The following is a 247,148-nucleotide window of genomic DNA, read 5'->3' as shown; positions in this document are numbered from 1 at the left end:
GCCCACTGAGTGCCCCACAACCACTGTCTGCCCGCACTAGGAAAAAAGAGGGGGGGGGTGCTTTTGGGTTTGCCCAGGGCTCCACTGACCCTTAACGCGGCCCTGCTGCTATTATTTGATCAATATTAACCCTTTGTGGCTGTTTTAATTTTGTATGTACAACACTTATTATGGTTGTAATTTAAACTTAGCCAGATTTCATCGTATTCCATTAATGGTGCCTTTCGATTACGGTTCTGTGAGTTCCTAACATTTCCCACTAGTTGACTCACCAAGATCGTGTGACCGAAATATCCTGTGGTTTGTCTACCTGCATACCTAGTGTAAATTTTATATGTTTCACAATGGAAGTTTCTATAAGCCAAAAGAACAGTTTTTGGCACCATTTTAATGACTTGTGAGTGAATCCATAACTAGATATATACTGGTAGGTAGTTGTCCACATTTTCCACACCTCCCATGAACTTGCTGTGCATGTATCATACTAGGCTTCATAACTTACTTCAGCTCCGCCACTTTTCATAAATCTTTCAACAGATTCAGTTCTAACAATATGTGGATAGCTTGGTTACAATGCGTTTATCATAGCTAAATGTATTTTCTTTCCTCAGAGCAATAACACTATTTCCCAATGTCTTGTATTGCACTCTTTTTATAATTAGGTATTCCCACTTTTTTGTTGGTCTGAATGGTTCCAGTCAGTGAATATTAAACTTCACAAAAGTATGTAATTGGTATAGAACCTATCTGTGAAGACATGCAAATCGGCTGGCTCTATGCTGTTAAGAAGATTGTTTACAGGGTGTAAAACAATTCTAACTGTAAGGGGCTATTCTGATAATATTTTGTGTCGTCATGGAACCAAAATAAGGCTCTAGTGCATGTAGGCCTATCCATTAATGGAGTCGGCCAGAACATAATTCTCAACCTTTATTTTATTCTTAAAATGGTTTACAATACCTGCATATAGTAATCCTTTGTTGCTGAATTTAGGCAACTAGTTTCGGTTCTTGTATTGAACCATCTTCAGGCCTTAAGGTGTCAAGTGATCACTTCATTCGAAGGTCGTTAACAGAGTTCAATAAATAAAACATATACAAAACACGATACACGGAACGGACACACATTACAAAAAACACGAAAAACACGAAGGGACATTGACAAACGATCGTGACCGGGCTGAGGTAAAGTCTAGACTGGTGGTCAAAGTGGTCTATGGCGTTGTCTCTGTCTTCTTATCACCGGTGCGTGTTCATTCATTCATTGTTTCCCTCCAGTATCCTAATAGCTGTGTTGTAAATATAGTTGGATTGGAAAGAGAGTTTATCGTTCAAAACATTTTGATGGTCGGTTTTAACTGCTCTGTATATTTCAAACTCTTCCAATGTGTTTCTGGTTAGACGGTCCTGCGAGAAATGTAAAACTTCCATATTACAATTGATATCTGAATAATTGTGGTTGTGTGATACTAGATGTTCTGCAAAATTTGATGTTTGGGGAGCTGTTGTCTTTCTGGGCATATGTTCCTTAAATCTCTTCTTAAACGAGCGTGAAGTCTGGCCAATGTAGTAGTTCGTGCAGTCATTACAATTTATTTTGTAGACTCCAGACTTATCGTAGATGGATGAATTAATTTCTGTTTTATCTTTCAATAGAGATCCAAGTTTGTTGTTAGTCTTGAACGATACGGAGAATTTATTTTTGTCCATGATATTTTTAAATGTGTTACTGATGTGTGAACCAAAAATTGCTGAAATATATGTTTTCTTTTCTGTGGATTTAATTTGAGATTTATTTAAATGTTTAAAAATCAGTTTGTCCACTAGACTGGAGTGAAAGCCATTTGCGACTGCTATGTATTTTATCGTGTTTATTTCTTCATTATAATCAGTCTGATTCATCGGTATTGATAACAATCTATGGATAAAACTGTTGTAGGCGGCGATTTTTTGAGAGTGTGGGTGGTGTGAATCGGCATTTATGGTCTGGTCGGTGCAAGTAGGCTTCCTGTAAATTTTAAATTCGAAATTATCATTTTGTTTTTTGATTGTAAGGTCCAGAAAATTTAACGTTTTGTTTTTTTCCTCCTCTAATGTGAAATCAATGTTCTTGTGCATTTTGCACAAATAACTGTTTAATAGAGAAAGTTGTCTGCTATTCCCGTTGAAGAGCATAATGGTGTCATCAACATATCTATAATAGAATAAAATTTTATCTCTGTAACGGTTAGCATCTGTAAAGAGATTGTTGTTCTCTATATGGTTCAAGAATATTTATTTTATTGGTTTCTGTTCAACTCGCTGTTGCACTTCAAAACTAGCCTATTTTCCCTTTGAAACCTACAGTGCTTTCATCTACTGCGATATTTGAGGTTGGGCAATAATTCTCCCTGTACTTGCTGTCCAAGTAGATAGCCTACTGATTTGTATGATTTTTTCACCTCTAGTTCTGGGTACTCTTGCGGGTCTGTTAGGATCGTGAGAAAGTTACACAAGTTAAACGCCCATGCAACTTGAAAAAAACCGTTTTCTACTAAGAATATCCTTGAAGGTTTGTTTAAAAACCCAGGTTTCAGGGAAAAAAACCATTTATTTAAGATTTTACATTATTGCCCATGCTGATTATAATCATTATAAATAATGCCTAAAAATGCTTTCATCTCTAGCTAGACCCAGGTATTCCAGATTGACCGCTTTTGCAATGGCATGGTTTGGATTTCCTCGTTTGCATATGTATTTATTTCTTAAGTTATTTCCTCAATCAATTCATCTACAAAAAATAATTGAAAAGAATAAATTTCTTTTGTAAAAAATGGCCCAAGTTGGATAATTTTAAATACAGTAGGCCTATGTCAAATAGTGGGACTCCCATCATCTTCGCTACACTGTTCCCAACCTATATTACAATTTGGTTTTTCCCTTACACCCTTGGTCTCCCTCAAGCCTTACCTTTGCCTCTTTAACACACGTACAGTTCCTCTTTAGTCTCGATTACCTCCTCAAACCCTAAAACCTCGGGCCACACTTCTAGTCTTACCTTGAGGCCTAGGCCTACTACGAGATATAGGTCTACCACTTCCCCTACCTGGCCTATCTAGGTTCATCCCCATCACCTAATTCTAAATTTCACTAAAATTAATTTGTTCATTAGTCACTATTACGTGTTCAGGTATAGGCCTGCCCAAATCTCTGCGACACTAACCTCATTGTTTGGTCCAACCAAGAAGCCTGGGTTAAGTTGTCTTTTTGAATAGGCCTATCACAGGAGCTGGTGATAGGACTACTATCAGATGGAGCAAGAGAGTTTGGTGTTGTAGGTATCCCTTCAACATTAGTGATGTCAACCAAAACACTTACTACGCCAGCAGAAGAAAACAGTTCATGCCTCTTAAATGCAGGCTTCTCAGGAACATGACTGTTCAAAGGCCAATTACCTGCTGCTTTAAATCCGGTGTTGACGTTTGGAGCTTTAAAGCCCTGGATCAAACACTGGTTTAGTTGAGGAGGGAATATCAGTTTGCCGACTTTAAAATCAATTCTTCTGCTGCCACTCGCCTAGGATTTTCTTCTAAGCTTTCTTCAATTGTCCTTGCATGCAAACATCTAAAGGTTGTAGTACATCCAACGAATGGGCAGGAAGCCTCAGCAAACCAGTGTTATTTTTTTATGACAGTTCCAAGAAGCTCAATTGAGATGTGAGAGTTATGCCCGTCATAAATTGAAACTTTGAACCCTGGATTTGTACTTTTTGTACAAAGTCTGTTAGAAACCCAGAACTAAAAGGGTTTGTTTTTATCCATCCACTATCAGTTCAGGAATACGTGGCTCCAGGATTACCATGATAACCTCCTTCGGTCCAAAGAACAATCATCTTTTGGCCATGTACACTAAAAATGGTGGCCAGACCACAGAGCAGCATCTTAAAATAGAAATTTTGCCTCGACTGAAGCACTATATACTTTTGACCCTTTTTTGGCAAGTACGTAACTGGCTGAAAACTCAGTATCTATTCCAGTTTCACCACAATTGAATTGTCTACCTGCTCTGGTTGAGTAATATACTTCTTGAACGTTTCTTCTAGGTCCACTTTTCCCCTACTTCCTCTGTTAAGCTCGTTATTCTAGGGATAAGTATTCTGACTCCTCACTGCAATGTTTTCATGCTTGGACAACAAATCAGACAATCAGTCATACCCTAAGTTTCCCATGTCCCCGACCTTTCCTTTCTAGATAATCTTCAACCATAGTTATGAATTTTGTCTTTTCAAGACCCACATTAATTCCACACAAAACCGAATCCCTTCTTCTAGCTCCTTTTCCAGTTAGGTTGTTCTTCCAACAACAGAGGTCATTGATTCTTCTTAAAAAGAGAATCGTAGCCTACTTCATGAGTTTGAGCTGCTTGTCTAACTGGTGGTTTATTTAGTTTGCAATGTCATATGCTGGCATAATTTCTTGTTTTTTTTTGTTTTTTTTTCTGAAGAAATATAAAATTTAAAATAATTTCTCACTGACTCTTGGTGTTTACTAGGCCTACTTGGGAATTTCTTTGTTTTTTGACTGCGTGTCACCTAACCTGAGTGGCTCACAGTCTGAATTGATGTCTGTGACATAAACGTGGCTAATAAAACTGAGATCATCGTTGTCATCATCCAACTCCTCAATACCAAACACGTCCAAATGTTTTTCTGGTATGCATTGTTAATGATAAGTACACTTTACACTTATTAAACTCTACCCAGCAACAACTTGTACCCCTGCTCTGCTCTGAAGAAACCCATCTCACATTTCCTCACACTTTCAGTCATTATCCTCATCAAAAACGATTTACTTTTGATAGGCCTAGACCAATTTTTAGAACTATCTATGGGATTATTCTCCCTTGACCTTTACTTTGGTCTTTCTCCAGTTAAATCCCTTCTTCTCATCACCGTTCTTTCCTTCCATATCTCGCCCCTTCTTACTGGTAATGGCAGCTGTTAAATTTTTATCTTTTGTTGTTCCTTTTCTTCTTGGTCTTCATAGTAGCTACCAGCCAAAATAGGTGCCTTTTTACAAGAGATGGCACACCCTGTAAATTGGTTCCTGGAGAGGAAAATATTTGCTAAACTGGTTTTTTTCACCAGCTGTCGCCTGTTATCTGGAAACTACATAACAAACTACATTCGACTCAACTTCGAAATCTGAACTCACAGTGGGTTTTGCCACTGCAGCTCTGCCTGTAATTTCCACAGGCAATGAATACAAAAACTATAAGTAGCGCAATCCCCATGTTAAAAATTCAGCCCAGTTTAATTTGAATTTGGTGATGTTTGCACGGCGCTCACTAGGTAGCGAAAGCGCCACTGTCGCTGCCGTGCCTGTGCGAGAGAGACAGAGGAGAGAATGTCTCACTGTCTCTCTCGCTCACCCGCCTCGGCGATAGTCGGGATGGAGAGCGAAGCGGCTGGCGCGGCGGCGGCCCAGCTGTTTCTAGGAAAATACACCATTTCTCTCTTCCTTGTCCAAGGCAGCGAGTTTCCATTTGCTTGGAGTTATAATAAATATTTTAATTATATAAAGAGTGTTATTGAATTCTCTTTCAAACATTTGTAGATTTGTTCCTTGGTTCAACACAAAAAAACACACAATATAAACATATTACAGTATGTCTAAAATGCTTAGATTTCTGTCTGTCGGTCTGTATATGTTGTTGACAAATTATTTTATAACTCAATATCTATTTAAGATAGAAACTTCAAATTAGGTGTAAATATTTACCTTAGTAGGTCAAAGAAGGGTTTAAAATTTCTTTTATGTAACTAAATCCGTTTCAAGGAGGCGGCCATTTAAAGATTTTAATGTAAAATTTTACGAAAACTGTCACAAATACTACAAATGTTTTCGAGAAGTAAAAAATATGTAATTTAAAGACAAATCAAACGATACCTAGTTTAATGAAATCGGATACTAAATAGCTGAGTAATTAGCGTTTCACTCAATACATAACACCATTTGACATTGCTCTCACGCTGAATAAATCTACAAATTTTTTAAAGAGAGTTAACTAACACCTTGTATAATATAAGTTAAGTTTTTGCCGGTTACAACTTTAATAAATTGTCTTTTGAAATTAATAAAATATAATTATAAAAACAAGTTATAAATTAAATCTTTAAAAAAGGTTTTTATTCTGTTGAAGAATATTTACATTATTGATGAGTTGTCTGAATATTAAAATAAAATTTGCTTTTACCACATACTTTGTAACAATATTATTTATGGTACACAATTGGGCAGAGTGAATAAAAACAAGTAAAAGAGTTTACTTGTCTTGAATTTTCATAATTTGAGTATTTACTTGGGCAGAAGTGAATAACCACGAGTATTTACTTGTACTTGTAAGTAAAGCCTTGCCAAGGAAGTATACCCTCAGAAACCTATCAATTTGGTGTGAATAACCACGAGTAAATACTTGTCTAAAGAGTAAATACTTGTTTTTTAACAAGTTATAAGTAATCCATGCTTGTTTGAGTTTACTTGTTGAAAATGCATAATACATTCGATACATTTATTTATAATGATGTATGACTCAAGTGTTTTTGCAAAATAAATACTTGGGGAAAAGTTGGAACCCTTAATGCAAGAGTCTAAAAATATTAATTAAATAAAAAAAGTTTTTTTTGGATTTTAAAGTAAATGTACTGTATTGTATTTTTTGCTGTTGTATTCATTCGTTGTTCAAGCAACGTGTTAATGAAAAACCACAAGTCTCAATAATAAAAAAAACATTACATGTTACACGTTTAAACCAAATTCTTCGACCTTCAATAATAATATGGGACTCTTGTACATCAAGCTAGGATAATTAATTTTTGTATGCCTCAAAATAGCTTAAATTCTCTCATTTAAGCACATATTGTTAAAATTCTACCGTGGGAGGACCTCCGGACCCCTCAGCAACCTCCCCCCCCCCAAAAATATAGGTCTAGAACCGCCCTTGCAATGAATGTATGTAAAATTAGCTGTTATAGTTTTATACATACTACAGCAGTGCTGTTCACTAGTAACATGTAGTAAATATATACAAGTAAGAGCACATAGGGATACCAGAATAGTAGAAAAAGGTGAATTTGTTTATGAGAAATAAGCTACAAGTATTTACTTGTACCTCGTATAAAGTTTACTTTGAAAGTAGTAAATACTTGCAAGTATACCCTCAGATCAGTGAGTATACCCTCTCATTTAAGAAGTATTTACTTGCAAGTAAAGAGTCGCTTTTATTCACAAGAGTTTACTTGGAGGGATGAATACTTGCAAGTATTTACTCGCAAGTAATTACTTGCTGTACTTGTTTTTATTCACTCGGCCCTATGTAGTAAGAAATCAAACAACAACATATGAGTAAATCCTATACTCTAATACGAGCAATGTTTGCTTGTATGCTTGCTTGCTTGCTTGCTTGCTTGCAGAAAGATCTCGAAAACGGCTCCGACGATTTTCTTCAAATCTTGTAAATAGTTTATTTTTGGCCTAAAAACGAGTTTCATGCAGTTAGAACTGCCAACAAAAATCTAATTACGTAGAAAAATGAGACTGAAAATCACATTTTTTTAACATTAGTCTTATGGGTTGCTAGGTAACCATGTTGGATGAATTAAATAACAAGGATAAAGTAAACAAAAGACTTGAAGTTGTAGCATGTGTTCATAGTAAGCCAACTACCCACAGTATACTAGCAAATTACAAATACAGTACAAAAGGAAAACATCACTTAATAATTAGCATAATATTTAGCAAAGATTATACTGAAGATTACTCGATACATTGTAGGGAGTATGTTTTATAGTCTATGGTTTTATCTATGATTGTAGTCAAGGGCAGCAGTGCGAAGTCTGGGATCTGTTTATGACGATTAGATTAAGGTATCTGCAATCCTAAAATGCTATGTGAAGGGAAGGAAACAGGTCCGCGACATAGGAAGTGGTGAAGGAAGTAATAAAGGCAATCATAAAATGCTATGGGAATAGAGGGAAACAGGTCCGTGACGTAGGGAGTGATGAAGGAAGTAGTGAAGGCGAGCAGTCCGGAGTGTGGGGAATGTTTATGACGATAAGATTAGGGTATCTGCAATCCTAAAATGCTATGGGAAGGAAGGAAAACAGGTCCGCGACGTAGGAAGTGGTGAAGGAAGTAGTCAAGGCGAGTAGTCCGGATTGTGGGAACTGTTTATGACGATTAGATTAAGGTGTCCGCAATCTTAAAATGCTATGGAAAGGAAGGAAAACAGGTCCGCGACATAGGAAGTGGTGAAGGAAGTAGTCAAGGCGAGCTGTCCGGAGTGTGGGAACTGTTTATGACGATTAGATAAGGGTATGGGCAATCCTAAAATGCTACGGGAAGGGAGGGAAACAGGTCCGCGACGTAGGAAGTGGTGAAGGAAGTAGTCAAGGCGAGCTGTCCGGAATGTGGGAACTGTTTATGACGATTAGATAAGGATATGGGCAATCCTAAAATGCTATGGGAAGGGAGGGAAACAGGTCCGCGACGTAGGAAGTGGTGAAGGAAGTAGTCAAGGCGAGCTGTCCGGAATGTGGGAACTGTTTATGACGATTAGATAAGGGTATGGGCAATCCTAAAATGCTATGGGAAGGGAGGGAAACAGATCCGCGACGTAGGAAGTGGTGAAGGAAGTAACAAAGGCAATCATAAAATGCTATGGGAATAGAGGGAAACAGGTCCGTGACGTAGGAAGTGATGAAGGAAGTAGTGAAGGCGATCAGTCCGGAGTGTGGGGAATGTTTATGACGATAAGATTAGGGTATCTGCAATCCTAAAATGCTATGGGAAGGAAGGAAAACAGGTCCGCGACGTAGGAAGTGGTGAAGGAAGTAGTCAAGGCGAGTAGTCCGTAGTGTGGGAACTTTTTATGACGATTAGATTAAGGTGTCCGCAATCTTAAAATGCTATGGAAAGGAAGGAAAACAGGTCCGCGACATAGGAAGTGGTGAAGGAAGTAGTCAAGGCGAGCTGTCCTGGGTGTGGGAACTGTTTATGACGATTAGATAAGGGTATGGGCAATCCTAAAATGTTATGGGAAGGGAGGGAAACAGGTCCGCGACGTAGGAAGTGGTGAAGGAAGTAGTCAAGGCGAGCTGTCCGGAGTGTGAGAACTGTTTATGGCGATTAGATTAAGGTATTTGCAATCCTAAAATGCAATGGGAAGGGAGGGAAACAGGTCCGCGACGTAGGAAGTGGTGAAGGAAGAAGTCAAGGCGAGTAGTCCGGAGTGTGGGAATTGTTTATGATGATTAGATTAAAGTATTTGCAATCCTAAAATGCTATGGAAAGGGAGGGAAACAGGTCCGCGACGTAGGAAGTGGTGAAGGAAGTAGTCAAGGCGAGTAGTCCGGAGTGTGGAAACTGTTTATGACGATTAGATTAAGGTATTTGCAATCTTTAAATGCAATGGGAATGGAGGGAAACAGGTCCATGACGTAGGAAATGGTGGTGAAGGCGAGCCGTGTGGAGTTTGGGAATGGATTTATGCATCTCCAATACTAAGGTGCTTTCAGAGTGAACTAATGATTTTCCCCGAGCAAAGCTCGGTCCCCAGGTACTTTCTTTAATAACTAGAATGTAAATGGCTCATCTGATTTCATACAAAATTTAATTTCAATAAGGATTATAAATTCAATTTTCCGTAAAGTAGCATCCACCATTACATTCCAACTCTGTTTTCATCAAAGAATAACTTTTTTTATGTTATAAGGTTTTTAGATAAATTAATGATATAGATAATACCACGAACTTTACAAATAAAAGGTACAAGCTGCTCTCTTCTGGGAAATTTCTGTGTCTGTTTCTTCAAATTCTTACTAATTAGTTTCAGCTGGGTCTGACTTAGGGGAGGTACGAATGAGGCATTTAGTTCAAAATTCCTCCGTGAACAGCGCTGTAGTAGAGAGCACTTTGGCAATGAAGATTTACTAATCGCAAAAATAGTTCTGTCCATAAAATAAAATTATAAATGTCTCAAATTCAATTTTATTATTTTTTAATTATAAAATTAAACTGTCATAACCTAACCGAACTAACCAAACTTGCTCATAAAGAAATAATATAACAAAAGTTTAGTAATCGGAAAAATAATTCTGTTTATTAAATAAAACTAGAATTTGCTCAATTAAAATTTTATAATGGCTTAATAATAAAATTAAACTGTAATAACCTAACCAAACCAACCAAACTTGCTGATAATAAAAAAATCTTGGACAAAAAGTTAATGTTACCCGCAGGATTCGAACCCGGGACCTACAGTATATCAGCCCGGCACGCTAACCATTAGACCACCGAGGCCGATGGCTACCGACCGTTTTGTTACGGTCATGGCGTTCCCTCAGCTAATAAGAAGCCCACAGCTGTCATCGTAGCCTCTTCTATACCTCCCCTGAGTAAATACCGTTTCAGCTTCTCTTCTTCTTATTTTAACAGCTGTTTTAACGCCTGAAAAAACCAGCATATTAGAATAGACCTAATACAATAGAACTTAGTTAATTCTAATTCTATTAACTTAGTTATTCTATAAATCGAAATCCTCTTTAATTTGAATATTTCCTCCCGTCCCTAACATCTGAATTTTCACCCCGTTGCGAAGCACGGGAATTGCAGCTAGTTAGAATTAAAACTTGGATAATGTATTTTACCGAAGACTAAGAAACTTTAATAGTCTATGATAATTATGTACCCCAAATTTGCAATAGTGGCTACAGAAATTTTAATATATCTGTTATTTGTGTTATGAAAAATTACATTAATGCAAACAAATTAAATTTCACATATTTTTGTCTCTTGTCCTTTATAATATAAAAATTACAGTTATGACGGTGTTATCAAAATTTATTGTCAATTTTTCAATCTGGAGGTCTAAATGATCAATAGGTACACTGAAAACTGAAAAGCCTATTTTCAATTTTGATTATCTGAGAAATAATAAAAAAAATTTGACAATTTGTTGATGATAGCTTTCGCCGTCTTTGTAACAAGTGTAACTATTAAAGTAAACATTAAATATTATTATGGGCTCCTTTTTATTAGGTATACATTTATGAGAGAAACATAGGCCAAGTGGGTAGGATAAATTAATATACTGGTAGGCTACTGTTATCTCAAAAATATAAAAATAAAAATCGAGAGTCAATCTTACAACTAATATAATGAACGATAAAAAACTCTTACCTTTCTTTGTCCAAAGTTGGAAATCTGAAGAACGACAAATTCTTGTGTGTACGGTAGTGGAGTGATTGTTACAATTAATATAGCAGTCCGAGATACGGGCAACATAACCTAGAAGTAAACAATCCATTTGCGTTTTTCTTATTTGAAGGAGACTGAGTACCTAATACAAAAGTGTACAATAAAAACATAAGGTCCTCAAAGATTTGGACAATCTTACTACTTGAACTTTTCATAGTCAAGGCATTATTATAGTTTCTACTAAATGTTTTGAAATTTCTCGTCAGTGTCAAAAGTGAACATTTCTTGCATGCATTCATTTGATCTGTGATTAGGCAAGTTTACTTTACCACTGTGAAAACACTATGTGCTTCGTATATTTTTTCACTTTCAAAGTAAGTTGCATAGCATAACTGTCAAATATTATTCATCTCACCAAGTGAATTTGTATCTGGATGGGTATCTGTTAGACCAGGCCTCTCTTTTCCTACTCTCCTCATAGGCCTACGCATAAGATATCTTATTATTAATCGTCTCCTCCTCCCGTTTTCAATATTTCTTCTTTGGACTTCAGGCATTTTCTGTTCTTCCAACAAAACTGATTTTGGTCTTAACCTATTGAATATTACAAACATTAATATTTACTCCCAAAAAGCTAATGAGTTTCTTTTCATAAACAGCTGTTTTTGTTTTTAAATTTGTTCTATATATTTCTTATGGAGAAAACCCGACCTTTGAGAGGGTCTCACGCCCTTAAGAGTAGGAATTTTAAAATTTTAAAACCTTATTGCAAAACTACATATTGAGACGAATCTTTTGACACCTTAAACGTTGAAATTGGTCCACAAATAAGGGAGGAGTTTCGTTAACAAAATACGGCTTCACGTATTATATATATAGATTTACTACCACTCCTCTTTGAAGCTATGTTAAAAATCCACAACCAAGCGGTAAAAAAACTACATGTATTAACAACAACTACATTATGCACAATATATTACAAATATTTGCAAACACAACTATCTACAATGTACCTACATTTTTACACTGCACTCTACATAGTTATCACGACGCACTACATTTATTTACACTACACCTTACTATCAATAATTACATAACCCACCACAGTTTCAACCTACATTTGACGTTTGTTGTATGTGCAACTGTTCTACAACTTGTTATACGCACGTCTTCCAATCGCAAATATTTACACCCACTGGAAAGGTTAGTGACACCTGTCTCTTGGTAGGTGGGAGGGGAGTGTGCGATACTGGCGCCGACAGCGCGGGCCTCGTTGCGGCCGCCGTGGCAAGCTTGTTTTGGCGCGAATAAAATCGGCTGACTATTCTCCATATGGATTGCGCTTCTTATAGTTTTTGTATTCATTGCCACAGGTTAACTGAAACATTTGTTGAGTCTACTGAGCTTTTTGAAGCCACATGTCTATTTGTAGTCTTGTTGGGGTTTTCAACTCATGCTCTGATTCTGCATCAACCTTACCTATGAAGTTTTCGTTTTCCATAAACATCTTATAGTCTTGTCTTGTATATGGTAAGGACGACTGAACAGGATTTTGATTTTCAGCAATAGCTTTTTTAGATGCGGTGTTGTAAATATAAATTTTACTGTAATCAACAGCACTAGCATCAAAAGGACTTAAACCACAGTGTTTAAAGTTGTCTGGTTTCATTGTCCAACACTTCTTTTAGGAGGGGAGACAAATTTAACTTAGTTGCTCATCATGATGTGTCATCCACCACTTGTAAATATTGTTTGCCCACTCTTGTTTTACAGGGTTGAAAACTGCCACATCCAGAGGTTGCATGTGTGCAGTTGGATGGTACAGCAATCAAAAACATATATGTGGTACAAAATTCACTAAGATGGTACAGTTGCGCTTAAACTAATTGGAACACCAGGGAAATGACTACAATTTTTACACGACACAAACACACAGTTAATTAGCCAAAAAAGCCACAAACAGTATCCTAATAAATAATATGCCCTCCTTGGTTCTTGATAACCTCTGCACATCGTTTGGCATTGATTCAACAAGTTTTTTGCTTAAATCTTTTATTTCGCTGTCATGAAACCATATTTTGATTACCGCTTTGATGTTTTTTTACTGGAAGTTTTATGTGGAAAAGTTTCCACATTCTCTTCACTGACAAGTTGGGGTCCAAGCATTGTTTTTAGCTGTCGTTACGGTAATAATGATTCTCATGCAATGGAAAGATTGTTAATGTTTTGCTTAACTAGTTCTTTTGTACCGTCTTGTACTTTGTGTGGACGGTTATTGTGAGTACCTCGGTTGTCAGTCAGAGGTTGATCAAACTTGATCTTTCCTACAAGCCACTGGCGTAGAAACACACAAAATAAAAATAAAGCCATTGCATTCAACGTGGTGTGGTCGTAACCTCATTGCTGAGAGTTTTCCTGCATACTCACAGGAATATATATCTTTGCGCTGAATGTAATATTCAGCTATGCAATGCCTCATTTGTTTTACATCTCCCACCTTAATGCATGTCGTTGGAGTCTCTGTCATCATCTTAATTTTCTTCTTGGGGACACTGTTTTTGTTTTGTTGTTTTCTCTTATCTTTTCCTTCTTTAATTAAGCTTTGCTATGGTTTCTCTCAGTTGATTTTTCTTTCCTTTTCAATCTCGGCAGGTTTCTTTTCTTGTCTTTATTTAAATAGTCTCCTTCCATCATTCAACGTTATTGCACTCGGCAGTTGAATTTTACTTGGTGGTTTTTTGGGGGTTTTGTTTTCTCCAAGCCAGAATAAAACATTAATATGTTGTACTTTAGATTTTAATCCAGTAGGTGTCAAACTGTAATATTCAGACATTCTATTGTTTTGAGTTGAAGTATTGACATCATGTCTTGAAGTTGATGAGAAGCCTGGGGCATTTGATATCTAGATTCTGTTGACATTGGTGGAGACGCAAGCGTTTGTTATGGGGATTCATTATTTAGTGATTTATTACATTTTGAAGGGGTTGTGTCAGGAGTCTGATTTCTGTAACAGGCCCGTTTACTCAAACCCGAAATATTAATAAGCCAGAGTGTGCAGTTTCTGGAAAATCGTCAGAAATGGCTTCTACTTAAATCTCTACTGGCTTGATTTCTGATGTTTGTGAAGTTGATGCCGGCCTCGTCGTTACATTTTCATTCTGCCTTCTTTGTTTGACATCCATATGATCTAGAGCTTCTCAATTCTTTATTACTTCAGTTTTCGTATCAAGCCAGAGCTCATTTAAACTTTCGTCACGCCTTTGGACTTCATTTTGTTGGAACATCGCCACTGTCCTTTCACACATTTCACCTTTTTTAAGTCTAAATGATTTTGCAGAGTAAGTCATGGAATGTGGTAGAACGGTCTTCTTTCCTCACGTGACCTGTATTTAATGACTTGTGATGTCATAATTGTCAGGATTGAGAGAGCCAAGCACTGTTGTTGAAAATCCTTTTTCCAAAGTATTTTATCTCGCCCTGAGGATTTCCTTTTTTATTTTTTTTTATTTTTTATTTGCCTTGAGGTAAAAATCTTCCTTTTTTAGCGAATTTCCCTATAGGGAAGTAGCTATTACCGTAGGTGGCACGGTAAGACCTAGACCCGGGACCGATTTACTTTTTCATTTTGATGTCCCCAGAGGCCAAAAACACTATTCGTTCAAATTTTTATACATGTATATATATATATATATATATATATATATAGACCCTCAAAACACAAAATTTCCCGATTTCTCTTTAGACCTTTTTAAAGAGCTTAAAAAAACAAATAATTTAGTATATAAAAGTATTTTTGTTCAATTATTAGTAACGGAGAACATTAAAAAAATTGTAAATTTAAAATTCCCATGTTATTCTTATGGAGAATATTGTCAAATGTTGTAGTTTGCTTGTTTATGAATATATTTTGATCAAACTTGGCAAATTTATTTATTTTGTACTAAGCTATCAATATTTTACTCAAAAACACACTTTATTAGTTTCCTTGTAGCAGCAAACCTAGGTACTCACTAAACCTAATGTTATTAAAATATATTTAACTGAAAATCAATTCAGACAAATGGAAATTCGCTTAGTCGGCAGGTTTGCTGCAGCGGGGGTATTATTATTGTTGTGCAGTTTTCATACCTTCACTTTTCAACACTTTTCCTCCAATATGCTTTTAGTTTATTTATTTATTTACTGCAAGTTCGACTTGGTTTAGAGTAGCTAATAACAATACTGTATAATACTTGAAACATTTACAAATTGACTGCTGTTGGGATTTTGAAATGAAATGAAATGAAAATGTGCTTTATTGTACAATTTAGAACATAAATACATTTTTTCACAGACACATAAAAACAATGGTTAATAACCGTCTGTTTTGTTGGCACTGGATTTTGAATTCTCTGTAGAACTTGCATTGGGTTAGGATACAGAGCGATTAGCTCTAGGTTATCTGTTTGGATGTGCAAAACTCACTCAAATACATCGACAACAGGACACAGGGTCGCTGTACTTTCTTCTTTTAAGCCAGGAATCGAAGACGTTGGAGATGCACTAAAAAAAAATTCTGAAATCATCCATCCATTTTCAGTTTTGCCGATCCCCCACCCTTCAGAGAATTTTATGCGTTATACGGTATCCTCTCATAAGAGAAAACCACCTTGGGGGGAGCAACTGCCCCATTGGCATTGACAATAATAGCCATCAAGCACTCTTTCTCATAATTATCTGTTATTGAGTATTTGTAAGGTTTGCCTTGTTTGAAGAGAACCTTTTTGTTCTATGGGCACAAGAAAAATGCTGTATTGTCACAATTAAAAATACTTGACAGATTTTTAAACACATCTTTCACATCTTTCTTACTTTACTACATTGACAATGTCATTTATTCTGTTCTAGCTTTGCTAGTTGTTGAAGAATGTACTTTCATGAATGTAAAGATATTCTTATTCTTATTCTTATTCTTCAGATTCTGACTCTCCACATACTCATTGACTTGTGTGAACCAATTTTTAATATTTGTCTTGGTGACGTTTGCACTTGATGTTGCGAGTGCCTGGCTCTTTCGACCAGCAATTTCAGGATGCCGATTTGGGAAAAGGTTTTACCATTTTCCCCCTGGTACAGAATCATCAATCAATCATGGTGTCATGTTGAAAACCTGTAAATGTCACGTGATTTTGACGCTTTTGCAGATTTTTTAATAAAAAATTTAAATATTGATACTGTATTTGCATATGAACCTAGATATAACTGACTATAAAACAATGCCATATTTGGTCTCTTAACCTTAAGTTGAGAGAATCCGGCTTGGGTTCATATTCAGAAAGACATTTTTTTGTTCAGGAAAAATTTATTTCCTTATAACTTATCTCCACTCATATAACACAATTGGTTTTAATCACAAGTAAGATACATTTTGTTCAAAATTTAATAAGAATAAAGAATACATATACATAGGTGATCTTTATTTACAAAATTTACTGTGAAAGAATAAAAACTGAAATATATACATGGCCAGAAAACCATTGTTTACTGGGGATGTATGCTCTTCTTTTTTCCTCTAAGCAGTAATCATTTTGTCAGACATTTTCCCATCCTTTTTTCATTGCCCATAAGTTGGTTGCTGCAAGGACGGTGATTCAGCCACGGCCTCCGTGTTGGCAGTGGGAGGTTCTTTGACTTGACCCGGTTGCTCCAAGGATGATGGTTCAGCCACGGCCTCCGTGTTGGCAGTGGGAGGTTCTTTGACTTGACCCGGTTGCTCCAAGGATGATGGTTCAGCCACGGCCTCCGTGTTGGCAGTGGGAGGTTCTTTGACTTGACCCGGTTGCTCCAAGGATGATGGTTCAGCCACGGCCTCCGTGTTGGCAGTGGGAGGTTCTTTGACTTGACCCGGTTGCTCCAAGGATGATGGTTCAGCCACGGCCTCCGTGTTGGCAGTGGGAGGTTCTTTGACTTGACCCGGTTGCTCCAAGGATGATGGTTCAGCCACGGCCTCCGTGTTGACAGTGGAAGGTTCTTTGACTTGACCCGGTTGCTCCAAGGACGATGATTCAGCCACGGCCTCCGTGTTGGCAGTGGGAGGTTCGTTGACTTGACCCGGTTGCTCCAAGGACGATGATTCAGCCACGGCCTCCGTGTTGGCAGTGGGAGGTTCTTTGACTTGACCCGGTTGCTCCAAGGATGATGGTTCAGCCACGGCCTCCGTGTTGGCAGTGGAAGGTTCTTCGACTTGACCCGGTTGCCCCAAGGACGATGGTTCAGCCACGGCCTCCGTGTTGACAGTGGAAGGTTCTTCGACTTGACCAGGTTGCTATTTCGTTCCCGAGGACAAAGGTCCAGTCACGGGTTTGGTGTTGACTGCCAACAGTTTGGAGCACGGGTTTGGAGGATCAACGGAGCTCTTCTCCACACCAGAGTTTGGGGGGGGGGGGGGGGGTTTACTACAACCTGTAGTTTTTTTAACTCTCTCTTCAGTCTTTCCTCGTTTCTGAGAAGACTGCCGACTGTCTACTGCAGTTCCGTCTTCTCTTCAGAGAGTTTGCTATTCTCCTCTTTGAGTTGGAATCTCCTTCCTCAGGCATACCAGGTCTTCGTTGAGCCCCGTCATCTCATGCTGCAGTAAGTCCGCCCTTTGCTTCTGCTGAGCCAACTCGCCCTTCAGCTGCTGTTTTTTGGACCGCTTATGATCTGTTATCAGGACTGCCCTCTCCTTCTCTGCTCGTATCTCGATCAGTTCCTGAGATTTGGCCTTCAGCTCAGCCTCCTCGGTGTTTGCAAGTGCCAGACACGTCTGCATTAACGTTGTCAGCTGCTCCAACCGATCTTGCTTCCCATCCTGTCCCAAGCACTCTCTCTCATCATTATCTGTTATTGAGTATACGTAAGTTTTGCCTTGTTTTAAGAGAACCTTTTTGATCTTTGGGCACAAGAAAAATGCTGTTTTGTCACAATTAAAAATACTTGACAAATTTTTAAACACATCTTTCAGATTCTGACTCTCCACATACTCATTGACTTGTGTGAACCAATTGTTAATATTTGTCTTGGTGGAGTTTGCACTGTGCCTGGCTCATTCGACCAGCGATTTCATAATGGCGATTTGGGAAAAGGTTTTACCATTTTCCCCCTGGTACAGAATCATCAACCCTCTAGGTGTCATGTTGAAAACCTGTAAATGTCAAGTGATTTTGACACTTTTGCAGATTTTTTAATAAAAAAATTTAATATTGATACTGTATTTGCATATTTATTTATTTATTTATTTATTGCTCTTTACAATTTTTACATTGTGTAGCATTTTTACATTGTGTGATTCTATTATTTATAATTACATAGGGGTTATTTTATAAAATTACACTTTATATTAAATTTAACTTTAAACAAATTAATCAATACATTAAGAAATGGAGGAAAACTAAAAAAACATTATACATTTATCAAGAAAACCTTAAAATATTTAACTCATAACCCCTGGGGAATATAATACTGTGGCCCTTAACTCCAACGGTGTGCAGTGAACTCATCCACCGAATAGAATGCCTGATTTATTAAGTCACGCTTCAGTTTCGTTTTGAATAGAAGGGAACTTTCCAGACTTTTAAGCCTTTCAGGAAGACAGTTGAGGAGTCTGACACCTACTTGAGAAGGAAGTTTCTCAAATGCAGCTGTTCGGTGTTGGACAGTGCGAAAACTTTCCCTTGCTCTAGTCCCGTGGCTGTGCACAGCAGTGCCTTGGATAGGCTTATGTTGAAACCGGCAGTATACAGCCGTTTCCAACATATACAGGGAAGGTAGGGTCAAAATTCCAAGCTCCCTGAATGCTTGTCTACACGACTCTCTCCGCCTCAGATTTGCAATTAATCTGATGGCTCTTTTTTGAAGCCTAAATGCCCTGTTAAAATTTTGTCTGGCACAACCCCCCCACAATCTTAATCCGTAGGAAAGATGGGGATGAATGAGGCCATAATAGGCCATGACCAAAACTTGTGTTGAACATAAAGGCTTGAGATTACGCAAGGCAAAAACCCCTTTTGCAATTTTTGGACAGATGCTATCTACATGATTTTGCCAGTTCAGCACTCTATCCAAGTGCATCCCTAAGAACTTTGTGGAATCAACCTCTTTCAGACAGGTTTCATCCATCATTACAGTTGGCGTTGTCTCGTCGTTACGGTGACGAAGGGAAAAATTTATGTACGTCGTTTTTGACTGATTCGTGTTTAAATTTTCAGACTGAAACTTTTGGATGCATGCGTTCAAATTGATAAAACTTTCAATTTCAAGACTTTCTTGGGATTCTGATTGAAAATAGAGAGTCGTGTCATCTGCATACTGTATGACTTTTCCGCCGACCATAGAGGAGCGGAGGTCATTAACATAAATTAAGAACAAAACTGGACCAAGGATTGAACCCTGTGGGACCCCTTGACAGACCCTTAAGGTCTTTGATCTGCAAGTCGACACCTGTACGTACTGGGTCCTACCCTCGAGGTAAGATCTAAGCCACATAAGTGGGACTCCACGGATGCCGCAGAGCTCCAGTTTCCTTAACAGTATGTCGTGATCAACACAATCAAACGCCTTTGAAAGATCGATGAAGACACCAAGTGTCTTTTTTCGATTCTCTAGTCCTTCAATTACATCTTCAATAAATTTATTTACAGCGTCTATCGTGGATTTTCCTTGTCTAAATCCATATTGATTTTCTGAGATAATATTATGTTTTTCCAAAAAGTTTTGAAGCCTAGTGAGAAAGATCCTCTCAAATATTTTACTCATAACTGGTAAGATTGAGATTGGGCGGTAATTATTTAAAATTTGTGGATCATCTTTTTTATATATTGGAATGACTTTTGCAATTTTCAATGCAGATGGGAAAGTTCCTGACTGAAGTGACAGATTGATGAGTTTTGTCAATGGGATCAGTATTGGCAGATAAATTTGCTTAACTGTCCACATTGACATGCCATTAATATCGTCAGATTTTTTTTGATGGAAGATCATGAATGACCCGTGCAACCTCAATCTCACTGGCTGGAGCTAAAATCATTGATGATACCGGATTGGGCCAGAAATGACTGTTAAGAGGTGTTGGGTTTTGTTTTAAGTTACATTCGCCAACTGACTGGAAAAAAATATTGAAAGCATTGGCAACATCCTCTGGGTTATTCACAAGGTTTCCATTGACGTTTAGTGCAATTGGATTGACTTTTTTATCGTTTTTTATATTGTTGATAATACTCCATATTGTTTTTGAAACGTTCTCTGAATTTTTTATTTTCTTATTGATAGCATAAGCCTTTGCTGCTTTAATAACCTTCCTATAAATTTGTTTGTATCTTTTAAAAAATATAAACCTAGATATAACTGACTATAAAACAGTCACTCCAATATTTGGTCTTGGAACAATAATAGACACCAAAGCAGCCTGAACATTGAAGAGGCTAGGATTTAATGACCCTGGTTTGGAATTGATCCTATTACACAAATTATCCTACAAGATTTAAGCATTTTCTATACGGTACAGATAATGTTTTGATTCATTATTGCAACTTTTTTCCCAATTTCAGTTTGAAAAGTTTTATCCCAAAATGTAGGAGTGGCCGGTATGTACCTGGATAGATCTACTTATCAAGTTGAAGTTACAATTTTTAATGAATTCATCCACCACATCCAGGCCGAACTTGTAATATACTCACCTCTCTTTCCATTATTTTACAGAAAAAGGACTTAAGCCACCTTTACATATCCAGGCGTGTATGTACCTGGTTAGAACTACTTATAGAAATGAAGTTATAATTTTGATGAATTAATACTCCATATCCGGGCCGAACTTGTAAAATACTCCCCTCTTCTATATATTCGTACTTTACATTCCTTTAAAAAAAACCCTGAATTGTTGGTTGTACATCTTCCCTTACGCCAATTCCAAACAATTGATTAGTTGTAACGCCATTGTTGTAACATTTGGTCGAGTCTTGAGTATCTATTTATTTTAACAAATTACCCTGCAAGTTTTAAGCACCCACCACATCCAGACCGACTTTGCCGATGTCAAATTCCCGTGATTTTCATATTGAGGAGTTTGTAAGTGTATTATGGTAAAGAAAATTGTATTTTTTTTGACATGATCTGAATCGGGACAGGCTAATTGGGACAGGCAAAACGTCAATATACAAGGTAAGCAATAGCTTACCAGTATCTTTTTAATCCTTGCATTTTTTATGCAAGTTGTGTATATGTGGTGCTGGATCTGTTGGCCAATCGGCCACTCACCAAACCGGAGTTACTTCGTTAAACAAGGAAACTATTTACTTGTACATTGTTTTTAGTTAACCAACGTAAAAATCTAAGCAGTTTTCAATAACCGACTGACATATTGTACTCCTTTGTAATAAATCCCTGTGCTTGGAGGGTCAAAGTATTAAATCAATTGCTGTAATGTAAAATTCCTGGAAATTGAATATATAAGAAATATTCTCAGGGAATATTGCCGGCAACATTAATTGATTCCCGGGAATTTATTTTAAATTAGCAAGGTAGGTTTAAAAAATGTTACTTAATAGTTGAAAGCCGTAATTATAAGGTTAAATCAACCACAAAATCTGAAATCCATATATAAGGCCCAAAGTATACATGAACTTTTTAGTCTACCGCGGTCGCTTGAGAGAAGTTTCCTTGTTTAACTAAGTAACTCCAAGTATTAACCGGTTCACTAGTGGCCGATTGGCCAACAGATGCAGCACCACCGACAGGAGCTTGTTCTTGCTGAGCTACCTCGGCAGCAGGTGGCAGGATGGCCATCAGACCTAAAAAAAAGGTAGTACCAAGTTCAACCAAGCATCCCAACCTAAGGACATAAGATAAGGTAAAAATGACAAACGGATACACTGCCAGTACAAACGATCCAGCCCAGAGAAAGACACGACTAAATCCAAATGACGGCAGTCAGAAAACTATAAAACCAGCTAACGGAGAAAACTACAATCTGTTGGCTGGTCTACTTAGTGCTGCTCTCCAACCCAACATAGTGAAGGTGCTGAGTCCTTATAGTAATTTAAAGTATAGTTATTTGTAAGTTATGTGTAATAATGTAAATATACTTATATTCTAAAATATTAATTAACGACGATTTAACGACTAAATAAAACATAAAATGTATGCAACACATAGGAAAAGATGGCACAGGAGCTGTGCAAGTATTTAGTTAAAACACACAGTTGGAAACGGATGTGATCAGAACCTGATCCATATACACTACCTGCATAAAAAATGCGAGGAAAAAAATTATGCTATTGTTTACCTTGTATATTGATGTTTTGCCCGTCCCAATTAGGGTACGTCATTCGGATCATGTCACCAAAAAATACAAATCTTTTTTAATACCATAATACACTTACAAACTCCTCAATATTAAATTCACGGGAATTTTACATCGGCAAGTTCGGTCTGGATGTGGTTGATACTTAAAACTTGTAGGGTAATTTGTTAAAATAAATAGATACTCAAGACTCCCAAATTACCCTACAAGTTATACTCCAGTATTTACCGCTTCACAGGATCAAAATGATACTGGTAAGCTATTGCTTACATTGTATATTGACGTTTTGACTGTCCCAATTAAGGTACGTCATTCGGAATATCTTAATAATAATAATAATAATCTTATGAAAAATATATAAGTATTGCTTTGGCATGGGGATTTACCTTGTAAGGGTTACATAAATTAAAATTGATCAATCCTCATTGCCTAAGAGACTAATCCTTTTTCAAGATAAATTACAGGCGGAACCAACAAGATCTGTCATCATCACTGGGATAAAGCCACCGGCAATTGACAAGATCTAAATCTGAGGCATCTGACAGCCGTATCCCAATTTTTTTACAGGTTTACTTGAAACCATTTGATGATTGGCTTTATTGGATTACGTTCCTTACACAAGTCACGCGATCATTGGCTTTACATAACTAAGAACACTTTTTCTATGTAACTTACCTTGCAATTGGTCAGATAGGACCAACAAGCCTGACAGACTGGTCCCTCATTAATACTTCTGTTCCCTTTATCCATTATTCTTTTGCTGCAGTGTGTGCAGAAACAAGCCTGACAGACTGGTCTCTCATTAATACGTCTGATCCATTATTCTTTTGCTGCAGTGTGTGCAGAAACAAGCCTGACAGACTGGTCTCTCATTAATACGTCTGTTCCATTTATCCATTATTCTTTTGCTGCAGTGTGTGCAGAAATAAGCCTGACAGACTGGTCTCTCATTAATACGTCTGTTCCATTTATCCATTATTCCTTTGCTGCAGTGTATGCAGAAACAAGCCTGACAGACTGGTCTCTCATTAATACGTCTGTTCCATTTATCCAGTATTCTTTTGCTGCAGTGTGTGCAGAAACAAGCCTGACAGACTGGTCTCTCATTAATACGTCTGTTCCCTCATTAATATGTCTGTTCCATTTATCCATTATTCTTTTGCTGCAGTGTATGCAGAAACAAGCCTGACAGACTGGTCTCTCATTAATACGGCTGTTACATTAATCCATTATTCTTTTGCTGCAGTGTCTGCAGAAACGAGCCTGACAGACTGATCTCTTATTAATACGTCTGTTCCATTTATCCATTATTCTTTTGCTGCAGTGTGTGCAGAAACAAGACTGACAGACTGGTCTCTCATTAATACGTCTGTTCCATTTATCCATTATTCTTTTGCTGCAGTGTGTGCAGAAACAAGCCTGACAGACTGGTCCCTCATTAATACGTCTGTTCCATTTATCCATTATTCTTCTGCTGCAGTGTGTGCAGAAACAAGCGTGACAGACTGGTCCCTCATTAATACGTCTGTTCCATTTATCCATTATCCTGGCCCTTTTTGGGTATGTACTGTCTGAAAGCTAGTTTACCTGTATAAAAACAAAGTCTCGTCAATAGCACGATCGTGAAGTCAGCTATCGCCAGCTACATTTTTCCCCTCCCACAACGACTTCCCCTCTTCTCCCTCTCGAACAATCAGATCCCGCCTAGCTTTGAGCACATTCAGTCGATGTCCAAAAAAGGACTTCGCATTTGAATTTACATGCTAAGGATAATTTATTGTTTTCCAAACTAAAACTAATTCGCTATAATTTTTATTACGTAGTTAATGATATACTTATATAGCATATAAAAGTACTACAAAGTAAAAATTTATTTAAGTACTCAAATCCTCCTACATGGGAATCAGTCTGATGTTAAAAACATGCTAATAGACCTAAGTGACAAAACAGTTCAGTTTGCATTTTGCTGTATTAATAACCGTAACTCTAGTGGGGATGAGAAAAGTGGAACTCATTGGAGTCGTTTGATTGCTTATATTAAGTCTAATACTGCCTTCCACTTTGACTCCCCTCAGGTACCAACCACACAGTAGCACTTGCCCTAGCTCTGCGTTTGGGTGCACATGAGCAATCATTCACAGATTTTTCCTGCTTGCAGCAGACCAACACCAGAATAGCAGGTGATTCTGGAATGGGTATTGAATACAAATTAACAAGAATCAACAACCCTCAATTCCAAAATTGAGCAGTTATGGTATATCAAGAATCAGAATGGGTCAAGGGCAATATATAAATATATTTTAGGTTTTACTGCAGAATTACTAGTTAACCCAACGTTTTCAATGGTTGATAAAATTGATTTTTTAAGATTTTCTGTGTTTTCATAGTAAAGTATGTACCCTGTATACTGTACTATATAAACACATTGATAAATGCTTTGTATCTCAGGCAGCTCTGGTGATTTAAATATAACATGATTCACATTACCCTTGGCAGCGATGTGAATGATCATTTGTCTGGCAAGTCTCGGAACAATAGTAACAGCCTGAGCAGGCTACACGATTTTCGGTCGATCAATTCTCAGTTTAATCAAATCGGTCAATTGTTTCACGGACGTTTGTTCTGCGGTTTTAGCAATGCTCACCGGTATTTTTTAACCATTACAATCAAAATTTAGATGCACGTGCAAATTTTCCCGAATTGTGATTTTCCTAACTTTGATTTGAGTTTTTGACGGTTTACCGAACCTCGCCATTCCACGCATGTCCCCCAAGTGAACAACCTTTACTCCTCGTACACTTGTTTCACATTGCGTTTGTGCTTGTATCTCCCCGCGTTCACCTGATTGGCCGATGTTGTTCGTTGCTTGGCGCGTGTTTTGAATGTTTGAATTTAAAATCGGTACAGAATACCTCAAGAGCATGACACTTTCACCAAATCCCTTCCGAGTGGTAAACATTCCAAGGACATTTTTCCGTAGTAAGGAAGTGATAACCTAGGGACCTAGGAAATAAATCAGGAAACTCGTTTAAATTTGTTTTCTTATTTTTAACATTTAATTGAAAATTTGTACATTATTATTAAATAAATAATTTTTTTTTGTGATCTTGTTAATGCATTTAGTTATGTACTATGTCCATCTCATCCGAAATTATGAATGCCTTAATGTAGTATGTCCATACATCTGGTAATCACAACATTTATTTTGTAGATTTAAAGGATCCAAATTGTAAATATTAAACTTTTTAGCAATAATTGACTAAATAATGTTTGGTCCTATCAACAATTATTTCCTTAAATGCAAAATAAACCGAGTCATATTTTGAGTTGAAAATCTTATAAATTTTCTTTTGCCATTGCCCGAAAGTTGGCCAAGTGTGACTTGCAATACTTTTAATTAAACCATTGAATATGAATTTAAACAGGGGAAGTTATTGCCTAAGAAACTAATCCTTTTTCAAGATAAACTACTGGCGGAACCAACCAGATCTGTCATCATCACTGGGGTAAAAGCCACTGGCATTGACATGATCTATATCTGAGGCATCTGACAGCCGCATCCCAATTTGGTACAGGTTTACTTTGAACCATTTGATGATTGGGTTTATTTGATTACGTTCCTTACATAAGTCTCGTGATCATTGGCTTTACATAACTAAGAACACGTTTTCTAGGTTACTTACCTTGCGATTGGTCAGATAGGACCAACAAGCCTGACAGACTGGTCTCTCATTAATATGTCCGTTCCATTTATCCATTATTCTTCTTTATCTTTTTGTCCATTGGAAGTGGTTTCACTAGTGGAATAAATGATTTAAAAAAATTAAGATCATCGCAATCAGCTGCGGTTGAATTTTTCGTTGATTTTTTAAAATTGTCCATATAATTTTCTATCTTGCTTTCTAGCCTTTGTTTCTTCCGACGATAGATTGTAGACCTACTTGAAAAGGATTGTTCTTCTTCCAAATGTATGGGCTTTTCCACTTCATCTCTGCTTCGCCGCTGTCATATCCTACAGGTGATATTTGTGACACATTTGGAGATGCTTCTGTAGGTCCTAATGCTATGGAAGAGTCTAGAAAAGACATTTGCGCATCGTACACGTAAGCTTTGACATCTTTTCGTGCTTGGCCAGATTTAGTTTTTAGTGATATCTGGTATTTCCTGTAGCAGTCCTTTATGTTCTTCCACTTTGTTTCCAGATAGGACCAACAAGCCTGACAGACTGGTTCCTCATTAATACGTCTGTTCCATTTATCCATTATCTTTTGCTGCAGTGTGTGCAGAAACAAGCCTGACAGACTGGTCCCTCATTAATACGTCTGTTCCATTTGTGAGGTACCAAATTTTAAGGGGGGTAAAAACGTATTGCTAGTCAACAAACACCATAACTTACCCGATTTTTATCCACAACATCCTAATCCTAGGCCTATGTGTTGGCCCTAGCTTGGGCTATGGGCCAAAGAACGTAGGCCTACTTTTAATAACAGTGAAGTACACAAACACACCCACAACGATATATTTATTCATAATAGCACTCCGTTTCACATAATAAAGTTAAAACGACCGATTTTACGAATATTTAACGCCGATTACAACATCACTTAACCTCAAAATGGTGTTTGTTGACCAACGACAGACGACAACTAGACCGGCTCAACAGGCGAATCCCCGATCAGCTGTTGGCTAGTTTCCGAAATCGCCACCGCAGCGCTTAAGCTTCGACCGAGGAAATCATGATTTGAGCCGGACAAGATTATTCGCTGTTTGACCACCGACTAGCTCGCACGGGTTACGAATACAACGACACTACGATTATCACGAAGGTTAGCTACCATACTAGTTAGGCCCCTTTTTTACGTTTTACGTTATTTCTGTTTTATCTTACGCATACTTTACTTATTATACCTTTTCGTTTTCTTAAAATTCCATTACGAATTATCTTAATTAATTTTTCTCAACTCTAGTCTTGACCCGCCAGTTCCTGCCTGCCAGTGACTAGCGGTGGCGATCGTTTATTTCATTTTAATTAATTAGTTTCGAAATTACGATTTCCCCGTTCGCTTAACCAAGAATTATCACGTCTAAATTATATCTCGTTTTCACCGTTTTAATACCCCGAGACTTGTCGTCTAAGTTCTAAACCCCGTCTTTGGCGGGTGAAAGAATCAAGTCTTGGGAGCAGCTGATTTGAACAATCAAACAGCTACAATATTCATATTAAATTTATTTTAAATCATATCACGATAAATTATCCGTTCAGTTATATTAATTAGGCCCCGACGACTCTGTAGGAATTGTTTTTTTTACCTTTTATTCGACATTAGATCGATTAACAACGTCTTTAACTAATTAGTTGCATTTTAATACGAGTATTTACATCAAATTGGCTTATGATTGGATACTCGTCGGTCCTACAGAGTCATTCTAAAAGTTAGGCAAAATTCTCCAAAACACTTTTACGAAGGCTGGGATGATACAACTCCAACTGAGCGTCTGCAGGATTTCCTGAGCGCTTCTAGAGCTCTGAGCCTTCGATTAAATTTTAAATAAATTGATCAGTCAAAGCCGTGACAACTTCGTATCGACCCCTGGATTTTTCTCGGCTCCTTCTGAGCACTCCGGGGAAGAAATTTGAGTGTGGCCGGTCCTAGGGGTAGGCCTAGCCTGAATTAGGTGAATACTAGTTTATTCCCCCCCTAGAATTTTGCGTCACATCTCTGGCGCCCGAACATTTGGACTCGAAAACACGGTTTTGGACTTTGAAATTTAGACGAAATGACTGGAGAAACAAAATCAACGACTTCGAGTACCCCGACGACCATTGCCCGACCCGATACGCTACCGATCGGCCACGTGACGGTATCCACGGTGGGAATTCAAACGTCAACGACGACCACGACCACGACGACGATCTCCCAAATACCTTCGACGATGGAGAACATCCCGAAATCACCGTTGGACGACTCACGCGTCGGCTGGATTCATACTCTGAGCAAACAGCTCCTGATTGCTGAGATGACAAAATATCAGCTAGATACTGAGGGTAGCGTCGCAGAGCTCCGCAAACGTTTTTGCGATTATTGGAAGAACCCGTTGGGAAGCATCGGTCAGCCGATGAACCCGACGGCGATGACAGCCTCGACGGTCTACGATACGCAAATCCAACAGTGGCTGGCACCTCCTTCCGCGTACCAGGAGATGGCCAGCGTGCGAGAAATGCTCGGAGTCTCTCCGAACGCTGATTCTGAATCCGTTCGACGAGCCCTCGCGGCGTTGGTAAAGCGTCCGGCCTACATCCCTTCGACCGGGGAAGACATTCTGTCGTACCCCGTGCCCTTCGGTCTACCGACGGAACGCGAATCCCGCACGATGTTTGAGAGTCGCGGAGAACGGCCAACTACTTACCTGACGTCGCACGACCTGACACTTCCTCGACAGCCTATCATACCGGCACAAACCCAGGCGATGCGTCACGATTATGAAGACCGGACCTACGAGCCACGAACCCACATCCCGCGTCACGAGTTCGAAGACCGGACCCACGAATGGCCGCGATCCAACCAGGGCCTGGTGACGTCACAACCACGACCCGCCTTCTCAACCTCACGTCCAGACAACCCCAACCCGTGGGGTGGGACGAGAATGGGAGACGACACGCCGTCGTTGTGCAATCGGGTTCGCAAGTGGAATCTGCGGTTTGACGGCAAGAAGGACCCGGTTTCTTTTCTAGAACGTCTGGAGGAGTTGGCGGAAGCCTATTCGATCGACCTCAACGAAGTGACGAAGGCGTTGCCAGAACTTCTTCACGGCCCGGCATTGCTTTGGTACCGGAACTGTCGCGGTAGTTGGCGCTCGTACGGAGATTTTAAACGCCAGTTCGAGGACCAATATCTTCCTCCGTTGTACCATCAGGACCTAGACGACGAGGTAAGGCGACGGACACAAGGCGAGCGCGAATCCATTCGGGACTACGTCGTCGCGCTCTCAACGCTGATTCGGAGGAGCGGTACGTTCTCGGAACAAGGGAAGCTTGACCTCGTTTACCGCAACATGCGCCCGGAGTACAAATTAACCATACGTCGTGCCGATTTTTGTACTCTGGAGGAGTTGCTGGAGAGAGCTGAGGGTTACGAGGCATACGTTCGGAGCCGGCAGACCTTCCGTCCGCCACCACCACCTTCGCTGTCGTTGATCCCGGAAACCGCCTACGTTCGAGATCGGAAAGTCGACCGGGTCTACAGCAGCGCGGCAATTGATCGCTGGTCGGATGACCATGCCGAGGGATCCGAGGTGACGGCCAGGTCACGACCTGGTAAACCCTTGGAGGACGGCCGCAAGAGAACGACGTTTGCTCGGTCCAACTCCCGTGACCCTTCGCCACGAGACGACTACAGGCGAAGGCGGACACCGGACTCTACGAGAACCAGATCGCCCGGTACGACGAACGAACGAGCGGCAGGCTCTCGGCCATTCGTGTGCTGGAACTGCGACGAAACCGGACATCTGTTTCGCGAGTGTTCGAAGCCCAAGGTCCTGCGTTGCTACCACTGCAAAAGAGTAGGCATCTCGACGCGTCGTTGCAACTGCGGCTCGGGAAACGGATATCGGGTTCAGTCTGCGGGAGGTCGCCTGAGCCCCGTAGAACGAAACGTCGCACGACCTCCGAGGAGTGGAATCGCTGGCTCGGCTTCATAACGGAATTCACGGGAACCGTCAGCCGCGAACGCGCCCCCAGAGATGACCGACCCTTCGTCGACGTGGTCATCTCAGGTGAGACGTTCAGCGCCCTCGTTGATACCGGCTCGTCGGTCAGTCTGATTGGAGATCGCGCCGTACGTCACCTTCGGACGTGCGGCATCGTACCCGACCAGACTGACGTCAACCTACGTATGGCCAACGGAGCGAGTTGCCGTGTCTCGGATCGGTACAGAGTGGACGGTGAAATCGCGGGCCAGACGTATTCGTGGGATGCCCTACATGTCCCGAACCTGAGTGTGGAGGTGGTACTTGGCATTCGGTGTATTACTGACCTCGCTCTTGTCAGTGTACACACTGCCGTACAGAACCTCCGCAACGACGACGTTCCCCCGTCCTGTCCGATCAACGCTATTCAGACATTGACCTCCGACGAAGACACGCGACTCGCGGAATTCCTGGAACGCGAACTACCACTGTTTGACGACGTTTCGGGGAAGACGGCGTTGGCTGAGCACACGATACGGCTCAAAGAAAACGCCGCTCCCGTCAAGCAACGGTATTATCCCAGGAATCCCGCGATGCAAGCAATCATCGACGAAGAGGTGGCGACGATGCTCCGCGATGGTGTTATCGAACCATCGGATAGTCCTTGGAGTTCGCCAGTCGTGCTGACGAGGAAGAGCAACGGCAAATTTCGTTTCTGCATCGATATGCGCAAAGTTAACGAGTGCTCTGTCCCCGACGCGTATCCGCTGCCCAGAATCAACGCGATTCTGGAGAAACTACGGCCGGCGAGATACATCAGTACACTGGACTTAAAACAAGGCTATTGGCAGGTGCCGTTAGCGAAGGAAAGCCGACCGATCACCGCGTTCACCGTACCCGGGTTAGGCCTATTCCAGTTCACGGTTATGCCCTTTGGACTCCATTCCGCCGGAGCGACCTTTCAACGCCTCCTGGACAAAGTCATCGGTCCGGAGCTTGAGCCGAAGGTGTTTGCCTACCTCGACGACCTCGTTGTGGTGTCCGCAACGTTTACTGAGCACTTGCAGATCCTCCGGGTGGTCTTTGAACGCCTTAGAAAGGCTGGCCTACGTTTAAACCCAGAGAAGTGTAACTTCTGCAAAAAGGAGCTCAGATATCTCGGACACGTCGTCAACAACGAGGGGATATCGACCGACCCAGAGAAGGTCCGTGCTATCGCCGAGTTCCCACGACCTACGAACGGTAAAACCCTTCGAAGCTTTCTCGGTCTCGCGTCCTGGTACCGTCGTTTCGTGGACAGGTTTGCCCAAGTAACCGCCCCGATGCGACAACTACTGAAGAAGAACGCTCGGTGGCTGTGGGGCCCTGAACAGGAAGAATCGTTTGAGGAACTAAAACGACGCCTCACCTCCGCTCCTGTCCTGGCCTGTCCCGACTTCTCGGTCCCGTTTGTCCTCCAGACCGACGCGTCGACCATCGGTCTTGGAGCCGCTCTCACGCAGAACCAAGAATCCGGCGAGGTCGTCATCGCGTACGCCAGCCGACTGCTTACGGACCAAGAGAAGAACTATACAACGACGGAGTTAGAGTGTCTTGCTCTGGTTTGGGCGACCCGAAAATTCAAACCGTACCTCGAGGGTTACGAGTTCGTCGCCATAACCGACCACGTCGCGCTGAAATGGCTGATGAGACTACACGAGCCTAGCGGACGTCTGGCACGGTGGGTGATGGAACTTCAGCAGTACACCTTCGAGATCAAGTACCGGAAGGGCACCCTGAACCGCGTCGCCGACGCTTTGTCGAGGCAGCCCGTGACCAACGAGGGCCAATCGGGCCTGGTCGCGGTGAGTCATCTCACATCGGAGGTGACAGACGCGCCTCGCGAGCGACACACGTCCAGACGCAGGGGATCGACGAGACCGGGAGACCAACGGAATGACACGACGCAATCCGACGCACGCCCCGACGAAGCCAACGACGTCCCTCCGACTGATTGGTACGACCGGTTGTACGCAGCTGTGACCGCAAACCCTCGACGCTATCCGCGATATCAAATCGTGGAGAACCGCCTTTACCGAACCTCCCAACGCCATGGGAGTGGTGGTAAGCTGTCCTGGAGAATGTGCGTTCCTCCAGGGCAAGTAGAGGCGGTACTACGACAGAACCACGATGACGCTACGGCAGGACACCTTGGTGTCAAGAAAACACTTTGCCGTGTAGGGCCCGAATATTTTTGGCCTGGATGGCGTCGGGAGACGAAAGCCTACGTAAGATCCTGTGATGCCTGCCAAAAGTACAAGGTGGCGCAGACGAAACCAGCAGGGAAGATGTACTTCCGGGCTCCAAAAGGTCCGTGGTACACGGTGTCCGCCGATCTAGTGGGTCCGCTACCCAGGTCGGGAAAGGGCCACCGCTTTCTGCTGGTGATCCAGGACACGTACAGCAAGTGGGTTGAGTTATGTCCTATCGGGTCAGCAACGGCCAAGAACGTTGTCAGCAAAACTAAAGAGATGCTCCTTCGATACGGAGCGCCTGAGTCCATAATCACCGACAACGGGACTCAGTTCGTTTCGAACCTCTTTAGGGACCTGGCGACGGATTGGGACATAACTTTCACGAACACAGCTCCCTACAGTCCGCAATCGAACCCGGTAGAACGAGTCAACCGTGTCGTGAAAACCATGATCTCTCAGTTCGTGAAGGAGAATCATAGGTCATGGGACGCCCATATCGCCGAGCTCCAGTTCGCCATAAACACCGCCGTCCACGATTCGACGGGTTACACGCCGGCGATGCTAACGTTAGGCTGCGAACTCAGAGTCCCGAAAGCTGTCCGAGGGAAAACGTTGGAGGCGACACCCGACGTTGACGGACAGCCAACGCTCGCCGAAGTCCACGACAGACGAACGCAAGAATTCGGACGCATCTATGAGAAGGTCCACGCCAACCTCAAGACCGCCTACGAGCAGCAGGCAAGGTACTACAACCTCCGCCGGCGGGAGGTGAGGTACCGAAACGGCGATCGCGTGATGCGGCGAATTCACACGCTGTCTTCCGCAGCCGACGCCGTGGTCGGGAAGCTCGCGCCGAAGTTCGACGGACCCTGCGAGGTTAAGGAGCGGCGTGGGGCCAACCTCTACACGGTGAGAGACGTGCGCACGGGGGCGTCGCACGTAGTTCACGTGACCCCCCCCCTCATCGGAACCGCCTTTACCGAACCTCCCAACGCCATGGGAGTGGTGGTAAGCTGTCCTGGAGAATGTGCGTTCCTCCAGGGCAAGTATTCTGAATCATTTCCCTACGTTCAATGATTCAGAAGTATTTTTTGTTTGTTTTACCGTTCATCTTTTTTCCGATTTTACGAGAGGTGTTTTTATACCAGTTGGTTTTTATTTTCGTTTAAGAAGTTCTTTTTATTTTGTTATCAAGAAGATTTTATTGTTTTCGTTTCCTTTTCCCTCTCGTACACGACCTCTTCTTCACGTCGCCGTTTCTTCAGCTACCCCTTCTACGAGGCCTTTGGACCATCCCCCCTACGTTTGGAATCTTTTTTTTCTCTTTTTTTTTGTGAAGTTGGTAAGGGGTGTGAGGTACCAAATTTTAAGGGGGGTAAAAACGTATTGCTAGTCAACAAACACCATAACTTACCTGATTTTTATCCACAACATCCTAATCCTAGGCCTATGTGTTGGCCCTAGCTTGGGCTATGGGCCAAAGAACGTAGGCCTACTTTTAATAACAGTGAAGTACACAAACACACCCACAACGATATATTTATTCATAATAGCACTCCGTTTCACATAATAAAGTTAAAACGACCGATTTTACGAATATTTAACGCCGATTACAACATCACTTAACCTCAAAATGGTGTTTGTTGACCAACGACAGACGACAACTAGACCGGCTCAACAGGCGAATCCCCGATCAGCTGTTGGCTAGTTTCCGAAATCGCCACCGCAGCGCTTAAGCTTCGACCGAGGAAATCATGATTTGAGCCGGACAAGATTATTCGCTGTTTGACCACCGACTAGCTCGCACGGGTTACGAATACAACGACACTACGATTATCACGAAGGTTAGCTACCATACTAGTTAGGCCCCTTTTTTACGTTTTACGTTATTTCTGTTTTATCTTACGCATACTTTACTTATTATACCTTTTCGTTTTCTTAAAATTCCATTACGAATTATCTTAATTAATTTTTCTCAACTCTAGTCTTGACCCGCCAGTTCCTGCCTGCCAGTGACTAGCGGTGGCGATCGTTTATTTCATTTTAATTAATTAGTTTCGAAATTACGATTTCCCCGTTCGCTTAACCAAGAATTATCACGTCTAAATTATATCTCGTTTTCACCGTTTTAATACCCCGAGACTTGTCGTCTAAGTTCTAAACCCCGTCTTTGGCGGGTGAAAGAATCAAGTCTTGGGAGCAGCTGATTTGAACAATCAAACAGCTACAATATTCATATTAAATTTATTTTAAATCATATCACGATAAATTATCCGTTCAGTTATATTAATTAGGCCCCGACGACTCTGTAGGAATTGTTTTTTTTACCTTTTATTCGACATTAGATCGATTAACAACGTCTTTAACTAATTAGTTGCATTTTAATACGAGTATTTACATCAAATTGGCTTATGATTGGATACTCGTCGGTCCTACAGAGTCATTCTAAAAGTTAGGCAAAATTCTCCAAAACACTTTTACGAAGGCTGGGATGATACAACTCCAACTGAGCGTCTGCAGGATTTCCTGAGCGCTTCTAGAGCTCTGAGCCTTCGATTAAATTTTAAATAAATTGATCAGTCAAAGCCGTGACAACTTCGTATCGACCCCTGGATTTTTCTCGGCTCCTTCTGAGCACTCCGGGGAAGAAATTTGAGTGTGGCCGGTCCTAGGGGTAGGCCTAGCCTGAATTAGGTGAATACTAGTTTATTCCCCCCCTAGAATTTTGCGTCACACATTTATCCATTATCTTTTGCTGCAGTGTGTGCAGAAACAAGCCTGACAAACTGGTCTCTCATTAATACGTCTGTTCCATTTATCCATTATTCTTTTGCTGCAGTGTGTGCAGAAACAAGCCTGACAGACTGGTCCCTCATTAATACGTCTGTTCCATTTATCCATTATTCTTTTGCTGCAGTGTGTGCAGAAACAAGCCTGACAGACTGGTCTCTCATTAATACGTCTGATCCATTATTCTTTTGCTGCAGTGTGGGCAGAAACAAGCCTGACAGACTGGTCTCTCATTAATACGTCTGTTCCATTTATCCATTTTTCTTTTGCTGCAGTGTGTGCAGAAACAAGACTGATAGACTGGTCCCTCATTAATACGTCTGTTCCATTTATCAATTATCTTTTGCTGCAGTGTGTGCAGAAACAAGCGTGACAGACTGGTCCCTCATTAATACGTCTGTTCCATTTATCCATTATCCTGGCCCTTTTTGGGTATGTACTGTCTGAAAGCTAGTTTACCTGTATAAAAACAAAGTCTCGTCAATAGCACGATCGTGAAGTCAGCTATCGCCAGCTACATTTTTCCCCTCCCACAACGACTTCCCCTCTTCTCCCTCTCGAACAATCAGATACCGCCTAGCTTTGAGCAGTGCAGTCGATGTCCAAAAAAGGACTTCGCATTTGAATTTACATGCTAAGGATAATTTATTGTTTTCCAAACTAAAACTAATTCGCTATAATTTTTATTACGTAGTTAATGATATACTTATATAGCATATAAAAGTACTACAAAGTAAAAATTTATTTAAGTACTCAAATCCTCCTACATGGGAATCAGTCTGATGTTAAAAACATGCTAATAGACCTAAGTGACAAAACAGTTCAGTTTGCATTTTGCTGTATTAATAACCGTAACTCTAGTGGGGATGAGAAAAGTGGAACTCATTGGAGTCGTTTGATTGCTTATATTAAGTCTAATACTGCCTTCCACTTTGACTCCCCTCAGGTACCAACCACACAGTAGCACTTGCCCTAGCTCTGCGTTTGGGTGCACATGAGCAATCATTCACAGATTTTTCCTGCTTGCAGCAGACCAACACCAGAATAGCAGGTGATTCTGGAATGGGTATTGAATACAAATTAACAAGAATCAACAACCCTCAATTCCAAAATTGAGTAGTTATGGTATATCAAGAATCAGAATGGGTCAAGGGCAATATATAAATATATTTTAGGTTTTACTGCAGAATTACTAGTTAACCCAACGTTTTCAATGGTTGATAAAATTGATTTTTTAAGATTTTCTGTGTTTTCATAGTAAAGTATGTTCCCTGTATACTGTACTATATAAACACATTGATAAATGCTTTGTATCTCAGGCAGCTCTGGTGATTTAAATATAACATGATTCACATTACCCTTGGCAGCGATGTGAATGATCATTTGTCTGGCAAGTCTCGGAACAATAGTAACAGCCTGAGCAGGCTACACGATTTTCGGTCGATCAATTCTCAGTTTAATCAAATTGGTCAATTGTTTCACGGACGTTTGTTCTGCGGTTTTAGCAATGCTCACCAGTATTTTTTAACCATTACAATCAAAATTTAGATGCACGTGCAAATTTTCCCGAATTGTGATTTTCCTAACTTTGATTTGAGTTTTTGATGGTTTACCGAACCTCGCCATTCCACGCATGTCCCCCAAGTGAACAACCTTTACTCCTCGTACACTTGTTTCACATTGCGTTTGTGCTTGTATCTCCCCGCGTTCACCTGATTGGCCGATGTTGTTCGTTGCTTGGCGCGTGTTTTGAATGTTTGAATTTAAAATCGGTACAGAATACCTCAAGAGCATGACACTTTCACCAAATCCCTTCCGAGTGATAAACATTCCAAGGACATTTTTCCGTTGTAAGGAAGTGATAACCTAGGGACCTAGGAAATAAATCAGGAAACTCATTTAAATTTGTTTTCTTATTTTTAACATTTAATTGAAAATTTGTACATTAATTATTAAATCAATATTTTTTTTTTGTGATCTTGTTAATGCATTTAGTTATGTACTATGTCCATCTCATCCGAAATTATGAATGCCTTAATGTAGTATGTCCATACATCTGGTAATCACAACATTTATTTTGTAGATTTAAAGGATCCAAATTGTAAATATTAAACTTTTTAGCAATAATTGACTAAATAATGTTTGGTCCTATCAACAATTATTTCCTTTAATGCAAAATAAACCGAGTCATATTTTGAGTTGAAAATCTTCTTTTGCCATTTCCCGAAAGTTGGCCAAGTGTGACTTGCAATACTTTTAATTAAACCATTGAATATGACTTTAAACAGGGGAAGTTATTGCCTAAGAAACTAATCCTTTTTCAAGATAAACTACTGGCGGAACCAACCAGATCTGTCATCATCACTGGGGTAAAAGCCACTGGCATTGACATGATCTATATCTGAGGCATCTGACAGCCGCATCCCAATTTGGTACAGGTTTACTTTGAACCATTTGATGATTGGGTTTATTTGATTACGTTCCTTACATAAGTCTCGTGATCATTGGCTTTACATAACTAAGAACACTTTTTCTAGGTTACTTACCTTGCGATTGGTCAGATAGGACCAACAAGCCTGACAGACTGGTCTCTCATTAATATGTCCGTTCCATTTATCCATTATTCTTCTTTATCTTTTTGTCCATTGGAAGTGGTTTCACTAGTGGAATAAATGATTTAAAAAAATTAAGATCATCGCAATCAGCTGCGGTTGAATTTTTCGTTGATTTTTTAAAATTGTCCATATAATTTTCTATCTTGCTTTCTAGCCTTTGTTTCTTCCGACGATAGATTGTAGACCTACTTGAAAAGGATTGTTCTTCTTCCAAATGTATGGGCTTTTCCACTTCATCTCTGCTTCGCCGCTGTCATATCCTACAGGTGATATTTGTGACACATTTGGAGATGCTTCTGTAGGTCCTAATGCTATGGAAGAGTCTAGAAAAGACATTTGCGCATCGTACACGTAAGCTTTTTCGTGCTTGGCCAGATTTAGTTTATAGTGATATCTGGTATTTCCTGTAGCAGTCCTTTATGTTCTTCCACTTTGTTTCCAGATAGGACCAACAAGCCTGACAGACTGGTTCCTCATTAATACGTCTGTTCCATTTATCCATTATTCTTTTGCTGCAGTGTGTGCAGAAACAAGCCTGACAGACTGGTCCCTCATTAATACGTCTGTTCCATTTATCCATTATTCTTTTGCTGCAGTGTGTGCAGAAACAAGCCTGACAGACTGGTCTCTCATTAATACGTCTGTTCCATTTATCCATTATTCTTTTGCTGCAGTGTGTGCAGAAACAAGCCTGACAGACTGGTCTCTCATTAATACGTCTGATCCATTATTCTTTTGCTGCAGTGTGGGCAGAAACAAGCCTGACAGACTGGTCTCTAATTAATACGTCTGTTCCATTTATCCATTATTCTTTTGCTGCAGTGTGTGCAGAAACAAGCCTGACAGACTGGTCTCTCATTAATACGTCTGATCCATTATTCTTTTGCTGCAGTGTGTGCAGAAACAAGCCTGACAGACTGGTCTCTCATTATACGTCTGTTCCATTTTCCATTATTCTTTTGCTGCAGTGTGTGCAGAACCGGTTTACCTAAAATACATACGTTTTGTTTTATCTTTTGGATAATGTATTATTTAGTAATTTCATTACCAACAACAGCACAATTTTATTCTTTTGCAGTATTTAAATCCAAGAAGTTCCAACTGCTAAGTATTTTTACTTGTGTGAAATAAGTCTAAGTGTTACTGTAAAAGATTTTGTCACCAGGTATGAAAACAGCTATATGTTATGGAATATCAACTAAAAATTAATTTTAATTTGATTTTATTTAAATTTTTGGCAATCTTTTATCAATATAATCTAATTTCCTAGCTTTATGAACAGTTATGTTCTCCATTCATAAGAAGGAAAAAATCATGTTAACATAAACATAAGCTATGTAAAAACTAACTATGTAAAAAGGGTTAGAACTACTTGTCCCGTGATACCTATGCCCTCTAATCCGGAGAAACCTAGAATTGTCTCTGAACCAACATATGGCAAAATATGAAGCACTAAGCTCGTGTCACAGTCCGATAGGATAAATAGTTTGATGTCAAACCTTGCCCTTTTTGGGTATGTACTGTCTGAAAGCTAGTTTACCTGTATAAAAACAAAGTCTCGTCAATAGCACGATCGTGAAATCAGCTATCGCCAGCTACATTTTTCCCCTCCCACAACGACTTCCCCTCTTCTCCCTCACGACCAATCAGATACCGCCTAGCTTTGAGCAGTGTGATCAGTGATGTCCAAAAAAAGACTTCGCATTTGAATTTACATGCTAAGGATAATTTATTGTTTTCCGAACTAAAACTAATTCGCTATATTTTTTTTACGTAGTTAATGATATACTTATATAGCATACAGTATAAAAGTATTACAAAAGTAACTTTATATAAATATAATAATATAAAATATAATATATTTCTGTTCAAATTTATTACGAACAGCTATATAAAATAAAATTAATAAAATTAAAATATATTATGGTTAAGGTTTTTTTGTTTAGTAAATTGAACTCGTAACAACTAATAAGCTACTTTTGCACAGGTCTTCAATAAAATTATGTACCCTTGTTTGTTATATTTCTTACCAGGTACAATTTAATAGTAGGTAACATTTTTAATATAATATTGTTAATATAATATAATATAAAATATATAAATATAAGTAAGTAAAAGTATTTTATTTGGTTCAAGGGGACGCAATACCGGGATTTGCACTCATGATGCTTCAAATGTGCTTTAGCTTGTTTCGGATGTAATGTAATAAGAGTTAGTGACTTTTATCTGTTGGTTGTATGATTGTATCTTTTGAGGTAAGTTAACCGTGGACTAATAGTGGTAGATGTGGTGTGTTGTTGTGAGTACGGCAAGTCAGTGGCTCGGTGTATTGTGAGACTTGATTGAGTAAAGTATAAATATATTATGAAAAAATAAAAGGTTATAGGATAAAAAACATATTATTTTACATTACTACGCTTAAATCTTTAAGTTTATGAGATGAGCATTTTTCAGAAATAATCGATATGATATATTTTACCAGAACCATTCCTTTTTATGGTCGCACCGGCAACCTTCGAACGTGAAGGTGAGTTTTACTATTCATCGCAATTGCCTACTCAACTGTTGAATTGTAATTTAAAAAGATTAAAATACTATCCTTTAATATATTTTAAATATTTAAAGTTATTTAATTGAAAATATTAATCTTTGACAATAGTTGAAATCGCTTATATTACGTTTATGCAACGTCTTGGTCAGAACAGTTCGTTTAGTATTTACAGCAAAGTCTTTGGACGACATTACTACATTAAATTGTGCTAGGCTTTTGATGAGAAAACTGATAAGACCCTGAATGTACCATTTTTAAGCTAATATAATTGTATAATTATAAGAAGCAATATATTAAAAATTGGTCGAGTTGAAATTATTTTTCTATTTGAATAAATGTTTTGAAAAGTCACAGCAAGAAGAAATAATAATCAGATCATTTGGAAAAATAAAAAGTAAAACTCGAGAATAAATTATAACAAAATATGAATCAACTGTAAAAAATATAATACAATGTGCAGCGTGTGCTTATTTTAGCTATTGCATTGTTTAGTTAATCATATTAACGACTCAATAGGTTTTATAAAAAATTTAAATAGCTTGACCGAGAGAAATAGCCAGACTGAGGTTTTAGTTGACCGAGAGGAACTCACTTGGCCCCAGATTGTCTCAGGGGATACTTCGCCTGTCACTGGTTTTTTTTCACTCCTTATAGTTAGTTATCCCCCAGAATCCTGCATTTTCCTTATTAAGGTCTTGATGCAACCAATTTAGTAAAATAGTGATGAGCCCGTGAGCATCCTGCTGTTCATTGGTGGCGAAATCTGCATACAGTGCTCCAAGTTTTAACTTTTGCAGCATTAAATCTTTTGCAGCAGGTGGTGCAGGCACCCTGTCACAAAGTCCTCGTTAGATAACATACTTCATTTGCTATATGACTATCAGTGGTGTTTAACTAAGCCAGTCAAAGTTAGTCTACTCATTTTTTAGCTATTTCTTTTAACAAAATATAAAATACTAAATCCTAAACTTAATCATCACTTTTGATATTAACAGCTTGGTCTTTGGTAAATACCCAAGAATTATTCATAAGAGAAAAAGATACATTTTAGGGCGTACTTTACCGGATATCCAGTACTTTAACCAAGGAATATCCAGAAACACATTTAAAGTACAACCATTATTCACAGAACGTTTAAAATCGTAAAACAAGAGGGTGATTAATAGTCAAGTCTGCATTGGCTGAAGAGCCATTGATTCACTCTCAACTCTGCTGCTTTGTTCTTTTTGGTCCCATTTACAGTGAGGTAAAATTAATGGCTTAAGGCATGAAAAAAATCCCCCCTTAACAACTAAAACTAATTTACATGAAAACCAGTATTTTACATGAATTTATTAGGAGGAAATAGTTATTGTGTCATGGTGCTTGTTGAGGAATTAGAATATTAGTGAAAAGTTGCAACATTATTTTTATCCTCTGCTACTAAAAATCTTTCTACTTATTAGAATATTCATTATGTAAACTAGTTAGTATTTTACTAGAATATTTGCTTTGGAAAAGTGATCTTCAATTATGGATTAACTAATTTGTAGGATAGTAATAACCATAACGTAACTATTAGTTAATTATAAAATTACAAAAAAGGTAAAATCACTTACATAAAGGTTTTATGGCTAAAGTAAAGCACCCACTCTATTGGGGAATTCACCAAAATGATCGTACCGTTTAAAAATAGATATAATTCTTTTTCTGACATGAGGTCATTTTTAGTGGCTGTAACTTCCCAACAGTTTCAGACGTTATAATTTTACACTATTTACACGTATACTTAATTTGCTATATGACTATCAGTGGTGTTTAACTAAGCCAGTCAAAGTTAGTCTACTAATTATTTAGCTATTTCTTTAAAGAAAATATAAAATACTAAATCTTAAACTTGATCAACACTTTTGGTTAAGCTAAACCTATATGCTTGACCATGATTTTGATTAGGTCTTTGGTAAATACCTAAGAATTATTCATAAGAGAAAAAGATACATTTTAGGGCGTATTTTAACGGATTCTTATCCTGGAATATCCAGAAACACATTTAGTGTGCATCCATTATTCGAGAACGTTTAAAAGCGTAAAACAAGAGGTGGTTAATAGTCAAGTCTGCGTTGGCTGAAGAGCCATAGATTCACTCTCAACTCTGCTGCTTTGTTCTTTTTGGTCCCATTTAAAGTGAGAAATGTTTTAAGGCATAAAAATCAAGCCCTGCCTTAACAACTCATTAATTAAAAAAACTTACCACATAAAAACCACAGGAGGACATAGTTATTGTGTCATGGTTCTTGTTGAGGAATTATTGTAATTTGAGGTAACATTGACTGGTTGTGGAACATATAAATTTTCATGCTAATAATAGTTAGAATATTAGTGAACATTTGCAACATTATTTTTATCCTCTGCTACTGCAAATTTTTCTACTTACTATGATATTCATTATACCAAACTACGAGTAGTTGGTATATTACTAGAATATTTGCTTGGTAGTATAGTTCCTGCAAAGTAGTTATAAATGCATAATACAGTATACATAATTATGGATTATTTAATTTGTGGTATAGAAATATTTATAACCTATCTAATAGTAATCAAACTACAAAGAGATAAAATCACCTACATAAAGGTTTTAAGGCTAAAGTAAAGCACCTACTGTGTTGGGGAATTCACTAAAATGATCGCACAGTTTAAAAATAGACGTAATTCTTGTCCTGACAGGAGGTCTCGGAGTCAGAACAATAAGTTTTCATTGAGGAAAAGACCAATAATGCTGACCACACCAGTATCTGGCGGATCCAAGTCTTGGCAACCTTTCAACATTGTTACAGTGGAAAATATCCTTCCGACTATCGTTGGTTTCCAGGAATTAATCTTTATCTAATAATTAGTATTTATACATTATCTCTCACAGTTTTGTCATTTGTAGGTTCAATTAGTGGTCATGAAACAAAAAAAACAATTCCAGATTATAAGTTTTTGCTGTCTAAGGTATTTTTGTTTAGTAAATTTAACTCGTAACAACTAATAAGCTACTTTTGTACAGGTCTTCAATAAAATTGCGAACTCTTGTTTGTTATATTTCTTACCAGGGACAATTTATCTTTAATTTAATTTTCATTTTTAGTAGGTAAAAACAAATAGATCTTCATCTTACTTCGACATTAATATATTAAACAACTTTAATCCACTTCAACATAATTCCAACTAAATTTCTTAATCACCAATCTGTTCAATTATTTTTATTAAACTTTTTGATGAGTCATTATCAAAAAACCACTGAAAATAAAACAATCTTTAAGTATTTTGTCTAAGAGATAGCAAGGCATTTATTTAATTTGGAGACTTCTACAATTACTTAACTAAATTTAGAAAAAAGAAAAAACTTGCCCAAAATGGGGTTAAGCACTGAACTTTCTGTATGAACAATTGACTGTAAAGAGACAGCAGCACGTGGCAGACGGCCTTATATAACCTTGGTATGAACAGATTTGTACGAGAAACTGAGCCTTGCTTTGTCTTTTACAACATTGACTGAGCCAAACAGGAAAACTAGAAATCTTATCGTACAAATGATACAGTTAGACTTATTTTATTTACAGATTATTACCACGTAGAATGAACTTTACTATATTAAGAAAAATAAGCAAAACTAATATTGATGTGTGTTTTGTATATGACGTAAGAGCATATTAACTTTTTGTTAATGTGGCCAAATAAAAAGCCATCAGACTGCTACTAAGTATTTTCTAAAGTTTAAACTGTGCCCAGAATATAGTAAAACCAGTTAATGTTGCCTCAAATAACAATAATTCCTTGGCAAGCACCACAAGAACATTTATTCCCACCTGTTCTTTTTTATGATATAAATGAGTTGTTTAAATGGTAGACTTGTTTTTCATGTCTTAAGCCATTAATTTTACCTCACTGTAAATGGGACCAAAAAGAACAAAGCAGCAGAGTCGAGAGAGAATCGATGGCTCTTCAGCCAACGCAGACTTGACTATTAACCACCTCGTTATATGCTTTTAATCGCTCTGTGAAAAATGGTTGTACTTTAAATGTGTTTCTGGGTATTCCATGGTTAGAATCCGTTAAAATACGCCCTAAAATTTATCTTTTTCTCTTGTTGATCCATTCTTAAAAGCAACAACATATATGAAATTTGCATCGTTTAAATAAGAAACGCTTACCTGTACAGTTTCAGTTTTTTCTTGGGTTTGGTAACTGTTATTGGAAGTGCATTGAAGTCAATTAAATTCAACCTCAATAGAGAATTCCACAACAGCAGTCACCAGCGAGTTTGATTCTCAACCCAGATCAAATCGTTTTTCATTTTCATTTTTATTTTCCACAGCAATGCCATTTACAATTAGAGTTATGATTAATAATATGCAGGGTGTCCGCTAAGTAAACAGCCAAACTCCGGGAAATGGTTGTATGGGTCAAAATAAGGAGAAAATCAAAAATAACATTTTTTCCAAAATCGCTTTCGTCAACCAGATATTCGCCATTTTTTTTTTCAATAATAGCTGAAATATAAGGACTTTTATTTGTAAAATGGGAGAAACCCTAATAGATTGGCCTTTTTCTACCCCATTTTACAACTAAAAATCGTAATATTTCAGCTATTACTTATTCGATCTTTTGAACTTGGCATCGTTTAATAGGGAAATAAAAATGCCAAATAAGAGTGTTCTTGTAATTTTTCATAAAATCAGCCAATTTTGTTTTGTAATTTAAGTAAAAAAAGTGATATGGCCACCATTTTTTATATTTTATGATGAATCAAGATGAATCTTTTTTCTATCATCCGTCTCTATTATACCTTAACATTCATACCAAGTTTCATAAAGATAGGTTGAAACACTTTTCAGATAAAAACGTAAATGTGAAAAAACAAAATGGCGAATATCTGGTTAACGAAGTGATTTTAGGGAAAAAAACTCTCTTTATTTTGACCCATAGAACCATTTTCCGGATTTTGGCTGTTTACTTACGGGACACCCTGAATGATAATAAGATTCAAGACTGACTTGGAAACTATTCAACAAATCAACATGTCATCAACAATTACATCAATACAATTAATCATCAATAATAGGTATAATACTATGACATATCAATAACAAAAACAATGCAGAGTGATTTGATAACAATAACAATGATAATAACATGAATTTATAAAATCCCTTAATGTAGAATATACAACTGTATGAGATGTATAAAATGTATTTGAGTGTGAATTGATCGTGTAGGATTTTGTGTTTAAGTTAAGCTTGAGTGTCGCTATAGAGGTCAACATGGGTTGAGAAGTCATTTCCTAGCTGTTGGAATCGGATCATCGGACTATTACCCAGGTAGTTAGTCCTGAAGAAAACATCCACAGACCTGGTACTGTCTGGAACACGAAGTCTTTTCCAAGAGCTGAGAAGAGTCTATCTTACCCTTGATCAATTTAAACAAGACAGCCAGATCTGCAACATCTCTTCTCTTGGCCAGAGTATAAAGATTCAGTAGGGACTCGAGTTCTTCAACTGGGATGTCTCTATAATTGTAGCCATATCTAACTCCCATCGTTCTTAAAAGTCTTTGAATTCTTTGTATTCTAGAATCTAGATTTTTTGGGGTTAATGATGATGCTGTCGAAGAAAAGATCGATTTTAGATAGTATATGAGCTCGATTTAAACCGTTTCCTTTGTTGATAAAGACAGAAGAGTGGAAAAGAAGTTTGGTCGATAACCCAAATATTATTCCAAAATACCATGCTTTAAAAGCACGTACAGGTGTCAGATAACAGTCTTTATAGCTGGTTAATTGTTCTACCCAGACATGATAACAGCTGTTTAAGGATACTAAAATAAATAAATAACAAACACTTCATTGATGATGATGATGTGTTTCGTAGTCCTTGCTACCACAAAGAAGTTATTATTATAACTCTAGTCAAGCAAATAATCTCATAACATTCATGTATAAGACCCCACATGTCCATTTCAGCATGGCTAGAAAACGTGTTTTTATCGTTTAGCCGTCTTCTTCTTAGATTGTTTAACACCCCAAGTATTTTTTAATATAACCATAAAATAAAATCAGTGCTCACAACCCCTGTTATGAACATAGGGAAAACTGCTTGTACAGATGTCGGTAAAATTGCTTCAATGAAGGTAACAAAAGGAAAACATATTTACAAAATTGTTTTACAGGACTTTTACCATCCTGATATTGTGTCCAAAGCATTGTTTTCACAAAAATGTTTATTGAATGGTATTTTTAGGAAAATAAAACATTCCTGGAAAGATAAAATGTTTTATGGACATAAAAAAGTTTAACAAATACATACAAAGAAAAATGCCAACTAACATTTAATTATACATTTAATAATGCCATATTAGTAATAAAATATCATAATATAAATATGTTATTTATAAAATCACACCAGTCTATATATCTTTACATAATTTAAAGCTTTCCGTGGTCTTAAAGTACAATGACTACATAAATATTTTGAAAAACAATAGGTAGAGTTGTAAGTATTTAAAAATGTACAAGAACTAGCATTACATGTTTTTTAACTGTCTTTTTATTTTATTTGATTCGTGTCTTTAATTTTTGTTTTGATGAGGAACTAGGTAATGGATAAAATATTTAGCTTATATTGCATTTTTCTTACTTCAAATTTTTACATTTTTGAATGAGCTGAGTACCTTAAACAAAAATATGGGATTAAGTCTCCTGCTTAGATCAAGATTTGGCAAAGAAATTCATTCAAAATATAACATCTGAATGCCTACATTATGATCACTAGCGAGAATGAAAGTACACTCTATAAAGTGACGAAACAAATTGATTTTTCCAGTTTATGAAATATGGAAATTATGTGAACTATAAAATCTGAGCTGCCTCAGGAGCTATGTTACAATACAAAATAAATTAATGTTTACTCTTAAATAAATACAAGAGTGGTTTATATCATAACACCTCTTAAAGTATATTCCCGTGATATAAAAACGCACTATGAAATGCGATCTTTGGTCGCCCAACTTTGTCAGCCCAAATTTAACGTGGAACATTTTGCTTAGAAAATTTAAATTTTGGTTAGGAATCAAGTTTTAGTTTGAACATTTTAGCCTTAAAATAAATGCAGTCATCTATTTTTGTTAACATAAATACAATTTTTTATAGTGATCTTTAACAAAGCTACCTCTTTCTTACTAGTCCTATAAGTTATCAACTATTTATTTAATAAAATCAGAAATTATATTACATATCGTACCGAGATAAGGGTCTTGAGGTTCGCCTAAAGTTCAAAATTAAGTCGAAAATGTCTCTTATGAGAAAATTACAGAAACCTAATTATTTTCCCACTTTTTGTAAATTATAATGCAGCAATGTATTAATATATAATCTTTGGAAAGTAAAAATATCCTGGCCATATAAATACGGGTTTACAATAAACAAAAAATTAACTTAACAATGTTTTAAATTCTGATTTTTTTATATAAAAATTAACCATTAAAAGTTGTGTTGGTATAATTACGCTATTTTTATTCAATTGCAAACATTTTAAATAGGTTATTTGTTATGTTATCTTACTACTTTAATTTAATAAAACTGTATGGAGATAACAAAAACGAAAAATTCTGTTAGTTATAACTTAAACCTTTTCTTCCTAATCTTAAATTAATTCACAATTGATTTCTTAATTTAGTCATGAATCTGGTTTAATCCCTTACAACCACCTCACATGCCTAATAGGTCTGATATGTCTCAATGATAAATTTTTTCGTAGGCCTATACAATTTTGTTTCTAGTAACATAAAAATCCTTATAGGACCTCATCGTCACGTTTTTTAAAAATATTTTCAAAAACCATGTTGTCCTAACTTTGTTCGATGAAAATAAAGTTTATTAATTTTAATATCAAGCTGCATTTTGAACAGGTAACTTCGGTGGTTTCACTTTAATAGTAATGTGAGTGTCAGGGCCTATATAAGAATAATCTTTTACATATTTCATTCAACTTTTCAGTACAATTTGTAATATGTCACAAGGCACAAATCAAGGAAACATTTATAATATGGTATATTAAAAAATTATTTCCTCTGTCAAGGGGTTGCGTATTAAAATAACAATGTCTTATGCAAATATTGGAAGGTTTTCAAGATTTTTGTTTAATAAAATATTTTTATTTTGTGTATTGCTTTCTGAATTATTTAACTAATTATCGATAAGATGTCAGTTACCTTTTTCTGTCCAAAGTTATCCACAAATTGTAAACAAACTCAACCTCTTTTAGGTAATTAGAAATATTGTTTACAAAAGTACTTTTTATATAGAATGCCACAATTTTTAAAACTACACCTTGTAATTTCATACAAATTTACACTAAAACCAATTTACATTAAAAACAATTTAAATAAGCATTACGGCTTTTTGAAGGCAATAAATGTTGAAAATACATAAATGAAACAAATACATAATATACCCTAAACAGTGTTAAACACAGTATTTTCTTGAATCTTTATGAAAATCTTTGCATTCGGTTGGTCGTAAATTAATCGCCTTTCTTGACAGATTGAGTAGTACTAAATATTACTTCAGTCATTATTTTTCTTTTATCTTGGTACAGTATTTTATTTATTATTCAAGGCTTTCATTGTTACGATACTAATGTAAAAATTAAAATACACTGTTCAACACATTTTACTCGCTATACGAGTAAAATATTTTGACCAGTGTATTTAAATTTTTACTACTGAACTAATTCAGTGTAAACGAGCAGAATAAAATGATTTTTCATCAAGTTTTGGTGTTTTAGCTGTTTTACATACGCTAATTGTGGTGGATTAATGTTACGTTTTGCTGGTTATACTAGCTATCATCGTCATTTTGGGGATCGACCAGGTTTTACAACCCTAGGGCCGCAAAATCAACTGTTAGCTTATTTACTTAAAACAATAATGTATATTAAATTCACAAGCTGTAGCCATAGCCTTGCAATATACTTGTTTTTCGTCACCGCTGCCTAGCAACTGTTTATTAGTATACATTATTAATGTGGTGAATAGTGGTAATAGGGTATTAGTGTGGTGAAAAATAATAGCGTTCGTACCATGGACCGAAATGGTAGACTTCGTCTCGAAAGTAAAAACCAACTATCTCGAGCCAGCAAAACCTCATTTTCGGCCCTAGGTACGAAATCTACTATTATATAATTTCCTTCCTACAGTTAAAAATCCACACAATGGAGAAATTCTAATAATATTACATCCAATATTACAAGTATGTCTAGTGTTGTTCGATCAAGTTTATTGGTGTCCTACTTTGAAATATATATTCAACATTCAGTTTGAATCGTAACAGTGTTTACTCAAAACATATCACTCACACAACTTGGATTACTCAAGATGTTAAACATACATTTCGTTTCTAATCCTAGCTATGTTATTTGCATTGAACAAACTTCAAGCTGTGCGCGGAGTGCGGAGCAGCTCTGCTCTTGTCTGAGGTAATTTAATGGTAGTGTTTTCCTAGGATTGAAACGGATTGCCAATAAAATGTCTTTTAAGAACTCTGTGTTCAGGTTCCTATACTTTTTTTATACTTTTTCTTTTGACATGGCGACTATACAAAGTAGGTATTTTAAGCCAAATATGAATGGAGATGAGTTTATGATGAGTGGCGCGATCTTGTAGTCTTGTTAGTGACTAAGCCCGACATATTCCTTAGACACAGCTGTTAATTAATAGCCCATAACACAGCTAATGATGACTAAGAGACCTGCAGTTTATAGTGGAATCCGAACCACATTTTTCCTTGGTATATACGAATTGGTCTAATTATCAGGATAGTACTGTGGATAGTCGTAGTACTCACCTGTGCGGACGTTAATCCACACCAGGGAGTATCACTTCCACACTGCATGCCTATAATTATCCACAATTCGTGACCTAGTAGCAAGATTACAGAACGACGCCACCCGTCCCAGTCTAAAAACCTAGGAAACCCAGCTTAAAGTTACAAGCAAAGAACATCGCTAGGATTTATATGGCACTTAATATGCTGTGTTCACTTTGAAGACACCGCTTCAAACAACAACTTTGAGTCAAGTTCCTACTCAGAAGAGTTTTTTTCAAACATTCTTCAATATTTTCAAAAATCAGCATTGTATTCAAACAAGTGCTCTGTAAAATGTCGCTTCATCAATATTAAACGATCTCTAATGAAGTTCTTCCCACGAGAACCAATTGCTGATAGCCAAAGCGGGCTTCGTTGTTTTCACGGCCGCTCTAAAGCGAGTCTTGATAAACCCGCCGATCTCACCTGTTCACCATGACGTCGCAATGATAACGGGTCAAGGCCTTTAACTTGTTCCTTATCAGTTGCCACAGGCATCGTCGGAACGTTATGCCGCACATGGAGTACAGGAGGAAGTTGATGCTGAAGTTGGTGTAGTAGAGGAGCATGAAGAACTGCTGCATGCACCACAGTGTGTCTGGTGTCGTCTGCCGCCACAGAGAGAAGCAGATGAACACGTACAGCCGGATCACGTAGCTGCAACACAAATGTCACGTACATAGTGTGGCAGGTCACATATGTGTAACACATCGCATGATGATATACAGAGTATGAGAAGATCACTAGCTGCAACACAACAGTCACGTAAATAGTGTGGCAGGTCACATGAGGATATATGTGTAACACATTACATAATGATATACAGAGTAGGAGAAGATTACTAGCTGCAATACAACAGTCACGTAAATAGTGTGGCAGGTCACATGAGAATATATGTGTAACACATCGCATGATGATAATTGGAGTAGGAGAAGATTACTAGCTGCAACACAATAGTCACGTAAATAGTGTGGCAGGTCACATGAGAATATGTGTGTAACACATCACATAATGATATACGGAGTGGGAGAAGATTACTAGCTGCAACACAATAGTCACGTAAATAGTGTGGCAGGTCACATGAGAATATATGTGTAACACATCACATAATGATATACAGAGTGGGAGAAGATTACTAGCTGCAACACAATATTCACGTAAATAGTGTGGCAGGTCACATGAGAATATGTGTGTAACACATCACATAATGATATACGGAGTGGGAAAAGATTACTAGCTGCAACACAATAGTCACGTAATTAGTTTGGCAGGTCACATGAGAATATATGTGTAACACATCACATAATGATATACGGAGTAGAAAAGATCACTAGCTGCAACACAATAGTCACGTAAATAGTGTGGCAGGTCACATGAGAATATATGTGTAACACATCGCATAATGATATACGGAGTAGGAGAAGATTACTAGCTGCAACACAACAGTCACGTAAATAGTGTGGCAGGTCACATGAGAATATATGTGTAACACATCACATAATGATATACGGAGTGGGAGAAGATCACTAGCTGAAACACAACAGTCACGTAAATAGTGTTGCAGGTCACATGAGAATATATGTGTGACAAATTACATAATGATATACGGAGTAGGAGAAGATCACTAGCTGAAACACAACAGTCACGTAAATAGTGTTGCAGGTCACATGAGAATATATGTGTAGCACATCACATAATGATATACGGAGTATGAGAAGATTACTAGCTGCAAAACAACAGTCAGTCACGTAAATAGTGTGGCAGGTCACAAGTGACGAATATATGTGTGACACATCACATGATGATATACGGAGTAGGAGAAGATTACTAGCTGCAACACAACAGTCACGTAAATAGTGTGGCAGGTCACATGAGAATATGTGTAACACATCACATAATGATATACGGAGTAGGAGAAGATCACTAGCTGCAACACAACAGTCACGTAAAAAGTGTGGCAGGTCTCATGAGACGAATATATGTGTTACATACAAACAACAAATATTTAGTTTTTTTCCAATAGAGTAAAAGCTTCGAAATTTTGCATACATGGGCTAGGCTATTTTGTTATTTAAACTAGGGGGTAATGAAAATAGTAATTTATAATTTTTAACATCTTTAATACACATAAGAAGTGGTAAAAAACGTAAAATTTGTGTGAAAAGGGTTAGAGTCTCGTAGGTTAAACCAGTCCATGCTCTCAGTGAGACAGATTGTCTAGGAAACTTCTTCCCTCAAGCCTACAAAATTGCTTCAAGTGTATAAAATACTTATATTTCGCATCTGGGACTAGAATGTATTTTAAAATATGTACATGAAACATTTATAAGATGTTTTTACCTGTCATAAATCTTGTGTTCGAAATTTCTTTAAAAATAATTGTATTTTGTATGGTAAATTGAAAAGAGTCCGTTTAAATGTTATTACTGTATTTATATAACTTACTGCTTTCTTCAAACAGTATGAGTGGAGGTTTATGTACTTAAGTACCACTTTTTGAGAGCTTGAAAACTAAACTTTTATCATAAAGTGCAAGATCTTTTTCATAAAATTAACCAATTACACAAAACCTTACAAATTTTCCGTCAATTAAACTGTTTGCTTTTACACAAACACTCTTTGAGAAACATAACTTTGTGTAAACCTACTTCAGTTTACTCTACCTTATTTAGTTAGAATTGGTAAGGATTCCTTCGTTGATTTAAAACAAACAAAATCCTTTGGGTTTGGTATTTTATTAGTTGTTTTAATGACTGTGTTATTAGTTCACAGACGTGTTTACTGTTTGTCATCACTACTAGCCACAAGTTTCCTTTTTGAAACCATCCTACAAACCTTAATGGGCGGGTTTTTTTTAGAGAATTTCCAATATATGTAATAAGCTGTGCTGTAGATTTCATAGTGAGGTCTAGACCCGGTAGGAGTTCTTGGCCATTCTTAGAGCTAAGAATATGTAGGCCGTTCTCCAAAATGTGGACATATTCGATGGTATAGTTTACAAAACGAAACATTTAACAACAAAGAATTTTTATTAGCATTTTTTTAGTGAACATTGTAGTATAATGGCACTACCAAAAGGAATAAAATGTACATTTAGTATTTTTTAATAACAATTATTGTCTTTAAAGTATGAATTGTCACCAGCGCAATAGTAATCAGCTATTATTCTAAACACACACGCCTTATTTTTATTAACACGTTATAAAGGTTTTTTTACAGTTGGTGTTAAATTCCAATTTGTATGTAAAAGTGCATTAAAAAATAGACCGGTGCAATAACTGTGTGTCAGAGGAATGATGAAATACTACTACTGAAGAAATGAAATACTACTACTCTAATGCATCTCTTATGAATGAAACCCGTATGATTAAACTATCATTACTTAGAATACACTTTCTACAAAAATATAAGAAGTTGTAAAGAACAGGTTGTGTAAGACGAAGTCTTGATAACAGAGATAAATTGATTAGTTGGTGATTTACTTCGTTAAATGCTCACTGAACTAACTGATGGTGTTTTGCAGTAAAAAAATAGATAGCCGGACTCTACAGATGAGATTTCTACCATTTCTATTTTCAAAATCAATCTTATAATTATTATAAATTAATGGTTCATTTAATTGTAATTTTATATTTGTAACCTCCTGCAAGTTATAAAGTTGAAACCTTTGATGAAGGGTTTAATTAGATTGCATAACTTTGACGTTATCCAAAGTAGTTAAAATGTGGTGATAATTCGCTTTAGGTAATTGCATTTTATCTTTGATGCAAAAGCTTTTATACACAGATCAAAGAAATTATTTAGCTTATATTCGGCTTACAACCGATCAAAAGGTGTTGTATAGCCGGATTTTGTAAATATTTAAAACTGAATGCAGTATTTCATGACAATTTTCTTTTAAATCTCAACTCAAATTACAATAACCAAGAGACATTGTTTAAGGTCGAAACTAGCTTATTATTTCGTATCCCTGTTTTTTTTTTTTACTTCGTTACTGATCAGCTTATATGCATTGTTGCATAGTAGCTATATTAAGCTGGGTTTTCCTAGGCGCGGAATCGGCGAGCGGAGAGAGGAACGCGGAGAGCGGAATTGAAATTAACATGGCCTTCCGCTCCGCTTCTAGGAAAACAGTAACATTAAATTGCCTAAGACAAGTGGAGTCCGCTCTCCGCGTTCCTCTCTCCGCTCGCCGATTCCGCGCCTAGGAAAACCCAGCTTTAGTTATAAGGTTTAGTTTTATCTGGAATTTATTGCAAATAAGTCTCAACATGGTGTTTTCGCATGCTCAAAGAGTATGTATTGTAGAAGAACACATTAAAATGTAAATAATTGTTTGCTAAGAAAGCGTTGTAACTAAGTTTCCAGGCTTGATCAGAAGGGATTACGAAAAACATTCGTTCTCCCATATGTTGGGCTGGGACGGAAAAGAGTTCCTTTTGCTTCAATGTCCATATCAATTGTCAGTTTCAATATGGATCTTATGACTTCTATTTCGTGAGTTTGATGAATGCCGGGGTCGTTCACTAGGTCTAGTAGGCTTGAACCTATTGATTACGCTTTTGATCTGATCTATGACATCATTCCTTGAAGCAAAGTCCTGGTGTCAGCATTACAACGGCTGAGGCAACTGACCGTTGGGTTTTGGCACGCTCATTGCCGGGTGTTTATATCTCTTGCACCCAGAGAATGCTGTACAACACGTGTAGGCAATAATGCATATCAGCTGATTGGCAATAAAGTTAGAAAAACAGGGATACCAAATTATGAGCTAGTTTTGTCCCTAAAGTAACATTCAGTACCTGGAAAAAGGGTTGCGTAAAACATAGCAATATTATAAGTGATCAAAACTCGTCTAGTAAAAGAAGGGCCTGAAATAGGTACTAGAAATCATCCTGATAAAATTTAGGAGGTTTACGATTGTTCGTAGCTGGACACAGCTGTTCCTGATCATTGGGCTTTTAGTAAATGATCCCAGTTAAAGAAACAGGTGGTCCCAGTCAAACCCCAGTCCCAGTCAACGGTAAAGCGATACCCGTCGCTTCACTCCATTCTACTATCACTCGATGCGCACACAACAGTGCGTTTCTGGCTCATGGAATCGATTTATTAAATTCTCTATTTACTAAACAGCTTTTTCAGGTCTATTTACAACCATATTTTCAAAACTTACGACGTGCTTTGCTAAATTACTTTTCTTGTCACACGTTCTTTCAAGATCGACTATAATGGCTGATCACGTGGTATCACTAAACAGTTTTGTTCTTTCGGTACGCTTGAATCTATACATTCCCGACTATTCAGTTTGCTTAGCACGTTACCTTTTTATACATTGTTCAAAGTGATCTAGCAAAGAGGCCTTCCTTTGTCTGGAGTACCCTTTTTTGTTTAATTGTTGAATTATCATTTCTTATTGTCCATCTTTCTCTTTTCTTTCGTAACGCATTAGAAGATCTTTTTGACTCTTAACTACTACATATGAGATTCCGAGTCTTAATCATCAAAAACTTACTTTTTACAGGATCGAACCGACGACCTTCTGAATCATCGATTAGCACTATTACAATTTCAAACAGTGAAACTTCTTGTGGTAAGTTTAAAACCGTGCGACAGATTTACCTGGGAAGGTTGAGCAACACGAACACTGAAGATATCAGAAGTAGCATTTTGGTGATACTTTGCTGGGTCCTCGTCGACGCCAAGTTTCTACTCGATGACCTGATGTCTGAAAAAGAATTAATATTGTTTCAGTATATCTTGGTCAAAGGTGGGAAACAATACACACACATAAACACACACAACGACAACAACAATAACAGTAAAAGTTCCAGTAATTCTAACCTTATAATTTCGTATCTCGCAGATAAAATGCAATCTTACTAAATATCCTATTCCACGTTTCGTAGCTGGTTTTAAAATGGAAACTGTAACATTGTGTTTCCCAATATACAGGGTGTCCATAAAAAACGTTTCAGGACTTTGGGAAATGAATCCCCATTCTAAAAGGAAGAAAAAAGTTTACGGGAAGGTATGTCCGAAAATCCATATTTACCCAGATACCCGCCATTTTGTTTTTTATACAATAATATTTTTATCTGTGAAGTTTTTTATTCGATGATTATGAAACTTGGTAAACATGTTACCATACACAAGACCTATAATAGAAAAAATAATAAAGTTGTTCCGATTGTAAATTTCAAAATGGCGGCCGTTTGAATTTTTCTAACTTAAATAACTCGAAAACGGCTAATTCTATGAAAAAATGTCAAGAATACTTTTTTTTAGCATTTTTAATTTCCTATCAAACGATACCAAGATCAAAAAGATCGGACAAAAGATAACTGAAATATACCGGTTTTTGTGTAAAAATAAGGCAAAGTTAGTCGGGGAACCCTTAATTTTTGCCTTATTTTTACACAAAAACCGGTATATTTCAGTTATCTTTTGTCCGATCTTTTTGATCTTGGTATCGTTTGATAGGAAATTTAAAATGCTAAAAAAAGTATTCTTGACATTTTTTCATACATTTCATTCATTCATACATTTTTTCACACCCTGTATACCTTTAATCGATCTATGTTCTAATTTAAGATTTCCTCCTTTTATACCATCCTCATTATGAAAAAGAATATAATTCCTTAAAATAATTCGTTCTCGTACTTTTTGGACCAATACAGTCTTTTTTAAATCAATAACTAAATATAATGCAACCATTATCAGTTCATTAGCAGAATTTCAAGAATCCATTATCATACTTGACTTATTTAAGCGTATTAACATACACAAATAGACATTGCAACTGAATATATTTTAAGTTAAGTACACAAAGCTAATGCAGATAAATTGGTTCTATTGAATAACAATGATGTGTTTATATCAGGTAAAACATATTTGCGAGATGAAGGAATAATTTACCCCTTTGTGCATGTAACCATTAACTAACCAATTCAGACAATTGAATTAGTACTTTGAAATGGAATTGGCTAGTCAAATGTTTGACATTTACAGAGCTCGGGCCTGAGGAACAAATTTAGGAAATTGGCGGAATACGGGTATGGTGGTGGTATCCTAATGTCCATACTAAAGTACAAAGAATTAAAATATATGTTATAAGTAACAGACAAAATACAAGGCATTATTGTATATAACTGTTTAACAGTTATACAAATCTGCTTCCCAATCTGGTATCCAAATTATTTTGCTAATATAGGCTATAGTTAGATTATTTTATTTCTACGTCGTACAAATCTCATAGAAGATGACTGTTATTTTTTTTAATAACTCCTGTATAATACTGGTACATGACAATTGCTCGATTTCGAGCAACAGGCACACTAGTTACTTTTAATTGTTTTTTTTTCCTGAAGGGCCTGAATATAACGCCACTGCAAAGCCGATTAAAATAAAGCATAGGTTTAGTTATGTAAGGCATTATAGTATTATACTGTAGTATTTGTAATTGTTTTTGTACAATATACTATATCAAACTATCTTATTATTCTCCGTTTCATCGTCCTATTGCAAAGCTTAGAAAAAGCCATAAAGATAGGTTTTTGACTGTAGTGAAATAATTTGATAAAGCGTAATCAACGATTTTTTATAAGTTTGATAGAAGAATGAAAAAAAAACTGTTTTCATTATGATTATAGTAATTACATTAAGTATCTAATAGATGTATTTTAAGTTAAAGTAATTTATAAATTAAATATTCAAAAATGTAAAATATTGGTATTTTTTATGGTTTTCGCTAGTTTTGCCTAAGTAATTTTTTTGCAATTATTGTAATACTTTGTACTCTCCTTAGCTTACTTTAAATTTTATTCATTACATGTTTTTTGTAACCTTACTCCTTGACCTCTAGAATTTAAGTTTAATTTCAACATTTGAAAGGCTTTATCACTTTTACGAGGCTATAATAGTTTCCCATGTTATTCTTATGGGGATTAAGCTTAAAGTGGCTGATTTCGTGTTCGTTTCTTAACCATTTAGAAACGTGATAGAGATTTGGCAAGGATGTAGATAGTGACCTTTACTTACCAACTACTGCTAATTAGCCACCACCGTACAATGGGGTAGTTTAGAGTATACGGGGTGTCCATAAAAAACGTTTCAGGACTTTGGGAAATGAATCCCGATACTAAAAGGAAGAAAAAAGTTTATGGGAAGGTATGTCCGAAAATGCATATTAACCCAGATATCCGCCATTTTGTTTTTTATACAAAACTATTTTTATCTGTGAAGTTTTTTATCCGATGATTATGAAATTTGGTAAACATGTTAACAAGACATATAACAACATACAACACATATGTACCAGACATATAATAGAAAAAATTATAAAGTTGTTCCGATTGTAAATTTCAAAATGGCGGCCGTTTGAATTTTTATAACTTAAACTCAAAAACGGCTAATTCTATGAAAAAATGTCAAGGATACTTTTTTTAGCATTTTTAATTTCCTATCAAACGATATCAAGATCAAAAAGATCGGACAAAAGATAACTGAAATATAAAGTTTTTTGTGTAAAAATAAGGCAAAGTTAGTCGGGGAACCCTTATTTTTTTCCTTATTTTTACACAAAAAAAGTTATATTTCAGTTATCTTTTGTCCGATCTGTTTGATCTTGGTATCGTTTGATAGGAAATTAAAAATGCTAAAAAAAGTATTCTTGAATTTTTTTCATAGAATTAGCCGTTTTTGAGTTAATTAAGTTATAAAAATTCAAACGGCCGCCATTTTGAAATTTACAATCGAAACAACTTTATTATTTTTTCTATTATAGGTCTTGTGTATGTTAACATGTTTACCAAACTTCATAATTATCGGATAAAAAACTTCACAGATAAAAATATTTTTTTATAAAAAACAAAATGGCGGATATCTGGGTTAATATGCTTTTTCGGACATACCTTTCCATAAACTTTTTTCTTCCTTTTAGTATCGGGATTCATTTCCCAAAGTCCGCAAACGTTTTTTATGGACACCCTGTATAATAGGCTATTGTTTGAATGTATGACTAGTTTGATTTTAGTTGTACTCACAGATACATTTGTTGGCTGCTGAGTGTACGAAGGTGGTTGTAGGTGTGGGCGGCGGCCCGGTCCCCAGGTCCAGGTGGGTGGCACGTCCAGGGCGGCTGACTGGCCTGACTAGCCTACATGTTACTGACACTAGGATGGGCTACTCACGGATACATTTGTTGGCTGCTGAGTGTACGAAGGTGGTTGTAGGTGTGGGAGGCGGCCCGGTCCCCAGGTCCAGGTGGGTGGCACGTCCAGGGCGGCTGACTGGCCTGACTAGCCTACATGCTACTGACACTAGGATGGGCTACTCACGGATACATTTGTTGGCTGCTGAGTGTACGAAGGTGGTTGTAGGTGTGGGAGGTGGCCCGGTCCCCAGGTCCAGGTGGGTGGCACGTCCAGGGCGGCTGGACGGCTGACTGGCCTGACTAGACTACATGCTACTGACACTAGGATGGGCTACTCACGGATACATTTGTTGGCTGCTGAGTGTACGAAGGTGGTTGTAGGTGTGGGCGGCGGCCCGGTCCCCAGGTCCAGGTGGGTGGCACGTCCAGGGCGGCTGACTGGCCTGACTAGCCTACATGCTACTGACACTAGGATGGGCTACTCACGGATACATTTGTTGGCTGCTGAGTGTACGAAGGTGGTTGTAGGTGTGGGAGGCGGCCCGGTCCCCAGGTCCAGGTGGGTGGCACGTCCAGGGCGGCTGACTGGCCTGACTAGCCTACATGCTACTGACACTAGGATGGGCTACTCACGGATACATTTGTTGGCTGCTGAGTGTACGAAGGTGGTTGTAGGTGTGGGAGGCGGCCCGGTCCCCAGGTCCAGGTGGGTGGCACGTCCAGGGCGGCTGACTGGCCTGACTAGACTACATGCTACTGACACTAGGATGGGCTACTCACGGATACATTTGTTGGCTGCTGAGTGTACGAAGGTGGTTGTAGGTGTGGGAGGCGGCCCGGTCCCCAGGTCCAGGTGGGTGGCACGTCCAGGGCGGCTGGGCGGCTGACTGCCCTGACTAGCCGTAGATCCTTGCCCTCTAGATGAGTGGTAAGACTCTTGAGACGCTGCCTTCCTGTTGTTCGAACTGCTCGACTGTCAACAAAAAACTTATCTGGACTTCCTAAAGTTAGTAGACAACTGGAAACCCAGCTTCATATGAAACTTGGTTAGCCCATTTCTCTTTAATTAACCTAAATTATGAATAGTCACCTGTTTGTAAATCCTACTAATATTATAAATGAGAAAGTTTGGATGTATGGATGTATGGATGTATGTTTGTGACAAGTGAACGCGAAAAATACTGGTCGGATTGGGCTGAAATTTGGCATGATGATAGCTCACATTCCCGATTAACATATAGGCATATTATTATTTCAAAAATCCTTTCGGGCTCCGCCCCAGTGGCTCTGGAGTTTCCCATGTTAACCTTATGATTTTTCATATTTAAAAGGAATTAATGAATCTTAACAGCTGTTTCAATTAAACAAGTTGGTTCTGTTCTATGACGTTCAATAGCATCAAAATTACAAGGATTACCAACAGGGTGCAGCACTATTATTTCTTTTACATTTATGACAACAGCTAATTTGCAACCAAAAGGTGAGTGAGCGTAGCGAACGAACTTCAACCTGGAGGCGAGTTAGCGTAGCGAACGAGCTAACCTGAAGGCAAGTGAGCGCAGCGAACGAGCTCCAACCTAAAGGTGAGTGAGCGTAGCGAACGAGCTCCAACCTAAAGGTGAGTGAGCGTAGCGAACAAACTTCAACCAGGACATGATTGAGTCATGCGAACGAGATAATCTTGAAAATTAAGAAGTTAAACGGGGCAAAGCCCGCGGGTTACAGCTAGTTTTATATAAATTAGTCTCATAAAAAGATTCCTCGAATTCAAACATTTCAATTGAATACTGAAGAAGACATCTGTATGGACCAGCTGTCGTAAATTTTGTATTAAAAGCGAACATAGTTGTGAAAGTGGCTAAAATCATATTTTCTACTTATTTGTTTGTGTCTGACTTGATGGGTCGTAATAGTTGCTATGGATTACAATAAGCTTGATTTCGTTAAACATATTGTTTATCCTAAATAAAATTTGTAATTTACATCAGCACCTATCGTGTGTGTGGATCTGTCGGTGGCTTACATCAACTACGACGATTTGATAAAAAACAGGTGGCAACTTTGACATGGGAAAGGAATGTCTAGTTGTCAAAGATGATACATTTGGTACAATCAAATAAAATGTCGACTTTAGATGGTTACAATACCAATATTTATATCGTTCCCTTGATAAAAACCTGCTATTCAATCAGCGTAGAAAGACCAAAAACCACAGTCAAACTATTTAAAATACATTGTTAGGTTTAAAACCAAAAATAGTTATGTAACAAAAGGTTTTTTCGGTTCAGTGACTGTTTGCTGAAAGATAATATGAGGAAAACAGGAAACGTGTTGAATGAAACCACGTTTCAAAAGGTTCATATAGGATGTTGTTTAATAGGTGATGTGATCTAGTTTTCGAGCTGATGGCATTGCGGAAATTCAATGTATGTTTATCTAGGTCAATAAGTGTTTACCTGTTAACCTAAAAATTGTTATTTACGTATCCATGAAACTAACCATTTATCAAAATGTAGATAAAAAAGTTAAGATTTGCACGAGGGTAGCATGATGATAAAAATTTATTGGTCTTCATAGGGATAATATGGCAAAAAACTGATACCCGTTGTAAAAATATGAAATTAAAAGTTTTAGATAGCAATTAGATTGGCTTGAAGATACACCTTACACCTTAGATCTAAATGTGGGTAATAAAAAAGACAGCATTAATAACAAATTGATTGACAATATAGTAGTTATATGCGAGAAGAGTGTTAAGGCTATGTTGTGTATTGTAAATTAAAAATTCCTATTGCACTCTTGCTATGTAAGTATTTAGTTAATACATTATTCTTATTTTAGTGAAAATAATAAAATAAGCTCTTTAATGGATAAACCGATACAAAGCACTTACTCAGTCCCATTTAAAAGCTATATTAAATATATTTAAAGAGTATTTGAGCTTACCCAAATTATATTAATCATAATCATAGATACAAATGTTTACTTATTGCTAATTATCAACAAAAGCATAACAAAATACGATCAAACTAAAAAATTAGCGAATTGTTTGAGCTGTAGTACCATTACAGCAATTTTTTTATTATTACATTCAATTCAACTATGTTACAAAGTATGCATATGTTATAAAGACATTATGCCTTTAAAGGATGGTAATAACTTGTATTTACTGTGGTAGAGATATGTACCTAATAATGAGGCTAAGCTCATATCTAACTATAACTCAACTTAGCGAAAGCTACCTGAACAAACAAATTTCGGTCTAGCATCACTTCAAAATATATTAACACTTCAGAAACCATATTATCATTTCAAAACTCAATAACATTGCAGAATGTGTTATTAGTTCGTAAAAGATCAACAATTCATATTATGTTTACTTTTAGATAAGTTCAACGATAAAACGTTCCTGCAAATCATAGATTTTGAAATATTATGTTTGTATAATATCCATCTAGCAAGCGATTTAAAACTATGCATTAGTAAGAATTGTTTTAGTTGTTAGGACTTGAAAGAAATGAGTTGAAGTAATAGGTACTAATAAACAAAAACTATGCTGGGTTAAAAATACGCATGGAAACCAACCAAACATTCTAAAAAATATTATAAAAAACCTTTGTCGTTACTGTTTTCGATGCATACACGCCTCGAAAACAGTACTTTTAAGCTGTAGGGAGAAAAAGGATTATCAGGAGTTCTTTTTGCTGTTACCAATATTGTTTCTGTAATTTTTTTATCGTCCTATCAAAATACATGTATAATAAACTTCAATGGAATCGCCATTCACCTAAAGCTTAACTTATTGTTTAAATTTGTTAAACCATCGATGATAATAATAGGTTAAATACCATTTCACGTCATCAATCCTTGTCGCTTTCCAGGATGACTATAGTTTTGAGGCATGCTGCCCCATCGTCAAATCTTTTGTCTCCATTGATTTACTTTTATGACACTAATTGTTGCAGTTTCACGTATAGTTAACACACACACATACACGCAGTTCCAAACCGATACATTTACACGATTTGATCATTTGATTTGATTTGATAATTGATAATTTTGATAATTCTGTTGACTTTTTAGAACTACTTTTTCAATAAATAAGTGAAATAATAAAAACCAGAGTACCCTGAAATACATTTTTATTAAACTTATACGTATTTCGGCACTAAGGCTATGATCACAGTATTAGTAATAAAAATATGTGAACAAAATAAATAGTCATAAACAAAATAAATAGTTAATAACTTACGTTCTTAATTCATAGGAAATTTTGATTAAATGGTTACGTGTATTTATTTAACATGTGAATGTATTAGATTCTTCTCTGTTTTCACTGATTTTTTCATGAATTGGATTTTGTTTTTGCTTTTGTATTACATTGAGAATTAGGTAACCGTAGTCTTTTGAGTGTAGGTAAATTTGCAGTTCTTATCCATTTTTTCACACAATTAAGAATTTCTACACATTCTTCTAATTTGTCATAATTATGATTGTTTTCTAATATATGTACATTGAACGTTGGGTTTGAATGTTTAATTTTCCGGCTTGGATATGTTCTTTAAATCTGCATTAAAACGCTCTTCCATTCTGACCAATGTAGAATTTGGGACAATTTAGACATTACATTTTGTATATTCCAGATTTGTTATATTTATTTGTCAATTGCATGTGGGTTCTTTTTAGATAGTTTATTAATTAAATTGTATGCGTCGTTTCTAGATCTATAGCCAATTTTGAATTTAGATGCTTGAAATGTTTTTCTGATTTTTTTTATTTAATACCAAACTGTACGGAAGACAAATTTACTCCTTCTTCTATTCTTTGTTTGAATTTTGGGTTTTCTTATTTTTTTTTCTCGATTAATTTGTCTTTTAAACTAGCTTTGTATTTACTTCATTTCATTTCTATGTCTTTTAGAATGTATTTTTCCAAATTTTAATCATCTTCATTTAGAGGTACTCGTATCATTCTGTGTACCATAGAGTTGAGGCCTGCCATTTTATGTTGCTACGGTTAATTTGAGTCAGCAGGAATAACAAGATCTGTTTGTTTGGCTTTTCTATAAATTTTAAAATAATGTTCGTCATTGTATTTTCCAATTGTTGAGTCGAGAAAATTGATTTCATATTTTTATATTTCCGTTGTGAATTTCTTTCTTAGATATTATGTTTAAATATAATAAAAAGTCATTGCACGATTTTTCATTTCATTTGAATAGACATAATATGTCATCCACTTATCTGTGCCAATATACTGTATTATGTTTTTGTTATGAGGGTTATTTTTGTTCATTATCTTATTTTCTTCTAAGTCATTTAAATAAATATGTCAACTAATAGGCCAGAAAGTGGTGAGCCCATCGCTAGACCATCACATTGTTTGTACATTTTGGATTCATACTTAAAATAATTTGAATTAGTTACGTTTTGTTACTAGTTAAGTGATGTTAGTGTACATTTTGTTTATTCCAAATAATAGTATCTGTTGGTATTTTTATATCTTTGATTTTTGTTATAAGGTCTTCAGAATTTTTCACATTATAATTGGTTGTAGGCCTACTTGTTAAACATTCACGCATCTGTTTGTTAAGATACTTAAAAATTTTATATCCTGGAGCGTTTTGGTTATTTACGATTGGCCTTATTGGGTTGTTTGGTTTGTGCATTTTGGGCTGACCTCTTAAATTTGGTGCTGTAGGGGTAATCGTTTTCAATCTTTGTTTTTCAGCTTTTGTAAGTGCTTTGTATGTTGTAATTGTACTACCGTATTGAGGGCTTTGTTGTATTCTTGTGTTGGATCTTAAAGCAATTCTTTAAATTGATAATTCTCAATACATTCTGTCATTTTCTTTTGGTAGTCTTCTTTTGTCATTACAACGACTGTATTCATTTTATTTGCCTTTGTTACGATTGAATGGTTTTCATGAAGTTTCTCTGATATCGAATGGATGTTTTTCAATTCTTTAATTGATATTTCTTTAACTTTCTTTTGTTTAAATTTATAGTCTGTTTTGTTTAATTCATTAATAATGTTACATTTAATTGGATCTTGTATTTCTTTGTCTTAAAGTCTTAGTGCTGCATCTATTTCAATAAGTTCATCTTCAATTTCTTGTGTTTTGTAGGCTAGGTTCACATTAAAATTAATATCTGTCAAATTTTCTAATTTTCATGGTGGAATGGCCTCTGGATCGTCTGAATTAACTATATAGGGGTTTAAATTACCTTGTTACTGTCAAAACGATCCTTTGTAGTTGGTAGACTACAGCTGTTTCGTGCTACGAATGGAGCACATCATCAGGTCAGAAGAATGTCAAGTAGTCTTCATAATCCTCGCAGTGGAGTTCGTCAAAAGTTTAATAATAAATAGAGAACAAAACACATAACACACGGAAACACGAAACATTTAATATTGGTCGACCAGACGACGGTAACAACACACGTGATATGGCGCCGGTTGAGGACGATAAAGGACGATACATGGATTCAGTTGAGGAGTTTGAAATCTACAAGGCGTCAAAAGAACATCCACAGAATATATTAAATGAACAATTATCATTCGAATCAAACATCATCTACAACACCGCTATTCATATACACAATAAACAGAAAACAAAGGAACGAGATAAGGATAACAGTGGAGTAGGAGTAGGGGTCAACGCCGACGGCACGTGACAGTCGCGACTCACCCTCAACCGGCGCCGTATCACGTGTGTTGTTACCTTGTTACCGTACTACTTGACATTCTTCTGACCTGATGATGTGCTCCATTCGTAGCACGAAACAGCTGTAGTCTACCAACTACAAAGGATCGTTTTGACAGTAACAAGGTAATTTAAACCACTATATAGTTTCTAATTTTGTGTAAAAATAATAATCATCAGTTATTTCGGAGTTAATTTTTGGTTTTTGAATTTTGCTAAGTTTATTCATTTTCCTTTGGTGGGTTCTTTTTTTTCTTCTGTATGATAAATTTAATCAATTGATTCAAACTTAATCAATGTTTACTATGAATTTAAAACATATGTTATTATTTATTTAATTTGTTAACATACTTTTATAATTAATACTGTGATCATGGTCTTAGTACCGAAATACGTTAAAGTTTAATACAAATGAATTCCAGGGTACTCTGGTTTTTATTATTTCACTTATTTATAGAAAAATACACTGCGAGAACAAAAAAGTATTTATTCGACACTCACTAGTTTTGGTTTGACCTAGTTCTCATAACTAGTGCTCGTGTCAAAGAGTCAATTTAGGCCCCAGTGTTGAAAATACCAATATTCAATCTAAAAGTACCCAAAATACATAATATCTATATATTCGACTCACTCCTTTCAGGAAAAAAATTATAAACTTCGTTCAAACAACTAATTGCGTTTTTTTTTACTCATTTAATGCAATGTTTACAGATTTAACATTACTTGATTTAATAATACAAATATTTTAAACCCTTCAAATGAATGTCAATTGAAATGAATGTCAATTGGAGATTTCAATGAGTAATGGATATACCCTAGTCTGGCAAATATGTCATTTTCCCCCCAAATATTATCGCTGGATTAATATTATGCAGTGATACATTCTCTCTGGGCTCTTTAGCTCAATGTATAAATAACTCAAATGGCCAATATTTGGTGATTGTTATAAGCCGATGGATGGATATATTTTTTATGGTTGAGTGCAGATATTTAGCAATACTGAGTTTAAAAATAACATTTTAAATATTGAATCAATCACTGAGTTTTAAAGCTTAGACACGTTTTGGCGTGCTTGTGATTTTCAACAACTAAATCTACAAATTAGAAGCGTCCAAATTAGTATTTAACATACAGTATACCTATAGTTCCTTTTTGTATACTGATAGCTCTGTGCTGTATAAAACCGGTTATTTCTGCGCATATCAGAGTACTGTACCTACTAAAAATCTTTTTCAAGATAGAACATTTTAAATTATTAGATTGTACAGAAAATCTTTACACTACATGTAAAACGCGTGGTATGTTGTTTTCTATAAATTGTCAATAAAGCTAAAAGTCGTTAGAACTATAGTGATTTAATAGGATCACTCAATTGTTTAAATATTTATGTCAAACAGAATGTAAAGTAATGAAACGTGTCAGACGACAAAGTCGTTTTTAGCTCCAACAGTTTCTCTCATGTTGCTTGGAATATATTGTTATACATCTAACAGAAAAACTTAAGTAATCTGATTTTTTACTATACCTAGACGATTTCAAAATTAACCTGTCGTAAGTATAAAGATATTCTATTATAATTTTGAATTTATTTTTGAGGTTACTTAGCCTACAATGTGTCATAAATATCAAAATGGTTTTCCGATAAACGTTATATTAACTGCGAAAGTAAATTAATGAACTTGCAGTACCTGTAAACTACATTAAATGGTAAATATTTTGAAAAAATGCTCAAAAATCTATTCAAACTTTATGGAATTTCGGATAGTAAAATATATAGATCATAAAAGAGATAGTACAATTGGTAAAGTGAATATGAGAAGATTAAGCATTATGTGAATTTTTCTATAAATGGTTTTACTAACTCCCCAAAGAAATTAATTGAACAATAAATTGTCCACTTAGTTCCCGCTTTGGAAAACAAATTCATACCGATGAAGTTATTAAACTATATTTAAAGTATTTGTTAAAATTGCAACAACAAAAAAGATTCCCAAAGTGATTGGTTGTAAATCAACTTTTGTTTATTTATTTATTGTTATCCATAAAACAATTATATGTACAAGGTTGGGAAATGCAAATTCACAAAATTATTGTAATCAATTTTACCATAAAGTCAACCAACTACATCCTCACAGTTGCAAACCTAATTTTAAGACTCAAAATTACAACGTTTTACGTAGCGAAATAAAAGTATTCTTTCGATTATTTCCCATTAGATTACCGTCGCACTTTATTGTAAGTGCGAATTTAAGCTTATTGTAATCCATAGCAACTATTACGACCCATCAACTATGTCAGAAACTAAAAAAATAAGTAGAAAATATAATTTTAGCCACTTTCACAACTATGTTCGCTTTCATACAGATGTTTTGTTGGAGAGTTTGATTCAGATGATTTGACAGTTGTGGTTTATCACTGTGATGAAGAACAATGGAGTCGTCATCAGCAAATTGGATAAACTGGGTTGTGTCAGAGACATAAGATAAATCATTTGCCAAGAATAACAGAAGTCCTAATACCAAGCCCTGAGGCACTTCAGATACATTAAAGACATTGCTCTGCGCGTTGGCATCAATTACATTTTTTTCTTTTGTAATGTATGAAGATACCCACGTCAATGCTAGACCTTTTGGCATACTATTCCAGCTTTGCAATCAAGATGGGATCGTTGACGTTATCAAAAGACTGATAGGTCGCATAATGCGCCAGTGGTGAAGTGCGACTCATCCACACCCTTTGACACTAGTTCTAAAGATTTGAATATGGTTCACATGTGCCTTTTCCCCTCTCAAATCCAAACCGCGACCCACTTAATGTGTTGCTCAACTGAAAAAGTCTTTCAATATCTTTAAAACAACCCATTCTACTACTTTTGAAAAGGTGCTGAGAAGAGATATGGGCCCGAAGTTTTCCATTAGAAAATAACTTTCCTTCTTTTGAATTGGTTTGATAAGTGAGGACTTCAAGATATCAGAGAATTGGCCCTCAGTAAACGATTGGTGTGTAAGATAACTGATTGATTTTACAAAAACATGAGCACATCTTTTGGATTAAAAAAAACATGAGACCATGTCCCATACTCATGATCTTTTATCGTTCCAAGGAATTTAAGACCTGTCTGACTTCTTTTTTTATAAGTCAGAGAAAACGCAAAAGGATGTGAAAAATTTCTCCAATTGTATCAGGATCTATGTTTAACGCCATTCTTTTATTGGGACAGTATAAAAAAGAGTACATTTTAATGGCACGTTATTTTCGGTCTGAAATGTTATATTTGCCAATATAATACTTTGGTAATGACTGGTTTTTCTTTAGACAATCCAGTTTCCTTTCTCAAAACCTCTCGCGTGGCTTTAACTTACAGTAGTTTTAGATTTTAAGATTTATTGGCTATTGTTCTTGCACCTAGCTACTCTTACACGATCTTTATTTATTAGACTAGTTTTTACATATTTCAAAGTCTAAACTTAGGATTTGTGGAGATCCTGTGGTTAATCTATTAAAATAGCTTAAATTAAGTATTTACAAAAAAAAAAAAACTATAGGAAAACTGTAAGGGGTAAAACAACTTAAAGGTGACGAGTGCTACAAGTTTACCTCCAGAATAAGATTAATATTTAAGAAAATGCCGTCCCTGTTCAGAAATTCTATATAACTTGAGATGTTTCAGTATAAAATTACCTTTACTCTAGTAATTAAAGCAGAATACTTCGCATTTAATAATAATGAGGAATTTCATAGTTTGTCAAATGAGATGGTTTAAGAAGCACCGTCTTGTAAAGAGCCCTTTCAAATATTTATATTTTACTTGATATATAAACCAGCTTATTTTTTATTAATTAAATGAAATTATTTACTGTCTTAAAAACTAACAGTTTATACCAATCGTTAAAAGAAAACAATCTTGATGGCTCGGTCTTAGAATAAAATTATAATTCACATTCTAAACGAAAATATTCTTCTTGTTTGTACATTCAGGCTTAGGTTAGACTGGTTTTAAAACATGTTTGAATTTAACAACATGCATTTTTTGATTCTGGCTGGCAAGACATTATACATTCTTATCCCGTCTTTCCCGCAAACGTCCTACTCGACTCTGATATGTGTTCACGACGCGCAATCCTCTCGACTCTGATAGTGAACGTCAAGGAGATCAACGACCACATCTTGAACTCCCTTGACGGTCATCTGTACGAGCTGAGGAGCTCCGACACAGTGGACAGAGAGAACGACGATGGCCTGGATGTCGACGTTCAACTCCTGAACACGGCTACTGGCAAGGGCGTACCAGACCATGTTCTGCGGCTGAAGATCGGCTCTGTTTGCCTCATTATGAGGAACCTCAACATCGCTGAAGGACTCGTCAACGGCACTAAAGTAATCGTAATCGGCATCACCAACCGCCTGATTACAGTGAGACTTCCCGGACAGACGCAACCTATCGGAATTCCCCGGATTACCTTTACTTTTGCGTTTGTCGAGGGTTCGCCGTTACGTGTTCGTCGACGTCAGTTCCCACTGATGTTGGCCTATTGCATGACCGGACACAAGAGCCAAGGTCAGACAATAGATTCAGTCGGTGTTGATTTACGGACCGATTGCTTCACGCACGGGCAACTATACGTCTTGCTCAGTAGGGTCAGGCATCCAGACCATATTGTTGTTCTCGTACACCCCGAACGTGTCCGAGATGGAATCGCATACGCAAAGAACATCGTGTATGGCAATCTCCTTCTCTAAACCTGATTTGACATTAGCAGTAGGCTAGGGGATCTGCTTAATCAAAACTCCCCGTTGTGACTTGACAACATCGGCAGTACGATAGGGGGCCTGCCTTATCAAAAGTCCCCGTTGTTGTATAAAGTAGTTAGTAAAGTTTACTAACTTGTAAATTTGTAAATAATTGTAAATATGGTTCCGACGTTTCCTGGCCTCCTCGTGGCGGAACTGGATATGCCATAAATTGTATGGCTAACCGACAGGGAAACAAACATTACTTTATCTATTTTCATAAATATATACATGAATATCTACTATAATCTATTTAATTCATATGATACTTTACTATTAGTAAATTATTCACTTATCAATCGACATACTAATCAATCTACTCATCATACGCGAAAAACATCGTGTATGACGATCTCCTCCTTTAACCCTGATTTGACTTTAGTTGTAGGTTGTTGTATATATTTACTTTTAGTTTTTTCTTTAGAAATAAGTCGTTTTTTGTGTTTTTTTAGTATTCTAGTTTGGCAGTACGATAGGGGGCCTGCCTTATCAAAAGTCCCCGTTGTTGTATATATTTTGTTTTCTTCTTTTTATTAGTTAGTTAAGTTGTTGTTTATATTTCTTTAGGTAGTTAGTACAGTTACCTAACTTGTACATTTGTAAATAATTGTAAATATGGTTCCGACGTTTCCTGGCCTCCTCGTGGCGGAACTGGATATGCCATAAAGTTTATGGCCATCCGACAGGGAAACAAACATTACTTGATCTATTTTCATAAATATATACATGGATATCTACTATAATCTATTTACTTCATATAATACTTTACTATTATCAACTCATTCACTTATCAATCTACTTATCTTATACAAAACTTAGCTTGTACATTTGTTAACAATTGTAAATATGGTTCCGACGTTTCCTGGCCTCCTCGTTGCGGAACTGGATATGCCATAAAGTTTATGGCTAACCGACAGGGAAACAAACATTACTTGATCTTTGATCTATTTTCATAAATATATAAATGAATATTTACTACAATCTATTTACTTCATATAATACTTTACAACTAGTGTACATGTTGCTCGAATTCGAGCAATTGCAAAGTATTACAGGAGTTGTTTAAAAACGAATAACAGTCATATTTACAATGAGTTTAAAAGGGTCAACTCAAAGATCGCCGGTGTGTAACTCAGACCATGTTTATCTTCGTTATTGATAAACCTAAAGCATTCCGGCCCGTTTTCTCCTTCTCAAAATGCGCAACACATGCCATTGATAGAGGGCCAATAGAGAAGGAAAAGTCGTTTTGGGGTAACGTTAGGGCGCATTTGTAACCTAATAGTTGAGATTGTCCAGGGTCAGGTGCTGACTGATGTGATGAGTTAAGCCTATTACGCGCCACTGTTCTGTAGCTGCGGTCGTTATCACGATTACGCCTCCTGTCTATGTTTCGTTGTCGTCGCGTCGGAGTAATTTAAAAGAAAAAACAACAAATAAACAAATCATAGCTACACAAAACAACGATGAATTCACAAATTTAAGTTACAATCATGCTAACACGATCCGTCATAGCAACACAAAACAACGATTAATACACAAATTTAAGATACAACTATACTATCACGATCCGTCTTTGGGGTTATGTTTACAAAAACTCAAATAGTAAATAAATGTACTCAAAATGCGTTTCATTGGATTGAAAAATAAACAACAGCAATTAAATTATACAGCTGATCAAAATGTAAACAATTAATTTCTCCATAAGGATAACATGGGAACTTTCAAAGCCACTGGGGCAGAGCCCAAGGGACTTAAACAAAATGTAAGGCCAGTTTGCAAATCTACGCGGCACGCTCTTTCCAATGAGACGTCAATGGATAAAATCGGTTAAGAAATGGCGGAGGAGTTCAACCGACAAAGTTTCATGTAGCGTATTAATTATATAGATTATCAACTTATTGACTTTTCAATCTACTCTAATATATATTGTGAAATTATTATTACTTCAATATCGATTTTCGCTATTGCAATGCCAATTAACATATTCTCCTACCGTAACATTATAATTGATTTTTTTATAAGGGGTTCTTTAAGTTTGAGATTGATATTAGCTTGCCAGCCTCCTCAAATATATTCGTAAATTGTTTTGTTATAAAGCAATATTGACTGTTTCACTGACTGCTTTGTTACCCTCTTTGTTACAACTTAACTACTATCTACTAATGACGACTAACAGCTAGGGGGCCTGGGGGCGGAGCCCCCAGCGAGCCAAAGGCGAGTCCCTTGATATACAAAGGTAGAAAGATCATCTATCTCCATTCTACACTCATCCTTTACCTGTATTTGGATTAAATTTACGTACCTCAAAGTTGTCCCTATACTTTTCAATAGATAATGATGATTCCTCTCATTTCAGTATTTAATAAGCTCAGTTTTATTATGAATTTATATGTGTTCTAATTTGGCTTAAAATAGGTTAAACTGAATCAAAATTGTTGGCTATTATTTCAATTTCACGAGTGATGTCCTAATATTTTCCGTTAGTTAAAGTTTGCCACCGTATCCCAGCAGTTTGAGCCCGGAAGGAATTAAGCACCGTGCAATTTATAACACTTGCGTAATCTGTGAAAACAAACGACCCTTTTATCAGGCAACTGTTTATTTATTACTGTGGAAGTTTCTTTATTTTTAGGCAAATATATTTAAAACGGTAAATTTTCCAAGTCCTCTACACCTTAGGGTTGCTTAATTTTTGCCTTCCGACATTTTTTAATCTTCACTTTTAGGAATGTCTTTTTAAAGGAGCCTTGTTTCAAGCACCGGTTTTGTAAGTTTTCTCCGTGATCTTTGCAAAGTCCCTCTGAAAAAGTGTTTTTTGCCTCCCAACATTTATTTTCTCTTCACTTTTAGGTGTGTCTTTACAAAGAGAGACTTGTTTCAAGTGCCGGTTTTGTAAGTTTTTCTGTGACTCTTTGCAAAGTCCCTCTGATAAAATTTTTGTATCCTCGTCTGAAAATTGTGGACGTAGGTAACATAGCTATTTATAAGTGTAAAAATAAATCAAAGTAATTTCGTTGCTTAGGATCTTACTTTCGCCACACATCTCCAGGTAAAAGCCATGAGTTTATAATTTTTTATATTGCATGGTTATTTCACCATTTTCTTTTGTGAACACACATCAAGCAACATTTTCATTTTTTTATTATTTTAAAATAAATGTTTCATAGAATGAAAAATAACTTGAGAGGAATCAGCTTCTTTCCTCTATAACATGTATTTACCACAAAAATAAATAGAATGTTTGAATCTCTTGGAAATAATTTGACACGGAATTTCCAAAAGACCTAAAGAGGTTACTTATACAAAACTTTGAAGCTGGATGTAAGCTTACTTAAATTTACTTACATAAACAATTTTAGTTTTGAAACGAGCTCTTTTATTTATCTATTTATTCTTCCTTGCGTTGGTGTTGGTTGGATATCCTTATCCTTCTTTTTCCATTTATTTCTCACAAAGGACCAAGAGGTAGAAATTGATTGGACATTCAATTATCCACGACCCTTTCTCTACGGTAAAGCAAGTAAGTAAAACGAAATACGACCCCTGATCCCCATTGATTGGGTCATTAATTCTATGAAGGATTACTAGTGGACTGAAGTGGGTCGTGAACCACTTTCAGGAGTTACACGGTCCTTTAATTAACATTTATTGCTGGCTACTTTTATGTAACACTTTTTATTTGTATGTAAAACTTTCTATTTTTAAAACGTTTTTATTAGCTCTTTTCTTGTCCGGTACAAATTTTGCAATAAATTTTACACTAACTTCCCGATGAGCTAGAGACTTGAAACTTGAAACATAGCTCACAAATTGAAGACAATGCAATATTATATCATTTAATTTTCATATTTCCCTTGGGCTACGCCCCACGGGCTTGTTTTTATTAACTCGCTTTCTTGCAAATTTTGATACTTCCCGATGAGCTAGAGACTTGAAATTTGAAACATAGCTCACAAATGGATGACAATGCAATATTATATAACTTAATTTTCATATTTCCCTTGGGCTACGCCCCATTTGCTTGTTTTTATTAGTTCGCTTTTCTACAAATTTTGATATCAATTTCAAACGAAGTTCCCGATGAGCTAGAGACTTGAAATTTGAAACATAGCGCACAAATGGATGACAATGCAATATTATATCATATATCTTCATATTTCCCTTGGACTACGCCCCATGGGCTTCCAGATTTTCCATGTTTACATTTTGAAAGAATGTAAACATATAAATTAATTTTAGTCAGCTGTAAATACTTAAATTTGACAGTTCAAAGGGCAGAAGTTAAGAGGTACAGGTTATGCTCCCAAGAGATTCTTTTCTCAAACAAACATTTCAAAATAAAGATAAGCAATCTGATTGCAGATATAAAGGTGTTTGTTAATAATGTCAATGGTATTTATTTCGTATTCTATAAAGTAAACAATAAATAAAATATATTGATATATTTATAGTTTGTAGGTAGGCCATACATTCAATCTAATACATAATTACATGAAAATAAACCTTAGATTTCCCACATGCCTCTGTCTTAATCTGATATAGATGCTTAAAATAGATATAACATCCACACACATTAAAAACTAAAAAGTAGAAAATAATTTATAAATATGTGGAGAGTATGAATACTTGTAAGATTTAAAACGAAAAGCGTTGGGTGCATGAAGTTGATAATAATACATTAGTTCAATAGATGAAGGTAATTGTAAATTATCCATTGCATGCACCCCACGTTTTTCGTTTTAAATCTTACAAGTATTTTATACTCTCCACATATTTATAAAATATTTTCTACTTTTTAGTGCGTTTAAAAACGTTTTATAAATTATTAACCGAACATCTTGAAAAACACATTGCAGGCTAACGTTTTTCTAATTTATTTTTTACTATAGTTAAATGTTCTTTTTCATTAAATAAAATTTGGTTACTCACTACCTAGTTCTGGATTTTAATTGAATTAAATTAATCTGTTGGGAATTAAATTTAAATTTGGAAACCTAGGACTTCTTGTATGACTTAAAATGCGGATTATATTAATTTATTCCATGCATTCTCTTTTTTTCTTGATACAGTAAAGTTAAGTTTCTTACTGTACAAATATTTAATGTTTTAACAGCACAGATGCGAGATATAAAAAGAAATATTGGTGACAGATCTCAATGTTACTTCAGTGTTTGTATTTCTATATTTGTTCAAATGTACAAAAAAAATCCAATAAGTTATTTTATTTACTGATGAAAAGTTAAGTTGTCTGGTATTAATAATTCTCAGTTTGGCTATTAAACAGTCTTAAATTTATTTGACTGTAACCTCCTACAGGTGTTAAATAGAAACAGTTCTTACTTTACACAAAATATATATTTCGAACATAGTTGTCATAGTACGAGCTTTGCAATGGGAAGGGCTTTATATGAAACAGTTCCTTTGTTACGTAAAATATTTTCCAACATTAATAATCCTATAAAAGGCATTGCGTCCACGTAGATGAAATTCAGTGAAAATGAACGATCGGAAACAATAAAAAACTTTTAAAACAAACCCTTAAATATTTATAATGTAACGTCAATTATTTACCGTTTGATAAGGCATTTTGAATAATGCACAAATAAATCTATCTTCAAAGTTATAAAAATTACAACAACATTCTTTGTCTTGCTATTATTTGATTCAACTAGTTAGTTATTCTAGTAAGATATTTTAGGTAAAAATTAAAATTAAAGATTTTTCTTATTGTGTGAATTTAGAACGTTTGTAATTAGTTTGATAAGAAGAATTTAAGCTCAAATCTGTTATGCCATGTCACTGTTAAAATATTTTAGAAGCTATATCTTATGATAAGTCTAAACCTAATTTAGCTTAAATCTTGACTATAGTTAATTTGTTTCAGAAACAGGTTGTTTATAAAAAAATTACAGCTTTCCCATCATCATTCCATACTATAAAAGTTTTCTAAAACCCCACATGAAAAAGTGGCTAACCAAGTTTTAATCAGTAGCAGTTTTTAACCAATCACAATCCATTATTAGCACAATTATAATGAACTGATTGGTTTATATTGTTGTTTGGTTAACCACAACAAATAATTGATGAATCTCGTTTGCAACCGCAATGAAAGCTCGTATTAAACCTCAAATTTATTTGCCTCCTAGGTCAACAGATCCCCGTGACACTTGTTTGTAGGGATTCATCAAGGATCGCGTTGATGCCAGTTAAGTGAACACCAAAGAATAACTAAGAGAAAGAATCAGAACTCAGGGAAGAAAATGGTATCCTTATAATATTTCTTATTTTCGTTCATATTTTTTTTCATCCAAACTTGAATTTAGACTTAATTATTTGCAATAATGTAAAACACATAAATCTTAGCCATACACCTTACTGTATTGAGTACCTTGACTTGAAATTATTTCCTAGACTTTGATCGTTAGTTCATAGCTTTTAGGGTAAAAATTAAGGTTTTATGATTGTTAAAATTTGTGAAGTTTTTTTTTACTGTACTTTTACACTTTTTTATTGTGCAATAATGATTAAGACTCTAGTTTGTGCTTATATATCGTTAAAAAATTCAAAAACGTTGTTATTAACAGATTTGATCACTAAATATGCTTAAAAATAATTTTTTATGGATACTTATTCCGTCGGTTTTCTAATTTTTGTCAGTATCTTTAAGCTTTACCATTAACTTAATTAATGACATAACATAGATTATTATACCTAAGACTATTCGTTTTACCATTATCTCTCATAGAACGACGACTTTTGCACACGCACAGGGTTATATTTTTGCAAATTTGTGTAAAAAAATAATAATAATTATAGTTTGAAAGGTTAAAATTAAGGTTTTGGAATATTTTTGGATATAAATTTGTAAATTGTCATGTAGTCCAATGTGTATAAACGGATTATATTGATGGAGGACTTAAGCCACAAAGATACGTTTCGGCTGAAAACTACCTTAATGAATCACAAAACTTTGTTTTCTAGTCCGATCAAGTTGTGATGGCGGTTTCACTGTTCTATATTCAGAACTATAATGAATCCTTATGTGAATCTTTAGCAAATAAGCTTTTCCAAATATTTCCAATTCACTAAAAGAACTATTCACAGGAGGTGACCTTTTTTATTTTTTGAACTCTCTCAGTAAAAGTGTTACTTAATTCTCGAGGAAAAAAGGGTTAGGTTTGCAAATCAGTTAAATAAATTTTTTTAGGAATATGTAATGTTATTAAATCTAAATACTCAAGAACCAATGTCCTTAGTGTTAAAAATCTGCTTTATTAAATTATTATTTGCTAGTGGTATTGTGGTAATTACCTCTATTTTATTTTAAAATCAACAAGCATATTTCTTTCTCTTGAAGTTTTAGTTTGACGAACATTAAATCGTCTTACGTAGAACGAAGATTTGCAACAAGAAAATGATATTCATTCTTTTTCAAAGAGCTTTCTTAAACCTTCAACGACAAAAGAACTTGGTTTCTTAAAATACATATTGTATTCATATTTATTTTTCAGCAGAGTCATTGGATGATTAAGACCAACCACGTTACAGTTTTAATTTTCTTTTTACTGCTGTTTCTAGAAAATTTTAGTATATTGGACGAATAAATATTTTTTATTTGTCCTTAAATAAACATTAAACTTGACACTTCAGACCTAGTTTGTACTGGAGATGGACACAGGTCATGCTGCTCTAGTGCTGGAAAGACAACATAAAGTTAAAAAAACACCCGTTTGTATTTGTTGTTGTTTAATTTAGCCAGCTCATTGTAGTTTGTAATGTATGACTCCATTTAATTTGTGAATAAATGTAAAAAATCCTGAACACCTTTTTGTTAGGATTTTACTAGTGCTAAATTTGTGAACCATGATCGAAATATAATATAATCGTTCCTGTAGAATGTGGTTGTTACTACGTTTTTCTCAATTTTACGGTAATTTCGTTGCCGTTGTCTACCCTTTTAATCTTTTTGATATTATTTGTCGAAGGTACTGTTTAGAAATACTCAAATTATTCATCTGCTTTTTAAGCCTAAGCTTTTTCAGGCTCTGCATTTTCTAGCCTCAGTTTCTTCAGGCTCTGCATTTTAAGGCTCTGTATTTTCAGTCCCTGCATTTTTAGCATCCGCCTTTTCAGCATCTGCGTTTTTAGCATCTGCTTTTTCAACCTAGGCATCTTCAGACTCTGAATGTTCAACCTCAGTATCTTCAGGCTCTACATTTTCAGCATCTGCATTTTCAGCCTTTGCAATCTGCTTTTCAGCATCAGCTTTTTCAACATTTGCTTTTTCGGCATTCGCTTTATCAGCCTAAGCTTCTTCAGGCTCTGCATTTTCAGCCTTTGAATTTTTAGCATCTGCGTTTTCAACTTCTGCCTTTTCAGCCTATGCATTTTAAGCATCTGCTTTTCAGCATCAGCCTTTTCAACATCTGCTTTTTCGGCATCGCCTTTTTCGGCATTCGCTTTATCAGCCTAAGCTTCTTCAGGCTCTGCATTTTCAGCCTTTGAATTTTTGGCATCTGCGTTTTCAACTTCTGCCTTTTCAGCCTATGCATTTTAAGCATCTGCTTTTCAGCATCAGCTTTTTCAACATCTGCTTTTTCAACATCTGCTTTTTCGGCATCGCCTTTTTCGGCATTCGCTTTATCAGCCTAAGCTTCTTCAGGCTCTGCATTTTCAGCCTTTGAATTTTTAGCATCTGCGTTTTCAACTTCTGCCTTTTCAGCCTCTGCATTTTTAGCATCTGCATTTCCAGCCAATGTCTTTTCATCAGTCTCTACATATTTAACAAATTTTTCCCATCGATTTAGACAGAATTTGCTTTGGAGTGTTTTAAAAAGAAAACAATTACTTACGTGCAGAGGATGCAGAATGAAGTCTGATCGCTCGTTGAAGTCCGCTGAAGCTCCTTGCTGCTTGAACCTCCTGCTGAACCTGATGAGATTGCGGGTGATCATGGTGTTCATGACGATGATCAGAGCCAGCGGGACGATCAAGGTAAGGAAGGAGTCGATGATGTTGATCACTCTCATAGTCTCGTGGTAACCTTCCCTCAGATCACACACTCCTTGGCCGTTGATCCCGGCGGTCACAAAACTGTACGAATGAGTCAGTAGTGCTACCTGTACAAGAAAATAATAATTGAAAAAAATGTTTTAGATTTCTTATGGCTATTACTGGACCATGTTTTTCCATACGGTGAAGATTCTTCTCGCTACAACGACATATTTTGTTTATAAATTAAAATATAGCTGGGTAGATAAAGCTGGGTTTTCCTAGGCGCGGAAGCGGAGAGCGGAATTTAAATTTTCATGGCATTCCGCTCTGCTTCTAGGAAAACAGTAACATTATAAACAGTAATATTTGGCTGGGTAGCTGAGTGGTTATAGTGCTCGCCTGGTAATCAAAAGGTCGCCGGTTCGATCCTGAGAAAAGTCAGTAGCTTTTTGATGGTTCGAAACTGGACCCAGCTGTTCCTGATCATTGGGCTTTAAATAAACGATCCTGACTAATGAAACCGCTGATCTTAGTCAGTAACAAAGCTACACAGGTCATCACACACCATTCTACACTCATCCTTCACTCATATTTGGGTTAAAATACGTACCTAGGTGGCGTCCCCATCTCAATGATTGATTGATTGATAATTGATAATTGATAATTAAATTGCCTAAGACAAGTGGAGTCCGCTCTCCGCGTTCCTCTCTCCGCTCGCCGATTCCGCGCCTAGGAAAACCCGGCTTAAGTGACTCTAGTTCATAGAAGGTTGCACAGAAGGCTTGACTGGATCGGTTCTAAAATTATAAGTTTCAAATGGTTTGGACTAAACTGTCCTTGATCATCACGCATTTAATAAATGGCCCACGCTAAAGAAATTACTGGTCTTGGCCAGTTATTAGTAGAAGTTAATCATCCAATCCATAGTTCCTAGGACAAAAGTCTGTCTCTAACCACTATACTCTGTATGATAGAACTTGTCTTCTGATCCTCCATCTACCTGGAATGACTCGGGCCCTTAACCATTTCTAGGTGAACCTAGGATTAGAAGACGAATTCTATCATTAAGAGTATATATCTCTCAACGTTGAAGGTAAAATAATCAGTCATTAATAATAGACTTAGTAAGCGTTTCTCAGCCATATAAATTCTGCTTTGCAGTTAAAGTAGTTTTGATATTTTCTAAACACAAGTGGGACTAAAACATTATGAAAATTACTTAATTTCTGAAATTACTAAACATGTCATAAGGGATAGTTGTGAAAATGTTAAGTTATGAAAAGATGGTATGCAGGGCATGACGTTGGATTTATTGTTTGACACCAGGTATTAATGTGCGTTTCACTCAGGAGGTATTCGTTCTATTTTTTTTTATTGAGTTTTAACCATCAATAATGTTCAAGTTAGTCTTACTTACCAGAGTCAGAGAGAATACAACAGTCTTGGCCCGCGCGACGGTACACATGTGAGGTCGATGTAGGGGATACTGCACTGCGATGAACCTGGCATCATAAATACGTGTTAAATTCTTGTAAAATCTAAAGTTTTTGTAATTATTCTTTGGAGTGCACCAGTCTTTTGATACATAGAGACATCCCAAATGGACAGGCTGTTTCCAGTTTCTTACTCAAGAGAAAAACAATTGAATAAGTTTCTTTTTTAGGAATAAATTCAGTAACGTATATTTTTAATAACCTAGACATTTGTTAGGTCAATAGGTCAAATTCTGAGTTTGTAAATGATATGGTCTGTTAAAATTAAATTAAATATTAACTTTGTTAAAATTGTCAAATTGACATAACTTTTCCAATCTCTAATAATGGTACACAACTTTTTGCTTATATATAATTATTTTGTATTTTTATCCGCCGTCGATTAACTTGCTCTCACCATAATTTGACAATGAAGGTTTAAAAACTAAGTTTACAGTTTGACTACCCATGTGATAACACTGTACTTCGTTGCTAGTCTTAGTTTTCAACTGATACTACTCTTGTTTCTGGTAATTTGATATTTCAACCGCTCCAACTGAGTTCTCAATAAATGTCACAAGACTCACAACTGACGATTTAGTTGGATGAGAAAATACCTTCCCCATTAAAATTATAGTTGCCAAAAGCATTGACTGAACAAAAGCCTGCTTTAAAACCTTGATACTAAAATGTTTTATATTGTTTATTTTAATTAAGACCATGTTAAATAGTTGTAAGTTTAGTTTTATCCTTTGTTATAATTATTACTGTTGAATTTTCCCTTTGGTATATTAAACTGTTGAATTTTATTAGTATTTTATAAAAATAGTCTTTTTTGTTAACGATTTTCAAACGTATTTAACATAAAGGAAAGAGACGACTTTTATAAGGACAATTTGATTTATTACGAAGCTCCTGTACATTCAACCTGTAATGTTCTGTACCTTTTGTGCCAACAAATATCCTTCATAATACCTTTCTCAAGTCAAACACGCGGAATTTCATGCCCTTAGTGAGCACGCTAGAGAGAAAAAATATTTAAGTATTCTCAACGGTTCAATGTTAATTATTTCAGATGATATATATTTACTTGTTAGTCCAGTTTTTTCAAAGTATTCAGAGTTATTTATTCTTCTTCGTTTCTATTTAAATTTTTCCTGCAACACTTTGACACATCTTCTTGAATAATTTATTTATTTCCTTCGAGGTTTAAACTTTTTTCTTTTTAGATACTTAATATAACTTAAGATAATTTTTACTGTACTATTACTTATATCCATAATATTTATTTTTAATACTTTTCCGTGTACTATGTGCTATTTTATTACTAACCTTTTTAATTCATAACATAATAATATTTCATAATCTACCCTTGACCCCTTTATGCAAATAAGGAATATTATTGTCCATTGAATACCTTTCTGTTACTTAATTATATTTAATTTAATTTTTACTTATAATGATATTTTATGATGTTTACAAAATTACTTTGTATATTAAATTAGCCCACATTGGTTGATGATTGTTAGTAAAGATCCATTTATTTCTTCGTCCTAATATTATTATGAGGCAAGGACTAGCTAAAATCTAGTCTATTATTTATATTATTTGAAATAAATTAGTTTTATATGTTTTGGGTCACGATATAATATTTATTACAGAAATTAAAAAGTATTAATTGACTTAACTACAATGTTATAAGATGTATGTGCTTCAGAAGTGGATTCTATGCCTAAGTGACATGAATTAATTTCTTTCAATACTTTATAATTGGGATGACAGATTATTTTAGACCCTTCTAGTCTTAGGAGGGGTGATCGTGCTGGTTCGAATAATTCTCGTATATTATAAATTAAAAAGACATTTTAAAGTTGATTGTTGTCAAGTGCAATGATGCAGTCCAACAATATGCAAGGGAAATGCTAAAAGGGTTCACTGAAGTGAAGAATTAGATTTATAATGAAAATTCAGTCTTTATATTTTTATATCAGTCTTATATTTTTTGGCGAATTTAAAAACAAACTCTGAAAGTGAATTTAAATGTGGGAAGAATATCATATAAAATTGTGTTAACACTGTCAGAAGCTGGAAGGAACGGGGAGAGGCAAAGGCTGGATAAATGGTTCACTTGTCCATTGTTTTGTAGTACAGCTGGTAAAGTTCACACGAAGTAACACTTTCCACAGTTATTTAGAATATCTTAAGACTAATATTGAAAAGGGATACTATATTATGTATAATGCTATTGAAACTTGCTTACAATAATATAATTATTTTAAATGCGTTATAATTTATTTTAATTATTGACAAATAATTGAAAAATATGGTGAGAATTGAATATTACGTTGTAAAACAAAAGGGATATTTTTGCGAGGAGATGTGATATTGTTTAACATTAAACAAATTGAAAGAACACATTTCAAAGGGAGATACGTTTTAAATGACTTGTAACATATTATTACAAGGTAATAACAAACATTGATGGAGAAAATATACAAAATCATAAGGAAATTTAATATTAATGGTGAATGAATTGTATGTAATGCTACATATGATCTTGGCCATTTGACCTTTTATCAGCACCTTTATACAACACCTTTGTTATTGTGTTATCTTTTACTTTTCTTAATTATGTGTTTCTAATATTTGTCCGTTTGTTGTATTATCCAATATTAATTACCTCTTCCATACCATAATTTTCTCTGTTCTTTTCTGTTTGCCTGTTCTTTACCTGACTTTTGGTAATCTAGTTAATGTCAGTACTTAACCTACTTCTTCACGTTATTAACCTTTCCAATATTATTCTTAAGATTTTATTTTTATTCTTAATTTATTTGTTCTATATTGTATACTCCACTATTTCTAACCACGTCTGAAATCTTCTAACATAAAGAAAAATTGAAATATAGTAAAAACCCAATTTTTAGCTTTATAAAATATTTTAAATCGGAAAATAAATTAAGGAGGACGTAGACAAACAAATATAAACCTAACCTTTTTTTATTTCAAATCTACTACACAACAGCTAACTTCTTCAGTCATTTTACTATCTTCTATAATATCTTTATACCACCATTTATACTACTACAGTTTACGAAAATAGATTTAAATAGGCTACCTTTTTATAAAATGCAAACTGAGTAGGTAAGTAAATGACTCAGTCTTTTTGGTATAGATCTTGATCTTTGAAAATTAACAGGGTGTTGCATTATAATTTTTTTCCTTTGGTATTAAGTTTTGATCGCTATTAATATTGCAGTTTGTCCATGGCTCTCTTCGTATAAATTTTCCCTTATACAGTTATACTGTACTCACGAGATTGTAAATGAAATATGTATAAACAAAATGGTAAGTGGTGATCGATTTCGAACATTGGCGAACATTTGCCTATTCGGTCTTATGATGATTGGATTGTCCAATCGATATTTATCACCACTTACCGTCCTTAAAATGTATAAAATATTATATGCATATTTAATTCAAGTGTTATTAGACGTATGCATATTTAATTTTTTATTGTTGACTCCAAAACGGAACTTATTTATGTTTATTGCCTACATAACGATTACTAACCTCTTTTATCTAGTACTGAACATATTTTCGTTTATTGCTTACTTTACTGTCATAACATTACCCTCTTCAATACTAAAACTTTACTAATCAGTCTAAAGTCTATGTAATATAAACTTTACCATAACTAAACCTTTTTACTGTATTTTCACTTTTAGTACACCGAGTAAATACGCAAGATAGGTTATAATTTAATACTATTTTAATATTGTATTTGTATATCAAATAGTGGCCCTAATCACTATAATATGCATGATTTATACTAATATAATATAGTATTAATACTAACCTTTCGACTGTGAACGCCACTATTAGCCAGACGCTGAGGAAACTGCAAACGCTGCTGAGATACACAAGGCCTTGGCACCAACCATCTTTGTTGAATACCTGCACCAAATAAACTCATATCTTTAATCAGAATAATGTTAAAGTTCTTTTGTTACTACGCAATTAGTTTTTAGCGAACTTCTTTGCGCTGAAACTGAATGCATTTTTTACTACGTAGACATAATAAATACAAACACAATATAAGTCAAAATGCGACGTTATATCAAGCGTTTTTATCTGATATACAAGAAACAAAAAGAAAAACAAACATTGAAACTGTTAGTGTGTATTGAAAAGAATTGATTACAAAAAATATACGTCTAACTATAATACTCGTAGTTAAGATAAATCGTTTAATGGAATTCAATTTGTAGCAGCTAAGCTATTTTAGTCAAAGGGAACATTGTGGTTATCCGATAACCATGAAAATACACAACAACTCCAAAAAGTTTATTACAAAGACAATATCATACCCCTTCCCCCCAAAGAACAAAGATAATACGTTTTTAGGAATCGAATTTATAACATACAAAGTTCCATCAAAGGGAAACTTTCAAAGGAATTGTATATTTTTATTCGGCACCTCTATGTTGTAGAAAACTGACTTTAGTGTTCACCTGTGATATCAAGTATGTTCTATGTGTAAAATAATGAATACACTTAATTACGAAATACAATTTTTAATATGTTAAGCCTCTGGATCACGTTTCGTGACTTATCTTTTTCCGGCTACACCACGCATTCTACCGTTACCGTATCAGTATTAAAATTGGCAAATTTTTTAAAATATGTAATGTTTTCGTTTTTCGTGTGTTTAACGACTCTTCCCAGTTATGAAGAGGATTTGACTGGATTATCTTTTAACTGGATTGACTGTCAAACCTGAGTCGCTGACCTAAACTAGGACCACAGACAGTGCTACAGGTATTTAACCTTTTATTATTACATTTTTTACTTTATTTAAAAATTATGTTTTAGTATAATTTAATCTATATCCCTACTACATAAAGACTTGATAGAGACTAAATCAGTCAAAGAGTAAATTATAGCGTTCTCAAACACGTGTGGAAAAAAGTAAAATTCCTTCTTTGATGAAAATTAATTTTCATGGAACGCGTGTCAGAAATGTCAAGTTAGTAGGCTGCTAACAAGCGCTTTCAAAGGGAAACTTTGCATATTTGTCCTCGAGACATCAGATGGATTTTTACTTAGGTAATTTGAGATTTAAATACCCCCGCCGCAGCAAACCTGCCGACTAAGCGAATTTCCATTTGTCTGAATTGATTTTCAGTTAAATATATTTTAATAACATTAGGTTTAACGAGTACCTAGGTTTGCTGCTACAAGGAAACTAATAAAGTGTGTTTTTGAGTAAAATATTGATAGCGTAGTACAAAATAAATAAATTTGCCAAGTTTGATCAAAATATATCCATTAACAAGCAAACTACAACATATGACAATATTCCCCATAAGAATAACATGGGAATTTTAAATTTACAATTTTTTAAATTTTCTCCGTTACTAATAATCGAACAAAAATTCTTTTATATACTAAATTATTTGTTTTTTAAGCTCTTTAAAAAGGTCTATAAAGAAATTGGGAAATTTTGTGTTTTGAGGGTCAAAAGTGAGAAAAACCAATTTTTACCCCATAAAACCCCCCGTAAAGCCCCGTTCCCATGGTCCGATCATGCTGGTTCGCGAACTCATTCAAGTTTATCCCGCTTTACACCTTTAAACCAAATTTCATCAAAATCGGACAAAAATTACTCAACTTATCGCGTTCACGGACGTTTATATATATATATATATATATATAAGTCTATATATATATATACATATATAAAAATTTGAACGAATAGTGTTTTTGGCCTCTGGGGACATCAAAATGAAAAAGTAAATCGGTCCCGGGTCTAGGTCTTACCGTGCCAGCTACGGTAATAGCTACTTCCCTATAGGGAAATTCGCTAAAAGCTACAATCTATTTAAATGACTAGCTTTGACATTAAATGAGCCCTTTCATGTACTGAAGTAACACGTCACTAAACCTTTACTTGTAGTAACATTGTTTTAAAATTGCTTTAATTTTTGTTCAAGGAATAATATATTATCTTCGTCCCACCTCCAAGAAAAATTTAATCCAGTTTTTGAGGATAGGTGTACAAGACAGAAATAAGTGGTTTAAGTAACTAGTTTTTTTCACAACTTCAGAAAAAAATTATATTTATAACCGAAATGAATTCACAATTCAATTATCTCAAACTGTGGAAAAGAAAATGTATCCTCAGGTTGTTGTATTAGGGAGCCTGAAAAAAATCTATTTCTTATCACAATCATCCTTTCTTAGAGTTATGTTTGGGGTCATTGCTCCAAGGTAAGTTGAAAAAGCTCGGTTTAATAAATTAAGGATAATATTTTTTGCATATTTGTAATTAAAAGGTTGAAAATATAATATTATTGGTTTAAATTGTCCTCTTAAACTTAAACTTAAATAAAACAGTAAGTAAGTTCTTTAACACTTTAAAATATCTACAAAGCTTTTCTAGGAAAATATTAACCGTTTAGGAAATATACTTCCTTTTGTGTGTTATGAAGCATTATCATTATTTTACCGAACATACGTTGGATCCGGGCTTTTAATTGAATTAAGAGTTCAAGAATCCCACCAATATCGCTAATATTGTCAGGACCCTGTGGCAGATAACTAACTTAATTAACTCTGACAAGTATAACGACGAAGAGCAAGTGATAGATTGTCACTTTTCTTGATAAAATAAGATCAATTATTTCGAGCAATATACTTCCTTGTGAGGTTGAAAACCTTTTTGGAAAATTCAATATTCTTTCCATAAATATTCTTTTCTAAAATCTTTGGTTTTAGCCAGGCTGTTATTTATCTAACTTAATTAAATAACTAAATTTTTGAGGATTCTACCGAACGTAATAAAATAACGAAATGTTTGAGAATTCTACTTAACGTAATAAAATAACTAAATGTTTGGGAATTCTACCTAACGTAATAAAATAACTATATGTTTCAGAATTCTGCCTAACGTAATAAAAAGCTATAGGTTTGAGAATTCTGCCTAACGTAATAAAATAACGAAATGTTTGAGAATTCTACCTAACGTTATAAATTAACTAAATGTTTGGGAATTCTACCTATATTATATATTGTTGTTAATTTTGTAACTAAGCTATTGTGGTAATGGTGACGGGCTTGACGTCCCAACCACAGGTTGCTCCAATTACCAAATATGTTTGTTTCCCGCACAGGTTCTGTAACCTCAGGGCTTTATTGTTCGATAACATTATAATTAGTTAGATTTATGTTGTGAGTATTTGTGTTTTTTGTTTATATTAGCATAAATACAATAACATGTAATACTTATGTGCAACCTTAGTTTATAAAGATGTATTGTATTGTACCTATTGTATTTGAAAAGAGCAATAAAGAATTTTTCAATTCAAATGTTTAAGAATTCGCGATCTTATAAATTAATAAATTAATCTTATAAATTACGATGTATTACTTTGTCAATCTGGCTAAGGATGAAAAAATAATGGGCTAAGACGTGTAATTTCCTTAACTAAGTCCTTGCCAAACAGACAGCAAAGAGAGAACGCCAAACGATTTACCAATCAACTATCCAGAGAACACATTGTATGGATATCAATCTTGAAGTTCGCCGGTTCAATGCCAAGTAAAGTCGGTTCTGGATCAAAAAATAATGTCTTAGAACTGTTAAATGAGCTATCTAACAGACCGAATAAGAATATTATAACAAAAACCTAAAGAAACCCAACGGCAAAGAAAATAAAACAAAAAGTGTCACAACAAGTGTCTCATGTGATGTCATTTGGCAGCAAAAAAGGATCTGTTAAAATAAATGATCGTCGTTAAATGACATTGAAAACAACTACAGAGTTATTATTTATGGCAGACAATGAATCAGTGTCAAAATTGACATCGACATCTCTTTCAGTGATTAGTGATTCATGTCTGTTTAGTAATCACAAATTGTTCATGCACTTCGTGTAAAGTAGAATTTTCTTGTTGAATGAACACTCATCCTTTTTGATCTTCTAAGTGAAATACTAATTAAGTTAATCTTACACCACTATTAATTAGTTTTACAAGCTGCATAAAGGTTAAGCGCTAAACTTCCCAAAGTTTTCCTGGTTGCCTTAAGCTTGAACATTGATAATGCACTTCAATCTCAAGGAATGTTTAAATGAGATTAACATTCATCACTATACTGGCTTTAATACAGTTTACTTCTCGTAAGCTATTTTGGGTTCTAGACTGCATAACCTTGCGAGTCAAGTTATGCTTCAATAATCTTATAAATTTGATTAAATCAAACTTAATGTAGATTTCTTTAAAAATGTTGCTGTAAAAGACTGAGAGGAAAAAAAACTTAAAGCGTTAAATTTTTTAAATTCAATTATCAATTATCAATTAGTTAAGATGGGGACGCCACTATGTGCGTATTTTAACCCAAATATGAGTGAAGGATGAGTGTAGGATGAGTAGCGCGATCTTGTAGTCTTGTTAGTGACTAAGGCCGACATGTTCCTTAGACACAGCTGTTAATTAATAGCCCATACAGCTAATGGCAACTAAGGGACCTACAGTTTATAGTGGAATCCGAACCACATATTTCCTTGTAATTTACGAATTGGTCTAATTATCAGGATAGTACTGCGGATAGTCGTAGTACTCACTAGTGCGGACGTTAATCCACACCAGGGAGCATCGCATCCACAGTGCATCCCTATAAATATCCACAATTCGTGACCTCCTAGTAGCTGGATTACAGGACGACGCCACCCGTCCCAGTCGTGATAATGTGAATCCAAAATCTTTTCCTATAGAATTTGTTAAATCGTTTTACAACTAATCCCAAACTTATATCAGACTAGATGTTTTAATAAATATCTTGGTAAAACAGGCTGGATGTAATAATGTAATATTTACAAGCTAAGTCATATTGTGATGCTGAAAACAATATATCTGTTTAGCTGAAGGGCCCTTACACTTGTTTTACAAGCTATTGTTCATGGTTTACACAACATGTTTGTAATACATTTTACTTCGAACTACACACTTTGAAAAGCTTGTTTCAGACTCCAATAAAACCACAAAGGATTAATTGTGTTAAAATAACAAATCGTCTAAAAAAAACACATCTGAGTGCTGTGAAAAAACGTACGTTTTATCGAATGTTCAAGAATAATGTGGTCTTTTAACTGTGTTTTTTTTTACAATTCATATTTCTGATGTCATGTACTATCAATGAATTTACTTATTCACAAAGTTAAATTTTTACCTCAAGCATTTGTTACAAGGTAAACTGTTATTCATTAATATAAGTACTCATTAATTTAAATGAAAAGACATGTCAAAAATGTGATGGTATAAGATTATAACAAGCTTTATCAGTCAAAGGAAGAAGTTTTTATAAATTGTTATGATTGGAATCTGAGAGTTCAAAAAAGGTTATTTTAGCTCTAATAGCTTTGTGTTCTTGGAATCCAAAATGTAACATAAGTAGGTTGTAAATTACCTTCTTATTTCTCCAGTGCTTAAGTTACGCATCAAATAGCCTTTAGCTGTTGAACAATCTTACTAATATTTATAAATGTGAATGTTTGTGTATTTGTTTGTTTGTTTGTGTGTTTGAAGTTCAATCACGCATAAACCACTGGACGGATTGCTCTGAAATTTGGCATGATGATAGCTTACATTCCCTATTAACATATATGCATATTCTTATCTCAAAAATCCTTTCGGGCTCCGCCCCAGTGGGTCTGTGATTCCCCATGTTAACCTTATGAGTATTCATATTTAAAGGGAATTAAAGAATTTAGTCAGCTGTTTCAACTAAAAAAGTTGGTTCAGTGATATGGAAAAGCATTAAAAAGTTATAAGATTTACCTACAGGGTGCAGCACTATATTTTTTTGCATTTATGAAAACAGCTAATTTGAACTAAGCAGCAACAAAAAACTGTGATTCGCAATGAGAACTGTCAAAGTAGGATTGTTTACAGTTATGTTTATGTTTTCATTTAATGAATAATTTGTGATATTTTGCGAATTGTTGATAATTAATTTTTCTCTATTGTTTAGGTGAAGTGGTAGAACATTATGGCTATGGTAGATGTGTAATACTATAGAATACTGTAAATTAAAAAAAAAACAAATACTATCAAACTGTGTCCTCCCTTATTGCAAACGCAAAGCTTGAGTATAACTGCAATAAGCATTTTATACTTATATTCCAACCCCGTACGAAGGACGGGTATTCTGCTAGTCATTTATGAATTACTGTTGCAATTTATCTCTAGATAAAAGCATTTTCCCCCCATTTCCTCTTAGATTATGAGAAATGAAAATTATGTATTTAAACAACTTTTGTATCCGTAACTACAGTTATAATATATCTATGGACAAAATTTATTTTTATTATTTGATTTTGTTTATTTTGTTGTGTCATGACCTATTTTTACAGATTTTTATTTTAAGCGATATTAAAAATATGTTTGCGCACGTTTGTAAATTGATACTCTACCAAGCTTCGTGCTTAACAAAGTTTGCTTTAGACTTAATACCAACGGATTTCTCGTCTCTAAATACAACACGTTTTCTAAACAACTTGCACAATGCTTTATTTAACAATTCTATAAGTAGGATTTGGTAGTTTTTCGTTCAAGTTTAACCTCCTATCTAGTCTTATTAAAATTACTAGAGAATATATTTTAATAACGAATTGACTAAACCAATATACGATTTTGGAATCACACTATTTAAAATAAAAACATTAATTCTTTTGGTAGATATACCTCTTCGTCTTTTACAGCAACAGTTCTTACGCAATCTACCTTAATTCAAATTTAATCAAATTTACATAAACGATTATCCAAGCACAGCTTGACTTGCAAATGTATCCAATCTTGAACCCAAAGTAACGAACGAGAAGTAGATTGTGTTATTTAGTCGGAATACCAATGGGTATTAATCTTATTATCACAGTCCTTGAGTTTGGAAAGCACTATCAAAGTTCACGATACAGCAACCAGAAACACATTAGGAAGTTCGATGCTTAACCGCAACTTGAAAAGTACTTTAAAGTGTTAGGTTATAATAAGTTTAATCCTTAAAAGATTTACAAGATTGGATGATCCTTAGTACGTAACGAGAATGCTCAACTTTCCGAAAATTGTATGAAACATTCTTGGTATATTTATTGTATTTTATTTAACATTAGAAGATATCAATATGGCAATTTCGACATTGATTCATATTCTGACATCAATCAATTTAGTTTGTCGGGATTTTCAATTACATTTAACAATGTTTATTCTTTTGTAAGTCTTTTGATAGATTTGTTTTGTTAAATGACATGTTGGGGGGGGGGGGTGTTTGCAGTTTTAATTATTGTCCACTCATTGTGACAATTTTGTTTTGTATTTAATTTGCCGTTGAAACTTTTATACATATATTTATTTGGTTATTTGTTTGATAGCTCATTGACATTCTAAGACTCATTGTTTTTTCATCCAGAATCGACTTTACTTGGCATTGAACCAGTGACCTTCAAGATTGACTCTGATACTTGGACAATATGTTCTCTGGGTAGTTGATTGGTAATTTGTGTGGGCTTCACTCGCCTTTGATGTCTTCTGTAGGTTTAATTACGGAAATTACCCATCTCATCCAGTGTGACAGTTAAAAATAATTCATCGTAGTTTATTAAGATAAACAATCTATCAATGTCATATCTGCCAGAGGTATAATGTTTTCCCTTAATTTTTGGGCTCCTGATGATATCGAAATGTTTTATAGATTTGCTGAATATTTAATTTCATAATTTTATAAAGTAGTGTTGATTAACAGCCTAACAAAATTTAATGATTCCAAAAAAAATCAATGTAAATAAAATTGCATTTTTTCAAATAGGAATAGGGATATTTTCGTAAGTTTTCCGTTTTTTTCTTAAGAGCCTTCATATAATATTTAAGGCTCTTAAGGAATTTTGTACTGTTTTATAACACAAATTTATTATCTTTCAGCATCATGAGTTGTGTGGTTAGTGCTTAGTATTGATCCAATAGATCTTCATTTTCACCTTTTTACTTGAAAACATGCGAAAAGATGTTAAATACCGGCCTTTTTTTATTATCACTTGAAGCAACACTTCCATACGTAGCCTTCAGAAAAGATTATTCCGATTCGTACTGTATTCTTTATAAATTCTATGTTTTGGAGCCAACACAATCCGAGGATATTTTCGTCAATAAAAATATATTCGGTGTAGGGAAAATTTTAAATTATTTATTTATTTTTTACAGCACGCTCATTGTCTAACACATCATAGTATTTTCTAATCCAAGGCCGTGGTGTTGTTGTGTGGCAACATCGCACTGCCGGCCTAATGCCATGGTGATATAAGTAATAAAACTGTAAACATTGCGCTATCGCTCCACCATGAGTAGAGCCGTTTCAGTAGGCCGGGGCTGCGGCGTTGCCACTTTTCTCCCCCCGCGGCCTTGTATTGGAGTAGGCTATAGCTAAATACCTGGACTCCCAAGTTGTTGTTTAGCCACACCATCGCCAGGGTCGCCAAGAAACCGAAGTCAGCTGTGGCTAAAGCTGCCAAGTAGTAGCTGGAACTCCGCATCTTCAGATGAGTGTTGAGAAACACCACACACGACAGCAGGTTGCCCACCTGCACATGTTGATATCAATCAATCAATCAATAAAACTAATCAATCAATGGATCAAACAAACCAAACTAATCAAATTAATCAATCAAATCAATCAAAAATAAAGTAGGTCATCGTCTTAGTTAGCAGTTAGTTTTGTATTTTCTTTATTTACCAACTTTTTATCTTTTGCTGACAATCCTTTTTGTAGCATGGACTGCAAAACGCCAGGACTACAATACTGTTTGTGCAATAATTATGTTTAGATTCAATCCAATTAGTTAATCGATCCCATGAAATGATCAGCGACGTACATTTAGTTACGTATTTTAAACTGAATTTTCATGCTGGGTAAGTGTATAATATAACGAGATGACCTGATTTGCTTCGGTAATGATTAAGATCAGCTGATCCATGGCCAGGGACATTTTTAAAACCTAATCAAGAAAAGCTGCAATATTGAGCTATCATTAAGCTACTGGCATTTCTTAGGATTAAACCGGTTAAAGAATACTTTGGGATTAAGCTGGTTATGTAAAAGTAATTTAGTTTTACCTTATTATACTCGTAATTAATTGTCTTTGTGCTAGTAAATGACCAATTATTAATTAATAACACAATAGGCAACATTGTCCTAAAATGTGCAATTATTCATCTGTTATTGTTTTCAACGATCTTTTATTATATCATTTTAGGCTTGTACATGTTGTTTATAAGAACCTAGAGTTCAAAATTACACTTTCCTTCAAATTCTGCTTACGGTTTCACCACGAATAATAGATCAGAAGCAGTTAAGATCGTATAAATAACAAAATTACACATCACCTAATATTACAAATTACCTTATAGATCACATGCAATGAAATACAGGATTTGGAATTTCCTCAAAACTTATATTATTTCACAATTTAATTGATTTGTTCATATATCTCTTGTGTGCTCACCAGGCCTATCAGGATGATTGAAGGTATGTAGTAGAGGTGGAAGAGATCTAGAAGGTCCAGTAGAGGGAAGCACTCGTCAGGCACCAAGTCGTGCTCGTAGTGGCGTCGCAACCACTGTAGGATCGCCGAGTGATTCCAGGAGCTGTTGAAGTGGGAGTAGTTCAACTCTAGGAAATGTTCGTAGTCCTCCATCTTACGGGACCAACATCTTAACGTTGTATGTCTGTAAAATACAAAATAATTATACTAACTGGACAATATTCTTTAATACTTTTACTTTTTTATTCTTTTCACTGAAATGGTGACCATACTAAGGTAGGTACTTTAAGCCAATTATGAATAAAGATGAGTGTAGGATGAGTGGCGCGATTTTTTAGTCTTGTTAGTGACTAAGGCCGCCATGTTAGACAGGACTGTTTATTAATAGCCCATACTAACAATGCCAACTAAGAGACCTACAGTTCTTGTGGAAACCGAAATTTTTGCGATGTAATTTATGAACTAGTTAGTCTAATTACTCGTATTACGATAGTACTGCGGAGAGTCGTAGTTCGGGCATCTAGTGCAGGCATTAATCCACACCAGGGAGTTATTAGAACAGCAACCGTATGGATTATAAACATAAAAAATGACATCATTGGCCCGGAAGTAAACGCGTTCTTATAATGATTTAGGTAAATGAAACTGTCAAAAATCATCTGAACAAAATGTTAAGGTTATTGGTTATTTGGTTATAATTTGTTATTTGACATTCAGGCCAGTGACGTAATTTGTTTACGTTTATGATCCATACATATTCTGTTACTAGCTGTTGTACCCGTACTTTGCAACGGGAAGAGAACACAAAATTGAAACATTTTGGTCTTTACATCTTTTGATAAAATAGTTACACATAAGCCTTTTAAAAAACCTTTATGGCCTTTATAGGATAGATGTCATAAATGTAAAAAAATAATAGTACTGCACCCTGTTGGTAAGCCTTGAAACTTTTTAATGCAATATCATAGAACCAACTTTTATACCTAGTTGAAACAGCTGACACAATTCTTTTATTTTTTTAAATATGATTATAGATAAGGTTAACATGGGAAACTTCAGAGCCACTGGGGTGGAGCCCGAAAGGACTTTTGAGATAAGAATGCGTCTATATGTTAATTGGGAATGTGAGCTATCATCATACCAAATTTCAGCCCAATTCCGACCAGTATTTTTCGCGTTTACTTGTCACAAACATACATCCATTCATCCATACATCCAAACTTTCTCATTTATAATATTAAGTAGGATAATTTCCGTAGGTGGATTTTATAATGCCTATAAATTTTCTTAAATGTGACCGCATTTTTCAGTTTGCTGTAGTGGTTACGATAATTAGTTTGGATTATTTTAGATTAGTTTATGTAATGGTAATGACAAACATGACACTCATATAATATAAACAAATTGTTTGGATTTAGTGTAGTGCATAAAAGAAACCATTTGGATATACAGGGTGATTTGTACTCAGTGTGACAAAATTTTTTTGGTGTAATTACAAAGTAAATGAAGTGTGATGATGCATATCAAATGTTCCAAGTCTCAAAATTAGCGTCCCAAAAAATTATTTTATGTTTTTCAAAAATAACCATGTTTTTAAAATTAATACAGCGATTTCTCAATTAACTGTATATGGATTTGAGTAGATAATGTCATTTTCGTGTTCTACATTAAATTTTGAACAAGAATAATACGAAATGACAGAAGATGAGTTGTAAAAACTCCATTGTAAATAGATTCAAAGATAAAAATTAAGATGTTAGATAAAAAGTTAAAAAAACAATGGTCTATTGCATTTTTCACACCCTGTATACAAGAAAGTGTCGGAATATGTTAAAAACTGCGCCATTTTATAAGCTTTCCAACGATATGCTATACTATTGAGGTTTATGTCTGCTTATGTACGCTTTAATGGTTTGAAGACTGCAAAGCATGGTGTATTTAACATTTAAAACATAGAAAGTCGGCATGTATTAAGCAATAGTTGTATTTTTGATTCAGCTTGAACAGTAAAAACAGTAAAAAGTTCCCTGTTTTCTGGTATTCAAACCACTCTTACAAACAAAAAAATATCTAAACCTCAATAGTGTAGCATATGGTTGGAAAGCTTATAAAATGGCGCAGTTTTTAACATATTCCGACACTTTCTTGTATACAGGATGTGAAAAATGCAATAAACCATTGTTTTTTAACTTTTTATCTAACATCTTAATTTTTATCTTTGAATCTATTTACAATGGAGTTTTTACAACTCATCTTCTGTCATTTTGTATTATTCTTGTTCAAAATTTAATGTAGAACACGAAAATGACATTATCTACTCAAATCCATATACAGGTAATTGAGAAATCGCTTTATTAAGTTAGAAAGCATGGTTATTTTTGAAAAACATAAAATAATTTTTCGGGATGCTAATTTTGAGACTTACAACATTTGATATGCATCATCACACTTCATTTACTTTGTACTTACATCAAAAAAATTTTGTCACACTGAGTACAAATCACCCTGTATATAATCTCTTTACGTGTTACAAACATGGCAAATATTGTAAATGTTCCTTTGTTTGTCATTATAATAGACTAAGGTTACCTAACCTTACCAAACCGCAGTAACGCGAAAAAAATAGATGCAAGCGTCTGAAAAATATGTAAACAGGTTTGGTAAAATAATGCTAACACATTGAAGTATACTTGGACTCATGCCTGCAACCAATGTTTGTGATAAAAGTTATGGTCACGTAACATATTTAGGTAGACTCGCACTCGTGCCTGTTCAATATGTGTTCTATGAAAACAAAGCTAATGTCAAACATTCAAATACATTCAAGTTCTTGCCTCTAACATGTAAAATATGTAAAATGTAATACTGATATAGCACATTTAATTGCACCTGAAATGTTCAATTGTTGCGTTATATTCCACATTTTATTACAATTTTTGTTCTATTGGTAATTGAGCTTTTTGTTCCCTCGTGTATTAGTTAGCTCACTTAATTGAGGGATGGTTCAAATACGTAAACAAATAAATATGTAATTACATCTAAGCTTGACATTTTTATGAACATAAAAGAAATATAAGAAATATATAATTTTCAAAATAAAAATAGGGGAACGCTGCTAAATTTCAGAACGCCTTTACTTTTAAATTATCACCTTAGATATTAGGTCATTACACTCTGGCATTCCGCTAAAAGACATTAAATTTAAGTTTTCGAGAATTTAATCAAGGTTTATGTATAAAAAAAGTTTTTCAAGTTTATTTTAAGCTATCGTTATTTCTATTCACAAAGTTGAGTTATCGAATTCATTTCAGTACATGTTGGTTAGATGTCTTGGTTAATACATTTGATCAAAATGTTACCGTAACCATCGATTTTTTACGAGAGGTTTCTTACATATACATATACACATAATAATTTTACTATAAGAATTGTAGGCTGTTAAAGACATATTAACGAAAAAAGGACCCTGTCAGATGTAACGCCTACCTATAACACAACGGAAATAGCTACTTCCCTTGAGGAATTAACCCTAGAATTAGACATGTAAAATGAGCCCTTTTCCACATTCAAATTGCGCTTAAACACTGAAATGCCGTCTTTATTCATTCAGTTTAAAAAATTGTTCAGTTTAAAAATATCATGCGATTCAGTTGTGGTTTTTTGCTTTCTCCTCCCATACAAAGTAAGCCTATAGAAAAAGAAGGAATAGTTTTGGTCAAAACTTTCGAGTGAAAATTTGTTTTGAGTCTACCTACCCCTAAAAAGGTGGTTTTCGAAGTGATATCTGTGTGTGGATATGTACAGAACTACCGATTTTTATAACATTTGGTATGTGGGTACTCATCAATGGTAAATTCAGGTGTATTTTTCATTATTAATTTTTTTATTTATTTTTCCATAAAACCCCATAAAATAACAGAAAAGTCTTTTTTTACGGATTTTACGATTGATTTAAATGTAGTATGTTATAGTCCGTTTATAGGTAAACAAAACTGTGCAAGCACCATTTCCGTATAAATCAGGTTATCAAAATATATTCATAATCACGATTTTCACATGATTAGAATGGAAATTTAAATTGATGATATTTGGATTTTTTCCCAATAATTATTATATGTACAAAAACACGTTAATGTACTAAATAGTTTGTGTTTTTTCGCCCTGCGTCATGGTTTGGAAAGAATGTAAATACAATTTTGTACGTTTTAGCCCTTTTAATTCTGAATGTTTGTCCTACTTCTGGATCTTGATTTAAATTGATAGATAATATTTCCATTACTTTAAAGTATTCTTGAATGTCTGGTCAAACTACATGTTTCATGGGTGACTGCAACATCTTCATGTTTATCTTCTTCAAAGATTCGTCATAATAAATACAATTTTAATCTTGAAATCATTTTTATATTTTCCCTAAATAAAATAGCACAAATATCTGGACAGAATTTAGTTATTTTTTTTGTTTTTTTTTTTTAGGGAGAGGAGGTAAAAATGCTTTTACGCACACAGGTAGCCAGCCTGTAGTGTGAGACTCCTGAGCTTGTCAGACTACTCACTAAAAAACCCCCTCTACTCTGTTGGACACAGACCTGGGATTGTTTGTCACATTACTTCAGGTCAGGTCAACGTGTGACCTAAGCTCTCAGGGCTCGCGCCGTTTCTGGCATTCAATTTCTTTCTGACCTAGACTGCATCTCGGTCAAGCTCTAGCTTCTTTGTGCGGAGAATATCCTGGACGAAATGTGACATATAGGTCCAATTGTCCTCACCATCCGTCATCATCGGAATGACCGTGTCCATCAACAACTGCCCTACATGTTGTTCAGCCTCCAGGCGGGAACCTTCCCAGAAACCCGTGACCTGTCAGAAACTGGGTAAGGTAATAGTCCACCTCACAGCAACCACCAAGATTCAGACACTGTTCGGTAGGCGGATGCGGACAGAATTTTGATTGATAAACATCGGTATAACTAATAAATTAAAAGCACTGGTGGTAAAAGATTAATCATAAAAAGAACTTCAGCAACAGATTTAAAGTGAATTTAAAAACTACTATCTTCGTTAGCAAAGAATTAAACATTTTAAATATTCTATAAAATATGACAATGAATACCTGAACGAAATCTTGTTTATTAATTCCCTTGAAGTATCCCTTTATTAAAGTTGTTACTGTTTATATAATTTTCGATGCAAAGTTAACACACTTTAAATGTTCTTTAAAATATTAAAATAACTGCTGAAATGAGTTTTGTTTCTTAATTTTCTATGAAAACAGTAACAACTTTGTTCATATATATTTTATGATCCCACACATCTTCAAATCAATCAAGGTTAGCTGTGAAAAAAAATTAATTTAAAATAAACTGTATCAGCAATATGATACATATTTTCTCAAATGTTCTCGTCAACAACCCGTATAACGGGTAAGCCTCCCATAGCTTACCCGTTATACTTATCTGATATTTTATGGAAAAATCACAAAAAATGCAATATAGAACTTACATCAATAGTGGTTTTACCATTTTATTTAGAGTTTTAACAACTGTAATTTAATAAATTAATCAAAATCGATTAAAATGTTGAAAATCCGTTTTTCCGTAATTTCATGGCTGTTTTTCGGGTAATATGACAATAGTCATAATACATTTTTAACCGTAATTTTACAGCAATATGGGTTGTAGTATATTGTTTAGAAATAATATTTTGAAAGTATTTCATTACTTTAGAATATTCTTGGACGTCAGGTAAAACTACATGTTTCGTAGTGAATGCAACATCTTCAGCTTAATCCTCTTCTAAGATTCGTCAAAACATTTGAAATTAAACACAAGTCACAGGTTGACAAACCACATTTAACAAAAAAACTAACTGCAAGAGGCTTTGTCAATCGAGAATAGGAACCAAGAAGTGTTTTAATGTTTTAAAATGTGGAGGCTTGACGATTACAAAGACATAATTTACCTATAGAGCGTTTGAAGTAGTTTGAAAGTGGTGGTTGACTTTTGCTCAGGGTCTAATCAAGGACAAATAAGTGATTGAATGTATTGTGACGTGATTAGGATGAATTTGTCTCATCGTAAAGGATCTGGCCGAAGAGGAGTGAAAATCGTCAACCTTCAACATCTAACCGTATTAAAGAAGATTCCAATGATAAGGGTCTTAACCAAGAGTCCTTTGGTAAAGTGCCCAAGTCCATTAAATGATCAACAGAGAGAAAAAGGGCAAATAGAAGGTTAAATTATTTTTATGAAATTTGAAGGATTTTTTAGTCTCAGTAGATAGTTTTACAAAGGAACTTTATCATAAGATCGTGGCTAGGATCATTACATCTTTGATCCGGTTGGAGGTAGAAAGTTCAACATTGTCATTCTTATTCGGTCAAATTTTCTTAAGAGACCAAAAGATTCTTCAAATTTCATCAAAATACGTTCTACCACTTATTTGCTCCTAAAATGTTTAGTCCCTGTAGATAACCTAATGGACTTCGGCACTTTACCAAAGGACTCTTGGTTAGGACTCTTATCATTGGAATCTTCTTGAATACGGTTAGATGTTGAAGGTTAACGTGTGATTGAATCACATCACAATACATTCAATCACTTATTTGTCCTTGATTAGACCCTAAACAAAAGTCAACCACCACTTTCAAACAACTTCAAACGCTCTATAGGTAAATTATGTCTTTGTAATCGTCAAGCCTCCACATTTTTTAACATTAAAACACTTCTTGGTTACTATTCTCGATTGACAAAACCTCTTCCAGTTAGTTTTTTTGTTAAATGTGGTTTGTCAACCTGTGACTTGTGTTTAATTTTAAATGTTTTGACGAATCTCAGAAGAGGATCAAGCTGATGTGCCAAGATGTGCCTGTCACCCACGAAACATGTAGTTTGACCATAAATCCTAGAATATTCCAAAGTAATGAAATACTTTCAAAATATTATTTCTAAACAATTTGGTACAATCCATATTTCTGTGAAAATACGATCAAAATGTATTGCAACTTTTGTTATTTTACCAATAAACATCCTTTAAATAAAAAAATCTGATTTCAATGAAATTATTAAGTTACAGTCGTTTCAACTCTAAACAAAACGGTTCACCTACTATTCCACAATTGCAGTAAAATTGCAGTTCTAAAGTGGATGCAACTTGTGTGATTTTCCCATAAAATATCAGTTACTCCTACATCTTACCCCTTATAAGGGTTGTTGACAACCAAATTGGAGAAAGTAGCCTATGTATCGTATTAATGATAATGTTTATTTAAAATGAAATAATTATGACGTACATTAATCGATACATAAGCTGTGTGGGATGATAAATAATACATCTGCAACGTGTTTACTGCTTTCAAGGGAAATTACTAAACGAAATTCATTCCAGCAATTATTTAAGTATTTGACAGAACATTTAATGCTTTTAATAATTTTCCTCGCAAATTGTAAGAATATATTCACTTAAAAGAAGTGATTCAAGGAAATTAATGAAGCAAATTTTCGTTTAGATACTCATCATGACGTATTAACGTTTAATACTTTGCGTACGAAAATTGTAATTAAAAATATAATTTTAATGTGTAAAGTATTCTAATTTACGGTATTTTTTTCAAAATTGCCTTTGCTTTATTAATTAGACTAATCAAATTTCCGTCCAGATATTTATTGCATTTTCCCTAGGAGATATTACAAACAACGAATAAAAGATTTAAAATTGTACTTATTATTCATTAAATTTGATTTACACTTAATAATACAGTTTAACTTACATTATGTTCATTTCTCAGTGCTTTTGCTCTTTAATTTATAATTAGCTTGGCGCAATTGTATCTCAAAATGAATTTAATTAGTTTGTTCATGCATTTTCACCGTAACTGTAAACAAGCCTTTGGCGTGCAGTAATTTTTGTACTCATAATTAACAAAATAGTAATTATAATTGTTATTCCACTTAAGTCTGACATTACATTTCTACGAAATTTCAAATGCTAATGAGAAAATGAAAATGGTATGAACAATTGAAAAAATAAAAATTAATGTCCTAACTAACATTATGGATGTGAATGTGAAGTTGGGTTGATAATGCATCATAATACAAAGAAATCCATTACGCTGTAATGTATTCAACAAGAATCTGTGTTATCGTTAGTGTCTACTGTGGTGACCCCAGTGTTTGTTTATTGCGTGGTTTTCGATGATTTAGACGAAGGTAGGAATGTTTGGCGCCAAATGCACTTGGCCTGGGGCCAACCACGCTGTCTATAGACAGACCATTAGGCCTAAGGCCTGACAAGACATTCACCACCTGGCAAACACTGTGGGTGTCTTCCGTTGTCTTTTGATTAATTGAGAACGAGTTAAAATAGTCAAATTTACAAAATGTTCCACTCGTTTCCGTCCAGCAAGATTTGTTTCCCCCGATTTTAACGCGGTTTTAGTAATTTTTTCAAACTATCTTATTTATTTTAGGTTCTATCGTATTTAATTTGTTGCCATTGTAAACATATTTATATTTTAATTAAATTCTTAAATTTCATCTTTAACCATCATATCTTTAAAATTCGTATTAGGCCCATTTAAAACAATTATATTAATCCGAAGTAAATCAAATATTACAATTTTCTAATACAAAGAGACATGTTGAATGGCACCGACGAGTCTACAAGTATCATATTCAAGGTCCCGGGCAATGGACGCACAACCTGACGTCTACAGTGAACTGCTGATCGAAGTGGCAGCCAATCACAGCATTGAGCACCAAAGGGATCATCTATGATTGGACACTGTAGGCGTGGTTAATTAGAATGATGGGAAATCTGGAAAAAGGAAGGGACAGGAGGAGCAAGATGGCAGTCAGTCTGGAAGAAGATTTGCGAGGCTTAGGACGGGGTCGGATCGAGTAGACCCCACTTAATATATCAGGATTGGTAAAATCTGCCACCTGAATACGTCCTAGGCCAAACTACTTCACCAACTCAGCCCACGCCGAGAGAAGAGGTTCAAGGGGGTCGTCATCCGCCATCGAGGACCGGGATCAACCACCTAATCATCCGCCAACGGAGACAAGGGGAGGCCTGGACGACCACGACACGGGGAATCTTCTACCCTCAAGATCATCTCATCGGTATGTTCCAAAATTCAATTATAACTTCCAGGACCAAAATTTAGAAGAAAGAAGATAAAATAAAATTGTATAAAAAAAGGGCCTAAGTTAAATAACTACAATTCATTCAAATTAAACCTAACTTAAAATCAAATTAAAAACCTAAATAAATCGATTATATAAATCATAAATACTTATGAATAAATAATTTCCTGCTAAATAAAAACAACAACAATATAGTCTTAAAGGTTAAACCTGTAAAATAATGCATTTTATATAAGTTAGTTCTCATTTTATATATTATTTTCAAACGTGTATTTTTGGTAGGTTGCTAATGTAAATATTCTTTGTTTGTAAAGTGTGTTAATTTTCAGAATTTCATATTAGCATTGTGTTTTAAGTTTTGTGAACTGGACTTTGGCCAAATGGCAAAGATGTAGATTAATAACATTTTATGAATATCTATATTTTTTTGTAAAAGGGTTTAATTAATTAAGATCGAGTCGTTTTACATATGTATTATATCTATCACTTTTAAACTTATATACGTGTTCAATTCTCTTATTTTGATACTGGGGCCCCAAAATATTTAATTCCTTTGGTAAATACGTCATTTGATTTATTGATTATTATATAAATGTATTGTGTTTTAAAGGGTTGTAGATTAGAGTGAGTGGTCAAATAAAATTTAGTAACTCATACAATGGTGTCAGTTCAATCAGTTCCTGAGTATTCTCACATATGCCAAGCGAGTATACTGAGCTTAGTTGTAGTCATTTGTATTTTTCACATTTAAAGTAAGAGCAAAACCCCATAAGTTTACATGGTGGTGTCTATGATTGGACACTGTAGGCGTGGTTAATTAGAATGATGGGAAATCTGGAAAAAGGAAGGGACAGGAGGAGCAAGATGGTAGTCAGTCTGGAAGAAGATTTGCGAGGCTTAGGCCGGGAGTCCCGGATCGAGTAGGGACAGTGACTTAGCGGGTTAGTCTGAAGCGCCTGTTAAGATCCCGACCAGACTCGAGACCACGAGGACACCACAATCCCACGGCTGTTCTTCAAGACCCAAGGCCACCAGGACACTACCACGCTACCAAGGACCAAAGCGACCCGAAGAGGACGGCCCAGGACGAGCGACCGACGACGAGAGGAAGGACTGCGCTTCGATCAACCCTTGTGTCCCGAGCGAGCAACCCCGGAGTGTACGCCCGCACCAAAGGAACGCCCCGGGGAACCTTTCAATCGTCACCCAACTGCCTCGTCTTGTGGTATGTCAAAATATCTTCACTCATTTGGTCCTAGTGTGCACAACGTAAATGTGAGGGAAAAACTCCATAAAATATAACAAAATATATATATATATAAAATGAAATAAATAAACTATTAGAAAGAAAAGTTAATTAAAGTAAATATATATAAACAGAGTAAATGAAGTAGAATTACGTTAAAGTTCATATAAATATTAACCCTTAATTAAACTAAAAGGGGTCAGCCTAAACTAGAGCCATTTGAAGTTTGAATAAACAGGATTCAAATCGAATCCAAATTAAATAAACCTATTAGTTGGACTACATATAGACGTGTATATAATAAAAGAGACAATTTCAAATATGTATAAATAATAAAAAATCAGGGTGTTAAACACGTATTTTAAATGTCTGTTTAGTTTGTATATATTATTAGAAGGATGCACTAACTTGTATGTAAATATCGGTTTTGATTTAGGATAGGACATTGCAAGTGTTTACAACTTATATTTTAAATACATTTAAGTGTCAAGGGAAATATTTCATTTCATATCATTATACAGATAATAAACTCAAAACATAGGGTGTAAATATTCAATCATATAATTTCAATTGTATTTGTGTTTTTGCTATTCTCAATTATTATTATATCGCTGTGTAACAATTATTTACTCTTTATTAACTCTTTATTTTATGTACTTATTTTATGTGTGCACTTTTAGTTAGACTTATTAAATCATAGTATTATACTGCACTGGTGTTCACTTATTCCACGATCCTAGAGGTCCTCCATTTAGTGAGTACTCTACCCTAGCTACATTTTTCCCCCTTTGAAGTAAGTTTTTGTTTAGTGAATGTTTTCGTAAGTTTCTTTTACCTTTACAGAGGAGTAGAGGCTAGAGAGCTTTACATGGTGGAGGCTGCCGATTTGATTTAATTATCAACAATGATTGGACTGGCACAGATGAGTTATGCATGTTAAAATAAGTATTGTATGATTAATATGTTTTAAGAAAGTGACAATCGCATAGCAGGGATTTTGATTTAGCAAAGCGACAAAACAGTGTATATGCTTAGATTAAGTTAAGACTTTGTCAGGTTGTAGATGTTCAACACATAAAATACCTTAGGGAACTTATAAACGATCTAATAGGTAATTAACACAAACCGTTAATAGCAAAATATAAATACAGTAGTAAAAAAATACACATTTAGTTTTAATTAAATTGCAGTCAAGTAACTAATCATAAATAACATACTCTGTTTAGGAAATTTTAAACATAAAAAATGAAATGCCATTAACAGAAGTTGATCTACCCCCAGACATATATAGGGTTAAAAAGGAGCAATTACAGCTTATTTTGTCGAAATTTAACATAAAATATAGGGATGAGGACCTTGTAGCCGAATTGAGACCCATTGTAGCTGACCTTAAAGCTTTTGTAAAAAATAATTGGTCTGAAGAGAAAAAGTTGATTTTAAAGAAACTTTTAAGTAAAAGATGTCTTTCGGAAGCTGAACTGTTAAAACACCCTTTATTGAATCGCATTCACAAATTCATTAGTGATAGGGAAAACTTGTATGACACACCAACTAGTGACAGTGAAGAGGACGACAATTACGAGGACATTGACATAGCATCAGAGGACTTAGGAGAGATCCAATTAGCCGGCACATCTTTAAACGTACATTTACCACAACCCTTAAACAATACGGTTTGTTACGTAAATCAGCCACCTTTAGCAAACAACATGACACAACCCAAAGAAAATTTACCATTAATTTCTGCTGGTACATACCACGGTCTAGTCACGGAAAACCCCAGCGATTTCATAGACAAATACGAAATCGCAGCTCAATCGAACAATTGGCAGGAAACGTCAAAATTAAATTTATTCCCAGCCCACTTAGCGGGAACTGCACTCACTTGGTACCAACACTACATGAAAGGGAGACTAATTGATAGTTGGGATGAACTTAAAAACACCTTTATAAGTACATTCACACCCGTTGCACAAGCTCAAACACTTCAAAACATTTTGGATAAAAAAGTACAAGGGCAGGATCAGCCGGTGCTGACGTATTACTTAGAAGTACTAACACTATGTAAACGTCATGACCCCGAAATGTCAGAGAAACGGATAGGTCAATACATTATACAAGGTCTACGACCTGAATTTTGTGACAGGGTTTTGTCCGAAACGTGTGAAACATTAGAACAACTAGAAACAAGCTTAAGAAAAATTGAACTACAACTTCAAATCAAATTAGTTAATAGGGAAAAATACAACAGAGCAGAAAGAGAGGAATTAATTCGGGGGGACACTGACAGTAGGGAACAAATAAACAATTTACAAGCCGAGATTAGGTCCTTAACTCAAATAGTATCCAACATGACCATGGCAGGAACACCACAAAGACAAATACAACCAGACTTTTATCCACAAATGCAGCAACAACAAAGATCTTTCCCCAGCAACAATGGAACAGGACACAGCTTCAGAAGTTCAGCGATCTACAGACCTAGACAACAATATGGAACGCCTGCAGAGTGGAATCCGCAACACAACGTACACAGAGGAGCAAATCAGCTGTTCCAGAGTTCACGGAGTTCACCGACTACCTCCGGTCATAGACAGCCAGCGCCACACTACTACAACTACGGGACACATCAACCATCATCTTCATACATGAGAAGAGATAATGTATACTGCAATATCTGCAAAAGAAACAACCACAAAACCCAGGACTGCAGATACAGGAACCACAACGATAGGAATAACAGTTCACCCACTACAACTAGGTACTGCGACCACTGTAGAATGACTAATCACAGCAGAGAACAATGTTTTAGACTAAATCCCACCCACAATAGGCCAAAAAACGCGTAAAATGGGGAGTTCCTTATACTAACTACACAAGGCAACCTCCCCAGCCGTTTAGCATAAAACCTACACACAGTAACACACACAACCAGTTGTATATAACCAATTATGATAGTGAATTTCCCACCTTAAATGAAGCTAGATATAGGAAACAGTATAAACGTAAAATTTTTACTCAACCTACGGGACAGGAAAATAACTATGGATTTTCCAGAGTAACTGTACATAATACAAACCTTTGTAAATATCAGACAAGGAAGATACGAGACCATAGTAATGGTTTCTCTTCACCAAATCCTAGAAAACCCCATGAGCAGAAGACTAATGAAGAAAGGAATGGAGAAGAAGAACTGACTTCAAAAGAAGAGCAGGAAGACAGGAAAATTGAAGAAAAGGAGCTAATAGAAGAAGATAAGAAGAACATTTGCATAGAGCTAAATGAACAAGAAACCAAACACATGATCCATAGCTGTGATATATCCCTAGTCTCAGACGGAAGGGTACACAAGCCAAGGAAAAAGGAGAATTTAGGGAGAATAGAACTACATGATACTCTTTTTAAGATACAACAGACGGAAGATAAGAGACTATCAGTGTTAACACTAAATGCTAGGTTAACTCAAAATCCTAACAAAGTAATTAACTGTATTGTAGACACAGGCTCAAATATAAATTTGATAAACTCTAACTTGTTATCGGGAAATAAAATTGAGACCGAAAAGCTACCAACTGTAGTTTCAGCAAACGACTCTCCTATAAATATTATAGGGACAACGGAGATTGCGTTAGAGATAGACAACATAATCATTAGAGACAAATTTTATATAACACCTGATACCAATAGTGAAATAATCTTAGGTAATAAATTCCTAAACAAAAACCGAGTTGAACTAAACTTTGACACCAAAGAGATTATCATGAACTTAGGTGGATATAAACACAGAATAAAAATGCAAAAACAGTGGTTAATTCAAATTGAATCTATTAACACTAATGCAATAGTCCCTAAAAGTAAAATTACTGACATAAGAACTGAAGAGGATATGGTGATTGCACCTCATCAACATAGGAAAATTAAATTAAATGTTGAAATAAATGACAAAACATATTTTGAGTCGGAAAAATCTTTAAAGGAAAAAAAGAAATGTCACGCATACTTAATTGATAAAGATAATGATGGTAATAGCTATATAAACCTATACAATGCATCAAACTTTCCCAAACACATTAATGCAAACACTCTACTTGGCTACCTCACTGAGGAAACAAATACTAACATTACGAGTGCTAAAATAAAACATGAATCCCAAATGGATCCCAATAAACGGCAATTATTTGATAAAGATGGTATACCGTTTAACATATCACCCCATCTCACGGTAGAACAGCACAATAAAGTAATAGACTTATTACAAAATTATAAGACAATGTTCACTACAAAAATTGAAGATTTAGAACCAGCTAATTTGCCACCAGTAGCTTTAGAAACAGTTCCAAATTACAAAGCGGTAAACTCACCCCCATATAAACAAAGTACTCAAGAAAGACAGGAACTTAACCAACTTTTGGACCAACTACTAAAAGCAGACATTTTAGAGGAGTGTCCCGACTACTGTGAAAACTCTTCACCCGTATTTATTACAAGAAATAAAGATAAATCACCAAGACTTGTAGGAGATATGCGTAAAGTTAATAACATATTAAAGAACTGCGTATATCCAACTCCATCGGTTAATTTAGTCTTAAATTGTCTAAACAAAGCCAACACATTCACAAAATTAGATCTCAAAGGAGCATTTCATCAATTGTTAGTAAGAGAAGAGGACCGAAATTTACTTGCTATAAAAACTCAAGACAGGCTTTTAAGATATAAAAGATTAACAATGGGACTTAAAGTTTCCACAGCTTTATTCAGTAAGGCATTACTGGCATTATTAAACAAACACTTGTACAACAAAGTTATAGCATATATAGATGATGTGATAGTTTATGGGGCAACTTTCAATCAAGAAATAGAGAATTTAGCAACTATTTTAGAAATTTTACATAAGGCAAATTTAAAGCTTAATACACAAAAATGCAAGTTTTTATTTGAAAAGGTAGACATATTAGGATATACCGTGTCTAAAGAAGGAATTTTACCGCAAGAATCTACAGTTAAGGCCATCCAGGAATTTAAAAGGCCAGACTGCATAAGACGCGTACGTCAATTTCTAGGAGCATCATCATTCTTTAGGAAACATATAAAGAACTATGCTCAAATAACGTTACCCCTAACAGAACTAATAAAACAATCAAATCAAAATTTGCCTTTTGAATGGAAAGATGATTGCGAAAAAGCTTTCAATGAAATCAAACAAATTTTAACAAATCCACCAATCCTTTCACATTTTAGGGAAGATTGGGAAACAGTAATATTTGTTGACAGCTCATTGTTTGCACTTGGTGCTTGCATGCTACAAATTAACCCTGAAAATAATCAAATGCATCCTATTGCATATCTATCCAGAAAATACACTGACACTGAGAAGAGGTACACTAACGCGGAGAGAGAAATGCTAGCTCTAAGTTATGCGGTTAACTGAGAGAATTCACTTTAGGTAGACAAACTACAGTTTTCACCGACTGTCAAGCACTCATACATTACAAGAATTTCAAGAACACTTCTTCACGCCTAAATCGTTTAGCTCTTTCGTTGGTCGATTACGACATCATTGTAAAATATAAACAAGGAACTTCAAATTTATTAGCAGACAGTCTTTCAAGAAACCCACCCGAGGAAATAATAGATCAGGGACTAATTGAACTAACTTTAAATACACAGGAAATTAAAACCGAAAACTTTGAAGAACTTCAAGCAAAAGATCCGTATTTAAAACAAATTAAGTTAGCTAAAATATCACCAGATTCAGTTCCCAAGAAAATAAGACATGAATCCAGAAAGTATATAGAGCGAGATAACATATTGTATTACAAGCATTTTAACGGAAGTAACACTGAACATTTATTAGCAATACCTCAGGAGAAGGTTAACGACATATTGAAAACTTTTCATGATAACATTTTCTCAGGAGGACATTTTTCAAATTTTAAAACTGCAAAGAAAATCAAATCTCGTTATTATTGGCCTAACATGAATCAAGACATTGAACACTACACAAAAACATGTGAACAATGTCAGTTAAGGCGATCTCCCACGTATAAGCAATATGGTAAATTAAATCCCCAAATACCTCCAATAACACCATTTGATAGGATTATTATAGACTTTTTAGGGCCAATAACGCAAAGTCATGGATACAAATACATTTTAATCATCACAGACCCTACCACTAGAATGGTTTACACGCGTGCAACACGAGCCGCGGATTGCAAAACCGTGGCTAAAGTACTGCTAGATCTGTTTTGTTTATATGGTGTGCCAAAAATCATAACCCACGACCAGGGAACACATTTCATGGGACAAGTTCTTAAACAGTTGTTACAAAGTTTAGGGATTGAGCAAAAAGCTAGCCCGCCCTATGCACAAAGAGTTCAAGGTTTAACCGAAAGAGCCAATTTAGTTATTAAAACAGCAATTTCCCACTACATTGAGGAAAATCCACACAATTGGTCCGACATTTTGAAGTATGTTACATTTGCCTATAATACTACCATAAACAAGAGCACAGGTTACACGCCCTTTTACTTAAACTTTGCACGGGAAGCTAGACATCCATCTGATTACATCTATACACACGAAGATCAGGACACGGACATCATAAAAGAAATCAAACTAATTCACAAAATTAGTACAGAGGTTCCCAAAATCTTAGAAAAGGCCCAAAATAAGCAAAAATCTTTCTTTGATCAAAATAAAAGAGATTTAGACTTACAGCCAGGGGATGAGATATTAATTAAATATCCTACTGATCACACAAAGAAATATAGCAAATTTCAAAACTGTTTCAAGGGGCCATATCACATTACCGGAAAAATAAATGATTTGACCTACATGGTAGCTCTAGAAAAAAGAGGTAGATTGTGTGAAGAGCCAGTACATGTACAAAATATTAAACCGTTTCATAGAAGATAAATACAAATTATTAACGTTTAACCCTCACTAGCATCTTTATTAAGCTTGTAAATAATCATCATGTTGGGAGAGAAAGGAAAATATTATTTAATTTGCATTAAATTCTGAAGAGTATTATAATTCACAGCGTCATATTTAATAACGACACATATAAAAATGTTTAATTAAGTCATAAATAGAAGTTACTGTACAAGAATTTATAAATAAAATACGTGACATTACGAGAGGAATACATTTATCAACTCATAGCAATTATAAAACGATTATGACAATTATGAAACGAGCATAAACGAGAATAACAATAGCCTACCCATCGTGTGAATATCCAATTGATACACAAGAAACAACACAGCAAGAAACACGAAACCAGAGACACAAACAATAAGAAATCAAATAACGCACATAGCTTCACACACGACACGGAACAAACATCTCACTGAGTTCTCAAGCTTGGACGACAAAGACAGCAGCTTCATGACTCCAGCAGAAAGATGATATCAAGCAGACTCAGCATCTAGGTGCATTGCCTTTGTACGCAATCTCATTCAAACATTGTGAGATTGTATGTTTTCCGAGTAAAAAAACTTAACATCACCACTTCTATATGAAATTATATTCAGATCAAAAATATTCCCCAATTTATATTCGAACCCTAAAAGATACTATTAAATTCAAAATAATTTTATGACTATTACATCTTGCGAAGATATCTAGTCTAAGCGCGCAGTCTAGATGCTTCATGAAATTTAATAGGGTATAAAAAGAAAGAGTGATTAATTACAGATATAAACAATCAAACATACAAATGGAAAGCTGTTCAATACACAAATACAATTAATTAATATGTCAATTTACACCAAGCTTTTAAGTAACATATATTAAGACAATGGAAATTATCAAACAACGAAATTGATCTACTTATTAGCACAAATTTATACAATGAGTACTGATAGGATTTCCTCTCGATGGTAATTTTAATTATGGAATATATCGTTCTTATTCAATCCATTACAATTCAAATCATGTAAACCAGTGGAGCAACAAGACTACACACAACAGGCTGACGCCGCACAGTAGCACAATCCGATGGACGATGCGAAGACACCTTCCAGTAACTGGGGCACTATAGATTATTTTTCGGGGACGAAAAATTTTCCCGAGCAGGGGAGTGTAAACATATTTATATTTTAATTAAATTCTTAAATTTCATCTTTAACCATCATATCTTTAAAATTCGTATTAGGCCCATTTAAAACAATTATATTAATCCGAAGTAAATCAAATATTACAATTTTCTAATACAAAGAGACATGTTGAATGGCACCGACGAGTCTACAAGTATCATATTCAAGGTCCCGGGCAATGGACGCACAACCTGACGTCTACAGTGAACTGCTGATCGAAGTGGCAGCCAATCACAGCATTGAGCACCAAAGGGATCATCTATGATTGGACACTGTAGGCGTGATTAATTAGAATGATGGGAAATCTGGAAAAAGGAAGGGACAGGAGGAGCAAGATGGCAGTCAGTCTGGAAGAAGATTTGCGAGGCTTAGGACGGGGTCGGATCGAGTAGACCCCACTTAATATATCAGGATTGGTAAAATCTGCCACCTGAATACGTCCTAGGCCAAACTACTTCACCAACTCAGCCCACGCCGAGAGAAGAGGTTCAAGGGGGTCGTCATCCGCCATCGAGGACCGGGATCAACCACCTAATCATCCGCCAACGGAGACAAGGGGAGGCCGGACATCACGAGACGGGGAATCTTCTACCCTCAAGATCATCTCATCGGTATGTTCCAAAATTCAATTATAACTTCCAGGACCAAAATTTAGAAGAAAGAAGATAAAATAAAATTATATAAAAAAAGGGCCTAAGTTAAATAACTACAATTCATTCAAATTAAACCTAACTTAAAATCAAATTAAAAACCTAAATAAATCGATTATATAAATCATAAATACTTATGAATAAATAATTTCCTGCTAAATAAAAACAACAACAATATAGTCTTAAAGGTTAAACCTGTAAAATAATGCATTTTATATAAGTTAGTTCTCATTTTATATATTATTTTCAAACGTGTATTTTTGGTAGGTTGCTAATGTAAATATTCTTTGTTTGTAAAGTGTGTTAATTTTCAGAATTTCATATTAGCATTGTGTTTTAAGTTTTGTGAACTGGACTTTGGCCAAATGGCAAAGATGTAGATTAATAACATTTTATGAATATCTATATTTTTTTGTAAAAGGGTTTAATTAATTAAGATCGAGTCGTTTTACATATGTATTATATCTATCACTTTTAAACTTATATACGTGTTCAATTCTCTTATTTTGATACTGGGGCCCCAAAATATTTAATTCCTTTGGTAAATACGTCATTTGATTTATTGATTATTATATAAATGTATTGTGTTTTAAAGGGTTGTAGATTAGAGTGAGTGGTCAAATAAAATTTAGTAACTCATACAATGGTGTCAGTTCAATCAGTTCCTGAGTATTCTCACATATGCCAAGCGAGTATACTGAGCTTAGTTGTAGTCATTTGTATTTTTCACATTTAAAGTAAGAGCAAAACCCCATAAGTTTACACCATTAGAGATTAAAAGTGATTTTCTTAATTTATGTAATAGGATTAAAGAATGGTTGATAAAATCGTTTAGTGAGTGAGTCAGTGAGGGCTTTCCCTTTTACACTTTTATGTTTAGGTAAGGAATACTAGGTATCATAGGAATGTTTTAAAGTGAAATCTATCCTGTTTAGTTGTAGTATGATTTTAGATAGTTTTTGCTCATTACTTACATTTCAAGCTGTCAAATAACTACGTTAAAATTTTGAAAGTAGACTTATATTAATTTTTGTTACGCTGACATTCATCATTGTTAATTTATACAGGGTTTTTTTTCAATCTGCTGCGTTAATCCACAAAATTTAACTCTTAAATACCTTTATGATTAGCAAAGGATGATTGACAAAGATTCGACGTTTACAAAATAAGCGTTACACGTTCTTTTTTGTATCAATTACGACTTTTATATATTAAAATGTTTACAATATAAATACACAACTTACTAAAAACAGCTGGTTACACTTGGCTGGTTTGAGGGACATATTGAAAGCAATGTTTCTTAGGTGAAATCCTTTTTCTTCATAATGGTTTTTAATTTTGTCCTTAAAGTCCATTAATCATTCAGGCAGCTCACGGCAACATTATTTGTCGCGACTCTCTTTTTAATTGCCTCCCTGAGATCCATCCTAATTAGGATATCGACAACCCAGCTGAGAATAATTTGTATTAAGATGGGAATGATATAATTGGTTCCAAGTTGAAAGTTAACTTGAAAAATTCGTTGCGCTGCAGTGATATAATTGTCATTTTCACAAATGTTTAAGCTTACACATGGATTGAATTCTTTCCATTTACCTTTAATCCCTTTAAGACTCATTTTAAGACCGCTACACCTGTTCTCCTGCTTTTCTCTCGTAAAATGTTTCCAAATGTACGGATTTTCGGAAATAATTGTATTTCTTCCCGTTGACTAATGGTAATTTGTTGTGAACAAATTTATCAACTGATTTTTCCAAAGAATATAAAATGTTATTGAAGGTAGAGGAGAATCAGATAAAATTATTATTCCTAAAGGTTGTAAGAATATTGTAAAGGTTGTATAAAGTACATATCCTAAAGGCTGTAAGGATGTATTTGTAAGCGTATCATATAAATCGAAAAGAAATATATTCAGGATGTTCGATTACACGTGTTTGGAAGCGTCTCTTTGAGAAATACACAATCATAGCCCATCAGGCAACCCACTTCAATAACAATACCTACACTTTTATCGGTTATAGATAAATGTTATGGACTGATAAATCAATGTCTTGGAACATTGTATGTTTACTATTCGTTCAGCAAACTTCGTCATATAATTTTAGTACTCTTTGCTTAAGACTCTATGCTTTACTTACTGAATACCTCTTTTCTCAGAAACATATGTTCTTTGTAAAATTAAATCAATCTCTATATTTATTTATAACATATGTTTATTCGAATATAAATAAATCAGTGTCTTGTTCGCATATTCTAAGTGTGTTCATTTTTTCTCTCTCATATATTCTGTAAATATTTATCTTTCTCCGCACCACTGCAGCCCTTCTAAATCTTTATCATTACTCTTGATTTGATATTATTTTATTTTACAAACTCTAAAGATATTTTATTCTCATACTTATCAAATATCACTCTAACTCTAGAATTCATTCACTATTATTATTATTCATTTTGGATGGATTCAGACTTACCATTCCTGTCGTTAACAATACTCGTGTACAATAAAAATTAATAAAACGTATTTTATTTAAACCTTCGATGTAGTTAGTTTTGGTAAATCACTGGTTCCGTTGTGTGTACCTTTTCCAAGCCAACTGCAGGTTTAACTAATTGACACTATAGTATCTTGTTTATAATATATATCCATCATTTAAATAACTATGAGAGGAAATAAAATTTGCCTTATTTTAAAGGAAAATCTGTTTTGTAAGAAGACTAAAGTTGACAAGTAGCAAATACGTGTATTCTTATGTGTATACATGTCTAGCTTGAATATATGCAAAGTTTTAAAAAATAACTTGATTTGTATGCATTACCAAACACTACTAAGGTAATAACATGTCAAACTGCAAGTTTTCCCAGTATAAAAATTAAACTATATACATGTTTTTTTACCACACGTTAGGTTAAGTTTTCCAGACATATAATATGGTGTTAATTAACGTCGTCACTGCACATATTATGATATTTTTTAATAGGGCGAATGAAATAATGTAATAAAATTTATAAACACAGTGGTCATCTATTTATTACAATTAAATCCAATGGATTAATCGGTAATGGGAAATCTGTTAATGGGTACAATACATTAATATTGTATGAGTTTAATAGAAATATTTTTTTTTTTTACTTGGAATTTATAAATGGTGTATACAAAATCCCTGGAATGTTTTTTTTTTGTTTTGTTCTATTCCCTTCTGTCTCTATGTGATCCTTAACTTTTGAAACCCAAAAGTGAATAAATACTAGAAAGGTGAGACTAATCTCACAAAGTATCACGTTTCCAAATTGTACCAATTCAAAATGGCCGCAATTTAAACGTATACATTTTGTATACATTTTTAGGGACTTATATGACTACTTTTTGGCTCTATGATAGCTCAAATTATAATATTTCAAAGCTTTAATAAAAATTTGAGTAACTCGGAGAAAGAGTGCGCACGGGGTAAGAGTATGCAGAGCGGAAATTTTTACTTTGCACTTGAGCTAGATGGTACCACTAATCATCCGGTTCAAGACAGCACCCTAGTCATTCCTCCCTAGTTTGATGGTTCCTCTACATTTATTCATCTCACAATGAGGTAACAAATTTTATCGTTATTTTTTTATCTAATATTTAAGAATTTGGGAATTAGTATACGTTATTCCAATAATTAAATAAATCGTTTCAATCCCTAATAGTTTAAATAGCAATTTAATACTCACAGCCATGCTAGTTTAGTTCCATTGATGGCTACAGCGAGCAGCTCATTACATGTAAAAACTTAAATGAGGGGCAAGCGACTGTACACGAAATAATTGGTGGAAAAATGTTGGTTTAAACTCTCATAGATTGTATTTCGTTGTTTGAACAACTTTTCGACTCATGCAACGCATTCGTCTGTTAACATATCTCTATAAGCAAACTGCGTAAACATAATACAGGGTTATTGAAAATGAATGACACAGTTTTAACGCTTTATAACTTTTAAACTATTAAACTTACCGCTATAAAATACACATCAAACGAAAAAGCAACTCAAAGAGTTTACGCCTTCCAAAGACACATCATTTAACAAAATCGATCCAACAGAACTGTAGATTTAATTGTACAAAGTTAAAAAGTAATCTCCAGCTTTTTTTACCACTGGAAATTTGGAGGTTACTTGACGTTTTTGCAAATAACTTTTAAATGGTGAGGAAATCGACCAAAGTGGAAGGTAATATTCCGAAAGAGAATAAAATTTCCTACAATCTACTATTAGGCATATTTTTTTAATACTCAAGAAAGGTACCGAAAATTGCCTCAAAATGAAAAAAAATTGAAAATCCCGTCTTCAATGTAGACAATAAACATAGCAAATATTAAATTTCACACTTTTCTATTTTAAGCCAAATTTAGGCTACATTTATTGAGTATTTTCAAGATATGCATAATAGTAGATTGTAGGAAATTTTATACTCTTTCGGAATATTACCTTCCACTTTGGTCGATTTCCTCACCATTTAAAAGTTATTTGCAAAAACGTCAAGTAACCTCCAAATTTCTAGTGGTAAAAAAAGTATGGAGATTTCTTTTTAACTTTGTACAATTAAATCTACAGTTCTGTTGGATCGATTTTGTTAAATGATGTGTCTTTGGAAGGCATAAACTCTTTGAGTTGCTTTTTCGTTTGATGTGTATTTTATAGCGGTAAGTTTAATAGTATAAAAATTATAAAGCATTAAAAATGGGTCCATCATTTAGAATAACCCTGTATATCTGGCTCTCTTAGTTTTCAAGGGTCTTTAAATGAAAAAACTTTACAATCCATCATATTATTTCATATTTGGTTGTTTTTGAACTCCCTTTATGGTAGTTACCTTTTGCTAGTAGTTCATTTTACCTCCATTTAAGTGAAAATGCAGAAACGAATAATTTGGTTGTTTATATCAGTAGACTTCTCATCCCATTGTAAATTTTGAAGCTCGTTTTTCATGTCCGGTGAAACTGATCGCTAGTGTCAACAAGATTTTGTTTCAATAATTTTAGGGTTTATGTAATGATTTTTGCTTTACTGTTTGGTTATATAAATAGCAGACGAGTTGATGTTTACGATAAAATTGTTTTATTTGGTTACTACACAATGTTTTAGATTACAGACATTTCAAGAAACAATTTGTAAACAAAAACGACCTCTATAGTGCACCGGATAGAACTAACAACAACATTGGCTTCAACTGTTACATAAGGATGAGATATGTCCTAAGGGAGTATATTTTATCTGTTTACATTTTCCGCACACAAAAAAACTATCACTATGATGGATGTGAAAAAGGAACATTATTATTGAACAACTAATACAATTCTCTTCGGCTGTGTGCTGAACTCAATTGCATTCTCGATTGAAATTCTAACTAAGTTAGATGACCAATAATGTAGTTTTATTTTTTGTTACCATGTGTGCAAATCAGTTTATGAACTCATCAAAGCTTCACGTTGAAACTTTGAACTCCAGAGAGTCCTCTAGGCGAGTTTATAGGATATTGAAAACGCCCACGTGTAATGGTTGGCTTATTAAGCGTGAAATTGAGCTCAATTTGTAAAGTAGTTCTGCGTATAAGCGAATTTTAAAATTAAACTTTATCAAAATGAGTGTTCTAGATTAACTTGTATTCTCTAAAAGTTCTATGAAAGTTTTTGAAAGGTAAATTGAAATGGTATTTGTCGTTTGTACCTTGATTCCAATATGGGATTTTCCGTTAAATAATCGTACTAAATTGCAGAGTTGATTTTAGTACGATTTATACATAATTTGCCATAATTTACATAATTTTACATAATTTATTGATTTATTAACATAAAATGAGGTTAATAACCTCTCAATTAGTCCTTTATTGTCGTGGATGACTATAGTTTCGGGGTGAAACCCCATTTCAAATCGTCTCTTAATAAATAATTTGAAGAAACTTGATGGAAAAATACAATTGTTTTAGAACTAACAAGTAAATTACTTACAGATTTTAATTTGAAAACTTTCTAAATATTATTTGTTAAATTGCATCACACACATGTGTTTAAATTTAAGATTGACCTGTTTTAAAAAGGAATTCAAAATACCATCATTCAAACCTAATAAAATGAACTTATTTAGTTTTAAATCTTGATACGAAGTAAAAAAGGTTAGTTCTCGTTATGAATTGAGGGTTCATTCTGAATTGAACTCTGATAACAGGTATTTAAAAATACATTTAAAATTTCAGCAAAGAGAAGATAGAGTTATAGCATTTACTGCTATAACCATCTTTTATTGGTCTCTTTAAGTAATAATTTGACCCTAGAAACGTATAATATATTTTTAACCAATTAGTTATTCATTCCTTCGTAATGTTAAACCATATTTCCATTAATCAGGTCAATTTATTATTTTATTAGTAGCCAATACATTTAATTTCAATCTGAAAGAGTCCTGAATCTTAGATATGATAAAACAATTGAGATTATTCTACTGTAGAAATAAATATTATTCTTACATACTTATTAAGAAATATGTTCAGATAGTTAGTAGATTCGTCATATTTTTCTTTGTAATAATCTTAAGTCGTTTCCAAACAAAGTCGTAGAGGCAGCCCTATGTGATTTTTTATTACATTTGTGTAGCCATTTTGTTATGACTAATATATATATATATATTTTAATTGTTGTTTGAAGTTCGTTTTGGGGTCGCCGTTATCATAAGGTTTTTTATAGAGTTGTTTAATACATGTACAGATAGATATAAAGTAGACGAACAAAAAGAAAATGTGTCAATGTAGTTAAGTAAATATTTAAATAGTTACCGAAAACATAACTAAATTGTAACCTCAAACACCAACATAAAAGAGCTTCAGGATTGCAAGCACAAAATATCAGAGACAACTTTGAAAAGCTTTGAAATTCTCGTAAAAGGGGTAATTAAGCCGTTATAAAAACAGTCTTGAAAGACAAGTTGTAATTGGATGTGATTAAACAATCCTTATGTTTTAAAACTCCCATTTAAGTCACTTTTATAACGAGTTTACTTATTATTCCATTCAATCTGCTATTTTTGATGTTCTATTAAATTTAATTTAAATATGTAGGTAGATATTTTTACGTAGGTTTATATTTTAACGATGATACATAATGTGGACGTGGAAGAGCACAGAACGAATTTTCGCTTCCCCGTCTCAAACGTCCGATGATTGGATAATGGTTGCGGTGGACGAGGGTGAAAGACATCAAGGAGATGGACCAGGTCCCATGGTTATGAAGGGCGTAGAAGAGCAGAGAACGAATTTTCGCTTCCCCGTCTCAAACGTCCGATGATTGGATAATGGTTGCGGTGGACGAGGGTGAAAGACATCAAGGAGATGGACCAGGTCCCATGGTTATGAAGGGCGTAGAAGAGCAGAGAACGAATTTTCGCTTCCCCGTCTCAAACGTCCGATGATTGGATAATGGTTGCGGTGGACGAGGGTGAAAGACATCAAGGAGATGGACCAGGTCCCATGGTTATGAAGGGCGTAGAAGAGCAGAGAACGAATTTTCGCTTCCCCGTCTCAAACGTCCGATGATTGGATAATGATTGCGGTGGACGAGGTTAAGAAATGGTAGAAATGGAAAAGGAGGAAAATCAGTCCCGATCGAACCAGGAGAACAACGACCTTTGTTAAGACAGTATTAAGTCTTTTTATAACTAACCTAGTGTTCATAAAAAAAAATATAAAACTGATAACACCACACTTCATCATTTATCAAATAAAAAGAAATTAAAATGCTGAAATATTAGATCAATATAATTTAAGCGGATCATACGTTTATCTCCTATTCAAACTTCAAAACTAGAAGTTCTGGAGTACAAAACCGAGTTATTAAACTCGAATATTATTGGATCACATTTCATTGATTTCTCAACACATTTTTCTCATTGCATTTATTTATTCAACAAATAAAGTTTTTTAATAACTAATATATGTACAGCAGTGATAGACCGAAGTTAATATTTTATAGTTATTGACGAACTCGTTTCAAGTTTGACAATTCAATTTATTTACCCATTCAAAACTTAGATATTGTATTTGAACTATTTTAAACATAGCTTTTGCAGAGTTAAGTTTCTACGAGCAATGATTAAACTTTATTTTTGCTTTACTTATAGAATCAATAAATTTTACTTGAAAATCATTAAAAATGGTTTATTAAATATTTCCTACGTGAGTTTATAAAATCGTTTTAACATTCTTTAGTCAGATTTCATTTTTTGAATTTTTTTTTTAACTATATATATTGTTTGATTATTACAGATTCCGTCTTTTATTGTATTGTGGCTCGGTTCGAAACTATGACAGTGAAGTTCTAATGTCAAATTCCATCATCTTCAATAGAGATTATATCGTACTGGTCTTTGTATAGCTCCAACTCACTCTGGCTTTCCCAGAATGTGAATTTAAAAATTATATTACAAATAGTTAAGTAATATAAGAAAATGGTATACGATTCTAAATTTAATAAAAAATGTATACCGAAAGAAATATCGTTTTAACTTATGTCAGAGTTGTGAAATTTTATAAAATCATGTAATTAATCGCAGAAAAAGACATTATGAATGTATTATTCAAAATTATCCTTTGCAAATTTATATCATTTACATGGAGTTTATAAAATAAAAACAATAGTTTGATCTTTTGTCTATTGAACCAATATAATATTGTATCGAACTTATATTTTTGTAGGCGTAGAGAAGTAAAATAACACAATTTTTAGGGAGTGCAAAATAATTTTAATATGAAAGCAATCTTTAGGATAAACTTGTTTATGATTTTCTAAGCAGGCACTCGTGTGCTTATTAAATTATAACAATTCAGAAATATATGGTTCATAATGCTATGCTTCAGGAACGTAAAAAGATTAAACTGAAATATATTTACTAAAATTAAAAATATTATTTGCCTGTACAAGACTAATAGTTGACTGTAATTATTTAAAACAATATTTATTTTAATTTTATGATTAAGGCTACATTTTTTTAGGAAATTACATTAAAGACGATTAAAGACTTATGCCAAAGTTGGACAGCTTTCCTTAGCGAATAATTTGTAAATACATTTAATTTAAATAGATAAGGTGAACAATATTATAAGAGTTTTATGTAAGTCCTGTATTAAACTAAACAAAAAAACTTTTTGGAATTTTTAATGGTATTGTGTAAATTAATTAGCATAATTTTCGTCATGTTATTTACTTTTCCATGTGATATTTTTATTTTTTGTATTTATTGCTGCAAAACAGTTTGTAATAAATAAGCTATACAAATACCTAAATAAATAAGCTGAAACATATACACTGCCCATCAATTAATTCAAACGAGTAATTTTTATTTGATAACTAACACAACTAAAATTTAAAAATATTAGCTTTTGAGGAAAGGATTTGAGTTGTGCTGATATCGTATTGTACACAAGGTTTATCTGAAAGTACTTTTAATGTTTTTAAAATAAAAAAAACCTAATACTTGCTTTACAGATATAGTCACGCTTGAAAAAAATCAAAATAACATGTTAAGAAACCAATTGTTTTTTAACTCAGTCATGCTTGATTCTTCATGTAGACTTTACACAAAAAACATTTAATGAAAATAATATTTTATAGAGAGCAATTTAAGCAACATTGTCACATCTTTGTGAAACTCCTTTGTAGGGTCCTGTGCTATATTGGATAACATAACAAAGGGGGTTCCTTTCAATTCAAACTCAAAGATCTAATATTCAACATAGTGAGAATTCTGTTTACAACGAAATGCTTTATTATTATTTAATAAGAGCTATTATTTCTAACTGAAACGGAAATTTAGGTTCAAGAGACACACAAGTCTACGTCATCAAATGGGGTCGCCGGAATTTTATCCCCCTGGAATTTTACCCCCTGGGCAAAGCTGACGTCACTATGACGTAGTAACCTGAGTGGCCAAAAGTTTGTTCGCGGCCGGAATTTTACCCCCACGGATTTGGAAGTCTAATGAAAATAGTCAGAGCGTGATTAATTAGATTAGCGATAAAACCGGAATTTTACCCCCTGTCCATATAACTAGCGTTGAGACAACTGAAGATGTACGGGCCGGATTTTACCCCCGGGTTTACCCCCAGAATTTTACCCCCGGATTTTTACCCCCCGGAATTTTACCCCCCGGAATTTTACCCCCCGGAATTTTACCCCCTGGCCGATTTTAGAAATTGAATTATTGATTTTCTTATTTCTGTTTTTAATTAATTGTAAACATTTCATTATTTAGTAGCCTATCTTTATTTATTTATTTTGTAATCTCAACTAAGTAAACGGAATTCGCTGTTTTATCTTGATCATATTAACCAACAATTGGCTTCAAAGATCGAATCCTGATACTACTCGAATCTCAAAATTAAAATTAAAAACCTGTTCGATTAGTTAATGTTACAAATAAATTAAGATAGGCTGCCTAATTATATAATGTTTACTATTAAATTAAAACTAAATGAAGATAATTAATCATTCTCACTAATTTATATATCTGGCCAGGGGGTCAAATTCCGGGGGTAAACTTCCGGGGGTAAAAATCCGGAGGTTAAAATTCCGGGCCGTACATTCTAGGTTTTTATAATTTGATTTGTTCTGATTAAATTCACAACCGTGAAAATACATGTTTAATTCCGCGTTTAATCCATCGAGCTGATGTCGCGAAACTCAAAAGTTCGCGGCCGGAATTTTACCCCCTGGTTTGTGACGTCACGTTTGCCCAGGTGGTAAAATTCCAGGGGGATAAAAATCCGCTACCCCGTCAAATGTGCAGCACACGCTGTATTAAAATAAAATAAAATTCTCATACCATATTTAAGAGACGAACTCATGAAACAAGTCCTCACCACAGTAAAAATATATCCCCAGCAGCAATCAATAAATCAACAGTTTTGAGTGGATCTAGTTCCTAACACTCCTACCCGAAATACATCGAATGAAGATTCTACACAAATAAGTTCAATATTGTATCAAGTTAGGGGGTTTTATTTTTAATCCCTTTTCTTTTAACTAACCTACTTTTGTCCTCTGACCTTTGTTTCTTATTATTTAATTATTCATCAAACTCCAGTATATTCCACAAAGTCGTAATACGCTATGGTGCATCAGTGTGGTCTTTTTGATAAAATTGAATATTTTGTAGAAATTAACGATGGATATTTAATTGTCGACTCTATGTAGAGGTGTTTTAAGTCATTTAAACTGACAAATAACCTTCGTAAGAGGGCAATTTTAATATAAATTTTAAAGCTTAAACAAAGTGTTTTTTTTTCACGCAACACAGATTACACAGCAAGTACTGTAAGTAGGGAATCGATCGCCGGACGATATTTTGAATCCCGAAATTACGAGACTGAGCTAAGTCAATCCCGGGACTGGTTAAAACTCGACTATTGCAAATGAATGTTTAATATTTCTCATATTCGCAGTAATTGTACAGTGTGTCCCGTAAGTAATATGGGTCAAAATAAAGCGAAAATCAAGAATAACATTTTTTCTAAAATCGCTTCGTTAACTAGATATCCACCATTTTGTGTATTTTATATAAACATTTGTATTTTCGGATTTTTTCAACCGATCTTTATAAAACTTGGTACGTAGGTTAAGGTTGAAAAGACCAATGTTAGAAAAACAAATTGATCTTGATTCAACTTAAATTTTCAAAATGACGGCCATTCAAAATATTTCAAACTTGAATTATTCAAAAACGGCAAATTTCATAAACAATTATCAAGTACACTTTTATTAGCATTTTAATTTCCCTATTAAACGATACCAAGTACAAAAACATCGAATAAGAAATAGCTGAAATATTACGATTTTCAGTTGTAAAATGCAATTCTGACTAGCTTCTGCCTTATTCTACCCCATTTTACAACAAAAAATCGTAATATTTCAGCTAATCCTTATTCAATATTTTTGAACTTGGTATCTTTTGATGGGAAATTAAATAGCAGTGTTCTCGGCATTTTCTCATAAAATTAGCCGTTTTTGCGTAATTTAAGTTTAAATAATTAAACTGGCCACCATTAAAAAGATTTAAGTTGAATAAAGATGATATTTTTTTCTAACATGGGTCTTTTCTACCTTAACCTACATACCAAGTTTTATAAAGATCGGTTGAAAAAATCCAAAAATAAAAATGTTTGTATAAGATATACAAAATGGTGGATATCTGGTTAACAAAGTGATTTTGGGAAAAAATGTTATCCTTGATTTTCTCTTTATTTTGACCCATAGAACCATTCCCCAGAGTTTGGCTTTTATTTTATTTTATTTTATTTATTTTGTATACGGCAAACACCATTTTACATTTCACATTGCAATTATATACTACAGATGGCCAAAAAAATATGACATAATAATACATGCGACCATTACAACTATCTGCTATACCTACACTCAATTAACAAAACAAAGTTGAGAAAATAAATATATGATAAATATCACAGCAAGTGGCAATAAAAACTAGTTAACATGCAGGAACAATAATACTATAAATATTAACGAAGTAGAGACTAAATATAGCCCAGTCAATGAATGTTTTTTATCGCAACTAAATGGTGGAAAGCTGGATTTTTTATATGTGATAGAACCACATGAGAGGTGTATTTTCCCAAAAGTCCCCACTTCTACCCCTTGAGCTTTCCCCCCCACCCCCCTCCAAACATAGAAATTGCAGTGATTTACTTAATTGATCATAATTCGAATGTTATGTAAGCTATCGAGCTGCAATTTGTTTTATTTTATTTCTGATTAGTTGTCCTACAACCTTTGTGTTTATAACATTTTTCTAAAACCAATACTTAGGGAGATATAGAATTTAAACTTCGTTAAAAGCTTTGTTTCAGAGTGCAAAATCTTGTTTTTCTCTATGTATACTTTTAAATATAAATAATACGCAAATATGGTTCAAACAAAAGTTTTAGTACGTTTTTCAAGGTTTACAAATATATTATTTGTTACTCATCTAGGTGACCGGGTGAAGAGCTGAGCGTCGGCAAAGTGAGCGCGTGCGCGCTAGTTGAACACCTCTGCGCTGCGTCATCGCATCTAGCCCAGCCAATAAACGCACCAACTGCCTTTTTTCGTCGCTAAATAGTGGAAAGCTGAGTTTGTTATATGTGATAGAACCACTTAAGACGTGTATTTTGCAAAAAGTTTCTGAATCTCCCCCCCACCCCCTCCAACCACCTCCAAACCTGGAAATATCAGTTGTTAACTTTACTGGATATAATTCAAATTCTACGCATGTCATGTAGTGAAATTTGGTTTAGTATTATTTATAATTAGTTTATCTACAACTGTTGTACTAAATATTTTCTTATAAAACTATATCCAAAGAGATATAACGTTTAAAATTGTTTTTATAATGTTTATGTTTATGAGTACACAATTTTGTTTTACCCTATATATATTTTTTTCCAAATAAAATACGCAAAATGTTACGAACAAAAATTTTAGTATGTTTCTTAAGGTTTATAAATATATATTTGATTAGTTATCAGCATCCGCGCAGCCCCGCCCGTCGATACATAGCCTAATAAGGACCGGCACCGCTAAGTTCTCAACTGTTTTATATAAATCCTAAGACTTCCTAATTTGTAGCCTACATTACTACCAAAACAATCTGTTTCCAAGCTAAACCGTGACTAAATGAATCACCTCACGGTCAGTAAAAATTTTTTGTCGACTCACTAATCCTTGATACAAACTGCGTCCTATCGTTGATATGTCTCTCTCTTCACGCTTCCCGCTAGCAAATAAAATATTGCTGCTCTGCCATGAGTTGTAAGCCTGTGTTTAAATAATATCACGAACAACGTAGAAAACTGTCGGTAGTATTTATAAGCCATTTTTAATCATGGTAAGGAACACAAATTAAAACCAGTCAACGTTAAAACTAACTTTTTTATTTTAAAACACTTAATAAGCGCCTTCATCTTTATTAGCGATGTTAAACGTTTGCATAATGTCTACCAAAAACCAATAAAGAACTATTATGCTGACTAATTTTTTAGATAACATGAAAACAATAAAATATTAGAGAACAGATCCTCACCAAGATTCACAGTATAGAGTCTCTAAAAATGATTGATCTGGACCACGTATTAGTGCCGTAAAGCAGATTCGTAATACATTGCTGCCAATTTTTAATAAAAAACCCTCAATTTGATTGACACATCTACACAATATGTTAAGAAATTTGAATAATCTGCCTGTATGTATCCCGTAAATAGTCTGCCTGCATGTATGGGGACACAAATAGTTTTTTACTTACTTATTTATAAATTTTGGATATATGCCTTATTACATTAATTAATTGGAAAGTAAATAAAAGAAAATACGTCTAATAGTCTAACACTTAAAACATTAATTTACACTTATAATGTTACTGACAATACTGTAAATATACATAAAAGATGGTAAGTGGTCGTCGATTTCGATTCGACACTCCAATCATCCTCAGACCCATAGGCGAATTGGATCATCTCATCATTGGGTTCAGTATGTTTCTTACCCAGCTTTATGTAATGTAATATATGTATCCATGTATATTATTGTCAATAGGTTTAGCCATTGACAGAAATAATTAAATAAATTATTATTTTAAATGATAAACGAGTTAAAACCAACAATAAATTTAAGAAATGTACAAATGATTAGGTTTCATCTAATTAGTATTTTTTTCAGTTTACTATTTAGATCTTTACTGACCGCGAGGCGCAGTTAGTAAAAATCTTGCGGGGAACAAAGCGAGTCCCATTGGTGGTAGATAATGGAAAGCACATTGTAACGTAAGGAAGAGCAAAGAGTATGTTTATAGTGATTTTTAAAGTGTTTATAAAGGCCTAGTGTTATATACCTCAATCTATCAAACTTTCGTTGGTCAAATATGAAGAAATCAAGTATTAAAAGTATTGCAAGTATAACAAGTAAGTAGGTAGAGATTAATTTACCTGAACCAAAACTGGTTATAAAAAAATTATTGGGTTCCATCTAAATAATAATTGTTTTTACTGTTAACGGTTAAGCTTGGATACAGATTGTTTTGGTAGTAAACTAAAAAGTACAAGGCCATAGCATTTGTATAAAACCTTTGAGAACTTAAGCGATGTCGTTGCCTATGACGCGACGCATCGACGGGCGGTGCTGCGCTGCGCGGAAGCCTGCACCCGGTGTCTTTGCCGACAATGCCGACGCCCCACACTACATCAGTTTTTTTCATATGACTAATCAAATATATATTTATAAACCTTAAGAAACATACTAAAGTTTTTGTTTGAAACATTTTGCGTATTTTATTTGGGAAAAAATATATAGAGGGTAAAACAAAATTGTGTACTCTTAAACATAAACATTGTAAAAAAGTTTAAATGTTATATCTCTGTGGATATAGTTTTATAAGAAAATCTTTAGTACAACAATTGTAGATAAACTAATTATAAAAAATACAAACCAAATTTCACTACGATGGCATGCGTAGAATTTGAATTATATCCAGTACAGTGAGCGACTGTAATTTCCAGGTTATGAGGTGGTTTTGGGGGGGGGGGTTGGGGGGGGGGAGAATCGGGAACTTTTAGAATATACACGTCTTAAGTGGTTCCATCACATATAACAAACTCAGCTTTCCACTATTTAGCGACGAAAAAAGGCAGTTGGTGCGTTTATTGGCTGGGCTAGATGCGATGACGCAGCGCAGAGGTGTTCAACTAGCGCGCACGCGCTCACTTTGCCGACGCTCAGCTCTTCACCCGGTCACCTAGATGACTAACCAATAATATATTTGTAAACCTTGAAAAACGTACTAAGACTTTTGTTTGAACCATATTTGCGTATTATTTATATTTAAAAGTATACATAGAGAAAAACAAGATTTTGCACTCTGAAACAAAGCTTTTACCGAAGTTTAAATTCTATATCTCCCTAAGTATTGGTTTTAGAAAAATGTTTTGAATACAAATGTTGTAGGAAAACTAATCAAAAATAAAATAAAACAAATTGCAGCTCGATAGCTTACATAACATTCGAATTATGATCAATTAAGTAAATCACTGCAATTTCTATGTTTGGAGGGGGGTGGGGGGGAAAGCTCAAGGGGTAGAAGTGGGGACTTTTGGGAAAATACACCTCTTATGTGGTTCTATCACATATAAAAAATCCAGCTTTCCACCATTTAGTTGCGAAAAAGGCTGTTTTATTGCATTCATTGACTGGGCTAATATAAGCAAACCCAAAATTATGAAACACTACAAAACAAAAACGTAGTATGGCGGCAAAAACAGCAAATTTACAGAAGCGAACAATGTACAAAAGGTACGGTAAACTCTGAAGAAAATAAAAAAAAAACTTAACAATAAAGGTAACAACAAGATATACCATAAATATTAATAAATCTTTTACTTAATAGTCTTCTTTTACTTACGGGACACTCTGTATATGATTTCTGTTTGTGTATTGATTAGTTGTATGTACTTCTCACTTTGAAAAATCGACCTCGAAACCTTTAAAGAAACCATCCCCAGAAATTATGTGAAGCTGAACTAAGTAACAGAGAATGTATCTTAACTATTCCAAGCCGATACCATAATGGTGCTCTAACAGCACTAGAGCATTGCGAGCTCAAGATGATGTTTGGTTTGTCTACAAGTGGCGTTGCTACATGTTGTAAGCCTCTCCATCTTGTATAAGGGTCTTATCCGTGCTGAAGAGCTCAATAATTCCGTTTGTCTACTCAAACGTTTATACAGGGTGTCCCGGAACTCTCTACCAATATTTTAGGGCATTGTTCCTGGGTAGTTAACATACCTAAATAACATATTTAAATTGTCCGGAAGTCCTTAGTTACTCACACAGCCGCCATTTTGCTTTTTTAAGTTATTAATTTTTTTCTAAGAAATGGTTAAACATACGAAATTGAAACTTTGCACAAACATTTATGACAACTAGACAAAGCTACCAAAAAAATATGACGATTTTTAAAATTTATAAAACAAAATGGCGGCCATTTTAAATTTTGTTTCTTAAATAACTCGAAAACCGTTGATTTTACAAAAAAAAATACAAGAATAACTTTTTAAGGCATTTTATTACAAATCGATTGACACCTTAATTTTGAAGATTGGACAAGTATTATCTGAGATATGGTAGTTTTAGTGATACGTGACCGCTTTCAGCATGCGCTGCAACTAACCTCCAGCGGTTACGTATCACTAAAACTACCATATCTCAGTTAATACTTGTCCAATCTTCAAAATTAAGGTGTCAATCGATTTGCAATATAATTGCCTTAAAAAAGTTATCCTTGTATTTTTTTGTAAAATCAACGGTTTTCGAGTTATTTAAGAAACAAAATTTAAAATGGCCGCCATTTTGTTTTATGAAGTTTAAAAATCATCATAATTTTTTGGTAGCTTTGTCTAGTTGTCATAAATGTTTCTGCAAAGTTTCAATTTCGTATATTTAACCATTCCTTAGAAAAAAATGTAAAACTTAAAAAAACAAAATGGCGGCTGTGTGAGTAACTAAGGACTTCCGGACAATATAAATATGATATTTAGGTATGTTAACTACCCAGGAACAATGCCCTAAAATATTGAGAGAGTTCCGGGACACCCTGTATAATTACATCCTCTCAGGTCTTATGTACTCAGGATTCTGGGTGTCATTTCACGTGGTTGTAAAAATGGAAAAACGTATTGTTTACTAAGTAATTGAAATTAAAACAAAAATGATTATACATGTATATACTGGACAAAGTTTACTTAAGTTTAAACAATATATTACTGGTTTAGTATGTTAAACGTTTAAAAAAAAAATAATTCTTACGAAGCATATATTTTCAAAGATATAAATCACGATCTAACATGAAATGGAAAACGTATTTTTAACAACGATATGGTTGATATTATAATGAATAATTTTGTATGGATTTGAGATGATTCTAAAAATTCGTACTATTCTAGTTCAAAGTACCTTTTATTAGCAACTCATAAAAAATAGGTTGACAAACGGTAAGTGTTGTAATAGAACCCGCACTGGTCAATTTTTAAATGGAAAGATGCAAAAACACTACACTTAAATGTGAGGTAAATAATAATAAAAAAAACACCAGAATGGTTTTCTAATTGTTCTTCTAATTGGGTCAAATTTCCTTAATTAGTTCCCAGGGTGTTCTTACGCAACCCAAATTAAATATATTGTGAGTAGGGAATCAAATCTCGGACTATATTTTGAATTACGGAATAACGAGACTGAGCTAAGTCAATCTCGGGATTGGCCACAACTTACTAGGCCTATTGCTAATGATTGTATAATCTTATACAGAGTGTCCCGGATCTCTCTACCAATATTTTAGGGCATTGCTCCTGGGTAAGAAACATACCTATAAATCATATTTAAATTGTCCAGAAGTCCTTAGTTACTCACACAGCCGCCATTTTGTTTTTTTCAGTTATTATTTTTTTCTTAATAGTAGTTAAACATACGAAATGGTAACTTTGCACAAACATTTATGACAACTAGACAAAGCTACAAAAAAATTATGAAGATTTTTCAAATTCATAAAACAAAATGGCGGCCATTTAAAATTTTTGTAAAATCAATGGTTTTTGAGTTATTTAAGAATGAAAATTTTAAATGGCCACCATTTTGTTTTATGAATTTGAAAAATCGTCATAATTTTTTTGTAGCTTTGTCTAGTTGTCATGAATGTTCGTGCAAAGTTTCCATTTCGTATGTTTAACCGTTCTTTGGAAAAAAATTAATAACTGAAAAAAACAAAATGGCGGCTGTGTGAGTAACTAAGGACTTCCGGACAATTTAAATATGATATTTAGGTACGTTTCTTACCCAGGATCAATGCCCTAAAATATTGGTAGAGAGTTCCGGGACACCCTGTATTTCTCATATTTGCAGTATTTATATATTATTTCTGATTAAATATTGTTTAGTTGTATGTTCCTCTCAATTGCGGGTTAGTACCTCTATTGTATAATGTTAATATATCATTGTCGTCAAATATTATATTTTATTTCTGGGATCCCTTAATGTCATGTAATTTTCATTCATTACAATAATATTCATTTTTACCCTGATTCAAAGAAGGGTGAGAGGGTGACCCAGGTGCTATTTGTTGATTGCTGCTGTGGATATTTTTACTGTGGTGAGGATTTGTTTCATGAGTTCGTCTCTTAAATATGCTATGAGATTTTTTTTATTTTATTTTAATAAAACGTGTGCTGCAAATTTAACGACGTAGACTTTCATTAATAAATTTAGAAAAGATGAAAGTTTTAAGTGTGTCTCTTGAACCGAAATTTCCGTTTCAGTTAGAAATAATAGCTCTTATTAAATAATAATAAAGCATTTCGTTGTAAACTGAATTCTCACTATGTTGAATATTAGATCTTTGAGTTTGAATTGAAAGGAACCCCCTTTGTTATGTTATCCAATATAGCACAGGACCCTACAAAGGAGTTTCACAAAGATGTGACAATGTTGCTAAAATTTCTCTCTATAAATTATTATTTTCATTAAATGTTTTTTTGTGCAAAGTCCACATGAAGAATCAAGCATTAATGAATTTCAAACAAATATTGGTTTCCGAACATATTATTTGAATTTTTTTTAGCATGACTATGCCTGCAAAGCTTAATATTAGGGGTTTTTTTATTATAAAAACATAAAAAGTAGTTAAGTAGTTTAAATATTCTACCTGAACAATACAGTATCAGCATAGCTACAATATTCTAACCTCAAGAGCAATTCTAACTCGTTCGAATTAATTGATGGGCAGTGTATATGGTCCAACTAATATTGTTTGGTTGGATATTGTTTTGCTATATTTTTTTTCAGACAGCCCTTATACGATTAAGGACGAAACATAATTTACTACATCAACAATAAAGCTTTTAATCGATCAGCACTTGACCTTGTTATTTTCTGAAGGCTCCTGTCTGAAGAAACCCCATTATAGTACAGGTAAAATAGGCATGTAATAACAAAAAAATTGGTCCGTTGATGAAACTTGGTGAAAACTTTCCTTTTGTCATAAGAATTAAGAATCTAAAGAGTCCATAAAAATATTTTAGGTGGAAGGGTGTTTTTGGGGGGGTGGGGGGGAAATATCAGTTTGAAAAACTGAAAATTATATTTTGACGAAATATAGGCATGCGACCCATGTTTTTGGGGTTATTTTTTATGCTGAATCGAATAAAAATAAGATCCAGACGATACAACCTCCATATAAAGAGTTATTGTCTTGATTACCTCGTATATTCAATAATTTTCCCAATTAGTACAGGTAAGATGGTACAAAAACACTATATAGGCTACAGTAGTGTAAAAATATTGGTCCGTGGATGAATCAGGATGGAAACCTTTCTTTTTCTATAACAATAAAGAATTAAAATAGTCCATAAAAATACCCCCGCCACAGCAAGCCAGCAGACTAAGCGAATTTCCATTTACCTCATTGGATTTTCAATTAAATCTATTTAACTTTTAAATAACATTATTTTTAACGAGTACCTAGGTTTGCTGCTACAGGGAGGGTAATAAAGTGTTTTTTTTAGTAAAATGTGAATCGCTTAGTTTAAAGTAAATACGTTTGCCAAGTTTGATGGAAATATATCCATAAACAAGCAAACTACAACAGTTTACTTATTCTCGTTAAGAATAACATAGGATTTTAAAATTTATAATTTATTGAATTTTCTCCATAACCGGTAACTGTAAAAAACCACTTAAATATACTACATCATATGTTTTCCACTATATTAAAAGGTTTAAAGATAAATTGAGGAATGTTATGCTTTGAGCGTTAAAAATTAGAAAAACAAATTTTGACCTCATAAACGCCTCCATAACACCCTGTTTCCACGGTCCGATCATGCTGGTTCGCCAACTCATTCAAGTTTATTCCAACCTACACCTTCAAGCTAAATTTCATCAAAATCGGAACCAAATTACTCAGTTTATCGTGTCCATGGACGTATATATATATACTGTATATATGTATATAAATTTGAACGAAGGGTGTTGTTTTGTGGTTATTACTATTAAAATTACACCTGGGAAACTTGTATACCTACCCGTTTTCTCTAAAACCTACAGCTGTAAAAGAAAGTACTTAAGAATAAAGATACTGTATCTTAAAATTACATGCTCTATTGTTATCTGTCATAAAAATATTGGGTTTTCCTGTGCTAGTTCTAGATTTTCACCATAATAAATGGCGATGGTAAAATATATTGCAGTAAGTATGCCCACCACTAAGTATTAATATAAGTATAAGCAAACAGTTTAGGCGATAAAGAATATATTGTAATGATCCGATACAAAGATTAAAGAAAAAAACTTATGGTTAATCATTTGACTATAAGAAAAATAAAAAAATAAATAAAAAATAGTATAATAAGGTTTATACTAATTATCTTCTTCACAAAAATGGTTTGCCTTCATTCAAGTCTTTTGGTAAATGAGTGTTGGTTCCTTCTCTTCTACTTCCGCATTCAGACTTGTAAGGCTTTCACACACCTTGTAGGTGTGTACATGTGATTACACTCTTCTTGAAGCTGCACTGTTTTGTTAAACAATTGCCTTTGCATGTACATGACACCAACTTCAGAATATTTTCTGGGGTTACATCTGTCATATTATTTGGTAGCAACAAATTTCCATCCTGTCGTGTCCAACCCCTCTGTTTAGGCACTTTTTTATTACCAAACCATAGCTGAACTTTATTACATCTAGGCCCTATATGATTTAACATTTCATCCGACGAGGGTGGCAGCGATTCCAGTTTTGAACTAGCCTTTTTCAAAGACTTTTGAAATAGTCTGTATAGAACTTGCAATTCAATGTAGAGAATATTTACAATTTTTTCACCCCATACATCGGAAAATAAAGTTTCTCCAGCTTCATTAACTTCAATTTCTGTTGAACCTTTTGAGTTGAAAGTTGATATGACTTTCTCCATAGCAGCCTCAGATTCCAGTATTTTAAGAATCTTTTTTTTACCTTTCCCAAATATAACACTAGTGCTGTCACAACCACTAAATGGATGGCCCAGCAATACGTAGTTGTGGATGTTTAAATACTACTGTTGTAGAGAAGTCGGTAAAAAAAAAATTACGTCCGTGAACAATTTTTTGTCCGATTTTGATTAAATTCGGTTGAAGGAGTAGGGCGGAATAAACTTGAATGAGTTCGCGAACCAGCATGATCGGACCTTAGGAACGGGGTGTTATGAGGGCTTTTATGGGGTAAAAATTGATTTTTTTCAAAACAATTGGTTTGGGGAGCAAAACATAAAATTCTTCAATTTATCTTTTCACCTTTTAATATAGTGTAAAAACAAATAATATAGTATATTTAAGTGTGTTTATAAGGTTATGGGTTACGGAGAAAATTCAATAAATTATAAATTTAAATTTCCTATGTTATTCTTAAAGATAATAAGTAAACTGTTGTAGTTTGCTTGTTTGTGAATATATTTCCACCAAACTTGGAAAAAGTATTTACTTAAAACTAAGCTATTAATATTTTACTAAAAACAAACTATATTACCCTCCCTGTAGCAGCAAACCTAGGTATTTGTAAAAAATAGTGCTAAAGGTATTTAAAAATTACCTAGATTTAATTGAAAATCCAATCAGATACCGGTAATTCTAAATGGAAATTCGCTTAGTCTGTAGGTTTGCTGAGGCGGGGGTATTTTGATGGATTATTTTGATCCATTATTCTTATGGAAAAAGAAAGGTTTTCACCCTGATCCATCAACGGACCAACTTTGTTATACTATGGTGTTTTTTGTACCATCTTACCTGTACTAATTGGGAAAATTATTGAATATCAGAGGTAATCAAAACAAAAACTTTTTATATGGAGGTTATATCGTCTGTATCTTATTTTTATTCGTTTTAGCATAAAAAATAACCCCGAAAACATGGGTCACATGCCTATATTTCGTCAAAATATAATTTTCTGTTTTTCAAACTGATATTTCCCCCCCACCCCCCCAAAAACACCCTTCCACCTAAAATATTTTTATGGACTCTTTAGATTCTTAATTCTTATGACAAAAGGAAAGTTTTCACCAAGTTTCATCATCGGACCAATTTTTTTGTTATTGGAGGCGTTTTTGGTATTATTTTACCTGTACTATTACTACTCGATAATTGAATTGAAGACGTTGTTATCCAACCCTTAAGCCTCCGTCCATAAACTAAAAATAATTGTTGTGGTGCTGAGAACCACATTATTAAAAGGTATTTCTCTTAAATAATCATACTGTACGTCTACATAGTAAAATAAATAAAAAATATTACACCAAATTGAGCATTACAACACCGTTAAGAACAAAAAGATACGTTAAAATAATTTGTTCTGACTAATTTAATCATAACAGTTTTTATTTATACAAACCAACTTGCAAACTGTGTTAGACAATATGCAATAAGCAAAGTCCATTAGGTTAGTATAGGGTTAGAATAATCTAACCTGGACTGACCTAACCTAACCTTACCATATTCCAGTAGTAGTAGTGAATTAACAGAAAAGGTCCATAGGATATTTCTCAATGGAATAGGCAAATAGTCATTTCATGATAAAAATTCTTTGTGCTTTATTAACTGCAAAAATACTTGGTATTAACTAATGGGGTGGATAACTCGGTATTAACATCCCATTTAGTAGAAGTGAAACTGTTAATTGTTTAATTCACTTTCCTTATCTACTAATTACTACCTGAGGGATGCTAGGAACAAGGACCCGGTAATTAATATCTGAGCAAACAGGAAAATCGGGAATGTTACTTACTTAAGGGAAAACTAAATAAGATGACGAAAATTACGCTAATTAATTTACACAATGCCATTAAAAATATCAAAAAGTTATTTTGTTCAATTGAATTCAAAACTTACATCAAACTCCTTTAAATATTGTTTACCTTTAGGAAATATGTAAATCATGGAAATATGTATTTACAAAAATAAATTTCAAACAATTGCAGTCTAAAATTAGTCGTGTACAGGCAAATAATATTTTTCAATAATTTTAGTTAATACTTTCAGATTATTCTTTTTTATTTTCCTAAAGCTCAAGCTCAAGCTCATAACGTCAACGTTATGAAAGATATTTTTCTGAGGCGTTATCATTTAATAAGCACACGAGTGCCTGCTTAGAAAAGCATAATCAACTTTATCCTAAAGATTGCTTTTATATTAAAATTATTTTTCATTCCTTAAAAATTGTGTTATTTTATATCTCTACGCCTACAAAAATATAAGTCCGATACAATATTGCATTAGTGCAATAGACAAAAGATCAAACTATTGTTTTTATTTTATAAACTCCATGTAACTGATATAAATTTGCAAAGGATAGTTTTTAATAAAACATTTATAATTTCTTTTTCAGCGGATAGTTACATAATTTTATAAAATTTCACAACTCTGATATAAGTTAAAACGATATTTATTTCGGTTTACATTTTATTTTATTATAATTGGAATCGTATACCATTTTCATATATTACTTAAATATTTGTAATATATTTTTTAAATTCACATTCTGGGAAAGCCCGAGTGAGTTGGAGCTATACAAAGACCAGTATGATATAAACTCTATTGAAGACGATGGAATTCGACATTAGAACTTCACCGTCATAGTTTCGAACCGAGCCACAATACAATAAAACACGGAATCTGTAATAATCAAACAATATATATAGTTTAAAATAATCACAAAAAATGAAATCTGACTAAAGAATGTTAAAATGATTTTATAAACTCATGTAGAAAATATTTAATAAACCTTTTTTAATGATTTTCAAGTCAAATTGATTGATTCTATAAGTTAGGCAAAAATAAAGTTTATTCATTGCTCGTAGAAACTTAGCTCTGCAAAAGCTGTATTTAAAATAGTTCAAATTCAATATCTAAATTTTGAATGGGTAAATATAAATTGAATTGTCAAACTTGAAACGAGTTCGTCAATAAATATAAAATATTAACTTCGGTCTATCACTGCTGTATTTGTTGAATAAATAAATGCAATGAGAAAAATGTGTTGAGAAATCAATGAAATGTGATCCAATTATATTCGAGTTTAATAACTCGGTTTTGTACTCCAGAACTTCTAGTTTCGAAGTTTGAATAGGAGATTAATGTATGATCCGCTTAAATTTTATTTATCTCATATTTTAACATTTATTTTTTTTTTATTTGATAAATGATGAAGAAGTGTGGTGTTATCAGTTTTATATTTTTTTATGAACACTAGGTTAGTTATAAAAAGACTTAATACTGTCTTAACAAAGGTCGCTGTTCTCCTGGTTCGAACGGGATTGATTTTCCTCCTTTTCCATTTCTACTATTTCTTTGGTTGCATCGTCCACCTCAACTATCATCCAATCATCGGACGTTTGAGAAGGGGAAGCGAAAATTCGTTCTGTGCTCCTTCATGTCCTTCATAACCATGGGACCTGGTCCATCTCCTTGATGAAGAGCTTCCACAATGTCTTTCACTACTTCCTCCCAACCTCTGAACTTACGGCTTTGCCTTTTCGTTCTGGTTTAAATAATGTAAAGTGTAATATATATTTATATTCACTATTCAGTTCACTCAACTGACTCCTTGCGGATTATCATCAGTTTGGGCATGACAAAAACTAGCCTCAAGGTGTTCGTCTTATCCGGTGTGTTTGCGCGTTTCTTTTATCAATCGTCTTATCACGTTTTCGGTGACACGATCATGACTTTCGCGTAGTGCTCGGAACCTCATGCTTCCTATACATACAAGTAGTGCACGATTGTCGTTTCTCGTTCCGTACCATGCCTTGTTCATAGTCCATGGTGGATCTGTGTCCACGCAGCTCCAGCACTGATTCTGCGCCGTCATGTCCTGCTTCATGTATAGTTGGAAGCAGAATACATAGGATTCACCCATGCTTGCTGTCGATTCAGCATTTGCTGACTGCGGCTCCACTTCTAAACTGACTGCCCTTCTGAACTGTTCGCCCTTCCCTCCTCGGTCTGTGGGATGCGTCTCGATGATTTGTAATCTACCCTCATCTGTTGTCATGTTGGCAAAGCTCACTTTCTCAACTACAAACGTTATGAACTTGCCCACTATGTCAAATAACTGTCTCCTATACCTGATATTCATTCCAGTCGATGTTGCGTAATCTGGAAATGCTGTGACAGTTATTCCCTCTGCGGTCAATCTCCTCTTCATTTCTACTATCGGTGCGGTAACCATTGATGCTCCACACAGACTTGCGATGTTTAACCTCGATCCTTCAGGTCCACGTAGATTGTTGCTTGCAGATTGTTCGGCGTGTAAGTGTGCCAATGCTAGGTGGTGATCTTACTGCTGATGTCTTTTACTGCTGATGTCTGCCTTGTTTAGCTGATACCTCAAGCAAACGTAGCCACGTAAGTCCTGTGACGTAGAAAACTATTTCTTGTTCTGCAATAAGGCGATCAGTAGCTTGTCGTCGGGTACATACGCTTGGCATGTCTCTCTTGCGATCAGCGGAGCGTGCAGTAGATGTTTCGAATTTATGTGAAATGTTTCGAGGGGATCCATTGGAAATACATCCACATCAAACCCCGAATATAGCCTCACTTACCATCTTCTCGTTCTTCTTAGATGTAGTCGTTTGGCTTGCCCTTCGTCGGTCGTTTAACCATGAATTTGTCACGATCAAAGTTTGCTGCTTTTCCTTTGTAAGACGGAAAATCCCGTATGATCTCCTCTGTGAAAAAGTTCTTTTTAGCGTTGCCAGCCATTTCTTTTGGTCGAGATTTGTTTTTGTCGTCTACCAGGACCGTGAATCAAACTGGGCAGGAAAAATTAATTAGTCCCCGGGTCAGTATAACATCTATTACAAGTGCCATGTCGGTGGTTAAGTCATTACAAATTAATCTCCTTAATTTAGTTAACATTGTGATTAGAACATTAGAACTTTACTGTCACAGTTTCAAATCCAGACACAATTAAATTAAAGACAGAATCTGTAATAACCAAATGTTAACAATGTTAACACGGTTTTTATAAAACTCACGTATATGAAATATTTAATAAACCTTTTTTTATGTGAAGTAAACATTACAAGTAAAGCAAAAACACAGTTTATTCTTTACTTGATGAAACTAAGTTCTGCAAAAGTTATATTTGAGAATCTTTCAAATTCAATATCTAAGTTTAAGATGGGTAAATATTAATTGAATTGTCAAACTTGAAACGAGTTTCATCAATATAAACTATAAACTTTATTCTAAAAGCTTTTCACATTTTTATATTGAAAAAACTGTATTTCTAGAATAAATAAATATTATGAGAAATATATGTGTTGACAAATCAATGAAATGTGCTTTTATATGGGAGTTGTATAGTTCGGTTTTAACCTTCAGAACGTCCAGCCTTAAAGTTTGTACAGCAGAAAGATTTATATATTTTATCTATTTTTATAAATTATATTGATCTAATGCCTTGTTACGGGGAGACCTCCCTCCTTAATAGCCCGGCTATTGAGAGATCTTCTGACGATGACTCCTCGCTTAGTATGGATACGGTTACGTTTATTTGAATCAGATTTTCTTCAGGTCTATTTAGATTTGGAGAGAGCATGGTTCAGGGTTTTCGGATTAACAGTGGGATTTAAATGGTGTGGAAACCTTTTTTATAATAATTCAACCTTTATAACTGTTGCCCTAGCTTCCAACTGTAAACAAACGGTTTTGCTTATACTGCTCAAAAAAATCTGAGTGATTTTTTTACCATTTGGCATAACTATTCTCTCCTAATAGGTGAGTTAGAAACAGTTGCGATATACAGGGTGTCCCGGAACTCTCTACCAATATTTTTGGGCATTGATCCTGGGTAAGAAACGTACCTAAATATCATATTTAAATTGTCCGGAAGTCCTTAGTTACTCACACAGCCGCCATTTTGTTTTTTTCAGTTATTAATTTTTTTCTAAAGAATGGTTAAACATACGAAATGGAAACTTTGCACAAACATTTATGACAACTAGACAAAGCTACAAAAAAATTATGACGATTTTTCAAATTCATAAAACAAAATGGTGGCCATTTAAAATTTTCTTTCTTAAATAACTCAAAAACAATTGATTTTACAAAAATTTTAAATGACCGCCATTTTGTTTTATGAATTTGAAAAATCGTGATAATTTTTTGGTAGCTTTGTTTAGTTGTCATAAATGTTTGTGCAAAGTTTCCATTTCGTATGTTTAACCATTCTTTAGACAAAAATTAATAACTGAAAAAAACAAAATGGCGGCTGTGTGAGTTACTAAGGACTTCCGGACAATTTAAATATGATATTTAGGTACGTTTCTTACCCAGGATCAATGCCCTAAAATATTGGTAGAGAGTTCCGGGACACCCTGTATATTTCGTCTAGGGGGTTAAAATTATTTTATCTGAAGGTGTGTCAAAATCATCGTTAGATAGAAAGAACTCGACACTCTGCCCATCTGAAAGATAGAATTATACTTTCTTTATTTAAGAGGAGTTCGTAAGGGCTAAACTATGTTAATATTGAGAACTTTATATCCCTTTTTCTGAGAAGCACTTGCTTTCCCCCTCAAATTTTATGATATTATTGCTGTCACCTTCATTAATTTCAAAATGAAAAATATATTATTTTCTTGGAAATAAAGTTTTAAATATTATTATTTTATATAAAATCGTGAATTTATTATATACAAATTATAAGGTTTATATTGTTTTATTTTTATAACATTTTGAAAAATGGCCAAAAAATCTTGATAAGTAAAATAAAATAAAAAATTCTAAAAATCCACAATTTTCCATTTGAACCTCCTAAAAAAATAATGTTGCCTAAGTTGATTGAATGACAGATTTTCTTTAGCACAAATAGTTGTCACGTAGATTTTTAGGTAATAATTATATATAACAACAATTTATGTTTTTCTATAAAGTTTTATTTATATATACTAAGTAAATAGTACCGCCATACTATTGTCCCCCGTATATTTATATTATATACCCCCCTGTACTACAATTTTTGAAGTTCACCTTTAGGTTATGTTTTGGCCATTGGATGCAGCTATCAAAAAATATTTGTCGTTATAACGTCTCATCAAAGATATAGTAAGTAAATCTAGTAAAATTATCAAAATAATTATCTTCTTAACCGTCAGAGAATTAGTGTGTAACATTAACACACGGACAACCGAAACACATTCAAGTTTTTATAAACAAAATTACAAAGTTTCGACTAAGAAAAGTTTTGAAATCTGTCTAAAGCAGGGTAATTAAGCTGTAATAAAAACAACAAGACAAGCTATGACAGACGAGCGATTCAAGCATCCTCACATTCATAATCTCTCTTTCATGTCAACTTGTTGACGACGTTACTTGTTTTGCCGGTACTTTCCTGTTAAAGGGAACATTCATTATTATCGATGATTTCTTTCCGATACATCGATATTCTATTTTTGATCCGATAATGAACGAGATGTCAGCTGACAACTACGATAAGTATATTGTTCAGCATAAACAAACAGTTTAAAAATATTATATTAAAATGAAAATGTTCTAAACTAACCTTACCTAACCAACCAAACTTGCTGTAAATTTCCAAATTCCGTTTCATATACTCACATGCCTTTTCTGTTATCAAACGAAATTTTCAAATGATACGTCAAACCCAGCAAGTTTGGTTGGTTATGTTAGGTTAGTTTAAAACAGTTTTACTTATTTATGTTTTGCCTAAACAATATCAGTTGTCAATTTGTAATATAAATGTGTTTATGGATCGTAAAGGAAAACAAGAATATCGATATATCGAAAGAAATCAGATCGATAATAATGAATGTTCCCTTTAACAGGAAAGTACCGTTTTGCCAGTTAATCTATTAAAATAAAATGTTTATCAATATCATTTTTGTGGTTATAAAAGAAAGTTTTCATTAGGCTTTAATTGACTTGCCAGGCGATTTTTATTTACTTTTACTTTAAAGTGTGTTACTGCAATTTCGACATCGGTAAAATTGTATTATAATAGCGTTTCAAAATCGTAGCTTAACCCATAATATTTCACAATTGTAAAACTAAATAAATGGTTTCTTTAATAGTTTGATATCAATTGTGTTCATTATAGTAAACCTGTCTTTTTCTAAGTTTAAATGCTAATTGTATTTTGTTTTTAATTTTCCTAGTGCTTAGAATTCTGAAAAATTGTTTCGTAAGATTTTTTCTATAATATTATCAGATAAGTATAGTTCGGAGATATAAAAAAAAACTTTATAATGTAAGCTTTTTTATATATATTTTTATCATGTTTCTTCAGAGTTAAAAGTACTAATCTTGCAATTTAATAACACCGAATAATAAACTTGCACTAAATGTGTAATGTTTTTAACACATTGTGTATTGTAAGTAAATTCAGTGTTTTCCTGGTAAGATTAAAGCTCCACTTAAATCCTTTAAATTTAACCATTCAAATATTATATTAGTATTCTGTTGGTAATATTACGTAAAATCGTAATCCGCAAATAATTGCTCAAAGCATTCAATTAAAAAACCAAATCAATATTGAGTTTTAATTGTTGGTGATTCATATTGAAATACTGTATTTGATTGTGTAATATGTTTATATAACCTTTCTTTTATCACATTTATCAATCCTAATATCTTTTTGAATTTTCGTACCTAACTTTTTCAATTAAAACACCAAATCAATATTGAGTTTTACTTGTTGGTGATTCATATTGAAATACTGTATTTGATTGTGTAATTTGTTTATATAACCATTCTTTTATCACATTTATCAATCCTAATATCTTTTTGAATTTTTGTACCTAACTTTTTCAATTAAAACACCAAATCAATATTGAGTTTTACTTGTTGGTGATTCATATTGAAATACTGTATTTGATTGTGTAATATGTTTATATAACCTTTCTTTTATCACATTTATCAATCCTAATATCTTTTTGAATTTTCATACCTAACTTTTTTCTACGAATCCGTCTACTAATTTATTTTGGGCTAAATCATTGTGCGTATTTTCGTGTGTGTCCGTATGCTGTGTATAGATGCTTTCAAAGCCAACGAAACATTTAACATTAATAAGTAAAAAATTAAAAGTGATAAATAAATAATTAATAAGTAAAGCTGACGATTTTGTATGGATCGAAACCGGCAACATTTAAAGGATTTTGAATCAATTTTTTGAAAAGTTTATAGAAAGCTTTATTTAATCCTTATAATATTGATTCAGAGGATGATTTTGGAACGAACACAGTGATTTATTGGGTTTTATGTTTCTTGTATTTTGGCTTAGAATGAATCAGCACGGTAAATTGAAGAATTTATTAATTTCTAACTGACTTGTCTCTTATAATTCATAATACACCCCACGTCTTGAGGAAACGCAAAAGAATAGTTAAAATACCCCCGCCGCAGCAAACCTGCCGACTAAGCGAATTTCCATTTCTCTGAATGATTTTCAATTGAATCTATTTAGGTTTAACGAGTACCTAGGTTTGCTGCCACAAGGAAACTAAAACTAATAAAGTGTGTTTTAGTAAAATATTAATAGCTTAGTATAAAATAAATAAATTTTCCCAGTTTGATCAAAATATATCCATAAACAAACTAACTACAACATTTTCAATATTCTCCATAAGAATAACATGGGAATTTTTAATTTACAATTTTTTGAATTTTCTCCGATACCAATAACCGTACAAAAACACTTTGATATACTAAATGATTTGTTTTTTTAAGCTCTTTAATATGGTCTAATAAGCTCTTCAATAGAGATAAATTAGGAGATTTTGTGTTTTGGGGGTCAAAAATGAGAAAAACCAATTTTTACCCCATAAAACCCACCGGGAAACCCCGTTCCCATGGTCCGATCATGCTGGTTCGCGAACTCATTCAAGTTTATGTCACCTTACACCTTTAAACCAAATTTCATCAAAATCGGACAAAGATTACTCAAGTTATCGCGTTCACGGACACATACATATATAAAAATTTGAACGAATGGTGTTTTTGGCCTCTGGGGACATCAAAATGAAAAAGTAAATCGGTCCCGGACCTAGGTTTTACCATGCCACCTACGGTAATAGCTAATCCCTATAGGGAAATTCGCTAAAAATCTGGCAACCCCTTAAAAGCAGAATAAATCTATTTAATTTTTTATTTAATTATTTAGTATAGAAAACAACGTATATTTTATCAGTATTATTCTTGACATGTTAAATTTTTAATGAAGAGACGTTCTTTACACATTTACCTCAGAAATGCACGTGAATATCGCAGCTTGTTAAAAAAGGCCTAAGGTAAAATATTCTTGTAAAAAGTTGTTCGTTCATTAATAAGTCTATTGTTTGTTGTTTATTTAAAATTATAATTTCTTGCTTGTTTTTGGTTCTAATAGTTGCTAGTTTATGTTTGCAGGAAATGTTGTTATGTTCTCAAGGAAATGAGATATTATAAACTGGAATAAAAAATACTAAATTTTTAATATAGTAAATTGGCATAGAAAACAACGTGTAATTTATGAGTATTATTCATAACATGTTTAAATTTTAATGAAGAGACATTAATAACGAGACATTCTTTAAAATTTAACCTCAGATATGCAACTGACATTGAAGCTAGTTAGTAAAGTCCTAAGGTAAAATCTACTTGAATTATTTCTATAAAGGGTTTTCCCTCTTTAAAAACTGTGTTAGTATCATTTATTTAAAACTATAATTGCGATCTTGTTTGGGTTCTAATAGTTTCTAGTTTTTACTCATAGAACTGTTACTAAAGTGCTATGGGCGTTTTTTATTATAATTAGATGTAAAGTAATAAAAACTATCTAGAAAATATACGAGACTGTATTGAATATACAGGGATTGTCATTAAGGGTTTTGGTATTTATATTGAATTTTCTTTTTTTCAACTCATTTCTATGAAATATGTATAAAGCACTGTGTTACGAATGTAAAGTATAACGAGGGAATGATAATTTGATAAAAAGAAAAATTGTGATACAACGTAAATTAAAAAACGATTAAATAAAATTGCAAAACCTTTGTCAGCAAATTGTTTGTCAATTGAGAATTAGTGAAAAATGTGTTGTTTTAAGATGATTATCTATCGAACGAGATCTTAGACGAAAATATGTAATGTCAGTTTAAAATAATGTTATCACAATTTAATAACCATTAAATATACAATTGTGGTACAATGGTTTTAAATTTACATATAAAACTACAGCTTGGGGATTTCCTACATAATCATCTGATTCTCTTCGTTCAATCTTCTCATTTAATTATTGTTTTCCGATACTTACAGTGACTTTTCGTTCTATATTCAGGATAAATAAATTGCTCTGGCTGATAAGAAGGGTAATCTTAGACGATTGAAAATGACGTAGTTTATTCTTCTTTCTATTAAAGTTAAACTTCAAATAGAAATAATAGGAAACGTGTAGTTGGGAATGTATATACAAATCTGGTGTCTTGCACATAGTCCTGGGATTAAAGAATAAACTCAAATTACATCTGTTTATTATTATATCAAAAAACTATACCCTTTTTCATGGACAACCAGCTTTATTTATTGGTAATACAGTATATTTATGCTATTATACAATTCTCTGTCTGTCTGTGTTGCTGCTACGACTAAAATACTACACAAATAAATAACAAATAAAGCCAAAACTAAGCACAATGATGGTCCACGTGCCTAAGAATGTCATAAGACTACTCACTTCCCAGAGTTCCTCTCGGGCTACGCCCCCTTGGAGGTGCAAAGTTTTGAGATGATGGTTTCAAAAGTAAATATTAAAAATCGGTCCCCACGGAAGTATGAGAAAATTCACAATGTTTAACTTTGCGTTGAAATTTTAATGTAAACAAGAAGAACTGCCAATGCTTATTTCACAATAATAGACAGCTGATACAAACAAATTAAATATAATATGTTTACAAAACTATGTGGCAGGTTTGTTTATTCTAAAACTTTATCATTGATTATTTATTGAAAAACCTATTTCGTTGATTATGGAAATAAAAAAAGATTCTATAACCGTTGCTGTATCAACCCAGAGATAGTTTTTCAGATATGTTGTGATGTTAAGGAGACACCCGTTTTTCGAAAATGAATTTTCTTCCCGCTGCGGAGCGAGGGTACAGCAGCTAGCATAATGTAATTTTTTAGTTCGTAATTGAGTAGTTAAAGTTTTCTCTTATTCTGAGAAAAAAAGTTTGCACTTTTCTATTTCAATCCACTTGTTTTTAAAGTACAAGGAACGTGTCAAGCAGTTTCAGCTAGGAAAAAATAAATATAAAAACTATGAACTATTGGTATTTGTGGTCCTGGCATTCGGAATTGGAACGAAGTTTAAGGTTTTAAAGTTAATAAAGCAAAATACAATGAAAAACCGAATTCGTAATGGTAAAACTACAATTCTTTGTATTCTTAATTTATCAAACTTCTGTAGATTTTAAACGTTTAGACAGCACAAAGTTTATTTATTCATAAAAAAATGCAAGCAAGAAAATCCTTTTTACCTATGTCACGAAGTTGGTTATGCTACATAAAACTAAAATGTCAATACTTCTAAACGTTATATTGGAGATGAAGGTGAAATTCAATGTCAAACTCGTGAGTTTGATAATCGTTAGTTTGTTTAAAGAAATTAAAGTATTAAATGTTCTTAATCTATTAGTCCAAGCAAACTAAACAAACTTACATAGGGATCGTTAAAAAAATTGCAAGAAAACGTTTTATGGTTTTATTTTGTAGAGTTGGGTTTGCAGAATGACATACTAAAAGTTGCCAAAAATCGGTGCACGAGAAAACCAATAAAATCAGAATTTAAAATGGCGGCTTTTTCCAACATTGGACAAATTAAAAAAACATATTTCACATGCATTTGTTATGCACATTTTTCGAGATATTGACTTGGGACCACCGCCAGTATTTATTGGGGGGATAGTACTTCATTTTGATAGGGAACATGTTTTTGGCCGCCATCTTGGATCCGCCATATTGGACGTAGATAATTTTTTTTCAATGTAATGATAGTGTTGTGACACATCATTACCAATTACATTTTTACACTGATTTCAATGCCGAAATCCGTTTTTAAATATCTTTATTCATTTAGAAGATATATTCAAACGAAAACTCTCCACCATACATTTCTTATGGACGTTTCGTAGTTTGATAATTTTTTTAAAACTATTCTTCTTATATCTCCAGTTCTTATTGACGCTTGTAGTTCGGTCTAGGCTTAAAATATTCAGTAATGTAAGGGCTCTCATTTGAGCTCTTAACCACCCAATAAATACAGGCGGTGGTCCCAAGTCAATATCTCGAAAAATGTGCATAACAAATGCATGTGAAATATGTTTTTTTTTATTTGTCCAATGTTGGAAAAAGCCGCCATTTTAAATTCTGATTTTAGTGGTTTTCTCGTGCACCGATTTTTGGCAACTTTTAGTATGTCATTCTGCAAACCCAACTCTACAAAATAAAACCATAAAACGTTTTCTTGCAATTTTTTTAAGGTCATATCCTATATTTCTCCGACTATATCTCTTCTATGATATTATAACATTGAGTTGGAGTCTTTCTGTCTGTGCAGCTGTCACGACTAAAATACTAACCAGATACAAACAAAACTAAGTACAATGATGGTCCACATATCTAGGAATGTCACAGGACTACTCACTTCCCTGAGTTCCTCTCGAAAAGGAGTTCCTCTTTTAATATTGGACGTATTTCTTAGTAATACTAGCAGTGAACAAAAGATATTTTATGTAGTAAGTTATTAGAATACAAATAGAGCTTTACTTTTGGCATTTCAAAACCTGTAACTTGTAAGGTTATGATTAACCGAAATATTATAGGCCTATAATACCTAGTAGGCTGAATGCTACCATGGAGATGTATTCGCCCAATCAATGATTTTTTTCCAAATTGCCGAGTAAAAAGTTCTTGTTTAAAAAAGCTAATTTTGAGAGAATAAACGTAAAAAATCTTTATATTAGTAATTGTGTATTTATCTCCTTGAAATATTGTTCTCTCTCAGGCTTTTAGCCTATAACGAGGTGTGATGTATAGCTTTTATCGTTGTCTTCGAAGTTTTTCTTTTTCTATTATCTTAATATGATCGGAACCATTGCAGAGCTAGCTTTAACACCTATCAGTTCTATTTTTTGTAAGGAGCGATTTTTCAACTGAGTAAAAAGCCTTGGCCAATTCAAAAAATACCAGAATAACACGCCTGGCTATACTTATGGCCAAATGTATATCTATATTAACCTCGAATCGTTTTAAGGTAATAAAAAAATATTTCTATTAAAAGATCGTAGGATTAATAAATTGTTGTTATTTTATTAAAACGTTTTCATTAGCTCGCATTCTTGTCCGGTACAAACTTTGCAATCAATTTTATACTAACTTCCCGATGAGCTAGAGACTTGAAACTTGAAACAGCTCACAAATGGAAGACAATGCAATATTATATAATCTAATTTTCATATTTCCCTTGGGCTTGCTTTTATTAACTCGCTTTCTTGCAAATTTAGATACTTCGCGATGAGCTAGAAACTTGAAACTTGAAAAATAGCTCACAAATGGATGGCAATGCTATATTATATCATTTAATTTTCATATTTCCCTTGGGCTACGCCCCATAGGCTTCCAAATTTGCCGTGTTTACATTTTGAAAGAATGTAAATATATCAATTAATTTAAGTCAGCCGTAAATACTTAAATTTGACAGTTCGAAGAGCAGAGGTTAAGAGGTAATGGTTATGCTCCCAAGAGATTCTTTATTCAAATAAAAATTACAAAATAAATATAAACAATCTGATTGCAGATATATAATGGCGTTTGTTAATAATGTCAATTATTATTTATTTGGTATTCTATAAAGTAAACAATAAATTAAATAGATTGATATATTTATAGTTAGTATGTAGGCCATACATTCAATCTAATACATAATTAAATGAAAGGAAACTCAAATAAACCTTAGATTTCCCAAATGCCTCTTATATTATTATCTGTCTTAATCTGATATAGATGCTTGAAATAGATTTAACATCCACAAGCATTAAAAGCTAAAAAGTAGAAAATAATTTATAAATATGTGGAGAGTATAATACTTGAAAGATTTAAAACGAAAAACGTGGGATGCATGCAATTGATAATAATACATTAGTTCAATAGGTGAAGGTATTTGTTAATTATCTATTGCATGCACCCCTCGATTTTCTCGTGTTAAATCTTACAAGTAAAAAAGTTTTGTTTTAAAAAGTTTTTTATTTATAAATTATTCATAATTACTCTCTGTTGGAAACAGAAACTCTTTTGTGATGCAATTTAATTTTACAACAGATCTTGCAAAGGAGTTATTTGTAAGATTCTTAGCCTTGGATCTGACTTATAGGTAGTAGAAACTACATTCCCTAAATTTAAAAAATAACACTGCCTCTATGTTATGAAATACAAAAAAATAGTTTATATGTTTGGAATTAAATCCTTTATTTTAAATTTTTGTTCCAACAAGCAATTGCAATATTGAAAGTCTGGTAGATAGTGAAACTATAAATGATAATAATATAATTTTTAGGGGGTTGCCTAAAATTAAATTACTTTTTTATATCCAAGAATGAAAAATAACGAAAATGCATGGCAGAAGCATAGTTTAAAATGTAAAAATTGCTGATTAGGGGTTTTTGAGAGTCAAAAGCAATCCAAACAGATAAAAACAATAATGTGTAATTGAAAACATTAAACTCTTAGTTGGACATTTAGTCCTTTATGAAGAAGGTTTTAATAAATACAGGTATTTAGTTAAAAATTATGTTTAGTTTAACACATTTTTTTAGACCAAATAAAATAAATATAAAGTATCTTGTCAACATTGAGACAAAAAAAGAAGATACTGTATTTCGAAAATTTATAATTGTTTAATATTAAACCCTAGACAATAATATGAGGAGAAAGATCTATTTTGGCACAATTGCAACAATCTTCTGAGCATTTTATCCCAAGACAAACAACCTTTAGAATCCTAAAGTCTCCAGCACATATTGAAGTGATCGAAGGATTTTACTGGTATTGTCTGCAAAATAACTATAGGACGAATAGGTTTTTATTGCAAATTGTTTCTCTTCTTTAGTTCCCGATAGTTAAGGCTTGGAACGGAGGAAGTAATGGTAAATTTTAGAGTGATTTTCATACGTGGGTCGTTCAAATAAAATTCTAGGAGAGTAAACGGGGTTTTATTTTTAAGCTGTGGTTGGATATTTATAATACTCCTGTTACCGCTGTACTCATAATTACATAACTAAATTTTACTAACTTAATAGAAAGTAAATACTTGCGAATATTTATAGCTGAGAAACATGTATGTGTAGTAGAAGTGTTTTTAAAAGTGGAAATTCCTGTGTAGCTGTTGAGTACACGTTTCAATGTGGGTCAAAGAAGAAAAGTCCTAACTCGAAACACCATTTTGCTGAGGGTGGGTAACTTTAGAGCTACTAGTTCAGCATTGAAACTAAAATCTGACTATGTGGTGTGAAACTAAAGAGAGTGAGCAAGACTGTATGTTGTGGTTGAAAGTGTGATTCGTCGCTCATAATGAAAATGTTGTTACATGTAAGAAAACCAATCACTACTTGTTCTGAAAAAGAGATGCGCTTTGCATCTCTGGGTTTCAGCTGTTGCACAATTGCCATTTTGCATGAATGGAAATGCAGGTCGTATTATACCGAGCGGCCAGACAAGTACAGAGCTGCAGCTTATTAACGTTTAGGCCACTGAGGACTAACTTCCACAGCTTCTCTTACTCACTCAGCGTTCTCTAGCGTCCGGGCTGACCTTGGACTTGGACAGCCGGTTGGCTTTTTTTCAATGCTGAATTAGTAGCTCTGAAGTTACCTACTCACTGCAAAATGGTTTTTTGAGTTGGGACTTTCCCCCTTGGACCCACATTGAAACGTGTACTAAACAGCTACACAGGAATTTCCACTTTTAAAAACACTTCTACTACAAATACATGTTGCTCAGCTATCCCACGGCTCCATGGCTACTAAAAATGTTCACTCGTTGGCTTTGTAACGCCCCTATTCCCACCACCCTACGCCACTCATTCGCTCGACAGGGCGGCAAAGAAAACCGTCAGATCATTTTGCCGCTCCCTGTATTTTTTGGGCTCTACAAAAAGAAGAACTTTCACCGCTATTGCACTCTTTCTATTCGGAATTTTTTTAAATGTTTCTAAAAGGTTTAAGATGTTTAGATATTCTGTACCAAAAAGTTGATTGATACCATATCGTATCATAATATATTTGGTATGTCAAAGCCAGTACAACTCTTATTAAATCTTTGGACTCATCTATTGATAAAGAAAGCCCCTTGTTCATCTTTGGTGGAACTAATGATAGAGTAAACTGTACATTGCTAATTATTTACAATGAATTGGAAAATAAACTATCGGAAATCTACAAATTTAGATCAGTATTTCTACCCGATAACAACTATATACGACAAGCCTCTCAGTCGCACTTCCAACACAGATTTATTACTAGTCAACTATTTCAGAGAATTGTCTGCTATGACTAATAATCTGTTTACTTTGATAGACTCAAATGTATTACAACAGTTTTATTTTACAAGACAGGGTCCTAATATAAACAATAGGATAGTAATATATTAACGTTATTTCCATAGATAGGTTGATGTGTGTGGTTAAACTGCAATAAATCATAATGCAGGTTTGGTACTAACATATCACTAGCTTTTGGATGAATCAAAACTGGACCCGGCCGTCTTTGATTTTCGGCTATTAACGGGCTAAGTTAAACACATGAAACAAAACCCAATTTTTTGTGGATTAAGTTTATGAATATTTCGAAAGATTATTTAACATTAGCATTTGAAAATATTTTAATCTGGGTGAGGCATTAAAATTCTACAAAATAAACCAGATAATATTTTATAATAAAAAAAAACAATATTCCTCTCACATCGTACTAGAAATTTAAATGCTTGAGATCGGTGGTTGTTTTCTTACATTAAGTTTCTTATACAGTGGTGAAAAAAAGTCACATTAGCATTTGTAAACATTTAAATGTAAGAGGTAAAGCATTAAAAGTCTACAAAAATAAACTAGTGAACAGTTAAATTATTCGTCGCTTAATCTCAAGTGGCCAATAACAATCTCTTTTAAAATCTCAATGTGCACAATAATAAGCCAGTAATTATCTTTTATCGTTAAATTATATATAGTAACAAACGCTTTCATATCTTAGATAAACCAATAGAAAAAGAGTTTAGAAATTATTCATTTCTGAGCTATTTTATTGACAAGATCATTCGAACAGGAGAAAATACACTTTTATAAACATATTTTATAAAATAATTCTGTGTATTATCATTTAGGTATGCAATAGTACATGGTATTATACAAAGGAATACAAGTATCTTCATACTTTAAATACAAATTAAATTATTTGAAGATGAAAAATAACAAACTAAAATGATTAAAAAGGATGGTCATTTTAACCTCAAAATTACGTTTTGGAGACTATGTCAAACCTCAAATGAAACCTCAAACGAAACCTCAAACCTAAAATGAAACCTCAAATGAAATGTCAAACCTCAGTACTTTAATTATTTCCAAATTAATTGGCATTTCAATATATTATCAATGCGACCCTTTTTATTGAGCTAATAATTATATTTATATAACATGCTTGGAATACCAGTTATAGACAAAAGTTCAACATTTATTTTAATTATAAATTAAGCGCTTAAGTAGTTTGACATTCAATTCTTCTTCAACCCAAACGCATCAAGGATATTATATTTTTTAATTTTGTTGTAAGAAGTTTTTCCTACTAGAGGAAAACACTTTTCTTTATTATATTAATTTATTTAAGTAATCATGCTTCAAGTGGACAAGTATAAGTAAACTTAAAATGTAAGAATTCACAAAAAATTACTTTAAAACAATTAAATGTTTACTGCACAACATTGTATGCGTCTTTTATGTGAGTTTTAAGAAGCATTAATCTTACGAGTGGAGTGAATTTTCGGAACTTTTAAACTAAAAATGTATAAAGCTTGAGATAAATTCATACAGCTTGCTAAGCTTTGAACGTTCTACATATATTAACAAGATAAAGCTGGTAAACGATATCAAATTAAAATCAAAATCTCTTTGTTGCCTTTCAAATACAAAAGCAACTGACATTGTCAAAAATATCTCTCCTGTGATAATCATTCTACAGTTTTTGTAATTTGATAGTTTCAGTAACATACATTAAACTTATCAATAAACAATTTTTTACTTGTAAATAATTCTTGGTTGGTTGATATAATACGGACAAAATTTATATAATATTCAAAAAGGCACTAAAATAACTACGAATGAGCATAGTAAAAACTTTAAATGCATTAAATAAAAATCAAAATTCGTAAACAAAGACAACATTTTTTTTTAGAATATTTTCAAATATTACTTTTAATTACTCAAAACAGAATTGCAAATGATGGTATGACAAATAATGTCATGTCTGACCTACGTTTGTTGGCTTTGGTATGTTTTTTCGCTGGCGATGTGGGTAAGTAACATCACTACTACTGCAAAACACATTTGTGAAATTCACATCCTTATAGTATGTATGATGAAACCCTGGTATTATTCCCTGTAAAACCACTCTTTACGCTGATGATACTACATTTCTCTTAAGTGGTCAGAATCTGATCAAAGCCCTTAAAGAACGGGATGAGATGTTAAAGTAGGCTGAAGAGTGGTTTCAAGAAAATGAATTAAAGGATAATAACTGAAAAACAGAAGAAATTCAGTTTGACCTTAAAATAAATTCTAATGGCAATAAATCTGTAAAATTTCTAGGAATCCATATTGATCAGAAGCTGAATTGGAGTTGGCGCACAATTTCTTTTATGTAGTAAATTGAATGGGACTATATTTTTGCTTAAAAATGTTAAAGAAAACTTAAGTAAACAAATTATTCTAAACTCACCTACAATAAGGTGTTCTCTTATGGGGTAACTCTGGAAGAGCTATGTACGCATGAAAGTGTTTTTTTTCCTACTGCTCTAAGGATCTTGTTAATAATCTAGCTCAGAGGAGAGTGTGTACTAAATTTTATTTTCTCAGTTTATCTAAAATACGAAAACATTTTTTATCCTGTAAATAATTTATCGACAAATGATCATTTCTCGCTTATTATTATGAAAATTGTATATTGTTAATTGTTCTGACGATGCCTATTGCATTTCATGCCTAATGGAAAATAAAGCATTTCATTTCATTTCATTATTGTTCACATTGAGATTTTATTTGACACTTGAGTTTGAGTGTTGAATATATTAAACTGTCCAACAATTCCATTATATAAAAAATTAAAGAAAATAACCACCCATCTCAAGCATTTAAATTTATGGTACGATATGAAAGGAAGTTATTCGACCAATTATAAAATATTTCTTTGTTCATTTTGATTGACTTGTAACCATTCGCATATTAGATTTTAAATTTTTACAAATTATAAAAAAAAAAATAGTTAAAGTATTCTTAAACTTGATCCATCGAAAATTTTAGGTATATGACCAGTTTTAAGTAGAAATACACAAAAGACAGTTGGGTCCAGTTTTGATTCATCCATAAATTAGTAACTTGTTGGTACCAAACCGGCTATATTATGATTTCCTGCACTTCAACCTAGTTCTAACGTTAATTCAATATTTTTAATGTTGTATTATTAAATCAACAGCATTAGATTGAATTTAACGTAATATAATGGAATTGCAACAAGTTTATCAGGGTTTAGAGCTTGTGTGCAGCAGTTGTTTGGTCTGGAAATGTTAGTGAAGCGGAAATTCATAGAGATAACTCGCACCGGTCATAAACTTTAGGGAGTTTCCCAACGATGTATTTCACCGTAGCTTAACCACAAAAGTTGTTGCATATAATGGAAGTTTGAATGGTTCTGCAACAGTGTAGCTTAACTGATGTTTTGCATATAATAGGTTTATAAATGGGTCTAGTACATTGTATTTATTAATTATTATTATTTTTATAATGTAATATAGTAAATTTGGTGGCTCAAATACTTTATTTCTTAGGGAAACGGTACCACGACTTATTGTAAAGCCAAGTCTCGGGTTCGAATCATGGTGGTGCTAATTAAAATTGTCCACCCCTTACTTTGCCGGATTTGTTTTCTCTACAGACTTATAAAGCCAACAAGGCTAATTTAATATTAAAAGAAACCACCAATCTCTAAAATAAATGCTAGACAATGCTTCTCTGGTCAATGAACCCATTCATTTCTTCTAATAATTCGTCGGGTGTCTTTGGCATATTATACGGGGTTTAACGCAGATAAAAAAAACAGCTCTTGATGAGATATACAGGGTGATTGAAAAGTCTGGGTACGGCTTAATATTTTAAAAAATAATGCAGATAGAGCTAAAATACTTGGTACAAAGTTACAGGTCATAAAACTCTATTTTAACACATATTCAGTGATTCAATAACTCTTCAGGGGGACGTCCCACAAGGAGTCAGAAGAAAATCTTAAATGAAAGCATAGGTCAATATGCACATCAAATTAAAGGTCTTTTTTAGTAGAATACAATGCCACAAACCGCACTTCAAAAGGTTGATCCTGCGCAAAATGGCAGATGTTCAAAGATTTCTTGAATCCGCCATTTTGAATCTTTGAACGGCTGCCATTTTTTACTCAGGCATTCTTTTGAGCTTGAATTTACAGCATCGTAATCTAAAAGTGTAGACCTTTAATTTGATGTGCATATCGACCTATTCTTACGTTAACAATTTTCTTCCGATTCCTAGGGCTTTGCCCCCTGAGGAGAAAGCGTATAATAGCAATGTAAATTAAATGAATCTTTGAACAACTGTCATTTTGCGCAGGATCAAATTTTTGAAGTGCGGTTTGCGGTATTGTATTCTACTAAAAAATACCTTTAATTTGATGTGCATATTGACCTATGCTTCCACTTAAGATTTTCTTCTGACTCCTGGCGGGCCGTCCCCCTGAGGAGGTAGCGGATCACTGGATACGTGTTAAGATAGATTTATATGCCTTATAACTTGATTCCAAGTTTTGTAGGTCTACGTTTATTATTTTTCAAAATATTAAGCCGTACCCAGACTTTTCAATCACCCTGTATGTAATTTGTCCTCCTTTCGTCACATTGATACCCTCTTTATTACTGGTCACCTGTAATAACGGTTTCGAAGAAGGGCAAAGAGCAGCCACTTAAACACTTGGTTTTTCCCAACGGCCTTGGGTTTCGGGATGTTTTGAGCGGTCGGTTTATTGATACTTAATGTCATACGTTCCCTCTTCAAAATAATTCGCAACTCTCTGGACATTGTTACCCCCAAAAAAAGTTCGGCTTCTTTCAAACGTATTGCCTATGGTTTTAAGGTTGGCACTTATTACCACTAACGATGAGGTGACGTATTGCTGATTTCCCAAAATCGTCCAAATTTGTCACATGTTGCTCCCGGGCCCGGAGTAAGTACTACGACTATCCGCAGTACTATCCTGATAATTAGACCAATTCGTATATACCAAGGAAAAATTTGGTTCGGATTCCACTATAAACTGTAGGTCCCTTAGTTGCCATTAGCTGTATGGGCTATTAATTAACAGCTGTGTCTAGGGAATGTCGGCCTTAGTCACTAACAAGACTACAAGATCGCGCCACTCATCCTACACTCATCTCCATTCATACTTGGCTTAAAATACCTACTATGTATGGTCACCATTTCATTGAACAGTATTAACAGGAGTTTGTTTTTCCTTGGAGTACTGAGGATGATTCGTTGCTTGTTTGTAGTTGTACTGGCGACTGGTGAGTCTAGAGTTTAAATGTCGGCTGCATCAATATCCTCGTTGTTATCGGGTGGAGCATTGTCCATTACTATCAATTAATGCTCTTCTAGGTTAGTTAGCATAGTTTCAGAACACTAGTTGTAGATCTTGTCGTGGTCCATCTTCATATTAGGCGCCAGTTTTTTCCCAATTTTCAACAAACCCCTTTGAAGATCCTCCATGACATAATACCAACCGCTCATCTTTTCCTACAGGCGTTGCAGTTGACCCCTGCAGTGACTCATCAGTCCATCCTTCTTTTAAACAATGCCTTGCATTGACCCAAGTCTCATCTAGCCAAATTTTACCATCGACATTTTTGTATTTTATTTGGTGAAGAAAACGGCATCTCTTTCTCCAATAATCACTTATCTATCCGAACATTTTCTCCACATAAATCGTAATTCTTTTATTACCACCTTCCTAAGTTTAGACAGACTTCCGTTAAACAGGTCCTTTATTTTTTCCTACTTTCAAATCTTTTTATTATAAACTCACCTAACTGTATTTTTATGTATTTTAAGTGCACTTGCAGTTCGCTGTATTGAATTATTAACCGGAATCAAAGGACCTTTACTAACCTTTTCTCTGTCAAAATACTGCTGCACTTTGCACACAAATTCTCTTGACTGTCCTTTCAGAAGGAAGCCTAGGCCCGAAATATTTTGTTTCTTTTGCGTTCGAGTCTTAGGTCCTCTACTTTTCCTTGGTGCATCCTCATTAGGTTGCTAAATTCTTTATTAAAGTATATGTACACATAATAAACAGGTTCAATTACAATTAAAATACCAACTAAAAGCATTCAACCCCCTATACAACACACTATAAAATAATAATAAGGCGCACGAACATAACCAATATGTTCTGGTTACTATGCAATTTTAACTTATTTATTTGTTGTTATTCTGTAAAGTAGTGTTTTACTCAAATATAGCCTTAGAGGGACATGTTAATAAGAGTTTACATTTATTATTTCAACAATTTATTTGAGTAAAATATATCAAATTGAAAAAACATTAAAACCACAACTTCTAGATATCAATCCGTATTCTCCAACAGCAAAAAAAAATCTCACTGGATTAAAACTTTCCAAAACTATGTTGACATTGCTAAAGTTTCAAATGAAGATGGTTTTGACAGAACTAATCAATGCTGTGTCTTATAAGACATTTGAATTCATTGAAGAATGTTCAACATACGAAGAAGCTATCAAGACATTAAAAGAGATATACTGCAAATGTCCTAACGTAATTTTGGCAAGACACAAACTAGCTACGAAAACAGATTTCAAATTAAAACATTCAACAATATGTCCAATCTTTTAAATCATTAAGTAAAGATTGTAAATTCACAACTATAACTTCATAACTATACCGATGTGACTATATACGAGATGCATTTTTGAATAGTTTACTATCTGCTGACATTCGACAACGGCTCTTGGTAAACAAACAATTAGAATTCAAAGATTCTATTAATTTATCTGAGCTGTAGAAGTAGCTCAGAATAATGCAGAAGTTTATGACAAATCATACTTCTAGTGAAGTACTAAATGCAATTCATAAGGCAAGTGAAAGTATCAAACAGGAAGAAATTGTAATTTAGTTAGAAAATTCAAAAATGCTAGCTGCTGCACAGACTAGGTGCTTCTTCTGTGCCATCAGCGCGATCCGCGTTGAAAGCTGTTTAAATTGAATTTCAAAATTTTGTATCCTGTATCAAGTTAAGTTACAAAAACTAGAATGGCCTACTTGTTGCCGGAATTCTTCACAGTTTTCTTACTGCTTACTGATGTTCTCCTCCGTAGTTATCACGATTTGGGAAGTGTTTAAATTACTGTTTAAAACGCTTAAATACAAAAAATGATCCAAAATATCAAGTAATAGAACGTTCGTAACTCTATTTATTCATTGCATAATGTTTCAATTATTTATTGGTCATAAAAAGTCATAATTTAATATTAATTATAGCATAGAAGCATAACAATTCATTACGTTTCGTGCGCAACTTAATTTATTGATGTAAAAAATGTCTAACCCTAATAAAAAATTAATTTGGAGCTTTTTTACAGTCCATACCATCTAAATAAAGCAAAATCAAACTGCGTAAAAGATGATGAAAGTCAGTGGTTTTACAAAGTTGGTGTTTATAACAACAATAAAGCACCACCTTATAAAAAGCTGTATTATTTAGAGTAAATAATTTACAAGTTATGAGTTAAAAACTCTTTTTTATGCTCGGTAGACCAAAGCAAACAAGATACAAGAACATACAAAACTGGCAACAAGATAAACACACAAAACTGTAATGGACACATTGCTGGTTTTAGTCTACATTTAATGTAGCCCCCATTGTATCAAAACAAAGACGAGAACCTTAAAACAAACTTTGAATTTTTTTTTTTGAGAACGGGTAACAAAGCGGCCATTGTCAATCTCACTTAGTGGTTCGGATTCCACTATAAACTGTAGGTACTTTAGTTGCCATTAGCTGTATGGGCTATTAATTAACAGCTGTGTCTATGGAATGTCGGCCTTAGTCACTTAGAAGACTACAAGATCGCGCCACTCATCTCCATTCATACTCGGCTTAAAATACCCACTTTGTATGGTCGCCATTTAATAAGAAAGTTTTAAAATTCTTTTTACTAGGTCAGTGGTTTTTCTGTAACAAGATTATTCAAGTGACAAATCACATTAATGCTGGCGCACATTGTCACTTGTGACACATAACGTGACACTCATTGGGGATTTCCAGTGACAACGTGATGGACTGCCATAACCTCTTAAGTCTGCAACTCCAGTTGAACCTGTTGCCTCTTTCTACCAGACGTGAGGTAAATGATGTCTTATTCCTGAAGAAATTGATCACATCCTCCATTGATGCTCCCGACCTGCTCTTGGAACTAGACTTCCGCACATCACGTAGCCTTCGCCATACCCAGCTGTTTGCGAGGCGGCAGTACTCAACACAGTACATGTACCACAGTGCACTTCCTCGTCTGCAACGTCTGGCAAACAACCTACCTGGTCAATTGGACTTGTTCAGCATGAACAATGAAACGTTTAAAAAAAAACTCGTTAGCAGCTTGCGTTCCTAGTAGATTTATCATTATTGTTTTGTTGTTCTTGTCCGTGTTATGCTTCATTGTTACTTTTTATATTTATATTTATATTGTTATTTACTATATTTTGTTATATTTATTTCCTATTTACACTGTTGTTGCTTGTTATATCGTTATATCATCTTGTTATATCTATATCTTGTTATATCTATACCTTGTTATTTCTTATATCTTTATATCTTATATCTTTCTGTTATCATTGTTAATCTATTTATTGAATGTACTTCAAGTTGGCTAAAATTTCATCAAAAATGTCTATTTTTTTTTTTTAGTCTTATATAAGTTTTGTCATATTTATGTATTGGTTTGACCGTTGGTATAAATAAATAAATAAATAAATAAGTCTCTAAACGAATGAATGGCTGATGAGTTTTAAAGTGTTCAAATATCGTGTTATGTTGTGTTAACATGTATAACTTATTTAATTGTAAAAGAGGATTTTAATGAAATTTTTATGAAATTTGAAATTCGTTTGATTTAAAATACCTCTAAATGTGCCTCCTAAATTCTAGTTTCTGTACTGTAGGCCACGTTTAAAATAAGCTTTTTGGTTGTTAGGATTTGTTTAACTGGAATTTGTTCAGATGACACATATGAGAACATTAGGAGTTCAGAGACTAGCGCAAAAATAACACTGATATTTCGTCCTGATAAAGTGTTTCTTCAGATAATAGGTGCGAAAAATTGCGAAAGATAAGAAAGTAAAACTTTTAAGAATAATTTGTTAAACCTTTGACTATCAATACAATGGTTAAACCTACTCTATGAGTAAGTTCCGTACCAGGAGGAATTGTCAGTGTTGTGTTTTATGTTTTATTTTGCCTTTGGGTTCGTAATTTCTCAGGTAAAACAAGTCTGTATAGTGTAAGAAATCAAGAACAATGCAATTATTAGTTTTACTGTTCCTCATCCTCCAATATATCGTTTGAAATGTTATTGTTATATAAGCTCTATGAATTGTACAAGAAAAACCTCATTTTGCTTTTGAATTTAATTTGGTGTAGAAAATAAGTTTCACCAATATTAATTTGTAAATTGGACTATTACATAATTTTCAAAAGTCAAATTTAAATACTGGACAATAATAAATTATTTTGTAGCTATCAAGAAATTAAACTCATAATTTCACCAGACATTTTCAAGGAACAAGATCTCACTTTATGGAAAGAAAAGAGGAGGATTAAGGGCAGGGCAAGAATGTATGTAGCGAGCGAGATTTGAAATAAACTGGCTTCACCTTTTAGGCTCATCTGGTGTGATGGGATCTCAAAACCCATGTGAAAATGTATAATAAATGCGATTTTGAAAGCCAATTCACAAGTATCAACAGTCAACATGTCAACATATCAAGTCAACAGAGTCATCGTTAAAAGTAAATTCCAGTTAAATCCCTTTCAGAGAATTCATTAATCGTCACTTTTTACCTGTTCCTCGAAAATATTTTGATACTGCATATTTAACTTTTTAATGTTCTTAAAAATCTGCAATATACATTCCAAAATACTTTTAGATTAAGAGCAAAAAATGCTATGAGTAGGTAGTATTGAATGTCAATTTTATGTACATTATTTATTTAATTTCATGGGGCAAAATTTAATAGCTTAGCTGCGTTTTGAAAATTGTAATTTTCATTATTATTTCAACGTGGATGTTCGACAAGGCAGTGGAAATTAATTACATGTATTCTTGGCAGCATTAAAATATTAATTATTGCAGCCCCATCAAGTAGGTTCCATGATTTGTTATGTTGTTTATCAATGTAAATTAAGAGATTCGTTTCATCATTTAAACACATTTCACGAGACGTGCAATCAGTTATTAAGTTAAATGATAGCATTTTTACGTTTTTGGTAATTTTATCTATAATTCTAGAAACAGAAGTTTAACATAAGTTTAAATATCAACTTCATTTAAGTTTTGTTAAATAAAAATAGACGAGTCAGATTATTTACGAACCAATAGGTTAAGACTTTACAATACTTGAATAATTGAATTTATATAATTCCTGTAAGTCAAAAATAATGACAGAGGAGCATAATTTTACATTTAATGTAAAGAGACGGTTTTATGCAGGTCAGGTTTGTAGCCAGCGGGGTTTTCCAATAAAACACCCTGACATTTCTGTTCTTCTGTCATTGGTAGGGGGGGGGGGGGCACGTTGGGTTTCCATTCATCCACGTGATAATAAACATCGAACATGATATAAAAGGACGGTTTACAAAAGTATTTAAGTCCACAATTCTATTTCAAAGATCTTTACAATGACATAACATTTCACTGTTACCTTTGCCCCGTCATACCAATTACTTGTGAATATAGAAAATTGTATATTTCAACGTGTTGATTTTTCTGATACAATTGCTAAATGTGTAAAATTCTTCTGAAACATATCACAAGCGAATAGCAATAAGGAAAGTATTTTTAAGCTATAAAGTTGTTCTATAGATTACATAGTATCTCAATATCTTGGGTTAATCTCATATGTATATTTGCGAATATAGAATTCCTCCAGAAGTTGTGTCTGTAATGCTTATTGAATACTTTTATCAAAGTTCGTGTTTCTGATAAGTTTTTTATTTTAATACAAATATACTCATATTAAAATTTACATAAGGCGAATTTTCTTAAAAAGGTAAACCAACTCATCAGTTCATAGTAGTAAACAAAAGTGTTAACCTTTTGTAGGTCAGTTGCACTAGAGTAAATATAGCGTTGGGATTGTTCGAGACATTAATATATTGGAGTTAGTATATGTAACAAATACATTTTAACCACACAAATATTTATTAGGTTATGGTAAATGCAATGTGGACAAGTTTGCAAAGCATTTTACAGTGAGAACTATTTAAGAAATAAGGTGGAAAAAATGGAAAAACTTTGGTTTCCATTGCACTCTATAAGTAGTTGCGATTATAAGAACTATTACAAGTAAGCAAATCATGTACTTCTAAAGATGTTACTCCATGTTTCACATGTAGTGTTAGCTTAGTTAGAAAACTAAAAAACTGCCTCATTTTAAAACCTTGAGATACCAAGGGTAACACAGTGTTAAAAATAAAATAGACCTCTAAAAGTATGTTAATCAGCTGGTTATCCTAGGAAAGTATACGGTTTTTGTAACAGTGAAATATTACTTAACATCTTTACAGTAACAAAGCCAATTATTTTATAAGACCAATAGCAAGTGTCTAACTGTTTATTACTAGATTTAAAAAACCATGTTACTGTACTCTCTTTAGCACCTTTATACACGCGAAGCACGTTTAACTATTATTTTGTTGTTTGACACTACATGCGAACATATGTTGTGTTCCGTTGTGTTTTGGAGGCGGTTAAAATGATAAGATAACCCCCTATATCGCCCACTCGACCCATGCTGTGTACTGAAGTATGTCCGAAACAGATATCTGCCCGAAGTTGACAACTTGATGAGAAGAGCTTTTATATTAAACTTTGTCCTATTGTTTTTGTTATTTGATGAAGTAGTTGTTTATAACAATGTATTCCAAAATGTATAATTTTTTGCCCTCGTTCTACAATGAATTTGCTTATGTATTCAAAGAAAAATACATGTATCATGAGAATCAATAATTTCCAAATTGTTAAACAATGTTCTTGTTAGTTTTGTCGGTTATGTTAAGGGATTACGTCATTGGTTTGATCGATTATTTGATTTTTATATGTATCTTGGCTACATGAAATAATTTAGAGAATAAAATTTGAGATTTTCTTTTCAAAATCCGAGTACATGTTAAGGGAGTAGAGAGAAAAATTAAATAACAGACATATGTAATAGGTTATGTACCTTTTTCCGTTTTCAATCCAATAAATAGTAGTCTGGGAATTACTAGTTTCGGGTTATAAGACCCATTATCAAATCCAACATACGTCCACGTAACATACGTTTACGTAACCTATTTTATATTCTTACAATCTCTCGGATGGTAAGAATTTGTAAAACAGACATACCTTGATAAATGTAATAAAAATTTATTGTTTGGTCTTTCTAAATATAGCAAAAACCCCTGATTCTAGTTTTTATTTACTTGGCAGACGCTAAACATCGTAATTTATATTATTATAATTAGCCTAATGACCTTTTGTAGAGTTAAACTAAGAACATTAAATCTATGAACTTGCTATCAAGCGTAATCGACCTTATGTTGGCAACTTAATGTAACAGAAACACGTTGTTAGGGAGCGGAACAAGATATATGACTCAAAATTGGTTTATCTTTCATATATCTCTCTCGAGTTACAGACAATTTAGTATACCTTACAGAACGAGAATTCTTGAAGTTCAGAGACCATACGTAATAAAATTTATTTTCTACGTCACTTTGTACATCCAAAGAGTAAATGCTATAAAGGAAACAAAAAAAGTACAACAAAATAGAAACATAGCACATTAAAATTCTTTGGTACTTAATCAGTCACGTTTTCAAATAAATACCTGAGTAAAAAACCCTATATAAAGAGATCAAAGTAAAATAAAACCGTTCGTCTGCCACTACATGTTACATCATAATCCTTTCTTCCTATAATTGAGAAAATTCTCATCCCAGTTAAAAGATCAAAGTAAAATTTGGGTTTTCTCTCCGGAAACCTATTTGTTGGATTATTCCACGAATTAATGGACCAACTTTAATGGAACCAATTAATGGACCAACTTTAATGGAACCAATTTTGGGCCATCACAGTTTGGACCACTTTAACGTGATGTTTGACTTCCTTTGACCAATTAGTGTTGTTTTAAAGGCTCTCAAAGATTAACATTACTCTTTATTACTAAAATGATACTGTTTATTAAAGTCTATTTTGAAGTTTTATTATTCTATTTTATTTAACTAATACTGTTGTATGATAACTATGACATTACACACTATTTTTTTTCTGTTTCATCATTGTTAATGTTTATTAAAATCTCATTTGAAGTTTTATCATGATATTTTATTAAACTAATACTATTATATGATAACTATGACATAACACACTAACATTTTTTTTTGTTTCACTGTTGTTTTAATTTGAGTAACTTATATCCTGAACCATTATAGATCTAATTCCAGATAAATATTACATTATAAGACGTTTTAATGATGAATCCTCACTTTTTTATATATTATTACGTAATAATTATTTTTTTGTCTCGCTATTTTATTTTTATAACGATTGTAGCGGCCAATTACGTGTTGTTTTTGTGTGTCAAGACTTTCCCCAAAGTCTTATATTTATCTTAAAAATATAAAATCTAAAAACAGAAAATAAACACGTCACAGGAAAAAAACAAAATCCATTATAAAACTTGATTTTATTTTCCTACTTCAAATAAATTTTACAACTGGCTGTGCTTAAAAATCCATGTATTTTTGGATGAACCTTTAAATCAGAGCTTACCTTTAAGCTGTGATAACTAGCTGTTACCCACGGGCTTCACCTTGTTTGACTTCATAAGTATTAATAAAACTATTTATTGGTTAAGTTTAGCTGAAATAAACGAAACAGAATACAGTAATACAAAAAAATAAGCACACCTGATTTTAATAAGGTAATAAATTGAAAGAATAACATACAAATAAGTACAGCTGAGGTATTTTTTACATTAGGTATATGTAAAGGCCCCATAAGAAAGGAATTACGACATTTAAAGGCAATTTATGAAATAATGGATAGTTTTGCGCAAAGTTTCTCGTTATGACGAACATTTTAAGTACATGGTTTATGGGGGTGTGATCTGTAGTTTTCTCAAAAGTTCATGGGTACTTTGGGATTTTTTATATGGATTCGTAGATTAGATTCAAGTGGTGTTTTTTAACCAATGAACCACGAAAAATGAATCGTCGTCATGCTAATAGTACTCTAAACAACATTTTGATCAGCACTTATGTATAAATTATCTATAAGAAAATAAAACACGTCTGATAACATTAGAAACATATACAGTATATAGAAGATGGTAAGTGGTGATCGATTTCTGTTGGACACTCTAATCATCATCAGACGTAATTGAAGTATTTCTATATACTTTTCGCCATTATTGTTATCAAACATACTCACAACTCAACTAACTAAGTAGTAACTGTTGTACTTTAATAAGATGTCAAACAACCAAAAGCATAACACTTCCACTCAATTCTTAAGCACGCTCGACAAAGGAATAAATCCAGCACTTTCCTGTCAATCTTTTAGTCGAGGCTTAGTTGTTTCTCAAACTTGAAAACTTCTTTGTTGTTTGGTAGCAAACTTTGCTTTCAATAAGTCATATTTTGACATTCATGTATTTTATTTGCTTGTTTCCTGAGGGCTTATAGTAGAGGAAATACCAGAATATGACCTCACTTTCGGCGTTTTTGGACCCAGGACTTTTGAAATTTTTTGGCGAAAAAACACCCAAAATAGGTATAATATGATGGTTTTACCCCATTTTTGGCGTTTTAGAGGCTATATGGGGGCATTTTTTGGTTAAAAAATGTTATTAATACTGAAAAAACAAGCCTGGAAATGAAGAGCTTTTTTTGACCACTTTTTTTAAAACCCGGCTCTCGGCACGTGAACTCGGACGTGCTCCCGACCCATAGGTATACTTCTGATCCCCAGCGATGACAAACTAATAGTCTTATGAAGAAATGTTTGAAACAAAAATTGAGGAACATCTAATCATCTATACTTCTTCCACTGAAAGTTTTTCTCTGACCGAAAAATAAAAAAAATCCTTGCTTACTTACTTTTTCATGTTTGCTTTGAGTAACCTTTTTATATTTTCCTTAATTAATAATTATACAGTGGCACAAATTAAATTATATTTATATTGTATTAAACAGTAGTTTATGTAGAATTTTAATATATAAATTTCATGCTATAAATATTTTTTTAGAAGCTAGACAAACATGTAAGTGATAGGAGGTGCATTACTTTGAACATCGTCATGCCCCCGACAGTGCCGTGCTGGTAATACCTAGAGTTTGAAACTATTGCTATTGTTGAAATTATATTATAACACATTTACATACAAAAGAAACTGGTAAATGGTTTTAAATTGTTTAACTTTTTATGCTGTATTATTATGTTGAAGGCTATTTTGGTTGCTGGAATTTTAGCTGTTTTGTTGTATATCAAGCCTTTTTTTAGATATAAGTATTTTTAAACAATAAATCAGACCTTTATTTACTAATGCTGATATTATATTACAATGCATTGGCATACAAATGAAAATGGTTTGATTTATTTGTACTCATATAAAATAATATAATTCTTTTGAGTTATAGGGACCTCTGGTGATTAAATCATAAATTTATAACATTTAATAATGGACTTTTAAAATAATGGAATTAAGTATAGACTTATAACATTTTCATGATAACTGTTTGATTTATTTGTGTTCATTTAAAATAATGTTAAAATAGTATTTGATTTTTATGTTGTATTATTGTTTTTTATCAAAAGTTGAAACCAATGTAGTGTGCCTAATAGTTTATTTACTGTTTTTCTGTATCTCAAGCCAATAGATAGAATAGGACAAAGAGGTGTTTTTGGTGTTTTACCTATGAGAATAACATGGGGAGATTTTAAGCCACTTTTTAAAAATCGTGCTTATTTATACATTTCTATATAAATGTCCATCTCCAAAAATATTTCCAATCCCCATTAATTTTTGTATCATGTGAGTTTTGCACCAGTTGGTTTGAAATATTTATAAATATAACGTGTTGCTGGAATTGCCTTAAATGGCAAGAAACATGTAGTCTTGGGACCTCTGGTAAAATATTGGAGTTTTCCTAGTTTGGACTAAATATTTTTGAAAATTGAAAAAATATGTTTTTTACTCAACTATTTTAGCGTCTTGAAACATGTATTACCGAGGAATCAGGCAAATATTTCGTGCCGAAATTATATTTTACCTTACGTGAGAACTTGGAATCATTATTTAAACCCAGTCCTGCTCCACAGTATAATTGCAGGCTTGCTTCTTGTCCCAAGTGGTGAATTGTGTACAGTTTATGTGTGGTGCAAAGACTGGTTTCTCTTTTTAGTTGTGACCAGCTCATTCCTAAGATGCTAGATGGTATCCACTTTGCCTCTGAACATAAGCAAATTGTAATCTTCAATTTAGGACTTAAAGTTAATGTCGGATGTGATGCCTCTTTGATCAGAAGTTTGGGTTGTGATTAGCTCAACCCCTATCACCAATATCAGCATAGATCCATTGAACTATTATGTGTTATTGTACTTTGTGCTGATTAATATGTGTTTGGTAAATTAGCATGGCACAACACACAATCCCACATCTTGCTAATTGTAGTTGGTAGTTTAGGTGGTCAAAGTAGAAGTAGGGAGCATTGACTTTCTACAATCATGATGAGATATCCAGCCAGAGCCTCAGACTGCAATAAAAAATAGATGAAAATGCAAACTCTAAAGGCCCCGACCGTGTTTCATACTTCCAGGCTGGAACAACCTTTACTCGGAATATTGTATATAAATTGTTTGTATACATAAGACTCTTGTAGTGAATGTACTCTTCGATGAAAAGACAAAATAAAGATGAAAAACTACTTTATGCAAAGAAGAGAAAGTGATTGTGAAGGGTAGCTATAAACAATCGTATTTTAGTGAGCAATGAAAGTTGCTATAATTATTGGGATTGTTTTGGATAAGTTTATAGATATGCATTGTGTTTACAGGAATTAATCATAGTGGGGATGCCATTTACATCGAGACATATTGATTTTGTTAAAGTGATAAAATGAAGACCATGATAGTGGTGGATAAAGATTTTAATTGTTGAGCAATCGATGTGAGAAGGAGTTTCTTGTTAAACAATAACCTGGAAAACCAATACAACATAATGCATTGTCATCCCTCATTGGTATTGTACCTTACAAGCTCTTATGTTCTTTACTCATTTTCAAAAACATATAAATTACAAAATAAGCCATTTGTTGTTTATTTTACTGTTATGTATTGTAAGTTTAAATATTGAAATAAATGGTTAAATAAATGTAAGTTGAAAAATGAGCCTTATTTTGTCACTAATTTATTTACATTGATTTGAATCACATTTTTGAACTAACAGATGATTAAATTATTAATTGCATAACATTTGAAACATAGAGATACAACATTTATATTATTAACTGGAAACTATAGATCTATATTATTGTATGAACATAATTTCTGTATTTCATATATGTAAAAGCAATGAGACCATGCTAAATTACAGAATTCAATAACAAAGGAAGTTGATATTGTGCTATATACCTGAGGGTGTAAATATAGAGGTGGGTATTTCCATAGAGACCTAATGATGAATCAGAATGTGAAAGTTCTATGGTAGAAATATCAAGAAAGCAAGAGTGATCATCAGAGGTAACATGGTCATTAGGGAATTAATAGAGAGGGGTCAGTCAGGTTGAACTAGTATATTGCAATGATTCATCCAATATAGAAACAATAGTTACAAATAACCAGAACCAATCACTGAATATTGTAGTTAGTCTTCCTATCCTACTGTTAAAATATGAAACTCATTTTTACATGAGTTAGTGAGTTCATGCCCGGCAACATGAGTGTAATAATGGTTCCAAATGTATTTATCTTATTTTATGGTAGATTTCATTGTGTATGCTTACTCTATGGTAAAACTCTTTGAGATCATTTAATATTTAACACACTTAGATTAGTGAATAAATCATCAAAGTGTGATATAAATATGCTGGGTGAAACGTATTAAAACTTGCTATTATGTGTTATTGTACTTTGTGTTGATTAATATGTGTTTGGTAAATTAGCATGGCACAACACACAATCCCACATCTTGCTAATCGTAGTTGGTAGTTTAGGTGGTCAAAGTAGAAGTAGGGAGCATTGACTTTCTACAATCATTATCAATTAATTTTATCAATTAAAGGATTGTCAAATGTCTCGGTTTTGCTAACTATGACCTGGTGTCCCGAAAAGGGATCTTAAGACCATAAGATGACTATACATAAAGTTTGGACTATTGAATGTGATGTGAATTTATGCATACTTCATCATACAAATGTTACACTATAGTATTTTTACAAGTTCTGACTGTGACTGTGATGTGAATTTGTGTGTATTTCATCACATAAATTTCACACTATTTTCACACATTTCACACCACTATTATGATGTGTTGTGCCTGCATGGGTGTGTTGAGCCATGGATATCATAAACCACAAAGCTATAAGGACGTATGCTAGAACTGATCTAACCTCTGCCAAACCCTGAATACGAGCCTGGAGGCACAGACTTCGGACCAAGGATCAATTGTAAATAGACAAACCTGCATGATAGGATATAGAACACTGAACAATGCAAATGTTAGAAACTTTAGTCTTTTACTTATTTAGTCTTACCATCCTCTTGGTTTTGGAGGAAACTGCCTTACAACCAACATGATGAAGATTGTATTAATACTCATGATCTTGGTCATTATAAAATTGATCAAACATAAATCTGTATTTGCCATTATTCATAGACCTTTCCTTGTCTATTATGAAAAAGCCATCAAACACTGGTGGTAAAGACTTCTATATTGATTAAAAGTCATTATTAATATGATTGTTAAATATAAGGTTTTAAATTTATATTGCCTTGTTTGGATAATATTAGAAAATGTACGTTATCGCATAAATGTTTGTGTACTTTCTAAGTAAAAGCAGTTAATATTTTTATGTTGACCCATTGAGAGAAATTGTATACTATTTGTACTATAAAAGGTCTATTCATGCATATCAGTCCAGTAAAAGTTCTGTTATAATCCAGTCATAGGTCAGTCTCAATTGCATCCATAGTTTCTCAGTCAACCTATCAGTCATTTGGTTACAGTCTGTTTTTTAACTCTTCATTAACCGATGTTATATAACATTTTTTATTCGAAACACAATATTCTATAAAATTTTCATTGGCCAGTTTTTGTTGATTGTTATAAACTGTACTTGATATACAAACACATACGTTGTCATCAGTCAGGCGTCCAAACAATTAAAAAATATCGTTGAGAAGAAATCGGTTGTTGTATTTAACAACATAAAGGTCGATTCACAAACGGTATGCAATAGTTTAATCACGTCACAGTGTATACAGCAACTGACTGTGACTGTGATGTGAATTTGATTAGTTGTGTGTAATTTGTGAAAATAGTGTGAAATTTTTTAAATTGCTTCCAGTTTATATGTTGTCATTAAGCAAGCGTTTAAAATCCAACAATATCGTTGAGAAGAAACCAGCTGTTTTATTCGACGACATAAAAATCAATTCACACATAACATGTCACAGTTCAATCACATCAGTTACGACACAGTCTATACACCCACTGACTGTGACTGTGATGTGAATTTGTGTGTACTTCGTCACACAAATTTTACACAAATTTCACACATATTTCACACATTTCACACAACTATCATGATATTTGTGTGAAATGTGTGAAAATATATGTGAAATTTGTGTAAAATTTGTGTGACGAAGTACACACAAATTCACATCACAGTCACAGTCAGTGGGTGTATACACTGTGTCGTAACTGATGTGATTGAACTGTGACATGTTATGTGTGAATTGATTTTTATGTCGTCGAATAAAACAGCTGGTTTCTTCTCAACGATATTGTTGGATTTTTAAACGCTTGCTTAATGACAACATATAAACTGGAAGCAATTTAAAAAATTTCACACTATTTTCACAAATTACACACAACTAATCAAATTCACATCACAGTCACAGTCAGTTGCTGTATACACTGTGACGTGATTAAACTATTGCATACCGTTTGTGAATCGACCTTTATGTTGTTAAATACAACAACCGATTTCTTCTCAACGATATTTTTTAATTGTTTGGACGCCTGACTGATGACAACGTATGTGTTTGTATATCAAGTACAGTTTATAACAATCAACAAAAACTGGCCAATGAAAATTTTATAGAATATTGTGTTTCGAATAAAAAATGTTATATAACATCGGTTAATGAAGAGTTAAAAAACAGACTGTAACCAAATGACTGATAGGTTGACTGAGAAACTATGGATGCAATTGAGACTGACCTATGACTGGATTATAACAGAACTTTTACTGGACTGATATGCATGAATAGACCTTTTATAGTACAAATAGTATACAATTTCTCTCAATGGGTCAACATAAAAATATTAACTGCTTTTACTTAGAAAGTACACAAACATTTATGCGATAACGTACATTTTCTAATATTATCCAAACAAGGCAATATAAATTTAAAACCTTATATTTAACAATCATATTAATAATGACTTTTAATCAATATAGAAGTCTTTACCACCAGTGTTTGATGGCTTTTTCATAATAGACAAGGAAAGGTCTATGAATAATGGCAAATACAGATTTATGTTTGATCAATTTTATAATGACCAAGATCATGAGTATTAATACAATCTTCATCATGTTGGTTGTAAGGCAGTTTCCTCCAAAACCAAGAGGATGGTAAGACTAAATAAGTAAAAGACTAAAGTTTCTAACATTTGCATTGTTCAGTGTTCTATATCCTATCATGCAGGTTTGTCTATTTACAATTGATCCTTGGTCCGAAGTCTGTGCCTCCAGGCTCGTATTCAGGGTTTGGCAGAGGTTAGATCAGTTCTAGCATACGTCCTTATAGCTTTGTGGTTTATGATATCCATGGCTCAACACACCCATGCAGGCACAACACATCATAATAGTGGTGTGAAATGTGTGAAAATAGTGTGAAATTTATGTGATGAAATACACACAAATTCACATCACAGTCACAGTCAGAACTTGTAAAAATACTATAGTGTAACATTTGTATGATGAAGTATGCATAAATTCACATCACATTCAATAGTCCAAACTTTATGTATAGTCATCTTATGGTCTTAAGATCCCTTTTCGGGACACCAGGTCATAGTTAGCAAAACCGAGACATTTGACAATCCTTTAATTGATAAAATTAATTGATAATGATTGTAGAAAGTCAATGCTCCCTACTTCTACTTTGACCACCTAAACTACCAACTACGATTAGCAAGATGTGGGATTGTGTGTTGTGCCATGCTAATTTACCAAACACATATTAATCAACACAAAGTACAATAACACATAATAGCAAGTTTTAATACGTTTCACCCAGCATATTTATATCACACTTTGATGATTTATTCACTAATCTAAGTGTGTTAAATATTAAATGATCTCAAAGAGTTTTACCATAGAGTAAGCATACACAATGAAATCTACCATAAAATAAGATAAATACATTTGGAACCATTATTACACTCATGTTGCCGGGCATGAACTCACTAACTCATGTAAAAATGAGTTTCATATTTTAACAGTAGGATAGGAAGACTAACTACAATATTCAGTGATTGGTTCTGGTTATTTGTAACTATTGTTTCTATATTGGATGAATCATTGCAATATACTAGTTCAACCTGACTGACCCCTCTCTATTAATTCCCTAATGACCATGTTACCTCTGATGATCACTCTTGCTTTCTTGATATTTCTACCATAGAACTTTCACATTCTGATTCATCATTAGGTCTCTATGGAAATACCCACCTCTATATTTACACCCTCAGGTATATAGCACAATATCAACTTCCTTTGTTATTGAATTCTGTAATTTAGCATGGTCTCATTGCTTTTACATATATGAAATACAGAAATTATGTTCATACAATAATATAGATCTATAGTTTCCAGTTAATAATATAAATGTTGTATCTCTATGTTTCAAATGTTATGCAATTAATAATTTAATCATCTGTTAGTTCAAAAATGTGATTCAAATCAATGTAAATAAATTAGTGACAAAATAAGGCTCATTTTTCAACTTACATTTATTTAACCATTTATTTCAATATTTAAACTTACAATACATAACAGTAAAATAAACAACAAATGGCTTATTTTGTAATTTATATGTTTTTGAAAATGAGTAAAGAACATAAGAGCTTGTAAGGTACAATACCAATGAGGGATGACAATGCATTATGTTGTATTGGTTTTCCAGGTTATTGTTTAACAAGAAACTCCTTCTCACATCGATTGCTCAACAATTAAAATCTTTATCCACCACTATCATGGTCTTCATTTTATCACTTTAACAAAATCAATATGTCTCGATGTAAATGGCATCCCCACTATGATTAATTCCTGTAAACACAATGCATATCTATAAACTTATCCAAAACAATCCCAATAATTATAGCAACTTTCATTGCTCACTAAAATACGATTGTTTATAGCTACCCTTCACAATCACTTTCTCTTCTTTGCATAAAGTAGTTTTTCATCTTTATTTTGTCTTTTCATCGAAGAGTACATTCACTACAAGAGTCTTATGTATACAAACAATTTATATACAATATTCCGAGTAAAGGTTGTTCCAGCCTGGAAGTATGAAACACGGTCAGGGCCTTTAGAGTTTGCATTTTCATCTATTTTTTATTGCAGTCTGAGGCTCTGGCTGGATATCTCATCATGATTGTAGAAAGTCAATGCTCCCTACTTCTACTTTGACCACCTAAACTACCAACTACAATTAGCAAGATGTGGGATTGTGTGTTGTGCCATGCTAATTTACCAAACACATATTAATCAGCACAAAGTACAATAACACATAATAGTTCAATGGATCTATGCTGATATTGGTGATAGGGGTTGAGCTAATCACAACCCAAACTTCTGATCAAAGAGGCATCACATCCGACATTAACTTTAAGTCCTAAATTGAAGATTACAATTTGCTTATGTTCAGAGGCAAAGTGGATACCATCTAGCATCTTAGGAATGAGCTGGTCACAACTAAAAAGAGAAACCAGTCTTTGCACCACACATAAACTGTACACAATTCACCACTTGGGACAAGAAGCAAGCCTGCAATTATACTGTGGAGCAGGACTGGGTTTAAATAATGATTCCAAGTTCTCACGTAAGGTAAAATATAATTTCGGCACGAAATATTTGCCTGATTCCTCGGTAATACATGTTTCAAGACGCTAAAATAGTTGAGTAAAAAACATATTTTTTCAATTTTCAAAAATATTTAGTCCAAACTAGGAAAACTCCAATATTTTACCAGAGGTCCCAAGACTACATGTTTCTTGCCATTTAAGGCAATTCCAGCAACACGTTATATTTATAAATATTTCAAACCAACTGGTGCAAAACTCACATGATACAAAAATTAATGGGGATTGGAAATATTTTTGGAGATGGACATTTATATAGAAATGTATAAATAAGCACGATTTTTAAAAAGTGGCTTAAAATCTCCCCATGTTATTCTCATAGGTAAAACACCAAAAACACCTCTTTGTCCTATTCTATCTATTGGCTTGAGATACAGAAAAACAGTAAATAAACTATTAGGCACACTACATTGGTTTCAACTTTTGATAAAAAACAATAATACAACATAAAAATCAAATACTATTTTAACATTATTTTAAATGAACACAAATAAATCAAACAGTTATCATGAAAATGTTATAAGTCTATACTTAATTCCATTATTTTAAAAGTCCATTATTAAATGTTATAAATTTATGATTTAATCACCAGAGGTCCCTATAACTCAAAAGAATTATATTATTTTATATGAGTACAAATAAATCAAACCATTTTCATTTGTATGCCAATGCATTGTAATATAATATCAGCATTAGTAAATAAAGGTCTGATTTATTGTTTAAAAATACTTATATCTAAAAAAAAGGCTTGATATACAACAAAACAGCTAAAATTCCAGCAACCAAAATAGCCTTCAACATAATAATACAGCATAAAAAGTTAAACAATTTAAAACCATTTACCAGTTTCTTTTGTATGTAAATGTGTTATAATATAATTTCAACAATAGCAATAGTTTCAAACTCTAGGTATTACCAGCACGGCACTGTCGGGGGCATGACGATGTTCAAAGTAATGCACCTCCTATCACTTACATGTTTGTCTAGCTTCTAAAAAAATATTTATAGCATGAAATTTATATATTAAAATTCTACATAAACTACTGTTTAATACAATATAAATATAATTTAATTTGTGCCACTGTATAATTATTAATTAAGGAAAATATAAAAAGGTTACTCAAAGCAAACATGAAAAAGTAAGTAAGCAAGGATTTTTTTTATTTTTCGGTCAGAGAAAAACTTTCAGTGGAAGAAGTATAGATGATTAGATGTTCCTCAATTTTTGTTTCAAACATTTCTTCATAAGACTATTAGTTTGTCATCGCTGGGGATCAGAAGTATACCTATGGGTCGGGAGCACGTCCGAGTTCACGTGCCGAGAGCCGGGTTTTAAAAAAAGTGGTCAAAAAAAGCTCTTCATTTCCAGGCTTGTTTTTTCAGTATTAATAACATTTTTTAACCAAAAAATGCCCCCATATAGCCTCTAAAACGCCAAAAATGGGGTAAAACCATCATATTATACCTATTTTGGGTGTTTTTTCGCCAAAAAATTTCAAAAGTCCTGGGTCCAAAAACGCCGAAAGTGAGGTCATATTCTGGTATTTCCTCTACTGCTTATAGTTTTCAAACGTATACTAGGATAGTGAAAATGGAACGCGTTTATTATTTGATGAGGCACACAATACGGATATTAACACAGAAACTGCATAAAATATAATAAACATAAACAAATAACAACATTGGCCCTGAAAGTAAACATTTTTGAATTATTATTTTAATGGCAAAACTAATGAATTGCGGGTTCATGTTCCGGAACCCGCATCTCCTTACTACTGACAGTAGTAAGGAGATGCGGGTTCCGGAACATGAACCCTGGATGAACACCCCCCTGTCAGCCCCCGGTTTATCCCGGGATGAACACCCCCCTGTTCATCACGGGAAGAACACAGTCCTGTTCATCACAGGATGAACACACCCATGTTTATCACGGGATGAACACACCCATGTTTATCACGGGATGAACATACTCATGTTTATCACGGGATGAACAGAGCGGTGTTCATCCCAGGATGAACAGAGCGGTGTACACCGCGCGAACGGCGAAACCCATGCGGGTTCCAGCACAATGGTAAACCCATGCGGGTTCTAGCACATTGGATGAGTTATACATTCATTAGTATGCTAGTCATGTAAAGTAGTTTGATTGATTGATTATAATTAATCAATCGATATAATCTATCGATATTATCAATCGATATAATTAATCGATATTATTAATCGATCTAATCAATCCATAGTTGTTTATATTGTGTCACAGTTTGCTGTGTTCCATCAATATGGATGTGAGCTCGAGAGAAATAATAAACATTTCAATGAATAAAATATTTCAAAGAAACCGTAAGAAGATTGATCTACGCAAGTTATTGTTAATTAAATTTGTTCTTGACCAAGCTAGGAAAACAAATATTTAAAGCATAGTTTTATTTTTACACATAACATGCAGTACTGTGTGGTTGACAACACGATTCGGTTACGCATACCAAGACATGTTTTGCATTGGGACTCAAGTGAAGATGTTTATTTGTGTAGGAATAGTGTTGCAAGCAATACATTTATTTTACTGTTTCAATACATGGGCTGGAACGTGTATCAATATAAACATTATACAGGTGTAAGTCCCAATTTTATGCATGCAAATAAAATGATCAAAGATTTCATAGACAACATGGAACAAATTCAACCACCTTCACTATTACTTCAAAATTAAATCATTTAATCCCAATTGCGCAATTCTCATAATTAATTCTGTCTGGTGCATCATCAGCATATATGCATGATCATCCATTACACAACAGACCACCAACCAGTGCACATCTCAATAATTCAGCTGGGTCTTATAAATTTACCATGGATTTTTTACTTAGTAAAACATTTGCAATTCATGACGAATTTAAAGTAGTGGTCAGTAGTTGGCAATTAAATTCATCAATATTTTTAGTAAATAAAGCGGATAAATTTGCTTATTTAGACATAGATAAGTGGACAGAACTTAAAAAGAGCTTGAGTGATATAGATGATGAAGTCAATAAACGTTTTAACAGTCAATATCCCACATTAGATTTGTCAACAGGAAAAACATTGATTATTACCAATAATTTTAAAGCTGTTATCACTAACTGGAAATCAAATACCACTATATTCATGGTTAATAATAATGGAAAATACCATTACGCTTTTATGACTGTAGATCATTGGAAAGAATTTAAGGAACTAGTAGAAGATATAGATACAGAGTTTAGGAAACGTTTCAACCATCAGTTACCCGTGGTTTAAACATAGACTTTTTTTCCAAATAATATCTAACATACTTGACTTCTAAGAATATAAAAATGTTCACAAGAAACTTGCAATTTTATCAACAGACTGTTAATTTTACGCAACTTTTTTTTACCCTGTGTGACTTTAATAAGCTATCTCAACACCTACACATTGGATGAGTCATGAGCTCATTAATATGCTAGTCATATAAACTCATTTATGAATGTGCATAAAACGTGAAACACACTTGAGGCGGATTCAGTTTTGATTCAGAGGATTACAGAGCTGTTGGGAGAAAATGGCGGCAGCACACGTTCTTTTTAAAGTCGATTTTTTCAGGAACAACGGCAAGTTGGTTAAAACAAGATATTTTGATTTTGATACAATTTTTGATGGAGTGATTTTTGAAACAAAAGACATTGACTATGTGTGTGTTAAGATGGTGCGGGGGGATTATGTTTCCACTTCAAATACCAATAGTGATTGGAAAAACAACGGGTTTAAAAAAGGAGATTTTGGTTGTTTAAACACTGCCGTTGATGGAGTATTTGTCTAATGATAAAGGAATACAGGTGAGTCTTATTCTTTTGTCACTTGTTAACTTACATTCATACAGTTAAGATGGAAGACGAGAGGCTGTTTAACATTTCACCTAAGTTGCGGGTCTTAGTGAGAAAAAGTGGGTTGGACACTTATCTTATGATAGAATCAAATGATAAAATTATAGTTTTAGATTTGGAAAAGTGGAAAAAATTTAAAAAATATTTACCAGTTATAAACACAGAATTTAATTTACGATTAGATGGATGATGCAACACTTTTCTTTACAATTAGTAATCAACACTTATTGCACAACCGGAAGTGCGACTAATAAGTCAGTGTATAGAGTTTATCACATAGTGTTTAGGCATTCAGTCATCATCCTTTCTTTGTGCGGCGCACATCGCCTCATTTGCTCATAGCAAGGTTAGTTGTTTGTATCAATATTAATGATGCCTCTGATTCATGGTGAAACGTTTCTTATATCTGAAAATTTCAAAGTGGTAGTCGATGATTGGTGTTTGAGTACAGTAATTCTTTTGATAAACAAAAATAATAATTTAGCTTATTTGGATATTGATAAATGGACAGAATTCAGGAAGAGCTTAACTGTTATTGATGACGAGTTGAACAAGCGTTTGAATGTCGACTATCCTGGATTCGATATTTTCCAAGCAAAAGAATTTATCATCACAAAAGATTTCAAAATTACTGCCAACAGCTGGAAGTCAACCACTGCTCTGTTAATTACCAATTCCGATGGAAATGCCAAACATTTTGTCATAATAAGTATTAATGAGTGGAATGAATTAAAGAAACGTGTAAACGAGATTGATGTTGAATTTAGAAAACGTTTTAACTATCAATATTCTAACTATTAAACGGGATTTTTTCAGATGTCATATATTTTGGACTTCCAAGGATTTAAAAGTGTTGCTAACGATTTCATAGTAAAAGAACTTGCGATAGTGTCTACAGACGGGCAGTTTTACGAGCTTCAGTTATTCCAACCACCCTGTGATTTCAATGAACTTCCTCAACACCTACAGAAACAAGTGGTTTGGCTTGAAAAACGATACCATGGACTTTATTGGGCTTCTGGTTACAAAAACTATAACAGTTTAAAAGATGTTTTTAAGTGTATAACTATTGATGGGACTATTTATGTGAAAGGTCAAGAAAAACAAAAATTTATTATAAATTTACTATCAGACTTTAATATCAATGTAATTAATTTAGAGGATCTGGGATGTCCAAACTTAAACATATTAAAACAACAGACTAATATCACGGCTATGAAACCATGCTGTTTCAATCACAACACCAAGTACTGTGCTTATGTTAACGTTCACGTGCTATTAGACTGGTGGAAATCCGAGGAAGCTTTTAAGAAAAAATTTGAAAAAGTTAATTTTGCAATTGATGAGTGCTTTAAAAACAACTATGCAAACATGACTGTAGAGACAATTAGTTATTTACCAAAATCTTTTATTGTAAATTATATCGACAATGTAGGATTGATTCATGATAAACTACCTGAACATTTGAAAAAAGATCAAGATGTGTTAAAAAGCATGAAATGTTTGGAACACTACTTTTGTTTGTCATCTACTGACTTACATCCTAAACGCAAAGATTGTTATTTTTGTAAAAATAAAATAAATTTATTGTAATAGTTTTCTTTTGTTTGTCTGTGCAGGAAATCCCACACATGCAAAATGTCCTCTTCACCATCCACAGAACCAGCATGCTGTAATATATTTAATTTTACAAAAAAAGATTTGTTAAAATCAGGTTTCTATCATACAAAGTATTTTGATAATATTGTTTGTTGTTGTTGTGGTTGGCAATCAAGTGATTCAAAATTATCACTGGAACATATAAATTTTATTCACAAAATGCAAAACCCAAAATGTAAAATGAGTAGCTACTTTTATTTTGATGTTGGTGACTATCTTGATTCTTTAAAGCATGTGAATGATGTAAAAAAAGTTATGAGACAAACATTTTGTACTTGGCCCAAGAAGAAGCCGACTGTTGATGCTTTTGTCGACTCGGGATTCTATTACAATGGGGAGGGCGATGCAACGACCTGCGTGTCGTGTGGGGTGGTCTTAGACAGTTGGGATGATTCAGATGATCCGCACACTGAACATGTTAAGGCTAATCCAAATTGTGAATTATTAAATGTATAAATAAAAGTGTGTTAAAAAAATGTGTATAATTTTTATTTTTTATTATCCTCATTCCTTGTAAAATGAGCAGGGCGAGAGCACTCATTGCTAAAGAGCTGCATAAACAGGCTCGAGTTAATTTCCCCAGAAGACATGTAGAGCTCAAGGGTGTTTCAGATCTATATCAAGCAGACTTAGTAGAGATGAGACCTTTTTCCAAAATTAATAAAGGTTTTAATTATATAATGACAATTATAAATTGTTTCACTAAATATGCTATAACCATTCCTTTAAAAACTAAAAAAGGAGATGAAGTAGCGGTAAATTTGATGCCTGTCTTGAAAGAATTTCCCATGAAACATTTTCAAACAGATCAAGGTAAGGAGTGGTTCAATGAAAAGGTTAAATCTTTATTAGACAAATACAATATCAATCACTATGCAACCTTTTCTACAAAAAAAGCTTCAATAATAGAAAGGTTCAACCGCACTTTGAAAGAAAAAATGTGGAAATTGTTTAGTGAAAATGGAAATTACAAATGGTTGGATTTACTTCCTATTTTAATTGAAACTTATAACAATACAGTTCATAGAACTACGAGAAAAAAACCTGTAGATATTAATGCAATCAATGAAAAAGAAGTGTTATTAAAAATAATAAATAATAGGAAAAAGGTTGCTTTAAAACAGAAATTTAACGTGGGGGATCAAGTGAGGATTAGCAGAGCGCAGAAACAATTTAATAAGGGTTACTTTCCACGTTGGAGTAACGAGATATTTACAGTGTGGAAGGTTCAACCGACTGAGCCGGTAACATATTTATTGAAAGATATAAAAAAAGAGTTAATCAAGGGCAGTTTTTATCAACAAGAACTGAGCAAAACAAAAATTCCCGATGTTTACTTAATAGAAAAGGTGATTAGAAAAAAAGGTCACAAGGCGTTAGTGCGCTGGCTGGGGTTTGACCACACACATGATAGCTGGGTAAATCTAGCAGATGTGCAATGAAATTTATAAAGCAAAATAATAAACTACCAATTGTTAATCTAGATAAGTTATTTAATGTCAACAGTGAAAAGAAGAGGCATTCTAGTTTGTTGCCAAACACAATTCGATGTTTAATTTGTGGACCATCAAATTCAGGCAAAACCAACTTATTACTCAACTTATTATTTTCCCCGAAAGGGTTGTTTTTTGAAAATATTTATATTTTTTCCAAATCATTAAATCAAGAAAAGTATAGGTTTTTAGAATGTGTATTGAATCAAGTTCCGGAAATAGGATATTTTCCTTTTTCAGAAAATGATCAAGTTCCTTCTCCTAATCAAATAAAATCAAATTCAATTGTTGTGTTTGACGATGTTGCGTGTGAAACGCAAAGCAATATAAAACTATATTTCTCTATGGGTCGTCACAATCATCTAGATGTGTTTTACATTTGCCAGACTTACAGTGTTATACCAAAGCAATTGGTACGTGATAATACAAACTTCATAATTATGTTCAAACAAGACGATAGAAATTTACTACATATATATAAAGATCACGTTAACACCGACATGAGTTTTGATAATTTCAAAGAGATGTGTTCAAGAGTGTGGAAACTGGGTAAAAATAAATTTATCGTTATCGATAAAGATAGGGATATTAACAAAGGTAGATATCGTAGCGGTTTTGATATATTTATTGTAATTTAAGTGTAGGAGGGAGGGGGAAATTTGAATATCACCTGTTTGCAAGCTTATAGTCGGACATTTGTGTGGTGTACTTGATGCTACAAACATGAATACCTATAACGAGTCGTGGTTTGAAAATAAGACTAAAGAGGAGGTGATCAAGCAAATAAGTGAATTGCGTAAGAATATTAAAAGAAAACACAGGACTTTGAAGCAGAATATTCTAGAGGGAGAGGAAATGCTGGAAAAGACGTTTAAACCGATAGCGGATCCTCTAAAACAATTGGTAGAGGAAGTGGGTATAGTCAATAATGAGGAAACTGTTGAACCCGTGGAGACTAAGAAAAGCAAAAGAAAATTGGAATTTAACAATGAGGAAGATGATTTAGTTACTCCAGTTAAACGACATATCCTAAATCCGTCTCAGGGTGTGAAAAGGAAAAAGCGGATAAATGCTCGTCATAAAGCAAATTACAACAGCGATTCCGAAAGCGATGAAGGTGACAATATTTTTAATCAACCTCAGAAACGATTGGCTGTTCCACCGGAAGTAGTAAATATTGACATGGAAGAACCACTTCCTGAAGGATCGGAAATGGATATTCAAGGTGAAGAAGAACAACAGATGACTCCGCAGGTAGTGGCCCCTGAGAAAGATTATGTTTCTGAAATGTCCGGAGAAGCCTTGATAAGAACACCTCAAGGCAAGGCTCTTGCCAAAAATTACATTGATTCAAATTTTAAAGGCAGATTGTCCAAAGAATATTTTTCCAAATTAATTAGTGGGAACAAAACAATTGATCATAATTTCGGAGTACGTGTGGATGGAGACAAATGGAAAATTGGCGATAAAGAACTTGAAATAGACGTAGACGATTTAATTGTGGGCGACAGGAAATACAAGGGGACCCGAGGGCTTTACGAACTGGTTTTCATGAATCACCCTAATGAGTATGCATATGACGATGTGGATTTAAATAACTATGGAAAAATTTTGATGGATACCAACGTATATCGTGTTGATTATTCTGCAATTGGAAAGATAAGATCCAATAGAGGATATAAATATAAATCAATAATTTCACCAATAATAAATGCGAAGGCTGCTCACGATCAGATGGACACGTATGCAAGTCAAACACTTCCAGATGTCAGTGGCAGTGGAATATTGTTGGTGGATTCAAAGCCTAATTATGTTTACTACGATGATCCGAATGAGCTTGTCGACAGGTTACGAATTTTACTGGGATCTCAACAAGCCGGTCATACAGGTCATGAAAATGAGATAAATGCTATTATTGAAGAGCTGAAGGAAATGGAAGCTGAGTTAAGTAAACAACTGGTGTAAAAAAACAATATTGTTAATCAGTTATATATATATGTTAGTAATACATTTTATCATTTCAATAAATTGAGTTTTAATCTCCATTCTACTCTAAACCTTTGCAGAGATAACATGCCTATAGACAAGTTTGGTCGTTCTCAATTGACAATTAGCGGTAAAAAGGCTAAATTGTTAAGGGGACCGAAAGGGGAGGGGTTTTTACTAAATGAAAATTTAGATTTTGACATTCAAAACAAGAAACTGACAAATGTAAACAGTCCAAATGCACCAAAAGATGTTGTTAATTTAGAGTTTTTCTCTGACACATTGTCAAAATTCCAAACCGAGATTTCTAAAAAATTCAACGAATTTAAAAAAATACTGCAATTGAATGATGTGTTTAATGTAAAACAGAATTATGTTAGTTTACACCACACCAGGCGAATTGTTGGTGTGAATTCTGCTAAAGATGGAAATGATGTTATAATTAAAAAAGATTTGGATAGTAAAGTGGGTGTAATTGAAAGAGAGGTAAGAGATGTTAAAACCACTATTGACACTAAAAACAATATTATAAATCAAGAAATATTAGATATTAAAACCAATATTTTGGATTTAAAGCATCAGTTTGATTTGTATTGCAATCAAACAAATCAGTCATTGAAAGTATTAACAGACGGTCTGCAAGCGGTACTACAGAGACAGTTGTCAAGTGGAGCTCCTAGCTTGCCGACAAAATGAGTGTTCAGTATGAGCGCAAGCTCAGTCATCAGCGCGGCGGTGGACTATTAAGTAGGCTCGGTGACGCAGCAGCCACTGTGGTAAATAAAACAATTGATCTATTGCCTACGGAATTACATATTCCTGGTTATCAATACTGCGGGCCATCAACTAATTTAAAAAAGAGATTAGCAAGAGGTGATCCTGGTATAAATGTATTAGACTCATATTGCAAAGATCACGATATAGCGTATTCCAAATACAGTGACAACGAAAATAGAAGGAAAGCTGATAGAATATTAGCGGAGAGGGCTTGGCAGAGAGTAAAAGCGAGTGACTCCAGTATCGGTGAAAAAACAGCGGCCTTTATGGTAACTAATATTATGAAAGCAAAATCAAAATTGGGTGGAGGTTGTGTAACAAAGAAAAAGAAAAAGAACATTGTCAAAAGAAAAACGAAGAAAAATACAATTAAAAAGAGAAAAAGAAATCAAAATAAAAAAGGTAAAGGGTTGTATTTAAGGCCATATAAGGGATCAGGCTATCAATATAGTAATAAAAAAAACGATGACAAAATATTCATCAAAGATAATTGATAATTTAAAAGATAAACCATTAACTGCGGGAGATATTCTTAAAACTGCAACCAAATTAAATATTCCCTATTTCAGAGGAGTGTTTATGAGAGATTTTTTGCCAGAAACAATAGGTGACAAAGAGACGGGTGTTGTCAATCTAGACAGTATATCAGGCAGAGGCACCCACTGGGTATGTTATTCCAAGCGAGGCTTGCTAGTGGAATACTTTGACAGCTACGGCAATCTGCGGCCTCCGCTCGAGCTTGTGCGTTATTTCAATACAGGACCACATCACGTTATAATTAAATACAATTATTTTTCAAAACAAAAATTGAACACCGTAAACTGTGGACATATTTGTTTGGATTTTTTAAACACAAGAACATGATCTGTTTAACGGGTGTCACTTCCGATCTAAAATGTATGTTGTTTCCTCCCTATGATTTAAGTTCCGCCCCTGAATGGGAGATGGGATTTTTAGATCTGATGACGTACAATTCCATACCAAATATTGAAGAAAATGTAAACAGCGATATATATATAGGTGAAAATATCAAGATAACACTTCCAACAGGGTCTTATGAAATTGAAGATATTAATAATTACATTGTAAAAGAGTTAAAAGTAATAAGTCCCAAATCAACGTTTCAATTGAATGCAAATAACAATACATTAAAAAGTGAGATAACTTGTTCAGAAGAGATTGACTTTAATCAAGAACACACAATCAGAGACATTTTGGGATTTGCTAAAGATAAATTAGCGGCGAATAAAGCTCATATTTCGTCCAATCAAGTCACCATTAACAAAGTTGACGTGATACGAGTATGTTGTAATATTGTAAAAGGGTCATACAGAGACGGAATTGAAGGTCACGTGCTGCATGAGTTTTACCCTGACGTCAGTCCCGGTTATAAAATAGTTGAAAAACCGAATATAGTACAATATTTGCCTATAACCAAACAACACTCTTTAGACGAATTTTACATAAGATTAGAAGATCAAAACGGAGATTTGGTGAATTTTAGGGGTGAACGAATAAATATCAGAGTCGATATTAGACCGAAACGAAACAATGGGTATTGTATTTCCACGTAGAAATAACAACGGCCTAAATACAAATGGGGGATTGAAGGAGAAGACCTTCAGTCAAAGACAAACATCCAAACCGTTAACATTGAGAAATCGGATATTCTTGAGTTCATTAGACATTTTTAGGAAAAAAACCCAACAATGAGTAATATTTTAGATGTTAAAAATGAAGTGAATTTCGACGAGTCCATCACCGACTGGGAGTGGCACTCACACAATCCTTATAATTCTAATTCCTATTTCAACGGAGACGAGATCCGCATTCCAGTACATCAAACCGATGTGTACACCCTTCCAAGTAAAAGCTTCTTGTTGATTGAGGGAAAAGTTGTAAAGACGGCAGACAATACGGACGATACAACGACCGATTTAGTCAATAATGCAGCTGCATTTTTATTTGATGAAATAAGATATGAATTGTGTGGAACTGAAATTGATCGTGTGAAAAACTTGGGTATTGTTTCAACTATGAAAAATATACTTACAGCTCGTCCGGAAGACGCCAACTGGATGAAGAATGTTGGTTGGGATATTTCCAATCTTAACAATCAAGATGACAAAACCAGTTTTTCATTCTGTGTACCACTTAAATTACTGCTCGGGTTTGCCGAGGATTATACCAAAATTCTTTTAAATGTCAAACAAGAACTTGTTTTATTGCGATCGTCAACAGACAAAAACGCAATTGTTCAAACTACTCCTGCACTGCAAGATTGTAAAATTGTTATAAGTAAAATTATCTGGAAAATGCCATATATTCGTGTTGGTGATGAGTTAAAATTATCTTTATTAAAAATGACTGATTCAGACCAATTCCTGCAAATAGCATTCAGGAGGTGGCAACTTCATGAGTATCCTTCGCTACCCACAACAAAGTTTCAAACATGGACAGTGAAAACAGCCAGTATGATAGACAAACCCAGATATGTTATTGTAGCATTTCAAACTGCTCGTAAAGACAAAAAAGATAAGAACAGTTCTCACTTTGACTTTTGCGATTTAGAAAATATAAAATTATATTTAAATAGCAAATATTATCCTTATGATAATTTAAATGGAAATAAATCATTACTGTATGAACTGTATTCAAGATTTCAATCGTCTTACTATGCAGGAAGCGAAGATCAACCATGTTTAAATAAAAGTGTTTTTCTATCAAAAGCACCATTTTTCGTTATCGATTGTTCTAAACAAGTGGACACTTTAAAGACTGGCACTCTGGATGTGAGGGTTGAGCTGCAAACCACCAAGGAATTTCCAAATGACACAGCAGCATATTGTTTAATTATCTATGATGCTTTGGTTCAATATTCACCATTGTCTGGTATTGTAAAAAAAATAATGTAATATCTAAAGGTTATAAATAAAGAAACACAGGGTTTTTTCAAACAGTTGACTTTTATTTACAATTATCATCATCATTTTCCCAACACATCATGCACAGTATATATACCTAACAAGGTAGCAAACAGTTATTAAAGCAATACATTGAAAAAAATATTACAAACATGTACCTGACAAGGTACAAAATGAATATAGAAGTTGCAAAACAATTGTTAACAATAACAAATTATTGTGAATACATTGAAAAGAATTACAAATATACAAGGTGTGACAAGTTGTTAGCATTGAAGGGAATTACAAATATTTAATAATACCATCTTTTACAACAAACTTTCTATTCTTTAAACGAATATGACCATAAGGCAGTGTCTCAATGTTATTTTCACATATAACTCTTTTATCATCATTACAACTGAGTGCAATTTTATTCACTGTAACTGTTTGAACACAATGTTTTTTAGACTGAAACAATCTAATGTTCCTCCTGATTTTAGATTTATCATAGAGACACCGCTTATAATCATCAAAGGTTATGTGATTTTTTACTACAGTTTTAGTGATACCTTTTGCTTTTTTCAGTGACATATTTTTGTTTACTTCCAAATAAAAATCATTTAATGTTTTAAAAGTATACAGCTTTGGTCGGAGACCGATAAACTCAATTATCACAACGCCATTTGCCTCATCTTTAAAGAGGCCTAATTTCTTTTTGTTTTCAATTGAATAACAAACATGATCAGGCGGATAGTCAGACATGTCTAGGTGTTTCTTAAACTCTGGTCTATTAAAATCCGAGTACAAATCGTCTGTAAATATCTGATAAAAAAAACTGTCGGTATCGACATATAATAGTTTAAACATTTTATTTTTAAACATGTTTTTCATGATTCTATAGTGAAAGTCATACATATGATGTTTACTGAGTTCGAGCACAGTAAACCCCACATATATGGGCTTATCCAAGACTATTGTGTCTTTTTCCAATTCAACAGCACACAAATTATCACCGTAAATAATTCTATTTTTAAAATTAGGCTTAGTGATCAATTTGTTAAGCCGTTTTTCATTTGTCACAAGTTCAATGTTCACTCGTTTGCGAACATTCTCAATTGTCTTACCAAACATCGCGTTATTTAATAATTTATAAAAGTTTTTCTCAAACTCATTTTTAGCTGCTTTTCTTTTTTCTGTGTTTAGGTCTATATAGGGTTTCAACCAAGCACGTTGGCAAAACTTTAAGACTCTGTGAACTTTTATCAGAACCAATCCGTTTTGTAGCGCTTGTTTTAACGTACGAAAATGACACACATAGTTGTATTTATTTTCTAACGTATTTAACAATTTTTCCTGTTTTGACCATTCCGGACATTTTTTTACTGACAAAAACGGAAGGTCTGCATGTGAATCGTGTAGATATGACGGATAACCAACATCACACTCGATAATGTAGCCATAGGGTCCATCATCTGGTATTGATAATACATCAAAATTTTGAACCCTTTTATGACTCAACCATTTAAATTCCTTTTCCGGCATGGGTTCACACATGGAAAACCCATACATGTTATTACAGTCTAGATAAGTTAAATAAGACGTGTCAGCGGAAGGATTATAATGTGTACCCATATAGGGGTTGTTCGCCACCGCATGACGTTTCACACACATTGTGATGCCACCGCGAATGTTGTTTTCAATAAACAGATATTTTTCATAATCGTTAAACAATTCTAATTCCACCTTAGTATATTTTAACATTGCTGAAAAAGTAAGGCTCGGCACAGTCATATAATAAACAGGATCTAACTCGTAATTAGTTAAACAGATGTTTCTAAAATTCTCAAAAACATCGCACAGAAGAAGGACATCTGTGCGAAGATATAAATCGCTGTAATCACCTAAAGTGGTGCATTTAAATTTATTCCAGACCAATTGAGCGCGTTCATAATCCTTCTCTGACACGTGAGATTCAGTCATTTCATTGTAAAAACTTTCTTTGTCGGGCAGTTTGGTTTCATCTAGTTTAGCCCAAGAATCTGTATATGAATAGGGGTATACACCTTTTTGTCTCACTAAAGGGCGTTCATCTTCGACAAAAAATCTATCCAAGTGTTTAAACATGTCATCGGGTAAATTTTTCACTAGCGTATCCAAGCTCTCGCCTAAAAAGCGGTAGCTATCCAAAAATTTTATTTTAATATTACTTTTAGTATTTTTAATAAATGAAATATATTTCTCATTAGAATTTGGAATTACAATAACTCTCTCTTTATCACAACCTAATTGTTTAACAAGAAAGTGTGAATCATAATTGGAGGATCCGTGTAGAAAAATGGGTAAAAACTTTTGATCTTGTCTTTTTAAATTACAATTATTGCATAATACAGATCTAAACTTTCCTGACAAATGGCAATGATCTCTAATAGGTAAACACATTGCAGAAAACTCGACATTACATAGCTCACAAAATTTACAATTACTTATTTTCACTTTATCTTCATCGGTGAGTGGTAACATAGGCACATTTTTATCAAACAATTCGCCAATCAAATTTGCTAAATTTATTATATAGTCCATGAACACGGAAGATGCATTTTCTCCTCTAAACAAATATGGTTGTTTTGGTAGTTTGTTTTTAATAAAATCTGGTAGATCATCATCAATTACAAGATAGACACAAAAACTGCAAGGTTCGTGTTGTTGTTCTATAGTTGTGTATGTAGTCTTCTTAATATCTACCTTATTAAGAATACACTCAAAATCGCCATAAGCGACGATGGGCAATCTATATTTATGATGATAATCAGCAAATTTTAGAATTTTTGGAACAACAGGATTATTTTTGTTTTCTGCCATTTTTACTTTTACAGCTTTATTTACAGAACAATTTTGTTCGTGAAATGTTAAATTAGATTTCTTATGGAAGTGTGTAAGACATCTGCGGCAAAACACAGTTGCCCTCTTAGTTTTTGATATTTGACTGCTAAGTAATCTGGAAAAATTCTTAATATAACAATAATGACTATTGCCTTCAGCATTTGTTATTAATAATAAATCAAAATGTTCGTCTTTTACTCTCTTACATATCCTAAGAGGATACACATCATTTTTATCATTTAAACCATATACATTCACACTAACTGTAGGATTATGTTTTTCAAATTTACTAATATCTTTTAACGCAACTGGAAAATTAATACAAGTGAAATCAAATCTGTCTTCTAAATCTCTATATCTATTGTCTATTCTACACACCATTCTACCTTTAACATAACGAGATAAGAGAGCCCACTTGAAACACTCTGTGTCTGCAATATTTTTAGGATTTATTATGGCCATCTTTAATTGCACGCTTCTTGGAAGTGGGATATAAGATTTTCCACCTAATGGTTTAAAACGACTGAATCTCACCATAACGCCATCTACTTTATAGAGTGACCAACCACTCCCTTTACTTTGTTGCTCGCTTTCTTCAATACAAATTTTTTGAAATAATTTACGTAAAATACTGTCCAACGATGTGCTTGATAAAACGGTGTAATTCAAGGTTTTAAATGCTCTAGCTTGCTGTTCCTCTGTTAACATTTTGTAATATGTGCATTCTACCATCAAATTAAATTTAAGTGGTCCGAACATGTTTAGATAGTTTTTTATCAAATTCTTTATCTTTTCTTTAATGCTCACTAAAATTAGACATATGTCCTTAAAGCTGACGTTTATATTTCTATAGTAGTATGTTTTCAAGGCACCACCGAAAGCGCTTTTAATTTCTATAAAGTCTCCTGTTGGACGTAATGATAGCCGATTTTCTTTTCTAAATTTGGTTGATTTTGAACTTGTTTGATCAGTTTCCATTGGAACGGGTGTAACAAGTGGTTTTGGCGGTGAATCCATAACTAGTGTTGTCTACAGTCTGAAAAAATATATAAAGTAATTTTAATAATTTGTTAACAAAATAATTTTGAAAAAAAAATCCGCTTTATTTACACAATCCCCGTGGACCCAAATCCGGCGGCACCACGTTTTGTTTCATCCAATTTCAATACCTCAACCACCTCGGGAAACAAAGCAACCTCACAAATTAGCTGGGCAATCCTGTCTCCTTTGTTAATGGTAAAATCAGTGTTTGAATGATTGAAAAGCATTACGCATAAATTGCCTGTATAATCCGGATCAATAATTCCCGCTGCTACAACAACCGAGTGCTTTAAAGCCAGTCCAGACCTACTACCTATCCTACCATAGCAGTTGGGGGGTAATTTAATGGCGATGTCTGTTTTAACTAATATTTTACTTTTTTTCAATAAATTATAATTGTATGCACTATGCAAATCATAGCCAGCTGCATAGGGTGTAGCACGATGGGGTGCAAATCCATTTTCACTTAATTTAATGAATTGTAATTTTGTTGTCACTGAAAAAAACAAAAAAATTCAATAGCATTTTAAAGATATAAAAAACAAGTTTTGTTTGTTACAATACAATGTTTTTATTTCTTATTGTCGTTTGCTTCAAACGACTCGAATTTAGCATTTTTGATTTTGGATACCTTAGTGCCTATCCTAGCCAAAATATTAACTAACTGGTCTAATGTGTCCTGATCTTCTTTATCATTGGTGTTAAGTAAAAAATAACCTTTCTTGTTTATCTTTTGCCAGTAGAACTTTTCACTGCGACAAGACTTAAGGTCTTTTGTGTCTGTTATTTCTATCTTTATGAGATGGTTGCCCTTTTCTCCTGGGGTTGTAATTTTCCTTCTCAAATTTCCGGTGTTGTATTGAAAGAGTTGACTAATTTTCAATGAATTACTCTGTTTCTTCTTAAATAATTTAGCGAAATTGTCCTCACTGTCCGTATCATCATCCTCAGATGAGGAGTCTGAGGAACTTGAACTATGTTTATCATCACCGCTCTTAAACTTCTTTTTGTTTTTTTCATCAAAATCTATTTCTAATTGTGTGCGTTTTACTGGGTTTTGAATAGTCTTAGTGATTGCTTTATGTTGATAATTTAACACTTTGCGAATTATCGAAGCAATTTTTTGCACCGTGTTAAATGAGAAAGCTTTTTCATTAAACGGTTTTTTTTCTAATTCCGGCTTGAATATTTTCATCAAGTCTTCAAAATCCAAGTCGGTGAAACGGATTTGCTCTACTTGATTTTGTGACAATGAAGTGTCACAGTTGACATGTGTGAAAAAAATTTTGTAGAAATGTTTCAAACAAAAAAACAGTTGTACTAGAACAGGGTCATTCAACAATTCTTGAGAGTTCTGCAACTCCTCAATCACTCGCTCCCATTTGTTCAAACTAGATAATCCAATGATGTGTAGGTTTTCTAATATTTGTAATATCGTAAAGAATGTTATACCCAAGTTAGTTGTTGACGCCTGGGATGTTGATGGTTGCTCGGAGAAGGGTACTGTTATTTCTACCACATCGTCATCTCTTTGTGTGTTTACGCCAACAGAGTCCATTACTATAAAAAAAGAGGATAGTGTGTAAATAAAGCGTATTTTTTAAAATAAAAATTAGTATAAATTAAAGGAAAGTCAATCGCAAACTATTATTTTAAAACTCATTGCTATGTTTAATTTTACATAGTTGCTATGCAATTGTTTAGTTAAATATAATTTGTTTAATGACTTAAGTCACGGATATATCTTTGATTTTTTTTGATAGAAATTAAAAAAGTTAAATTGCAAATTTAAAGATTTTATTGTTGTCACACAACAAATTAGTTAACTCACTTTGTTTCGACGACAAACAGGCTGATGGCTTTCACCGCAAATGGAGAGACTCGTGAGATAGTTGACTGTGTTGGAGCTCGTTTGCTGTTCACGAACTGATGCTACAAAAAATACAAAAACTAGATTTAATTTCAATTAATAAAACTAACGTAAGAGTGTAGTCCTGTTGATATAATCAGTTAATTTAAAATAAATAAAATTAACATTGGAGTGTTGACTTGATGATATAGCCAATTAATAGACTGTTATCAGTTAATTTAAAATAAATAAAACTGAGATTGGAGTGTGGTCTTGTTGATATAGCCAATTAAAAGACTGTTATCAGTTTATTTAAAATAAATAAAACTGAGATTGGAGTGTGGTCTTACTGATATAGCCAATTAAAAGACTGTTATCAGTTAATTTAAATAAATAAAACTAGCGTTGGAGTACAGTTCTGTTTTATATAATTTGTTAATATAATGTTTTCAATCAATTATATGCTCTGCAATGAACTGTGGAGTGAAAAGGGTTATGTTATAATAAATTTTTTCTATTAAATTCAAATAATAAAATCTGGTCAATATTTTGTTTAAATTTAAAATAAAATCAATTCCATAATGTTTTCTTTTAATAAATAAATGAAAAATAAATTAACTACTCACGTTAGGAAATGATGATGATCAGAGCGGAGAGAGACGAGTGGTCAACTGCGAAGCAGGTTGTGTCTGTAGAAGCGATGGCACAACGCCTTCTTATAGTTGCTAATTGGAAATGTAAATGTTTGCTTCTCAAAAAGGAGCGAGGTTGAGTGTGATTGAAGGTTGGAGCGTGATCAAAAGTTTAATACAACACCGCGGCATAACAAACAACGTTTCAAACAATAAATTTACACAACTATTTACAAAAAAACAACTGTTTTATTAATCTCCTTTACTGTTTGTTTGCCAGTTAGCTAATATATTGTGCAAAATGTCTAGAGCATCTAATGATTCATAGCCAAACATTTTTGCCTTATCTATACAATCTTCATCATATGAATTTCCATCAATTATCAATAGTTTCTCATTTTGACTGTTGGTTAAAGTGTTCTCATGAAGGATATGCAATTGTTCGATATAATTTGAATCAATTCTTTCAGTTTCCTCCTCACGTGATCTGTGAGCAATTCGCTGCATACATACTTCTGGTGGTGTTTTAAGATAAACCACTTTGTGTTGTTCATATTCATCCAAATCTTTTGAAATTTGAGATTTTATATTTTCTATGATTGTTGTTTCTATGGGATGGAACACCGTAGCAGCCAGATGTTTGCAGAATATCTCAAATACGCTTAATGAAGATCTTTCCATTATAACAACGCATTTATTTTGAGAATGTTTAATCGCTTTCAACTCTAATTGTTTCACATTAAATAAAGCGTTAACTTGAAACGTGAAAGCCTATCTTTTAATGTCTTCATAGAAAAGTTTCAACAAATTATGTCCATTAAAATTTATCCAATCGTTGACAGGTTCTTCGATATGTATTACATTGAAACCAGAAGATTGTAAAATATTACATAGAGATTTTGCATATACACTTTTCCCAGCTCCGATATTTCCCTCTATCGTAAATATCATTTTAAATCAAAAATAAACTAACACACATAACAAGACTACAAAGTTGCACTGAATTCCTCTTGAACATGTTTCACGTTATATGCACAAACAAGTTTACATGAGAAGCATACTAATGAGCAAGGACTCACAGCCGAGAGTGTTGCGCGTGCTGAATATTTAGCGCATGACAAATACATTGTGCTGGAACCCGCATGGGTTTTGCCGTTCACGCGGTGTACACCGCTCTGTTCATCCTGGGATGAACATGGGCATGTTCATCTCGTGATAAACATGGGTATGTTCATCCCGTGATAAACATAGGTATGTTCATCCCGTGATAAACATGGGTGTGTTCATCCCGTGATAAACATGGGTGTGTTCATCCCGTGATGAACAGGGGTATGTTCATCCCATGATGAACATGGGTATGTTCATCCCGTGATAAACATGGGTGTGTTCATCCCGTGATAAACATGGGTGTGTTCATCCCGTGATGAACAGGACTGTGTTCTTCCCGTGATGAACAGGAGGGTGTTCATCCCGGGATAAACCGGGGGCTGACAGGGGGGTGTTCATCCAGGGTTCATGTTCCGGAACCCGCATCTCCTTACTACTGTCAGTAGTAAGGAGATGCGGGTTCCGGAACATGAACCCTGGATGAACACCCCCCTGTCAGCCCCCGGTTTATCCCGGGATGAACACCCCCCTGTTCATCACGGGAAGAACACAGTCCTGTTCATCACAGGATGAACACACCCATGTTTATCACGGGATGAACACACCCATGTTTATCACGGGATGAACATACTCATGTTTATCACGGGATGAACAGAGCGGTGTTCATCCCAGGATGAACAGAGCGGTGTACACCGCGCGAACGGCGAAACCCATGCGGGTTCCAGCACAATGGTAAACCCATGCGGGTTCTAGCACATTGGATGAGTTATACATTCATTAGTATGCTAGTCATGTAAAGTAGTTTGATTGATTGATTATAATTAATCAATCGATATAATCTATCGATATTATCAATCGATATAATTAATCGATATTATTAATCGATCTAATCAATCCATAGTTGTTTATATTGTGTCACAGTTTGCTGTGTTCCATCAATATGGATGTGAGCTCGAGAGAAATAATAAACATTTCAATGAATAAAATATTTCAAAGAAACCGTAAGAAGATTGATCTACGCAAGTTATTGTTAATTAAATTTGTTCTTGACCAAGCTAGGAAAACAAATATTTAAAGCATAGTTTTATTTTTACACATAACATGCAGTACTGTGTGGTTGACAACACGATTCGGTTACGCATACCAAGACATGTTTTGCATTGGGACTCAAGTGAAGATGTTTATTTGTGTAGGAATAGTGTTGCAAGCAATACATTTATTTTACTGTTTCAATACATGGGCTGGAACGTGTATCAATATAAACATTATACAGGTGTAAGTCCCAATTTTATGCATGCAAATAAAATGATCAAAGATTTCATAGACAACATGGAACAAATTCAACCACCTTCACTATTACTTCAAAATTAAATCATTTAATCCCAATTGCGCAATTCTCATAATTAATTCTGTCTGGTGCATCATCAGCATATATGCATGATCATCCATTACACAACAGACCACCAACCAGTGCACATCTCAATAATTCAGCTGGGTCTTATAAATTTACCATGGATTTTTTACTTAGTAAAACATTTGCAATTCATGACGAATTTAAAGTAGTGGTCAGTAGTTGGCAATTAAATTCATCAATATTTTTAGTAAATAAAGCGGATAAATTTGCTTATTTAGACATAGATAAGTGGACAGAACTTAAAAAGAGCTTGAGTGATATAGATGATGAAGTCAATAAACGTTTTAACAGTCAATATCCCACATTAGATTTGTCAACAGGAAAAACATTGATTATTACCAATAATTTTAAAGCTGTTATCACTAACTGGAAATCAAATACCACTATATTCATGGTTAATAATAATGGAAAATACCATTACGCTTTTATGACTGTAGATCATTGGAAAGAATTTAAGGAACTAGTAGAAGATATAGATACAGAGTTTAGGAAACGTTTCAACCATCAGTTACCCGTGGTTTAAACATAGACTTTTTTTCCAAATAATATCTAACATACTTGACTTCTAAGAATATAAAAATGTTCACAAGAAACTTGCAATTTTATCAACAGACTGTTAATTTTACGCAACTTTTTTTTACCCTGTGTGACTTTAATAAGCTATCTCAACACCTACACATTGGATGAGTCATGAGCTCATTAATATGCTAGTCATATAAACTCATTTATGAATGTGCATAAAACGTGAAACACACTTGAGGCGGATTCAGTTTTGATTCAGAGGATTACAGAGCTGTTGGGAGAAAATGGCGGCAGCACACGTTCTTTTTAAAGTCGATTTTTTCAGGAACAACGGCAAGTTGGTTAAAACAAGATATTTTGATTTTGATACAATTTTTGATGGAGTGATTTTTGAAACAAAAGACATTGACTATGTGTGTGTTAAGATGGTGCGGGGGGATTATGTTTCCACTTCAAATACCAATAGTGATTGGAAAAACAACGGGTTTAAAAAAGGAGATTTTGGTTGTTTAAACACTGCCGTTGATGGAGTATTTGTCTAATGATAAAGGAATACAGGTGAGTCTTATTCTTTTGTCACTTGTTAACTTACATTCATACAGTTAAGATGGAAGACGAGAGGCTGTTTAACATTTCACCTAAGTTGCGGGTCTTAGTGAGAAAAAGTGGGTTGGACACTTATCTTATGATAGAATCAAATGATAAAATTATAGTTTTAGATTTGGAAAAGTGGAAAAAATTTAAAAAATATTTACCAGTTATAAACACAGAATTTAATTTACGATTAGATGGATGATGCAACACTTTTCTTTACAATTAGTAATCAACACTTATTGCACAACCGGAAGTGCGACTAATAAGTCAGTGTATAGAGTTTATCACATAGTGTTTAGGCATTCAGTCATCATCCTTTCTTTGTGCGGCGCACATCGCCTCATTTGCTCATAGCAAGGTTAGTTGTTTGTATCAATATTAATGATGCCTCTGATTCATGGTGAAACGTTTCTTATATCTGAAAATTTCAAAGTGGTAGTCGATGATTGGTGTTTGAGTACAGTAATTCTTTTGATAAACAAAAATAATAATTTAGCTTATTTGGATATTGATAAATGGACAGAATTCAGGAAGAGCTTAACTGTTATTGATGACGAGTTGAACAAGCGTTTGAATGTCGACTATCCTGGATTCGATATTTTCCAAGCAAAAGAATTTATCATCACAAAAGATTTCAAAATTACTGCCAACAGCTGGAAGTCAACCACTGCTCTGTTAATTACCAATTCCGATGGAAATGCCAAACATTTTGTCATAATAAGTATTAATGAGTGGAATGAATTAAAGAAACGTGTAAACGAGATTGATGTTGAATTTAGAAAACGTTTTAACTATCAATATTCTAACTATTAAACGGGATTTTTTCAGATGTCATATATTTTGGACTTCCAAGGATTTAAAAGTGTTGCTAACGATTTCATAGTAAAAGAACTTGCGATAGTGTCTACAGACGGGCAGTTTTACGAGCTTCAGTTATTCCAACCACCCTGTGATTTCAATGAACTTCCTCAACACCTACAGAAACAAGTGGTTTGGCTTGAAAAACGATACCATGGACTTTATTGGGCTTCTGGTTACAAAAACTATAACAGTTTAAAAGATGTTTTTAAGTGTATAACTATTGATGGGACTATTTATGTGAAAGGTCAAGAAAAACAAAAATTTATTATAAATTTACTATCAGACTTTAATATCAATGTAATTAATTTAGAGGATCTGGGATGTCCAAACTTAAACATATTAAAACAACAGACTAATATCACGGCTATGAAACCATGCTGTTTCAATCACAACACCAAGTACTGTGCTTATGTTAACGTTCACGTGCTATTAGACTGGTGGAAATCCGAGGAAGCTTTTAAGAAAAAATTTGAAAAAGTTAATTTTGCAATTGATGAGTGCTTTAAAAACAACTATGCAAACATGACTGTAGAGACAATTAGTTATTTACCAAAATCTTTTATTGTAAATTATATCGACAATGTAGGATTGATTCATGATAAACTACCTGAACATTTGAAAAAAGATCAAGATGTGTTAAAAAGCATGAAATGTTTGGAACACTACTTTTGTTTGTCATCTACTGACTTACATCCTAAACGCAAAGATTGTTATTTTTGTAAAAATAAAATAAATTTATTGTAATAGTTTTCTTTTGTTTGTCTGTGCAGGAAATCCCACACATGCAAAATGTCCTCTTCACCATCCACAGAACCAGCATGCTGTAATATATTTAATTTTACAAAAAAAGATTTGTTAAAATCAGGTTTCTATCATACAAAGTATTTTGATAATATTGTTTGTTGTTGTTGTGGTTGGCAATCAAGTGATTCAAAATTATCACTGGAACATATAAATTTTATTCACAAAATGCAAAACCCAAAATGTAAAATGAGTAGCTACTTTTATTTTGATGTTGGTGACTATCTTGATTCTCTAAAGCATGTGAATGATGTAAAAAAAGTTATGAGACAAACATTTTGTACTTGGCCCAAGAAGAAGCCGACTGTTGATGCTTTTGTCGACTCGGGATTCTATTACAATGGGGAGGGCGATGCAACGACCTGCGTGTCGTGTGGGGTGGTCTTAGACAGTTGGGATGATTCAGATGATCCGCACACTGAACATGTTAAGGCTAATCCAAATTGTGAATTATTAAATGTATAAATAAAAGTGTGTTAAAAAAATGTGTATAATTTTTATTTTTTATTATCCTCATTCCTTGTAAAATGAGCAGGGCGAGAGCACTCATTGCTAAAGAGCTGCATAAACAGGCTCGAGTTAATTTCCCCAGAAGACATGTAGAGCTCAAGGGTGTTTCAGATCTATATCAAGCAGACTTAGTAGAGATGAGACCTTTTTCCAAAATTAATAAAGGTTTTAATTATATAATGACAATTATAAATTGTTTCACTAAATATGCTATAACCATTCCTTTAAAAACTAAAAAAGGAGATGAAGTAGCGGTAAATTTGATGCCTGTCTTGAAAGAATTTCCCATGAAACATTTTCAAACAGATCAAGGTAAGGAGTGGTTCAATGAAAAGGTTAAATCTTTATTAGACAAATACAATATCAATCACTATGCAACCTTTTCTACAAAAAAAGCTTCAATAATAGAAAGGTTCAACCGCACTTTGAAAGAAAAAATGTGGAAATTGTTTAGTGAAAATGGAAATTACAAATGGTTGGATTTACTTCCTATTTTAATTGAAACTTATAACAATACAGTTCATAGAACTACGAGAAAAAAACCTGTAGATATTAATGCAATCAATGAAAAAGAAGTGTTATTAAAAATAATAAATAATAGGAAAAAGGTTGCTTTAAAACAGAAATTTAACGTGGGGGATCAAGTGAGGATTAGCAGAGCGCAGAAACAATTTAATAAGGGTTACTTTCCACGTTGGAGTAACGAGATATTTACAGTGTGGAAGGTTCAACCGACTGAGCCGGTAACATATTTATTGAAAGATATAAAAAAAGAGTTAATCAAGGGCAGTTTTTATCAACAAGAACTGAGCAAAACAAAAATTCCCGATGTTTACTTAATAGAAAAGGTGATTAGAAAAAAAGGTCACAAGGCGTTAGTGCGCTGGCTGGGGTTTGACCACACACATGATAGCTGGGTAAATCTAGCAGATGTGCAATGAAATTTATAAAGCAAAATAATAAACTACCAATTGTTAATCTAGATAAGTTATTTAATGTCAACAGTGAAAAGAAGAGGCATTCTAGTTTGTTGCCAAACACAATTCGATGTTTAATTTGTGGACCATCAAATTCAGGCAAAACCAACTTATTACTCAACTTATTATTTTCCCCGAAAGGGTTGTTTTTTGAAAATATTTATATTTTTTCCAAATCATTAAATCAAGAAAAGTATAGGTTTTTAGAATGTGTATTGAATCAAGTTCCGGAAATAGGATATTTTCCTTTTTCAGAAAATGATCAAGTTCCTTCTCCTAATCAAATAAAATCAAATTCAATTGTTGTGTTTGACGATGTTGCGTGTGAAACGCAAAGCAATATAAAACTATATTTCTCTATGGGTCGTCACAATCATCTAGATGTGTTTTACATTTGCCAGACTTACAGTGTTATACCAAAGCAATTGGTACGTGATAATACAAACTTCATAATTATGTTCAAACAAGACGATAGAAATTTACTACATATATATAAAGATCACGTTAACACCGACATGAGTTTTGATAATTTCAAAGAGATGTGTTCAAGAGTGTGGAAACTGGGTAAAAATAAATTTATCGTTATCGATAAAGATAGGGATATTAACAAAGGTAGATATCGTAGCGGTTTTGATATATTTATTGTAATTTAAGTGTAGGAGGGAGGGGGAAATTTGAATATCACCTGTTTGCAAGCTTATAGTCGGACATTTGTGTGGTGTACTTGATGCTACAAACATGAATACCTATAACGAGTCGTGGTTTGAAAATAAGACTAAAGAGGAGGTGATCAAGCAAATAAGTGAATTGCGTAAGAATATTAAAAGAAAACACAGGACTTTGAAGCAGAATATTCTAGAGGGAGAGGAAATGCTGGAAAAGACGTTTAAACCGATAGCGGATCCTCTAAAACAATTGGTAGAGGAAGTGGGTATAGTCAATAATGAGGAAACTGTTGAACCCGTGGAGACTAAGAAAAGCAAAAGAAAATTGGAATTTAACAATGAGGAAGATGATTTAGTTACTCCAGTTAAACGACATATCCTAAATCCGTCTCAGGGTGTGAAAAGGAAAAAGCGGATAAATGCTCGTCATAAAGCAAATTACAACAGCGATTCCGAAAGCGATGAAGGTGACAATATTTTTAATCAACCTCAGAAACGATTGGCTGTTCCACCGGAAGTAGTAAATATTGACATGGAAGAACCACTTCCTGAAGGATCGGAAATGGATATTCAAGGTGAAGAAGAACAACAGATGACTCCGCAGGTAGTGGCCCCTGAGAAAGATTATGTTTCTGAAATGTCCGGAGAAGCCTTGATAAGAACACCTCAAGGCAAGGCTCTTGCCAAAAATTACATTGATTCAAATTTTAAAGGCAGATTGTCCAAAGAATATTTTTCCAAATTAATTAGTGGGAACAAAACAATTGATCATAATTTCGGAGTACGTGTGGATGGAGACAAATGGAAAATTGGCGATAAAGAACTTGAAATAGACGTAGACGATTTAATTGTGGGCGACAGGAAATACAAGGGGACCCGAGGGCTTTACGAACTGGTTTTCATGAATCACCCTAATGAGTATGCATATGACGATGTGGATTTAAATAACTATGGAAAAATTTTGATGGATACCAACGTATATCGTGTTGATTATTCTGCAATTGGAAAGATAAGATCCAATAGAGGATATAAATATAAATCAATAATTTCACCAATAATAAATGCGAAGGCTGCTCACGATCAGATGGACACGTATGCAAGTCAAACACTTCCAGATGTCAGTGGCAGTGGAATATTGTTGGTGGATTCAAAGCCTAATTATGTTTACTACGATGATCCGAATGAGCTTGTCGACAGGTTACGAATTTTACTGGGATCTCAACAAGCCGGTCATACAGGTCATGAAAATGAGATAAATGCTATTATTGAAGAGCTGAAGGAAATGGAAGCTGAGTTAAGTAAACAACTGGTGTAAAAAAACAATATTGTTAATCAGTTATATATATATGTTAGTAATACATTTTATCATTTCAATAAATTGAGTTTTAATCTCCATTCTACTCTAAACCTTTGCAGAGATAACATGCCTATAGACAAGTTTGGTCGTTCTCAATTGACAATTAGCGGTAAAAAGGCTAAATTGTTAAGGGGATCGAAAGGGGAGGGGTTTTTACTAAATGAAAATTTAGATTTTGACATTCAAAACAAGAAACTGACAAATGTAAACAGTCCAAATGCACCAAAAGATGTTGTTAATTTAGAGTTTTTCTCTGACACATTGTCAAAATTCCAAACCGAGATTTCTAAAAAATTCAACGAATTTAAAAAAATACTGCAATTGAATGATGTGTTTAATGTAAAACAGAATTATGTTAGTTTACACCACACCAGGCGAATTGTTGGTGTGAATTCTGCTAAAGATGGAAATGATGTTATAATTAAAAAAGATTTGGATAGTAAAGTGGGTGTAATTGAAAGAGAGGTAAGAGATGTTAAAACCACTATTGACACTAAAAACAATATTATAAATCAAGAAATATTAGATATTAAAACCAATATTTTGGATTTAAAGCATCAGTTTGATTTGTATTGCAATCAAACAAATCAGTCATTGAAAGTATTAACAGACGGTCTGCAAGCGGTACTACAGAGACAGTTGTCAAGTGGAGCTCCTAGCTTGCCGACAAAATGAGTGTTCAGTATGAGCGCAAGCTCAGTCATCAGCGCGGCGGTGGACTATTAAGTAGGCTCGGTGACGCAGCAGCCACTGTGGTAAATAAAACAATTGATCTATTGCCTACGGAATTACATATTCCTGGTTATCAATACTGCGGGCCATCAACTAATTTAAAAAAGAGATTAGCAAGAGGTGATCCTGGTATAAATGTATTAGACTCATATTGCAAAGATCACGATATAGCGTATTCCAAATACAGTGACAACGAAAATAGAAGGAAAGCTGATAGAATATTAGCGGAGAGGGCTTGGCAGAGAGTAAAAGCGAGTGACTCCAGTATCGGTGAAAAAACAGCGGCCTTTATGGTAACTAATATTATGAAAGCAAAATCAAAATTGGGTGGAGGTTGTGTAACAAAGAAAAAGAAAAAGAACATTGTCAAAAGAAAAACGAAGAAAAATACAATTAAAAAGAGAAAAAGAAATCAAAATAAAAAAGGTAAAGGGTTGTATTTAAGGCCATATAAGGGATCAGGCTATCAATATAGTAATAAAAAAAACGATGACAAAATATTCATCAAAGATAATTGATAATTTAAAAGATAAACCATTAACTGCGGGAGATATTCTTAAAACTGCAACCAAATTAAATATTCCCTATTTCAGAGGAGTGTTTATGAGAGATTTTTTGCCAGAAACAATAGGTGACAAAGAGACGGGTGTTGTCAATCTAGACAGTATATCAGGCAGAGGCACCCACTGGGTATGTTATTCCAAGCGAGGCTTGCTAGTGGAATACTTTGACAGCTACGGCAATCTGCGGCCTCCGCTCGAGCTTGTGCGTTATTTCAATACAGGACCACATCACGTTATAATTAAATACAATTATTTTTCAAAACAAAAATTGAACACCGTAAACTGTGGACATATTTGTTTGGATTTTTTAAACACAAGAACATGATCTGTTTAACGGGTGTCACTTCCGATCTAAAATGTATGTTGTTTCCTCCCTATGATTTAAGTTCCGCCCCTGAATGGGAGATGGGATTTTTAGATCTGATGACGTACAATTCCATACCAAATATTGAAGAAAATGTAAACAGCGATATATATATAGGTGAAAATATCAAGATAACACTTCCAACAGGGTCTTATGAAATTGAAGATATTAATAATTACATTGTAAAAGAGTTAAAAGTAATAAGTCCCAAATCAACGTTTCAATTGAATGCAAATAACAATACATTAAAAAGTGAGATAACTTGTTCAGAAGAGATTGACTTTAATCAAGAACACACAATCAGAGACATTTTGGGATTTGCTAAAGATAAATTAGCGGCGAATAAAGCTCATATTTCGTCCAATCAAGTCACCATTAACAAAGTTGACGTGATACGAGTATGTTGTAATATTGTAAAAGGGTCATACAGAGACGGAATTGAAGGTCACGTGCTGCATGAGTTTTACCCTGACGTCAGTCCCGGTTATAAAATAGTTGAAAAACCGAATATAGTACAATATTTGCCTATAACCAAACAACACTCTTTAGACGAATTTTACATAAGATTAGAAGATCAAAACGGAGATTTGGTGAATTTTAGGGGTGAACGAATAAATATCAGAGTCGATATTAGACCGAAACGAAACAATGGGTATTGTATTTCCACGTAGAAATAACAACGGCCTAAATACAAATGGGGGATTGAAGGAGAAGACCTTCAGTCAAAGACAAACATCCAAACCGTTAACATTGAGAAATCGGATATTCTTGAGTTCATTAGACATTTTTAGGAAAAAAACCCAACAATGAGTAATATTTTAGATGTTAAAAATGAAGTGAATTTCGACGAGTCCATCACCGACTGGGAGTGGCACTCACACAATCCTTATAATTCTAATTCCTATTTCAACGGAGACGAGATCCGCATTCCAGTACATCAAACCGATGTGTACACCCTTCCAAGTAAAAGCTTCTTGTTGATTGAGGGAAAAGTTGTAAAGACGGCAGACAATACGGACGATACAACGACCGATTTAGTCAATAATGCAGCTGCATTTTTATTTGATGAAATAAGATATGAATTGTGTGGAACTGAAATTGATCGTGTGAAAAACTTGGGTATTGTTTCAACTATGAAAAATATACTTACAGCTCGTCCGGAAGACGCCAACTGGATGAAGAATGTTGGTTGGGATATTTCCAATCTTAACAATCAAGATGACAAAACCAGTTTTTCATTCTGTGTACCACTTAAATTACTGCTCGGGTTTGCCGAGGATTATACCAAAATTCTTTTAAATGTCAAACAAGAACTTGTTTTATTGCGATCGTCAACAGACAAAAACGCAATTGTTCAAACTACTCCTGCACTGCAAGATTGTAAAATTGTTATAAGTAAAATTATCTGGAAAATGCCATATATTCGTGTTGGTGATGAGTTAAAATTATCTTTATTAAAAATGACTGATTCAGACCAATTCCTGCAAATAGCATTCAGGAGGTGGCAACTTCATGAGTATCCTTCGCTACCCACAACAAAGTTTCAAACATGGACAGTGAAAACAGCCAGTATGATAGACAAACCCAGATATGTTATTGTAGCATTTCAAACTGCTCGTAAAGACAAAAAAGATAAGAACAGTTCTCACTTTGACTTTTGCGATTTAGAAAATATAAAATTATATTTAAATAGCAAATATTATCCTTATGATAATTTAAATGGAAATAAATCATTACTGTATGAACTGTATTCAAGATTTCAATCGTCTTACTATGCAGGAAGCGAAGATCAACCATGTTTAAATAAAAGTGTTTTTCTATCAAAAGCACCATTTTTCGTTATCGATTGTTCTAAACAAGTGGACACTTTAAAGACTGGCACTCTGGATGTGAGGGTTGAGCTGCAAACCACCAAGGAATTTCCAAATGACACAGCAGCATATTGTTTAATTATCTATGATGCTTTGGTTCAATATTCACCATTGTCTGGTATTGTAAAAAAAATAATGTAATATCTAAAGGTTATAAATAAAGAAACACAGGGTTTTTTCAAACAGTTGACTTTTATTTACAATTATCATCATCATTTTCCCAACACATCATGCACAGTATATATACCTAACAAGGTAGCAAACAGTTATTAAAGCAATACATTGAAAAAAATATTACAAACATATACCTGACAAGGTACAAAATGAATATAGAAGTTGCAAAACAATTGTTAACAATAACAAATTATTGTGAATACATTGAAAAGAATTACAAATATACAAGGTGTGACAAGTTGTTAGCATTGAAGGGAATTACAAATATTTAATAATACCATCTTTTACAACAAACTTTCTATTCTTTAAACGAATATGACCATAAGGCAGTGTCTCAATGTTATTTTCACATATAACTCTTTTATCATCATTACAACTGAGTGCAATTTTATTCACTGTAACTGTTTGAACACAATGTTTTTTAGACTGAAACAATCTAATGTTCCTCCTGATTTTAGATTTATCATAGAGACACCGCTTATAATCATCAAAGGTTATGTGATTTTTTACTACAGTTTTAGTGATACCTTTTGCTTTTTTCAGTGACATATTTTTGTTTACTTCCAAATAAAAATCATTTAATGTTTTAAAAGTATACAGCTTTGGTCGGAGACCGATAAACTCAATTATCACAACGCCATTTGCCTCATCTTTAAAGAGGCCTAATTTCTTTTTGTTTTCAATTGAATAACAAACATGATCAGGCGGATAGTCAGACATGTCTAGGTGTTTCTTAAACTCTGGTCTATTAAAATCCGAGTACAAATCGTCTGTAAATATCTGATAAAAAAAACTGTCGGTATCGACATATAATAGTTTAAACATTTTATTTTTAAACATGTTTTTCATGATTCTATAGTGAAAGTCATACATATGATGTTTACTGAGTTCGAGCACAGTAAACCCCACATATATGGGCTTATCCAAGACTATTGTGTCTTTTTCCAATTCAACAGCACACAAATTATCACCGTAAATAATTCTATTTTTAAAATTAGGCTTAGTGATCAATTTGTTAAGCCGTTTTTCATTTGTCACAAGTTCAATGTTCACTCGTTTGCGAACATTCTCAATTGTCTTACCAAACATCGCGTTATTTAATAATTTATAAAAGTTTTTCTCAAACTCATTTTTAGCTGCTTTTCTTTTTTCTGTGTTTAGGTCTATATAGGGTTTCAACCAAGCACGTTGGCAAAACTTTAAGACTCTGTGAACTTTTATCAGAACCAATCCGTTTTGTAGCGCTTGTTTTAACGTACGAAAATGACACACATAGTTGTATTTATTTTCTAACGTATTTAACAATTTTTCCTGTTTTGACCATTCCGGACATTTTTTTACTGACAAAAACGGAAGGTCTGCATGTGAATCGTGTAGATATGACGGATAACCAACATCACACTCGATAATGTAGCCATAGGGTCCATCATCTGGTATTGATAATACATCAAAATTTTGAACCCTTTTATGACTCAACCATTTAAATTCCTTTTCCGGCATGGGTTCACACATGGAAAACCCATACATGTTATTACAGTCTAGATAAGTTAAATAAGACGTGTCAGCGGAAGGATTATAATGTGTACCCATATAGGGGTTGTTCGCCACCGCATGACGTTTCACACACATTGTGATGCCACCGCGAATGTTGTTTTCAATAAACAGATATTTTTCATAATCGTTAAACAATTCTAATTCCACCTTAGTATATTTTAACATTGCTGAAAAAGTAAGGCTCGGCACAGTCATATAATAAACAGGATCTAACTCGTAATTAGTTAAACAGATGTTTCTAAAATTCTCAAAAACATCGCACAGAAGAAGGACATCTGTGCGAAGATATAAATCGCTGTAATCACCTAAAGTGGTGCATTTAAATTTATTCCAGACCAATTGAGCGCGTTCATAATCCTTCTCTGACACGTGAGATTCAGTCATTTCATTGTAAAAACTTTCTTTGTCGGGCAGTTTGGTTTCATCTAGTTTAGCCCAAGAATCTGTATATGAATAGGGGTATACACCTTTTTGTCTCACTAAAGGGCGTTCATCTTCGACAAAAAATCTATCCAAGTGTTTAAACATGTCATCGGGTAAATTTTTCACTAGCGTATCCAAGCTCTCGCCTAAAAAGCGGTAGCTATCCAAAAATTTTATTTTAATATTACTTTTAGTATTTTTAATAAATGAAATATATTTCTCATTAGAATTTGGAATTACAATAACTCTCTCTTTATCACAACCTAATTGTTTAACAAGAAAGTGTGAATCATAATTGGAGGATCCGTGTAGAAAAATGGGTAAAAACTTTTGATCTTGTCTTTTTAAATTACAATTATTGCATAATACAGATCTAAACTTTCCTGACAAATGGCAATGATCTCTAATAGGTAAACACATTGCAGAAAACTCGACATTACATAGCTCACAAAATTTACAATTACTTATTTTCACTTTATCTTCATCGGTGAGTGGTAACATAGGCACATTTTTATCAAACAATTCGCCAATCAAATTTGCTAAATTTATTATATAGTCCATGAACACGGAAGATGCATTTTCTCCTCTAAACAAATATGGTTGTTTTGGTAGTTTGTTTTTAATAAAATCTGGTAGATCATCATCAATTACAAGATAGACACAAAAACTGCAAGGTTCGTGTTGTTGTTCTATAGTTGTGTATGTAGTCTTCTTAATATCTACCTTATTAAGAATACACTCAAAATCGCCATAAGCGACGATGGGCAATCTATATTTATGATGATAATCAGCAAATTTTAGAATTTTTGGAACAACAGGATTATTTTTGTTTTCTGCCATTTTTACTTTTACAGCTTTATTTACAGAACAATTTTGTTCGTGAAATGTTAAATTAGATTTCTTATGGAAGTGTGTAAGACATCTGCGGCAAAACACAGTTGCCCTCTTAGTTTTTGATATTTGACTGCTAAGTAATCTGGAAAAATTCTTAATATAACAATAATGACTATTGCCTTCAGCATTTGTTATTAATAATAAATCAAAATGTTCGTCTTTTACTCTCTTACATATCCTAAGAGGATACACATCATTTTTATCATTTAAACCATATACATTCACACTAACTGTAGGATTATGTTTTTCAAATTTACTAATATCTTTTAACGCAACTGGAAAATTAATACAAGTGAAATCAAATCTGTCTTCTAAATCTCTATATCTATTGTCTATTCTACACACCATTCTACCTTTAACATAACGAGATAAGAGAGCCCACTTGAAACACTCTGTGTCTGCAATATTTTTAGGATTTATTATGGCCATCTTTAATTGCACGCTTCTTGGAAGTGGGATATAAGATTTTCCACCTAATGGTTTAAAACGACTGAATCTCACCATAACGCCATCTACTTTATAGAGTGACCAACCACTCCCTTTACTTTGTTGCTCGCTTTCTTCAATACAAATTTTTTGAAATAATTTACGTAAAATACTGTCCAACGATGTGCTTGATAAAACGGTGTAATTCAAGGTTTTAAATGCTCTAGCTTGCTGTTCCTCTGTTAACATTTTGTAATATGTGCATTCTACCATCAAATTAAATTTAAGTGGTCCGAACATGTTTAGATAGTTTTTTATCAAATTCTTTATCTTTTCTTTAATGCTCACTAAAATTAGACATATGTCCTTAAAGCTGACGTTTATATTTCTATAGTAGTATGTTTTCAAGGCACCACCGAAAGCGCTTTTAATTTCTATAAAGTCTCCTGTTGGACGTAATGATAGCCGATTTTCTTTTCTAAATTTGGTTGATTTTGAACTTGTTTGATCAGTTTCCATTGGAACGGGTGTAACAAGTGGTTTTGGCGGTGAATCCATAACTAGTGTTGTCTACAGTCTGAAAAAATATATAAAGTAATTTTAATAATTTGTTAACAAAATAATTTTGAAAAAAAAATCCGCTTTATTTACACAATCCCCGTGGACCCAAATCCGGCGGCACCACGTTTTGTTTCATCCAATTTCAATACCTCAACCACCTCGGGAAACAAAGCAACCTCACAAATTAGCTGGGCAATCCTGTCTCCTTTGTTAATGGTAAAATCAGTGTTTGAATGATTGAAAAGCATTACGCATAAATTGCCTGTATAATCCGGATCAATAATTCCCGCTGCTACAACAACCGAGTGCTTTAAAGCCAGTCCAGACCTACTACCTATCCTACCATAGCAGTTGGGGGGTAATTTAATGGCGATGTCTGTTTTAACTAATATTTTACTTTTTTTCAATAAATTATAATTGTATGCACTATGCAAATCATAGCCAGCTGCATAGGGTGTAGCACGATGGGGTGCAAATCCATTTTCACTTAATTTAATGAATTGTAATTTTGTTGTCACTGAAAAAAACAAAAAAATTCAATAGCATTTTAAAGATATAAAAAACAAGTTTTGTTTGTTACAATACAATGTTTTTATTTCTTATTGTCGTTTGCTTCAAACGACTCGAATTTAGCATTTTTGATTTTGGATACCTTAGTGCCTATCCTAGCCAAAATATTAACTAACTGGTCTAATGTGTCCTGATCTTCTTTATCATTGGTGTTAAGTAAAAAATAACCTTTCTTGTTTATCTTTTGCCAGTAGAACTTTTCACTGCGACAAGACTTAAGGTCTTTTGTGTCTGTTATTTCTATCTTTATGAGATGGTTGCCCTTTTCTCCTGGGGTTGTAATTTTCCTTCTCAAATTTCCGGTGTTGTATTGAAAGAGTTGACTAATTTTCAATGAATTACTCTGTTTCTTCTTAAATAATTTAGCGAAATTGTCCTCACTGTCCGTATCATCATCCTCAGATGAGGAGTCTGAGGAACTTGAACTATGTTTATCATCACCGCTCTTAAACTTCTTTTTGTTTTTTTCATCAAAATCTATTTCTAATTGTGTGCGTTTTACTGGGTTTTGAATAGTCTTAGTGATTGCTTTATGTTGATAATTTAACACTTTGCGAATTATCGAAGCAATTTTTTGCACCGTGTTAAATGAGAAAGCTTTTTCATTAAACGGTTTTTTTTCTAATTCCGGCTTGAATATTTTCATCAAGTCTTCAAAATCCAAGTCGGTGAAACGGATTTGCTCTACTTGATTTTGTGACAATGAAGTGTCACAGTTGACATGTGTGAAAAAAATTTTGTAGAAATGTTTCAAACAAAAAAACAGTTGTACTAGAACAGGGTCATTCAACAATTCTTGAGAGTTCTGCAACTCCTCAATCACTCGCTCCCATTTGTTCAAACTAGATAATCCAATGATGTGTAGGTTTTCTAATATTTGTAATATCGTAAAGAATGTTATACCCAAGTTAGTTGTTGACGCCTGGGATGTTGATGGTTGCTCGGAGAAGGGTACTGTTATTTCTACCACATCGTCATCTCTTTGTGTGTTTACGCCAACAGAGTCCATTACTATAAAAAAAGAGGATAGTGTGTAAATAAAGCGTATTTTTTAAAATAAAAATTAGTATAAATTAAAGGAAAGTCAATCGCAAACTATTATTTTAAAACTCATTGCTATGTTTAATTTTACATAGTTGCTATGCAATTGTTTAGTTAAATATAATTTGTTTAATGACTTAAGTCACGGATATATCTTTGATTTTTTTTGATAGAAATTAAAAAAGTTAAATTGCAAATTTAAAGATTTTATTGTTGTCACACAACAAATTAGTTAACTCACTTTGTTTCGACGACAAACAGGCTGATGGCTTTCACCGCAAATGGAGAGACTCGTGAGATAGTTGACTGTGTTGGAGCTCGTTTGCTGTTCACGAACTGATGCTACAAAAAATACAAAAACTAGATTTAATTTCAATTAATAAAACTAACGTAAGAGTGTAGTCCTGTTGATATAATCAGTTAATTTAAAATAAATAAAATTAACATTGGAGTGTTGACTTGATGATATAGCCAATTAATAGACTGTTATCAGTTAATTTAAAATAAATAAAACTGAGATTGGAGTGTGGTCTTGTTGATATAGCCAATTAAAAGACTGTTATCAGTTTATTTAAAATAAATAAAACTGAGATTGGAGTGTGGTCTTACTGATATAGCCAATTAAAAGACTGTTATCAGTTAATTTAAATAAATAAAACTAGCGTTGGAGTACAGTTCTGTTTTATATAATTTGTTAATATAATGTTTTCAATCAATTATATGCTCTGCAATGAACTGTGGAGTGAAAAGGGTTATGTTATAATAAATTTTTTCTATTAAATTCAAATAATAAAATCTGGTCAATATTTTGTTTAAATTTAAAATAAAATCAATTCCATAATGTTTTCTTTTAATAAATAAATGAAAAATAAATTAACTACTCACGTTAGGAAATGATGATGATCAGAGCGGAGAGAGACGAGTGGTCAACTGCGAAGCAGGTTGTGTCTGTAGAAGCGATGGCACAACGCCTTCTTATAGTTGCTAATTGGAAATGTAAATGTTTGCTTCTCAAAAAGGAGCGAGGTTGAGTGTGATTGAAGGTTGGAGCGTGATCAAAAGTTTAATACAACACCGCGGCATAACAAACAACGTTTCAAACAATAAATTTACACAACTATTTACAAAAAAACAACTGTTTTATTAATCTCCTTTACTGTTTGTTTGCCAGTTAGCTAATATATTGTGCAAAATGTCTAGAGCATCTAATGATTCATAGCCAAACATTTTTGCCTTATCTATACAATCTTCATCATATGAATTTCCATCAATTATCAATAGTTTCTCATTTTGACTGTTGGTTAAAGTGTTCTCATGAAGGATATGCAATTGTTCGATATAATTTGAATCAATTCTTTCAGTTTCCTCCTCACGTGATCTGTGAGCAATTCGCTGCATACATACTTCTGGTGGTGTTTTAAGATAAACCACTTTGTGTTGTTCATATTCATCCAAATCTTTTGAAATTTGAGATTTTATATTTTCTATGATTGTTGTTTCTATGGGATGGAACACCGTAGCAGCCAGATGTTTGCAGAATATCTCAAATACGCTTAATGAAGATCTTTCCATTATAACAACGCATTTATTTTGAGAATGTTTAATCGCTTTCAACTCTAATTGTTTCACATTAAATAAAGCGTTAACTTGAAACGTGAAAGCCCATCTTTTAATGTCTTCATAGAAAAGTTTCAACAAATTATGTCCATTAAAATTTATCCAATCGTTGACAGGTTCTTCGATATGTATTACATTGAAACCAGAAGATTGTAAAATATTACATAGAGATTTTGCATATACACTTTTCCCAGCTCCGATATTTCCCTCTATCGTAAATATCATTTTAAATCAAAAATAAACTAACACACATAACAAGACTACAAAGTTGCACTGAATTCCTCTTGAACATGTTTCACGTTATATGCACAAACAAGTTTACATGAGAAGCATACTAATGAGCAAGGACTCACAGCCGAGAGTGTTGCGCGTGCTGAATATTTAGCGCATGACAAATACATTGTGCTGGAACCCGCATGGGTTTTGCCGTTCACGCGGTGTACACCGCTCTGTTCATCCTGGGATGAACATGGGCATGTTCATCTCGTGATAAACATGGGTATGTTCATCCCGTGATAAACATAGGTATGTTCATCCCGTGATAAACATGGGTGTGTTCATCCCGTGATAAACATGGGTGTGTTCATCCCGTGATGAACAGGGGTATGTTCATCCCATGATGAACATGGGTATGTTCATCCCGTGATAAACATGGGTGTGTTCATCCCGTGATAAACATGGGTGTGTTCATCCCGTGATGAACAGGACTGTGTTCTTCCCGTGATGAACAGGAGGGTGTTCATCCCGGGATAAACCGGGGGCTGACAGGGGGGTGTTCATCCAGGGTTCATGTTCCGGAACCCGCATCTCCTTACTACTAACTGTCAAAAAACATCCAAACCTGCTTTTATGGTTATTAACATATGTTTGGTCTAGTGACGTAATTTTGTATGTTTAAGTATCCATACCGTCTGTTCTAATATCCTTGACACATAGAAAGCTCCAACAAACACTTACAGAAATCTAGGATAAAGGGAGCTTTGGATTTATATTAGTTTAGGGAAACGGTCAGATTCTATGCAAACCCACCCAATTTCCTCCCCTATTTAATTTTCTTCCTTTAACAGTTATTTGAGGTTTCTCATTAAATATAGCACACTGTATTTACATTTTCACTCAAATGTGTTTGGCTATTGTTTTTTTGCAACCGACCTGCCTTTGAGCATGGATTTTAATATCAATCCGAATTATTTAAGAAATTCGTACAGAAGGAAGGTGTTGTGTGATTTGGTCCATATCTTACCCGATCTCGAGACGCGCAGAAGATTGGCAATCTTACACATATTAGTCTGTAACTAACCGTTTCCCCACCCTGCAGTAATATAAAACTCGTTACATTACTTATTATTATTAAAGTTATTATTGTTTAAGAAATAATAAATCTTTAGTGTGTTTGTTTTTATGTGAATAATTATTTCAGTTGCCTGTGCATGTTAGTGATAGCATGAAGAAACAACAACCTCGGCGGTTCTCGCCCTCTTTCCAATGGGCGCTCTTTTAAGTTAATGACTTCAAATACTTATGTTTGTTCAAGTTGAAGCATTTAATACAACACAAAATGAGCTAATGTTCTCTTAACAAATAAAAAAAACTAGATTTAAATTTTTTATAACAATCCAAACATATGACACCAAGTAAAAAAAAATAACAGTTTTCCAGTGATAAATTCCAGTCTTTTAGCGAAACTTTAAAATGAATGTTGGAGTGTTTAAATTAATAATTAACTTTAATGCATAGTACGACAGTGGACAAAACAATATTTCTTTATCAGTTTAGACGTTCACCATTGTCAATTGTCTGTAACGACCTAGGCACGTGGCTGATATTTCAGATGTCCACGAGTCTTATATCATATCCTTCTGCTTGTCGAATTGATCCTCTTGGTACTTTTATCTTTCTTGATGCAGTCACTATTTTCTGACAGATAATCTGTTACATTATAAGTGCCTACCACAAACCACTTAGGAGCTATTCAATTATTATATTTTGGTGTGGACTATTTGAAGTTTAAGAATCGAAATTTGTGACTCATGTTTTCTGGGGAACACGTTTCTGAAAGGTGTAGCAATTTCTTTTACTCATAACTCAAGGAGTGTTACAGTATACCCTTCTGCTACGTTTGTCAAATCTCCAATCGATGTCGAATTGATTCTCTTGCAACTTAGTCTCTTGTTTAGGGGCGAAATTTGTTGACAAATTTTGACGATTAATGGACAACAAGTTTTGTAAGCTTGGTGGGTTGCCAAGCCACGACAGTTCCATGAATATATTTTGTTGGAAGGTAAAAACTTTTGCTGAACAAAATATGTAATGAGTTGTGTTCCCAATAAACTGCTACCCTTTAGGCCTCAGGCTTTGTGAGGTGAGCGGGAGGGGGTCGAGTTTCTAAATGACATCGGAAAATAAATTATGATTGTGGATGACAATTATTATTTACTAGAATTTTCCAGTCCACTGTATTGCTCTTAGAGAACAATCCCCGTTCAAAACGGTCTAAAAACATTTATTATCACCATCCTTCCACGAAATAACATCGGGAACAAGTTATAATGCAAGTATTGCAGACCTTCATTTTCATATGAAAATATCGACATCAATTCCACTAATGATGTTTCTTCAATAGAATTCTTCCGAATGATATCACATCACGGACATTGTCCAATGAGATGAATATTTTTCATTTAGAAGGTGCTTTTGTTTATCGCACTGTAATATTTTGGTACTTATATTTTTATACATTCTCAGAATTCAGGCTGGCCACTAGTGTGTGTGAGAGCATTCCCCCATTTCCCTAATTGATTTAACATCTATTTTTGGTTGTCTAAATGTACGTCAGTAAGTAGATGAAATCGCTCCTAGAGTTTTACCCGCACAGTGCTTAAACCATTGTTCCGATTCAGTTGAGTTTGAATGTTTCAGACCTGTTCCGAAGAATACAAAATTGTTATCATTTCATTTCACCTGGTTGGATTTAAAGTTTACGCTACGTTAAACCAACGAGAACATTTTAACCATTGTGCAAATATTATTTTACTCTGTTGATTTCGAAATTTTAATCTCATAAGATTAGTTAATAAAATATTTCATTGTCAGTAAAACATATTTCGCGATACTCTGACTAGTTTGCACCCTATGATAAGTTTAAAGCACAATAAACAATTTTAGTTCCACTAGAGGTGAAATATTTTTTTTTATTTCTATGATGTATGGTGGAAGTCTAACCTGAGCCTATTGTAAGAGTAACCGTCTATTGAAGCCCGCATGGGATAGGTTGGGCGGTAGATCAATAAAAGACACGTGCTATACAACGATTTTTTACCTTCAAACCTGAAGGTCATTGTTTTGATTCCAAGCGAGACCGATCTTGGACTTAATGTTATACATTATTGATTATGGTTATATATTATTATTATATTATTTGATTATTGTTGGAATTAATTATGTAATTTAACAAAAGGTTGATCTTAGGTAACAAATCCATGGTTTGGACGGTTATCTGCAAACGTAAATATGCAAATGGTGATTTTATATGTGTATCTTTGTACAACTCAATCGTATCCAACTGCATTTTTGAAGCCCAAATTAAAGGAATTTGTTTCCTTCTTATGTTCAAAAGATGAATATTCGCCCATCTAAGAAACTATCTCTGTTCAATTTGTGATTAATGGAATGTGTATTTTTAACTCACCAATACCCATGTAAATGTACCTGTGGCATTCTTAACAAAAATTAAACGTTTTAATATGCTCAATGAGTAGGTAGAGCAAAGTAAACAATTACATGACTTGTATATAAATAAGTTAATGTGATTGGTTTAATTTTACCAAAAATATATATCCATTGAATCAGTTCATAAATATCCTGACCATTCTTCATCTCATTGGATTCCTTACAGCACCGATATATTGAAGTGAGGAAAGTTCCAAATATATTTTCGCCTCATTGATCAAGTTAATTGCAACCAATGTTCGGTCGCACTTTCCTTGTAAGTAATGTCATTTTAATTAATTTTATTGCCTAATTTAATTCAATCGTGAAAATACAAACATTTATAATACATAAAAATCATTTGAGGCCACTTTGTGTGAATACAAACTTGGTGCTTAAATAATGTTTTGATGTGTCACGTCAAATGAACTGAACAAGTTTCAAACTCTCTCAAGTTAATTCTAGAAAATTTGGTTATTATTCTAAGAAATCACAATAATTTTAGATACCGTTGTAAATTATAAAACGTTCATCTGTTAGTGGTTTTCATTCTAAAGATTTTCATAGGAACGTTCATTATATGAGAAAGTATTTAAAGTTGTGCTTCTAAAATTAAAACCTTTCTTGTATATTACCTAACCGCCAGCGTTTAAACTGCAGTATAAGAAGTTGAACAATAATAAACTTTATTGTGATGGGTAAATTTAGAACGCATTCTTAAAATATAATTGAACTGAAATTTTTTATTTAATAAACTGTTATTGTAGTGTCCTTTTACTTGGTGGTTATCTTTGACGATGGTATTAAAGTATATTAGAGTTTGTTTTGATCAAAACCAATTTGATAGAAGTTGCAAATAAAAAAAAGTTGTTAGAAAGAAAATGTTAATTTGGTAAAATAAAAAAAAATTCGGTAACACAAGAAAACATGAATATCCTTTTAGAAATTGTTGAATGTACATGAGAGCTTAAGATCTTGTGTGATTTAGAACTTTGTAAAAGCTGTCACTTTCAGGCTACGAAATAAGAAATTTGAATATCATAAAGGCCTGACTTTGCTTTGAGTGCTCCATTTAAAAGTTTTACTTTATGTTAAATGGGTAAAGTAAAGTAAGAATTTGCAAAACAATCACCTATTTTACTGGGGTTTCTTTAACCTATGTTACAATTTCACTGCCCAACTTATTTTAGAGTATAAGACTTGAATTAAAAAATTACTGTAAGCAGTTGTTTCTCTTTATTCTATCTAATATTGAATTGTCTTGGTATTTCATTTTAATTCCTTAAGGTTTATTATGTTTTCCATAACGAAAACTATGTACTGCAAAATATGAAAGAACCCAAGTATTAAAATCGATTAACGTATTAACAAGAATTTTTAACGGACAAAGTATACACAATTCCTTAAAAAAATATATTTTTCTTACTTCCCAAGGATCAGAAGTTACTGTATAACTTTTGTTGTTTTATTTCTCGATTGGCGTAATTTATTAATGTGAAACGTAATTGAAGTTCCATACCGAAATGAGGTTAAAAACTAATAAGCAAAAGTTAACAAGTTAATATAGCACTTTATGAAGTTATACCAGGCTAAGATCTTAATAGTGTTAATTAGTATTACAATTCTACCAAGAACAGTCATCAAACACAAAGCATCAAGATTAAAGGAAGAGCATGGCTTCAAATTCCGCTACTCATTACTTTTCCTACAGTTACCTAACAATATACATGTTCTCTCACTGATTTGAGAAAGCAAAGTGGCCAATTCGCTCATCATTGATTACCCTAATTACCCTAATTACTTTGTCTCACTCCAGATTTGCAACGTGAAGGCACGAAATAGTGAGCACGTAACATGCAGGCAACGTCGTATGCGCGCGAAATACGTTGGCAGCACTGGCTGTAAATCAGCTGGTCAGCTGTTGTACTGTTGTATTTGTCACTTCACATTAAATGTTATATTAAAAGTTCACTGTGCAAAAATAGGTTATGTTTCTTCATAAATTATGGTAACAAATTATGGTTTTATGGTAACTGTAGGAAAAGTATAATGTGCAACTCGAGTTCAAAGTACAATTGCCTCACTCGAGAAACCATTCCTCACTCGCCTACGGCTCGTGAGTAAGGATTTCTCTCGAGTGAGTCAATTGCTCACTTTTCTCACTAGTTGCACAAATAACAAATATATGTTGGTATTATAATTAAGATTCTAATTCAAGAAATAATTATAGTACACATTATTCGGGCGGATGGGAATTTGTATACTTTGTAAATTTGTTAGGAATAGAGTTGATTTCTTTTCCCAAGTATTGCTCTATCTTACTTTTAGTTCTACATATAATTGCTAATTCGGTATTTAGAATGTAAACAAGTTTTAGAAGTCTCTTGAAGTTTCTTTTCGAGCTATGTAGTCTCTAGTCGTATTTTTATGGATATAGATTGTGTAATACTTTAGATTGTTGTAATACTGTAGATGGTTAAACTTTTTAATATATTTTATGATGTCCCCGTCACAGGCTCAATCCCTTTGAACGGACGAACACTTTTTCGTCATACGAACCTTTGAAATCACTTAAGGTTTCACGTTTTGACCTCCGCACGGGGGAGGTTTACACAGGTACATTGCACTTTTATGATAAAGATTGGAAAGGTTTAAAATAGTTTCATTAAAAATAGAATATTCTGTTCAAATGGACGGGTCTTGAAATTTAGAGAAATTTTAAATCTTGTTCTACGAGACAAGATTTTATTTTGATAGGGAAATTATCGAGACGGGAAATTTTAATTTGTTGTAAATAACACGGTATAACCTAGGAATTGCTAGTCCTACTTTGTTAGCAATTGCATACTGAAATAAATAGTTTGAAAGTAAAGTGAAGTGTTTTATTTTCCCTATTTCTCCACTTAACTACACATTTATCGTCATAAAAGGCTAAACTTCAGTTGGAAACGTATTTCAGCTTCCAGAACTGCTACAAGTACAGACGACTTTCATGACATAGAACCTGGACTAGAACATGAAGGCCGAGGTGAGTCAACTTAAATGCATTAAAAAACAAGTTTGTGTACATTACCTAAATGAAATACGTTTATTAATTTTTCAAATATTAAATACAACAACAATAACAAGTTTCCGTATCTAGTATCAATATGATCCGTGCCAAAATTATGTTATGAAACATAACTTGAAGCCAAATTTAATGGGTTTACTTCTTTGAATGCGTTGGTTAGATTTGTGAAGGCATTACTCTAACCCACATTTCTCTGAAAGTTTCTTATATTTTTTCTGTCGCAAAGCTATTGATGAATGATGAAACGTTACAAAACTTGTATTGAGAGAGGATTTTTTAAGGCTCAGGGTTAAACTATATTATTCGATGTATTACCATTTCATCCCATTGTAAATTTTGAATCTTTTTTGTGTCTAGTCCATGTCCAATGGCACTGATTGCTAGTGCCGACGAAATTATGTTTATATTATTTAGTGTTAATTTCATGATTTGTGCTTTACTGTTTAGTTATGCAACTAGAGGATGAGTTATATTTTACGATTAGATTGTTTTAGCTGGTTAAACAAGGCTTTAAAACACAACCTCTACAGTGCACCGGACAGAACTAACAATAAAAGTGGCTTCAGCTGTTCCAAAAGGATCAGCAATCTGCTATGGGATAATGTTTTATTTATGTATTACAATTATTAAATTTAATAATTAATTTAAATCTCGATCCCGTAAACAGAAAGTAACATGATTATGAAGTACGATTTCTTTCTCTATGCATTTTAGATTAAAAACTACTTAATTTAATTACTCTATTCAACATCAGCAGACGGTCCAATGGTTAGTAGTTAAGTGTTCACAAACAAAGTTTTGAGGTTATGCTCCCAACAAAGTGAATAGTTTGATTTAATTTATTTAATATTAGTTAAATTTTAAATTTTACTTTGTTCCGTTTTCTACCTATATTGTTTAATGTGGATGTCTAAATTGAGCCTGAAGAAACTACTACAATGTCAAGTAGTGAGGAAACAGTAACCGGCAAAAAAACTAGTGCTCCTATTTGGGGCCGGTTAACGAAAATATCTGCAACAGCGACTTCATCTGACCCTTCAAGCAGTACAACTGAAAATACTTTAATCTATTATTTTTAGCACAAACAAAGTTCCACTTTTCCCAATTATTGAGGAAAGGTTTTTAGAGCCCTATCTTAAAACTAGTATAAATAGTTTGTTAAATTATGTACATGTATTACGGCATGTACTTTTTTGTTATGCAATTTTATTTGTTTTTTATATTTCAATTGTATAATTTTGTTTACAAAGTGAAATGATAAATATGTATCCATAGATACCTAAGAATTTTAAATCTGTCATTGTGCTCACAGATATTGAGGTAACTTAATTCTTAAACAAACAAAAAACTTATTTTCCTGGTAAGAAACCATTAGTGGTTGGAGAACTAAAGGGGAAAACAAACCTAGTGGTTGGAGAACTAAAGGGGAAAACAAACCTAGTGGTTGGAGAACTAAAGGGGAAAACAAACCTAGTGGTTGGAGAACTAAAGGGGAAAACAAACCTAGTGGTTGGAGAACTAAAGGGGAAAACAAAGCTAAGTAAAAACACAAGTAGCTTGAGAAGAAAGTATATCCTTAGTGAAGAAACAAGAAGGAATTGGGACTTCAAGGAAAACACAATAAACCGAAAACAAAAACTCTGCAAGAATGATTCATATCATACTAAAATGGGCAAGGTAAGTTGTTTAACTTTATAATTTTTACAACTTAGGGGAATGCAGTATTCAACGAATAAAGTGGAAATTTAATGCTCCCATATATTGGGAGCGGTTAATACGTGTGTTAAATGACCTTCTTGAGAAAACTTTAGGACAAGCATCACTATGTTACGAAGAACTGATGACGTTAGTATGTGAGTGTGACTGTCTTATGAACAGCCGTCCCTTGATTTATTATAGTGATAACAAGAATGAACTTACGAATGGTTTTATACAAATTGTTGTACCGTTCAAGTATTTAGGTTTTCTGATTTTATGAATGAAGTGTTTGTAAATTTTTGTTGAACTCCTCAATTTACAAAGGTGGGGAGTGTGTTACGAATTGAATTTAATAGACTTTGGTTTCATACCCACAATTTAAAAGACTTTGGTTTAATTAATTACTGTGCTGTGTGGAACTAACATATAATCCGTAACAATAATGTTAGTTATTGACATGTAACAGACAATTTATCATTCTATGTATTAGTGTTTCAAGTCCCCAATACGTCTTGAACTTGCAAAGAACGAGTTTTTGTTAACCGCCTTCGCCTGAGGCGTGAACTTAATTTTCATCATAGTTGAACTTTAGCTATTAGGATGAAAAAATTTAGAACTTCCCGAAAAAGAAATATATTATTTTCAGTCAAATAGTTAACCTACAGACCAACTCATTGATAATAATTTTCAAAATATTACTAAATTAAGTATAATTAACAGTTTGTTTACCAAACGCAATGGTTGTTCTTGAATAAAATAACCCAAGTTAATTATTAATTTATCTGTAAAATTCATTATCTTAATATTTATTTAGGCTATCTTAAAATGTATAAAAAGATTACTTAAAGTGAATTTATATTTTAGTTAGTATTTTAATGCACTTCCATAGTTAGCTTAGTTAGTATTTTAATGCACTTCCATAGTTAGCTTAAGTGTTCAAAGAATTCCATGGACCATAAACTATTGTTTGATAAGCAACATGTTATTTACTAAAGAAGATATGCTTTTTGAAACTCGAGTTATAACCTTCTGTCTTTGTTTCCACCCAGCAATTCTATTAATCTATATATTAATATACAAGCATGTTTCTTTGGGACCTTTTTTCAGCTCGTGTGCATCACAAGGAAAATAATTTAAATTTCTGTTTGAAACGCTTAAATACCAAAAATGATCCAAAATAATTATCAAGTAATAGAACTTCGTAACTTTGTTACAGTTACCATTTTTAAATAAAAACATCACCAATATTTAATACATTTTTTATCTTTTGAGGCCTTTCGTCATTTCACCTTTTGTCATCATCAGACACATAACAAAACGGAAGGCTATGATTATGTTTACGGTGATAATACCATCGAAATAAAGCAAAATCAAACTACGTAAAAGATGATGAAAGTCAGTGGTTTTATAAAGTTGGTGTTTATAACAACAATAAAGCACCACCTTATAAAAAAACTGTATTATTTTGAGTAAATAATTTACAAGTTATGAGTTAAAAACTTTATGCTCGGTAGACCATTGTAATCAAGATACAAGAACATACAAAACTGGCAACAAGATAAACACACAAAACTGTAATGGACACATTGGTGGTTTTAGTTTACATATAATGTATCCTCCATTGTATCCAAACAAAGACGAGAACCTTAAAACAAACTTTGAAACATTTTGTTTGGAAAACAAGTAACAAAGCGGCCATTGTCAATATCACTTAGTGGTTCGAATAAATTATTTCAAGATGGTGTTGACGAGCTTTAGCGATTGAAGCTTCAAAGCTGAATTCCAATGCCATGGACAAGTTTTTGCAGCAGTCACAACCGTATTACAGCAACGTAGGCGTCGACAAGTTGGCAGGACATTCGAAAAGGCACCGATCGTCAGCTAGATTCAACCATCATTCATCAGGCGAGAGCAGCAGTCGTTCTTCCATCAGCAGTCGCAACAGCTCAATTTCTTCTGCTACACTACAAGGACATTATAGGCGCAAAGAACAAGTTGATTTAATTGCTCTTGGCTTAAATGGCATTTGTCTTCGTTGTGGCAAGAACAATCACACGTCACATAAATGCAGACTGCACAGATCTCAGGTCCGGTGTAATGTCTGTAACAAAAAGGGCCACATTTCGAAGGTATGTATCAAGTTCCTACTATCTAAACAAAGTGGTTCAAAATCAATCAAAAACTTAAATCTAGATAATGATAACCAGTCCGTGGAGTCAGATGTTGATGATATTTATGGCGTAGGTCAAATTGATAACATTTATGACAAACACTTGTCAGACACTGATAAGTTTATAACGACAGTTCTTATTAATGACCGGCCACACAAAAGTTCGAGATTGATTCAGGTTGCGCCCACACTCTACTTCCTAGAGGAGACTTACACCGTTTAAACATTTCAATGGACACAGTAACACCAACATCTGTCAAATTTCGCTCTTACACAGGGGAGCTACTTTCTCCACTGGGCATTGCTTCAGTAAGAGTGAAAAGCAATGGGACATCAACCGTCGAACAGTTATTTGTTGTTCCTGATGGATACAGTCCTCTTTTGGGTCGAACATGGATACGACACTTGCAAATCAACCTAAGTAAGAAGAAATCAGAAAAGGATCGAAATCATCCATAGAAGACACATGTGTCAGAAAAAACTAGCTGGAAAAAGTCTTCCACCAAAAAGAAGGAATTTAGTGAAAACATTGAAAATGTAGACTTGACATTTTTTCCTCCGTTCAACACTAACCGTTATTCGTCTACCAGTCATTCATCCACCAGTCATGCATCAACCAGTCATCAACCAGACACAAGTACATCTGTACATTATCGACCAACACCTTCAGGACGACATTCATCAAGACAGATCAAACGACCGACACGATACACGCCTTGAACACTTCATCAGTGCGGAAGAATCTGTTATATATTTTCTATTTGCATTCCTCAACAATCATATGTTATTTTAAATATTTATTAATCCTAATGTTTTTACTATTGTGATTATCAAAAAATTGTTCTCAATACAAGACTATTACAACACCATCTTGAAATAATTTATTCTAATACTAATTATCTAATACTACTTCAAGTATTTTAAAACTCGTCTCCATTCATACTCGGCTTAAAATACCCACTTTGTATGGTCGCCATTTAATAAGAAAGTGTTAAAATTATTTTTACTAGGTCAGTGGTTTTACTGTGACAAGATCATTCAAGTGACAAATCACATTAACGCTGGCGCACATTGTCACTTGTGACACATTACGTGACACACATTGGGGATTTCCAGTGACAACGTGATGGACTGTCATAACCTCTTAAGTCTCTAAACGAATGAATGGCTGATGAGTTTTAAAGTGTTCAAATATAGTGTTATGTTGTGTTAACATGTATAACTTGTTTAATCGTAAAAGAGGGTTTTAATGAATTTTTTTTATGAAATTTGATATTCGTTTGATTTAAAATAACTCCAAATTTGCCTCCTAAATTCTAGTTTCTGTACTGTAAGCCACATTTAAAATAAGCTATTTGGTTGTTAGGATTTGTTTAACTGGAATTGGGTTCAGTTTATACATATGAGAAAATTAGAAGTGTATAGGCTAGCGCAAAAAATAACACTGATATTTCGTCCTGATAAAGTGTTTCTTCAGATAATAGGTGCGAAAAATTGCGGAAGGTAAGAAAGTAAAAGTTTTAAAATTAATTCTTTCAACCTACTCTCTGAGTAAGTTCTGTTTTAAGAGGAATTTTGTGTTTTATGTTTTATTTTGCTTTTGGATTCGTAATTACTCAGGTAAGCTAGCCGAACATTAAAAAAGTCTGTATCGTGTAATAAATCAAGAACAATGCATTTTTTAGTTTTCCTCTTCCTCATCCTCCAATATATCGTATGAAATGTTATTGTTATATAAGCTCTATGGATTTTACAAGAAAAACTTATTATGCATTTGAATTTAATTTGGTGTAGAAAATAAGTTTTACCAACATTAATTTGTAATTTGGACTATTACATAATTTTCAAAAGTCAAATTTAAATACTCGAACACTTAGATTTTGCAATTTTTCACAATAATAAATTATTTTGTAGCTAACATGAAATAAAACTCATATTTCACCAGATATTTTCAAGGGACAAGATCTTACTTTATGGAAAGAAAAGAGGAGGATTAAGGGCAGGACAAGAATGTATGTAGCGAGCGAGATTTCAAATAAACTGGCTTCACCTTTTAGGCTCATCTGGTGTGATGGGATCTCAAAACCTTTGTGTAAATAAGTAATAAAAATGATTTTGAAAGCCAATTTACAAGTATGTTTAGTCAACAGTGTCATCGTTAAACGTAAATTCATGTTAAATCCTTTTAAGAGAATTCATTTAATCGTCACTTTTTATCTGTTCCTCGAAATAACTTGGAAAAACATTTTGATACTGCATATTTCACTTTTTAATGTCCTTAAAAATCTGCAATATACATTCCAAAATACTTTTATATTAAGAGCAAAGCATGCTATGAGTAGGTAGTATTGAATGTCGATTTTATGTACATTATTTATTTAATTTCTTGGGGCAAAATTTAATAGTTTAGCTGCGTTTTGAAAATTGTAATTTTCAATATTATTTCAACGTGGATGTTAGACAAGGCAGTGGAAATTAATTACATGTATTCTTGGCAGCATTAAAATATTAATTATTGCAGCCCCACCAAGTAGGTTCCATGATTTGTTATGTTGTTTATCAATGTAAATTAAGAGATTCGTTTCGTCATTTAAACACATTTCACGAGACGTGCAATCAGTTATTAAGTTAAATGATAGCATTTTTACGTTTTTGGTAATTTTATCTATAATTCTAGAAACAGGAGTTTAACATAAGTTAAAATGTCAACTTCATTTAAGTTTTGATGAATAAAAATAGACATGGCAAATTGTTTACGAATCAATAGTCTACATTTAATTTATAAGACTTTACAATACTTGAATTATGAATTTATATAATTCCTGTAAGTAAAAAATAATTACAGAGGAGCAGAATTTTACATTTTATGTAAAGAGACGGTTTTATGCAGGTCAGGTTTGTAGCCAGCGGGGTTTTCCAATAAAACAGCCTGACATTTCTGTTCTTCTGTCATTGGTGGGGGGGGAGGGGGGCACGTTGGGTTTCCATACATCCACGTGATAATAAACAACGAACATGATATAAAAGGACGGTTTACAAAAGTGTTTAAGTCCACAATTCCATGTCAAAGATCTTTACAATGACATAACATTTCACTGTTATCTTTTCCCCGTCATACCAATTACTTGTGAATATATTTAGAAAATTGTATATTTCAACGTGTTGATTTTTCTGATACAATTTCTATATGTATAAAATTCTTCTGAAACACATCACAAGCGAATAGCAATAAGGAAAGTGTTTTTAAGCTATAAAGTCGTTCTATAGATTACATAGTATCTCAATATCTTGGTTTAATCTCATATTTATATTTGCGAATATAGAATTCCTCCAGAAGTTATTTCTGTAATGCTTATTGAATACTTTCATCAAAGTTTGTGTTTCTGATAAGTTTCTTATTTTAATACAAATATACTCGTAAGTTTACATAAGGTGAATTTTCTTAAAAAGGTAAACCAACTCAACTGATTATAGTAGTAAACAAAAGTGTTAATCTTTTGTAGGTCAGTTGCACTAGAGTAAATATAGCGTTGGGATTGTTAGAGTCATTAATATATTGGAGTTAGTATATGTAACAAATACATTTTAATTACACAAATATTTATTAGGTTGATGGTAAATGCAATCTGGACAAGTTTGCAAAGCATTTTATAGTGAGAACTATTTAAGAAATAAGGTGGGAAAAATGGAAAAAAATTGGGTTTCCATTGCACTCTATAAGTAGTTGCGATTATAAGAACTATTACAAGTAAGCAAATCTGTATGTACTTCTAAAGATGTTACTCCATGTTTCACATGTAGTGTTAGCTTGGTTAGAAAACTAAAAAAAGCCTCATTTTAAAACCTTGAGATACCAAGGGTAACACGGTGTTAAAAATAAAATAGACCTCTAAAATATGTTAATCAGCTGGTTATCCTAGAAAAGTATACGGTTTTTTAACACTGAAATATTATCTAACATCTTTACTCTAACAAAATTAATTACTTTCTAAAACCAATAGCAAGTGTCTAACTGTTTATTACTATGTTTAAAGAACCGTGTTACTGTACTATCTTTTGAACCTTTATACACGCAAAGCACGCGTAGCTATTATTTTGTTGTTCGACACTACGTGCGAAAATATGTTGTGTTCTGTTGTGTTTGGAGGCGGTTAAATTGATAAGATAAACCCCTATCGCCCACTCGACCCATGCTGTGTACTGAAATATGTCCGAAACAGATATCTGCCCGAAGTTGACAACTTGATGAGAAGAGCTTCATATTAAACTTTGTCCTATTGTGTTTGTTGTACTTGTTTATAACAATGTATTCCATAATATAATTTTTTTTTGCCCTCATTCTACAAAGAATTTGCTTATGTATTCAAAGAAAAATACATGTATCATGAGAATCAATAATTCCAAATTGTTAAACGATTTTCTTGTTAGTTTCGTCGGTTGCGATAAGGGGATTACGTCATTGGGTTGATCGATTATTAGATTTTTATATGTATCCGGGCTATATGAAATAATTTAGAGAATACAATTTGAGATTTTCTTTTCAAAAACCGAGTACATGTTAAGGGAGTAGAGAGAAAAATTAAATAACAGACATATGCAATAGGTTATGTACCTGTAACCGTTTTCAACCCAATAAATAGTAGTCTGGGAATTACTAGTTTAGGGTTATAAGACCCATTATCAAATCCAACATACGTCCACGTAACATACGTTTACGTAACCTATTTTATATTCTTACAATCTCTCGGATGGTAAGAATTTGTAAAACAGACATACCTTGATAAATGTAATAAAAATTTATTGTTTGGTCTTTCTAAATATAGCAAAAACCCCTGATTCTAGTTTTTATTTACTTGGCAGACGCAAAACATTGTAATTTATATTATTATAATTAGCCTAATGACCTTTTGTAGAGTTAAACTAAGAACATTGAATCTATGAACTTGCTATCAAGCGTAATCGACCTTATGTTGGGAACTTAATATAACAGAAACACGATGTTAGGGAGCGGAACAAGATATATGACTCAAAATTGGTTTATCTTTCATATATCTCTCTCGAGTTACAGACAATTTAGTATACCTTACAGAACGAGAATTCTTGAAGTTCAGAGACCATACGTAATAAAATTTATTTTCTACGTCACTTTGTACATCCAAAGAGTAAATGCTATAAAGGAAACAAAAAAAGTACAACAAAATAGAAACATAGCACATTAAAATTCTTTGGTACTTAATCAGTCACGTTTTCAAATAAATACCTGAGTAAAAAACCCTATATAAAGAGATCAAAGTAAAATAAAACCGTTCGTCTGCCACTACATGTTACATCACAATCCTTTCTTCCTATAATTGAGAAAATTCTCATCCCAGTTAAAGGATCAAAGTAAAATTTGGGTTTTCTCTCCGGAAACCTATTTGTTGGATTATTCCACGAATTAATGGACCAACTTTAATGGAACTTTAATGGAACCAATTAATGGACCAACTTTAATGGAACCAATTAATGGACCAACTTTAATGGAACCAATTTTGGGCCATCACAGTTTGGACCACTTTAACGTGATGTTTGACTTCCTTTGACCAATTAGTGTTGTTTTAAAGGCTCTCAAAGATTAACATTACTCTTTATTACTAAAATGATACTGTTTATTAAAGTCTATTTTGAAGTTTTATTATTCTATTTTATTTAACTAATACTGTTGTATGATAACTATGACATTACACACTATTTTTTTTTTCTGTTTCATCATTGTTAATGTTTATTAAAATCTCATTTGAAGTTTTATCATGATATTTTATTAAACTAATACTATTGTATGATAACTATGACATAACACACTAACATTTTTTTTTGTTTCACTGTTGTTTTAATTTGAGTAACTTATATCCTGAACCATTATAGATCTAATTCCAGATAAATATTACATTATAAGACGTTTTAATGATGAATCCTCACTTTTTTATATATTATTACGTAATAATTATTTTTTTTTGTCTCGCTATTTTATTTTTATAACGATTGTAACGGCCAATTACGTGTTGTTTTTGTGTGTCAAGACTTTCCCCAAAGTCTTATATTTATCTTAAAAATATAAAATCTAAAAACAGAAAATAAACACGTCACAGGAAAAAACAAAATTCATTAAAAACTTGATTTTATTTTCTTACTTCAAATAAATTTTACAACTGGCTGTGCTTAAAATCCACGTATTTTTGGATGAACCTTTAAATCAGAGCTTACCTTTAAGCTGTGATAACTAGCTGTTACCCATGGGCTTCACCCCGTTTGACTTCATAAGTATTAATAGAACTATTGATTGGTTAAGTTAAGCTGAAATAAACGAAACAGAATACAGTAATACAAACAAATAAGCACACCTGATTTTAATAAGGTAACAAATTGAAAGAATAACATACAAATAAGTACAGCTGAGGTATTTTTTACATTAGGTATGTGGAAAGTTCCCTTTAGAAAGGAATTACGACATTTAAAGGCAATTTATGAAATAATGGATAGTTTTGCGCAATGTTTCTCGTCATGACGAACATTTTAAGTACATGGTTTATGGGGGTGTGACTTGTAGTTTTCTCAAAAGTTCATGGGTACTTTGGGATTTTTTTTATATGGATTCGTAGATTAGATTCAAGTGGTGTTTTTTAACCAATGAACCACGAAAAATGAATCGTCGTCATGCTAAAAGTATTCTAAACAACATTTTGATCAGCACTTATGTATAAATTATCTATATGAAAGAAAATAAAACACGTCTGATAACATTAGAAACATATATATATAGAAGATGGTAAGTGGTGATCGATTTCGATTGGACCAGTAATCATCATCAGACGTAATAGAAGTATTTTTATATACTTTTCGCCATTATTGTTATCAAACATACTCACAACTCAACTAACTAAGTAGTAACTGTTGTACTTTAATAAGATGTCAAACAACCAAAAGCATAAAACTCCCACTCAATTCTTAAGCACGCTCGTCAAAGGGAGAAATCCAGCACTTTCTTGTCAATCTTTCAGTCGAGGCTTAGTTGTTTCTCAAACTTTAAAACTTCTTTGTTGTTTGGTAGCAAACTTTGCTTTCAATAAGTCATATTTTGACATTCATGTATTTTATTTGCTTGTTTTCTGAGGGTTTAGAGTTTTCAAACGTATACTAGGATAGTGAAAATGGAACGCGTTCATTATTTGATAAGACACATAATACGGATATTAACACAGAAACTGCATGGATAATAAACATAAACAAATAACATCATTGGCCCAGAAAGTTAAACATTGTTTTAAATTATTTTAATGGAACTTTCAAAAAACATCCAAACCTACTTTTATGGTTATTAACATAATGTTTGGACTAGTAGCGTAATTTTGTATGTTTAAGTATCCATACCGTCTGTTCTATTATCCTTGACACATAGAAAGCTCCAACAAACACTACCTAGAGAAATCTAGGATAAAGGGAGCTTTGTATTTATATTAGTTTAGGGAAACGGTCAGATTCTATGTAAACCCACCCAATGTTCTCCCCTATTTAATTTTCTGCAATCAACAGTTAATTGAGGTTTCTCATTAAATATAGCACACTGTATTTAAATTTTCACCCAATCGTGTTTGGCTATAGTATTTTTTTCAACCAACCTACCTTTGAGCATGGATTTTAATATCAATCCGAATGATTTAAGAAATTCGTACCGAAGGAAGGTGTTATGTGATTTGGTCCATATCTTATCCGATCTCGAGACGAGCAGATTGGCAATCTTACACATATTAGTCTGTAAATAACCGTTTGCCCACCCTGCAGTAATATATAACTTGTTACATTACTTTTTATTATTAAAGTTATTATTGTTTAAGAAATAATAAATCTTTAGTGTGTTTTTTTAGGTGAATAATTATTTCAGTTGTCTGTGCATGTTAGTGATAGCATGAAGGAACAACAACCTCGGCGGTTCTCGCCCTCTTTCCAATGGGTGCTCTTTTAAGTTAATGACTTCAAATAAGTATTTGAAGCTCTTTTTGTGTTGTATTAAATGCCTCAACTTGAACAAACATAAGTATGTTTGTTCAAGTTGAGGCATTTAATACAACACAAAAAGAGCTAATGTTCTCTTAACAAATAAAAAAATTATTTGATTTACATTTTTTATAACAATCCAAACATATGACACTAAGTAAAAAAAAAATAAATAACAGTTTTCCAGTGATAAATTCCAGTCTTTTAGCGAAACTTTAAAATGAATATTGGATTGTTTAAATTAATAATTAACTTTAATGCATAGTACGACAGTGGACAAAACAATATTTCTTTATCAGTTTAGACGTTCACCATTGTCAATTGCTGTAACGACCTAGGCACGTGGCTGATATTTCAGATGTCCACGAGTCTTATATCATATCCTTCTGCTTGTCGAATTGATCCTCTTGGTACTTTTATCTTTCTTGATGCAGTCACGATTTTCTGAGAGATAATCTGTTACATGATAAGTGCCTACCACAAACCACGTTGGAGCTATTAAATTATTATATTTTTGGTGTGGACTATTTATAGTTTCAGAATCGAAATTTGTGATTCATATTTTCTGGGAACACGTTTCTGAAAGGTGTAGGAATTTCTTTAACTCAAGGAGTCTTGCAGTATACCACTCTGCTACGTTCATCAAATCTCCAATCGATGTCGAATTGATTCTCTTGCTACTTAGGCTCTGGTTTCGGGGCAAAATTTGTTGACAAATTTTGACGATTTAAATGGACAAGTTTTGTAAACTTGGTGGGTAAAAGCCAAGCCACGACAGTTCCATGAATATATTTTGTGGGAAAATAAATTATGATTGTGGATGACAATTATTACTAGAATTTCCCAGTCCACTGTATTGCTGTTGGGGAACAATCCCCGTTCAAAACGGTCTAAAAACATTTATTATCACCATCCTTCCACGAAATAACATCGGGAACAAGTCATAATACAAGTATTGCAAACCTTCATTTTCATATCAAAATATCCACATCAATTCTCCACTAATGATGTTTCTTCAATAGAATTCTTCCGAATGGTATCACATCACGGACATTGTCCATTTTTCATTTAGAAGGTGCTTTTGTTTATTGCACTGTAAAATTTTGGTACTGATATTTTTATAAATTCTAAGAATTCTTACACTACAGACTGGCCACTAGTGTGTGTGAGAGCATTCCCCCATTTCCCTAATTCAATTAACATCCATTTTTGGTTGTCTAAATGTACGTCAGTATGTAGATGAAATCCCTCCTAGAGTGTTACCCGCACAGTGGTTTAACCATTGTTCCGATTCAGTTGAGTTTGAATGTTTCAGCCCTGTTCCGAAGAATACAAAATTGTTATCATTTCATTTCACCCGGTTGGATTTAAAGTTTACGCTACATTAAACCAACAAGAACATTTTAACCATTGTGCAAATATTATTTTACTCTGTTAATTTCGAAATGTTAGTCTCATAAGCAGTTAATAAAATATTTCATTGTCAGTAAAACATATTTCTCGATACTCTGACTAGTTTGCACCCTATGATAAGTTTAAAGCACAATAAACAATTTTAGTTCCACTAGAGGTGAAATATTTTTTTATTTCTATGACGTATGGTGAAAGTCTAACCTGAGCCTATTGTAAGAGTAACCGTCTATTGAAGCCCGCATGTGGTATGTTGTGCAGTAGATCAATCATATGACACGTGCTTTACAACGTATTTTCTACCTTCAAATCAAAAGGTCATAGGTTTGATTCCAAGCGAGACCGATCTTGGACTTAATGTTATATATTATTGATATATGAATTAATTATGTAATTTAACAAAAGGTTGATCTTAGGTAACAAATCCAGGGTTTGGACAGTTATCTGCGAACGTAAAAATGGAAATGGTGATATGTGTATCTTTGTACAACTCAATCGTATCCAACTGCATTTTTGAAGCCCAAAGTAAAGGAATATGTTTCCTTCTTATGTTCAAAAGATGAATATTCGCCCATCTAAGAAACTATCTCTGTTCAATTTGTGATTAATGGAATGTGTATTTAACTCACCAATACCCATATAAACGTACCTGTGGCATTTTTAACAATAACTAAACGTTTTAATATGCTCAATGAGTAGGTAGACAAAGTAAACTTCATGACTTGTATATAAATAAGTTAATGTGATTGGTTTAATTTTACCAAAAATATATATCCATTGAATCAGTTCATAAATATCCTGACCATCCTTCATCTCATTGGATTCCTTACAACACCGATATATTGAAGTGAGGAAAGTTCCAAATATATTTTCGCCTCATTGATCAAGTTAATTGCAACCAATGTTCGGTCGCACTTTCCTTGTAAGTAATGACAGTTTAATTAATTTCATTGCCTAATTTAATTCAATCGTGAAAACACAACCATTTATAACACATAAAAATCATTTGAACATTGTGTGAATACAAATTTGGTGCTGAAATAATGTTTTGATTTATTACGTCAAATGAACTGAACAAGTTTCAAACAATAACTCAAGTTAATTTTAGAAAACTTGGTTGGTATTCTAAGAAATCACAATAATTTTAGATACCGTTTTAAATTATAAAACGTTCATCTGTTAGTGGTTTTCATAGGGGCCTACATTATATGAGTAACCAATTAAAGTTGTGTTTTAAAATTAAAACCTCTCTTCTATATTACCTAAACGTCAGCGTCTAAACTGCAATATAAAAATATTAACAATAATAAACTTTATTGTGATGGGTAAATTTAGAAGGCATTCTTAAAATATAATTGAACTTAAATGTTTAATTTAATAAAATGTTATTGTAGTAGCCTTTTATTTGGTGACTATCTTTGACAATGGTATTAAAGTATATTAGAGTTTGTTTTGATCTAAACCAAATTGATAGAAGTTGTAAATTAAAAAAAAGTTGTTGGAAAGAAAATGTTAATTTGGTAAAACAAAAAAATGCGGTAACACAAGAAAACATTAATCTCTTTTGAGAAATTGTCGATGGTTTTGTATGTACATGAGGGCTTAAGATCTTGTCTTATTTCTTAGAACTTTGTAAAAGCTGTCACTTTCAGGCAACGAAATAAGAAATTTGAATATCATAAAGGCCTGACTTTGCTTTGAGTGCTCCATTTAAAAGTTTTACTTTATGTTGAATGGGTAAAGTAAAGTAAGAATTTGCAAAATAATCACCTACTTTACTGGGGTTTCTTTAACCTATGTTACAATTTCACTGCCCAACTTATTTTAGAGTATAAGACTTGAATAAAAAAAATACTGTAAGCAGTTGTTTCTCTTTATTCTATCTAATATTGAATTGTCTTGGTATTTCATTTTAATTCCTTAAGGTTTATTATGTTTTCCATAACGAAAACTATGCACTGTATGTACTGCAAAATATGAAAGAACCCAAGTATTAAAATTAATTAACGTTTTAACAAGAATTTTTAACGGACAAAGTATACACAATTCCATGAAAAAAAATATATTTTTCTTACTTCCTAAGGATCCGAAGTTACTGCATAACTTTTGTTGTTTTATTTCTCGATTGGCGTAATTTATTAATGTGAAACGTAATTGAAGTTCCATACCGAAATGAGGTTAAAAACTAATAAGCAAAAGTTAACAAGTTAATATAGCTCTTTATGAAGTTATACCAGGCTACGATCTTAATAGTGTTAATTAGTATTACAATTCTACCAAGAACAGTCTTTAAACACAAAGCATCAACACTAAAGGAAAAGCATGGCTTCACATTCCGCAACTCATTACTATATATTTTGGTATTATAATTACTATTCTAATTCAAGAAACAATTTTAATAAAAATTATTCGGGCGGATGGGAATTTGTATACTTTGTAAATTTGTTAGAAATAGAGTTGTTTTCTTTTCCCAAGTATTTCTCTAACTAACTTTTAGTTCTACATATAATATAATTGCTAATTCTGTATTTACAATGTAAACAAGTTTCAGAAGTCTCTTGAAGTTTCTTTTCGAGGTATGTAGCCTCTTTTCGTCTTTTTAATGGATATAGATTGTGTGATAGCAGATGGTTTAGCTTTTAAATATTTATATTATATGTCCCCGTCACAGGCTCAATCCCTTTGAACGGGCAAAAACTTTTTCGTCGTACGAACCCCTGAAATTTAGGTTTCACGTTTTGTCGCGTAGCTAACAGAGTCGCCTACTCGGATTGTAGACTTTTTCATTAAATGGATTAGTCCACAAACACGATTTTAGTAAAATTTACGGTTATAATGATTACTTAAAACTGATGGGGCTAGTAAAATCAATTTAAACATGAGGGCTTAGATGTATTACAGGATTCATTTGAAGTTAATACAGGGTTATTCAAAATGAATGACCCAGTTTTAACGCTTTATAACTTTTAAACTATTAAACTTACCGCTATAAAATACACATCAAACGAAAAAGCAACTCAAAGAGTTTACGCCTTCCAAAGACACATCATTTAACAAAATTGATCCAACAGAACTGTAGATTTAATTGTACAAAGTTAAAAAGTAATCTCCAACTTTTCTTACCACTAGAAATTTGGAGGTTACTTGACGTTTTTGCAAATAACTTTTAAATGGTGAGGAAATCGACTAAAGTGGAAGGTATTATTCCGAAAGAGAATAAAATTTCCTACAATCTACTATTACGCATTTTTTGAAAATACTCAAGAAAGGTACCAAAAATTGCCTCAAAATGAAAAAATTTGATAATCCCCCTCTTCAATGTAGACAATAAGCATAGCAAACATTAAACTTCACACTTTTTTATTTTAAGCCAAATTTAGGCTACATTTATTGAGTATTTTCAAGATATGCGTAATAGTAGATTGTAGGAAATTTTATTCTCTTTCGGAATATTACCTTCCACTTTGGTCGATTTCCTCACCATTTAAAAGTTATTTGCAAAAACGTCAAGTAACCTCCAAATTTCTAGTGGTAGAAAAAGTTTGAGATTACTTTTTAACTTTGTACAATTAAATCTACAGTTCTGTTGGATCGATTTTGTTAAATGATGTGTCTTTGGAAGACATAAACTCTTTGAGTTGCTTTTTCGTTTGATGTGTATTTTATAGCGGTAAGTTTAATAGTATAAAAATTATAAAGCATTAAAAATGGGTCCATCATTTAGAATAACCTTGTAATTTGGATATTGTTTGATATAGTTTATGTATTTATTTATTCATATGCAGACGTTGCAGCAATGCTTAACATTGAAACATTTTCCCTTCTATTTTTTGTTGAATTGGTTTACGTAAATTAAACTCCGGGGCCTTTGGCTTAAAACTACGATTTTTTTATTGACCTTGAACGAAAAAAATTCACCTACACTGAATTTTTTTTATCTCGGTTGGGTTTGAAATTATATCTTTGGTAATAGTATATTTGCTTTGAATAGAGAAAACTTTCAGTAACTGCTGCAGGCTGTGACGTCATTTTGCAAGTAGTGAAAAGTGCTTTAAACTTGTGAAAACTTTCTGTCACTGCTACAGGCTGTGACGCCATTTTGAATCCGAATTTCTCATAACTGGGTATTACTAGTTTCACTGGTAAGAGTCAATATTAAATTTCTTTCCTAAATAAAACTAGCCGACTCGTGCAAACCATTCGCTCTGAATGCTTCTAATATCTTACTTATTGAGGTACAAAACATCCATACAGTTAATTCTACGTAGTAAGTACATCGTTGCTTTAAGTATGGGTCTCCACTTCAGCGATAGATGTGGTTTTACATTTAAGATGATAAACCTTTTCAAAATAGTAATTTTTTACGTTTTTATATGTTTACAGGACCTATTTGAACTCCATAGAAGTAATAGTATGGCCATAAACTATTTTTTATGGGTTTGTTTTACACAGACATAGTTTTCACTGAAAGATAGCACCCTTGACAAAGCCACAAAAACTGAATGTGTAAAAAAACAGGGCCTGACACGTGTTATCCTTCCTTCGTTGGTGTCTGTCCATGTGCCTTATTTAAAGTCGTGGAAAAAGTACCTTGTTTGGGAAATTCCTTCTTGGTCAGTTTTAAAGGACTATTGCTCAGTATGTCAGTTTAAGAGTTCTTTTTATCATGGGTCTATGAGGTAACTAACCTAAAGGGCTAAGGAAAACTCGAATGCATACACAGAGTGTTCAGCGTCTCTTGGCAAATAGCCGAATCAAAACTGGAACAATACCTGTTGGTAACGAAATTAACACAACAAACCATTCATTGAAACCTGTAGTAAAGAAAATATAAGAGGTGATATTTGGAAGATGGAATTCTTAATTATACATAGAACGGTTGGTAGGTATGTCAAAATGAAGGTCATGTCGTAAATAAAGAAATATAAAAGCCAAAGAATCCATTCGGTACTCACTTTTGACTTGTTTTTGTTTACACTTCTTTAAAGTGAATAATCTGATTTCATCTACGGAGCTATTTATTGTAGAAAGCATAGACTAAGTATGTTGGTCAACATTGATGAAGTAAAAAAAGACTCAGTTTTAGAAATAAATGTTAGTTTGTTTTGATTAAATTAATTCACATGTTTCAGCTGGTCGAATAAAGTAAATAAACATTTTAACTTTAACTTGCAGAATGATACAATAGATTGTTTTTTACGAAAAACTACTGAATAATTAGTGATTTGTATACTTTCTCCGGGTCTGTGTGGAAAACGCTTTAAAATGACACCTAATTAATGAAAATTGGTGAAACAATAATGAAATTATGGTCTACCGACAAAAGAAAATACTTAAGAAATTATCATATGTATAGATTCATTCCTATTAATTTTCATAACAATAAAAAGTTCCGGTACCATGGTATTTTCAAATGTATTTTTAACGATAACTGTTACCTTATGCAAGTTTTGAAATTAATTTATCTTGAGTTGGTGGAGTATTTTACTATCGATTGAAAATGTAATTAGATAGATAAATATTACGTAGGTATTCAGTGACTAGTTACTCACTGTAACTCACTATAACTACTTTGAGACTAGTTATAGTAGTTAGTAACAAATGAAAATATGATAAACAAAAATGATTTTTCAATTTACAATTTAACAATGCGATTCAATTACACATTCACACTATAACATTTGTCTTTGTTCAGATAAATTGCACGTATGAGTATTAATTAACTTTTCAGTCAATAACTCTCGTTTGAGAGAGGATGTGTTAACTGAAATACATATTTAGGACTTGCCATTATTGGGAATTAATACATTTCGGTGACGTTACTAAATAATTTTCTTGACGAATATAATAATTAGATTATTAAACATTTTTTTGAATAACTAGAAATCGTTTTAGTGTATTTAAAATTAAGATTCAAAGGCTGCAAATGATGTAAAACGTCTATTTGGAAACAAACGGTAACCATTAGATTTTACGAAAAAAACTATAGGGTAGAATACATTTTATGTTCAAGGCAAAATTTAATTCACATGATTAAAAGGAGATTGTCATAGTATTGGTATAGAGGTTTGAGTTGAGAAATGAGTTTAGAAACTACCCAAGATCTTACAATACATACTAATTTTATAAATTAGTATAAATTATTTGTATTATATTAAGACATTAATTTAAAACTAGATATTTTAAAAATGGAAGAGTATTGTATATTGGTTGGGATAGAGTTTTGAGTAGTGGAAGGTGTTTTGAAAAACTTCCCAACCTCTTGCACCACATACTAAGTTTATAAATAATTATTAGTGGTTTTTATAATATTACGACTCTTAGGGTCAAATTAGTTATCCATTTAGCATTCGATATAAAAAAAGAGTATTGTATGTATCCTAGTTAACACCTTCGTAAGAACACATATTTTCAATCTTCTTAATTTTAATAATTACCTTTTATAAATTTATTACATATAAATCATTTATATTATATAATTATATAGTAATGTTATATAATTTATTTTTGTAATTTTAGGTAAATGTACTTAACGGAATAATTTTTATTTTTAACTACCCATACGTTACATTTTTTAAATTTATAGTTGTAAACATAAACAGTTTTGTGATGTGGCTGATGATGTGAGCATAGCTGGCGAAAGGCCTCATAAAATTAAAAATCCATAAAATATTGGTGATGTTTTTATTTTAAACTACATACTTTCAATTTACTAATTAAAAAAAAAAGATTTTTTGTGAACGCTAAAAATATTTGTAAAACTGTTTGTGTACTTTTGTATAGTAATAATTTTACTCGAATTTAGTTTAAATAGTATCTTACCTTTTTATTGGGTAAAACTAAAACCTTTATTAATTAAAACTATTTTATCTCTCTATAATTGTATAAAGCTAATTGTCACCCACCTTTCCAAATTCTCACCTAGATAATATTGCGTTATTTGAACAAAGACCTCCAAATTAATACCTAATTTCTGATAAGGCTATTTTAAAATATTTTACAGAGTTAAAATAATTCAAGTTAAAACTGTTATGCTTTAAAAGATAATTATTTAGCTATCCATACGGTATTATATTATTTATTTCTAAATCATCTATACGAAATAATCCAACATAAATTATTTCAAACATTTGACTTAAAATATTTGATTTTAATACATTCTGTAAATTATATTATATTATATTTTTAAAATATCAAAAAACTACTTTAGCCATTTTTATTAAATTAAATGCCACTGTACTCACCTTGAAAAAATATCCACAAAATTTGAAAAATTCAATTATTATGAACTTTTAAAGTTTTTCACGACCATAACGAACGCGAAGCACAGATTGACATAGAAATTACCGTTGTGACGCACCTACAGACGAACGAAGACTGCTTCAGACAGCGCTTGACGCGCCAACGCGGCCTGACGAGCATGCGCGCGCGCGTGTGTATGAGAATGCAATGGGTCATGTAACGTATTTCACACATATTTTCAGTATACTTGGTTTTTTATGTCATGTAAATCTATAGGGTACAGTTTTTTAACTGGGCTACCCTACAGTGAAATTGTCGATTATCAGTCGATATTTTGATCACTAAACGTTGATTGGATTGCATCATAATTATGTTGATTAATTAACCTTCATTATATATTCTTCAATAGGCACATTTTAATGAATATAGAATCCAATCTAGTAACGTTGTAATGGCGTTAAAGCGATGTATGTAATAAAACGGTTAACTATAACCTAAACTTTCTCTTAAGCTAATCTAATCTAACTTCAAAGAACTTAATGAAGTCACGAATCATCATAAACGCCACCCTCCCTTTATCAAATGCCTAAATACGGTCTCTTCAGATGTAACAATATCGATTATATTGATTACAGCAATTAATTGCTGAACAGTTATAATAATAACACATGTTTTTAACTAAATCGACTATTTTTTGCGAAATAATAAATTGAAGCTTCAATTCACTTGATTAAATATTAGGATAAACAAACTGAATTTTAACTAACAAACATTTTCACTTGTATTCACTGAATAAACAATAACCAAATAAAATATCTATAACGGCCGAACAAACTATAACAAAATAACTACAAATAACAACTGTATAAACTATAAAAAATAACCTACCGTAACTTCAAATCACTGGATAATCTATAACCAAATGAAACCACTACAACAACTGGTGGGTTACAACGTAGGAAAGTGGGTATGCTTGTTTTCTATCATTAAAAATGAAAAAAAGGATATTTTATACCATTATGCAATACTTCTCGATTAGGAGAACCCATATACTGTACCAACTTTTATTAGGATGTGTTAAAAAATAAGCTAAATAAACAATTTTGTTTATTTCGCTTAATTTTTTTTGTTTTTGATATTTTACAATATTTTAGATGTTGACAACACATCACAATCAAGATTTTCACGTATTAATTGTTTTTCTTGGAATTAACATACACAGTTTTTAATGGAACTAAACACATGTTAACACAATGATATAAAATTCGCAAAATCAGAGTCGCTATCCACTTCCATTTTTACATATTACAAAATAAACTGTCCAGTACAGAATGAGTAGGGTACGCTGTACTTGGGGCCCCCAATCAGAGAGCAGCATTTCATCCCCACCCCTCCCCTAGGCCACGCCCATCAGCCAATCAGAGAGTAGCATTCCCCCTAGGCCACGCCCCCTAGCCAATCAGAGAGCAGCATTCCCTCTAGGCCAATCAGAGAGCAGCATTTCCTCTAGGCCAATCAGAGAGCAGTATTTTCCTTAAGCCGTGCCCTAGAATTTCCACGTGGTCTAACCTCACATGTGTTCTAACCTCACATGTGTTCTAACCTCACTTTTTATTTTTCCCGCCAAATAACATAACCTCACTTCCCCCAGCAAATATTTTAAATGTGATTTGGTAAGGATTGAACCAGTGAACCTCTTAGATCAACGACTTATGCTACTCCTACTATGATACAACACCATACTAAAAATCAACACATTACCCCGACTGGAAATGAAACGTTTGGTAATTGGTAAGAATCGAACCTGTGAACCTCTGGCTCATACACAGTCTTATACACAACCAACTGCTAGGAAGAAACATTATTCAGATTAACCATCATTCCAACAATACATAATATCTATGAAATGTTTATTATATGTTCAACAATTGGTGGCCTTTAGAAAGGCCATTTTTGTTCTCTATAGTAAAGTTCTGCTTAAGCCTTTTTCCAGTCGGTTAAACAATGGATATGGGAATTATAATTTGCTTTGTTATTGTTATGGACTGTAGTATATAGGTATATGTAAATAAAACTCAGCATACTGTAAATGTGACTGGTAAGGATCGAACCCGTGAACCTCTGACTCATACACAGCCTTATACACAACCAACTGCTATTAAGAAACATTATTCAAATTAGCCATCATTCCAACATTCGATCGCCAACCTTCGTAGGAGCAACACCTCGGAGAGCAGCAATAGTTTGAACTTCTAGACTACATGATGGAAGAAGAAGATACAGGCGGAACTTCTGGGACCCCTCCGGACTGGGGGAAGACCGCTGCTGCGGTGACCCGAGCGGGTGTCGACCAACGGTGCGCCACTGCCACCCCTGGTGGAGGCCCGTTCGTCTTCACTGGCGGCGAGGGGAACAGTTGCCAGGCGAACCCCTGCCCGTCGTCTGGAGAAAACGGCGTTTGTCAAGGCCACCAGACCACCAACAAGAGGCGAGCGTCTCCGACTCCTCCTGCCGAGCGGAAGGCCCGCAAAACCGGTCAAGACACCTTCCAGATCACCGCTGACTCGGACATGGAGGATGATCCGGCCCCGACGCGGAACGAGCCACGGCCTCCGCCTATCCTCCTGGACATGCCGCGGAGCTGGCCTGCCCACGCCGTCGCCATCGGACAACTGGTTGGTGGCCAATTCGATGCCTCATGCACGGGGAAGAATCTGCGGATCAGGGTGGACACTGTACCCCACTTCCGCGCAGTCCAGCGGTATCTGCAGCAAGAGCGAGTACCGTTCCACACCTTCGCCCTACGCACTGAGCGGCTGCTCAAGGTGGTGGTAAAGGGCCTGCCGCCGACGCTAGCACCAGATGAGATTATGGCGGAATTTCACGACTTCGACATATCCGAAGTGAAAATGATGAAGACTCGCCGAGGAATGCCGACTGGTCTCTGGCTCCTCACGATCCGCAGGACGGAAGGATACTCCCTGCCGTCCACTGTTTATGAAATAAGGCGAGCCTTTTACTGCAAGGTGGAAGTACGGCAGTACAAGCGGCCCAACGGACCCATTCAATGCCACCGTTGCCAGGGCTTCGGCCACGGATCGGGCCAGTGCCACCGCCAGGTCCGCTGTGTCCGCTGCGGTGGCACCCATCCAGCGACCGAGTGCCCCAAGGAGCCAGCAGCCCAGGCGAAGTGCTGCAACTGTGGTGAGGCCCACACTGCCAACTACAGGGGCTGCACTTGCTACAAGAATCTGCAACGGGCTTCGTACGCGGCTGCGGCGAAATCGTCCACGGCACCGTCGGGCCGTCAACCGCGCCGGGTCGACCTACCGGCTCCGAGACCTGACCCAGTGGACGAAGAGGCGCCTGGGGCTCCCGAGGTCGATGACGAGGGTTTCCGGACTCAGCGGAGAAGACGTCGTCGAGCTCCTCGGAACCCGGACAACCGCGGCAGAGCTCCCGGCCCGAGACCCCGAACACCCACCCCTCCTGTGGAGCGGTCCGCCGCCCCGGCTGAGACCCCGAACCCTCGAGTAAGGCGAACTCCCCGCCCTCGCCTGGAAGTCCCTCCTCGCCAGCCCAGCGGCCCTGCCCGGCAGCCCAGCAGCCCAGCCCCGCAGCCCAGCAGCCCAGCCCCGCAGCCCAGCAGCCCTGCCCCGCAGCCCAGCCGCCCTGCCCAGCCTATCGAGCCGGCCTCAACCCCGGCCCAGTCGTCCAAGAGCCCGTCGCAGCAGTCTGAGCTGGCTCAACTCATCTCCACGCTGAGGAGCATGTTGGTCGTCGTCGAGCGACTTGTTGACCAGTTGACCCAACATCATGCGTAGACTTCGCATCCTCACGTGGAAC

At 33.7% G+C, this 247,148-nt stretch overlaps 3 protein-coding genes across 11 annotated transcripts; all 3 read right to left on the bottom strand.

Annotated features, from left to right (window-relative positions):
* Positions 1-50,404: 50,404 nt before the first annotated feature.
* LOC128984776 (uncharacterized) lies at positions 50,405-243,414 on the bottom strand. The gene is made up of 10 exons (XM_054404144.1): positions 243,305-243,414; positions 94,977-95,199; positions 93,906-94,055; positions 85,283-85,380; positions 81,369-81,453; positions 79,810-80,076; positions 60,238-60,430; positions 59,495-59,623; positions 55,926-56,031; positions 50,405-50,963 (listed from the first exon to the last, which is right to left on the bottom strand). Exons 2-10 carry the CDS (start codon positions 95,166-95,168, stop codon positions 50,729-50,731), a joined length of 1,455 nt encoding a protein of 484 aa, XP_054260119.1. The 5' UTR covers positions 95,169-95,199; positions 243,305-243,414; the 3' UTR covers positions 50,405-50,728.
* Positions 190,158-196,420, bottom strand: LOC128985774 (uncharacterized). 5 transcript variants are annotated; one of them, XM_054405634.1, is made up of 4 exons: positions 196,370-196,420; positions 195,726-195,826; positions 195,347-195,454; positions 190,158-194,390 (listed from the first exon to the last, which is right to left on the bottom strand). In XM_054405634.1, the coding sequence occupies exon 4, from the start codon at positions 193,868-193,870 to the stop codon at positions 190,274-190,276; it is 3,597 nt and encodes a 1,198-aa protein (XP_054261609.1). In that variant the 5' UTR covers positions 193,871-194,390; positions 195,347-195,454; positions 195,726-195,826; positions 196,370-196,420; the 3' UTR covers positions 190,158-190,273. The 5 variants fall into 4 exon arrangements, with proteins under 5 accessions (XP_054261609.1, XP_054261610.1, XP_054261608.1 ...); XM_054405635.1 differs by having other exon boundaries at positions 190,158-193,889; XM_054405633.1 differs by having other exon boundaries at positions 190,158-195,454.
* LOC128985776 (uncharacterized) lies at positions 208,910-215,292 on the bottom strand. 5 transcript variants are annotated; one of them, XM_054405641.1, is made up of 4 exons: positions 215,242-215,292; positions 214,598-214,698; positions 214,219-214,326; positions 208,910-213,262 (listed from the first exon to the last, which is right to left on the bottom strand). In XM_054405641.1, the coding sequence occupies exon 4, from the start codon at positions 212,740-212,742 to the stop codon at positions 209,146-209,148; it is 3,597 nt and encodes a 1,198-aa protein (XP_054261616.1). In that variant the 5' UTR covers positions 212,743-213,262; positions 214,219-214,326; positions 214,598-214,698; positions 215,242-215,292; the 3' UTR covers positions 208,910-209,145. The 5 variants fall into 4 exon arrangements, with proteins under 5 accessions (XP_054261616.1, XP_054261617.1, XP_054261615.1 ...); XM_054405642.1 differs by having other exon boundaries at positions 208,910-212,761; XM_054405640.1 differs by having other exon boundaries at positions 208,910-214,326.
* Positions 243,415-247,148: the final 3,734 nt, after the last annotated feature.

This window comes from Macrosteles quadrilineatus, unplaced genomic scaffold (genome assembly GCF_028750875.1).
Source record: "Macrosteles quadrilineatus isolate MER2022 unplaced genomic scaffold, UCM_ALF_1.0 Scaffold_2__2_contigs__length_208266976, whole genome shotgun sequence".
Lineage (NCBI taxonomy): Eukaryota > Metazoa > Arthropoda > Insecta > Hemiptera > Cicadellidae > Macrosteles > Macrosteles quadrilineatus.
Note: the sequence above shows the minus strand (reverse complement) of the source record. Positions and strands in the feature narration are given on the sequence as shown.

Excerpts from the sequence above, each read along its gene's own strand:
- LOC128984776 (XM_054404144.1), bottom strand. The coding sequence starts at position 95,168 with ATGGAGGACTACGAACATTTCCTAGAGTTGAACTACTCCCACTTCAAC. Across the intron at positions 80,077-81,368 it reads TTGTATTCTCTCTGACTCTG|GTAGCACTACTGACTCATTC; the intron begins GTAAGTAAGACT and ends TTTCTTGTACAG. Across the intron at positions 60,431-79,809 it reads TCATTCTGCATCCTCTGCAC|TCGAGCAGTTCGAACAACAG; the intron begins GTAAGTAATTGT and ends TTTTGTTGACAG.
- LOC128985774 (XM_054405633.1), bottom strand. The coding sequence starts at position 193,870 with ATGGATTCACCGCCAAAACCACTTGTTACACCCGTTCCAATGGAAACT.
- LOC128985776 (XM_054405640.1), bottom strand. The coding sequence starts at position 212,742 with ATGGATTCACCGCCAAAACCACTTGTTACACCCGTTCCAATGGAAACT.